The sequence below is a fragment of the Geotrypetes seraphini genome, chromosome 3 (assembly GCF_902459505.1).
Source record: "Geotrypetes seraphini chromosome 3, aGeoSer1.1, whole genome shotgun sequence".
Taxonomy (NCBI): Eukaryota; Metazoa; Chordata; class Amphibia; order Gymnophiona; family Dermophiidae; genus Geotrypetes; species Geotrypetes seraphini.
The window spans coordinates 318,172,777-318,416,569 of NC_047086.1; the positions used below are offsets into that span (position 1 = coordinate 318,172,777).

Sequence of the window (243,793 nt, forward strand, 5' to 3'; positions counted from 1 at the left end):
TTGGAGACGTGACAGCGTCACTGTATTCTGACATCGGCCACAGTGCAGGCAGGGTAAACGGAGGAGAGAGAGATGTTTCCATCCCAGAAACTCTGGAGGCTCCTTCTCCCGAAGTAAAAGCATGCAACTCGACTCCTGGAACAGATGGTGAGCTTGCCATGAAGCGGTCCATCCTTGTCTGTCCTGGCAGTGAGGGATCCAGCTGAACAAAGCCCTTCCTTTTAGTATGTGGCATTGTAGAATTTGTTGGTATAGAACGCTGAAAAATTCCAGCAGTTATTTAAGGGGAAATAGTCAGGCAGGGACGGAATGCTTTTTTTTTTTTTAATAAATCTTTATTCATTTTCTTATGTTACAACAAGTGTTTCAAATAAACTCGTTAGAAACTTGAATATACACACTTGATTAACTTACATATTAACTTCAAATTTAACATTTCTTTAAAAAATTAATATTATATAAAGTTATAATATTATGCAAGAAATCTAAATTTATATAATTCTTATTGAATATAATAATCTCCCATCCCTCCCTCCCTTCCTATCAATAATACATAAAATCAACTTTATTGTAAATACATTCAAATGTTGATATAGTATGTAATAATCAGAAATAAAATCCCACCCCATTCCCCTCTAATCAAATATCTTATCATGGGAAAAGTTAATCATTCATTACAGAAATCTGTTAACGGTCTCCAGACTTTTTGAAATTTACTCATATAGCCTTTTTGTGTTGCAATGGTGAGTTCCATTTTGTATATATGGCATACAGAATTCCACCAGAAATTGTAGTTTAACATATCATGTTTTTTCCAATTATATGTTATTTGCTGTATTGCTATTCCAGTTAAAATAAACAAAAGTTTGTTGTTGCTTGCCGAAATTTGACTTCTTGCTCTCATAGTTGTTCCAAATAAAATAGTATCATATGTCAAGGCTACCGGATTTTCTAACATCCTATTTATTTGAGGCCAAATTGATTTCCAGAATGATAAGATGAATAGACAATAGAATAAAAGGTGGTCTAATGTCCCGACTTCAACATGACAGTGCCAGCATCTATTAGACTTAGAACTATCTATCTTTTGTAAACGAACAGGGGTCCAAAAAGCTCTATGTAATAGAAAAAACCAAGTTTGTCTCATAGATGCTGACACCGTACATTTTAACCTCCAAGACCAAAGTCGTGCCCATTGAGATGCAGTAATTTGGTGCTTTATCTCAATGCTCCAAATGTCTCTAAGACCATTTTTTTGGTTTTTTATTTACAAATCCAGATATTAATTTATACCACTGTGCAGCTTTATGATCTGTTGAATCCATCTGGAAACATAAGAATTCCAAACTATGATAATTAGTAAGATTTTTCCATTCAGGGAACCCTACCTGAATGGATTGCTTCAATTGCAACCATCTAAAATATTGTGACTTATTAAAATCAAATTTATGCTGCAATTGTGAAAACTCCAGCAACTTACCATTTTGTATTACATCATCCAAAATACGAATACCTGCTATCATCCAATGTTTCCAGATAATTTTAAAACCGCCAATTTTGATCTTGGGGTTTAACCAAATCGTTTGTGTTGTTGATTTACTTATTGGAATAGGAGTTAGATTACTTATATATCTTAGAGTTTTCCAAGTATCCATAAATATTTTATGCTCTTTATATAACCTTGGTTAGAAAGGCATACAGGGACTCAATGTAAATTGTCGTCTGGAATTTTTGAAGTTTTACAAACGATCATCTCTTGGACAGACTCTTGGACAGATACGTTTAACAGTGTGTAGCATTGTAGCATTGGGTCTCCTGAAGCAGAATTTTCGAAACGGGGCCGCGTTGAGACCCCCAAAGTGCCCTTACAACTACAAACCTTTAAAGTTGATACAGATAAGTGCATGGTATCATCGTTCCAATGAGCAAGAGTTGTGCATAATTATTTTGAACATTTTTTGTCAATTTAACAGAGTTTATTCAAACAATATTAGTTTTTACCAGTGGTCAGAAAGTGATGTTCTACAAAGCAAATGCAATGATTGGACGGTAAACTCTTGCCTCAAGGGGAGGTATCCACCTCCCTTTCAGAGTTTCACTTTTCTGAGCGTTTTTAGGAGTCATTTGCTCTCTCCCCACTGGTATTTAATACTACCACAGTCAGTCTCTCATTCATTAATCTTTATATAACCTTGGCATTCTGATACTAACTACATGACTAAGACGCAAGGGAAACATAAGTCTCCATTCTAACCAGAACCAGTCTGGAATATTATCAGTGGGCTCTGGGAGGATCCAATACATACCTTGACGTAAAATATAGGCTTGATGGTACCTATAAAAATTGGGAAAATTTACCCCGCCCTCCACAATTGGCCTTTGCAACGACACTATAATAATAATAATAACTTTATTTTTCTATACCGCCATAGTCAGGTGACTTCTAGGCGGTTTACATTGTAAGAAGGCTGGACATTCAGCGAATAACAAAAGGTCTTAATACAATACAATAAGTCTACATACAATACAGTGAGTCTAAATACAATACAGTACAGTACAATATAGTGAGTCTGAATACAATACAATACGATACGATAAGACTAAATACAATACCATACAATGATTCTAAATACGATATAATAGTCAAATGGGAAACCTACGTGCTAATTGGAGTTCTATGGGTAATGAATACCTGAATGCTTAGTACATTACATATGAATTGGAGTTCTATGGGTAGGGGATATCTGAATAGAAGAGGAGCTTCTTGAGAGAAAGGAAAGGCATTTACGGTGAGGGGAGTCCTAGTGAGGGAGGGTCCTAGTGAGGGAGGGGACAGTTTTAGTCAATAAATTTTGCGAATAGGGCGGTTTTGATCGATTTACGGAATGCACTGTAAGACAGATTGGGTTCATTTATGTAGTTTTTCAGCCAAACTTGCTGTCTGTTCGCTTGGAACTTAAAGGTTCTATCCAGGAATGATTTGTATCTGCAGCCTGTAATCTTTGGGTATGCAAAGATGTTTTTGCTTCTGGTTGCTCGTGTGGGGTTGTGCAGGATGAAGTGAGTTTGCAGGTATGAGGTGCTAGTCCCCAGGCTTGCCTGAAACAGGTGCAAGCAAATTTGAATAGTATTCGCGCTTCTATTGGAAGCCAATGCAGCTTTTTGTAGTAGGGGCTGATGTGATCGTTTTTTCTTAGACCGAAAATTAGGCGAACGGCGGTGTTTTGTATTAATCTCAGTTTTTTTATTGTTTTTTGTGGGATGCCCAGGTAGATGATGTTGCAGTAGTCAAGAATGGATAGGATCAGCGCCTGTACCAGCAACCTGAATGAAGTTGGGTCAAAATATTTTTTTATGGTCCTTAGTTTCCATAACGTGTAAAAACATTTTTTCATTAGTGAGTTTGTGTGGTCAATCATAGTTAAATGAGTGTCTAGAGTGATACCGAGTATTTTTATGTTTTTGGATATTGGGTATTCGTGATTGTTTATTTTTATCGTTGTTCTTGTAATTTTGTCATTAGGACTAGCCAGAAAGACTTTTGTTTTCTCTGCGTTTAGTTTTAGTTTGAAATTAGTGGTCCATTTATCAATTTCGGTCATTATGTTTGAGAGGTTGTCTACAATTTCTTTTGTGATGTCGTTTAAGGGGATTAGAATGGATATGTCGTCTGCGTAAATGTAGTGTATTAAGTTTAGTTTTTGTAGGAGGTGACCTAAGGAGGTGATGTAGATATTGAAAAGGGTGGGCGATAGGGGGGAACCTTGAGGTACGCCTGATGGGTTTTTCCATGGTTTGGAGTAGTTTCCATTGCTGATTACTTGGTAGGATCTGTTTATTAGGAATTCTTGGAACCATTTCTTTGCCTTTCCAGAAATTCCCATTACTTCAAGGCACAGCAGCATGATTTCATGGTCTACTAGGTCGAACGCGCTGCTGAGGTCTAGTTGTAGGATCAGTGCGCTTTTGCCTTTGCTAAAGAGATCATAAAGGTGGTTCAGTAAGGAGGCTAAGACAGTTTCTGTGTTGTATCCTTTCCTGAATCCTGATTGGTGTTCACTAAGGATGTTAAATTTATCCAGGTAGTTTACTAGTTGAAGGTTGACCAATCCTTCCTGTATCTTTGTGAGAAGGGGAATGCTTGCTATGGGTCTGAAATTGGATGTCAGAGCTGAAGAGGTTTTCTGATCTTTGGGGATTGGAGTGATTAGTATGTGACCCATTTTTTTGTTTAATGTTCCGCTTGTGAGGGTGGATGTTAGCCATGCGAATAGTTCCTTTTTAAATTCTGAAGGGGCAACTGTCATGATTTTTGGGGGACATACGTCAAGTAGACAATTAGATTTGGTGTACTTGTTGAATAAATTTAGGAACTGATGCCAGTCTGGGTATTCGAGGTGGTCCCATATCATGTCTACTCTGGTGTCTTGGTCATGGGGTTCGAGGTATTGAAGAGCATTTGTTGTGGTTGTGGGTAAGGTTGCTCTTAACTCCGCGATTTTATTTTGAAAGTAGTTGGCTAGGGTTTGTGCCGGTGGAGTGGGCTCATTGTCCTTTTTCAGAATTTGTGTTATATCGGTTATTGTTTTTACTAGTTTGAACAATTCTTTGCTGTTTATTTTTGAGGTACCAATTTTTTTTGTATAATGCTTAGTGCGTTTTTCTTTGATCAGATTTTTGTATATTTTCATTTTTTGTTTCCAGTTTGTCTTGTATGACTCGTTGTTTGTTTTTTGCCAGATTCTCTCCAATTTTCTTAGTTCCTGTTTGGTGGTTAGTAGTTCGCAGTCAAACCATTCATTTGGTGGTCTATTTTTCTTTTTGTATGTTTTATATGGTGCTATTTGGTCTAGGAGTTCTTTGCTGAAAGTTTCCCATCTTGTAGGGAAATCCTGAAATTCTTTGGTTATGGGATGTAACTCATAGTGGGTCCAGAATTCGGTTGGGTTAATAATGCCCCGGCTGGTTATTGTGTTCGTGTTGACGTTTTTGTGTTTTTTCTGTGTATTCTGTTTTAGCCAGTGTAGATTGAATTTGCCAATGTAGTGGTCTGACCAGATGCATTTTTCCCAGGGTCCTGGGTAATATTGTATTTTGGGATCTATTGTTTCTTTGTGGGAGAAGGTGATTAAGTCTAGTTTGTGTCCTTTTTCATGGGTTATTTCAGCGTCTGGGTTTGGAAAGTCCAGTGACATTAGGAAGTTAGCGATTTCAGTTATTTCTGGTTTTGGCTTTTGTTCTAGGTGAGTGTTTATGTCTCCCAGAAGCAGGTTATATGATCCTTTTAGGGTGGATAAGGTAAGGAATTCAGCAAATTCCTCTTTAGCGTTTGACCATTTTTTGGGTGGGATATAGAATAAAGTTGTAATTAATGATTCTTCTAACTGTGCGTTAGTGATTTTGCATGTTAGTATTTCAAGGTTTTCTGACGATTTGGAGTCGGTCTTGATGTAGTAGAAGTGTTCTTTTAGGATGATCGCTAGTCCTCCTCCTTTTTTCCAGTTTCTTGATAATGGGATAATTTTGTATCCCTGAGGTAGGATTTCTTTCATGATAGTGTCAGTGTCGGAGATCATCCATGTTTCTGTCAGAAACAGGAGATCCGGTTTTGTTTGTAGTATCCAATCATATAATATGTGGGCTTTGTTTCTCACGGAACGGGTACTTAGGTAGTATCCCTTAATGTTTTCGTAACTGTTTGCTGTAGGGATTTCAGAGTATGTTAGTTTTTTTATGTTTCTGTTGGTTCTGTTCCTGTGTGGTTTGCGGGGTTTGCGGGTGGTGTTTAGTACAGTGATTTGATGAAGGCCTTGTTTTGGCTGGTTGTGTAGGAGTTGGTGAGGGTTGGAGGGCTTAGTTAGTTCGACTGGTCTGAGCCAGGAGATAGGATAGGTGTGCATAGGTTGGGGGGGTTGTCTTCATTGCCCCAGCATTTAGAGCATAATAGGTATAGTATCCCTAATAGTAGTTGTTGTTTATTGCAGATTGCCATGTTGAGAGAACAGGTGTGCGGTTTGGGTTGTGGGGAGAAGGGACTGTTGCCTGACTGGGTATGGCAGTCAGCGAACAATAGAAATGGGTAAAGGTAGAGTGAAACTGGTTGTGTAGACAGTGTATGAGTGTAAGGAACTGAGTTGAAATGCGGGAGCAGGTTAGGTATGGGGAGAACTTACGGTGGGAAGTGCAGGTAGCTTATATCTGGGGTAGAAGGGTAATCCTACGGTATATAGTGGTAACAGGTTAAGTGTATGAGGTAAGACAGCTGTGGCTGGGTGTGTAAGTAGTACCAGGTCATGCAGTGACAGACAGTAATTGGTCATGCAATAATTGGTCATGCATTAACTGGACAAGTCATGTAATACCAGGTTGTGTCTGCGGTCGCAGGCTATTCATGCAATAGTCGGTTACAACATGCGGTTACATATTATACCTAATAAACATGCGGTATCAGACTGTACATGCTGGCTAAACGTACTGGACCGACAATATGCGACTAAAGCAATTCTGGGGTTTTTACCAAGCCAAATAAATTTTGTCAAAATCCTATTTAATTTTTTATAAAAAGATTCTTGAAAGAAAACTGGTATCATCCCCATTTGGTAACAAACTACAGGCAAAATCATCATTTTAACAGTTTGTACTCTTCCCCACCAAGATAGATGCAAAGGATTCCATTGCTCACACATTTCTGTCACCTTTTGTAATATGCATTTTTCATTACTTTTCATTGTTTCATCCACTGTTTTTGTAATCCAAATTCCCAGATATTTAATAGCCTCCTCCTTCCAAACAAAAGAGAATGTATCAAATAATCCTTTTGTACAATGTACATTTAATGGAAGAACTTCTGATTTATTCCAATTTATCTTATATCCTGAGAACTTTCCAAATTTCTCAATCAACTCAAGTAAATATGGAATGGAAGATTCTGGATTCCTCAAATACAATAGTAAATCATCTGCATATGCAGATACTTTATATTCTCTATCTGAATGTGGTATACCTTGTATTTCCTTCACCTGTTGGATAGCTAATATTAAGGGTTCTAAAACAATATCAAACAGTAAAGGAGACAAGGGACAACCTTGTCTAACTCCCCTCTGTAAATTAAATTTTTCTGAAAAAGTATTGTTAATATATAATCTAGCAGAAGGGGAGCTATACAATGTTTGTATTATTTGTATGAATCCAGGACCTATACCAAACCATTCCAATGCCTGATACATAAAGGTCCATTCTACTCTATCAAAAGCCTTTTCTGCATCCAGAGAAACAGTAAAGTAGGCTCATTCATTTTCTTTGTTAGATATAACATATGAAATGCTAATCTGGTATTATGAGATGAATGTCTTTGAGCAACAAATCCTGTTTGATGCATACCTATAATATGAGGAAGGGCTTTAGCCAATCTTAATGCTAATATTTTTGCTAATAATTTACCATCTACATTTATTAAAGATATTGGCCTATAATTTGAGACCAAAGTGGGATCTTTATTTGGCTTTGGCAAAACAATAGTTAAAGATTCTGCTATAGTGCCATTAATAGAACCTTTTTTAAGTTGGTATTGATAAAGATTTAATAAATAAGGCAATAGAAAATTTTGAAATGTTTTATAAAACTCCACTGTATATCCATCACCACCTGGAGCGGATCCAGCTCTAAGGGACTTCAAAGCTGTTTCTAATTCTTTTAGTGATATTGGCTCTTCCAAACTTCGTTTTACATGTTCAGGAACTTTTGGACCCTCTAACATTTTCAAAAATTCTAAACCATCTTTTTCTTTATCTAAATAAGTCTCGGAAGAATAAAGAGAACTATAAAACTTTAGGAACTGTTTTAAAATAGGCTCAATTTGTGTAAATGTTTCACCATTTTCATCTTTGATGGCAATTAATTTTGATTTCCTTTTTTTCGCTTTAAGATAATTTGCTAATATTCTTCCCGCCTTATTTGAGTTACCATAATATAAAGCTTGCTGAGAAAATAAATCTTTCCTAATCAATTTAGATGAAATCTCGTTATATTTGCCTTTTAGTTTTAACAATTCTTGTTGAATAGAATATTCCCATTTTTCTATAAGTTTTGATTCTAAAATTTTAATCTCTTGTTCTAAATTTAAAAATTGTTTTTTAACCTGTTTTTTAAGGTAAGCCGAATAAGAAATTATTTGTCCTCTTGTTGATGCCTTAAAAGCATCCCATAATATTTCCCTAGAGATTTCATTTTTATCATTCATTTGAAAATAATCTTTCATTTTTGTTAGAAGGTTCTCATTAAATAATGGATCAGCAAGCAATGTATTATCAAACTTCCATATTGGTCTATTAGTGTTTTGATCTGTGATCTTAATTTCAATCCACACCCCACCATGATCAGATAAAATGATTGGATCAATGGCAGCTTGTGTCACCTGATGTGCCAAATGATTTGATATAAAAATATAATCTATTCTTGAAAAAGAATTATGCACATGAGAACAAAAAGAAAATTCCCGTCCATCAAAATGAAGTATTCGCCAAATATCTGTCAAATCGCAAGATTGTATCAAATTATCTAGTCCCATAGATTTCATAAATCTACTTGGGTTTTTATCCAGTAGAGGATCCATAACAGCATTAAAGTCCCCTGCTACTATTAAATTTGAAGTAGCCAGTGGCAATATCAGTTTTTGAAGAGTTTTAAAAAATTCATTTTGGTTCGAATTAGGGGCGTATATATTAAACAACATCATGGTAGTATTTCCCATGCTCACTTCCACATTTACCCATCTGCCTTGAGTATCTGATGCTATTAATTTAAATGAAGAGCATTTTTTATTTACTAGAATAGCAACACCCGCTTTTTTCCCTATAGCTGATGAGAAAAAACAATGCTTGACCCAACCTCCTTCCAACTTATTTGATTCAATATTTGAAAGTTGGGTCTCTTGTATAAAGCATATATCCGCATCTTGCCTCTTTAAAAATAAAATGCTTTTTTCCTTTTTATTATATGATTTAGACCATTAACATTCAAAGATAGAATTTTAAGATCCATTTAAATTTTTAAAGTACAAATTTCCCAAAATTAAACAGTATATAATTGTTTTTAATAACTTATCCCAATATACTAAATGTTTTATAATGTCCCAGCCCCTACCCTCATCCATCCCTTTATTAAATATCTCCCCCTTCCCCTCCCTCCCACCCCCAATTATATACGAAAACTTGGATACGCAGATCAGTGGCGTACCTAGGGTATGTGGCACCCGGGGCCCGTCATTTTTTGACACCCCCCCCATGTAAAAAAATATTTTTTTGTAATGACCATGAAACGGAATAAATGGTCAGAATAGAAACAGGCAGTGAAAATTTTCTTATATTCCAAACATAACATAACATAAATTATGTCTGAATTGTCATGACATCAGAAGTACATATGGAGTAGTTGCAGGTGATGCTTGGGACAGTTCTGATTGTGTTAGTTCGGTTTTATGTGTTTTTTGAATAGAAGGGTTTTTATTTCTTTTTGAAGGTTTTGCAGTATGAGGTCGATGTCAATTGGTTGTAGAGTTGGGGGTCGAGTGTTGCAGCTCGAATGGCTAGGAGGTTGTCAAACAGTTTTTTTCTTTTGACATTTTTGGTTGGAGGGTGTGTGAATGGTGCGTGAGTTCTCCTATGTCTGGTTGAGGTGGATTGAATTATTTAGCTGAAGAAATTAGTTACCCCCTCATCCCACACACATTAATTCTCTTCCATTTTTGTTCCCATTATAAAAAACACTGATAAGTTCCCAGAAAAAAAATACATTAAAATAAGAAGTGAAAACAAAGGCCCCTACAGATGAGAACATAACATAAGAATAGCCTAACTGGGTCAGACCAATGGTCCATCATGCCCAGTAGCCCATTCTCATGGTAGCCAATCCAGGACACTAATACCTGGTCAAAACCCAAAGAGTAGCAACATTCCATGCTACCGATCCAGGGCAAGCAGACACTTCCCCCATGTCTTAATAACAGATTATGGACTTTTCCTCCAGGAATTTGTCCAAATCTTTCTTAAAACCAGCTACACTATCTGCTTTTACCATAACTTCTGGCCACTTCATTTTTAAGTTTAGATCTTTCCTTTCAAACAGAGAACTTGCCAGATGTCAAATACAGCACAAGGTAACTTCACATGGACTTAGCTGTGCAGGAAATGTGAATCTCCTAATACACCCACCATATAGTGCAAAAATGTGCAAAGGTCTGTTTTTTTCTTTCGATCACTACATAGCCTAATGCCACACAAGCAGCGCTGTTACAAACATATTCTGTAGGTCAATGCTAAGGATAACAAAGTTTCCTTCCTTGGACCAGAAGGAGATAACATAGAAACATAGAAACATAGAAATAGACGGCAGATAAGGGCCCACGGCCCATCCAGTCTGACCACCTTAATGTCCCTCCCCTACCTTTGCCCTGTGAATAAATCCCATGTGCCGATCCCATTTTGCCTTAAAATCAGGCACGCTGCTGGCCTCAATCACCCGTAGTGGAAGACTATTCCAGCGATCAACCACTCTTTCAGTGAAAAAGAATTTCCTGGTGTCACCTCGTAGTTTCCCGCCCCTGATTTTCAACGGATGCCCTCTTGTTGTCGTGGGACCCTTGAAAAAGAAGATATCTTCCTCCGCCTCGATGTGGCCCGTAAGATACTTGAACGTCTCGATCATGTCCCCCCTCTCTCTGCGCTCCTCGAGCGAGTATAGCTGTAATTTGTCAAGCCGTTTTTCGTATGGTAGATCCTTGAGTCCCGAGACCATCCGGGTGGCCATTCTTTGCACCGACTCCAGTCTCAGCACATCCTTGCGATAATGCGGCCTCCAGAATTGCACACAGTATTCCAGGTGGGGCCTCACCATGGATCTATAAAATGGCATAATGACGTCCGCCTTACGACTGACGAAACCCCTTCGTATGCAGCCCATGATTTGTCTTGCCTTGGACGAAGCCTGCTCTACTTGATTGGCAGACTTCATGTCCTCACTGACGATTACCCCCAAGTCTCGTTCTGCTACCGTTTTTGCTAGGATCTCGCCATTAAGGGTATAAGACTTGCATGGATTCTGGCTGCCCAGGTGCATACTGCTAAACCACTGGAAGAGATCCCAAAACAACACCCAAAGACCCACTCAGTGTGTGAACCAGTTGAGTGGAGTGGACTAACTGGGGGGTGGAAATGGGCCCGGAGTTTGCTCAGCAGAATTTCCCAGACCACCTCTTCCTTTCAACACATTGACACGCTGCCACCACCATCACTAGGAACACCTCACTGGGTAGGCCAGCTATGCTATAAACTTTATAAAACACATTATTATATTTTCTTATAAAGCACATATTTTAACTGAACTCTCTGACATCCTCAGCCTTTCCATTCACAAAAATAGAAGGAAGAAAAGTTCCCATTTCCTGCTGTCTCATGTCCCCGGCCTATACAATATTTTTTTTCTGCAGACCCTTCAAAAGTCTGACCAAATCCTCGTTTCACTTGCATTATAAAGTACTGAGGATGCCATCTCTCCCCAATCCCAGGTCCTAAAGTCTAAGACAGTAGCGCAAACTAATGCTGCCAGATTCAGGAAAAAAAATTTTGATTCGATTCAGCCTATTGAATTGGTTTTTTCAATTCGATTTTCCTGCCCAGTTGGGTGATTTTTTTCAAAACTCCTGGTGGATTTTTCACCCCCTTTGGCTTCTCCTAATCACACTGGCGCTGTGGTGTAAATAAAATAAAGAAACAAAAAGGACTTTTCCTCTCTCTGTTAAATCCTAGCTCACGTTTGCAGTCCAACACCAGCTCTGGCAGGATACACATTTCAAATCTGACATATTATAATCACAAAACAGAAAATAAAATTAATTTTTCTACCTTTTGTTGTCTGGTTATATTTCAAATCTTGTTGGTCCAAGGCTCTGGTTTTCTTCTGATAACTTGGGGTCTCCTTCTTTCTTCTTTCTGCATGCTAACCATCCATCTGCCAACTCTGTCCTCCCTTTCCATTTCCCTTCCCTCCCCAGGAAGTCTGGTATCTTTCCTTTTTTTCATCTCCCTCCACAGATCCACCTTTTCTTAACTACCCTTTCATCCGGCATCTCTCCCTCCTTCCCCACCACCCGAGTCCACCATCTCTCCCTTTCTTTTCCCAATTACCCTCCTATCCAGTATCTCTATCCCTCCTCCACACCATCCCTTGGGTCCAATTTCTCTCCCTTTCTGTTCCTTCCCTCCCTAAATCCCATGGTCCATCATCTCTCTCCCTCTCCTCTATTTTCAGACCCATTATTTCTTCCTCCCCCCCCCCAAAGTTTGGCATATGCACGTCTCTTTGAACACCCCCTTCCCTCCGTGTACTTCTAAACCAGGGTCCCCCCCAAAGGCCTGTCCCCCCTTAAAGGTCTGCCTGTCCCCCCTTGAAGGCCTGCACCCCCCTTGAAGGCCTGTCCCCCCCTTGAAGGCCTGCCTGCCTGTCCCCCCCCTTGAAGGTCTGCACCCCCCCAAAAGCCTGCACCCCCCCCCGAAGGCCTGTCCTCCCCCCTTGTAGGCCTGTCCCCCCCTTGTAGGCCTGCCTTCCTGTCCCCCCCTTGAAGGCCTGTCCACCCCCCCCTTGAAGGTCTGCACCCCCCCCGAAAGCCTGAACCCCCCTGAAGGCCTGCACCCCCCCGAAGGCCTGAACCCCCCGAAGGCCTGCACCCCCCCGAAGGCCTGCACCCCCCTTGAAGGCCTGTCCCACCCCCTTGTAGGCCTGTCCCCCCCTTGTAGGCCTGTCCCCCCCTTGAAGGCCTGCACCCCCCCTGGCCTGTTCCCCCCTTGAAGGCCTGTCCCACCCCCTTGTAGGCCTGTCCCACCCCCTTGTAGATCTGTCCCACCCCCTTGTAGGCCTGTCCCACCCCCTTGTAGACCTGTCCCCCCCTTGAAGGCCTGCCTGCCCCCCCTTGAAGGCCTGTCCCTCCCCCTTGAAGGTCTGCACACACCCCCAAAGGCCTGTCCCCCCCTTTGAAGGCCTGCCTGTCCCCCCCCCTTGAAGGCCTTCCTGCCTGTCTGTCACCCCCCTCCTCCTTGAAAGCCTGCCTGCCTGCCCGCCCGCCCCACCCCGAAGGACCGCTCGCCCCCCTGGCCTCCCCGCACCACTATGAAGCAGCACTACCTATGCTCCCGGCCTTGCCGTTCAGTCCCCCCACCACCACCCCCGAAGGACCGCTCGCCCCACTGACCTTCCTGCACCACCTATGAAGCAGCCGCAGCAGGATCCCGACGTCAGCGATCTCTGCGCTACTTCCTGCGCCGCGTTCCCGCCCCTCCTCTGACGTCAGAGGAGGGGCGGGACCGCGGCGCAGGAAGCAGCGCCCAAGCAGCTCAGGTATCGCTGAAGTCGCGATCCTGCTGCGGGCTGCTTCACAGGTGGTGCAGGAAGGTCAGTGGGGTGAGCGGTCCTTCGGGGGTGGTGGTGGGGGGAATGAACGGCAAGGCCGGGAACACCCCCTCATGGCTGGCACCCGGGGTGGACCGCCCCTCCCGCACCCCCCTTAGTACGCCACTGACGCAGATTGAGGTTAGGTATAAATAACTCCCACAAGCTATTACCAAATTCAGCTATAATTACTACAATTAAATTTCTCCTTTTTTTTTTTCCTTCTTTATATCCTAAATATAAAATCTCAGGATCTATATCAGAATTAATAGGAATTATAAGGGAATCCTTATCTATACTTATTTATTTATAAGCTTGTTCTCAATCCTCAATGATATAGTATAAGATCCTTGCATCTAGATGATTTTTTTAAAAAAAATCAGGAAATAGCTTTAACCTCATGAACAATAATATTACAGTATTTAAACATCAAAATGACATATTCTTAATTTATAATATATATGTATATGAATATATATGATTCATAAGCATAGGAGAATTCCTAAGATGAAAACTAGGAGAGCCAGCAAATCAAAATAGCAACAGTGCTATCATTTCGAAGTATTAGAATAAGACGTTATTAAACCATAAAATATAAATATATATTATTTTTTTTTTTAAATGAAGAATATACAGGAAAATTCCTAAGATGAAATTTGGATCTTACCAGGGAGGGCCAGTGGATAAAATAAGAACGCCCTGTGTAAATTTTTTTTTTTTTCCTCCGACCCTTTTGAAACGCAAACTTAACCGGAAGTACCTCCTCTAGCAGGAAATCACCTAATTTAACCAATCATATTATAGTTTTATCTTTGACATTATATTTGTTAATATGATTGAAGGAGATTTTCTCTTCCCTTGCAAGTAACGCCCCTTACATTTCTATAGCCAATCAGCAACTATTTTAATTTAAGGTCAGTGAATAAAAAACAGTATTCTGCGCATAGATTTCAATCGGATCCCTTTCAGCTCCACGATGTTACATGTAAGTCTATTTTATTTTAAAAATCCAGAATCGAATTATGAAGATCAGATAAGATTTATGCCCTTAAGTTGGCCTGAGGGTAATGTTCTCTTCTTGCTTCTTATTAAGAATGTTCCATGTAGTTCAAATTATAGTTCCATCCACGTGCGATTCTATCCGTTGTATTAGAAGTTTGAGTTTTGAGTTTTAACTGAAATTTTCCCGTATGTTCATATTATCAAAAGTCAAAAGTTATAATATGTATAGATAATTAATTTTGAAAAGATCCTTTCAGATGTTCTTAAGAGGACATTGGTTGCTCATGTTGCTCAAGAAATTCCTGTAGTTTTTTGGGATCCGAGAAATTTTGAGTTGTATTATTTATTGTAATTTTCATTACTGCCGGATAAAGGAGCCCATACCTAGCCCCCAGGGATCTTAATTGGGGTCTCAAGTCTAGAAATTGTTTTCTTCTCAATGCCGTTTCTCTTGCAAAGTCAGGGACAATGTGTATTTTTGCGTCCTGACATTTGAGATTTTTATTCTCTGTGGCTAGTTGACAAATTTCTACTGCTTGTTGATGTCTGAGGAGTTTAAAAATTAAAGTTCTTGGACCCATTTGTGAGTTTTTCCTCTGAGTTGGTATCCTGTGTGCCCTTTCGATTTCTAATGCAGTTTTGAATTTTAATGGCAACACTTTAGGCAAAAATTGTTCCAAGAAAGTTATAGGGTCGTTTTTTTCCACCCCTTCCGGCATTCCGATAATTCTTAAATTATTTCTTCGTTCACGATTCCGGCTATCTTCAAGATCTCTTTTAATTTCTGTGACCTCTTTCCATATTGTTTTACTGTGTCTCATATCCATATTTAGTTGCTCCAAGTTTTCCTCCAAAATGGTTATTCTATTTTCTGTCACCTCCACTCTTTTAGTGAGGATTGCAGCATCATCCATTGCTTTTTGTAATTTTTTATTGCTGTCTAAAACGATCTCCTTAATTTGCCATAATTCCTCCATAACGTCGGGGCTTTCGTCTGATGGTAACGACACCTTTGAAGGAGGAGTGCTAGGCTCCGGCTTTGATCTTTTGTTGCTTCCTGTACCGGATCCTCCAGCCACCGATTCTCCTTTATTTTGTTTGCTAGATGCCATATTTTTATGTTATTAGCCGTTTTTCTTTTAAAATTTAATTATTTTTGTAGTATTTTCTATAAATAGGCTTGTATGCACGGAGCTACTCACTCACCCAACCATCAGAGTTCGCGTCCAAGCCACGCCCCAGGGACGGAATGCTAACATTGGCTGCTAGCCCACCGCCATCTTGGTTCCCCCTTCTCTTTCTCTATTTTCTCTGTCCTTCTAGTGCTACATGTCAAGAAAACAAATAACATGCACGTGGGACAAAGAGAACAATTCTAGCTTTTAAACTAAGCTAAAGTTCTTCGCTCTCATCTTCAGTTTTTGTTTTATTAAAAATCTGTGGCTCTCTTTCTCATGAAATCACAGCTGTCTCCAATGTTTAGAAAATGACAGATACACATGCATGTGTAACTATAAATATCTATTAATAGATAATAATTCTGCTGTTCTCTATTAGGAAAATAAAAAATGAATATGTAACTTTACAAATAGGACGAAAGAACTTAACGAAAGTAGAAAAGGCATTTCCTCAAGAGTGCTTTTTAATCAAAGATTAAAGAGGGTTAACATCAGTCCTGCTCAAAATAAATTGGCAACATATATAGCAGAGAAAGAACAGCCCATTTCAATTAGCGTTGATAGTTTATAAATTTCGAAGACTTTAACATCACCAGAGGTTTCCTGACAGCCCATGTTTTCCCTTAGTTCCAGTCTTTAACAAAATAAACGACTTCTGTTTTATTTTAATCAAAGTTGCAGTTTTTTCAATGCATATTTACAAAACACACAGATCAAAACTGAACATTTCAATGAGACGCCCAACTGACACGCCACGCACCTATATTTTAAGTTTATTAGTGTTTTTGATTAATTGCTTAATCATACTTCAAAGCAATGAACCTAAATAATAAACATTAAAAATTGCAATATTAAAAAGTAATACAATATTTAACATAGACTTAAAATCAAACCAGACTATTCACAAACTTCACAAACAAGAAAAAAGGGAAAAAGGGATTTGAACTGCAAAGTATTATAGAAAGAATAGTCAGGGAAAAAACACAAGGTAGGGGATATAAAATTCATTAATCAAAATCAACATAATTAATAAATCCAAGGGTGAGAATTATCACTCAAAAGCATCTTTGAAAAGAAATGTTTTTAAGTTAGTCTTAAATTTATCCAGATTTTGCTCTTAACCCACATAAACCCAACTGACAAGTGGAGAGCAATTACATTCTGCTTTGGAGGGTAGGTACAGTGACATAGTGGGGGTAGGTGGCACCCGGAGCAGTGGCGCTCCTGCCCCGCCCTCTGCTCTACCACCCCTGCTCCTTCCCAAACCCCTGCCTCGCACGCACCCCCCCTTCCCTTCCCCCATCCCTTTTTAATTTTCCAGGCGAGAGCAACAGCACAAACTTGTTGCCTGCGTCGTGTAGGCGATCCCTCCGATGTCACTTCGTAGGCGCAGGGCCTGGATGTGACGTCAGAGAGAGTCGACACTGATGCGGGCAGCAAATTTGTAATGCTGCTCACACAGGGAAAATTAAAGAGGTACAAGGGAAGGGAAGGAGCACACGTGCACGGCGGGGGGAGGAGGGAGTGGAGAGGAGGACGGATGCCTGCGCCCTTTACAAAGACTGCGCCTGGACCGGCAGACAGCAATTTTTATCCAGTTTTATAAATGGATGTGGGTACCTATGGGGATCATTTTGAAAAAAAACATTGAAGTCCAAAAGACGCATAAACCGGCATATGGACGTCTTACTAGTCAAAACGTCCAAGTGGGCATTTTTGGAAACTGATGTTTTAGACTTTCTGGTCGTTATGTCTCCAGTGCATCTAGCTCAGGGATCTCAAAGTCCCTCCTTGAGGACCGCAATCCAGTCGGGTTTTCAGGATTTCCCCAATGAATATGCTTTGAAAGCAGTGCATGGAAATAGATCTCATGCATATTCATTGGGGAAATCCTGAAAACCCGACTGGATTGCGGCCCTCAAGGAGGGACTTTGAGACCCCTGATCTAAATCTTAAAGGGGCGTGTTAGAGGCGTGTTTTGGGCAGGATTAGGGTGGGCTTAGCACTTGGATGTTTTACAGCGATAATCAAACATTTTACAAAATGTCCAGGGCACAGTTTAGCCATTTTAGGCTAGATCTGTTTTGAAACAATTAGGGGCCAAAAAGGTACCCAAACTGACCAGATGACCACTGGAGGGATGAAAATATGACTCCTTCCCACTCCCCAGATATCTGCATGAAACAGTAAATATCTGTCTCCCAGCAAGCCGATGTGGTTAATGGCAGAATATGGGTATGTTTTGCGTGGAGGTGCCTAAATTGGACTTAGGCACCAGTATTTAAGCCAAGAAAACTCTGACATAAATAGAGACAGAGGCGTAGTAAGGGGGACAGGGGCGGCTATCTGCCCCGGGCACTGTCTTGGTGGGGGTGCCAGCACCCAGCCTCCTTTTTGCCCCCTCCTGCTCCATCCCCCTCCCCCACTACCACTCTTACGCACCCCTTCTCTTTAACATTTCAGGCGTGAGCAGCAACCCCAACCTTCTACTCGCACCAACGTCAACTCTTTCTCTGACATCACTTCCTGGGCCACACCTAGGGATTAACATCAGAGAAAGAGGCGACATTGGTGTGAGCAGCAGGTTGGGGGTTGCTGCTTGCACCCGGAATATTAAAGAGGTACAGGGAAAGGGAAGGGGCGTGGGTGTGCGTGCAACAGGAGGGGGCGGGAAAGAAATGGATGGGGTGGGGGTGGAGAAGAACTGGTTGAGTGAAAGACAACAGAGGGTAATGATCAATGGAGATTGCTCTGAGGAAAGGGAGGTTACCAGTGGTGTGGCTCAAGGTTCTGTTCTTGGGCCTGTTCTTTTTAACATTTTTATAAACGATATTGCTGAAGGGTTGTCGGGTAAGATTTGCCTCTTTGCAGCTGATACCAAAATCTGTAATAGCGTAGACATGCCAGATGGTGTGAATAACATGAAAAAAAAAACTGGTGAAGCTTGAAGAATGGTCTGAAATTTGGCAGCTAAAATTTAATGCTAAGAAATGTAAGGTCATGCATTTGGGCTGCAAAAACCCAAGGGAGCAGTACAGATTAGGGAGTGAAGAGCTTATGTGCACGACAGAAGAGCGGGACTTGGGTGTGATTGTATGTGATGATCTTTAGGTGGCCAAACAGGTTGAAAAGGTGACGGCGAAAGCTAGAAGGATGCTACACTGCATAGGAAGAGGTATGGCCAGTAGGAAAAAGGAGGCATTAATGCCTCTGTATAAGACTTTGGTGAGACCTCATTTAGAATATTGTGTACAATTCTGGAGGCCACACCTTCAAAAAGATATAAAAAGGATGGAGTCGGTCCAGAGGAAGGCTTCTAAAATGGTGTGTGGTCTTCGTGATAAGGCATAAGGGGACAGACTTAAAAATCTCAATCTGTATACTTTGGAGGAAAGGCAGGAGAGGGGAAATATGATAGAGACGTTTAAATACCTACGTAATATAAATGTACATGAGTCAAGTGTCTTTCATTTGAAAGGAAACTCTGCAATGAGAGGGCATAGCATGAAGTTAAGAGATGATAGGCTCCGGAGTAATCCAAAGAAATACTTTTTTACGGAACAGTCTCCCAGAAGAGGTGGTGGAGACAGAGACTGTGTCTGAATTCAAAAGGGCCTGGGATAAGTAAGTGGGATCTCTCGGAGGGAGAAAGAGAGAAAGGTTACTGCAGATAGGCAGACTAGATGAGCCATTTGGCCTCTATCTTCCATCATGTTTTTATGTTTCACTACACCACTGAATAGGGGGCGCCTAAGATTTTAACGTCTTTTGGTACCTAAGTCCAATTTAGATGCCGCTGGCCATGAATCTATAAACAGTGTCTCATGATTGACATGTGCTATGCGCTATGTTCCTCAGCATCTATGTTTTTAGTGCCAATTATAGAATCAGGGTCTTAACCTTTAAGATACCAACTACTATAATGTTTTCTGCTTTATGAGCAATGAGTTTACTTATATCCAGTGGAGTAGCAAGGGGTGGTTGGGGGTGGTCCACCCCGGGTGCCGGCACCCCTCCTCCTCTCTGCCCCCTCCCATTCCTCCCTCTGCCACGCACACGTGCCCATGCTCCTTCCCCGTACCTTTCTATCTTCGACATGACTTCAACAGACTTGCTGGCCACGTCGGCTTCAGCACTTTCTCTAACATCACTTTCTCTGACGTCACTTCGTACCGAAGTTAAAAAGGTATTGAGAAGGAGGGCACGCATGGCGGAGGGGGGAGCGCCCTTGCCCCGAGTGCCAGTCACCCTCGCTACATCACTGCTTATATCATCTAAAACAGAGGTCTCAAACTCAAACCCTTTGCAGGGCCACATTTTGGATTTGTAGGTATATGGAGGGCCTCAGAAAAAATAGTTAATGTCTTATTAAAGAAATGACAATTTTGCATGAAGTAAAACTCTTTATAGTATACTAGCTGATGCCCCGGCGTTGCACGGGTATTTAATTATAGCAATAACACTGTAAATGGATTCAAATAAAGATACTTTATAGTGGTGAATGAAAATATTTTTTTACAGCTTTATAAAAAGTACTATTATAAAAAGTAATATTCAAATTATAATGTGAAATATTTGACAAAATGAATACAATACAACTAACACAAAACTTGATTATAAACAACATTTTTAGTTTCACCTCCAGGAGCAAGAACATATACATTCTTGGGTGAACCCACCCTTCCCACGTGTGCAGGTGGGCCGCGAGACCCCCAGAACATATCACCCCCGGTAGTGAGGGATCTGCATACCAATTTTCGTTCAAATCGGTCCCACAGCTTTTTACATTTTTTCCATTGACATGAATGGGTGAAATCCGATTTTCTGTTTGTAGCTCCGCCCACGTGTGCAGGTGGGCCGCGAGACCCCCAGAACATATCACCCCAGGTAGTGAGGAATCTGCATACCAAGTTTCGTTCAAATCGGTCAAGCCGTTTTTGAATTAATGTGAGAATGGCATCTTTTTACATTTTTTCCATTGACATGAATGGGTGAAATGTGATTTTCTGTTTGTAGCTCCGCCCACGTGTGCAGGTGGGCCGCGAGACCCCCAGAACATATCACCCCAAGTAGTGAGGGATCTGCATACCAAGTTTCGTTCAAATCGGTCAAGCCATTTTTGAATTACTGTGAGAATGGCAGCTTTTTACATTTTTTCCATTGACATGAATGGGTGAAATCTGATTTTCTGTTTGTAGCTCCGCCCACGTGTGCAGGTGGGCCGCGAGACCCCCAGAACATATCATCCCAGGTAGTGAGGGATCTGCATACCAAGTTTCATTCAAATCGGTCAAGCCGTTTTTGCGTGATCGCGGCACTTACACACATACACACATACCTCCGATTTTATATATATACATTTTTTCTTTTGGCTGTCTTAATAATAATATTGTAATTTATAGCTAAAGAGATATATGATCAAGAAACCGTTTTATTTTACTTTTGTGATTATGATAAACATATCGAGGGTCTCAAAATAGTACCTGGCAGGCTGCATGTGGCCCCTGGGCCGTGAGTTTGACCTCTAAAATGATGATACAAAGCGTACACATATTCTCTGCATATATACTTTTATGATTTATTAGATTTAATATACTTCCTTTCCTTAAAGAATAACAAGGTGGTGTATATTAAGAGACGGAAAGGATCATCAGTAAAAATAGGAAAGCAATGTTTGGAAAAAGAGTCAGAAGTAAATATAAGTAAACAAGCAAACAGACAGCCAATAAATGGCCATATGCACACAAACCATTCATAAAAAGAAAAGAAAAGTAGAAAGGCTTTCAGCTGGCTGCACACCATAGGCCTGCGAGAATAGATAAGTCTTCAATAAAGTGGCAAGAGTACTGCAGATGTCATACTGCGCTTTGAGATTGTTGGCTCAGTTGAAAACTGGCTGGGATTTTAGGGAAGTTCTATAGAGTACGGTGTTATCAAAATTGGATTATTGCAATAGTTTGGGCCCAATCCTATTCAACATCTTTATAAGGGACTTGGCAGAAGGGCTTCGGGGTAAAATAACATTATTCGCCGATGACGCCAAACTAAGTAATGTAGTGGGCAAATGCACAATAGATGATGTTTCAATGCCCGACAACATGATGCACGACCTACTCCTACTGGAGCGCTGGTCTAGGTCCTGGCAACTCAGCTTCAATGCCAAAAAATGCAAAGTTATGCACCTGGGCAACCAAAATCCATGCAAGACTTACACCCTAAATGGAGATATCCTAACAAGAACTGAAGCAGAACGTGACCTAGGGGTGATCGTCAGTGAGGACATGAAGACTGCCAATCAAGTGGAGCAAGCTTCATCCAAAGCAAGACAAGTCATAGGTTGCATACGCAGGGGTTTCGTCAGCTGAAAGCCAGAAGTCATTATGCCGCTGTATAGATCCATGGTGAGGCCCCATCTGGAATACTGTGTGCAATTCTGGAGGCCACATTATCGCAAGGATGTGCTGAGACTGGAGTCGGTTCAGAGAATGGCCACCCGGATGGTCTCGGGACTCAAGGATCTCCCATACGAGGAACGGCTAAACAAATTGCAGCTATACTCACTCGAGGAGCGCAGAGAGAGGGGGGACATGATCGAGACATTCAAGTATCTCTCGGGCCGCATAGAGACAGAGGAAGATATCTTCCTTTTCAAGGGTCCCACGACAACAAGAGGGCATCCGTGGAAAATTAGGGGAGGGAAACTACGAGCTGACACCAGGAAATTCTTTTTCACAGAAAGGGTGGTTGATCGCTGGAATAGTCTTCCAATGCATGTGATCGAGGCCAGCAGCGTGCCTGATTTTAAGGCCAAATGGGATCGTCACATGGGATCTATTCACAGGGCGAAGGTAGGAGAGGGATCTATTCATAGGGCGAAGGTAGGGGAGGGACATTAAGGTGGGCAGACTAGATGGGCCTTGGCCCTTATCTGCCGTCTATTTCTATGTTTCTATGTACCTGGGTGTGGCAGTTACTCAGGTACAGGCTTTGCAGGTTGTCCAAAATTCTGCTGCTCGTATGCTGATCGGGGAGGGGGGTAATCACCCCTATATTGAAGAAATTGCATTTGGGGTTATGCAATTTTGTATACACTATAAGATTCTTAAATTGGTTCAGCATGGCATCTAGATATTTCAATGATATTTTACAAATATATAAGCCTGGATGTACATTGAGATCTAAGATGTGGGAATAAGAGATGATGTGCATTACGTAAGTACAGCAAAAGCTGCTTTTTCTGCAGCTGGCCCAGTTCTATGGAATAATATCCCTGGAAATTTGTGTTTTTGTGAGAGTGTGCTTGATTTAAGAAGTTACAAAGAAGTTGTTTGGTTAACAAGTTACTCTTTTTGTCCAGACATTTCACTAAAATGAGGACTTTTTGAACTCAGAAAGGTTTGTATGTTAGGTTGATCTCAACGATGCTTTGTTAATTTTATTGATCTAAATAATGGGTTTTTTTTAACTTTGTCAATGTCTGTTGGATGTTTTATTGTAAGTCACCTAGGTTTTAGGTGGATAATAAAATATTCAAATAAATTTAAATACCCCCACCCCTTTTATGAAGCCACGTTAGGGTTTTATATTGCTGGCCACAGCAGTAAAAGCTCTGACGCTCATAACTATCCCCCCCTTTTTACAAAACATGGGAGCAGTTTTTAGTGCAGGCCAGCACACTGATGCTCAATGCTGCTCACGGTTTTGTAAAAGGGAGGTATGAGTGTTGGAGCTTTTACCGCTGCGGCTGGCGATCAACAACCCTAACACATTTTCATAAAAGGGGGGAGGTAAATAAATAAAGCCCTAAATTTGAGGTAAGAGAATTCCAAATTTATATTAGCTAGAATAACAAACAAGACAGTTTGTACCAACTGTCACATTAAACAACTAACCTATAAAATTGGGAGCAACTTTCTTGTTAGCATACCCTTGTAAATGCTTAGTTAGGTATTTGGGAGTTAAATATACATTTTTTTCTCCTAACCAACTGAAGAAATTCTTGGATGTAAAGAAAATCATCAAGGACTGAGGGAAAATAGAAATTAATAGCTGGTGTTTAGAACATAAAGCCTAATCGTTTAATTAAGTTCCTCGTTAAATTTCTCTCAAAAAGTTCCGATTGACCATCCCACTATTATGGTGGTCTAAGAAAGGAAAAATTATTTTTATAAGTATGTAAAATAAAAATACTTTTTATAAGTATGTAAAAAACTTCTGTATTGTTTTTTCTTTCCTGTATTTAATGTAACAAGATGTATTCTTGTAAAATTTTGTTGAATAATAGAAATAAAAATTAAAAAAAAAAAAACAACTAACATGAAACATAACTTTTTGAGGAATGAAATGGCCTGGTCTGAACCTAATAGTTGATATAGAGGTTGATACTATTCATTACTTGTTAATATAGCAGGTAACGCAGAGCAGGAACAGAAGAACTGAAAATAGTAGAATATCTTGAGAAACCAACGCGGCAGGCTTTAATACAGATCTGGGTCTCTTATCACATTATAAACCATAAAATTATATTTGTTTTATCACCTTCTGATTACCCATCCACCTCTCCCTATTTCTTACCCCCGACTCCTTGTTTCATACCCATCTCTCCCTGTTTCTTACCCCCTGCTTTTACCCCTAAGACTGTCATTGGAATGCTTTTATATTTCATTTATATATTCTGATACCGTCAACTTTTGTTCATACTATCCTGACCTAAGGAAGAGTGTTCTGGCCTTTGAAAGCTAGTCAAAAATGTATTAAATTAGTCCAATAAAAAATATATCATCTTCTTTTCTTTTATTTCTATTCACTAGCTCTAAAGATCTCAGGATTGTGCCTAGTAATTTTGCAATTTGATTTATCATCTGTTTTGCTTAATCTGAGTTGCTAATTAGGTGGGGGGGTTGGGGGGAACAACTGTTTGTAAACTCGTTCAGTTGTAGTTATATTTAAGTACAGTTGGTATTTCTTTCTTTGAATGTTTTAATGTAAGTGCTGCATATGTCTAGCAGAGGCTCACAATCTACCCGAGGCAATAGAGGGTTAAGTGACTTCCCCAAGGTCACATTTGAACTGGGCTTCCTGATTCAGCCTGTTGCTCTAACCATTAGGTTAATCCTCCAATTGTATAAATTCTAAGTTTAGGCTTTCTGCTTTGATATGGCATACATTTCTAGCATTTTTGCACGTCTGTTTTCTGCCTTTTAGTGATTTTATTCAGGTAACATTTAATAAATGGATATTTTTTAAAAAAAATAAGAACGTAAGTATAATATCTGATGTATTGCAACACTAGTCACATATTGAGACATCATCGATTTCAACTTAGTCATATAAGTAACTTGCAGCATGAATGTTTCCTGTTATAAGGTTAGACTGCCCTCTCCTGGGGTAAATTATATCACATTCTACTGCAGTAGCATTAGACATATTTGAGGGTCACTTTACTAAACTGCTATAGAAAGTGGCCTTAGCTCACTCTTACATAAGTCTTTCCTGCATACTAAGGCCAGTTTTACCATGGCAGTAAAATAACAAATTTTCCGTTTTTACATTATTTTAATGTTGTGATCCACCTTGTATAAATGCGGAATATAAATAATATATAATAAATTATTAACTATCCTCCTTTTACAAAACCGTAGGTTAATTTTTAGCTTTGGTAACAGCTCTGACACTCATAGAATTCCTATGAGCACTGGAGCTGTTACCGCCACAGCCGCCCTACACCATCACCATTAGCACATGACCACTATAAAAATTAACCACATTAGTACTTACTGACATCTATCTTGTACATGGTGATCCTGCACTAATCAGTTAGCACAGGGGTACGGAACTCCGGTCCTCGAGAGCCGTATTCCAGTCGGGTTTTCAGGATTTCCCCAATGAATATGCATGAGATCTATTTGCATGCACTGCTTTCAATGCATATTCATTGGGGAAATCCTGAAAACCCGACTGGAATATGGCTCTCGAGGACCGGAGTTCCCTACCCCTGCGTTAGCATATAGTAATGTAGCTGCACTAACTGATTAGCACAGAAATACCCCCTCGTCATCCTCAGACACGCCCACTCTGCACAAAATAAAACATATTTTCTAGTGCGTGGGTAGTGCATGCAGATTAGGAACTTATTAAAGAACTCTTGAGCATGTCCTGTAGTCCTTATAAGGTGCTGTAAATACACACTAGCACTTACCACAGCTTAGTAAAAGGAGTCCTTGGCGTTTTTATTTTGATATACTTTCACTGGATGAAAGATATGGATATATAATATAGGATCTTCTAGAGCAGTGGTTCCCAAACCTGTCTTGGGGGACCCCCAGCCAGTCACGTTTTCAAAATATCCCTAATGAATATGCATGAGAGAGATTTGCATATAATGGAAGTGACAGGTATGCAAATCTCTCTCATGCATATCATTAGGGATATCTTGAAAACCTGACTGGCTGGGGGTCCCCCAGGACAGGTTTGGGAACCACTGTTCTAGAGGAAAAACCATGTTGCTCACCCCCAGGACAGGTTTGGGAACCACTGTTCTAGAGGAAAAACCATGTTGCTCACCTGTACCATGTTTTCCATAGTGAGTAGCAGAATTGATAAGCAGTGTTGTTTAAAGTTCTAGGTCAATGTGCATAAGTAAAAGTAAAGGTAAATGCATATTTTGATATTTAAGTAAAAAGTATAATGAAAAACAAATTAGAAATTTACTCAAGTAGGGGAAAGACAAGATGGTACCATAGTAAAGATGCTGTGTGTTTCTACCTTCTGCCATTTGTGTCTATTGCCTGGATTTTGCCCAAGTTCCTTGTGTTGGAGAGGCGAGGGAGGATGGCTGTTTTTGCCTACAGCCAGATAGCGCCTTGTTGCGGCAGTCGGTGATCACAGCGTTTGTTCAGTCTTCCGGTTCGGTCGGACATGGAGGAGATGCTGGCCTTCAGGAGCAAGATCTCATTCAGACCTGTGGGACCTGCACCTCCCCATGAGATCTTTGGAGACTTTATGGGATACGATAATGTTGCCAGTGGAGTCTGAGGGCATTCTGAGGTCTAATGAAGGGATTACGGTCATGACATCTACTGGAGAAGTGGAAGGGAAGTTGTTGGAAGTAAGAGGAATATCTGTTATTCCACCTCTAACTAAACTTGTAGAGGTGACCCTTGATTCAATATGGACTGCACTGGACTCTCTTTATAAAGGTATGTGCAGGAATTTCACTCCTTGTACAAACTCACTCTCATAGGATATAGAAATGTGAAGATGATATTAACAGTCAATTGAGAAGATAAATGAATTGGAACAGTTTTCACAAGTTCCAAACTGTTCAATCTACTATGTCCCAGAATAAGATGGAGGTAGAACGGAAAATCGAAAATTTTGAGAATTGTACTCGGCAATTGAATTTAAGACTTTCAAATTTTCCTAAGTTCTTACTACTTCTCCTCAGGACTTGTTTTATAGGTTCTTGAAAGAAGTGTTTATATATTCTGAAGAAGGTCTCCCACCTTTTCACAAGGTATACTTTTTGCCTAATCCTGTAAAACAGGGCTGCCCAAGTCCGGTCCTTGAGATCTACTGGCAGGCCAGGTTTTCAGGATATCCACAATGAATATGCAAGAGAGAGATTTGCCTGCACTGCCTTCTTGGTATGCAAATCTCTCTCATGCATGTTCATTGTGAATATCCTGAAAACCTGGCCTGCCCGTAGATCTCAAAGACCGGACTTGGGCAGCCCTGCTGTAAAATGTTCTAGTCCCAAGGTTGAAGATTCTATTGTTAATGTATCACGTGGCAGTTTGAACCTTACAAAAATGTTGGACTCCTCAGCAGATGATGTATCGAGATCTACATTGCTGGTATCATTTGCATTTTAACATGGTAAGGAAGCACTTATGAGATTCTTTTTTAAAATGAAAGAAACAAATGTTTTGGATAGTAAGATCTCTATTTTTCCTGATATTTCTAAATGGACTCAGTCAAGAGGAAAAGATTTCTGTTACTAAAACCACAGGTTATTACTTTAGGGGCAAGATTTCAGTTATGTTATCCATGTAAATGTATGGTATTTTTTTGAACAGCATTCTTATTTCAGATCTTTAAGAGTGAGAAGATTGTCATGGTTTATTCCTTTATGTTTGATTCCTGAATTTCCTCCTAGAATTTGAATTGTCTCTCCCATAATGTGGAATATTCAGTTCATTGGGTTTTTTTGTATAACATTTTCTGAATTAATGTGGTTTGACTCTGATTTTCCTTTTTATTGAAAATTCTTTGATGTAATTATAAAAGCATATACATTTTTAAAAATAGCTCAAGTAAAATAAAAATAAAAAAATAGGTGCCTGAAATAATACTTTTTGAGCAAAAAGTAAAAGTACCACAACTACAGTCTGTTCATCAAGAATTGCTACCAGCTTCTGCTTCATCTCCTCTTTAAATTGACCCAATTCATTTAGCCAGTTGAAACAAAGGCAGAGATAACTAGAATTAACAAAAGTATGTAAAGCTAGGAAGAACATGATACACAATACCAGTAATATGCTAGTATGTATGTGTATGTGTGTGGGGGGTGTATATATATACAGTGGTGCCTCGCATAACGGACGCCTCGTACAGCGAACGCTGCGCATAACGAACTTTTTGTCTTGCTCCCTATAACGAACTTCGTTTCACACAACGAAGTCGCCCAAGGGGCCCGGGGGGGGGGCGGAACTACTCTCGCCGCTTTCTAATGTGAGCCGGGAACAGCAGCACCCTCCTGTCTGAATGCAGTGTTCCATCATCTCCCTCCACCTTACCTTAAAAACCGAGTTTTCCGGCTTTCTTTTTCGGCCAGCCACACACTTTCAAAGAGCAGCACATGCGCGCATGCTCTGTTGTTCAATCTTCTCCTCTGACGCAACCGGAAACCGGAAGTTGCAGGAGAGAGAACATTGATCAACTCCAGCAGCTGCGCGTGCACAGCTTTTTGAGATCGTGCGGCTGGGTGAGGGAGAAGGCTGGCAGGCTCTGCATGTGAGGTGAGGTGGAGGGAGGGAAATGTAGGGCTGCAGAACGAATTATTTTGTTTTACAGGTATTCTTATGGGACAACAGGGCTGCAGAACGAATTATTTTGTTTTACAGGTATTCTTATGGGAAAACGCGTTTCACACAACGAACGTTTCACATAACAAACTTGCTCCTGGAACGGATTAAGTTCGTTGTGTGAGGCACCACTGTATATATATATATATATACACACACACATACACACATATGTATATATATATACACACACACACATACACACACATATATATATATATATACCCCCACACACATACACATACATACTAGCGTATTACTGGTATTGTGTATCATGTTCTTCCTAGCTTTACATGTATATATATATATATATATATATATATATATATATATATACCCACACACACATACACACACACATATATATAGGATAAGTGTATTGTTGTATAAATATGTAGAAAAAATATATAGAGAGAGGAAACATAAGGCCTCTTCTATTAAACTGCGCTAGCAGTTTTTAGCGCAGAGAGCCACGCTGCTCCCGACACTCATAAGAACTCTATGAGCATCGAGAGCAGCGAGGGCCATTCAGTGCGGCTCATCGCACTACAAACTGCTAGCGCAATTTGATAGAGGAGGCCCATAGTATTCACTGGTGCACATGTAGGGTGAAGATAGTATGTAAATATTGTATATCCAGTCAAAAGACTAAGGAGCTCATAATCGAAAGAAAATTATGTTTAAAAATCCGCCCAAGTCGGAACTTAGACAATCTAAAAGACATGTCATCCAATAATCGAAATGGGTTTTTAGACGTATCCAGAAACACTGTACGCCCAGAACAGAAAGGGGCATTTTTGGAGGAGTGGTTAGAGCAGAATGTAGACGGGATGTGGACCGACCTAGACTTAGTCGTCCTGCAGGAATAATCGAAGGTTTGATGAGACTGCTTACATGGAATTTATACGTTGTAACTTAGATGATCTAAAAACAGGTATAACTGCCCATAAGGTATCCAAAGTGACCAGATAACCACTGCAGGGACAAAGTAATGACCGCATACACACTCCCCTGGTGTTACACTGCCACAAAAATCAGAATAAAAATGTACATACCTGCCTCCGGAACATTAGCACCTGGCATAGGAAAGCCTAGTAGAGCTGCACAGAGATGGCTTAAGTAGTCTGCGGGTGGGCTAGTGAACCATTGAGAGGAGGATTCAGGTCCATAAGCCACTCTAACCACTACATGTGGATGGAACATGTGTGCCTACCAAAACCCAACTGTACTGTCATATAGGTGCCACCCATAGCCATAAGCGCTATTGGGATTGTAGGCAGATAGGTATAGTGGGTGTTGGGGGTGTGACCTATAAGGGAGTTGTGGTGAGATGTTTATGTGACACCCTTTCTGGCACCCTGACGTTCACAGCAGTGCCCTGTAAGTTGCCATGTTTGGGTGGCCAGTCAATCACAATGCTGGCCCCTCCCATGTCCAAAATATCTTGTTCTGGACACTTCAGACTTGGATGAATATTTGATGAGAATGTGGTATAAAGATAGACGTACTGGTGGTCTGGACGTACAGAGATGATTTTTTTTTTTTTTTAATCTTTTGGACGTACTTTTCGAGAATGGACCTTTTGAGGCTGCCGACTTTGGGCGACTAGCACCCTATGTCCAAATCAGACTTGGATGTTTCTTTCGATTATGCCCCTCTAAATGTATAAGAAGGTATACGCACTATACCATGATGCCTAAGTGCTCCAAAACCATCGGTAAGTCCCTTCAGAGAAGTATTGAAAACCATCTTAAAACTCTCTAAATCTGTACTGTAACATCATTACAGATGTTCTTTTATGGAAAAACCCATCACAGAAACTCTCAAACTCTGCTTTGTACCACCAGTACAGAAGCTCATGTATTATACCATCATTCAGAAGCTTATGTAAACCGCTCTGAATTGATTCCCCAGTATTAGAAGCAGTATAGAAGCTTTCAATAAACAATAAACAACTCCACTATTCTTATAGGCTATATTCACTGAACAGCAAAATTTAAGATGAAATGATCCACTGTTTGCATGATGAGGTTTGCAATCAGGGCAGGGGTTAAGGGAGGGCAACTACCCTAGGCCCCACAGTTCTAGGGGGCTCTGCAGTCCGGGCATCTGTTCACCTTGTTGGCCCATCTCATTCCGTTCCCCCACCTTCGCAGTTGCCTTTCCAAATCAAAATTTTCTTTTTTTAGCAGGGCCCCGGCGCAGCAGGCGGCTGCCCAGTCTGAAGCTTCCCCTCTAACACACCTTCCTGTTTCTACCTGGGCAGATCGCATCAGAGGGAAAGCTTTGGGCCGAGCAACTGCCTGCAACTTATGAAAACAGCTGCTGCACCGGGGTCCAAATGAAAAAGAAATATTTGATTTGGAAAGGTGACTGTGACGATGAGGCGAAGGGAAGGAGATGGGCCAACAAGGGTAAGAGGTTGATTGGCACTTGAGCTTTATTGTGTGCCATCAGGAGCATGTGGGAAAGCAGCAGAAGCGGTGAGGAGGTGAGGTGATGGGGCAGGATGCTCAATGGAATTGGGGTGGAGGAAGGGGAGAGAGCAATGGAGCAGGATACTCGATGAAATTGGGGTGGAAGGAGAGAGCGAAGGGACAGGATATTTGTTGGAATTGGGGTGGAGGTAGGGAGAGAGAGAAGGAGGCAAGATACTCAATAGAATTGGGAAGAAGGGAGGGAGAGCGGAGTCAGGATACTCAATGGAATTGGGGTAGAAAGAGAGAGGGGGTAGATGGTGGGAGTAGAGGGAGAGAGGGCAGACATTGGATGTCAGTGGGGAGAGGAGAGGGGGGAGAGCAGATGCTGAATGGAAGTGGAGAAAGAGGGCACATACTGAATGGAAAGAGAGGATAAAGAAAAAAGGGCACATGCTGGATGGAGGGAAGAGGATAGAGTTAGTGAGATACTGGAGGGGTGAAGAAAAGGGGTGGCTGTAGACAGACATAGTAAAAAGAGGGAAATTGAGGACTGGATGGTAAGAAAGAATTTAATCCAGACCAATGAGGGGGGAGGGAAGGAGACATGGGAGGGAAGGAGACAGAGATGCCAGACCATGGGTGGAGCGGAAGGAAGAAAATAGATGCCAAACCAATGGGGGGAGGAGAGTTGGAAGGGGGATGCAGACAGTTTCTGGAAGGGGCTTAGAAAGAGAGCAGATGCCATATGGAAGAGTCAGAGAGAGGGCAGACAGTGGATGGAAGGAAGAGAATGATAAGAAGATGAGGAAACAAAAACCATGACAAAGAGAGAAAAAAAAATCTCTTTTTTTTTGCTTTGGGATAAAGTACTATTTTAGCTGTGTTGATAAATGTTTATAAACAGAAAATGGAAATAAGGTGATCCTTTTATTGAGAAGCATACAGTGATATGGGGACTAAAACTATGCCAGGGTACACCTGGTGGGGCCTCCGCGTGTGCGGATCACCGGACTTGATGGACCAAGGGTCTGATCCGGAGATGGCAATTCTTATGTTCTTATGACTCATTTTAATGCATTTTTTACTAACTTTCAGAGACCAAATCCAAGACAGGATACTGTAACAGCAGTATACTGACCTAAGGAAAGAAGTTTTGATCTCTGAAAGCTAATTGAAAAATGTATTAGTCCAATAAAATGGTGTTATCTTATTTTCCATTTTTTGTTTTATTTTTATTTGTTTTTTTGTAAAGTGATTTATTTCTCTTTTTTCAAATTTACATCTGCTGTCTTTATATTTTGTACAATATTAGGGGACATGCATCACTGTTTCTGTGGTGTTGCATTGTATGCAGAATCCAGTTTCTTGGTGGTATAGTTTAACTTTTGTCTACATATTTTTATTTTTAGTTTATGATTACTTATTCCATACTGGGCGAGGGTGTTTCTGTGTTCTTTGTGTATGAAAGACATGGTTTTCTGTTAGAATTGACTGCAGAATCGATCTGTACTAATCTAGCTTGTTTGTTTTACATTGGGTGTATTGATGTTCCAGTACTCGCTGCAGTGTGTAAGATGCTGCCTTTTCATAGGTACACTCTTGTTGTGCGACTTGTGGATTATTACTAAAAGTCATGCTTTTCTTTTTCTTTTTTAAATATCTTTATTCATTTTAAAGCTAACAGTAAGTACAACATATTATACAGACATTTTACACTTTAAACAGCACTTAAATTCAATCAAATTATATTTCATAACAAATACATGTCTCATCCCCCCCCCCCCCCCCCACCTTTTACACACACAAAAATTGCAATAAATTAAATTAAAGGTATTTACCCACCCTGGACGTGTATAACCAAAGGGCAAAATCAATAATCATTCCTTACAGAATTTTGTCAATGGTTCCCAAACATCCTTAAATTTCCTATAATGTCCCAGTTGTGCGGCGATCGTAAGTTCCAGTTTAAAAGTGTGGTATAAAGATTCCCACCAGAAATTATAATTTAACTGGTCCCAGTTTTTCCAGTTCTTCCAGTTTTTCCAGTTCTTCAAAATAAGTTGTATGGCAACTCCTGTTTGTTGTTATGGGAAGTTATTGGGCTTTCAGCCATCAATACCGTGTCAAATAGCACCGCATCATATGTCAATTTCAATGGGACATCCAGTATTCTATTTATTTGACCCCAAATGGATCGCCAAAATTTAAGTATCAAGGGACAAAAGAAGGATTGACACGTAGACTTCTCTACTGGAATATCAGTTAAGTTAAGTTGTTAATAAATTTCAAAGTTTTCCAGGTGTCAAATAAAATACTATTGTCCTTAGTATATCTGGGTAACTTGATACTTAAAACATGACACAATCGCATTGGAGACATGAGTTGCCATTCTAAGTAAAGCCAATCAGGAAGATGTTCCATGAGCTCAGAAAGGATCCAATACATACCCTGACGCAGTATATAGGCCTGATGGTGCCTATAAAAATTGGGAAAATTTACCCCACCCACCGCAATTGGTTTTTGTAAAGATACTAAAGCAATATGAGCAGTTTTACCCAGCCAAATATATTTGGTGAGAATACTATTTAATTTCTTGTAAAAGGACCCCTGAAAAAACACTGGTAACATGCCCATTTGGTAGCAAAGCACAGGCAAAATATTCATCTTAACAGTTTGGACTCTCCCCCACCAAGACAGATGCAATGGGGTCCATTGCTCAAACATTTCTGAGACCTTTAGCAATAAAAATTTTTCATTTACTTTCATCATGTCTTCCAATGTTCTTTGAATCCAAATACCTAAATATTTTATACCCTCTTCTTCCAAAGAAAAGGGAATGAGTCAAATAATCCTTTTGGACAGTGTACATTTAGTGGAAGAACCTCCAATATACTCCAATTTATTTTATACCCAGAAAATTTACCAAATCTATCAATTAATTCCAGTACATGTAGAATGGTAGATTCAGGATTTCTCAAATTAAGCAAAATATCATCTGCATAAGCAGAGACCTTATATTCCCGACCTGCATAAGGAATATCCTGAATCTCCTTTGCCTGTTGAATAGCCAATAGCAAGGGTTCCAGAACAATATCAAACAGTAAAAGAGAAAATGGACACCCTTGCTAACTCCCTCTCCAGACAGAAGCGTTCTGAAAAAGTATTATTAATATATAATCTGGCAAAAGGGGAACTATACAAGGTTTGAATCATTTGTATAAATCTGGAACTAGCTGGCAGGCAGGAAACAGAGGGTTGGAGTAAAGGGCCATTACTCAGACTGGCAATGGGTCACGAGCGGAGTTCCACAAGGGTCGGTACTGGGACCACTCCTGTTCAATATATTTATTAACGACCTGGAGACGGGGACGAAATGTGGGGTTATTAAATTTGCTGATGACACCAAACTCTGCAGCAGGGTTAGAACCACGGAAGACTGTGAAAATGGACCTAAAGAGACTGGAAGAGTGGGCAAAAAAGTGGCAAATGAGTTTCAACATAGAGAAATGCAAGGTCATGCATGTAAGGAAAAAGAACCCGATGTTCAGCTACAAAATGGGGGGATCATTGCTAGGGGTGAGCAACTTGAAAGAGACCTGGGGGTGATGATGGACACCACATTGAAGGCATCGGCACAGTGTGCGACAGCCTCAAAGAAAGCGAACAGAATGTTGGGTATCATTAAAAAGGGTATCACAACCAGGACGAAGGAAGTCATCTTGCCGCTGTATCGTGCAATGGTGCGCCCACATCTGGAATATTGTGTCCAGTACTGGTCGCCGTACCTCAAGAAGGACATGGCAGTACTTGAGGGAGTCCAGAGAAGAGCGACTAAACTGATAAAAGGTATGGAAAACTTTTCATATGCTGACAGGTTGAAAATGCTGGGGCTGTTCTCCCTGGAAAAGCGGAGACTTAGAGGAGACATGATAGAAACCTTCAAAATCCTGAAGGGCATAGAGAAGGTAGACAGGGACAGATTCTTCAGGCTGTGGGGAACCACAAGTACAAGGGGTCACTCGGAGAAGCTGAAAGGGGACAGGTTTAGAACAAATGCTAGGAAGTTCTTTTTTACCCAGAGGGTGGTGGACACATGGAATGCGCTTCCGGAGGTTATGATAAGCCAGATCACATTACAGGGGTTCAAGGAAGGTTTGGATAGGTTCCTAAAGGATAAGGGGATTGAGGGGTACAGATAGAAGTAAAGGTAGGTTATAGAAATGCTCAGAAACCACTTCACAGGTCATAGACCTGATGGGCCGCCGCGGGAGCGGACCGCTGGGTGCGATGGACCTCTGGTCTGACCCAGTGGAAGCAACTTCTTATGTTCTTATGTTCTTAATATCAAACCAATCCATTGCTTGATACATGAAGGTCCATTCAACATGATCAAAGGCCTTCTCTACATCCAAGGATACAGAGAAGGCCAGATCTTCCATGGCTTTTGTTAAATTTAACATATGAAAGCCAGTCTGGTGTTGTTTGAAGAATGTCTTTGAGCAATGAACCCCGTTTGGTATATACCAATAAGCCTTGGCTAAACATAAAGCCAATAACTTAGCCAGTAGTTTTCCATCAACATTAATCAAAGTGTATTGGACAAGTACAGTCAAGCTTTTCATATAGAGAAGAGGATGTTAAAAAATGATCGCATATGCTAGGTATGCCACTGGCAGGAGTCCAAAGGCTGGATGTACCTTAGAATCTGAAGCCCAGTGCTTCAGAAGAGCTGAAAGAGGGGGGATTGCACTCCAACTGCCAACCTATTACATTCAAGTATTTTCTCACGCGTTACATTAATCTTTTAAAAGGGTTGTAGATCTTGTAGCAAGTATAGGCCTACTTTTATCATACCGCATTAGGGGGTCCTTAAATAAAGGTGCACTAACCGATTTAGCGCGCACTAAAGATTAGCGCACACTATATGCTAAGGCACCCATTATATTGTATGGGCGCCTTAGCATTTAGCGTGTGCTAAATTAGTTAACACGCCTTAATAAAAGGGCCCCTAGGTTTTTTATCGCCGCAAATTAAAAAAACCCTAACCTAGTAATAGGAGGAAAAAAATTCTAGGAAAACTTTCTCATTTTGACAAAATAAGCAAAGGCTATGGCAGTAGGACAGTTTTCTTATTTGGAAAGCTAGGATGATTGTCGGTTACTATTTCAGTGTTTGTTTTAGGAAATAATGAAAATAGAAGGCATGCAAACATAGTACTGCTTAATTTGACAGTTATTTTTCTGCAGCTGTGCTAGATGTACACAGCCCTGTCAGATTAGAAAAATCAGCCCCTTGATTTGTTTGTGTTAATTCTGCCTGGCTGGAAACCCCTTGGTATATCAACTCCTTCCATCGGATCCATAGCATTTCATTTTAATTTGATATAGAGTGGCGTACTAAAAACCACATTAGGCTTGAAGAAAAACTTCTTTGTAGGTTGACATTGGGCTATTAAGGAACAAGAATGGAGGGAGGGGATATACTGGAAATTGTGGAATCATGTGGGAGAGACTGAGAGGGTGGCAAGGAGATGAATGAGAGGAGGATAGTAAGTACAGAGGTGTACTGTAGATGTTTATCTCATAAGGGAATAGGAGGCTGGGGAAGGCCTGAGATGGGGAATGGCAGAGCCAGAGCATGAGAAAGGGAGAAGGAAAGTTGATAAGTGGCTGATAAGTAAAAAGGACACCAAGGGTGAAATTTGAGTGGATGGAAAGGCAGAAAAGTTAAAAAATGGGTAAGAAGAGCGAGAAAGGAAAAATTAGTATATCAAAGACAGGAGTACTGATGGAAGCCAGGAGAGAGCAGAAAAGACATATGGACAGCAACCACTGGAAAGTGAATGATCAGGAGACACAGGAAAGCACAAGAGACAAAATGGAACCAACATGATGGAAAAATAAAATGTGCAGGCAACAAAAGTAGACAAAAGAGTTTTATTTTACTTGTATTACTCTGCCTTTGTCATTATTGTCTTTGGATTATTGAAACTGAACAAATGTGTGAAGTAAATTGATCATGTGGTTCAGAGCACATCTAACTGCGTGTCTGCATTTATTGGAAGACTGAGTGACTGAGTGAATGAACTACTGTATATTCTTTCCAGCCTCCTGGAGAAATCTTCAGTCTGGGCCTACACCCATAAGCATGGCCGGTTCTCGTGCTCTGGAGTGCACATTAGGCAACCACCTATGTGAAATCTAAAACCCTGTCTGGGTTTCAGAAAAAAAAAAAGACCAGGCAACAAGATAATAATTCTATTTTCTATTATGTGTTTAGAATATGTCAGTTTTTGGCATGTACATTTGCCAAAGCTGATTAGAGAGTTCAGGGGTACTCAAATGAAATTTGTTCAACTTAGAGGGTACTTGGCTTGAAGTTAAGAAACACTGTACTGTATTATTGGATCCAAAACTAACTAGTCACGTGGAGGGCAATTCGCAATAGGATGTCTAAGAACATAAAAACATAAGAATAGCCTTACTGGGTCATACTAATGGTCCATCAAGCCCAGTAGCCCGTTCTCATGGTGGCCAATCCAGGTCACTAGTACCTGGCCAAAACCCAAGGAGTAGCAATATTCCATGCTACCGATACAGGACAAGCAGTGGCTTCCCCCATGTCTTTCTCAATAACAGACTTTGGACTTTTCCTCCAGGAACTTGTCCAAACCTTAAAACCCAGTGTCACAACCCTAGCCCTAAAGCTCGGGTTGTGCCAGGGAAGGCTCTGCCTAACCCTAACCTGGCCTTAAAGAGGGCTAACCATTGTGACAGATTAAACACCAATAAGAAGGAAGGCTCTGAATGTACATTTAAACCTCAGCTTACAAAACCCTGGGGAGGTGAGGAGCATGGGGAGAACAGCCTGGAACAGCCTCACAGCAAATCCCCCAGTTCAGCTAATTCCCAGCTGCAGGGTTTAATTAGAAGCCCAAGGAAATCTCAGCACAAGCTACAGGCTGCCCTGCCCCCGCACAGAACTGGGCGTGGTCGCCTCAGTGCTCTAGAGGCAGCACTGAGGAGGAACCAGTCAGTTTACCCTGGGACAGCCCAGGAAGGAGGTTCGCAGGATAGCTCTCCTGAACCTCAGAGCTTCCAGGACATTGAGATGGTAGAAGCAGCCCCTGTCTCTGAAGCCAACCAGCTAGCTGATCCAGAGCCTATGGAATTGATGGACACTATCATGGATACAGAAGCCTGTGTAATGGATGAAAGTTAAGTGCAAGACCTTTTACTTTCTGGTGTGCTTATTTTTGTGAATTTGGTTTTTTGTTGAAACCTGCTTGCACCTGTTTAGAGCCAGTGAGTAGTGCTGGGCTCTCACTGCAAGGTGCCTGAAACCTGGAAGTTTTAAACCAGGTTTATTTTGCTTGGAAGTTTTTGTTTGTGTTTGCCTTTTGAGACTTGAGTGAAACTGCAATATGGACTTTGTATAGGGGTATTAGAATGGGGAGAATCCACACAAGATCCTCAGGGAGGGATTGTAGGGCCATTTGTGGCATACTGTTTAAAAGCAGGTTTGAATAAGTGGATTCGGCTACTCCCCTCCCCCACCAACTACTTCCGAGTTGATTGGGGCCAGGCCTGCTTCAATCCAGGCCTGAGTGCAGCACTTTCTGTCTCCAAGGAAAGGGCTATAGTTTTTTTTGCTTGTCTGCTTGCTAAAGGCAGACGTATTAGGACTGAGCTATTACAGACTAAGTGACTACTCACCTGTTATACCTGTAAGGAAGGTGTGGGTTGTTTATTTTTGCAGCCCGTTATTCTTTCATGTTTTCTTTTGTTCATGAAAAGAATGAACTAAACCCTATTCAGGGTCTGTGAACTCAATAAATTGGGACTTTACTTTATTTTGAACCTCATTGTTCCTGACCTTTTTGTATTGCTCTATTGACTGAGAGACTAGCAGGACTTCCAGCATCTACTGGAAGCACGTGAGACGCAGGCTATTCTGGGCGCTGACCGGGGCCATCGTACAAGCTGGCACAGGCGGTGTCACACCAGCTACGCTATCCGCTCTTACCACATCCTCTGGCAACGCATTCCAGAGATTAACTATTCTCTGAGTGAAAAAAAAATTTCCTCCTATTGGTTTTAAAAGTATTTACATGTTATTTCATCGAGTATCCCCTAGTCTTTGTAATTTTTGACAAGAGCGAAAAATCAATCCACTTGTACCCATTCTACTCCATTCAGGATTTTGTAGACTTCAGTCATTTCTCCCCTCAGCCATCTCTTTTCCAAGATGAAGAGCCCTAACCGTTTTAGTCTTTTCTCATGTGAGAGGAGTTCCATCCCCTTTACCATATTGGTTGCTCTTCTTTGAATCTTTTCTAGTGCCACTATATCTTTCTTGAGATAAGGAGACCAGAATTGAATGCAATACTCCAAATGAGGTCGCACTTTGGATGTTTCCCGCAAGACGTTCAAAGTCGGAGGCAGAGAAATGCCATTTTCAAAAATAGCAACGTTGCAAGATGTCCACTTTTTTTTTTTAATCATCTACTTAGACTTCTTGGGTGCCAGGACATTCAACTCATAGGACATCCAACTTTGACATTTTCAACCAAAAAACAATCCAAGCTCAAATCATCCTAATGCAGACCATTTGGACTTAGGAGGAACCAGCATTGTAATGGACTGGCCACACAGACATACCAATAGAGCAGTAGGGCACCTTAGGGGCACTGCTGTGAACTTCTCATAAAGGGTGCCAGAAGCAAATCTCACCATAACTCCCTTCTAATGTAAAGTGAGCCCTCTAAAACTCCCCCAAAACCCTGTCTGAGGGCCCAATAGCCCTTATGGATGCAGGTGGCACCTATATGGCAATATAGTAGGATTTTGGTGGGCTCACTCTTTCCACCATAAATGTACTGGTTAGAGGGACTTATTGGACTGGGTCCTCGTCTCATTAGTCCACCCACCAGGCTACTTAAGACACCTGTGTAATGCTCTACCTGTACCAGATGCTGCTGTTCTAAAGACAGGTATATACTGTTTTATTTAGATTTTTGGAGGGTAGGAGGGGGCCAGTGACTACTGCAGTAGTGTGGCGAGGTCATTTCTTAATCCCGCCAGTGGTCATCTGGTCAGTTTGGGTACCTTTTTGGCACTTAGATGCTCTTAAAACAGGTCTAGCTCGGAACATCTAAGTTCCATCCAGGACATCCTGGAAAAAGTTTGATTATCGCTACAAGACATCCAAGTCTATGCCCACCCAGAGCACACCTCTGACCCCCCCCCCCCCCACCTCCCCACCCCCATTTACTCTTGGATGCACAGCAGGTAGAACAGCTCACAAGACAATGGTTTTGAAAATTGCCACTTTGACGTCCCAGCGATTAGGACGTCCAAGTGCTGGTTTATTCCATTTTTTTGGGACATCTGCATTTTTCAAAAATGAGCCCCAAGGTATGTACATGCTTTATCCTAGCTAATTTTCTTAGTGAAATTATCCAGTTAGTTTCACTTTAAAAATTTATCACATAAAAAACCCACAAGTGCAAAAAGCACAGTTACTTACCGTAACAGGTGTTATCCAGGGACAGCAGGCAGATATTCTTGACTGATGGGTGACGGCACCGATGGAGCCCCGGTACGGACAATTTTAGAGTGATTGCACTCTAAGAACTTGGAAAGTTCTGGCATGCCGCACCGCGCACGCGCGAGTGCCTTCCCGCCCGACAGAGGCGCGCGGTCCCCAGTTAAGATAAGCCAGCTAAGAAGCCAACCCGGGGAGGTGGGAGGGACGCAAGAATATCTGCCTGCTGTCCCTGGATAACACCTGTTACGGTAAGTAACTGTGCTTTATCCCAGGACAAGCAGGCAGCTATTCTTGACTGATGGGTGACCTCCAAGCTAACAAAAAGAGGGATGGAGGGAAGGTTGGCCATTATGAAAACAAATTTTGCAAAACAGATTGGCCGAAGTGTCCATCCCGTCTGGAGAAAGCATCCAGACAATAATGAGATGTAAAAGTATGAACTGAGGACCAAGTAGCAGCCTTGCAGATTTCCTCAATAGGAGTGGAACGGAGGAAAGCTACAGATGCTGCCATAGCTCGGACTTTATGGGCCGTGACAGAACCTTCCAGTGTCAGTCCAGTCTGAGCATAACAAAATGAAATGCACGCTGCCAGCCAATTAGACAACGTACGTTTAGAAACAGGATGTCCCAATTTATTCGGATCAAAGGACAGAAAGAGTTGGGGAACTGATCTGTGGGGTTTCGTACGCTCTAGATAGTAAGCTAGAGCCCTCTTACAATCCAAAGTATGCAGAGCTTGTTCCCCAGAATGAGAATGAGGTTTTGGAAAGAAAACAGGCAAAACAATGGATTGGTTGAGATGGAATTCAGAGACAACCTTAGGGAGAAACTTTGGATGCGTACGCAGAACCACCTTGTCATGGTGAAAGACCATAAAAGGTGGATCTGCAACCAGTGCATGAAGCTCACTGACCCTCCTGGCAGAGGTAAGAGCAATAAGAAAAAGTACCTTCCAAGTGAGAAACTTGAAAGAAGCGGTAGCCAAAGGTTCAAATGGAGGCTTCATCAAGGCGGAAAGAACCACATTGAGATCCCAGATAACAGGAGGGGCTTTAAGAGGTGGTTTCACATTAAAAAGACCCCGCATGAACCTGGACACCAGGGGATGAGCTGATAGAAGTTTTCCATGGATCGGCTCATGAAAAGCAGCAATGGCACTGAGGTGGACTCTGATGGAAGAAGACTTAAGGCCAGAGTCAGACAAAGAAAGCAAATAATCCAACAACGTCTCCACTGCCAGGGAAGTCGGATCAAGATGATGAAGAAGGCACCAGGAAGAAAATCTCGTCCACTTCTGATGGTAACATTGCAGAGTGGCTGGCTTCCTGGAGGCATCTAGAATGGAACGAACGGGCTGAGATAAAAGCGTATCATGAGAAGTCAGCCCGAGAGATACCAAACCGTCAGGTGCAGAGACTGGAGGTTGGGATGTAGAAGGGTCTCCTGATGCTGTGTAAGCAGAGAAGGATACAGTGGAAGAAGAAAAGGTTCCCTGGAACTGAGTTGAAGTAGAAGGGAGAACCAATGTTGCCTGGGCCACCTCGGAGCAATCAGAATCATGGTGGCTCGTTCCCTCTTGAGCTTGAATAAGGTTCTCAACATGAGAGGCAGAGGAGGGAAAGCGTACAGGAACAGATTTGACCAATCGAGGAGAAATGCATCCGCTGCCAGACGGTGAGGAGAGTAGAGTCTGGAGCAGAATAGGGGCAGCTGGTGATTGTGAGGAGCTGCAAAGAGGTCTATCTGAGGAGTGCCCCATTGAGCGAAGATAGACTGTAGAGTTACAGGATCGAGTGTCCACTCGTGAGGTTGGAGAATTCTGCTGAGCTTGTCCGCTAAGGAATTCTGTTCTCCCTGAATGTAGATAGCTTTCAGGAAGAGATGGTGATCTATGGCCCAAGTCCAGATCTTCTGTGCTTCCTGGCACAAGAGGCGAGAGCCTGTCCCCCCTTGCTTGTTGATGTAGTACATGGCCACTTGATTGTCCGTGCACAGCAGAAGGACCTGAGGAAAGAGAAGATGTTGGAAGGCCTTGAGGGCATAAAACATCGCTCTGAGTTCCAGGAAATTGATGTGATGCTTCTTTTCCTGGGCTGTCCAAAGACCTTGAGTCTGGAACTCGTTCAAGTGAGCTCCCCATGCATAAGGAGAGGCGTCGGTGGTGATGACTAGTTGATGAGGAGGCTGATGGAACAGAAGACCTCTGGATAGATTTGAGGATATCAACCACCATTGTAGAGATTGACGAAGAGATGATGTCACAGAGATGTGTCGTGAGCTTGGGACCACTGAGTAGCAAGGGTCCATTGAGGAGTTCGCAGGTGAAGACGTACGAGGGGTGCGACATGAACTGTGGATGCCATGTGACCCAAGAGTATCATCATTTGTTTGGCAGAGATGGAATGTTGTGGAAGTACCTGCTGACATAGAGACTGAAGAGTCTGAAGACGGTTGGATGGTAGAAATGCTCTCATGAGGAGTGTGTCCAATATCGCTCCAATGAATTGGAGTCTTTGAGTGGGAATGAGATGAGACTTGGGTAGATTGATCTCGAATCCCAATATTTGTAGAAACTGGATGGTTTGGTTGGTGGCCAGGAGAACTGCTGGAGCGGATGTGGCCTTGATTAACCAGTCGTCCAGATAAGGAAATACCTGAAGGTGGTGAGAGCGCAGAAAAGCAGCTACCACGATGAGACATTTGGTGAACACCCTTGGAGAGGAAGCAAGACCGAAGGGCAGCACCTTGTACTGGTAATGACACTGATTGATCATGAAACGGAGATACTGTCTGGAGGTTACATTGTCGAGGGAGCATAGCCAGTCATCTTGGTTGAGAAGAGGATAAAGAATGGCTAAGGAAAGCATCTTGAATTTTTCCTTTACCAGATGTTTGTTGAGATCACGAAGATCTAGAATCGGTCTGAGATCTCCTGTTTTTTTGGGAACTAGAAAATAACGGGAGTAGAATCCCTGACCCTTTTGATCTAGAGGCACTTCTTCTATAGCGTTTAGAAGAAGGAGGGATTGAACTTCCTGAATGAGGAGGGCAGATTGAGGGCTGTTCAAAGCAGACTCTTTTGGCAGGTTTTGGGATGGAAGAGTCTGAAAGTTGAGAGAGTAGCCGTGGCGGATGATGTTGAGGACCCATTGGTCCGAAGTGATAACTTCCCACCGGCTGAGGAATAGAGAGAGACGACCTCCTATAGGTTGAGGCAGGAGAGCAGATATAGGAGTACTGGCTATACTTTGGAGAAGTAAGTCAAAAGGGTTGCGTCTTTTGCTGTGGAGTTGGCTTAACAGGCTGCTGTTGCTGTTGTTGCCTGGGAGGCTGACGCTGTTGCTGCCGTTGACGCCTGGGTTGCTGAGCAGTTGTTGGCAATGGCCGAGCTGTGAAACGGCGTTGATAGGCTGACTGTTGTCTGAAAGGCCTTGTTGGGGGAGGCTTTTTCTTATTTTTAAGAAGGGTATCCCAACGTGTTTCATGAGCCGACAGCTTTTGAGTAGTCGAATCCATGGATTCTCCGAAAAGCTCATCCCCTAGGCATGGGGTGTTGGCTAACCGATCTTGATGATTAACATCAAGTTCAGATACCCGAAGCCAGGCCAGGCGACGCATTGCCACAGACATTGCTGTCGCTCTGGATGTAAGTTCGAAGGTGTCATAAATGGATCTAACCATGAACTTACGCAACTGAAACAGAGAAGACAAGCAATGGTGGAAAGATTGTTGTTTCCGTTGAGGAAGGTATTTCTCAAAGGAAGCCATGGTGGTAAGGAGATGTTTCAAATAGAAAGAAAAATGAAAGCCATAATTTCCAGCTCTATTTGCCAACATTGCATTTTGGTAGAGCCTCTTACCAAATTTATCCATGGCTTTGCCCTCTCTGCCAGGAGGAACAGAAGCATATACACTGGCTCCTGCAGATTTTTTAAGGGTGGATTCGACAAGTAAAGATTCATGAGGAAGTTGTGGTTTGTCGAACCCAGGAATGGGAATTACTTTGTACAGAGAGTCTAACTTACGTGGGGCCCCTGGAACCGTTAAGGGAGTCTCTAAATTCTTGTAAAAAGTCTCCCTCAAGATGTCGTGAAGAGGGAGCTTCAAATATTCCTTTGGAGGTTGGTCAAAGTCTAGGGCGTCCAGAAAAGCTTTAGACTTTTTGGATTCAGCCTCCAAAGGAATAGACAGAGAATCACACATATCTTTCAGGAAACTGGAGAAAGATGAAGTGTCATGCTTAGAGGACGGGTCATGTACAGCAGACTCCTCCTCATCTGAGGAACATTCTCCTTCAGAGAGAAAAGGCTCTTCTGAATCTCCCCACAGATCAGGATCCCTGACATGGGGAGAACGATCCCGAGACTCAGGGGTAGTTGGGTCTACATGCCGGGTCTTGCGCACCGACTTACCCGATCTCATCGACATCGACCCAGGCGATGTAATCGGTTGTACCGGAGCCGAAGTCTGCACCGATTGATGCTGAGCTCTCGGCTCCGGCGCAAGGACTGGCATCGATGTCGACGAGGTGGAGTGAATCGGCACCGAGGGAGTGGATACCGACAATATAGGTTGCTCCACTATCGGTACCGGCTCAGTGCGGACCGGCACCGGAAGGTTCGGTGCCAGGATCGTTGGAAGGAGCTGTTGCAATTGCTGCTTGAGCTGTTCCTGGAGAATGGCCGTAATACGGTCATCAAGGGATGGCACCGGTACCGCTTTTTTCTTCTGCGGTACCTGCGGTGCCGCTCGACGCCCCGGAGATGAGGAGCCCAATGTCGAGGGACTCACCTCAATAGGGGCGGAGCGCTTCCGCTGGCGCCTCACAGTCGGCAGGATTGGACTCACTGCACTCGAGACCAGAGGACGTTCCAGCGGGGAAGGCTTCTTAGCCGGCTTACCTGCATGTTGGGATGCCGGTGCGGAATCTCGCGGCGTCGAAGAAGAGGGTGTCGACTGAACCGGTGCCGAAGTCGGAGTCGATGGAACGGGATCGGACATCTCGGCACCGAAAAGTAATCGCTGTTGTATTTGGCGATTTTTTAATGTTCTCTTTTTCAGTGTGGCACAGCGGGTGCAGGAGGAGGCCTGATGCCCAGGACCCAAACACTGTAAACACCAGTTGTGTGGGTCCGTGAGAGATATGGGCCGAGCACACCGCTGGCACTTTTTAAAACCTGGCTGAGGGGGCATGAACGTGAACACCGCTTCAGCCAAATCGAAGGCCGAGGCTTCGATGGTGGCAGAAGGCCCCGCAGGGGAAAAGCCCAATTGAATGAAAAAACAAAAGTTTTTTTTTTTTTTTGAAAATAATGAAAGAAAAAGAAAGAGGCAAAAGCCAAAAAGGTTTACGCGAGCGGGAAGGCAAGTTCAAAAAATTTTCAACAGCCGTTGAAAAAACGCGTCTTCTTAGCTCCGCGGAAACTAAGAAACTGGGGACCGCGCGCCTCTGTCGGGCGGGAAGGCACTCGCGCGTGCGCGGTGCGGCATGCCAGAACTTTCCAAGTTCTTAGAGTGCAATCACTCTAAAATTGTCCGTACCGGGGCTCCGTCGGTGCCGTCACCCATCAGTCAAGAATAGCTGCCTGCTTGTCCTGGGATAATGCAGACATACTTTGTAAAAGCATTTGCATTATTTACTCTCCTGACCTAAACACAAGCCCGGACAGAAAACAATTTTCAGACTGCAGGATTACCATGGTAATTAGCTTTGAAAACTGCTCTCCGCACACTGTAGTAAATAAATTAATATTGTCTTTACTGGCCAGCAGGTGGGGCTGGTGCAGCTGTGCTAATGTTGTTAAAAGACAAAAATTATATTTACAGCAAATTTTAGCCATATTTCTCACCCGTTTCATTTTCAAATAGTTCATGAATACATTGCAATATTCCTTTTCTCTTGTCTTATTAGAAGAGCAGGTGAAATGTGAGCCTTACCTCTGTTTCTTCTTGCCATGGGGCACCTCACTGACAAATTCTTCTTGCTGACAGTTGTTCTTGATGCTGGCCTTGTGGCCCTCTTAGTGGCACTGCAAGAAAATAGTAGTGAGCGCTATAGAAAAGAAAATCAAGAAGGTTTGATTCTCTTTAAGGGTGCTTTTGAGATTTAGATAAATGGATCACCTAAGACTTCCCCATCTCCATATCGTTCTTCCCATTACCTTCTCTCCTTTTTCTTCCTGTGCCATGTCTTGAAAATTTCAAATTTTCATGTTTGTCCTTTCCCTTGTTTTTAATTATCCTTGTTTGTTTTTTATACAATTGTTTTATAATGTACAGTAAACCTCCGTGAATTCGCGGTTCACAAATCCCAGACTCAGTAATTCGTGGTATTTTCCGACTACCTCTTCCTGGTACTAAAGTCATGGTTACACCAATCAGGAGCTGCTTTGACACGCTACCTGGCGTATCAAAGCAGCTGCTGATTGGTGTAACCATGACTTTAGTACCAGGAAGAGGCGGTCGGAAAATACAGTTTAAATGTACTTAATATCACTATAATGAATATATTCTGCATAAACTTATACCTCAGTGCTAAAATACAATAAAGCCAAACCAAAAACATTCAAATGCATGCACTTAAAAAAATGCATCTTCAAATATCACAATAACTATACAGCAAAAACAATTTTGTCTGGATTCTGCAAAAAAAAAAGGCATTCCTCCTCTGAAATACAGTACCTCCTCTGTTACCTCTTTCTCCTACAAACCACACCCAGACCCACTACCACCAGTACACCCAGGCCTACCACCAATACCAAAACCACACACATGCCTCCAATGCTAGATAAAGTACACAGAGAAATCCAGCCACACCCACATCCCAGACACACATAGCAAGAGCAGGCAGGCAGCTAGGCAGACACAAGCAATAAATAGTTACAGAGACCTAAAAAACAAGAGACAAATAGAGAATACAGAGCATGAAACTGAGTAAAGAAGAGAAACAAACACTAGGTAAAATGAGCAGGATGAAAGGACATAGAGAAGTACAAAGATCAACTAACACTGACACACAGATTCAAAGCAAACTTCTGGGCAGTCCAAAAAACAAACTTACAGTTTTAATTTTACAAGGAGAATAAGGGGCTCATAATTTAAAAACTATAAACGTCCAAAAAGCATCCTAAATCGGCACTTGGATGTCCTAATCGCCAGGTATTATGTATGAGCCCACTCACCTCCTTCGCACACTCACACACTTCACTCATGCATACACAGAGGCACTGACACACCTTACTGATGCTCACAAATGTACTTCTAACCACTCACACCCTACCCAAAGCCCATCCATCACTTACATACCTTTCTCATGCACACACATGAAGGAAGATTTCATATAGAACATGGAGAGGGGAATTCTGATGTCAAAGTCTGGATGTGAGGAATTCCCATTCTATTTTGCGAGAAACTGCCACATTACAGTCTTGTAAAAAAAATAATAAAAAAAGGTGCAAAGGGAGCAGTGACTTTCAAAAGCTGCATATGAGGAAAGCCACTTCAAGAACTTGTAATAACAAAGTTTGCAATGTCAAAAGTGTCTGATATCAAAACAAATGGATAGTACTTCCTGAAAAAAGGGTCCCAAAGTTCACTCAACAATATATATTTTTTTTCTGGAGCCTCCTTCAAAGAGTCGTGGTGCTTCATTTACGTCATGCTATTTGTAATTAGACAACCATCAGCTAGTGTTTCAGTGGATGCCTGCTTCAGAAGCCATAAAAATAAGCCAGGTATAAAACATTATGAGAATTTTCAACAGCAGTTTATGCTGTTTTGAATTCTCTATGCTGTGCATAGTCAATCAGTTCAGTAAAGATTATTGTTTCTATTGCTGGTTTATGCAACCTTTTTAACTACTGCCTTCCTCCACCTCCCACCCCCAAAGGACACAAGTATCTTTCTATAATCAATGTTCCCTGTGTTAAAGGCCCTAATCCTAGCATCAGTGGCACACCCATTGGAGGCCACCCAGGATGCCAGATACACACACAACACACATACTGTACCATTAGATGCCATCAATCAGAGCAGCCCAATCTGCTATTAGGTGGGAATACATTAGGAATTAGACAGTAAATTCTATATATGGTGCTGAAAAATCAGCACAAAAAAATACATGTTAAGCACTATGGGCTAGATTCACTAAGCAAACCGATCGTGTGCCGATTGGTTTGCGACCCGATTTTTCTCCGCATGCAAATGAGGGGAAACGGCATGCAAAGTAGGCAGGCAGCGATTCACTAAACCAAAACTGGAACACCGACTGGGCTGGCCAATCAAGAAACAAGCGACTGCTGGACACCAGTCGCTCACGTCCTTTCCGACTGCATCTCCTGCTCTCTGCCCCGATTCTCCTGTTCTCTGCCCCAGTTCTCCTGCTGCCCTGCTCTGCCTCGAATCTCCTACACTCTGCCCCGATTCTCTGCCCTGATTCTCCTGTTATCTTGCCGCCCTGCTCTGCCCCGATTCTCCTTGACTCTCCTGCCCTTCCCCGCAGTGCAAGCCCATGGTTTTAACCCGCAAGTTTACAGCAGGTTAAAACATGGGCTCGTGAAAAAGTAGGGCTTGCAAAAAAAGTTTCCTAAAGTTAAAAAAAAGTTTTGTTTCCTGATGCCGGGCACGGAGTGCAAGCTCATGTGCATCTACAGATGGTATGCACATGCATCGGGATCAATGGAGAGCGATCTGTGCAGTCGGTTGGGGGCTTGATTCCGACCATCCTCATTTGCATGAGGGTGCTTCGTGAATCAGCCCCCCAGCCATGGATTGGATTGGATCGCTCATGGATCGGATCCGATCCATGGCCTTAGTGAATCTAGCCCTTAGTTACAAACAGCATTCCAAGAATATGCATAGCGTCGGGATGCATAGCAAACAGTAAGGGCTGTTTCATAAGTTGCGGGCAGTCGGCACGAAGCTTTCCCTCTGATGGAATCCACCTAGGCAGAAACAGGAAGTTGCGTCAGAGGGGAAGCTTCAGGCCGGGCAGCCACCCACAACTTATGAAAACGGCAGCTGCGCTGAGGCCCCCACTGAAAAAGGAAACTTATTTGGAAAGGAGACCTCGAAAGTGAGGGGAAGGGGGGGATATGTGCCATCAAGAGGAAGAGGTTGAGTGGCACTTGAGCTTTATTATTTTCCATCAGGTGTGTGTGGGAAAGCAGCAGCAGTGGTGAGGGGGCAGGCTACTTGATAAATTGGGGTGGAGGGAGAAAGAGGGGCAAGATACTCGATGGAATTAGGGTGGAGGGAGAAGGAGGGGCAAGATACTCCATGAAATTGGGGTAGAGGGAGAAGGAGGGACAGGATACTCACTGGAATTGGGGTGGAAGGAGAAGGAGAGGCAGGATACTCGATAGAATTGGGGTGGAGGGAGAAAGAGGGGCAGGATATTCAATGGAATTAGGGTGGAGGGAGAAGGAGGGTAAGAGACTCGATGGAATTGGGGTGAAGGGAGAGAGAGGGGGCAGGATACTCGATGGAATTGAGGTGGATGGATATGGGGCAGATGGTGGAAGTGGAGTAAAGGGATAGAGAGAGAAGAGGGCAGACATTTTTGTCAGTGGGGAGGGGAGAGCAGATGCTGATTGGAAGTGAAGAAAGAGGGCATTTACTGGATGGCAGGAGTGGCTAAAGAAAAAAGGCAACATGGGGGTAGGGGGAAGGGGACAGAGTTAGTGAAATACTGGAGGAGGTGAAGGAAAGGGGTAGCAAGTTGTAGGTAGACACAGTGAAAAGAGGGAAATTGAGAACTGGATAGTAAGAAAGAATTTAATCTAGATGAGGCAGAAAATAAATTGCGAAGGAAGACCAGGGAAGAAATTGAAAGGAAAGAGAGACAGGGGGAAGGAGACATAGATACCAGATCTGAGGGGAGGAAATGAGAAGAGAGAGATACTAAAAACCACAGGTGGGGAAGGAGATAGAAATGCCAGACCATGGGAGAAATGGAGCGAAGAAAATGGATGCCAGACCAGTTTGGAAGGGGGGAGGGAGGGAAGGAGAGATGGGAGGGAAGGAGACAGAGATTCCAGGGGGGAACGGAGGAAAGAAGATGAATGCCAGGCCAATGTTGGGGGGGGGGAGATGGGAGGGGGAGGCAGGGCATGGGAGGGGGAGGCAGGGCATGGGAGATGGGAGGGGCATAGAAAGAGAGCAGATGCCATACAGAAGAGGCAGAAAGAGGGCAGTGGATGTAAGGAAGAGAATGACGAGATGAGGAAAGCAGAAACTAAGAGCTCCTTTTACTAAGCTGCAATAGCGGTTTTAGCGCACGCTGAATTGCCGCATGCGCTAGACCTTAACGCCAGCATTGATCTGGCATTAGTTCTAGCCGCGTAGTGTGGGTTTAGCATGTGTTAAAATCCTGCATACACTATCGCAGCTTAGTAAAAGTAGGGCTTGCAAAAAAAGTTTCCTAAAGTTAAAAAAAGTTTTGTTTCCTGCTGCCTGGCACGGAGTGCAAGCGCATGTGCATCTACAGATGGTCTGCGCATGCATCGGGATCAATGGAGAGCGATCCGTGCAGTCGGTTGGGGGTGTGATTCAGACCATCCTCATTTGCATGAGGGTGCTTCGTGAATCAGCCCCCCAGCCATGGATCGGATTGGATTGCTCACGGATCGGATCCAATCCATGGCCTTAGTGAATCTAGCTCTTAGTTGCAAACAGCATTCCAAGAATATGACAAATGATAGAAAAAAAATGTCTATTTATTTGTTTGTATTTTTTTGGCTTTAGGATAAAGTACTATTGTAGCCATGTTTATAAATGTTTATAAACGTTTATTAGACTAATTTTAATGCCCTTTCAGAGACCAAATCCCCCTTGTTCAAGTTAGGACAAGATATTGAAACAGCAGTATACTTTACTGACCTGAGGAAAGAGATTTTGACCTCTGAAAGCTAATTGAGAAATGTATTAGTCCAATAAAATGGTATTATCTTATTTTCCATTTTTTTTTTTAGTTCAAGAAAATTTTATTGGTTTTAGAAAGCATGAAAACATATTTGTAATGTGATTTGTTATTTCTCTTTTCTTAAATATACATCTGCTGTCTTTATATTTTGTACAATATTAGGGGACAGGCATCACTGTTTCTTTGGTGTTGAATTGTATGCAGAGTCCGGCTTCTTGGTGGTTCAGTTTAACTTTTGTCTACAGATTTTTATTTTTAGTTTGTGATTATTTATTCCATATTGGGCTAGGGTGTTTCTGGGTTCTGTGTGTACGAAAGACATGTTTTTTTGTTAGCATTGATTGTGAAGGGTTGATCTGTTCTAATCTGTCTTGGGTTTGGTTTACATTGGATGTATTGATGTTCTAGTGCTCAATGCAGTATGTAAGATGCTGCCTTTTCCTAGGTACACTCATGTGCAACTTATGGATTATTACAAAAAATCATGTTCTTTATAGAGAGGAGGATGTTAAAAAATGATCGTCCCTGGGTGTCATATATGCTAAGTATGCCATATGTTAGCTTTGGGATATGTGCATCATAGATTTTTGTATTGTGTCCAATGACCTACCAGACTACTGATGGGGGAGTGAGGATAGGCAGTGGTCCTGAACCCAAAGTGGGTGGGCACTAAATTTTCTTCCTACCATGCCTCCTTCTCAAATGCAAAATATAAATACACGCAGTCCCCAGGTTAAGAATGAGTTACGTTTTTAAAGTTGTTCTTATTAATCATGACTTATTGGTAAAAGATAACTTGATAATGAGGAGAAAATTGGAAGCACTTGAAAACAATTCCCGGATTAATAATTTGCGTTTAATTAATTTTCCAAAGGTCTCTTCAATTTCCCCAAGAGACATGATAAAGCGTTACTTTCTGGAAATATTAAAAATTCCTGAGAATTCATTACCTCCATTGATAAGAGTATATTATTTACCTATAAAGACTCAGGATGCTCAGAAGAAAGACGTAATTGGAAAATCCCAGGAAAGTTCTATGGATGTATCTGCTTTATTAGAGCAGTCGGACAGAGAAGTGGCTATTCCAGCCACTCTCCTACTCACTATAGTTCTGGCTCCAGATAAAGACTGGATCCTTAAACTTTTCTTTAAAAATAGAACCACAGACTTCCTGGGTTTTCATATTCAAATTTTTCCGGATGTCTCTAAGGAGACTCAAAAGAGAAGAAGGGAATTTCTAATGTTGAAACCTGGTGTGACCCAGATTGGGGGTTTATTTTTCCTTAGCTATCCTTGTAAATGTGTAGTAAGGTATCATACTTTGAAATATGTGTTCTTTGAACCAGCTCATTTGACAGCCTTCCTCTCCACGAAGCGCCTTGGGAATGAAGGAAAATCAGCGTCCAAGGAATAATTAGCTCCTTTTCAGTATCAGATAATGTGATTTCCTTTAGTTGTTATTTTGTATCCTTAAATCACTCCGTTTCTTAAGTCTTGGATCCTAATTTTGAGGACTAGTGTGCGATTAAGTTGAGAGTTATTTCTTCTTTTTTGGATAGAAAGTATTTTTAATGTTGTGTTTAATATTATGTTTTCTTAATTGCACTTTCTGTACAAGATGATATGCTTGTTAAATAATGCAAAAATTTCTAAAATAAATAATTTAAAAAAAAAAAAAGTTGTACTTATGTCGGATTTGTATGTAACTCAGAACTTGTAGATTTTAAATTTGTTGCTGCTTTCCTCTGCTCCCAGCCGACAAAAGGGCTAACTGTCCCTACTAGTGTTCCCTCTAAGGTACATCATGTACAACCACACACTGTTCTTAATGTGGCCATGCAACAATTATCTCATCGTTACTGACTCTCAGCCAATCAATCAGATTTTCTTCCTACACCTATGCAGATGATATTCAACTCTTGCACCCATTGAATATGGAAGACCCCAATGACATAAATGATATAAACATCAAATTGAAGCAAATAAGTCAGTGGCTTAAAGACAACATGTTGGCTCTAAATATATCAAAATCTACAGCAATGTTCTTCCCATGGAAAGATAATCTTACATTATCATCACAAATACTCTTAGATAAATCTCCACTACAAATAGTAACTACAAAAATACTAGGAGTAATCCTAGATCAGAAACTTACATACCATAACCAGATCAGCTCAGTGGTAAAAAAAACTGCTTCTACAGACTGCGACTAATCAGATCCTTAACAAAAATGTTAGAACCAGATGCACAAAACATTCTAATTCACTCTTTAATTATCTATAGGTTGGATTATTGTAATACACTGTAGATTGCAAATAATACAAAATATGGCAATAAAAATGATCACCAATTCAAAAAAATATGATCATGTGACACCACTTCTGAAAAAAGCACATTAGTTACCAATCTCCTATAGAATCATATACAAAATTGCATTAATAACCTTCAAAATCCGACTATCAAATGCACCAATATTTCTTGACCATCTTCTTATACCATATACTGTACTTCATTTAGGACATTAAGATCAACAGAGCAGCATCTTTTGACTATTCTCTCCTTAAAAGTTATTGGTACAAGGAGGACTACTATTTTTTCGGTCATAGCTCCTCAGCTTTGGAATACTTCATCATGCTATTTGCGTGGAGAAACATCATTAGAAAAATTCAAAGGCTCTTTAAAAAGTTTTATAAGGATGCCTTTGAGATATAGATAAGACGATTAGTTTATGTTTAAAAACATTTTTTAGTTTATATTCTAACATCCAACATATAATCAGGCATTATCTGCAGGAAAAGGGCAAACAGAAGCTAGGAATGATTAAGAAGGGGATCACGAACAGATCAGAGAAGGTTATCATGCCGCTGTACCGGGCCATGGTACGCCCTCACCTGGAAAACTGCATCCAATACTGGTCACCGTACATGAAGAAGGACACAGTACTACTCGAAAAGGTCCAGAGAAGAGCAACTAAAATGATTAAGGGGCTGGAGGAGTTGCCGTACAGTGAGAGATTAGAGAAACTGGGCCTGTTCTCCCTTGAAAAGAGGAGACTGAGAGGGGACATGATTGAAGCGTTCAAGATAATGAAGGGAACAGACTTAGTAGATAAAGACAGGTTGTTCACCCTCTCCAAGGTAGAGAGAACAAGAGGGCACTCTCTAAAGTTAAAAGGTGATAGATTCCGTACAAACGTAAGGAAGTTCTTCTTCACCCAGAGAGTGGTAGAAAACTGGAACATTCTTCCGGAGTCTGTCATAGGGGATAACACCCTCCAGAGATTCAGGACAAAGTTAGACAAGTTCCTGCTGAACCAGAACGTACGCAGGTAAGGCTAGTCTCAGCTAGCGTATTGGTCTATGACTTAAGGGCTGCCGCGGGAGCGGACTGCTGGGCACGATGGACCACTGGTCTGACCCAGCATCAGCAATTCTTATGTTCTTCATTTTTTCTTCCCCCCCCCCGATGTGTTACCCATATATGTTCTCTTTTTTCTTTAATTATTGTAGTTTCTCCCCCCTTTCTTTTGTACCTGTATTGAATTTTTGTATGTATATATTAGTTTGTACTAATCTACTGTAATGTTTTTCCCCCATTTTTTAATTTGTAATACGCTTTGAAATATTTGACCATGCGTGCACATCAAATGTTAATAAAAACTTGAAACTTGAATCATTCCTGAATCTGCTAAAGTGTAGGAGTCTATGCCACTGGAAATACAGCTCAGTGAAATCAAATGAAGCCGCAACCACGTTCTTAAGTACGAGTCATACAAGTTGGGCATCTGTAACTCAGGGACTGCCTGCACCTAAGTTGGTGGGTTTCCCCAAAGCCCTGCCAGCTGAAAATCTTTTCCTCCAGTCCGGCAGCCAGAACTCTTCAAGCTCTGCAGCTGGTGGCAGTTCAGACACACTGCTGCTAGCTGCAGAGCTTGAGAGATTTCTGACTGCCAGATTGGAGGAGATGGCCTTCAATTGGCAGAGTTTGGGGATCTCCACCATCCAGAGAAAGGGAGGTGGCTAAATTTTGATGGACCTGGATCTTGTGTGTTTAGTACAGAAAAAAAGTGCATATCTGATTTTGTTTCTCCAGTATTGTAATACTTGCTGAGTTCAATTTCTATTTGTGGTCTCTTGTTCTGTATTTGGCAAAGGTCGGGCTGTGTTTGTGTGTGAAGAAGTCATTTAAAGTTGTTTTACGTATGGTATTAATGGGAGGTAGGGATATTAGGGGGAGGGATCAAGGCCCCCCCCCCTCCTTAATCTCTGCCCTAGGCCCCAGCATGTCTAAAACTAGCCCTGCAGGGTAGTAGTGTTAAACCTAGAGCAGGACAGGGAACACTTACTGTACTCCCTAATCTGCTCCTCTTCTCCTGCACTGACTGCTGCCTCCTCTCCCAGCTCCACAGTTCCACTTCCTTTTTGTCTGCAAATTAAGCCCCTCACACGCTAACTGATTAGCACCGGATTAGTGTATGAGCCCTTACCACCTACAAAATAAGGACCCCTTTTATCACGATGCGTAACGGTTTTTTATCGCAAGTCATGGTGATAAAAGCTCCAACGTTTATAGGAATTCTATGAGCATTGGAGCTTTTACCGCCGTGACCTGCGATTTAAAAAAAAACCTAATGTGGCTTGATAAAAGGGGGGTGGGGGGTAAGTGACGATACAAGTTCATGTGGTAGTGGAAACATTAGCACTTGGTCATTATTTCAGAAATATGAAAATCAGCCATTTGCTGACCTGCACTGGGGATAGATCAGGCCATGTTTTTTAGCCCAGTTTAGTATACAGGCCCTTTAAAATAGTCTTTTCTACTCCTTACCTTATGATTTAAGATTACATAAAAGAAAACATAAGAAAACCAAATTTACCCAATGTGGAATTTGACAGTAAATGCACTGCAAAGTTTTTTATTTTGCTTAATGGGGGGGGGGGGGGGGGGAAATAAAGCAAAGACGGGAGTGTGTGGCTCATTGGTTAAAGCTACAGGCTTAGCACCCTGGGGTTGTGGATTCAAACCCACGCTGCTCCTTGTGACCCTGGGCAAGTCACTTAATCCCCCCATTGCCCCAGGTACATTAGATAGATTGAGAACCTGCCGGGACAGATGGGGAAAAATGCTTGAGTACCTGAATAAATTAATGGCTTGAGTACCTGAATAAATTAATGTAAACCGTTCTGAGCTCCCTTGGGAGAATGGTATACAAAAATTAAATAAAGATAATGAACTAACACCCCACTGAAAAGAAGAAGCGGGAGCCAGAGCAGCTCAGCCTTTTGCCAGTCCCAAGATGGCAGTGTACGTGACGTGCCGAGAAGGATCTCAGATTCCAGCCATTCCCGCCCTACCTTCTGCTGTGAGAGTGTGGGGAGCACGGCAGGCCAGGTGTGCAAAACAAAGCCCAGAGCAAAAGCAGGAGGGGTGGGAGAGCGCTGCCTTCCCGCCAACAGGTAAGCACAAAACGATTCAAGAATCGACCTTGAGCGTCAAATGATTTCTAGGAATGAAGGGGGGGGGGGGGGGCGATGCTTATTTATAAAGAAAACAGGTTGCCTTTTAGCATTTTTAATGTAATGGTGATATTAGTGGTTAGGGTGAGGGCATTGGAGGCAAAGGATGAATGTCTTAAAATGAGGGAGACGCCTTTAAGATTATGTTAGGAAAACAGTTTCTTATGTTTCAGGTGCGTTATTGAATGCTATATATTCGCTCTCTCGGGAGACTGCCCCAAATCGGCACTTTTCCCTTTAATCGGGAAAAAAAAAAACCCCCAACTCTTTCCCATATAGGTAGCCGAGCTTTAGGATCCTGAATTCCAGAGCTCTGCCATGAATTGGAAGATCCTCGGGAAAATAATATTCAAAGTACTTTCTGACGTTTTATTTGCAAGGTACTTTGATTTTCTTCTCTATATTGCTATGCGATTCTGTAATTCTTCACGCTGCAGACAACAGTTTGCTTTTTTTATTTTGGTGCACGGGGGGGGGGGGGTTTGGGTGGCTGCCCTTCTGTCTGTGTCGGTACTTCCTGCATTTGGTTCTACACTGGGAGTGATATGCAGCCCCATCGTGTGCACGCCTGACGTGAAACACAGTAGTACACGCAGAGTTCCTTCACTGTGTTCTTATCCCCTCAGCAGCTCCGGACAGTGTCAGGGCCGCCGTCTTTTCCAACAAGTATGGGCTCGCTTCACAAGCTCTAAAATGTTCTAAGTTCACTGTTGGCCTGAAAGGTGCAAAAGAAGCACTGGGAGCAGGAATGGGGGGAGGGAACTTGATGCCTGGGGCTATGTACTTTTTTCCTGAAAGCCTTATCAATCAACTTAGCCCTTGAGATATGTAATCACAGTAAGGTTTAGTTAAAAAAAAAACCAAAAAAACCCAATAATGAAATAGAGGGAAGGGGTAAAACGCGGACCTCGCGGATCTAAAACCACACGTCCTTAAAAATCTGAGGTCCATGTCCGTGCCACTCGTAGTTTCTGTCTCTTACATGAATAAGGCATGAATAAGTGTATAACGCTGAAAGGCATAAGCAGCGCTGTATATTTAACATGCAATAGATGGTCCCTGCTCAGAAGAGCTTACAATCTAATTTGGGCAGACAGGACATAAAGGGGTTGGGGAGTTTCTTGCAGAGAGAACAATAGGATGGAGGTAGGTATCTTACAGTGAGTGAGAGTTAGGAGTTGAAAGCAGCCTGGAAAAAGTGGACTTTTAGCTTGGATTTGAATAATGCTAGAGTAGGAGCTTGACTATTGACTCCATAATTTTTAATGCTTCCTATAATACAAGGTGAAAGCAAAGAAAGAATCTATTTCAGGGAAAGGGTACAACGCGGACCTGACGGACCTCACGGATCTAAAACCGCACGTCCTTAAAAATCTGAGGTCCGTGTCCGTGCCACTCGTAGTTTCTGTCTCTTACAGACCTCGATGAGATTTTAGCGCTGACGGATCCGTCTCAGCATAGGGAAGGGAAAGTATTAGGATCCGTCAGCGCTAAAATCTCATCGAGGTCTGTCAGAGCCAGAGACTAGTGCTGAAGCGGCAGAGAAGAAGCCTTCTTATGTATAGGTTTAAGTCTGCTGGAACACTATAGTGAATCAGGCTTCCTGGATCGCAAATTGGAGGTCTCTTTCAGGAGATCCAGAAAACCCTGCGCTTAACAGGGCTGTTTAACCGTTTTGCGCTCTGCTTATCCTTTAAGCCCGCCATAGAATTTGGCTCTGACAGACCTTGATGAGATTCTTGCGCTGACGGATCCTAATACTTTTCCCTCCCTATGCTGAGACGGATCCGTCAGCGCTAAAATCTCATCGAGGTCTGTAAGAGACAGAAACTACGAGTGGCACGGACACGGACCTCAGATTTTTAAGGACGTGCGGTTTTAGATCCGTGAGGTCCGTCAGGTCCGCGTTGTACCCTTTCCCTGAAAGGGTATTCCCTGAAAGGGATTCTTTCTTTGCCTTCACCTTGTATTATAGGAAGCATTAAAAATTATGGAGTCAATAGTCAAGCTCCTACTCTAGCATTATTCAAATCCAAGCTAAAAGTCCACTTTTTCCAGGCTGCTTTCAACTCCTAACTCTCACTCACTGTAAGATACCTACCTCCATCCTATTATTCTCTCTGCAAGAAACTCCCCAACCCCTTTATGTCCTGTCTGCCCAAATTAGATTGTAAGCTCTTCTGAGCAGGGACCATCTATTGCATGTTAAATATACAGCGCTGCTTATGCCTTTCAGCGTTATACACTTATTCATGCCTTTATTACTTCTAAATCAGACTATTGTAGCTGTCTACCCCGGACTAACTAGTTTTCAGTTGAAACGTTTACAGACTCTTCAAAATATGGCTTTACATCTTCTTTAACGTGCACGATTAACTTACTCCATTTCTAAGTTCTTACTGGTTATCTGTCCAATTCTATCTTTAAAATTCTGTGTTTAGTTCACAAAAACTATGGGCTAGATTCACTCACTTCTTTTTTTTGGGAGTGATACGTGGCCGAGTCTTCCTGAGCAACCGATCCACGACGCGTCCTCATGTAAATTGCGACAATCGCACGCCCCACATGGATCGCTGCAGAGAAATCCTGACGCATGCGCAGATCATCTTCTTTGCCTGCAGATGGTCTCTGCATGCTCTCCGCGCAAGGAAGGAAGGGAGCTTTAAGCAGAAAAAAAATGTGTAAAACACTGCTTAATAGCTCAGTGCTCAGCTTTAAAATCTTGCTTATTTGTGAACAGAACACGCAGTAGTGCCGCCCCGCATTTAACCCACGGGTTAAAAACACGGGCTCGCTGGGCGGCAGAGAGCTTTTTGCACAAGGGAGATGTTTGATGGTTTCAGGTCTGCAGGGTTGGGATTTCACAGCGGCAGAGAGCAGGACAGTCGGCAAGGACGTGAGCAACTGGTCTTCAGCAGTTGCTTCAGTTTGGATCGGCCAGCCCAATCGGTGTTCCTTCCTACTTTGTTTGGTGAATCGCTGCCTTCCTACTTTGCATGCCATTCCCCCTCATTTGCATGCGTGGATCAGGTGCGGATCGGATCGGGAGGAAGGTTAGAGAATAGGGTCGGGGGTCGCAAACTGGTCAGGACATGATCGGTAGGTAGGCTTAGTGAATTTAGCCCTATGAGGGGCTGCTGAAAAGCTTTCACCTCAGCCAAGAAGAGAATGATGTGGAACCACGAAACTTACAAGTTATTCCACACTTTTCTTGACACTTTCCGTTTCATGTCATATCATTGAAATGAAAAGTGTCAAGAAAAATGATATAACATGAAACGAAAAGTGTGGAATAACTTGTAAGTTTCATGGCTTCACATCATTCTCTTCTTGGTTAGACTGAGATCTTTTCAGCGGCCCCTCGTACACTCTGGTCATCCCCTTTATCTTTCTCGGCGTCAATGCCAATCATCTAGTTCATCTAGGTCCATCTTTCTACAACATTTTGAATCAACTAGAAAAGCTGCAATCTTGCTTTTTTAGCACCGAAATCTTGGCATGACGTTTCCCCCTACATCTGTTTGGAACCTAGTTTTACAAAATTCAAGAATGTGTTAAAATCTTTCTTTTTAGAAAAGGCATTTGGCCTTGTGCATCCCTGACTCCCAGTGGTGCCTCTCCTCCATCTTCTTCTTTACCTTCCTGCCCCGCCACACGCACACACTCCTCCCCTACCTCTTTAATCTTCCCAATGCGAGCAGCATCACGAACTTGCTGCCCGCATCGTGTCTGCTCTCTCCCTGACGTAACGTCCTAGGCGCAGGACCCAGAAGTGACGTCAGAGAGAGCTGACACCAGTGTGGGCAGCAAGTTTGTGATAGTGATCGCTCTGGGAAAATTAAAGAGGTGCGAGGGAAGGGGCGCATGCACGCGGCAGGGGGGTCAGGAAAGGATTGGTGTGGTGGAGAGGAGGATGGGTGCTGGTCCTCCCCCCTCCCTTTAGTACATCACTGCTGACCACTGACCACATGTGCCTTCTTTCTTTGAGTAGTCCTCTGATCTCTTATTCCTGCTTAGTCAGAGTCTGGGGAACATCGGGGGGGGGGGGACAGTGACTCTTATAAGAGTTTTGCAGTTGTAAATGAGATTAAGGGCTCCTTTTACTAAGGTGCGCTAGCGTTTTTAGCACACGCAGGATTTTAGCGCGCGCTAAACCCACGCTACGCTTCTAGAGCTAACGCCAACTCAATGCTGGTGTTAAGGTCTAGCGCGTGCTATTCCGCGTGTTAAAGTCCTAACGCACCTTTGTAAAAGGAGCTCTTAAGTTGTTCTAACGAGTTTTTTTTATTAGTTTTAATCTTATTTTGTTGCGAATGTGATTCCTTCCTATCTTATTTTGGAGTTCCTTTCCTAATTTTAAGTTTTTAATTTTGTCAACCACTTTGACCCATGTGATGGACTTACTGATATCTCAAGTGACAATAAGCATAAATAGAAGTAGTTATTTTATTTTGGGGTGGATTCTACAAACGGCGCTTCAGGTGAGGCGGCGGTAAGCGACACACCGCTTCCTAACTTAAGTGACCAAATCTACCTTAACAGCCTCGAAAACCTCCCAAAATTTAGCTGCCTGCCAGCACCTCCCGAACCAGCACCCAAATTACAGAGGCACCTAAGGTCAAAGAAGGCGTGGCTAATGTTGGAAATGACCTTAGGCGCCTCCGTAGCCATGATTCACAGCAAACATAGGTGTCAGAAGTGTAGGCCTTCAAAACCCTGGCCTACATTTCTTGCGCCTGCGATTCTGCAACTGGTGCCGGTGCGTGATTGACAGGTGACTAGCGCTGGTTTTGGAGGCACTGGCGCCGGTTGCAGAATCTGGCCATTTTTAATCTGCTGATAGTTAAACATTTCTTGTTTGAACCATTTATTTCAAGATACTAAAGTCCTGATACCTAGCTTCGCAGGGTTTAAAAGGTTGTCGCCCCACCTACCCACTGCGCATGTGAACCCTTCCCTCGTACCTCTTTAATTTTCCTGGCGCAAGCAGTATCACAAACGTGCTGCCCGTGTCAGTGTCGGCTTTCTGACATCACTTCTGGGTCCCGCCCCTAGGAAGTGACATAAGAGGGAGAGCTGACACAGTGTGGGCAGCAAGTTCATGACACTGCTCACCCTGGGAAAATTAAAGATGGAAAGGGGGGGGGGGTGCGTGCATGGCAGGGGAAGGTCGGCAAAGAGCAGGAGGGTGGAGAAGGGAGTGGGCGCCACTCACCCTCACTACACCACTGCCTGGGAGTGAACAACAAGGAATGGATTTGCTGCTTAGAATTTACCACATAGTTCAGCCGTTCCCAGCCTAGTCTTTGGGACTAGACCCATTGGGTTTTCAGGATCTCCACAATGAATATGTATGAGATACATTTGAATGTTTGTACTGCCTCCATTGCATGCAAATCTAACTCATGAATATTAATTGTGGATATCCTGAAAATAAAAAAAAAAAAGGGAAAAATATCTTGCCTGAGTAAGCAAACAAACCAAAGAAAGGGCAAGTCTGATGTCCAATTAAATCAAAACAAGCTTTATTTTCTAAATGTGATAACCTTATGGTCCCAACAAGGATTTCAGCAGTATAAACTGCCTTCTTCAGGGGACACAACAGCTGATGATGGAATGCAAAAGGTCACACTATAAAAAACAAAAGGTCCGATTGAATCCAACAAAGGGACAGTGATAAAATATAACGCTTCATTGTCGCTCTAGAGCAAACGCATGTAGAACAAGAAACACACACACACTGATAGTAGATATGCCATAAGGACTGGGTTGGGAATGGTTGACATATATTACAGAAAAACATGGATGGCAGCCATTTCTGTGGCAGGTCCAAGGCCGTGGAATGCAATTAATGGTTCATTAAGATTATGTGTAGAACTTAAATCCTTAAAAAAATCTTTAAAGGCCCATCTATTTGTAAGAGCACTTTATAAATGAGGAGATGTCAATATCCTTCATATCTATCAGGAGAGAATTTGATATGGGAGTTTGATGTATTTTAATGTTTAGTTTTTCTGCTGGATTTATAGAATTGTAAATTTTAAGTATTTGTTATTTTTATTCATTTATCTTTGACATTTCTGGGACATAGACCGTAAAAGTCTGCCCAGTAGTATCCTGACATTCCAGCTACTGAATTTGCTGTTGAAGCCCTCTCCAGCCCGTCCTAAACAGGATTGCCATGTACGGGACACAATCCGTAGAAGCCTGCCTGGTACCAGCCTTAGTTCTTCGCAGTCGGAGTTGCTATCAGTGCGTCATTTGACACATCCACACACATGCAGTCATTTAAGTTTTATGGGGGTTTTTATACCATCCATTTTCTAATTAGGGTTCCCCTGTATTCATCCCAAGCTTTTTCGAATTCCATCACTGTTTTTGTCTCTACCACCTCCCTTAGGAGGGCATTCTAGGATTCTAGGTATCGACCACCCTCTCCATGAAAAACATTACCTAACATTACTTCTTGCTCAACCACCCCACAACCTGAATTCGTGTCCTCTAACTTCTCCATTTTCCCCTTACTGCAAAATGTTTGTTTCTATATTATTAGTAACGTAGCAGATGATAACAGGTAAGACCTGCACGGTCCATTCAGTCTGCCCAATGAGTTAAACTCATAGCATGTGATATGTGCAATATAGCATATATATATAACTAGTCTTATAGCCCGTTACATTAACGGGTGCTAGAATATATGTGTGTGTGTGTCTGTCTTTATTTATTTTTCTCTCTCCTTAGTCGCTTTCTGTGTTTTTTTTGGGGGGGGAGGTTTCCTTGGCTGTCCACAACCACCCCTTGCCTGCTCCCCATCCATTATCCCTTCCTTTTACCTCCCCTGTGTCCTCCACCACTCCATCACTGTTCACCTTATCCAGCAGCAGCCCCTTTGTTTTACATCCCCCCTGTCCATCATCACCTTACATTAACGGGTGCTAGAATAGATTAGTCTTATCCAGTATGGCTATTCTTCTTATGTCTTACCCCCTCTATTCAGGCTCCCATTTCCCCTTTTACCCTCCCTATTTCCACCTTTTTTCACCAACTTAAAAATCTGTCCCCTTTCTCTGTCCTTCACCTCCATAGAACTCCCTCTTCATTCCCCCTTCACTTATTCTTCCAGCTCCTGTCTTCAGCCCCTTTCTCTCACATGCCCCCTTTTGTAGCCCCCCTTCTCCCATCTCATCCTTTTTTCATCCCCAGCTCCCTTCTCTCACATATTCCTTTATAGCCCCCAAACCCAACCCCCTTCTCATACCTACTCTTCCAGCCCTCAGTTCTCCTCGAACGGTTGGGAGTGATCTATCCCTCCCCCCTTTTCCGGGCATCCGATCTTGCTCCAGGGGAGTTTACTTGGGGTGGGGGGGTCACAGCCGCAGGCATCGGGAGTAGTTTTTGTTGTTGCTTGGGGGGAGGTGGGGGTTCGGGAAATCGGGGGTAGTGCTGATCTGTTACATGTGGGTGTCGTCCGGCTCCCCTGGAGCAGGTTACTGTTCCATCCGAAGGTGAACGCCAGTCCCAAGTCTGAGCGATCCTCCCAAACTTGACCTCCCTTACCCGGGTTGCGTTAGCCAGTGCTAATGTGTGCAAGCGGCTGTAGCACCGGCTTCTCCACCCGGACCCTGAGCACGCGCCGCGCTCCGCCCCTTAGCTACCCGGAAGTACCGGGCTTCACTCGCCTGCTCCCAGTGGGCCAAGAGAGAGGGGGGAGTGGCTGCCGTGGTGATCTGGCCGACTCCCTGGTGACAGGAGCCGCCGCGGCACCTTTAAAGTGAAAAAATAACTGTGGCAAGGGAGCCAGCCAACTGGCAGTTCAAGTTGGAGCTTTGGTCTGGCCTGCTCCCTGCCCGCCTTGCCATATTGTATTTTTTTATTTGAAAGACGCGGCGGTGGCTCCTCTCATGATCCCCACCTGCGTCGGAAGTCTGACCCAGGCGGGGATCGTGAGAGGAGCCACCGCCGCTTCTTTCAACTAAAAAATACAATACGGCAGGGAGCAGGCCAGACTGAAGCTCCAACTTGAACTGCCAGTTGGCCGGCTCCCTTGCCACAGTTATTTTTTCACTTTAAAGGTGCCGCTGCGGCTCCTGTCACCAGGGAGTCGGCCAGATCACCACGGCAGCCACTCCCCCCTCTCTCTTGGCCCACTGGGAGCAGGCGAGTTCAGGTGAAAGGAAGAACTACATACCTGTTTAGCTCGTGGTTTTAAAGTTAGGCGGCCAGGCCAGGTCTTCAAAGCAGCTGCAGCCGCGGGTTTAAAGTTAGGCGGTCAGGTATTCAGAGCGGCAGGGGGAGGCAACCTTTTATTAAATGTCTGCCGGGTAAAGCGCCGTGCCGAGTAGAGGAAGCAAACGCCGTGGCAGGAGAGCAGGGAGTGAGTTTTTCCTATGCGGTTGTTTGGGGGGGGGGGTTGTGAACAGGAAGTCGAGCAGAGGCAGGAGTGAGCTGTTCAGCTTCCCCTATCTGGGCAAACCGCTCTGGCGAAAATGGAGTGAAGTGCCGCGTGGGGCCGTAGTAAGCGCGGGGCATGCTGCAGTCTTGGCGGCCACGGACATACGGATCATGGAAGCACGCTGATAAGACTGCGCATGCGCCGCCTACGGTTTTATTATATAGATTGATCATGATCTGTCTTGGCCATTTTCAAAGCACAGATTGTAGAAATTTGCCCAGCCCTGGCCTCATTTCCCAATTTCCGGAGTTGGAAATTGGGAAATGAGGCCAGAATCTAAGCACTCCTGTTTGTTTTGCTTCTATTCTGCTTCCATATAAGGATTTCTTGTGTTTATCTGATGCATTATGAATTATGTTACCATTTTTATCTCCACTGCATCCTGGGGGAAGGCATTCCAGGCATCCACCACCAGTGGCATAGCTAGGGAGGATGGCGCCTGGGGCAGTGGCAAACGGCATCACCACGCTAGGCACCCCCTGCTCTTCTCCGCCACGCCATGTGCCCCCGCCCCTCACCACTTGAGCATATCCCCCTGCCTCCCCTCGCCGGGCGAACCTCTTGAAATGTTCTCCAGCAACAGCCTAACCTCCCTTCTGACATCACGTCCTGGTCAGGAAGTGATATCAGAAGGGAGCCAAGGCCGGCGCAAGCAACAGGTGGAAGATGCTGTTCATGCTGGCGAACGTTTCAAGAGATACGTGGAAGAGAGCAGAGAGGAGGAGAGGTGCTGACGTAGGCACCTCCATGAAGACAGCGTCCGGGGCGGTCCATCCCCCCTCCTTACTATGCCACTGTCTATCAACTTCTTTGTGAAAAAAGTACTTCCTGATGGTACTCCTTAGTTGACCATCCTGCAACCTCAAGTCATGTACCTTTTGCTATCTTCTTAGGCCTATTGGTCGCCATGTAGGTCAGACTCTGGAATGCCCCCAAATACTGCCCTTTTTTTGGATGGATGATTTTGGCCATGTATCAAATTCTACATCTAAAACTATCTGTACAGTTTAGGCACCGGTTTTAGAATTTCCCCCTAGGTTTTATTCTGAAAAGCTGACCCATTGGCAGTCCTCGAGGACTTGGAGTGAATACCACTGATTTATGTCAAGTATCACAGGGTTGGTTTGATTGTTTTTTTAATTTAACAAAGACTGGCCTTTTTTGGAACAAGTGCAACTAGGGTTACCAGATATCCGGGAAAACCCGGACATGTCCTCTTTTTAGAGGACTGTCCGAGTGATGTCATCACGTTGATGTCCACGCTTGTGCACACACCCTCCAGACACAGCCCTGAGCTTATGGAAGAAGATGCAAGGTTTGTTTGGGGGCGGGGCTGGTGTCAGAATGGGACAGGGCAAGATTGGGGGTGAAATGGGGGCAGGGCTGTGGTCAGAATGGGCCTGGGCCAGGTGTCCTCTGTTTTTTTAAAGAGGAAATCTGGTAACCCTAAGTGCCACATGACTATTACTATACTAGGAATGATTTGCAGTCTGCTTACCTGATCAGGACACTGGAAAGCATATCTTGCATTTTTCACCTTACAACCTTGGTCCTAATGGATATGATTCAACTATGAATGTTTAAGGTTCATCCTGATCTATCTTATGTTGAAACTACCTCCCTTTTTTAAATCGCCGAAGAATGAATGTCTGTGCAATTGTCTATGATATATTACTAATCCTTTATATGACAAACATGTCTGGTTGTATTCATGAGCCCTTAAGGTCTGTTGTTCACACTCATTGCATAATATGACCAGTCATGTAGTCATTTATTCTTGACTCTGAGACTTCCCTCCTTGCACACACCTTATATGGCTCAAACGACTGATGTTGTTATAATCTCAAATGTTAGTTAATAAGTAATATATACGCCTACTACAGCATTTTCTGAAGTTGTGTGGCTAACAAGGTAGACATGAAACAGTCCTTGAATATCTAAAATATCTTTAAGAAAACACTATTTCACAAGAGAGATACAAGCTGTGTCAGTATATTCTGTAAAATAGTTGATAAAATCTAAAGGTCACAGCTTTGAACAGGGGTGTATGCTCAGATCAAACAACAGAACTATTTTCCCTCCCCTTTGCTCGTGGCTTTTTGATTTATTGACATTATTAAGCATGCAGTGGGTATGCTGGGTTGTTCTTGGCAAGGAGGAGGGGATGGAGGTGGAGTTGTTTCTTAATGTTGAGAGCTCCTTAGCCGACGTGTTGTTACATGTAGTCAGGCTTGCGTAAGACCAGCTTAGACAGAAGCTATTATATTTAGTCGAGAGACACTACAGTAAGACTGGCACACTCCAAAGTTCCTGTCTGTGTCCAAGGAGTTGGAAGGTGCTGGAGCAGTAAGTTACACAGTAAGAGATAGGATCACTTGGCATCAACCAAAACAAACCAAAGGATGGAAGTACAGAATGACACGGGGACAAATTTTTCCCCGTCCCCGCGGGAACTCATTTTCCCATCCCGTCCCCCTGAGTTCTTTTCCTGTCCCTGCCCCATTTCTGCAAGCTCTGTTCTCATCTGCACAAGCCTCAAATACTTTAAAATCATGTGTTCGAGGCTTGTGCGGTTAAGGAAGAGCTTCCAGGAATGGGACAGGGACAGTGACAAAACTTGCGGGGACGGGACAGGGAAATTGAGTTACTGTGGGGATGGGGACAAATTTGTCCCGGTGTCATTCTCTAGATGCAAGGCTAAAAAAGTTAACGGAAATCTGGAGAAATGAAAATAGATGAGAGGATAAATGCTGTTTTAGAAAAGTTGAGGAAAGCACACTACATAAGAGTATGGAAAAAGGAAAAAGGGCATGACTACATAAGACATCTAGAAAAAAATAAGACTGGGGGGGGTAATCATTAGTGGAGACATGAAATCAGCCAATCAAGTGGAGAAGGCTTCATCCAAGGCTAGACAAATGCTGGGATGTATCCGTAGAAGCTTTGTTAGCCGGAAGCCAGAGGTCATTATGCCATTATACAGAAGCATGGTGAGACCTCATCTGGAGTACTGTGTGCAGTTCTAGAGGCCGCACTACCGTAAGGATGTGCTGAGAGTTGAGTTGGTTCAGCGAATGGCCACCAGGATGATCCTGGGGCTCAAGGATTTCTCGTATAAAGACAGGCTGCACAAGTTGCGGCTATACTCTCTCGAAGAGCGTAGGGAGAGGGGAGATATGATAGAGACATTTAAATACATCACTGGTCGCATAGAGGTGGAAGACGACGTTTTCCTTCTAAAAGGACCCTCGTCCACAAGGGGACATCCGCTGAAAATCAGGGGAAGTTTCATGGGGATACCAGGAAGTACTTCTTCACTGAAAGAGTGGTGGACCATTGGAACGAGCTCCCGGAGCAGGTGATCGTAGCCAGCAGCATACAAGATTTTAAGAATAAATGGGATGCCCATGTCGGATCCCTACGAGAGTAGCATAGAGGAGGGCAGCTTGGGGACGATTGATAGAGTGTAGATTGGGGGAGGGTTGTTGGAGTGGGCAGACTTGATGGGCTATGGCCCTTTTCTGCCGTCATTTTCTATGTTTTCTATGTTTCTATGTTTATACAGTTATATATTAGAAAGGCAATACTCCAAGTTTGTTTTAGGATTTTTATCCCATGCATCAATTTAATATCTGGGCGGGTGAAGAATATATTAGACATGCCATGAGGAAAGAGGGGAGAACTACATTATTTGATAGACTAGTGGAGAGGCATAGTATAGAAGGGAAGGGTTGTACCAATCAGACTGGTCATTGGTGACCTCAGAAGTACAGTAGAAAAAAAGACTTAGTTGTATGAATTAGAGAATGACACGGGGAGCGATCCCCACAGGGAACCGCGGCGTGGCTGCGGTTTGGCTGCGGGCTATGGAGACTCCATAGCCAAATCACTGCAGACACGGGGACAAAAGTTTTCACCGCCCGCAAAAACGGTGAAAAGATTTGTCCCCGCAGGCAAATGTATCCCCTTCTACATACCGCGATTTACCGGGTCTTCACTGTGTGTTCGGTTCACTTCAGGACAGGTGTCTGATTTTTTTCCGGTGGCCATGCTTGTCGGCCATATGGTCTCCTCCAACTTGTCTCTCTCCACTCGACTTGCACGTTGCCTGACTCCGCCCCCTTCAATATTCTGGCTCCTCATTAGTCAGTTCTTTCCTGCTCAAGAAGGGGACCAATCGCTACTGCCACACATGATATTTAATGGGTTGCAGTAGCGATTGGAAATCGGGGGATTTCGGAGCTGAGAGGCAAGCCCAGGATTTTTTTGGGAGTCGCTGCCTGGATTGGAGAGGAGTCACTGCTGCAGACTTGGAGGAGCTGAAATTTCATTGAAAACTTCGGCGCTATAAGTAGAGGTAAGGTGCGGGTTGGCGGCAGGGGTGGGGGGGGGATTCTTTGACCGGTTGGAGACGGGAGTCTGGCTGAGCTGGGAGCTGGTCCTTTTTTTTTAAATCTGAGTACTAGTGTAGTAGTGTGCTGTGTTCATTCCCATGGGTTACTGAATCCTATTCCTGAACATGTGCTGCAAGAATGGAGGAATCCAGCACATGTTCAGTATGTAACCCATGGGAATACGTTAATAAAGATAAGTATATAAAATCATACCTGTTTGAGGCTTTTATGCATGCTGCGGTGACGGTGACGGGGCGGTGAATGGGATGGCAGTGGCGGTGACGGGGCGGTGAAAGGGATGGCGGTGGCGGTGACGGTGATGGGGCGATGAAGGGAACGGCGGTGACGGGGCGGTGCAGAGGATGGTGGGACGGGGACAGGGACGGGGCGGTGACGGGGACAGATTTTTTCCCCGTGTCATTCTCTAGTATGAATCTGCGTAGAAAAAAAGTTTTTAAAGATTGGTTTTGAATTGTAAACAGGAGGGGAGTCTGAGCTGAAAATTTACTCCCTAGACCAAAAGAATAGAATGTGGTCTCCTAGGACCTAGGTGATTTGACAGTAGTTTTTGTTGAATTGATCAAAGCAAGTGTGAGGGACAGTAAGGAGTAAGAAAGCGTGATAAATATGAAGGTCTGCCAGAGATGTGGAAATTTTAGCCTGTCTGAAAAGTATCTGTGGGTTTCCAAAACAAAAATACTGTTAACCAGCTAAAATGAGTTAGCTTTAACCAAAAAATGTGAAGTGAAATATTCAAGGTTATGGCCAGATCAGGAAATGACTTTAAAAAAAAAACAAAAACAGATTTCTTCTGCAGTTAGTGCTTCGTTTATAGGTTTGAGATTACTTCACTGTGTACAGTCAGTCTCAGATCAGAAAATAATAATAATAACTTTATTCTTGTATACCGTATTACCATGGAAGTTCTGTGCGGTTAACAGATGAAGAGACTGTACATTTACAGCGAAGTTACATTTTCGGCGATGATACATTTACAGTGAAGTTATTTTTACAGCTAGGTTATATTTGCTGTAAGTTATATACGGCGGTGATACATACTGCAGTGTTATATACGGCGGTGATACATACTGCGGAGTACGATAAGGCAGAGCAGAGGCATTTAGTATGGGGAGTAATGAAGACGGGATAATTAGTTGGATTGAGTGATCCTTTTTGTTAAGCCATTTAGTGGCTAACAAGATTGGAGGAGTCGGAGAGTCTGGAGGTAAGTCAAGGTCAGAGGAGGAGGCAAGGAAGAGGGGGGGAGAAGTTAGAGGAATTTGTCAAAAAGGTAGGTTTTGATTGACTTCCTGAACATTTGATAGGGGGGGAATTGGAGATGAGGGCTGTGAGGCATTTGTTCCGTTTGCCCGCTTGGAATGCTAGGGTTCTGTCGAGGAATTTCTTGTAGAGGCAGCCCTTCAGGGAAGGAAAGGAAAACAGGTAGTTGTTTCGTGTACGAGAGGGGCCTGCAATTTCAAGGTGCTCAGATAGGTAGATTGGTGAAGAGCCTGCTAAGGTTTTGAAGCAGAGGCAGGCGAATTTAAAGATGAATTACACTAAATATCTAATGGAAAAAGTCCTCTCCTAGGTAAGTACAATTCAGTTTAGGACTGGATAATATATCATCAAGATAGAGTTTAATCTCTTCAGCTCTCAGATGCCTGCGTTGGCTAAATCATTGTCTGTAAGCCAACAAAAGCAGACGGAATGGTATCTTTCATTGAGCTATGAAGAGTTTTTGATATAAATGTTTATAGGTTTTTCTAAATATGCAAATAAAATTTCAAGCATTTCATTTAAAAGTGCATTGAAAAAAACCGGCACTTAGCTTTAAGTAATGTTGCCGGTGTAATCCGTTAGTCGTCACCCAACGGGCCCCGTTTCACCCAGAATAGGGCTTCATCAGGGGTCGGATTATTAATCTACAAAACATAAAAGTTTATAGTTAAAATATAACATTCTACCTTAACGATAACTCAAATTTTGAGCTAGAAAGCTGTCGGGTACTCACTGAGCAATTTAGGCTCGTTCTTTTAGTTTGTAAAAATGGCGAATGCGATGGTACAACGCCACGCATGCGCTTTATATATCATATCCTACTGCGCATGTTTAGAACTTTAGATAAAAGTTTTTTTAAATTTTCAAAGAAGTTTCATAGTTAGAATGTAAACACAATAAAGCATGACTCAGTTCAAAAGAAAGAATGCCATTCTATGGCAGAATTTAATCCTTGGGGTTTCAGCGTGTTAAGACGGAAAATCCATCGAGATTCCCTTTGTAGAAGTTTTCTTTTTCTATCACCACCTCTTAGATTCGACTCTTCTTTATCAATGCAGAAAAAGCGGAGATCAGAGAAATTTAAAAAAACTTTTATCTAAAGTTCTAAACATGCGCAGTAGGATATGATATATAAAGCGCATGCGTGGCGTTGTACCATCGCATTCGCCATTTTTACAAACTAAAAGAACGAGCCTAAATTGCTCAGTGAGTACCCGACAGCTTTCTAGCTCAAAATTTGAGTTATCGTTAAGGTAGAATGTTATATTTTAACTATAAACTTTTATGTTTTGTAGATTAATAATCCGACCCCTGATGAAGCCCTATTCTGGGTGAAACGGGGCCCGTTGGGTGACGACTAACGGATTACACCGGCAACATTACTTAAAGCTAAGTGCCGGTTTTTTTTCAATGCACTTTTAAATGAAATGCTTGAAATTTTATTTGCATATTTAGAAAAACCTATAAACATTTATATCAAAAACTCTTCATAGCTCAATGAAAGATACCATTCCGTCTGCTTTTGTTGGCTTACAGACAATGATTTAGCCAACGCAGGCATCTGAGAGCTGAAGAGATTAAACTCTATCTTGATGATATATTATCCAGTCCTAAACTGAATTGTACTTACCTAGGAGAGGACTTTTTCCATTAGATATTTAGTGTATTTCACTGTGTTGGTATGGCAGCTGAAGGGTGGAAGAGTGTATTTAGCTTTACCACAGAACGAGTGGGAAGACTTTTAGATGTATCCACTCAGTTTGACTCAATTCATTCAACTGAAAATGACACCTCAATGTGGGCTAACATAACTAAAAATTTCAAATCTATGATAGGGATGGAGATTAACAGCCACATCCTCATAGAATACTGTAAAAAAGAACGAATACCTAGGGGATTACGTGTAAACAAGGCACCTCAAATTTTTAAAGAGGACAGTCAGTTCCTTGATACTTGGAACAAAATTCTAAATAAATGTTCTTTAGACCTTATGCTATTGATTATTGAGAATAGCAATAAGGCCATCAATTTACAAAAAGAACAATTAGACAAAGATATCAGCGATTTAAAAGCTAAATTAACAGAGAATGATTTCAGTAAGAACTTACAAGATCTCAATGAAAACATGGACAAGTTCAAGGAAGGATTAAAGAAAAACAAACTGAAAAAATTCAAAAGAGACGAACAGGACTATGTATATAACAAAGTGTACCCCTGGATGTCTTCAACCGATCAGGCAGTTAACAACATTGATAACAGCTCAAATTCTGATATTTCCTCCTTTTCATCTTCTAGTAGTGGCAAAAGTGGAGGAAATAATCCCTATTTTTTACGGGGAGGCCAAAACAGCCGCAGAGGCAGAATGAGAGGAAACAGAACGATACAACGATCGAGACCCACAACTCGTTCTCAAACACGCAAAAATCAGTGGTAGTGAATCTATCAAACAGAACATTTAGTGAAGTGGAAGTGAAAGTTTTATCGTTGGGACTTTCTTTTGTGCCTTCAATCAGGTTTGATGAATTTCAATTTTTGATTGATTTTGAAAAATTCATAAGAAAACTCCATTTAAAAACATTTTTTGGAGAGAAAGAATTCAGGAATGACCGGACTGTTATATTTCCTAAATCTAGTTGGTCTCCACCTACTCCATTAGATGTGACAATACATGCCTTCAAGAAATGTGTCTTAAAAGACATTAAACAATGGCAACAAACAAATATAAGATCATTTGACAATTTAAGCAAAGAAGAAAGATCAGCTATTGAAGACTTAAAGAATGACACCAATATAGTTATAAAAAAAGCTGATAAAGGTGGTGCAATTATAGTTATGGAGAAAGAAAATTATCATAATGAAAATTTGAGACAGTTAAATATTAGAGATACGTATGAGAAACTCACTTTAGATCCCTCCAAACGTCTACAAAGACAAATTTTAAAAATAACTAATCAAGGGAGACAAGAAGGTTTTTTGACTGTTAAAGATCACAAATTCTTAAACAAACATGCTCCTATAGTTCCAGTATTCTATACTCTTCCAAAAATTCACAAAGATCTAAGTAATCCTCCAGGAAGGCCAATCATGTCATCTCAAGGATCCTTATTAGAACCATTGTCTAAATTCATTGACGAATTCTTAAAATACGAGGTAATTAAAACAGATGCGTATGTTCAAGATTCAAGAGACATCATCACAAAACTTATGGACAACGAAATAAAAGATTTTCCTTTTCTATTAGTCACCTTTGATGTAACGGCTTTGTACACGTCAATCCCACAGGATGAAGCCCTGCTTATTATTAAGAAAACATTGGAAGCTAGAGAAAGACCACATTTAATTCCTACCTCTTTTTTATTACAATTAGCCAGAATTGCGATGAAAGAGAATTTTTTTGTTTATGATAATAAGTATTATAAACAACTGAAAGGAGTGGCAATGGGAGCTGTGTTTGCTCCTTCGGTCGCAAACTTATACATGGCTGATTTCGAAGAAAACTGGATAAAACATTCTCCCTTTGAACCTCTATTGATAGCGTTTTCAAGAGGTAGCAACTTTAAAGATCTTTTATCACCAGCAGTGTTTGCTAGTTCTGCAAAACCTTCGAGAATTTTACCTGAAGGGTTCCATAAATGTGGTCACTGCAGCATTTGCCATTTGACAATTACTCAAAAAACCTTTAAAAATCCTCAAACGGGCAAGGAATATGAGATCAAACATTTCCTGACTTGCGATTCCAATTACATAATTTACATAATTATATGCCCATGTAATTTGTTATATGTAGGAATGTCAACTCGATCTTTTAAGATTAGAATTTCAGAACACAAATCCAGCCTTAAATGTCAGAAACTTAATGCCCCCTTGGTAGAACATTGTAATTCAAAATCTCACAATTTCTCTGATCTCCGCTTTTTCTGCATTGATAAAGAAGAGTCGAATCTAAGAGGTGGTGATAGAAAAAGAAAACTTCTACAAAGGGAATCTCGATGGATTTTCCGTCTTAACACGCTGAAACCCCAAGGATTAAATTCTGCCATAGAATGGCATTCTTTCTTTTGAACTGAGTCATGCTTTATTGTGTTTACATTCTAACTATGAAACTTCTTTGAAAATTTAAAAAAACTTTTATCTAAAGTTCTAAACATGCGCAGTAGGATATGATATATAAAGCGCATGCGTGGCGTTGTACCATCGCATTCGCCATTTTTACAAACTAAAAGAACGAGCCTAAATTGCTCAGTGAGTACCCGACAGCTTTCTAGCTCAAAATTTGAGTTATCGTTAAGGTAGAATGTTATATTTTAACTATAAACTTTTATGTTTTGTAGATTAATAATCCGACCCCTGATGAAGCCCTATTCTGGGTGAAACGGGGCCCGTTGGGTGACGACTAACGGATTACACCGGCAACATTACTTAAAGCTAAGTGCCGGTTTTTTTCAATGCACTTTTAAATGAAATGCTTGAAATTTTATTTGCATATTTAGAAAAACCTATAAACATTTATATCAAAAACTCTTCATAGCTCAATGAAAGATACCATTCCGTCTGCTTTTGTTGGCTTACAGACAATGATTTAGCCAACGCAGGCATCTGAGAGCTGAAGAGATTAAACTCTATCTTGATGATATATTATCCAGTCCTAAACTGAATTGTACTTACCTAGGAGAGGACTTTTTCCATTAGATATTTAGTGTATTTCACTGTGTTGGTATGGCAGCTGAAGGGTGGAAGAGTGTATTTAGCTTTACCACAGAACGAGTGGGAAGACTTTTAGATGTATCCACTCAGTTTGACTCAATTCATTCAACTGAAAATGACACCTCAATGTGGGCTAACATAACTAAAAATTTCAAATCTATGATAGGGATGGAGATTAACAGCCACATCCTCATAGAATACTGTAAAAAAGAACGAATACCTAGGGGATTACGTGTAAACAAGGCACCTCAAATTTTTAAAGAGGACAGTCAGTTCCTTGATACTTGGAACAAAATTCTAAATAAATGTTCTTTAGACCTTATGCTATTGATTATTGAGAATAGCAATAAGGCCATCAATTTACAAAAAGAACAATTAGACAAAGATATCAGCGATTTAAAAGCTAAATTAACAGAGAATGATTTCAGTAAGAACTTACAAGATCTCAATGAAAACATGGACAAGTTCAAGGAAGGATTAAAGAAAAACAAACTGAAAAAATTCAAAAGAGACGAACAGGACTATGTATATAACAAAGTGTACCCCTGGATGTCTTCAACCGATCAGGCAGTTAACAACATTGATAACAGCTCAAATTCTGATATTTCCTCCTTTTCATCTTCTAGTAGTGGCAAAAGTGGAGGAAATAATCCCTATTTTTTACGGGGAGGCCAAAACAGCCGCAGAGGCAGAATGAGAGGAAACAGAACGATACAACGATCGAGACCCACAACTCGTTCTCAAACACGCAAAAATCAGTGGTAGTGAATCTATCAAACAGAACATTTAGTGAAGTGGAAGTGAAAGTTTTATCGTTGGGACTTTCTTTTGTGCCTTCAATCAGGTTTGATGAATTTCAATTTTTGATTGATTTTGAAAAATTCATAAGAAAACTCCATTTAAAAACATTTTTTGGAGAGAAAGAATTCAGGAATGACCGGACTGTTATATTTCCTAAATCTAGTTGGTCTCCACCTACTCCATTAGATGTGACAATACATGCCTTCAAGAAATGTGTCTTAAAAGACATTAAACAATGGCAACAAACAAATATAAGATCATTTGACAATTTAAGCAAAGAAGAAAGATCAGCTATTGAAGACTTAAAGAATGACACCAATATAGTTATAAAAAAAGCTGATAAAGGTGGTGCAATTATAGTTATGGAGAAAGAAAATTATCATAATGAAAATTTGAGACAGTTAAATATTAGAGATACGTATGAGAAACTCACTTTAGATCCCTCCAAACGTCTACAAAGACAAATTTTAAAAATAACTAATCAAGGGAGACAAGAAGGTTTTTTGACTGTTAAAGATCACAAATTCTTAAACAAACATGCTCCTATAGTTCCAGTATTCTATACTCTTCCAAAAATTCACAAAGATCTAAGTAATCCTCCAGGAAGGCCAATCATGTCATCTCAAGGATCCTTATTAGAACCATTGTCTAAATTCATTGACGAATTCTTAAAATACGAGGTAATTAAAACAGATGCGTATGTTCAAGATTCAAGAGACATCATCACAAAACTTATGGACAACGAAATAAAAGATTTTCCTTTTCTATTAGTCACCTTTGATGTAACGGCTTTGTACACGTCAATCCCACAGGATGAAGCCCTGCTTATTATTAAGAAAACATTGGAAGCTAGAGAAAGACCACATTTAATTCCTACCTCTTTTTTATTACAATTAGCCAGAATTGCGATGAAAGAGAATTTTTTTGTTTATGATAATAAGTATTATAAACAACTGAAAGGAGTGGCAATGGGAGCTGTGTTTGCTCCTTCGGTCGCAAACTTATACATGGCTGATTTCGAAGAAAACTGGATAAAACATTCTCCCTTTGAACCTCTATTGATAGCGTTTTCAAGAGGTAGCAACTTTAAAGATCTTTTATCACCAGCAGTGTTTGCTAGTTCTGCAAAACCTTCGAGAATTTTACCTGAAGGGTTCCATAAATGTGGTCACTGCAGCATTTGCCATTTGACAATTACTCAAAAAACCTTTAAAAATCCTCAAACGGGCAAGGAATATGAGATCAAACATTTCCTGACTTGCGATTCCAATTACATAATTTACATAATTATATGCCCATGTAATTTGTTATATGTAGGAATGTCAACTCGATCTTTTAAGATTAGAATTTCAGAACACAAATCCAGCCTTAAATGTCAGAAACTTAATGCCCCCTTGGTAGAACATTGTAATTCAAAATCTCACAATTTCTCTGATCTCCGCTTTTTCTGCATTGATAAAGAAGAGTCGAATCTAAGAGGTGGTGATAGAAAAAGAAAACTTCTACAAAGGGAATCTCGATGGATTTTCCGTCTTAACACGCTGAAACCCCAAGGATTAAATTCTGCCATAGAATGGCATTCTTTCTTTTGAACTGAGTCATGCTTTATTGTGTTTACATTCTAACTATGAAACTTCTTTGAAAATTTAAAAAAACTTTTATCTAAAGTTCTAAACATGCGCAGTAGGATATGATATATAAAGCGCATGCGTGGCGTTGTACCATCGCATTCGCCATTTTTACAAACTAAAAGAACGAGCCTAAATTGCTCAGTGAGTACCCGACAGCTTTCTAGCTCAAAATTTGAGTTATCGTTAAGGTAGAATGTTATATTTTAACTATAAACTTTTATGTTTTGTAGATTAATAATCCGACCCCTGATGAAGCCCTATTCTGGGTGAAACGGGGCCCGTTGGGTGACGACTAACGGATTACACCGGCAACATTACTTAAAGCTAAGTGCCGGTTTTTTTCAATGCACTTTTAAATGAAATGCTTGAAATTTTATTTGCATATTTAGAAAAACCTATAAACATTTATATCAAAAACTCTTCATAGCTCAATGAAAGATACCATTCCGTCTGCTTTTGTTGGCTTACAGACAATGATTTAGCCAACGCAGGCATCTGAGAGCTGAAGAGATTAAACTCTATCTTGATGATATATTATCCAGTCCTAAACTGAATTGTACTTACCTAGGAGAGGACTTTTTCCATTAGATATTTAGTGTATTTCACTGTGTTGGTATGGCAGCTGAAGGGTGGAAGAGTGTATTTAGCTTTACCACAGAACGAGTGGGAAGACTTTTAGATGTATCCACTCAGTTTGACTCAATTCATTCAACTGAAAATGACACCTCAATGTGGGCTAACATAACTAAAAATTTCAAATCTATGATAGGGATGGAGATTAACAGCCACATCCTCATAGAATACTGTAAAAAAGAACGAATACCTAGGGGATTACGTGTAAACAAGGCACCTCAAATTTTTAAAGAGGACAGTCAGTTCCTTGATACTTGGAACAAAATTCTAAATAAATGTTCTTTAGACCTTATGCTATTGATTATTGAGAATAGCAATAAGGCCATCAATTTACAAAAAGAACAATTAGACAAAGATATCAGCGATTTAAAAGCTAAATTAACAGAGAATGATTTCAGTAAGAACTTACAAGATCTCAATGAAAACATGGACAAGTTCAAGGAAGGATTAAAGAAAAACAAACTGAAAAAATTCAAAAGAGACGAACAGGACTATGTATATAACAAAGTGTACCCCTGGATGTCTTCAACCGATCAGGCAGTTAACAACATTGATAACAGCTCAAATTCTGATATTTCCTCCTTTTCATCTTCTAGTAGTGGCAAAAGTGGAGGAAATAATCCCTATTTTTTACGGGGAGGCCAAAACAGCCGCAGAGGCAGAATGAGAGGAAACAGAACGATACAACGATCGAGACCCACAACTCGTTCTCAAACACGCAAAAATCAGTGGTAGTGAATCTATCAAACAGAACATTTAGTGAAGTGGAAGTGAAAGTTTTATCGTTGGGACTTTCTTTTGTGCCTTCAATCAGGTTTGATGAATTTCAATTTTTGATTGATTTTGAAAAATTCATAAGAAAACTCCATTTAAAAACATTTTTTGGAGAGAAAGAATTCAGGAATGACCGGACTGTTATATTTCCTAAATCTAGTTGGTCTCCACCTACTCCATTAGATGTGACAATACATGCCTTCAAGAAATGTGTCTTAAAAGACATTAAACAATGGCAACAAACAAATATAAGATCATTTGACAATTTAAGCAAAGAAGAAAGATCAGCTATTGAAGACTTAAAGAATGACACCAATATAGTTATAAAAAAAGCTGATAAAGGTGGTGCAATTATAGTTATGGAGAAAGAAAATTATCATAATGAAAATTTGAGACAGTTAAATATTAGAGATACGTATGAGAAACTCACTTTAGATCCCTCCAAACGTCTACAAAGACAAATTTTAAAAATAACTAATCAAGGGAGACAAGAAGGTTTTTTGACTGTTAAAGATCACAAATTCTTAAACAAACATGCTCCTATAGTTCCAGTATTCTATACTCTTCCAAAAATTCACAAAGATCTAAGTAATCCTCCAGGAAGGCCAATCATGTCATCTCAAGGATCCTTATTAGAACCATTGTCTAAATTCATTGACGAATTCTTAAAATACGAGGTAATTAAAACAGATGCGTATGTTCAAGATTCAAGAGACATCATCACAAAACTTATGGACAACGAAATAAAAGATTTTCCTTTTCTATTAGTCACCTTTGATGTAACGGCTTTGTACACGTCAATCCCACAGGATGAAGCCCTGCTTATTATTAAGAAAACATTGGAAGCTAGAGAAAGACCACATTTAATTCCTACCTCTTTTTTATTACAATTAGCCAGAATTGCGATGAAAGAGAATTTTTTTGTTTATGATAATAAGTATTATAAACAACTGAAAGGAGTGGCAATGGGAGCTGTGTTTGCTCCTTCGGTCGCAAACTTATACATGGCTGATTTCGAAGAAAACTGGATAAAACATTCTCCCTTTGAACCTCTATTGATAGCGTTTTCAAGAGGTAGCAACTTTAAAGATCTTTTATCACCAGCAGTGTTTGCTAGTTCTGCAAAACCTTCGAGAATTTTACCTGAAGGGTTCCATAAATGTGGTCACTGCAGCATTTGCCATTTGACAATTACTCAAAAAACCTTTAAAAATCCTCAAACGGGCAAGGAATATGAGATCAAACATTTCCTGACTTGCGATTCCAATTACATAATTTACATAATTATATGCCCATGTAATTTGTTATATGTAGGAATGTCAACTCGATCTTTTAAGATTAGAATTTCAGAACACAAATCCAGCCTTAAATGTCAGAAACTTAATGCCCCCTTGGTAGAACATTGTAATTCAAAATCTCACAATTTCTCTGATCTCCGCTTTTTCTGCATTGATAAAGAAGAGTCGAATCTAAGAGGTGGTGATAGAAAAAGAAAACTTCTACAAAGGGAATCTCGATGGATTTTCCGTCTTAACACGCTGAAACCCCAAGGATTAAATTCTGCCATAGAATGGCATTCTTTCTTTTGAACTGAGTCATGCTTTATTGTGTTTACATTCTAACTATGAAACTTCTTTGAAAATTTAAAAAAACTTTTATCTAAAGTTCTAAACATGCGCAGTAGGATATGATATATAAAGCGCATGCGTGGCGTTGTACCATCGCATTCGCCATTTTTACAAACTAAAAGAACGAGCCTAAATTGCTCAGTGAGTACCCGACAGCTTTCTAGCTCAAAATTTGAGTTATCGTTAAGGTAGAATGTTATATTTTAACTATAAACTTTTATGTTTTGTAGATTAATAATCCGACCCCTGATGAAGCCCTATTCTGGGTGAAACGGGGCCCGTTGGGTGACGACTAACGGATTACACCGGCAACATTACTTAAAGCTAAGTGCCGGTTTTTTTCAATGCACTTTTAAATGAAATGCTTGAAATTTTATTTGCATATTTAGAAAAACCTATAAACATTTATATCAAAAACTCTTCATAGCTCAATGAAAGATACCATTCCGTCTGCTTTTGTTGGCTTACAGACAATGATTTAGCCAACGCAGGCATCTGAGAGCTGAAGAGATTAAACTCTATCTTGATGATATATTATCCAGTCCTAAACTGAATTGAATTTAAAGATGATCCTTGCCTCCACCGGTAGCCAGTGGAGTTTAGTGTAATAGGGGCTTACGTGGTCATATTTTTTGAGGCCGAAAATGAGGCGGACGACAGCATTTTGAACTATTCTTAAACGTTTGATGGTGTTTTTATCTACTACTTCTGATGCAAACATCTGTACTTTCTAGACTGGAATATTGTAAAGCATTATACAGTATTCCAATCTTTTGAAATATCCAAATTAGAAGACTTCAGTTGATACAGTACAAAGTGTCATGACTTGTACTGAATAAGAAAGTCTTTGACCATGTCAACCTTTTGCTGAAGGAGCTGTATCGGATACAAGTAGAATATCAATTTCACTTTAAGCTAAAGATTCCTGGGAAAGGCAATTGCAGACACCCTGAAGAAAGCCATAGCATGATAACTGATTGATTTCACGGCATTCTCTGGCAACAAATTCTAGTACTTTTGCAAGGTCACGCATTTGGGCTGCAAAAACCAGAGGGAACGATACAGTTTAGGAGGTGAAGAACTTATGTGCATGACAGAAGAGCGAGACTTGGGTGATTTGTAGGTGATGATGGTGGCCAAACAGGTTGAAAAGGTGACAGCGAAAGCTAGAAGGATGCTAGGTTGCATAGGGAGAGGTATGGCCAGTAGGAAAAAGGAGGTATTGATGCCTCTGTATAAGATTCTGGTGAGACCTCATTTAGAATATTGTGTACAATTCTGGAGGCTGCAACTTCAAAAGATATAAAAAGGATGGAGTCGGTCCAGAGGAAGGCTACTAAAATGGTGTGTGGTCTTCGTGATAAGGCATATGGGGACAGACTTAAAGATCTCAGTCTGTATACTTTGGAGGAAAGGCAGGAGAGGGGAGATATGATAGTCGTTTAAATACCTACATAATATAAAAGTGCATGAATCGAGTCTCTTTAATTTGAAAGGAAACTCTGCAATGAGAGGGCATAGGATGAAGTTAAGAGGTGATAGGCTCCGGAGTAATCCAAGGAAATACTTTTTTACGGAAAGGGTGTTAGATGCATGGAACAGTCTCCCAGAAGAGGTGGTGGAGACAGAGACTGTGTCTGAATTCAAGAGGGCCTGGGATAGGCATGTGGGATCTCTTGGAGAGAGAAAGAGATAAAGGTTACTGCAGATGGGCAGACTAGATGGGCCATTTGGCCTTTATCTGCTGTCATGTTTCTATATTACTATGGAACATCCTCATAGGCAGGATAAACCTTACCACAATGAGCCAATTCACACACACTAAGAGCTGATATAGTACAATAATAATAATAATAATAGTTCTAACAGTTCTCACCTGAAGAAACTCTTTGATCCCCTGATGGTGGCCATTTCATAGCAATCTCAGCCATTGCTTCATGGCTCATGGGATCCTCTATAAAATCCAAACCATCACCGTAACAGTCTCAGCTTCAAAAAACAATGCATATCAAGCATAACTTCCTCACACTGCACCTCTCACCCGTGCGTATCTGTGATTTATTACATTGCATAAACATTTAAGCCCAGATTCTCTGTCACCGAGTTTTTAAGCACCATAGGTGTCCAAACTCAGTATAACATGCCATTGAAACAACGTTTTTAACTGAGTTTCAAGGAGCCTACCAACACCTAAAAAATTGGCACTGGAATTGTGCTTCCGAAGGCACTATAGACTGCCTAACACCAGAAGTGGCATTAGGTAGCCCAAAGCACATACGCAGGCGTGATTCACATCATAGGTAGGTGCCAGCCTACATTTCCGCTTTCTACCTTTGCTCAAGATGAGATTCTGTACGCGGCGCCATCGCTTGATTGACACGCGATCAGCGGCCACTTTTAAGGCGGCCACCGACAACGGCGGTTAAAGAATCCGGGCCTTACTGTATGAATCCCAATAGGAATTCAATGCAATTTCCAAATTAGTAAGAGGCATTCCCATCTCCAGGAATTACAATTCTTATATTAAAATCAAAATTATAATCTTGTTTTTTCCCCCCATATGTTTATACATTTTAAAAGCCAACATCAAGTGCAATATATTATCAAACAGTGTACAAATAAACAGCATTTAATTTCATCAACTGATATAATGATATATTAAAAATATATCCCTCCCCACCCACCCTTTCATTTAGCAAAAAGACAATCAAGAATAATACAAATGATCAAATAAAATTGCGATAAATAATAAATTAAAGGCATATCCCCTCTCCCCTTTCCCCCATCCTGGACGTGTATAATCAAAGGACTAAAACTAATAATCAGTCTTTACAAAATTTTGTCAATGGGTCCCAAACCTCCTTGAATTTCTTATAATGTCCCAATTGTATTGTACTCATACGTTCAAATTTATTTTTGGCACAAGAATTCCCACTAAAAACTATAATTTAAACTATCCAAGTTTTCCAAGTTTTCAAAATAAGCTATATGGCAACTCCCGTCATAATGAGAAGTAGTCTATTATTAGATGGAGTTATTGGACTCTTGGCCCTCAATAACGTACCAAACAGCATTATGTCGTACGTCAATGCCAATGGAACTTCCAGTATTCTATTTATTTGAGCCCAAATGGATCGCCAAAATTTAAGAATCAAGGGACAAAAGAAGAGCAGATGATCCAGTGTCCCTATATCGAGATGACAGTGCCAGCATCTATTTGACATAGAACTATCTAATTTTTGTAATCTTAACAGGGGTCCAAAAACTCCTATGGAACAAAAAAAAAACATGTTTGTCTCATAGACACTGACACCCTACATCTCATCCTCCAAGTCCAAATCCATGGCCATTGAGTAGCAGAAATTTGCTGCTTTGTCTCAATGCTCCAAATGTCTTTTAGACTAGTTTTTGGTTTGTTATTCAAAAATTCAGATTTTAATTTATACCAGCATTAAAATATGACATTAAAATAAAAACATAGTAGATCTCCTCCTTTGTTGGCATGAAAGATAAAGGGATATCTTGCAGACAAATAGATTTTAAAACTTTTACAGTCATCTATTAATGTGAATGAGATATATTGCAAACTAATAGGTTAGCAAATTATAAAATCTAATGCAGTTTAAGTCCTTTTAAACTCTCAGGCCAGGATTCTCCAAAAGCGACATTCTGTTAACGCAGCCGTTTTGATACCAAATCTTAAAAACCTGAGAAACTTTTATTTTTTTTAATTTATTTATTCATTTTAAAAACAAACACAAAGTGCATTACGATATACAAACATTTGGTACAATGAAACAGGACTTATATCTAACAAGTAATCATATAAATACATTTCACCCCCCTTTCCTCCCTCCCACCCTCCCCAGATGTGTGCGAAATTCCTTTAAAAATTAGTGATCAGTGTTTACAAAATTCCCTAATGGGCCCCAAGTCTCCTTAAATTTTTTTATAATGCCCCAATTGTTCCAAATTCATTCGCCCATATCAATAAAATAGGCACAGGGATTCCCACCAAAAAATATAATTCAATCTATCCCAGTTTTTCCAATTTTTCATAATCAACTGTAAAGCAATCTGGTGACGGGTCAAAAGCGCACAAGGACAAAGGCGCGCTGACAACCGAGCGCGGACAACTGAGCGCAGGGCTTAATCGCACCGAAGAAAACCCATATTTTAAAGGGCTCTGACGGGGGGTGGGGGGGGAACCCCCCCACTCTACTTAATAGGGATCGCGCTGCCTCACACTGCCATGTTGGGGGGGGGAGTGTAACCCCCCACATTATACTGAAAACAACTTTTTCCCTAAAAAAACAGGGAAAAAGTTAAGTTTCCAGTATAATGAAGGGGGTTACAACCCACCAAACCCCCCACAACGCCAGCGCAATCTCTATTAAGTAAAGTGGGAGGGTTCCCCACCAACGCCCCTCATCGAAGCCCTTTAAAATACGGTTTTTCTTCGGCGCGATGAAGTCCTACGCTCGGTTGTCGGCGCGCCTTTGTCCTTGCAAGCTATAGACCAGTGTTTTTCAACCGCTGTTCCGCGGCACACTAGTGTGCCGCGAGATGTTGCCTGGTGTGCCGCTGGGCCGCCATCAGGGCAGTACTACCAGTCCTGCATTCAGGGGCCCGGAGCTGACAGGGGGCCCGAGGCAGGGGCGCCAGTAGCTCGCCAAGGCAAAGTGAGTCGATCACCCAGGACTCACTTTGTCTTGGCGATCTAATCTATCGAGCTGATAAGTCTTCTTCTCCCCGACGTCAATTCTGCAGTCGGAGAGGAAGTTCGGGCCAGCCTGGCTGGGCGGAACTTCCTCTTCGATTGCAGAATTGACGTCAGGGAGAGCATGCATCGGCGTCGGCTTTGGGGCCTGTTATCCATTGGTGGGTCCTGTTCCCTGATTTTATAAAATTTTATAATTTTTCACTATTCTGTTTACTTAATATTTCATAATAAAGTAATTATAAAATACTTTCTTTGTGTTTATTTGATTCCTATTCAAGAGAATTACTTTATATATAGTCAATATAGGCACAGAGTTAAATATTTTAACATTTTCTAATGGTGGTGTGCCTCGTGATTTTTTTCATGAAACAAGTGTGCCTTTGCCCAAAAAAGGTTGAAAAACACTGCTGTAGACTATGAACCTAGAAATCTCCGTCATAACAAGAAATAATCTGTTCTTGCTTGCGCTAACTGGACCTTTGTGTTGTAATATACAGTGGAACCTCAGTTTGCAAGTAACCCGGTTTGCGAGTGTTTTGCAAGACGAGCAAAACACTCAGCAAACTTTTGACTCGCAAACCGAGCACTTACAGCCCAGGAAGCGCCGCTTTGGGGGATTACTCTTCTGTCTTCCAGCCAGTCTTCCACGTCGGGTGTCTTCCGCAGGTTGGAGGACCTCTGTCTGGGCCTGCGCGGCCAGGTGCTGTCCCGTCAATCATCGGCGTTGTGCGTGTCATGTGCGGCGTGCGGGTGGGGCAGCACTTGGCTGCGTGGGCTGGGGTGGGGGATCTCCAGTATGCGGGGGGCCTCCGATGTGGAGGGCTGGCCGGCGGATGGAGGAGGCATCCCTCTGAAGACACTGCGGGGTTCTCCGGCAGCTGGCGGACATTAGAGGCATCCCCCCCCCAAAGCGGCACTGTGGGGTTCTTCTTCGGATGACAGATGGAGGAGGCGGACGGAGGAGATGGCGCTGCAGCACCCGGCACCCGACAGGTACAGACCGTGGGTTCTGGAACGAATCGTCGGTGTTGCCACTATTTTCTATGGGGAACTTTGCTTTGATAAACGAGCATTTTGGATTACGAGCATGCTGTTGGAACAGATTATGCTCATAACCCAAGGTACCACTGTAATTACAAACAAAATAATGTCACTGGGGAGGGGAATTCACATTTTAGATAACGCAGCAGAAGCTGGGAGGAGGGTTTCCACATCCCTCTGGCTCATCTGTTGAGGGATGGGGGAGGGGGCCACTACTAAGTGGGGGCGCGGTCAGGTCGCGGTGAGTAGTTTAATGCAGCAGGAGAGAGTGAGTATCTCTCCTGCTGCAGGGGGGAAGTTTGGTTGGGTCGCGGCAGGGTTTAGTGCAGCAGGAGAGAGTGGGCATCTCTCCTGCGGCAGGGATTTTAGGGAAGGGGTGTTGTGATGCAGCGGAGAGAATGGGCTTCTCTCCCACTGCATCACAACACATGGGCTTTCTAGCAGTCTCTGACACTGACTGGCACCCCTGGGCCAGTCGCTTTTTTTTTTGTCGCCAAAAGCCAATGCCACTTTTTGAAAATGGCTTGGTATTTTTTTTAAGAATCCACCAGAGGGCTCATTTCAATGTCGAAGAGCCTATTTGCATGTTAGTGTCGGAGACTACTAGAAACCTCGCTAAAGATGGAGATAATCCGCCACTAAACTGCATGCAGGCTAAACTGCTAGAAAACAGTTTAGCGACGGCGTTAAACTTTTGAGAATCTTGCTCTTAGTCGCCTTCATTTAAATTGGTTCATCTGGAGGAAACTAGAAACGTGCATTTCCAACTGCTTGCCCAAAAGAATTGAACCAGTTGTCATTTATCATTATATATTTATTTACCCCCCTCCTTTACAAAACCGCACTAGCGTTTTTAGCACTGGTCGCCACGGTAGGAGATCCAACGCTCATACAGTTCCTATGAGCATTCGAGCTGTCACCCCCCATGGCCAGCGCTAAAAATGCTAGCGCAGCTTTGTAAAGGAGGGGGCTATTTATTTATTCCATTGTGTAGTCTGTCCTCCCAACAGTGCTCAGAAATTTATAATAATAAAACAATTCAGTAAATAATAAAAAATTAACAGTTACGGCCTTTCAAGGCTCCAAAATGGCTGCTGTACTCCCATCTACAGAAGCGCTTTACGACGCCTAATAAGCTAATGCCGGAAGTGGTGTTAGGCATCGTAAAGCGCCTCTGTAGCCGCGATTCACGTGAAAGGTAGGCGCCGAGAATGTAGGCCTTTAAAACCCTAGCCTACGTTTGTGATAGGTGCCATAGGTGCAATTCTGCAAACGATGCCTAAGCGTGATTGATCTGCGGCCGGTGCCTTTTTTCAAGGTGCCTGCCAATTTAGGCATCGATAATAGAATTTGGTTCTAGCTTTCAATGGAGACTACGTTGTTTAACTTATTTTTATATCAAACGTTTCAAACCACCCTCGTAAATTATTAGTTCTCATTCTTGTCCTAATAAAGAATATACTGGAGGTGACAGGCGTACAAATCTGTCTCAGGCTTACTCATTAATAATAATAATAATAATAATAATGATGATTTTATGGTTCTAGGCAGTTTACAAGAAATAATAACTAGTCATACAGTGAAGAATACAATTTAAAAGGAAAATACAATTCTAAGCAATGTACAATAAATAGGAACTGATCCTACAGTGGAGAAAAGTACTGAACGGTTTAGAGTAAATAAGAACCGATCGTACAGTAAAAATGCAATTTAAAAGGTGATACATTACTTAAAAGAAGCATGGAATTTTTCAAAGAGAAAACCAGTTAGGATACAAATTTTTCAAATAGTTGGGTCTTCAATAATTTTCTAAAATCAAGATAAGAAGAAGATCCTAACATAATTTTACTGAACCAACCATTCAATTTAGCAGCTTGAAAAGAGAGAGTTCTCTCCAGAAATCTTTTGTAACGAGATAATTTAACAGAAGGAAATATAAATAAACAAACTCTGCGTGTGACCTTATTTGGGTGGTTCAGAGAGAAATGGGAAACGGGGATATCCTGAAAACCCAACTGGCTGGTGTTCTCCCAGGACAGTGTTCGTTGTGATGTATTTATTTGTCTGTTACAGCTTCGTCACAATCCTTACGCTCTGTTACCTTTCATGCATGCACTCTGTCCTGTGAGAAGCATGTTGATTTGCACTGGGATAACATATTGCTTTGTTTATTGTACTTACGGGTGAAGTAGCAGCGTTTTTACATATTATTAGCTAATAATGGACAATGAAAAAACAACGTTGAGGGTTTCTGAAGAAGGGGGTTCGTCCTTGAAACCAAGCTAGGTTGAACCCAAACGTTTACGTTGCTCTGTTCGAAGGAGCCTTTTACATACGACGTTCCTCCGCATCAGCCTGAACACGCTGTACTGCTTAAGATAAGTCTGGACTTCACTTCCATTTTATTTATTTGTGGCTACTGTTTAGAGGAGCTGTCTCCTGAAAAAGCCAATGCTGTATTTTGTGTGTTTAGTATTTTCACGTTGCATATTTGCACTTTATATTTCTTATGATTCCCGAGAGTGAGTCCCGAACATCCGATACAGAACACCGTAGGAAATACACTTGGCCAGATTCATTTTGTGTGTTGTATCTTTTACTGATTCCTTTTCTCTGTGGTATCTTACGCTCAAGCTGATTCTTGAAATTTCTTCCAGCAAGTAATAACTTGCTGCTCAGACATGGGATCATTATAGTTCACTTTGCAAGAAGAGATATAGAAAAGATTCAGAGCAGGAATTCAAGGAAACCTAATTCATTGATGTGTAGATATCTATCCCTGGAATTCTTTCTTTTTAGCACCTTGAAATTTAATTTTAAAAAACACCTAATAGAAACATAAAAACATGATGGCAGATAAAGTCCAAATGGCCCATCTAGTCTTCCCACCCGCAGTAACCATTATCTCTTTCTCTCTCCGAGAGATCACACATGTCTATCCCAGGCCCTTTTGAATTCAGACACAGTCTCTGTCTCCACCAGCTCTTCTGGGAGACTGTTCCGTGCATCTACCACTCTTTCTGTAAAAAATTATTTCCTTAGTTACTCTGGAGCCTATCACCTCTTAACTTCATCCTATGCCCTCTCATTGCAGAGTTTCCTTTCAAATTAAAGATATTCAACTTAAGCGCATTTACATTATGTAGGTATTTAAATGTCTCTATCGTATCTCCCCTCTCCCGCACAGCAACTTCCTGTAAGAGAACGCATCCATGTTGTGTCTGTACTGGAAAGATAAATAGAGAGATTGCAAACTATGGGGCTCATAATTAAAAGAGAAAAACATCCAAAAACCGGCCTAAGTCGGCACTTGGACGGACATTTCTCAAAAATGTCCAAGCGCCGAAAATAAAAACGGGTTTTGACGTATTTCTAAACAACCTAGGCCTTCATAGTGCCGCTCAACGTCCAAAGCTAAATGGGGCGTTTTGGGAGGCGTGTCGAGGGCGGGAGTTTGGCGGGACGTGGGCTGGCTTAGACTTAGTTGTACAGCATGTATAAGTTATACAGCCCAGGATCGACGGAACTTGGACGTTGTGACTTAGACCATGTAAAACATGGTCTAAGTCACAAAAACCCACCTAAACTTACCAGATAAGCACTGCAAACACATAACACAGACCCCCAAACACTACACCAATGATCACCACCCCCCCGTAAAAATTTTATTCACAACTTTAAATTTCAGCCTCCAGACCATCCTCACCTGGCCGCCTGGCATAGGAAAGCCTAGTCGTCCAGCCCAGAGGCAGCTTAAGTCGTCTTGGGGGTGGGTTAGGGACCCATAGAGAAGAGGACCCATGCCCATAAGCCCCTGTAATCACTGCATTGATACTTAAACATGTGCACTTCCCTATACACCCCCAAAACCCTTTTTTACTGGCTCCTGCAGCCATAAGGGCTATTGGGTGGTAGATAAGTGGGTCTAGGGGATTCTGGAGGTGGTTTGAGAGGCTCACCGTCACCTATAAGGGAGCTGTAGTGAGGAGAAGCCATGGCACCCTTTTTGTGAAGTTCACAGCAGTGCCCTGTAAGGTACCCCACTATTTAGGTGGCATGTCTGGGTGTGCAGTCCATCACTGTGCAGACCCCTCCCACGTCCAACAGGGCTTGTTCTAGGCATTTTGGACTTGGACGAAATGTGGTATAAAGATGGACGATATAGTGGCTTGGACAATCAGATCGGCAGGACGTATAATTAGACGATTTTCGAAAGTAAAAAAAAGTTGGACGTATCTTTCGAAACTGTGTCTTAGGCTCTTTTTAACCTTGGACGACTTGCGAGATGGACGTAAACGGACTTAGACGTCCCTTTCGATTATGCCCCTCCACATGTTTTATAAAGACCAAAAATGTTCAGTATAATTGAGCATAACGATGTACATTCCTTTTAGAAATTGGTGTGGAGTGTGCCCAACTTTTGCTAGATATTGTAGGTTTCCAGTAGAAAACAAGCTTCTAGAGTTGAAGAACCATATTTATAGAATAAGGTTGCCTTTGAAACAAGACCCAAACCCAGGGGTGCCCACACTTTTTGGGCTTGCGAGCTACTTTTAAAATGACCAAGTCAAAATGATCTACCAACAATAAAATTAAAAAAAAACCACAAAGCACACTGTACGCAGAGAAAATGTTAATCATCAATCCTATTCCAGGGTTTTTCAAAGAGGTTAAAGCAGATGACTCTATGCACTGTCACCTCACTAACAACCATACAAAAACAGACAAATACCCCCCTCCCTTTTTACTAAACCACGATAGCAGTTTTTAGCGCAGGGAGCTGCGCTGAATGTCCAGCGCTGCTCTCGACGCTCATAGGCTCCCTGCGCTAAAAACCTCTATTGCGGTTTAGTAAAAGGGGACCACAGTGTAAAACATAGACAGCAGATATAAATTCAGATACATTTTGATCACTAAATTTAAAATAAAATCATTTTTCCTACCTTGTCTGGTGATTTCATGAGTCTCTGGTTGCACTTTCTTCTTCTGACTGTGCATCCAATCTTTCTTCCCTTCTTTTAGCCTGTATGCTTCCTCTCCTCCTGACCTCATTCCCCCCCCCAACGTTTTCTTCCTCTCTCCCTGCCCTCTCTTTCTTTCTCTCTTCATGCCCCCTTTCTTTTTTTCTGTTTCTCTTCTTTCCTTGTCTCCTTGCCTGCCCTCTTTCTCCCTCCCTGCCCTCCCCCAAGCCACTGCCACTGCCATCAGATAACAAGCCGCCGGCCAAGCTCTCCCTGCTTCGGGCCCACTAGCATTCCTCTCCCCGACATCAATTCTGCTGTTGGAGAGGAAGTTCCGCTGGCCAGAACTTCCTCTCCGATGGCAGAATTGCCGTCGGGGAGAGGAAGGCTGATTGGCTCAAGATCGACCTATTGGGAGAAATGCTGCCGGGTCCTGCCTTTGAGGAAACAGAAAGTAGGCAGGACCTGGCAGCAAGAAGAGCAAATCGCAAGCTTCACAGACCTGTCTCCCGCTTTAGCCCGCGAACTGGGCTCTAACATGTGCGTGCCGGCTTCCCTTCTCCCCCCCCCCCCCCCGACATAACTTACGGTTTCAGAGGGAAGAGAAGGGAAGCCGGTACAAGCACACGTTAGCCCCCGGAGCATAAGTTCTTCAAGCCATTTTTTTTTTTTAATGTTGCGCAGCAGTGGCAGCAGCAGAATTCAGGAGTGGGCTAGTCAGGAGGGGAAAAAAAGAGAAGGGAAGGGAACGTGCTCTGCGATCGACTGGGGTCGCCTGAGCGAGCGACCTGTCGATCACGATCGACGTATTGGGCACCCCTGCCCAAACCCCATTGTCAAGATTAGGAAGCATTTAAAGGCCTTGTTGCTCAATACTGCAAATAGTATTCTGCTTAATATATTTTAGTGTATATTTTTAATTCCCTGAAGTGTACTCAGTGTACATGATACCATCTATAATAGAGGTAGTGGGGGGGGGCAGCTAGAGCAGCTGCACCACAGACACAGTGAAGGGGTCTTTCCCTGCTGTGATCAAAATGGTCTACTGTTCCTTTACTGCTAACTTAGGCACTGCCGCTTACCCTAAAGGATTTTAACTTGCCCCCCCTACCCTATCCCATACTGTCCAAACCCCACCCCACCTTAGCCTCTCAAACTGACTGCCTGTGAAATGATTAGATACTGTATGTAATCTGCCTCCTCCTTGTTTCCACTCCTATTATTAGGGACTATATACACTCTTCTGTAGCTCCTCATGACCTCTCGTGTCTCCAAAGACAAATTAAACATATGGGGCTAGATTCACTAAGCCCACTGATTAACTTCTGACCACTTAGTGACCCCTTTGTGTCCTGATTTCCCTCCGACCCGATTCACTAACCTCTGTCCCGATCATCTTCCGATTCGCGCATGCAAATGAGGGGGAATGGCATTCAAATGCAGGCAGGCAGTGATTCACTAAAAAAAAATTTAAAAAAATTTAGGAACACTGACTGGGCTGACCGATCAAAAATAAGTGACTGCTGAGGACCAGTCACTCAGGTCCTTTCCGACTGCCCTGCCTTCTGCCACCCTGCTCTCTGCTGTGCTTTTCTGCCCCGATCTGCTCTCACCTTGAATCTGTCCTGCTCTCACCTTGAATCTGTCCTGCTCTCGCCCCAAATCTCTCCTTCTCTCACCCCGCATCTCTCTTGCTTTCACCCTGAATCTCTCCTGCTCTCGCCCTGAATCTCTCCTGCCCTTCCCTGCAGTGTAAACCCATGTTTTTAACCCGCAGGTTTAAAGTGGGTTAAAACCATGGGCTTGCAAAGAAAAAAAAAGTAGGTTTCCTGCTCTGCCGGGTTTGGAAGGCTAGCACATGTGCAGACCATCTACAGATGGTCTGTGCATGCATCGGGATTTCTGTAGAGCGATCCGGGTGGTTGGTTGGGGGCGTGATTCCAATCGCCCTCATTTGCATGAGGGCAATTAGTGAATCAGTCCTCTGGACATGGATCGGATCGCTCACGGATCGGATCCAATCCATGCCTTTGGTGAATCTAGCCCATGGTGAGCATTTTATAACGTTCTTTCAGTATTATAGGGTGTAGTCCAAGTCTGATTGCCTTATCTGCTGTCCTTTGTGTATATTCTTCAGGTTACTTCCTTCCTTGTAAACAGGTTTGCAATCATTTCGTAATCATTTATATCTCTGTATCCTGCCTTAGCCAAATCACTTTCCTTTCCTTTTGTGTATTCTCAGCTAAGTAACTTCTTTAAAATATTTGCCCTCTCATCCCCATCCTCTCTAAGCCCATTCTCTCTCCATTCATCTGAACTAGCCATTCTTTGATTTTATGCCTCTTCCTTAAATGTTTAAAGAAAGATTTATCTTGTCCTTTTATTGATTGGACAATATTCTCCTCTGTTTGTGCATTTCCTTGAATTACTTCCACTTCTGCCTCACTTTTGCTTCTCCTGGCAATGCTGCCTGTTCTCATACTACTGGGTTTATTATTTGATGGTATTCTAGCCTTTTTGCTCATCCAATTTATGCAACTTTTTTTTTTTTTAGTACCTCATTGGCTTCCTTTTACTCTAAGAGCTCCGTTACAAAGCCATGGTTTGAAGCCCATCAGTGAAACATAGGTAAAGCTGAAAATAAGACCTAGCATCATTTTCGGGGTAGGTTTTAATATAAGCCTACCCCAAAAATAAGCCCTAGTCCCGGAATTCGCCGGCAACTCTTCAACCCGCCCCCCCCTGCCGCCGCTGCTGCCCCCCACCATGCAGCCGAACTCCTGCTGACCCTCCATCCTTCCCTCCCCGCCGACCATGAGCGAGCCCTACCTTCAACCGAAGCAGCATCGGGCCGGCAGCACTCTAAACAGGCTACTTGGCCTTGTCCGTCGGGGATTTCGCTCTGCCACGTCATCAGTAACGCGGCAGAGTGAAATCCCCGACGGACAAGGCCAAGTAACCTGTTTAGAGTGCTGCCGGCCCGATGCTGCTTCGGTTGAAGGTAGGGCTCGCTCACGGTCGGCGGGGAGGGAAGGATGGAGGGTCAGCAGGAGTTCGGCTGCACGGTGGGGGGAGACAGCGGTGGCAGGGGGGGGCCGGGTTGAAGAGTTGCCGATGAATCCCAGGACTAGGGCTTATTTTTGGCTTATATTAAGACCTACCCCGAAAATGATGTTAGGTCTTATTTTCAGGGTAGGTCTTATTTTCGGAGAAACGCAGTAGGAGACAATTCTATAACTGGGTACCTCCATTTAGGCAATCCTAGGATATATGGTGAGATTGTATTCTATAACGGCACCTGGGCGCTCAGATTCTATTATAGAATATTAACCTAATCCAGTGCACTTAGCCCAATATTTACACAGCCATTGTTACAGCAACTATAGACCTGGTATAAGGGGCAGGTGCCTTCATGCAGTATTCTGCAAATTACGCATGTAAGTGGGAAGTCTGCCCATATCCCATCCATGCTCTACCCATGTCCCACCTTCGCTCCACCCATGTGTACATCCCCCTGAATTTATGCTCTATGACACTTACATGCCCCTTTACCCACTTGCATGCATAAGTGTACATTTATCTGTGAAATTGCCAGTGGCGTACCTAGGGTATGTGGCACCCGGGGCCCATCATTTTTTGACACCCCCCCCCCCCCCCCCCATGTAAAATTTTTTTTTTTTTTTTTTTTTTTTTTTGCAATAACCATGAAATGGAATAAATGGTCAGAATAGAAACAGGCAGTGAAAATTTTCTTTTATTGAACCTCATATATGTAACCATTATTCCAAACATAACAAAACATAAATTATGTCTAAATTGTCATGACATTAGAAGTACATATGGAGTAGTTGCAGGCAGTGGCGTACTTAGGGTATGTGGCACCCAGGGCCCATCATTTTTTGACACCCCCCCATCTATATGAAAAATATGATTTTTAGTACCAATCTACATATCGCACCACAAGAGTGTACCTAGGAAAAGGCTGCATCTTAAACACTGCAGTGAGCACTAGAACACCAACACATACATTGTAAAACTAAACAAGCCAGATCCCGCACAGTCAATTGGTCCTGTAGTCAATGCCAACTGAAAACTATGTCTTTTTCATACACACAGAACAGAGATACACCCTCGCCCAAAATGGAATAATCACAAACTAAAAATAGAAATATGTAGACAAAAGTTAAACTGATCCGCCAAGAAACCAGACCCTGGATACAATGCAACACCACAAAAAACAGTAACACATGTCCTCTAATACAGTGCAAAATATAAAGACAGTAGATGTAAATTTGAAAAAACTGATACATAACAATCACCACTTTATAAATTAACAAATAAAAATAAAACAAATAATGAGATATAAAAAAATACAATTTTATTGGACTAATCCCCGTAAGCTCGGTCCCCATCCCCGCAAACCACCTGATTCCATCCACACAAGCCTTGAATTGTTTATATTAAAGTATAAAAAGAAACAATATTCTGTACAATTGTCAATTTATAAATCAGCGTCTTCTCCCCACTCTCTTCCCCATTTCCCTTCAGCATCCTCAGCCCACTCTCTCTCCACTTTCCTTCAGCGCACGCACATAAAAACAAGCAAGTAATTTTATATCATTTTCATTCTATTCATTCATAGAAATTAAAGTCTAGATAATGCCAGTCACATAACAAAACATGATTTTACAAAAATAATTCCCTGCAGTCAAGCCTGCAAGGATTATTAGATGTCTTTCAGCAGTTCCCCTCCCTCCCTCCCCCTTACCTTTGTGGCCAAGTCAAAATGATCTACCAACAATAAAATTTTAAAAACACAAAGCACGCTGTACGCAGAGAAAATGTTAATTATCATTTATATTCCGCGGGTTTTCAAAGAGGTCAAGGCAGATGACTTTATGCAATGTCACCTCAGTAACAACTATACAAAAATAGACAAATATTCCCCCTCCCTTTTTACTAAACTGCGATAGCGGTTTTTAGCGTAGGGAGCTGCGCTGAATGCCCCACGCTGCTCTCGACGCTCATAGGCTCCCTGCGCTAAAAAACTCTATTGCGGTTTAGTAAAAGGGGGCCATAGTGCAAAATATAGACAGCAGATATAAAATTTCAAAACGGACACATTTTGATCACTAAGTTGAAAATAAAATCATTTTTCCTACTTTTTTGTCTGGTGATTTCATGAGTCTCTGGTCCTTCTTCTGATCCTTCTTCTTTCTCTCCCCTTGGTCCCCCTCTTTCTTTCTGCCTTTCTTTCTCTCTCCTCCTGGCCCCCCTCTTTCTTTCTGCCTTTCTTTCTCTCCCCCTTGACCCCCTCTTTATTTCTGCCTTTCTTTCTCTCCCCTTGGTCCCCCTCTTTATTTCTGCCTTTCTTTCTCTCCCCTTGGTCCCCCCTCTTTCTTTCTGCCTTTCTTTCTCTCTCCCCCTGGCCCCCCCTCTTTATTTTTTCCTTTCTTTCTCTCTCCCCCTAGCCTGCACAAAGCCATCGTGCCGATTTCTCCACTTCCACGATTCTTTCCCTACCCTCACCCCCAAGCCAGCAGCCGATTTCTCCCTGCTCCTTCCCCGATGTCCTGATGTCCTGAACTTCATCGGGCAGCAGCAGCATTCACAATTCACTGATGTTGCCCGCTTCAGGCCTTCCTCTCTGTCGGGTCCTGTCTTCATGAAAACTGGAAGTAGGCAGGACCCGGCAGAGAACAAGGCCTGAAGCCGGCAACAGCAGCGAATTGTAAACGCTGCTGCTGCCCGAAGAAGGTAATGGAGCACCGAGGCAGTCCGCTTCTCCCCCCTCCCAGCCGAACCCCCGCTGACCCTCCTATCTCTCCCCCCCGTGAACCTTTCCGACCTTCCCAGCGAGAGCAGCAAACCTCCTTCGCGGCTTTCTCCTCCCTCTGCCGCGTTACTGATGACGTCATCAGTGATGCGGCAGAGGGAGGATAAAGCCGACGCTACTGGAGGGAGGTTTGCTGCTTTCGCTGGGAGGGTCAGAAAGGTTCACTTGGGGGGGGGGAGAGAGATAGGATGGTCAGCGGGGTTTCGGCTGGGAGGGGGGAGAAGCGGTCTGCCTTGGTGCTCCAAGGCCTGGCGCCATTACCTTTTTCGATAATGGCGCCGATGCTGCTTTCGCTGGGAGGGTAGGAGCGCGATAGGGACCGGGCCAGCTGTGCACCCCCCCCTAAGGCGGCACCCGGGATGGACCTCCCCCTCGCCCCCCTTGGTACGCTACTGCCCTGGGGAAACAGCCTGCAACAAGATCGCGCGAGGCCAGAGATCTTTGCCTGCTTCGGCTGTTTCCTCCGCCGCGGTCCCGCCCCTCCTCTGACATCAGAGGAGGGGCAGGACCGTGGCGGAGGAAACAGTCGAAGCAGGCAAAGATCTCTGGCATCGCGATCTTGCTGCAGGCTGTTTCCAGACGCGACACCCGGCGCAGGGGGGGGTAACTGGACCGGACCGGGAGCACCCCCTCAGGGCTTGGTACCCGGGGCGGACCGCCCCCCCCCCCCCGCCCCCCCCTTGGTACGCCACTGGAAATTGCCGATACACGTGCAAGAGGGAAATAAATGCAGGCACTCATTTACAGAACTGCCCTTTTAATATCTGCCAGAAAAGTCCCCTTACAATTCATTTTATATGTGTCAATATAATGAGAGATACTTGGCATTCAGGTTGGAAAAGAAACATCCGAGTCAAAGTGTTCATAATTTGCAAAATGTTTTAGAAAACCTGACTAAACATGAAGTCTTTTGGAAAATACATTTAAGGCTGCAGAATAATATGAATATTTGGCAGTGCGTACAGCAGAAATCGTTTGTTATGCTGAGGAATGCTCAGTAAACAGTTTGTTAAGAATGCTAGCTGCTTGAACGTCCGAAAAACTTGTTTTTGTTTTTCAGGGAAGGGGTAAAACGTGGACCTCACGGACCTGACGGACCTCGCGGATCTAAACCCGCAAGGCCTTAAAAATCTGAGGTCCGTGTCCGTGCCACTTGTAGTTTCTGTCTGTGACAGACCTCGATGAGATTTTAGCGCTGACGGATCCGTCTCAGCATAGGGAGGGAAAAGTATTAGGATCCTTCAGCGCTAAAATCTCATCGAGGTCTGTCAGAGCCAGAGACTAGTGCTGGAGCGGCAGAGCAGGACATAGGTTTGGGACGTGCGTTATGGAAAAGAAGTCTCCAAACGTTGCTGGGTGCTGCCAGGTCTCAGTCTGAGGATCGTAGGCATGAGGCAGAGCCTAGGCTGCTTTCCTTCCTCTGAATTGCTCGATGTACCCCTCTGCTCTGCCTTTCTTGGAGAAGGGGGTAAAACGCGGGCCTCAAGACCTCAGTGAGATTTTAGCGCTGACGGATCCTAATACTTTTCCCTCCCTATGCTGAGACAGATCCGTCAGCGCTAAAATCTCATCGAGGTCTGTCAGAGACAGAAACTACAAGTGGCACGCACACGGACCTCAGATTTTTAAGGCCGTGTGGGTTTAGATCCACGAGGTCCGTCAGGTCCATGAGGTCCGCGTTTTACCCCTTCCCCGTTTTTCATGTGGATGTCTTTATTTTCAGAATGGCCAAAAAAGATAGACGTACTAAGGACCAAAATGTCTACATAAGTCAATCTAAAAAAAAAAAAAAAAAAATAGATGTTTCGCTGTATTAAGAATAGACATTTTCTCTGCTGGATTTCTGTACGTCTTTCCCAAAACATCCAAACTCAGACATCCTATCGAAAATTCCCATCCATATGTATGATATCCCAGTGATTTCTTATGCAATTTTATCTTGCAGGATTTCATTAAATAGTGCCAAGATGAGTTTGCAGAGTGAATATGGATCCACTTCTTGGGAACTCAGTGTTATTGTTGATCACCAGTACGAAGAAGAACAAAAGGAATTTGGCATTCGTGTATCAGGAGATCTCCACATAGGGGGAGTGATGCTCAGATTGGTAGAACAAATTAGTAAGTACAAAGTCCATCTGTTTCATAACAGAAATCTTGGTAGAAATCATAGCAAATGTATAATAAATAAATATGAAGCACTGAACAAGTAATACTCATTTAGGGCTCCTTTTACAAAGGTGCGCTAGCGTTTTTAACACACGCACTGGATTAGCATACGTTAGCCAAAAATCTACCGCCTACTCAAAAGGAGGCGGTAGTAGCTAGCACGCGCGGCAATTTAGCACACGCTATTCCGCGCATTAAGGCCCTAGCGTGGCTTTGTAAAAGGAGCCCTTCGTCTATGAAGCAAAGACCATACTGAGAATTCTGGGCATGAGATATGACATCGCTCTAATCCTATGAAACCAGCATTCCTACATATTAAACACATTTTGTACTTATCTGCAGTTTTTTAGAAGTCATAAGAACATAAGAAATGCCTCCGCTGGGTCAGACCCGAGGTCCATCGCGCCCAGCAGTACGCTCACGCGGCGGCCCAACAGGTCCAGGACCTGTGCAGTAAATTTCTATCTATACCCCTCTATCCCCTTTTCCAGCAGGAATTTGTCCAAACCTTTCTTAAACCCCAGTACTGTACTCTGCCCTATAACTTCCTCTGGAATTGTATTCCAGGTGTCCACCACACGTTGTGTAAAGAAGAACTTCCTAGCATTAGTTTTGAATTTGCCTCCTTTCAACTTTTCCGAATGCCCTCTTGTTTTTTATTTTCTGAAAGTTTGAAGAATCTGTCCCTCTCTACTCTCTCTATGCCTTTCATGATCTTGTAAGTCTCTATCATATCCCTTCTTAATCTTCTCTTTTCTAGGGAAAAGAGTCCCAGTTTTTCCAATCTCTCAGCGTATGAAAGGCTTTCCATCCCCTTAATCAGTCGTGTCGCTCTCCTCTGAACTCTCTCGAGCAATGCTATATCCTTCTTAAGGTACGGTGACCAATACTGGACGCAGTACTCAAGATGTGGACGCACCATTGCCCGATACAGCGGCAGGATAACTTCTTTCGTTCTGGTTGTAATACCTTTCTTGATTATACCTAGCATTCTATTCGCTCTCTTAGCGGCAGCTGCGCTCTGTGCTGTCGGCTTCATTGTCATGTCCACCATCACCCCCAAGTCCCTTTCTTGGGTACTCTCATTCAAAAACATCCCTCCCATCGCATAATTATACCTCGAGTTTTTGCTTCCCACATGCAATACTTTACACTTCCCAACATTGAATTTCATCTGCCATCTCTCTGCCCATTCCCCTAGTTTGTCCAAGTCTCTTTGCAATTCTTCGCAGTCCTCCTTTGTCCGAGCTCTACTAAATAGTTTGGTGTCCGCAAATTTTATTATCTCACACTTCGTCCCTGTTTCTAGATCATTTATGAATATGTTAAAAAGCAGTGGCCCGAGCACCGAGCCCTGCGGAACACCACTCGTGACCTTTCTCCAGTCTGAGTAGTGGCCCTTCACCCCTACCCTCTGTTTCCTACCTTCTAACCAGTTTCTGATCCATCTATGCACGTCTCCGTCCACCCCATGGTTCTTCAGTTTCCGGAGTAGACGTTCATGAGGCACCTTGTCAAAGGCTTTCTGGAAATCTAGGTATATGATGTCTATGGGGTCTCCTCTGTCCATTTGTTTGTTAATTCCTTCGAAGAAGTGCAGTAAGTTAGTCAGGCACGATCTTCCCCTGCAGAAACCATGTTGGCTGGTTTTCAGAAGTTCGTTTCTTTCAAAATGTTCATCGATGTTTTCTTTTATCAGTGCTTCCGCCATTTTCCCCGGAACCGAGGTCAGACTCACCGGTCTGTAGTTTCCCGGGTCCCCTCTTGATCCCTTTTTAAAGATGGGCGTAACGTTGGCTATCTTCCAATCCTCCGGAATCACACCTGTTTTCAGAGATAGGTTGCAAATTTGCTGCAGTAGTTCCGCTATTTCCTCCTTTAGTTCCTTCAGAACCCTTGGATGGATTCCATCCGGACCCGGCGATTTGTCAGTTTTTAGTTTTTCTATCTGCCTGCGCACCTCATCAAGGCTCACTTCCATGGATGTTAACTTTTGTGCTTGATTTCCCTTGAAGATTTGTTCAGGTTCCGGTATGTTGGTTGTGTCTTCGCTTGTAAATACCGATGAAAAGAACATGTTGGGCATGATAAAGAAAGGAATCTCGAGTAGATCGGAGAAAGTTATAATGCCGCTTTATAGGGCAATGGTCAGACCCCACTTGGAATACTGCGTCCAACATTGGTCTCCCTACCTAAAGAAGGATATAAAACTGCTGGAGAGGGTGCAGAGACGAGCAACTAAACTAGTGAAGGGTATGGAGAAACTGGAATATGAGGATCGACTTAAAACACTGGGATTGTTCTCCCTTGAGAAAAGGAGACTGCGTGGGGATATGATCGAGACCTTCAAAATACTGAAAGGAATTGACAAAATAGAGCAGAGAAGATTATTTACAATGTCCAATTTGACACGGACAAGAGGACATGAAATGAAGCTAAGGGGGGGCAAGTTCAGGACTAATGTCAGGAAGTTCTGCTTCACACAGAGAGTGGTTGACATCTGGAATACTCTCCCAGGGGAGATTATTGCGGAATCGACAGTCCTAGGTTTCAAAAGCAAACTAGATGCATATCTCCTTGAGATAGGCATATAAAGATATGGTTGGCTATAAAATAAGCCAGGTGAATACCTAGCAGGGCCTCCGCGTGTGCGGATCGCCGGACTTGATGGACCGAAGGTCTGATCCGGAGATGGCGCTTCTTATGTTCTTATGTTCTTATGACCTCTTTCTCTTCCTTCACCGCTCCCTTCCGGTCTCCGTCGTCCAGTGGTCCCATCTCCTCCCTAGCCGGCTGTTTCCCTTTAATATATCTAAAGAACGGCTTGAAATTTCGTGCTTCCCTGGCTAGCCTCTCTTCATACTCTTTTTTGGCTTTTCGAACCACACGGTGACATTCTTTTTGATAATATACCCATCAGCACGGAACCTACAGTTAAAATTCTTGGAGTGCTTTTCGATAATAACTTATCCTATCATGAACACATTTCTTCTATCGTTAAACATTGTTTCTATAAACTTCGACAGATAAGATCAATCTCCAAATTTCTCTATCCTTCCTCTTTAAAGATTTTAATCCATTCATTCATCATAACTAAAATCGACTACTGTAATGCCCTTTTTTTAAATATCAGCCAAAAAGAAAAAAGAAGACTGCAAATCATCCAGAACACGGCCATAAAGTTAATCTACAATGCAAAAAAATTCGATCACGTTTCCCCATTATTAATTGACGCGCATTGGTTACCAGTTAACCATAGGATCCTCTACAAACTGATGTTCCTAATTTTTAAGTCCCTCACATACAGCGAACCACAATTTATTTTAAAATCACTTATCCCATACAAACCCCAAAGATCTTTGCGCTCATCTAATCAAAATTTATTAACTGTGCCATCGTTAAAAATCATTGGAACAAGAAGAGCTGAGATGTTTACTGTTGCAGGTCCACAATGGTGGAATTCCCTTCCCCATTACATCAGAATAGAAAGTGATATCCTAATATTTAAAAAGCTTTTAAAATCTTATTTATTTAGGGACGCCTTCGATTTATAACTTAACTTAAGGACGCCTTTAATCAATTTTTATGCAAGAAAAGCTTTAAAATTTTACCCTACCTTTCGTTCTTTCCTGGTTTTTTGTTTTTTTTTTCTTCTTCCCCATTGTAACTTTACCCTCCTTCCCTATCTTTCATGTGAGTCATAATTGATTTTATTGTAATTAGGTTAAAGTTTCTATATTATATTATTATGTACATCGCCTAGAATTTCGAAATAGGCGATTCATCAAATGTGAAATAAAACTTGAGAAACTTGATACTTTCTGTGATCTTTCCAGTTTCCCTCAGATTTGTCCTTCTTCCATTTTCTGAATGAGTTTTTCTTATTGCCTATCGCTTCCTTCACTATTTTAGTTATCCACGCCGGGTCTTTTGTTCGACTCTTGTTGCACCCTTTTCTGAATTTGGGGATATACAGATTTTGCGCCTCGCTCACTGTATTCTTGAAAAAGGACCAGGCATGTTCTACCGTATGCCATTTTTTGGAAGTGTTCCTAAGTTTCTTCTTTACCATTCCTCTCATTGCTTCGTAGTTTCCCTTCCTGAAGTTAAAAGTTGTCGCTATGGTTCTCTTTCCTTTCAGTATTCCTATTTCCACCTTGAACTTGATCATATTATGATCGCTGTTTCCCAACGGTCCCACTACTTCCACTTCCTTTGCAGGTCCCCTTAGCCCATTTAGGATTAGATCCAGAGTGGCATTTCCTCTCGTCGGTTCTCTAACAAGCTGCTCCATGAAGCAATCTTGTACAGCCTCCAGAAAGTCTGCCTCCCTAGCGCATCTTGAGCTTCCAAGACTCCAGTCTATCCCAGGGTAGTTGAAGTCTCCCATAATAACTGTGTTACCGCTTTTGCATTCTCGCTTCATCTCGGCTTCCATTTCTTCATCGATTTCTCCGGTTTGTCCGGGTGGACGATAGTATAGACCTATCTTTATTTCAGGCCCTTTCCTTCCTGGTATTTTAACCCATAGCGATTCTAGCTTGTTGGCCGTCTCTGCTGTGTCCATTCTTGTCGATTGTATGCTTTCTTTTATGTATAGTGCTATTCCACCGCCTTTCTGTCCTAATCTGTCTTGGCGATAGAGTTTGTACCCCGGCAGTGCTGTATCCCATCTGCTTTCCTCATTCCACCATGTTTCAGAGATTCCAATGATGTCTATGTTCTCTGCAATGGCCATGGCTTCTAATTCTCCCATTTTGTTTCTTAGGCTCCTTGCATTAGTATATATGCAATTTAGCTCCTGGAATTTTGTTGCCTTCATTTCCTTTCCCTGTGCTTCGGTCATTAGATTCTTCTCTTTGGTTATGATCTTTCTAATCTCCTCTCCTTTGTTAGTCGACTCCTGTAATTTGTCACTTGTTTCATCCCAGCCTTTTTTCTCCTTAGTATCTTCACAAGATACCTTTTTCCGAATCATCGACGCTTGGTCGACTGTCGGCTTTCCCCTTCTTGTTAGTTTAAAGCATGTTCTATTCCTCTCTTGATGTTGTTTGCTAGAAGTCTAGTTCCCGCTGCGCTCAGGTGCAGTCCATCTCTCCTGTAGAGCTTGCTCTTGCCCCAGAACGTCGTCCAGTTCCTCACGAAGTGGAATCCTTCTTCCTCACACCATCTCCTCATCCATGCATTTATTGATTGTAGTTCCTCTTGCCTTTTCACATCTGCCCTCGGCACCGGTAGGATCTCTGAGAACGCTATCTTCTGGGTCCTCATCTTCAGCTTCCTTCCCAGAATCTTGAACTGTTCTATCAGTGTGTTTCTTCTGTAGTCCCTCCTGCTGACATCGTTCGTCCCGATGTGGATCATTACTGTAGTCTCTTCCGTCTCCGCTCCTTCCAGGATCTTTCCAATTTTGTCCACGATGTCCTTGGCTCTCGCTCCCGGGAGGCAGGTCACCAGTCGGTCCTCTCTCCCTCCTGCTATGTGGCTGTCCACATGCCTCAGGATCGAGTCCCCCACTAGGATCGCTGACTTTCCCTTCTTCAATGTTCACTTCGGTCTCAGGTCGATGTCCTCGGTATGCTTCTCTCTTTCTTCTTCTGGGCATCGACTGGTCAATTTCTCGCCGGCGGTGTCTTCTTTGTGGTCTTCTGTTTCTTGCTCTCCCTTCGATGTTGGTGTAACTTCTTCTTTCATCTGAAGTTCGTTCTCTTCCACCCTCTTTCTGTATGCCTCCTCAATGAATTTCTCGAGTTCCCTGACTTCCTCCTCGATGTGCCTTTCGCTCATGAAGTCTTCAGTTGTCCTGATTGGGTCCCCCGTGGTGTAAAGTCCTTCTAGCTCCTGTATCTTGTCCTCTAGTCGCTTGACTTCCTTCTTCAAGCTTTCCAGCTCCTGACACCGACCGCATACATACGACTGTCTCCCCGAGGGGAGGTAGTCATACATATGACAGTCGGTGCAGAACACTGGAAAGCTCATCTTCTGGTTTCCCTCTACTTTCATAGTCGTTCCTACTTTAATATAACACTTAAGACTACGTGTTCCTTGTGTGCCTGCTTCCTTCTGAGCCTTCTTCTTGTGTGTGTTGCCTTCGCTCTACCTTACTATACTTTGTTTGTGCGTTTGTTCCTTGTGAGCCTGCTTCTTTCTGCACCTGCTTCTTGCCTTACTGCCTACTTCTTGTGTGTGCTGTGTTTGTTCTACCTTACCTTACTGTTGCTTGTGTGTGTTCGTTCCTTCTGCGCCTGCTTCTTCTGTACCCTTCAGTCTTTCCCTGGTGCTCCTGGGTGTAGTAACTTGGCCCTTCTTGAGGCCCTTCGCAAAGGCGCTCTCGCTAAGGCGAGCGCCTTTGCCGGGCGCCGAACGGCTGGGCGCCGCTGGCTCCTCCCCTTTAAGGGGGAGTCCGGCGCTGCCTGTGACGCATGGGGGGGGCGGAGCGAACTCTCGCCGCTACCCCGAGCCTGCTGTCCTCCTAACTACTTCCTTCGGTGCTCGGCACCGACGCTGCCTGCCTCCTCTCAGAGCAGTGAACAACCGCTTCCTGCTCCCCTTCTCAACTCTCTCTTCGGCACCGCGTGTACCGCGCTGGCTCCTCCCCTTTAAGGGGGAGTCCGACGCTGCCTGTGACGCGTGGGGGGGGGGCGGAGCGAACTCTCGCCGCTACCCCGAGCCTGCTGTCCTCCTAACTACTTCCGACGCTGCCTGCCTCCTCTCAGAGCAGTGAACAACCGCTTCCTGCTCCCCTTCTCAACTCTCTCTTCGGTCCTTTGCTTCAGAGATAAATGTCCCTGTTGTGTAGCCATCAGACATTCCATTTTAAAAATATGATAAAGAGATTCCCACCAGAAAGTGTACGTTAACTGATCCCAGTTTTTCCAATTCCTCAAGATAAGTTGTATGGCAACCCCTGTCATTATAAAAAGAAGTTTGTTGTTACAAGAAGATATTTGGCTTTTAGCCCTCGTTAACGTACCAAATAGGATGGTATCGTATGTCAATGCCACTGGATTTTCCAATATTTTTTTCACTTGATCCCAGATGGATCTCCAAAATTTAAGTATCAAGGGACAATAGTACAACAAATGATCCAATGTCCCTACTTTGAGATGACCTCTTATTGTAAACCGCCTTCAACTATTATGGCTTTGGCGGTATATAAGAATAAAGTTATTATTATTATAAAAGGGATGGAACTCCTCTCGTATGAGGAAAGACTAAATCTAATCTAATCTTCTATTTGTCACACATACCTATTCAGGCTCTAGGCGACATTCAGAGAGGGGTTGAAATGCCAAAATGCCAAAAATAAAAGTCCATCTGCTAAAAACATTCATATCCTGATTTTGGAAAGTCAGAAATTGGACATTTCACACTGCAGTTCATCCAGATCGTAAAAGGGTGTGTTGGGTAGGACGAAGGAGGTCCCAAAAGTAGGACGGCCAACAGGGATTTTCAAATGGGAAGAAACACCTATGTCTGAAAAGAAAGATGTTTTTATCTAGACCTGTTTCAGTCACGTCCAAGCTACAAAAGTTTGCTCTAATTGAGCAGCTGACCACTGGCTGGATTAAGACATGACCCCTCCTTAATCCCCCAGTGGTTGTTGTCCCCTTCCCTCTCTCCTGAAAGTAAAACTGGAAATGAAAACCAAGCTGTATGTCAGCTGCAGGAATAGATATTATACAAAGCAGTAACTAGATCATAAGAGTAACATTGGTTATCCCAGGACAAGCAGGCAGCATATTCTTGACTGATGGGTGACGGCACCGACGGAGCCCCGGTACGGACAATTTTAGAGTGATTGCACTCTAAGAACTTGGAAAGTTATAGCAGGCCGCACCACGCAAGCGCGAGTGCCTTCCTGCCCGACGGAGGCGCGCGGTCCCCAGTTTTTTAGTTTCCGCGGAGCTAAGAAGTCGCACTTTTCAACGGCTGTTGAAAATATTTTTTTCTGTCGCCTTCCCGCTCGTGTAATCTTTTTGGAAATTATATTTCCTTTTTTTCTTTTATTATTTTCTTTCAAAAAAAAAAACAAAAAACAGTTTTTTTCTTTTTTCTTCATTTCGTCTGTTTTGCCCCGACGGGGCCTGCTGCCACCATCGAGGCCTCGGCCTTCAATTTGGCAGAAGCCGTTTTTCCTTTCATGCCCCCCCAGCCAGGTTTTAAAAAGTGCCAGCGGTGTGCACGGCCTATCTCTCTTACGGACCCGCACAATTGGTGCTTACAGTGCCTGGGTCCAGAGCATCAGGCTTCTACCTGCACCCGCTGTGCCACTTTGAAAAAACGTACATTAAAAAACCGACAAATCCAACAACGTTTGCTTTTCGGTGCCGATATGTCTGACCCTGCGGCATCGACACCGGCATCGGCACCACTTCAGTCAGCACCCACTTCATCGACGCCGCACGACACCGCGCCGGCGTCGCAACACTCAGGTAAGCCGGCTAAGAAGCCATCTCCGCTGGAGCGTCCTCCGGTCTCGATGGCAGCGAGCCCAGTCCTGCCGACCACGAGGCGCCCGCGGAAGCGCTCCGCCCCTATTGAGGTGAGTCCCTCGACCTCGGGCTCCTCATCCTCGGGGCGTCGAGCGGCACCGCAGGTACCGCAGAAGAAAAAGGCGGTACCGGTGCCCTCTCTGGACGAGCGCATTGCAGCCGTCCTGCAGGTGCAGCTCAAGGAGCAGTTGCAACAGCTCCTTCCTGCTCTCCTGGCACTGAGCCTTCCAGTCCCGGTCTGGTCTGAGCCCCCGGTACCGACAGTGAAGCAACCTCTTTTGTCCATGTCCACTTTGTCAGTACCGGTCCACTCCGCTTCTTCGGCCTCGATGCCAATCCTCGCACCGGAACCGAGAGCTCATCACCAGGCTGTTCAGACTGCGGCACCGATACAGCCTGTAACATCTCCCGGTACCGTGTCTATGAGGTCGGGTAAGTCGGCACGCAAAACCCGACACCTGGAACCCTCCACTCCGGAGTCTCGAGACCGTAGCTCCCATATTAGGGACCCTGATCTGTGGGGGGACTCCGAAGAGCCTTTTCTTTCTGAGGGTGAGTGTTCCTCGGATGAGGATGATCCTGCTGCTCCTGATCCATCCTCCAAACAGGATTCTACATCTTTCACTTCCTTCCTGAAAGATATGTGTGAATCTCTGTCTATTCCTTTGGAGGCTGAGTCTAAAAAATCCAAAGCCTTCCTTGATGCACTGGATTTTGACCAGCCTCCAAAGGAATTTCTCAAACTTCCCCTCCATGACATCTTGAGGGAAACTTTTTATAAGAATCTGGAGACTCCTTTAACCATCCCTGGAGCCCCTCGTAAATTAGATTCTTTATACAAAGTGATTCCTATCCCTGGATTTGATAATCCGTAGCTTCCGCATGAATCTCTTCTTGTGGAATCTACGCTTAAGAAGTCTACAGGAGCTAGTGTATACGCTTCTGTCCCTCCTGGCAGGGAAGGTAAAGCCATGGACAAGTTTGGTAAAAGATTATACCAGAATGCCATGCTAGATAACAGATCTGGTAATTATGCTTTCCATTTTTCTTTTTATCTCAAGCATCTTCTTACCACCATGGCTTCTTTTGAAAAGTACCTTCCTGAACGAAAACGACCAGCTTTTCACCACTGCTCGTCTTCTCTCTTCCAGCTCCGTAAGTTTCTGGATCGATCAATTTATGACACATTTGAACTTACCACCAGAGCGACGGCCATGTCTGTGGCTATGCGTCGCCTTGCTTGGCTCAGGGTGTCGGAGCTTGATGTCAACCATCAAGATCGGTTGGCTAATGCTCCATGCCTGGTGGATGAACTTTTGGGGGAATCCATGGACTCTACCACCCAAAAGCTGTCCGCCCATGAAACGAGATGGGATACTCTGCTGAAAACCAAAAAGAAGGCTCCACCGGCGCGGCCTTTCAGACAACAGTCGGCCTATCAACGCCGTTATGTGGCTCGTCCCTTGCCATCAGCTGCCCAACAACCTAGGCGTCAACGTCAGCAACAACGGCAGGCTCCTAGGCCACCGCAGCAGCAACCTGTGAAACCTCCTCCACAGCAAAAATCCACACAGCCCTTTTGACTTAGTTCTCCAGGGCATAGCCAGCTTCCTACCATCTGCCCACCTACCTCAACCTATAGGTGGCCGACTTTCTTTTTTCCTCAGCCGTTGGGAAATCATCACCTCAGATCAATGGGTCCTCAACATCATCCGCCACGGCTACTCTCTCAATTTTCAGACACTTCCTGCCCAAAGTCTGCCAAGAGAGTCTGCTTTGAACACTCCTCAGTCTTCCCTCCTTCTTCAGGAGGTTCAATCCCTCCTCCTTCTGAACGCCATAGAGGAAGTTCCTCTAGATCAGAAGGGACAGGGATTCTACTCCCGTTACTTTCTAGTCCCCAAAAACACAGGAGATCTCAGACCCATTCTAGATCTTCGCGATCTCAACAAATGCTTGGTCAAAGAAAAATTCAGGATGCTTTCTCTGGCCACTCTTTACCCTCTTCTCAATCAGGGCAACTGGCTATGCTCCCTCGATCTCAAAGAGGCATACACTCACATACCGGTCAATCTGGCCTCCAGACAGTACCTCCGCTTCATGATCAATCATTGTCATTACCAATACAAGGTGCTGCCCTTCGGTCTTGCCTCCTCTCCAAGAGTGTTCACCAAATGTCTGATTGTGGTGGCTGCCTTTCTACGCTCTCACCACCTTCAAGTCTTTCCTTATCTGGACGATTGGTTAATCAAGGCCAATTCATCTCAGACAGTACTCCTGGCCACCAACCAAACCATCCTGTTTCTACAACTTCTGGGGTTCGAGATCAACCTACCCAAATCTCATCTCATCCCCACTCAGAGACTTCAATTCATTGGAGCGGTGCTGGACACAGTCCTCATGAGAGCATTCCTGCCGTCCAACCGTCTTCAAACTCTTCAATCTCTATGTCAGCAGGTACTTCCACAATGTTCCATCTCTGCCAAGCAAATGATGATACTCTTGGGTCACATGGCATCCACAGTTCATGTCACACCCTTCGCACGTCTTCACCTGCGTACTCCTCAATGGACCCTAGCTACCCAGTGGTCCCAAGCGACGGATCCTTGCTCACGACACATATCTGTGACATCATCTCTTCGTCAGTCTCTACAATGGTGGTTGATATCCTCCAATCTCTCCAGAGGTCTTCTGTTCCATCTACCTCCTCATCAACTTGTCATCACCACCGACGCCTCCCCTTATGCCTGGGGAGCTCATCTGAACGAATTCCAAACTCAAGGACTTTGGACGGCCCAGGAAATGAAACATCACATCAATTTCCTGGAACTCAGAGCGATGTTTTATGCCCTCAAGGCCTTTCAACATCTTCTCTTTCCTCAGGTCCTCCTGCTGTGCACAGACAATCAGGTTGCGATGTACTACATCAACAAGCAGGGTGGGACAGGTTCTCGCATCTTGTGCCAGGAAGCCCAGAAGATTTGGGCTTGGGCCACAGATCACCAACTATTCCTGAAAGCTATCTACATTCAGGGAGAACATAATTCTTTAGCGGACAAGCTCAGCAGAATTCTCCAGCCTCACGAGTGGACACTCGATCCTTTAACTCTACAGTCCATCTTCGCTCAGTGGGGCACTCCTCAGATAGACCTCTTTGCAGCTCCTCACAATCACCAGCTGCCCCTATTCTGCTCCAGACTCTACTCTCCTCACCGTCTGGCAGCGGATGCATTTCTCCTCGATTGGTCCAATCTGTTCCTGTACGCTTTCCCTCCTCTGCCTCTCATGTTAAGAACCTTGTTCAAGCTCAAGAGGGACTGAGCCACCATGATTCTGATTGCTCCACGGTGGCCCAGGCAACATTGGTTCTCCCTTCTACTTCAACTCAGTTCCAGGGAGTCTTTTCTTCTTCCACTGTTTCCTTCTCTGCTTACGCAACATCAGGAGACCCTTCTGCATCCCAACCTTCAGTCTCTGCACCTGACAGCTTGGTTTCTCTCGGGCTGACTTCTCATGATACTCTTTTGTCTCAGCCCGTTCGTTCCATTCTGGATGCCTCCAGGAAACCGGCCACTCTGCAATGTTACCATCAGAAGTGGACACGGTTTTCTTCCTGGTGTCTTCTTCATCATCATGATCCCACTTCCCTTGCAGTGGAGACTTTGTTGGATTATCTTCTTTCTTTGTCTGACTCTGGCCTCAAATCTACTTCCATCAGAGTCCACCTCAGTGCTATTGCTGCTTTTCATGAGCCAGTTCATGGAAAACTTCTCTTGGCTCATCCCTTGGTGTCCAGATTCATGCAGGGTCTTTTTAATGTGAAACCACCTCTCAAAGCCCCTCCTGTAATCTGGGATCTCAATGTGGTTCTTTCCGCCTTAATGAAGCCTCCATTTGAACCTTTGGCTACCGCTCCTTTCAAGTTTCTCACTTGGAAGGTACTTTTCCTTATTGCTCTTACCTCTGCCAGGAGGGTCAGTGAGCTACATGCACTAGTTGCAGATCCACCTTTTACGGTCTTTCATCATGACAAGGTGGTTCTGCGTACACATCCAAAGTTTCTCCCTAAGGTTGTCTCTGAATTCCATCTCAACCAATCCATTGTTCTGCCTGTCTTCTTTCTGAAACCTCACTCTCATTCTGGAGAACAGGCTCTACATACTTTGGACTGTAAGAGGGCTCTAGCTTACTATTTAGAGCGTACTAAGCCCCACAGATCAGCTCCCCAACTCTTTCTGTCCTTTGATCCGAATAAATTGGGACGTCCTGTTTCTAAACGTACGTTGTCTAATTGGCTGGCAGCGTGTATTTCTTTCTGTTATGCTCAGACCGGACTGACACTGGAAGGTTCTGTCACGACCCATAGAGTTCGAGCTATGGCAGCATCTGTAGCTTTCCTCCTCTCCACGCCTATTGAGGAAATCTGCAAGGCTGCTACTTGGTCCTCAGTTCATACTTTTACATCTCATTATTGTCTGGATGCTTTCTCCAGACGGGATGGACACTTCGGCCAATCTGTTTTACAAAATTTGTTTTCCTAATGGCCAACCTTCCCACCATCCCTCTTTTTGTTAGCTTGGAGGTCACCCATCAGTCAAGAATATGCTGCCTGCTTGTCCTGGGATAAAGCACAGTTACTTACCGTAACAGGTGTTATCCAGGGACAGCAGGCAGATATTCTTGCGTACCACCCACCTCCCCGGGTTGGCTTCTTAGCTGGCTTATCCTAACTGGGGACCGCGCGCCTCCGTCGGGCGGGAAGGCACTCGCGCGTGCGCGGTGCGGCTTGCTAGAACTTTCCAAGTTCTTAGAGTGCAATCACTCTAAAATTGTCCGTACCGGGGCTCCGTCGGTGCCATCACCCATCAGTCAAGAATATCTGCCTCCTGTCCCTGGATAACACCTGTTATGGTAAGTAACTGTGCTTTATTGCAGTGGATTGTGCACCTAGCGACCTGGGTTCAAGTCCTGCTTAAACTTTTTTTTTTTTTTATTGTTATAATTTTGAGGCTTTCAGAAACAGAAAAATGCCTATTGCACCTAAATATATGTCACCTGCAAGCTTAAAGGCTATTGAAGTAGTGTACATTAGGTACAGTAGCTATATTTCAGGTTCTGGAGGGATTACATTAAAAAAAAAAGAACATAAGAATTGCCGCTGCTGGGTCAGACCATTGGTCCATCGTGCCCAGCAGTCTGCTCATGCAGTGGCCCTTAGGTCAAACACTAGTGCCCTATTTGAGTCTAGCCTGACTTGCGTATGTTCTGTTCCAGTAGGAACTTATCCAACCTTGTCTTGAATCCCTGAAGGGTTCTTTCCCCTATAACAGCCTCCGGAAGAGCGTTCCAGATTTCTTCCTTTCTAGGTGAAGAAAAACTTCAGCGAGTGCCCTCTCGTTCTCTTTACCTCGTTCTCTCTTTCTCTACTAAGTCTATTCCCTTCAATATCTTGAATGTCTCAATCATGTCTCCTCTCAGTCTCCTCTTTTCAAGGGAGAAGAGGCCCATTTTCTCTAGCCTCTCATTGTACAGCAACTCCCCTAGTCCCTTCACCATTTTTGTCGCTCTTCTCTGGACCCTTTCAAGTAGTACTATGTCCTTTTTCATGTACGGCGACCAGTGTTGGACGCAGTATTTCAGGTGGGAGTGTACCATGGCCCGGTATAATGGCATGATAACCTTTTCAGATCTATTTGTGATCCTCTTCTTAATCATTCCTAGCATTCTGTTTGCCCTTTTCGCCACCGCCACGCATTGCGTGGACGGTTTCATTGACTTGTCTACAAGTACTCCCAAGTCTTTCCTGGGGGCTCTCTTCAAGTATAGCACCGGCCATCCTGTATTCGTGCGTATGATTTTTGTTACCGACATGCATCACCTTGCACTTATCCACGTTGAACCTCATTTGACATTTTGCTGCCCATTCCTCGACCGTATTTATGTCTCTTTGTAGGTCTTCACAATCCTTCTGTGTCCTCACTACTCTGAATAACTTTGTATCGTCCGCAAATTTAATCACCTCACTCGTCGTGCCAATTTCTAGGTCGTCTATAAATATATTAAAGTGCACAGGCCCGAGCACCAAACCCTGCGGCACTCCACTCGTGACCCTTTTCCAGTCTGAGTATTGTCCATTCACCCCCACACTCTGTTTCCTATCCACCAACCAGTTTTTAATCCATGTGAGTATATCACCCTCGATTCCATGGTTCACAATTTTTCAAAATAGGCATTCATGCAGAACCTTGTCGAACGCCTTCTGAAAATCTAGATATACGATGTCGACCGTGTCACCCTTGTCTATCTGCCCATTTACTCCTTTGAAGAAGTGCAGTAAGTTTGTCAAGCAAGATCTTCCTTTACTGAAGCCGTGCTGGCTGGTCTTCATCAGTTTGTGTCTGTCAAGGTGATCAATGATGCGGTCCTTTATCAGTGCCTCTACCATCTTTCCCGGTACCGAAGTCAGACTCTGGCCTGTTTTCAGGATCTCCCTTTGAAGATCGGTGTAACATTCGCCACTTTCTAGTCTTCCGGAATCTTTCTCGATTTGATCGACAGATTGGCTATCAGTTGGAGCAGTTCAGCTATAACCCCTTTTAATTCCTTGATTAATCTTGGGTGGATGCCGTACGGTCCCGGAGATTTATCATTTTTAAGCCTAGCAATCTATCTGCATACCTCTTCTAGAAACACTAAACTAATCCTCTGTTCTGTAGGACTGTTCATGTCCCTGGTTTTTATATCATTCAGAAGCTGGATGTTTTCCATGCAAAAGCAACTATTTCAAAGCCATTATTGAATAGGAAATGTAGATGTTTTTCCTGTTTGATTATGGCCAAGTGATAGGAGGTTTTTTTGTACATTATGAGCAGGACTTTTTTTTATACTTAAACTTGTTTTTGAAAATGCCCCTCCACAATAGATTGATTTGTTTCTTGAAAGAGTATTAAGTGATGTCTTAAATATAAAATGTATTTAATTTGTATTGCACTTATTGAAAATATTGAAAATGAATAAAGAATTTAAAAAAAAGAAAATGCCCCTCCATATATGCTATTTAGTATGGATTTTGATGTGCTTTTTCTAAGATAGTTAAGATTTACCTTTTACGTATATATGTGCAGTGCCATTTTAGACAAGTTGTGGAACTGGGAATATGCCACAGGATCCAATATTCAGTGCTATATAACCGACCGGGAACGCAGCTTGGAGGCACCTAAATGGAGGTTCTCACTTACAGAATTACCCCTATGGTTTTATGCTCCTGCCTTTACCTACACACTGCAGGCGGAATTCTGTAAGGAGCCACTTTATTTTAAGGTGGCAAGGGTGCTTGTAAATGACAGTATTCTAGACCAGTGCTTGTCAACCCAGTCTTTGAGGCACACTAGTCCCGTCAGTGAAAATGCATGAGATAGATTTGTATGCACTGCTTCTTTGGTATGTAAATCCATCTCATGCATATTCAAAGTGGATATCCTGAAAACCTGATCTTTGATTGGGTTGACAAGCACTAGTGTAGACATTTATACACATAACTAGGCACTTACCAGTTTAAAGAATCTCTTATAGAATACCAATTAGCAGAAAACCATACGTCATGTTTTGATGGCACGCACTTTGCTGGTGGGTATGTGCATGGGCAGCATGTCTGGAGCATACAAATAAATTATAGTACAGTAAAACCTTGGATTGCAAGTAACTTGGTATGCAAGTGTTTTGCAAGACAAGCAAAACATTGTATTAAATTTTAACTTGATATACAAGCAAGGTCTTGCAATACAAGTACATACAGTATACACATGTCACATCATCACAACTGAGCCGATGGTTCTTTTATCTCTGACACTGCAGGAGTGTAGTGACTTCTAAAAGAATGAGGTCTTGCAATACGAGTACATACAGTATTTTGTATCAAAGTTTTTAGGTTGTGGAACGAATCGTTGAGTTTCCATTATTTCTTATGGAGAAATTTGCTTTGATATACGAGTGTTTGGGATTACAAGCATGGTTTTGGAACAAATTATGCTCATAAGCCAAGGTTTTACTGTACTTTATAATATTCTGCATGCTCTAGCTAATATCTTGGAGTGGGTATTTACACTAGCTATAGAACTGTTGTAAGCATTCACATCTTTAATGTAAACATGTTTTCTGCCACTTGCACTAGCTTTCTATAAAAAAAAGGAATAGGTATCTGCTTTTCTTCATAGAATCAACTTGAATCAGGTGTCTGTTTATCCACTTATCCTAGGTGCATCTAGGTTAATAGTGCAAGAAGGCACCTATCTTTCACTATTTTATAAAGATCATAGGCCCCGCCCACAGGAGGAGCCTAAGGCTCCCGGGCCTATTCTGATTGGCCCAGGCACCTCAGGCTCCACCTGTGGGCGGGGTTTCGGCCACCTGGGCCAATCCGGCCCCATTCTGGAGCCGGCTGGCCTGCCGGATGGGCGGGCTTGGCACCCATCTGTCTGGCAAACGATTTGAGGTACAGGGAAGGGGGTGGTGGTGAGGGGGTCGCGGGTCAGCAGGGGGGCCAATTGGGGGCTCAGGGGGGCAGATGTTGGGAAGGGGGTTGTGTCGAGGGCAGGAGGGCCTGGGATCCCTCCTGCCCCTATTGTAGTGGGGGGTGGGGGATAGGGGGGTCTGCCTGGGCAGGAGGGGTTGGATTCCCTCCTGTCCGATCGTGTAGGGGGGTGGGGGGCGAGAGGCCAGGAGGGCTTGGGCTCCCTCCTGCCCCAAACGTAATCGGCGGGGGGGTTGCGGATCGCTGGGGCCAGGAGGGCTTGGGTTCTCTCCTGGCCCGATGTTGTCGCAGGGTGCCGCGGCTGGCGGGGCAGGAGGGCTTAGGCTCCCTCCTGCCCCGATGTTGTCGCAGGATGCCGCGGGTGCCAGGGGCAGGAGGGCTTGGGCTCCCTCCTGCCCTGATGTTGTCACGGGGTGCTGCAGGTGTCTGGGGCAGGAGGGCTTGGGTTCCCTCCTGCCTGACCGTAATCTAGGGGGGAGGGGTTAGGGATCGCGGGGCAGGAGGGCTTGGGTTCCCTCCTTCCCCAATGTCGGGGGGGAGGGTTTGGGGTGGATTCTGTAACCGGTGTTGTTTTTGACAGACACTGGTTACAGACTCCAGCTTTTAGGCGAAGGACTGGCTCCTTCGCCTAAAAGCCCTTGTGTTGGACGTTTTGGGCTTGGGCATTTTTTTGGTTCATTATGGGGTATAAGTGTAGACGTCGTTTCAGTACAAGTGTAGATATAGTGGTGGTCTGGGCGTTTAAACAGCTGAATGTAGAGGCAGGCTATTATCAAAACAAGGACATTTGTTTTGGTTATGGACACTTTCCCTGCTTCTGCTTTCAACATTTAAGGCCTTAGGCCAAAAAGGGACTTAGACGTTTTTTTTGATTATGCCCCTCTATACATTTACATGGATGTCTCAAATAAAAGGTAGCCCCCAAAGATGTAACCCCAGGTTTCAAAAGAAGAAATTCACGGCGACGCTTCTGTGTCTCCCTTGTAAAATCAGGAAACATCTGTACTTTACAACCAAGAAAAACTTTTTGTCTGTTTTTAAAGTAAAGTCTTAGCAACCATGTTTTATCCAACGGAAGCGCAACAGTTATAATCAAAGTTGCTGGTAATGCTAGGTCCTTATCAGAAGTCTCTAGTAATTCTGAAACATTTAAAGTTTGTTGAACCAAATTTTTTTGCTACTCTACAGAAGCTTTCATAGGTAAATAATAAACACGTGAGAATACTTCTCTGATACTTCTAAAATTTCCACTAAATATCTAGGGCTCCTTTTACAATGGTGTGCTAGCGTTTTTAGTGCACGCACCAGATTAGCGCGCGCTACCCATTTTGAACATCGACCAGGCAGGCCATTTCTTATTAATCACTGATTCCTGAAGATCTCATTCATTGCAATTCATAACTTTATTAAAAGCTTCCACAACAGCCTTGCATGACTGGAAGTTTTAAGTCCTAAATGGGCTTTTACTCTCAACAAAATGCTTAGAATATTTGCAAACCAAGATCTGTATGATTGCCATGTCATTTCTGCTATTTTATGGTTTTTATAGATGTATCTCAAGATTGGTCAGACTATGCTCTTTGGTGGGGCCAAAAGAACTGTTGGCTACTGAAAACGCATTGGACATTGGACAAATACGGAGTTCAAGCTGATGCCAAATTGCTCTTTACAACTCAGCACAAGTTATTGCGACTTCGTTTGCCAAACATGAAAACAGTGAGGCTGAAGGCTAGCTTTTCATCGGTTGTCTTCAAGGCTGTTACAGAGATCTGTAAATACTTAAGTAAGTAAAACCTAACTGAACATTACAGTTCAATATGCAAACATTTTCATTCAGGTTTGCTGCCAACAGTAGCAAAAAGGGGCAAAGAGAATGGGCTTCCAATCAGAAATATGCAAAATCAAAGCATGCTTCTGTCTTTGAACGGGACCGTCCCATTTTTAATTACTTTGTCCTGTTGTCCTGAAGCACACCTGAAATGTTCCATTTTCAGAGCACAGGATTTCTTCCTGCTTCCCCGACGCAGCAACACCAAGGCGCGTGCGGCGACTGAACTGTACAAGCGCCGGACCTACAAGCTTTCCCCCCCCCCCAATGCCTATTTTGACATCGGAGAAGAAGTTCCGGGCCAGCGATTGGCTTGCCCAGAACTTCCTCTCCGACGTCAGAATTGACATTGGGGGAGGAGGTGGGAAGGTTTGTAGGCCCGGCGCTTGTGAAGTGCAGTCACTGTACACACCTTCGTGTTGCTGTGTCAGGGAAGCAGGGTGCATCGGAGAAGCAGGGTGGCTTGGCTTGGCGTGAGGGGGGAGGGTGCGTCGGGATGCAGGGGAAGCAGGGTGGCATTGCTTGGCTTGGTTTGGCTTGGCTTGGGAGGGCGGGGGAAGCAGGCTGTGTCGGGGAAGCAGGGTGGCTTGGGGGAAGGGAGAGAGAAAAAGAAAGAAAGGGGGGCAGGGAGAGAGAAAGAAAGAAATGAAAGAAAGGATGCACAGTCTGAAGGATGTGCAACCAGACAACAAAGGTAGGAAAAATTATTTTATTTTAAATTTAGTGATTAAAATGTGTCAGTTTTGAGAATTTTTATCTGCTGTCTATATTTTGCGCTATATTTAATGGGGTCCAGAATCCGGAGGTCCTGTCCAATTTTGAGGAAAAAAATAAATGGTTATGTTAGTCTTGACCATGTATGAGGTAGAACAAGAGTAAATTATAGATGAGAAAGAAGATAGCACCTTTGGAAGAAAGGAACTGTGATTATAATTAAAACAGTTTATATATTATAATGCAAGTAAGTATTTTGTATTACCATGTGGTGCCAGGAAAAAGAGGGTGGATTGTGATATCCGGGTTTTACTTCCATTGAAAGCAATGGAAGTAAAACATGGATGTCTCAATCTGTCCTCCTTTTTCTTGAGCCATATGATAACCCTATATGTGGAGTAATGGTGGGTTCAGTAACTTTCCCAGAGTCACATGGAGTTGCAGTGGGGATTTCCTTGGTTCTTATGCTGCTGTACTGACCATTTCACTACTTCCTCACTTCAGAAAGAGTAGAGAAAGGTAAAGAATGGGGGGGAAAGATACTGGTAGGGAGAATACAAAGGGAAAGAATGAGAATCTTAGAAAAGGAACGAGAGAACTGAGGGAGGAAACATTGGGAACCAAAATAATGACAGACTGAGGGCCAGGATTAGAGAAAGAAAACAGCTTGGGGAGAAAAAGAAAGAGAGAGAGACTGAGTGCAGCACCAACACAGGGGAAAAAATACATACTTACAGACTAAGGGGCTCATTTTCAAAAAAGTTAGACGTCCAAAAGACAGCATAAACTGGCACTTGGATGTCTTACGAGTCAAAACATCCAAGTGGGCATTGTCGAAACTGATTTTCCAGACTTTTTTCTGGTTGTTTTGTCTCCAGTGTGTCTAAATCTTAAGAGGCCGTTTAGAGGTATGTTTTGGGCGGGCTTAGGACTTGGACGTCCTGCGGGGATAATCAAACTTTTAACTAAACAATCGGAACGTCATTTAGGTGTTTGGAGCTAGACCTGTTTTAAAAAAATGAATAAGGGTCAAAAAGGTGTCTACCAGATGACCACTGGAGAGATTTAAAGCATGGCCCCCCCTTACTCCCCCCAGTAGTCACTGACTCCCTCCACCCAAAGATGTGAAAAAACAGTATATTCCAGCCTGTATTACAGCTTCAAATAGTCACACAGACAGCTGAGAAGAGCAGAGGTGCACTCTTGGGAGCCATGCAATGAATGTCACATTTAAAGTCTCGAGTACACATGTCACTATAACCTGCTTATATTGCATAGTGAGCCCTCCAAAACCCACCCCAAACCTACTGTACCTACATGACACCTGCGGGCTTAAGGGCTATTGTTGTGGTGTACAGGTGTGGGTGGGTTTTCGACTGCTCACTATGCAATATAATAAGCAGGTTATAGTGACATGTTCCTGGGACATTTAAATATGACATTCACTGCAATACCTCCTAGAATGCTGCTCTGCTCAGATGTCTGTGTGGCTAGATTGCTAAGAATTCTGGATATTTCAATGTCCCAATAGCTTATTTTTGCACGTTTTTCATTTGAACAACTTTGTATTTGAAAATGGCCAAAACGTCTAGATAGGTCATTCTCATATATTAGAGTTGTCTTGCTGTTTTGAAAATGGATATTTTTTTCTACTGGATTTCTGAACGTCTTTCCCAAAACATCCAAACTCTGACGTCCTATTGAAAATGCCCCTCCATGGGTGGAGCAGAAGAGGCAGAATAAAAATATTAGCAAAGAATGTAGAACTATTAAAAACCAACCCCCACCTTACATCCATATTCAGTGAGACTTAGCTGTCTGGGTACGACTCCCAGCTAGCTAAGTCCCATTTGCCTGTATATCTGCCGATATTCAGCGGGAGAAACACTTCTCCTTCTAAATTTGCGGGTTTAATACCCGCAAATTCGATTATTTGCGATTTTTCCCTGCTACATTTTAAAGGCTGCCCGGCCCTCCCAAGACCTTACAAAACATTCAAAAACTATAGTAAAATATTTTACTAAAACATTCAAAAACTAAAGTGCTGATCCCTTCCAAGCTCAGTTACGAATAGATAGCAAGAGCCAACAGTGAATGACTGTTATATTATGTCCATGTAGCCTATTACTTAATCAGTTTTCCTGTTCTAAATGGTACAGATATTAGGCGATCAGAAGAGCTGTCGTTATTTAAACCATCAGAAGATTCTGTGAAAAAGAAAAAGAAGAAAGAGAGCAAAGACCCAGTAATCGAGGACATCATGAATTTGGACAGTTCTCCAGTGATATCAGGATCACTAGGTAAGAGCATTGAAATGGTTTTAAGAAATCCGGTTTTTCTGAATAAAAAACAACTAACTCAGTCCTTGTTCGCCAGCAGATCTCCTAATAAAGGCATATTCTCAAAGAAAACTGACATCTTAACAAATGTTCTCCTCTGTACATCTAATATAATAAAACGCTAGGCCGCACATGCGCAGTCCTATCGCGTGGGTCCATTTTCCGTGAGATGTACAGCATCTCAGATAGGAGTAGCATGCGCCCGAAACACTCTCTCTCCTCCCCCGAGACGGATGTCGGACACGGCGGCTGTCGGCCCGTGCTGTTTTTTGATCTGGCCTGCTCCTTGCCTGAAGTCCTCTCTCCTCCCCCGAGGCTGATGTCGGACACGGCGGCTGTCTCCCCCGAGGCGGATGATCTTATGGGAATCAATGTTCTTCACTCTGCCCTGCTCCTTGCCTTACTATATTTTTAAGTTGAAAGAATAGGCAGCGACTCCTCTCAGGATCCCCGCTTGCGTCGGAAGTCCAATGCAGTCGGGAATCTTGAGAGGAGCCGCCGCCACCGTGTCTTTCAACTTAAAAATATACTAAGGCAAGGAGCAGGGCAGAACGATCTTCAAAATGGCGGCAACTCGATCTCCGTTCCTCCGGAGGGGGGGGGTCTGGGAGGAGAGGGATCGCGGCCACTCTGCGCCCCCATCGAGGAGCCCAGCAACTTTCCACTGTCATTTGCCCCCCCCCCCCCTCTTCCCTTACCGCGGGCCCGACTGCCGATTTAAGCAGCGTGTCCAGCAGTCTTCACACGCTGCTTCGGCCCTTTCTACTGCCCTGATTTGCTCCGGACGTGCCAGAGTAAATCAGGCCAGTAGAAGGACCCGAAGCAGCGTGTGAAGACTGCAGCACACGCTGCTTGAATCGCCATGTGTAGTCGGGCCCACAGGAAGGGAAGGGGGCGGCGGCAAAGGACTCGGGCCCGCGTTTGTAGTCGCGACTGTGGGAAGGGAAAGAGGGTAGAGGAAACGCTAATGCAGGCACAGGGAACTGGTGTGGGGGGAGGGAATGCTGCTTTGGACAGACAGACAGAGGGAGGAAGGGACACAGAAAGACAAGAAGAAAGACACAGGGGCAGGGGCACAGGGAACTGGTGTGGAGGGAGGAAATGCTGCTTTGGACAGACAGACAGAGGGTGGAAGGGACACAGAAAGACAAGAAGAAAGACACAGGGGCAGGTGCGGGACAGCGGGAGTCGCGTCAGGAGAGGTGCGGGATGCCGCAGAGGGAACTTTTCCAATGGGTGCAACTGGGCGGCTGTCGGGAGCCTCTGATCAGGGGCAGAGCAAGGTAAGTGTATCATAGGGATAAGAAGGAGGAGGGGGAGAAAAAGGAAGGGACGTCTACTGCTGGACAGGGGGAGAAGGAAAGAGGTGCTGATGGACAGGGGGGGTGAAGAAAAAGGAACGGAGGCCTAATGTTGGACAGGGGGAGAAGGAACGTGCTGCTGGACAGGGGGGAGGTAAAACAAAGGGAGAAGGGGTGCTGCTGCATAAGGAGACCTGTGAAGGGGTGGTGGTGGACACAGGGGAGGTAAAAGGAAGGGAGAATGGAAGGGGGAGCAGGCAAGGGGTGGTGATGGACAGCCAAGGAAAAAGAAAGACAGAAAGAAAGAAAGCAGCTAAGGAGAGAGAGAGAGAGAAAGAAATAAAGAGAGACACACACACATATATTCTAGCACCCGTTAATGTAACGGGCTATAAGACTAGTGATTATATATTAAGCTGAATGTACCAATCAGAGACAAACCTTATGAAACCCAAAATGACACCAAAAACACAAACACAGTATGTAAAAACAATAGTGGCATCTTCTATACAGAGGAAAAAGACCTAAAAGAAACCCATGTTGAACCATTGAGAGATAGCAATTTTTAGGATTTAAGGATATTATCATACTGTAGGTCAAAAAAACCCTCTGTTTCAAATGTCTCATGTTTTTGACTATACACTGTATTTTATGTTTTTCAGTTTTTCTTGTGATTTAGCTTATAACCATGGTGATACAAAACATGCATCAAAACTCTTTGCCTTAGAAACAATATTAAACATGCAAAAAACTCCAAACTTTCTCAAAATTGAAGCAGCCAAGCACTTAACTTTACTCCCAAAGGAGGCCGATCCATTTCACTCTTACTGGCTTCTTCAGGGAAACTGCTTCACACTTTGCTGCTCTTAAACTGTGTTCAGACCACAAAAAGAGCATGGGCAGGAACGAGTGGGAATTACTCCTGCCCTAATGCGCCGCTAAACCACCGGGTAACCACAATAAGTCTGGGGGTCCTCTTGCTGGGTCCAGGAGGGGGGTTAGTCATCCTGTCCAGGGAGGAGGGGCGGGAAGGAAGGGAGAGTAGGAAAGGAATACTCACTGCCAGTTCAGGGGATGGGCAGGGCAACAGCACACGAAATCTGCTGGTTCGGGGGGGGGGGGGGGGATGGTGGCAGAAGAGGAGGAGTGGGAACACTACTGGGAGGGATGGTGTTAGGAATGCCTCACACCATAGGATAGGTAAGGGGAGGAATGGTGGAATATAAATCCTTGGTTTATATTCGAGATACCATTTATCCCCTTAAAAGGGGGCAAAAGGTATCTTGGTTTATATTCGGATGGGTTTATATTCAAGTACAGGCAGTTCCCAGGTTAAGAACGAGTTCCATTTTTAAAACCGTTCTTAAGTTGAATTTGTATATAGCTCAGATCATGTGAGAATCTGTGTGTATTTAAGTTCTCCTGTACGGTACGCAGACAGCATGTTTCCTACACGCTGCCTGTGGCTCACCCGGGCATAGAGTAATGGAAAATTTTATTTTTCCCTCCCAAAGACTGATCTTAGTATTCTTCCCACTTTCTCTACCTCCTTGAGACCCCTCTTGCATCTCTTTCCATCCATCCCACTGTCCCCTTTCCACTCTCGCAACCAACATTTTTTCCTTTCATCTCTCTCTTCCCCATGCATCTCTACCTCACTCCTCTCCCACCACTGTGTCCAGCAATTCTCTCCCTCCTTATGCCCAACAATTCTCCTTTTTTATTTCCTTACATGCAGCATCTCTCTTTCCCTCTCACTCAGGCACTCATGCCCAACAATTCTCTTTCTATTCCCTCCCCCCACCTCAGCACCTCTTTCCCTCACTCCCTCCATTCTTCCATCCTATGTCCCATGTTCATGCCTCATCCCTCTTTCCTTCCTTCCTTCCTTTGTCTGAAGTTTGTGCTCCCTCCCTTCCTTATGTGTCTCAATGTACCTCTTCTCTCTCATGTTCCAAAGTGCCCCCAACCTCCCTCGCTCCCTCCCTACATTTTGTGTCCCAGGTTCATGCCCCCCCCCCCTTCTTACTTTCTTCCTTCCATCCTTTGTCCGACATTTGTGCTCCCTACTTCTGTGTAACCAACGCGCCCCTCTCCCTCCCTTCTGTGTCCCAAAGTGCCCCTCTCTCTCCATCCCTCCATTCATCCTATGTCCCAAGTTTATGCTCCCTTCCCATGAGTGTATAGCTGAGTTCTGGCTGGCTCCGTCCTCCTGCTGCCTTCCAGCCACACTTGTTTCTCTTTGCAAAACTGCAGGCAGCGGCTCCTACACACAGCCTACCCTCCGATATCAGCTGGGTCAGCTGTAGGCAAAGATAGGATTGTGGTTTTGCATCCAATTTATCTGATTAACTTGTCCAGTAAAGTGCTGAATATCGGCACTTTACCAGATAAGTGCCAGCTGAGCCCCAAATCTGCCCCCACAACATAGCCAGTTTCGGCTTAGGCATTTAAAGGACATATTAAGGGCACTATCTGGTTAAGAGCTGCTGGCTATCCTCTGATTGCCTCGCACAGGAAATTTGGTTGGGCAGGAGCCTCTCCTGCCTGCTTAAATCGCTTTGAATATCTACCTCGTACATGCTGTATTTCACCAAGTGGTCATAGAACCATCATTTCTAAGTATCGCTTTGGAAGGGGACAAAAAACACTATATGGGCAATATTCAGCCACTAGAAGAAGTCCAGATAACTCCCTTGGTTGGCACTAACCACGGATATTCAATTCCAAGCCATTTCCAGTGCCAGCATTGAATATCCAAGGGGGTTTTGACTGCTAAAAAGTTAATTGACTAACTCTCCCCCTTTTACAAACTGTAGCACGGTTTTTAGCGCTGGCAACGGCGGTAACAGCTCCGACACTCATAGAATTCCTATGAGCGTTGGAGCTGTTACTACCGCAGCCAACACTAAAAACCACACTACAATTTAGTAAAAAGGGGGTGGAGTAAGTCAGATTAACTTTTTTAGCGGCCAAAACCCCCTGATAACATTGAATTCATATCAGACAAAAAGTCTCCTGGAATATTTTTGGCTCATCAAATAAAAAATATATAACATAAGTACTTGAAAATATTTGATATTTTTGGAAGAAGACATTTTAAAATCTGTTTAAATAATTGTATTTGGCAATGAGGAAGTTCATTATATAAAGCTGAGCATTGACCTGATGATGATATAGGTGAAGAACTGTAAGGAGGAACTGAATGAGTTTTCTGAACTCCTAATACCCGAAAGTACACTATAATCTAATTTATATTATAGAATAAAAATTGCAATATGTGTTAAACACATCAAAGGGGAATATTTTACAATATGTATGGACCAAAAATTCATGTTTCTCTGTAGCTGGACCATTTATGTGAAATGCATTGTCTGGTACCTTACGGTTTTGTAGAAATCTATTGCAATATAGAAAATTGCTTAAGATCCATTTGTTTGTTCAAGCTTTTTTAAGCTAATATTCTGCTCCTTAAGTTAATATTTTACTTTCTGAATATCATCTTTTCTGCAGGTTATTAGATTTGTGCTGCTTGATTGAAGTAATGTAGTAAATGAGTGGTTGAGATGTAATTTATAGGTTGAGATGGTATAATCTTGTGATTTTTGCTGATGTATGGGATTTTTATGTTGTGCAAATCCTGAAATATGTATGTAATACTGTAAGCAGCCTTGGATAAAGGGAGATTTAAAATGTTTTAAATAAATAAAATAAATAAATATTTATTATAGCAGGTATATGATTATAGCTGGATACATTTAAATAGAGGCAGTGACTTCATTTCTAAGCACTGGTATTTGGTGGTAAATACTGGTGTTTACATACATCAGACTATTTCTGTATCCCAATTTTGTATGTAAATTATATACCAAATAGCTGAATTCTGCAGGTCTCTGCCTAGCCACATCTTCAGTCTGTCTTCCTCAAATATGCATAGTTGTTATGTGTATATCAACTTATACAGATAAAAGTTATACAGATTAGGATCCCAGTTTTATTTAAATGTTGCTTATGTGGTCAGTGCTACCACTGGCCACATAAGCAGCTTTGCATATCACCCCCACCACCACCATCACCTTTGTAGTATCTCGTGTTATTAATAACAACTCTTTGGTTCCTTCCGTTCATTTTTGTAATTTGCCTTCTAGCAAGCCCTGGATTGTACAGTAAAACTATGACGCCAATATATGATCCTGTGAATGGAATGCCTGCCTCCGCCACAATTACATGGTTCAGTGATAGCCCACTGACTGAACAGAACTGCAAAATCCTGGCCTTCAGCCAGCCCAATTGCTCACCGGAACTCCTTGCTCAAATGTATCAGCCTCGAAGCTTGATTGAGAAAGCAAAACTCAATTCTGGGTAAGACTGATCCTTAATTGCAGAACCATTATTACTATAGCATTGTTTAATGCCTGTTGTACAGTCTGGAATATGGCCTTATGATTTTGTGGTCGTACCACCATATCATATTAGGCTAGATTCTGTATATGGCACCATAAAAATCAGCATGGAAAAAATGAGTGCTATTCTATAAACCAGTGTCTCGCAAACTCTCTGAAATCGCGGCACATTAAACTCAGGGCCACGGCTGGAGGGCATCTGGAAATGCACAGATGTCACCATGATGATGCCATGCACATGCGTGATGTCATCACGTCGATGTCCACTGTGACAGGGCCAGGGGTAAGCCTAGCACAGGCAATCCAGCTCCCACCCCAGGCGCAAGTATTAGTGCTCTTTGGAGGACCACTCTGGAATAAGCACAGCAGAGAAAAAAAAAAAAACCTTCCACCAATAATTGCCAGTTCCAAGTTTTATTATCCAGTTCCATTGCACTGGTTCTAATATAGCCACACCGGCTGATGATGCTTGGAAAAGATTTATCACAAACAAAAGTTCTCTTTTACAAGTCCTTGTTTCAATCAGGAAAGAAAAAACCTACCAAAACATTTCCTTTTAAACATTTCCTTCTTTCTCATAGTTCTGCTGCCATGCTTTGCACAGTTCTGGGCAGCATTCTGGTTTCAAGAACTTATATACAAGAGTTCAGCTCCACTCTTTTTTAGGTTTAGCACAATTATTGTATTGAGCCCACTGTTTCTTCAGGAAGTTCTCCCCACCTGACTGCCTGAAGTATGAATATCCCACTGACCCTTCTTATTTCTGGGCAGTGGGCTGGGAACCCTCCACCCTTGTTTTAATGGTCTAAGACAGTGAGTGTTCTTCAACCTTTTTACACCTATGGACCGGCAAACTAATAAGACTGAAATTTTTAATAACCCCATCGCCACCCAGTCCCCGTGAGCTCGGTCTCGTTAACCATCTGATGCCATCCGCACAAGCCTCAAATAGTTATGATTTTATATTGAACATATTTTATTAAAGTATAAAAAGAAACAATATTCTGTACAATTGTCATTTTATAAATATAAATAATACAGGGCAAGGATCAACAAAACCCCTGTCTCCCCTCCCCTTCACATATATCCCCTCTACTATCAAGAAAACTGAATAAGCCAAATTATTACAGAATGCTACACAAATATCATGCTAACAAAATATCGCAGTCACACATGGCAGGAATGGTATTAGAGGGAGTTCAACTAGGGCAATTGCCTCCTGGTCAGAGAGAGCCCTAAGCCAGCTGGAAGCTAAAGAAGCACTGCCTGGGCTTTGCACTCCCCAGTTATGTCTAACATCAGCTCTAGCAGGATACATATTTTAAATCTGATATATTCTAATCACAAGATAGAAATAAAATTATTTTTTTCTACCTTTTGTCGTCTCTGGTTTCTGCTTTCATCGTCTTTTCACTCTCTTCAATCCAGCATCTGCCCCTTCCATCCACTGTCTGCCCTCTCCCCCTCCCATATGGTATCTGTGTTCTTTCTATGCCCCTCTCTCCTACACCAGATCTAGCATCTTTGTCCCTTTTTCCTTACTTCTCATCTGACCCCCTTCCGAGCATCAATCTCTCTCTATTTTGTCATTCCTCTGTTTCTCCCCTTTCCCTCATCTGATCTCTCCATTCCATCCTGACTCCTTCCCCTCCTCTAATCTCCCTGCCAGCTGTTTCCTTCCAATTTTCCTCCTCCCCTGTCCAGCAGTACCTTCTCCCTTTCTTCCTCCCCTTATCCAACAGTAACTCTCTTCCCTTCCCTTTCCCTTCTCCCCTGTCAGCAATACCCCCTTCCCCTCCCTTGTCCAGGAGTACCCCTTCTCCCTTCCCTCCTTCCCTCTCCAGCAAATGTTTCCTCTATGTAGGCTAGCGGCAGCTCTATGTGCTTTTAACTTCGGCACACAGTTGCTCCTAAGCAGTATTTTAGCCGCGGTTCCATGAGGCATCCTCAGGGCCTTTGGTAGGCCAGCCCACATCACATCATTGAAGCGGACCGGCCTAGCAAAGGCCTCGAGGCTGTCTCATGAAACTGAGGTTAAAATACTGCTTAGGGGCAGCTGTGTGCCGAAGTTAAAAGCACACAGAGCTGCTGCTGCTGGTCTGGGGGTGCGGAGACAAAGGCAGTAGCTGGAAACATACGCGGCAGGCAACAGGTGGAAGGCAGGAGTTCCGGCATAGCGACGGCAACAGGAAGTTGCATGTCAGCTGATGCCGGCACCTTTTGTTGCGGCGGGGACCCAAATCCTTCACGGACCGGTACGATTTTTTTGCGGACCGGCACCAGTCCGTGGACCGACGGTTGAAGAACTGTGGTCTAAGATTCCCCTCTCAAAAGTTCCCACTATCAGAGATGTGAAATGTCAGGTCACTGAATCCACTCCGGGCTTTATTTTTCCTTTTAAGGTTAGTTAGCATTACTCATCCCCCACTCATTATGCTTTGCTTGCATACAGGGATTCTGGTTTAATTTCTGCTAGTAACCAATCCTCACATTCACACATCAAACTCTCATTCATTATACAGTCCCTCATAAGGACAGAAATGTTTAACTACTTTAGACCACAGTTCTTCAACCGCCGGTCCGCAGAAAATTCCTGCCGGTCCGCGCAGGACTGGCGAGATGGACGCCGTTAAATTTCCTGTCCCGGTGGTGTTCGGAAATCTTCTGTTCCTCCCAGCCTCGGGCGATCAAGACAGGCTGCCGACGTCGGGCATTCCCTCTGTGAGTCTCGCCTATGCGGAAACAGGAAGTTGAAACAAAATAGGCGGGACTCAGAGAGGAAAGATCCCGATATCGGCAGCTTGTCTTGATCGCTGCCCCTGCCGAGTCGCCGAAGAGGGCCGCGGGGAAAGTGCAGGCAGAGAGGAAATGGTCAGCGTGCGCGGGGAGGTCAGCGTGTCGATTGGGGCCATCAGCAGCGTTTGTGCTGAGAGTCTGCCCACGTGCAGGATGCGGCAGGTAGGGGCCTCCGGCTCGTCTTGGGCGGCAGGGTCTGCGGTGCAAAGCTGTTTTTGCCAGCTTGGGGGGGGGTCGCGAATGTGCAGGGCACAGCAGGAGTAAGATCATGGGGAGCCTTCAACAGTGGCTGTCTCCTCTCCTAGCAGCTCTGTACTTACCAGGGCAGTGATTCACTTTGGCAACTTCCCCTTTTCTCAGAGGCGGCAACGGACCCAAGGCTGCCTAAGGAAATCACTGCTGCAGGCAAGTACTGAGAGCTGCTGGAAGGAGAGGAAGTCACTGTTGGCGGCTGGGAAGCTGATGGATAAAGGGAGAGCTGCTACTGCACCTGGAGGGAGGTAGAAAGAGAGATGCTGCTGGGAGGGGAAGAGGGAAAGGGATGGGAAGAGAGCTACTGTTGGATAGGGGGGAGGAGGGAAGGGAGAAGGAAGAAAGGAAGGAAACAGCTGGCAGGGAGATTAGAGGAGGGAAAGGGAAGAGACAGGAATGAGAAAGTAGAGAGAGATTGATGCTGGAAAGGGGGTCAGCAGAGAAATGAGAGAGGGATAAAGATACTAGATCTGGTGTAGGAGAGATAAAAATGAAGAAAGCAGTGAAGCTGGAATGAATGATGTAAAAAGGAGAGAGGAGGCACAGGCTGGATGGAAAGGGGAGAGGGGCATAGAAAGAAGTCAGATACATATGGAAGGGGGAGAGGCCAGACAGTGGATGGAACGGGCAGACGCTGGAAGGAAGAGTGGAAAGAAGATGAAAGCAGAGACCACAAAAGGTAGAAAAAAATCATTTGATTTCTATTTTGTCATTACAATATATCAGATTTGAAATGTATATCCTGCTAGAGACATAACTGGGGACTGCAAAGCCTAACACTATTCCTATCATGTGTGACTGCAGTATTCTGTTAGCATGATATTTCTGTGTAGCATTCTGTAATAATTTGGCTTGTTCAGTTTTCTTGATAGTAGAGGGGATATATGTGAAGGGGAGGGGAGACAGGGGTTTTGTTGGTCCTTGCTCTGAATATTTATATTTATAAAATGACAATTGTACAGAATATTGTTTCTTTTTATACTTTAATAAAATACGTTCAATATAAAATCATAACTGAGGCTTGTGCAGATGGGATCAGATGGTTTGTGGGGACCGAGCTTGCGGAGACGGGGCAAAAATGTGTTTTTTATTTCGGTCTTAGTAGTTTGCTGGTCCACAAAATAATTATTTTATTTCTGCCGGTCCACGGGTGTAAAAAGGTTGAAGAACACTGCTTTAGACCATTGTTACAGAACAAACTTTCATTCCCTTCCCCCACACAGTACCTTACTGACTCATGCTGCATTCAGAAATATAGTCTAAGGCTTCTGGGCTGTAGTCCATTTCATCCCCCTCAGAGGCATATCCTTCTACTTCCATAAGGTACTCCTCACTCTCTGAAGCTGGATACAAGCTATCCTCTGGAGCAACATTTGGCCAGCCCTGCTCATGGAGCTTTTCCCTTCCAATTAGCCTCTGCTTGGAAAGCAAAGTTTTGTCAGCATGGCAGTGCTGTGGGACAGGGGGTTTCTTAGCAGAAGGCAGTAAGCCAGAGCTTCTAGCCTTCAGTTCCCTGTTCTGTGAGGAACCTCCTTCCCTCCAGGTTCCTGATCGCCTCCCTCTGTTCTTAGCTGGCCTTCATTTATTCTGCTGTGTAACTTTCACTGGTGCTCTAGAGTTCTGCCTGTCAGCTCCACCCCTTTCCTTAACCCTTGCTGTGTCAGATTGCCTGACCAGAGGTTTTACTGGAGAATTAACAAATGGTTTATAAAAGGGATTATAGTGGCTTAGAACAGGTATTCTGTTCTTCTCTGCCATCCCTTCTCTGTTCTGCCCTGCCTGTCTGATCTTAGCACTGGTAACAGAGTTAATGGGCAGCTTCCTTGGCTTAGGAATAGGCACATTTTCTTTAGTGGCAGGTTTTAAAGCAGGGTTTAAGCCAGTGACAAGAGCTTCCCTGTCACACCAAGCATGTGCGAAGGCCCTCCAGATGAGGTCCTGAGCCGCTAGTGGGGGTGTGGGGAAGGTTCAGGAAGAAGAGAGGAGGAGAGGTACTGGTGAGAAGGAGGGATGCCAGCTGACTGCCTGCAGGACGTGCCTTTTGCCACAAGAGGCACATTCTGCAGGCAGTCAGCTGGTGCGTTTCCTCCTCACCGGCATCTCATAGCACACCGGAAATCTCACTGTGCCGTGGCGCACAGTTTGCGATACACTTCTATAAACGGTACTCCGAGTGAGCACTGTTATAGTACAGCATTTGGTGCGAGGATCCATGCCCCATCTTGGGCTCAAGATTTATACCAAAACCTAGACTATTCCATAAAAATTTTGGGAGTGACATTGGACTGGTATCTCACCTTAGAAGAACATACAGATTTGTTAGTCAGAAAATGTTTCTCGGTCTTATGGAAACTCCGAACCATTAAAAAGTATTTTGATATAGCATCATTTCGTCTGCTAGTTAGTTCAGTCCTCCATCTTATGTATGTTTGACTGTTGCAATATTATTTATTTGGGTATATATAAGAAAACCCTGAAAAGACTTTGAGTTATTAAAAATTCAGCAGTTCGGCTGATTTTTGGTTTGAAAAAATGGGAACATATTACTCCCTATTATCAAAAACTACATTGGTTACCGATGGAGGCAAGAGTTTTGTTTAAGTTTTCCTGTATCTGTTTTAAATCAATATTTGGTATGGCTCCTTTGTACTTGATTTCTCACTTTTTTCTAGACCATTTTAATAGGCCTACACGCAGAATCCATATGTTGCTTACCCAACAGTAAATGCTTGTCGCTTTAAAAGATTTCTGGATAGAAGTCTTGCATTTCGGGCAGGTAAAATGAATGACTGGCTGGGTAATATTATTATGCGTGCTCCATCTTATTTTATTTTTAGAAAATTAGTAAAAACACAGTTGTTTGATCGATTTGTAACCTAATGATTTATTGTTTTAATTTTTTATCCTTTTATCTTGTATGTATTTCTGATGATTTGTATTGTATTTTTTTCACTGATTGTCCAGTACTTCTCATTGTAAACCGCCTCGAACTATTATGGCTTTGGCAGTATACAAGAATAAATTATTATTATTATTATTACATCCTCTTGCCTAAATGAGGCAAAGAACTGCCTTATTCTATAACACTGCACACAAATGCTAGGAATGTCCCTGACCTGAATATGCCCCTCCCTTGACCACGCCTCCTTGTGGATCCAGGTGTAAAAATTTGCATGTGCATCTTTATAGAACAGCAACTATACAAATGCATGCGTAAATTTGAATTATTGCCAATTATCACCAGAACAAGTGATTGCACCCAATTAGTGTTAAATGACTTGTTATACGATTAAATTGCATGCACAAATTGGACATGCCCCAAATTTGAACATGCAATTTTGAGTACCATTTATAGAATTTGTGAGATTATGACTAATATGCAATTTCCTTGCTCTGATTTTGTTTCATTTTAAACATCCTCACACCACGTAAGCGCTTCATCGTTGATTCTGATTCTGGAAGTATTTCAATCTATCTTCTGCTGTCAAGCATGCTAGGAGTCACAGAAAATAAACCCTATCCTCTTTGTAGATGAACCTGGCTACTCTTTGCATAGGAAGTGTCATTCTAGTAGAGATAATAAACAGAAATTAAAAAAAAAAAAAAAAGATGGTACCACTTTTATTAGACTAACTTAATTCAATTGGTCAAATAAAAAAAGATATATTTCTTGTTTGCTTTATTTCTATTTATTACATTTAAAATGGACTAAAACGGCTACCACACCATTTTATCCCAGATGGAAGATGCCATCAGGCATTTGTTCCGAAACACGGCCTGTGTAAGGTCTACTAATAAAGACGACCTCAGTGTCCCAATCCAAGAGGCCTGTGATGCTTTTTTCCCCCCTTTGTTGCTTGATGTGTACTGTGATTCCCTCCCTTTGCTCCTGTTTAAAACAGGTTTGGACAAGTTTCTGGAGAAAAATCCATACATTTCTATTGAAAAAGACATTGGGGGAAAGCTACTACCCTACTACCTGTTCTTAAGATCTGTAGCATGGAATCTATTTGGATTCCAGAATGTTTCTACTGTTTGTGATTCTGCAAGTACTTGTGAACTGGATTGTCCACTATTGGATGCAGAATACTGGGCTAGATTGACCATCAGTCTGATCAAATATGGCCATCCTTATGTTCTTATGTACACATTATACAATTGCTCCCATAACTCAAAATTGTAAGAGGGGCATTCACAGGGGTGGAACATGAGCAGATCATAGGCAGGGGCAGCATTCATGCACTTGACTTACAGAATACTGTAAGTTACCAAAGTAAATGTCACATTTAGGCACTAATATCTATGTTAACAATAAAGTTGCTATAAAAGTGCATAGCTACTGTATATGCAGGTACATGCTATTGTTTTATTAGGACACATGAGAACAGCCTTACTGGGTCAGACCAATGGTCCATCAAGCCCAGTAGCCCATTCTCACGGTGGCCAGACCAGGTCACTAGTACCTGGCCAAAACCCAAAGAGTAGCAACATTCCATACTACCGATCCAGGGCAAGCAGAGGCTTCCCCCGTATCTTAATAACAGACTATGGACTTTTCCTCCAGGAATTTGTCCAAACCTTTAATAAAACCAGCTACGCTGAGTTAATTGCATTACAGAATAAGCTCATTATCCACATTATTTTAGCACCTAAATGATCACACCCTGTTATGAATTATCTCCTTAATGAGTACTCTGCCCTAACACCATAGATTGCTTAGACATACTGGGCGTAATATTCAGTGCTATTTAGACAGCCGGGAACTGCTCCCAGCCATCTAAATAGCAAATAGCTGCTATCTGCCGATATTCAGCAGGGGATGGCCAGCTATCTCACACTGAATATCTCAGTCTCCAGATTGGCCAATGATGGGCTATGTCACACGACATAACCAATCACTGCCAATATCCAGCAGCTTGCCGGCTTAGTTCAGCAGTGGAAAACAACCACTTAAAAGGATGGTACATCTTTGCTCATTGAGACTTAGCCAGCTAGCCACTGATCTGGCTATGTCTAAGCCAGCCAAAATTAGACTGGAAATTCAATGCTGGCAGTCATAAACAGTATTGGCATTGAATTTCTGGTGTTGCTGTGGATCATGGGAGATCACCACTGATCTCCCATGGTCGGAATATGAGCCTGACTGACTTTTATTGCCCAGTGAATCAGCATAGAATATACAGTAGCGGAGCTGCAGGTAATACTCCTTTATGCTTGTAGAAATTGAATGCTATACGGATGTAGATTGTAAAACAGTAGAGCTGTGATTACAGAATTTCATTTAGGACTATTAGGTCATAACCTACCTTTCTGTGATCTAACCTTTTATGTATCTTGCTCTTCTTCTCGTCATTTAACAGTTGGCTGGACTCATCCCGATCGCTCATGGAACAAAACATCCAGGAGAACGATCTGTTGTTACTGCGCTTTAAATACTATAGCTTCTTTGATTTGAATCCAAAAGTAAGATGATCATTCATTCTATGTAAATTATGTGTGGGAAGGGCTAATTGACTATTACATACACAGACATGTTACTCCATTCTATGCACTTCAAAAAAAATGCATACATACACGGTTATTTTGTGGGTAATTCCAAGGCAGAGTTAAATCAAGAAAAGCAACTACATGAATACTTCTGAATACTCAAAGTTATGAGAGCAATTCTATAACTGAACCCCTCCATGTAGATGTCCCATGGGTGGGCAATAGAAGTCTATTCTATAATGGCACTTAGGCACCTACTATAGTTTCCGTTATAGTAGTATATTAGCATAACCCCCAAAATTAGCATAACCCCTAAGGGGGGAATTCATCAATCAGTATTATGGCGTGAGTTAAGATAATTAGTGTGCACTAAGGCCCCGATTCTATAAACAGCGCCTAGAAAAGTAGGCGCCAAGGAACATGGTGCATAGCAACTGTCAATCTTCAGTTAGGCGCTATTTATAGAAACGCCCTTAGCAGTGCCTAAATTGGACTTAGGCACCAGAAGGCATCAAAATTTTAAGCACCCCTTATTGGAGGAGTGTGTGGCGCAGTGGTTGGATCTACAGCCTCAGCACCCTGGGGTTGTGGGTTCAAACCCCGCGCTGCTCCTTGTGACCCTGGGCAAGTCACTTAATCCTCCATAGCCCCAGGTATGTTAGATAGATTGTGAGCCCACCGGGACAGAGAGGGAAAATGCTTGAGTACCTGATTGTAAAAACCACTTAGATAGCTTTGATAGGCGGTATATAAAATCCTAATAAACTTGAGACTTGAAATTTAAGCCAGGGTTTTCTTGACCTAAATACCAGTGCCTAAGTCCAATTTAGGCGCCTACATGAAAAAGACACCCAAGATCCACCCTTAATCATGCCCACTTTCTGGTAGGTGCCTAAACAAAATCAGTAGATGCCTAATGGTTCAGGCGCCTAGCAATTAATTTCAATTTAAGCTAATTATTGAGCCAATTAAGTTTATCAGCACTGATTAAGTTAATTAAGTAAATTAGGCGACTAAGGGCTCCTTTTACTAAGCCGCGTTAGGGCTTTAACGCGCAGAATAACATGCATTAAATTGCTGCCCGTGCTAGACCTTAACGCCAGCATTGAGCTGGCGTTAGTTCTAGCCGCATAGTGCGGGTTTAGTGCATGTTATAATGCTGCGTACGCTAAAAACACTAATGCAGCTTAGTAAAAGGAGCCCTAAGTCAGGTAGGCACGCTGATTTAGGTGACTAACTGTAGGCATATTTTATAGAATCTGCTTTTAGCATTTTGCATGGGCTAATTCCTTTAATGTGTGTTAAGGCTATAATTAATTCTCCCCTAAATGAAGTAGAGATGTAGGTTAGAGAATGACACGGGGACAAATTTTTCCCCATCCCCGCGGAGTTCTATTCATGTCCCTGCCCTGTTCCTGCAAGCTCTGTCTTCATCTTCACAAGCCTCAAACTCTTTAAAATCGTGTGTTTAAGGCTTGTGCGGTTAAGGCAGAGGTTACAGGAATGGGGCAGAGACAAGGACAATGGCAAAACTCGCGGGGACGGGAAAATTGAGTTCCTACAGGGACGGGGAAAAATTTGTCCACATGTCATTCTCTAATATATGTATCTTACAGTATTCTATAAGTTACCCACGTACATGGGAGAGGCGCTGATGTCCTATCTATGCTTCACCCCTGTGTACTCCCTGCTTATAAATACCATCTAAGTTAAGCGGGTATTTGCAGAATAACAACTAGGTACCTTGCTGGCACTTACAAAGAGACGTGGCTACACCCTAGTGAAGTGCAGGAGTAGCCTTAAGGGTTAGCTCAGTCTGAGAACAAGGGCAACTGTTTTTTTTTTTTTTTTTTTATAGTTCAATAGTTTTTATTGAATATTATAAGAAATTTACAGAAAGCAGTTCAAACACACAAAATCTGAACAAGACACAATGGTATAGAAAAAGTCCATATGTATAATCATTTACTTACAACCAGATTAATAAAAAGAATCTAGGGTATGTGTAACTGCTATTAGAAGATATATGAAAGGCAGAAAAGCAGGGAGAGTGAAATAAGAGAGAGGGAAAGAAAGAGGGAGAAAAAGAAAAAGAGAGGGATAGATAGATAGAGAGGCAGAAGTGTCTATTGGTTAGAATGAACATATGAATCTACACTGCAACTCCTTGGGACTCTGGGCAAGTCACTTAACCTTCCAGTGCCCCAAGTACAAAATACATATATAATAACAGTTTATATACCGCAATACCGTTAAGTTCTATGCGGTTTACAATAGATTAAGCGAGGTACACGACTGGATGGACCCTTGGTTTGGCCCAGTACAGAAACTCTTATGTTCTTAGGTACCAACATTGTATGCACATGTGATCTTATAATAGCCATTTACCACATGTAAAGCATGGTGTACACACAGAAAATGCTTTACAAAATTGCAGTCATGTCGTATATTATATTCTCCAGTCAAGTATTCGTTTTCTTTTTTGATTCAGTACGATGCGGTTCGAATAAACCAGCTGTATGAACAAGCACGGTGGGCCATTCTTTTGGAAGAAATAGACTGCACCGAGGAAGAAATGTTGATGTTTGCAGCACTACAGGCATGTACTTGATCTGGGTTACAAAACCGTTTTCTTCCAAGTTTTATTAGAATTTGATATTTCACCTATCAAAAAGATGTGTAAGGAGCTTACATAATAAAATATTAAAATAGCTATAAAACAAAAGAAAATCAAAATTGTGTTAGGACGTAACATGAAAGTGTGGGAAAAGGGGTGAATTACAATATAGAGAGAGAAAAATAGGGAAGGAAAACACAAAAGGAACGAACTGAAGAGCTGAAATCTGCTATGGTGATACAAAATTAAAATAGGAAAATATTTAATAATAAGCATCAAGAAGCAAAAATGTTTTAAGGTTTTTTTTTTTAAAAGATTAAGGGCTCCTTTAACTAAGCTGCGATAGCGGTTTTAGCGCGCGCTGAATTGCCCCACGCGCTAGACACTAATGCCAGCATTGAGCTGGCATTAGTTTTAGCTGCATAGCGCAGGTTTAGCATGCGTGACAATTCAGCGCACGCTAAAAACGCTATCGCAGCTTAGTAAAAGGAGCCCTAAGTGAGGTCTGAAATCTCAGATGGGTAGGGAGAAGATTCCATAATTCGGGACCTTGTATGGAAAAAAATAGCACTACGAATGGTATCTGGAAAAAATTATCTGAATGTGGGTATAATCAAATGGTCTCGATTAATAGATCTTAAAGTTCTTGAAGGAACAAAGGGCATCAAATGTCTGCTGAAAGGTGAACATATTGAATGCCAGAAAATAAGGGCAGTCCTTTGGGCTCATTATTTCTTTGACCTATTCTCTTTGTCCTAAGTTATCAGGTTATGTTATTCAGATAGCAGTCTGAATATTAAGAACATAAGCAGTGCCTCTGCTGGGTCAGACTAGAGGTCCATTATACCCAGCAGTCCGCTCACGGCGGCAGCCCATCAGGTCCAGGACCTATATGGTAATCCTCTATCTATACCCTTCTATCCCCTTTTCCTTCAGGAAATCATCCAATCCCTTCTTGAACCCCAATACCGTACTCTGTCCTATCACATCCTCTGGAAGCGCATTCCAGGTGTCCACCACCCTTTGGGTGAAGAAGAACTTCTAGCATTGGTTCTGAATCTGTCCCCTTTTAATTTTTCCAAATTCCCTCTCGTTCTTGTAGTTTTCGGAAGTTGGAAGAATCTATCCCTCTCCACTTTCTCTTTGCCCTTCATGATCTTGTAAGTCTCAATCATGTCCCCTCAAAGCCTCCGCTTTTCCAGGGAAAAGAACCCCAGTTTCTCTAATCTTTCAGCATATGTAAGGTTTTCCATACCTTTTATCAATCGCGTAGCTCTTTTCTGAACCCTCTCGAGTATCGCCATATCCTTCTTAAGGTACGGTGACCAATATTGGACGCAGTACTCCAGATGCGGGCGCACCACCGCCGATACAACGGCAGGATAACTTCTTTCGTTCTGGCTGTAATACCTTTCTTGATAATACCTAGCATTCTATTTGCCTTCTTTGAGGCCACTGCACCGACGGCTTCATTGTCTTGTCCACTATTACCCCCAAGTCCTTTTCTAGGGTACTTTCACCCATTACCAGCCCTCCTATCGTATAGCTGTACTTCGGGTTTCTGTTTCCCACATGCAAGACTTTACATTTCTCTATATTAAACTTCATATTGCCACTATGAGGAAAAGATCTGAGCTACAGAATGACGGAGGGAAAACATTTATCCCCACCCCCATCCCCGCAATCCATCTGATCCCATCTGCACAAGCCTCGAATAGTTATGATTTGATATTGAACTTATTTTATTAAAGTATAAAAAGAAACAATATTCTGTACAATTGTCATTTTATAAACACAAATAATACACAGCAAGGATCAACAAAACCCCTGTCTCCCCTCCCCTTCCCAAATATCCCCTCCACTATCAAGAAAACTAAATAAGCCAAAAAGTATTACGGAATGCTACACAGAAAAATCATACTAACTGAATACCACATTCACACATGACAGGAATAGTATTAGAGGAGTGCAACTAGGGCAACTGCCCATGGTCAGAGAGAACCCTAAGCCAGCTGAAAGCTAAAGAAGCATGGCCTTGGCTTTACAGTCCCCAGTTATGTCTAACACCAGCTCTATTGGGATACATATTTCAAATCCGATATATTCTAATTACAAAATAGAAAATAAAATTATTTTTTCTATCTTTCGTTGTCTCGTCATTTTATTCTTCAAATCATGTTGGTCTCAGGCGCTGGTGTCTGTTTTCTTTTGTCTTCTCTTAGCTCACTTGCCAGGGTCTCCTGACCATTTGACATTTCTTCTTTTCTTCTTCTCCATGCTCACCATCCATCTTCTATCTCTGTGTATGTATTGTTTCCCATGTTCAACATCTCCCTTCTCTATGTCTCCTATACGTCCCTTTCTAGTATTTCCCCTGTGCCCATCTCCCTGCCTTCATCATCTCACCATTCTATGATCCCCTCCCCCTGTGTACAGGAAGTAGGGAAAGAGAGAGAGAGATCCAGGGTGCATCTCTCCCACTCCCTCTACTGCCACATCCAACTCAGTGTCTTTCAAACTTTCTTGAGCCGGGGCACACTAAAGGTAGAGGCCATGGCTTGAAGCACCTAGAAGTGTGCAGTTGTCACCGTGATGACATCATGCATAAGCATGATATCATCACGTCGATGTCTGCGCACGTGGAGAGGCCGTCCAGATGGGCCCTGAGATGCCAGTAGGGGGTGCCAGCAGGGAAGAGGGCCGGAGAGAAGGAGAGGCACTAGTGCCAGCTGATTGCCTACAGCAGTGTTTCTCAACTACTTCAAGCTAAGTACCCCCTAAGTCTAACAAATATCAACTGAGTACCCCAACCACAGACCTCCCTAGGCCTACCGAAGCTCTGCCCCAGATCCCAGCCTCTTTACTAATTGTAATGCAATTTTTTCCATTCATTTTTCATATACACAGCAAATATAAATTCTCAAAACTGATACATGTCAGTCACTATATTGAAAATAAAATCATTTTACCTACCAGCGATCCTCTGCAGGCTGCTGTAATTAGCTTTAAATGTGAGACTGGGAGGCCAGGGGGGAAGCCGGAAAACGCTAGAGAGAAGGGGGAAACATACAGGCCTTTGGCGAATCAGGCAGCGCTGGCACTGTACCGTGTAGGGAAGTCAGCTGGCAGACACCTCTCTTCCTCCTCAGTGTGCCGTGGCACTTGGAATCTCAGGAGGCACACAGTTTGAGATACACTGGCCTAACTGAATTCCATGCACAACCTAAATTTTCTTAATTGGCACGGTAATTGCCACACCATTAAAAACCAATTAAAACAAGTTTAATTAAGATTGCACATGAAATTCCATGCGATGCCTAGTGACACCTATGTCGAGGCACCTACCCCTGCCTAACAACACCTATCTGAAAAGTAGGTGTGGTTAGGGGCAGAAAGTAAGCATGGTATGATTTAGGTGTTGTTAGGCACCAGTAAATTAGGCCTGGAAAACCCTAGGACGCCTAGGAATGCCTAATCCCACTTATGCATGGTTAGGCATGATTCTGTAAACGGTGCCTAGCAGATGATTAACAACCATACCTAGTGGTACTTAGAAATTAGGGCCTGATTTTATAAATGGTATCTATCTCCATAGGGCAAATATGGTCTGCAAGAATATTCAGAAACACCAGGAGCACACTGAAACAGGTGAAGAACCAGTAGGGCAAAATAGTATTTATTGATCAACAATAGACCTAAATCAGGGGTGTCAAAGTCCCTCCTTGAGAGCCGCAATCCAGTTGGGTTTACAGGATTTCCCCAATGAATATGCATGAGATCTATTAGCATACAATGAAAGCAGTACCATGCATATAGATATCATGTATATTCATTGAGGAAATCCTGAAAACCTGACTGGATTGCGGCCCTCGAGGAGGGACTTTGACACCCCTGACCTAAATGAAGCCACATTTTGGCAATTGCCTACATCAGGGGTAGAATTTCAGCTTTTCAATGAAGATAATTAAACAAGACCAGTCTTAGCTGTGACCTTGTTTAATTATTTAGCACATTAAGTCCTTTCTGCATCCAAACCTGAAATTCTACCCCTGATGCAGACAACTTTTGAAACATGGCTGCGTCGGGTTTATTGTTGACTAATAAATGCTATTTTGCCATACTGGTTCTTCACTTTTTCCAGAGTGCTCCTACATCTCTATTGCTCTGGTATCATTTGCATCCCTTTTTCATTAGAGAAATTATCCAGATAGTACCTCAGAATATCCCAGTCAGCATCGCTTATCTGGATAGCAGGCACTGTTATCTGGATAAGTGCTTTTCAATATTGATCTGTCTATTTTTATATTTATTTTGGCAAAAGGAAATAAACCCCAGTAACAACTCACGCTGGTTTTTACAAAGCTGCGGTAGAGATTTCTACCGCAGGCTAGCAAGGTAAATGCTCCAGTGCTCATAGGACACCGGTTATCAGCGGATGCCTAAGAAGCGGATGAAAATTGCATGTCAATTACTCTACAGCGTCCCATACAGAATCGCATCTACTGTAAGGCACAGATGCCTTAAACCTTCCCCCTCCCGATTTTCTAACCAGTGCCCATGTCAACCAGTGCCAGTTAGAGAATCGTGCCTGCCTGATCGCAAAGATAGGTGGGGGGGGGGGAGTGTCGAGGATCCTCTGCTGCAGCCGGCTCAGCTGATTGCGGCACAAGAATCCCCAATCAGCTGAGTCAGCAGGACTCCCCAAAACCGGGACTCAGCAGATTGAAGGGAATTCCCCTGCCACAATCAGCTGAGCCGGCTGCAGCAGAGGATCCTCGACACTACCCCCCACCCCACCCCCATTGAGATAGGCACTATCTTAGCTTTCTTCATTCACCAGAGGAGTGCTTAAAGGGACTTAATAGCATTGGTGCACCAAGGGCAGGGCGGGGTGAAGGTGTGGTCTGCCCTGGGTGCATGGAGCTCAGGAGTGCTGGAGCGGTTACGGGTCTGTGGTCCATGTGTGCAATGTCGTTGGCTCCACCGGCCTCCATCCCCTCTGATGTCAATTTCCTGATCTGGGGCGGGGAACTAGCAGAGCCGATGGCCACGAGCGGGCAATCTAAAACCCCATGACTAGTGGCGTAGTAAGAATGGTGCGGGAGATACGAACCGCCCTAGGCACCAAGTTGGCGGGGGTACTGGCACCTCTCTGCCCCACCCTGACATACCATGCCATCCCTCCCCCACCCGCCCCGTACCTCCGTATTATCTTTGCTAGCATGAGCAACTTCTGCCTGTTGCTCACACCAACCTGGTTCCCCTCTGAATCACTTCCGGGTCAGGGGGCCAGGAAGTGACATTAGAGGGAATCCAATGCTGGTGCGAAGAGCATGCTTGCAGAAGCCACTCGCACTGGCACAGATTAAGAGGTACAGGGGGAGGGAGAGTGCGTGGAATGGGGGGTGGAAAGGAATGGGAAGTGTGAAAGGAATTGGGGTGCAGGGGGCATAGGGAGGGCGCCATCGCCCCAGGTGCCTCCTACCCTTACTACACCACTGCCCACGACCAATCCATAAACCTTCCCACTGCCTGGAAGAGGGGGGTGCTCTGGAAAGAGAAGTGGGTGCTCCATCCCAGATTTCTGCCTTGCCAGGTATGCCACTGCTTAACAGCCAGTGCCTCTGCAGGTTTTACTGAGTAAAGTTCAATGTTCATTATGACAACTGGTTTCAGAAACACTTGACTACATGAAATTGTAGGAGATACAGCATATCTCTACCCATGTAGATCAATTAATATATTTACAGAATATACCTGCATATGTCCTACTACTTTGGAAGACATTTTTGCCAAATACAACTGTTTCATTCATTCATTCATAACTACTTTTTTCAGGAAAATAATTAAAGCATGGGTGATTAAACAGCAATTTTCAGATAAATCTACAAAAAAAAATCTTAAAACACGAAAGCATTATTGTACAACCTCAACCCCTCCCACCCCAGGGCCAGCTGTTATAAATGATCACAGTGATATCACAATATAATAGAGTGGTAATAGCACTTTGAGCTGCTTATAATTAAAATATAAAATGTAAATCTTTGCATACTTGTCTTATGCTTTATATTTGATATCAGTATCATGTAGGCAAGTTGTCCTCCTCGTCAGAAATTCTCGATTTCACAGCCGAGGGTGAAGCCGATGAAGTAGCAGTTGCTCTTTCTAATTTGGAAGTTGCTCTGGAAGGTGGGAAAATGGATAAAATTTTGGTATGTACAACATGCATGTATTCTTAGTTTTACGGCATCTTTTGTGGATCTCATATTTACATTTCTAAGCATTTATAATCATTTGAATTGCACTGCAGTGAATACTGGACCCAATATTTGGCTGAGATGGCTTAACTTTATTCACATATTTAGTGCTGCTATTCTTTAAAATGAGTTTACCTCTGACCAGCAGCTAAACTTTTAAAGATAGGCCTACTATATTGTAGGCTCTTTTCACATATGTCAGGGTCCAATGTTTGAAATGATTTAAGAGGGCAGGAGAGGCTTCTAGAAACATGTTGGCAGATAAAGGCCAAATGGCCCATCCAGTCTGCCCATCCACAGTAACCATTATTTCTTCCTCTCTCTAAGAGATCCCTTGTGCCTATTCCAGGCTTTCTGGAAATCAGACACAAGCTCTGTCTCCATCACCTCTTCCGGGAGACGGTTCATGCATCTGCCACCCTTTCTGCAAAAAAGTATTTCCTTAGATTATTCCGGAGCCTATCACCTCTTAACTTCATCCAATGCCCTCTCATTGCAGAGTTTCCTTTCAAATGAAAGAGACTCGACTCATGCGCATTTACATGACATAGGTATTTAAACTTCTCTATCATATCTCCCCTCACCCACCTTTCCTCCAAAGTATACAGATTGAGATATTTAAGTTTGTCCACATAGGAGGGGCCTTAGACACATGGGCCAACCCAATCTTAGGTTGGCCCATGTGCCTAAGGCCCTGCCCATAGGAAGGCCTTAGGCAACTGGCCCATTTCCGGTTGGCCCAGGTGCCTAAGGCCCCTCCTATGGGAAGAGGCAGGCCCGCCATCTTTTAAGGTTAGTAGGGGGGCCGTGGGGGTTGGGGATGTGTGGTAGGAGGGTCTAGGGGGAAGGGGGTTTGGGTTGTGTTGATCATGGGGGGAGGTTAGCCGGCAGGAGGGCTTGGGCTCCCTCCTGCTGGTTATTGGTGCGGTTTGGGGGGCTGTTTTTTTCAGCAGGAGGGCTTGGGCATCTCCTGCCGTTTATTGTGGCAGTTCGGGGGGGGTGTCAGCAGGAGAGATTGGGCATCTCTCCTACTGGGGTGGTTAGGAGGGATCGTGGCAGGTTATGGCTGCCAAACGACTAAGTCTAGGTCGGCCCACCTCCCGCCCTATTCACTCCTCCAAAAATGCCCCTTTTCACTCAAGGCGTACAGAGGCAGGGTAAAGACCTAAGCTGGTTTTAGATACCAGCTTTGATTATCGGTACTTGGACAATCTGTCTTTTTGATCGTCCAAGTACTGACTTAGGCCACTTTTTGAACTTTTTAATTTTTTTATTATGAGCCCCATAGTATTATAGTTTCTGTGTGTCATATATTCATATTTCCTTTTATTATTTGAGTTCACCCTTTCATGTTCCAACTGCTGTTTCCTCCATGTTGCTATTCCCCCTGTCTGTCCTGGCAGGCTCACAATCTTTCTAATGTACCTGGAGCAATGGGGGAGATTAGGTGACTTGCCCAGGGTCAAAAGGAGCAGCATGGGTTTGAAACCACAACCTAAGGGTGCTGAGGCTGTAGCTTTAACCGCTGCACCACACTGTTTGTAACATGACATCAGATCTGCTCTGGTAACTCCTGCTGAGTTGTTTTATTACTTCAGTAAAGAAATCGCCTCACAAAGTAAGGAAAACAGTTCAACCATAGCTACAAAGATTGAAGGTAATTGTTCAATCTATGAGTAAATATCTGTGGAGCACAGTGATATGAGTAATGGTACAATAAAGTAAAGCAAATTCATTCTTGGTGAAACCAATTTCTGAAGTGTCTGCATTAGTCTACACCCATTTACCTAACCGGTAGATATATTATCCATGTTTTATTGCCTGTATCTGATTACTTGCAAAGTATTTTCTTTGCAATTTTATAAGGGCACTCTCTAAAGTTGAAAGGGGATAGATTCTGTACAAATGTAAGGAAGTTCTTCTTCACCCAGAGAGTGGTGGAAAACTGGAACGCTCTTCCGGAGTCTGTTATAGGGGAAAACACCCTCCAGGGATTCAAGACAAAGTTGGACAAGTTCCTGGTAAACTGGAACGTACGCAGGTGAGGCTGGACTCATTCAGAGCACTGGTCTTTGACCTGGGGGCTGCTGCGTAAGCGGACTGTTGGGCACGATGGACCACTGGTCTGACCCAGCAGCAGCAATTCTTATGTTCTTATGTACAGTGTGACTAATAAATGCCTAATTTCTTCCAATTAAAATGTCACTTGGCCACATGCAGCTTAAGCCTTCCTAAAACCCAGGCTGGATCATGCACCCCTGTCGATCTAGGCTGAGAATAGAGACAGAGGCAAATGAGGAAAAAGTTCTGCTTCTTGTAACTTTTTTAATTCCCCACTTCCTGCCGCTGATTGGTCCTAGTTAGCTGATTGAGCCAATCAGCATCCATAGGTGGAGAAACATTTTCTCTAACTCAGTGTCTCGAACTTATTTAATTCTAGCACACTAAAAGGAGCAAATGTTTTTAGCAGTAATTATAATTGATATTATAAAATTGCAAAACCAAAAAAAATTGAGTTATTTATTTAAAGTTCTTTAAGTTATATATGGGTAATTGTAACAACAGTGAAACTAAAGTAGATTGAATAGAATGTGCTTGTTTTTGAGTGCAAAGTAACTCAAAGCATGGCTCGATAGTCAACAAGCAAACACACATTTCATCATCCACCATCTGCAGTCATTCTCTTTATTTCGATTTAATTTCTGTCAGAACTGAAAATCCAAGTTCGCAAAGATAAGAAGATCCAAATAGTAACAAAGCCTTGATTGCTTTGTTGCTCAAGTTAGGATAACTACTGCATAAAAAATAAAAATAATGCTAAAATTACTTGCCATTAGTTTTCAAGGACCAGTCACGTCAAAGAATGATTCTTATCTGGGCGGTTGTATCCTTACACACGCAGACACTCATAGCATTGACAGACTCTTGTGTACGCGACGTACATGTCATCTATTCTAGTGAAGGAAATTTTAAAAAATAAAGTACAATTCTGTAATCTCTTGTGGCACACCCAAAATCTGTTTGGGGCACATCACTGTGCTGTGGCACACAATTTGAGAGAGACCGCGCTAACTCCTATAATGACAAGAGAGAGAAGAGAGTAGAGTGGCAAAAAGTGAGTGAAAGTGGGCACATAAAGTGGAAAAAGTAGAAGATTGTATAAGTTTGATGTTTCCCTAGTACAGGGGTAGGCAATTCCGGTCCTCGAGAGCCGGAGCCAGGTCAGGTTTTCAGTATATCCACAATGAATATGTATGAGATGGATTTGCATGCACTGCCTCCTTGAGATGCAAATCTATCTCATGCATATTTATTCTGGATATCCTGAAAACCCGACCTGGCTCCGGCTCTCGAGGACTGGAATTGCCTACCCCTGCCCTAGGGAGAAGGTTTTAAAAAAAAAAAAAACACCAAGAAAATCTGTTCACCATAGCTCTGCTTCCCCTGCAATTCTTTTCTTACAGCTTTCCAAGTAAGTCATTTAGAGGAAATAATTTCAGTCTTTCAGCAAACATGTGAAAATATACCAGAAATTATCATATCTGTATGCAAAGAGTTATGTTTGTGTTTGCCTCAGCATGCGGGTTAACCATTAACTTGTTATCACTAAGCAAAAAGCTTGCATTTGGAGTCTGCTTTCAAAGAAACACTTGAACCTCCATTCAGTCAATTAGAACCAGCAGGCTACTACTGCCATGAAACCAAACTTGTTTGCACTGGCAGGTTGATGGAGATCAATCAGTGCCCAGCAAGATGAAGGAAACAAGAGACAGATAAAGAAAGTGACATGAAAAGGAATAGAAAGCAGAAAAAAAAAAAAAAAAAAGCAGCAATTCAAATGGGATGGAGACCACAATTACAACTTAGGAATTAAACTAGCACCAGAGACGAGTTGCCCTTATAATCTGTCTTTTCAGTTTTCTGGATTTTCACTTCGAGTGGTGACTTTTTAAGGTAATCCCCTATCATAGCAAAGATTGTTTTTCTGAAATCTAGAGCCCTCACGTTTGAATTAACCATTTCCCAATTCTAATATTGAACCATATTATGCAGTGATGTCATGGTAAGTGATACGAGATGTTCACCTACAATGATATCAATAACACCATCCTGTTCTCTCAGGGTTTCTGCAGCTTGTTGCAGGTTTCCAGGTCTTGCTGCGTCTTGTCAGGTAGAAACCGACGTTTCAGCCACCATGCTGTTGTTTCTTCAGGGTATGCTCTGAGGTCTGCAGTTTGTCTTTGTAAACAGTGAGTTCACTGACCTGATTGGGAACAGGGCAGTCCATCAATTTGAATTTTGACAGGAAAGTTAGTTGGTCAGAAATGTCAATTTTGTTGTGAAAGTCAGTTGGTATCTTTTTCCATAGAATGGAAAAGTCTCTGGTGGTTTAAATATGTTCTCCCCGTGGAGCTGGGTTACATGTTCTCTCAGGGTTTCCGCAGCTATAATTCGAAAGGTTTTGCTGCAGCTATGATTTTAGGTGTCTTAAAAATGGTCAAAGAATTCTATTGTGAGAGTATACTGCACTGGGTCAACTCTTAAGATATTTTTAAGATATTGGGAGAGATGGATGCTGGTGATACTGGTGCCAATGAGACAGGACGAGCAGAGGCAGAGCTGTTAGCTCAAGGGGTGCTTAATGTCAGTCTTCGAGGGCCACAATCCAGTCAGGGTTTCAGGATTTCTCCAATGAATATATATTTACCAAAAAAAAGAAGAAGCTGACTTTTTACAATTTATAAATTTATCAAATCTATTTATTAAACCTTTCCCACTGTTACCATAGATATATTTTTATATTTTATAAATATGTTTATTCCCCACTCTTACAAAGCATAAAACATACAACATTTCATTATACAACATCAAATTACTGCTTAGAAAGCCCTCAGTCCCTCAATGTCCAATCATTCCAAGTCCAGTTTTTAAAGTTTCTCTATTAATTTCGAGCTACATGGACTTCTCCTGTGATGATCATAAAATCATGTCACTGTGAATTCATCTTTGATGACAAAATAACGGCTAGATAAATTAAAGCTCTACTCACTCGAGGAATGCAGAGAGAGGGGAGACATGATCGAGACGTTCAAGTATCTCACGGGCCGCATCGAGGTGGAAGAAGATATCTTCTTTTTCAAGGGTCCCACGGCAACAAGGGGGCATCCGTGGAAAATCAGGGGCAGGAAACTGCACGGTGACACCAGGAAATTCTTTTTTACTGAAAGGGTGGTTGATCGCTGGAATAGTCTTCCACTTCAGGTCATTGAGGCCAGCAGCGTGCCTGATTTTAAGGCCAAATGGGATAGACACGTGCGATCTATTCACAGTGATAGGTAGGGGAGGGTCATTGGGGTGGGCAGACTAGATGGGCCGCGGCCCTTATCTGCCATCTATTTCTATGTTTCTAAATAATATTCAGCCGGCCCAACATAATCTTGCGTTTCACCATATAGGTGTCCTCAGGAGCTGAAGCCGCTTGAGGTTTTCATACACCATGTATCTGTCATCCTGTATTTTTATCATAAAGCAACTGCAACACAGGCTAAGAAATCTCACCTCCCGATCAAAATAAATAGATTTGACAAATTTATAAATTGTAAAAAAGTCAGCTTCTTCTGTTTTATGGTAAGAGTTACAACTTTGGTTTTGTGGAAGCTTTTTATATATAATGTCTTAAGTGTATATTGATTGGTTTACCAAGCAATGAATTTACATGAGATCTATTTGCATGTACTGTCTCCATTGAATGCAAATAGATCTCATGCGTATTCATTGAGGAAATCCTGAAATAGCAGGTTTCCGGGTCTTGCTGCATCTCTGTATAAAGAACCAATGTTTCAGCCATCATGCTGTGGCTTTCTTCAGGGTATGCTGTGAGGTCTGCAGTGTGTCCTGGTGGGCTCACAATCTGTCTAATGCAGGGGTCTCAAAGTCCCTCCTTGAGGGCTGCAATCCAGTCAAGTTTTCAGGATTTCCCCAATGAATATGCATGAGATCTATGTGCATGCACTACTTTCAATGCATATTCATTGGGGAAATCCTGAAACCCCGACTGGATTGCGGCCCTCAAGGAGGGACTTTGAGATCCCTGGTCTAATGTATCTGGGGCACTGGAAGATTAAGTGACTTGCCCAAAGTCACAAGGAGCAGCACAGAGTTTGAACCCACAACCTCAGGGTGCTGAGGCTGTAGCTCTAAGCATATGCCACACTCTCCTCAATAAGGAAAGCAACCGTAACAATGCATCAGAAATAAACAAAACTAAGAACTGAATGTGATGATCTCAGAAGAGGAATGGAGTTTGATAAAAGAGTGTCCCTTCTCACAGAGTATCCCCACTAGTGGATTAAAGGTTTTGAAGAAAGAATATCACTGTTGCTTGGGAAGATTTTACAATATAGGGGGAGATATTCAAAGTGATTTAAGCAGCCAGGAGGGGCTCATGGCCGTTTTAACTCATTTGTCCAGAGCTAACCATCCATATTTAGCGAGACTTATCCGTGCTTAGTGGCGTAGTAAAGTGGGGGCGGTCTTCCTAAGGGCATGGCACCCCATCTCCTCTCTGCCCCCCCAGCTCCTCTCCTTATCATGTGTAAACACCCCTTGCCTTCCCCCTTACCTTTTTTACTTCCCCAGCATGAGGTTGCTGCTCTCGTCAGCATCAGTGCTCTCTCTGACATCACTTCTGGGACCCGCATGTAGGAAGTGACGTCAAAGAGCGAGCGGACATTGACGTGAGCATGCTGCTCACGCCGGAGAAATTAAAAAGGTGCGGGGAAAGGGAAGGGGGGCACGCACAGCAGGAAGGGGGAACAGGGAAGAGGGTGGGGGAGGGGCCCACTGGAGGAATGAATACATGACCCCCCTCCCAACCACTTTCCCATTGGTCAGTAATCCCCCTCCTACCCCTAAAGATATGAATGAAACAGTTCATAGCTGCCTTTATGATCGCTTCAGATGTTATGGCCAGTCCTGGTAGACCAGCATACAGGTTCCTAGAGTAATCTAGTGGACAGTGTAGTCAACCATAGAGGTGGGGACTCAGGCCCATATCCCACTCTAACTACTACACTTATGGTGGATTATGTGAGACTTCCAAAACCCATCAAAATCTCATTGTACCTACATATAGGTTACACAAGCATAAGGGTTATTAGGGTGGTATATAGGTGGGTCCAGTAAGTTTTAGGTGGGTTTTGGAGAGCTTACAGTACACAATCATGGAGTTATGGTGAGATGTGTACCTGGTCCTTTTTATATGAAGTTTAGTACATTGCACCCTAAGGTGCCCTACTGCTCTGCTGGGATGTCTGTGTGGCCAGTCTACTAGAATTGCTGGTCCCTCCTACATCCCAAAGGCTTGTTTTGTGCATTTTTCTTTTGAACATGTGTTGTTGTTTTTTTAATGATGCACAAAGAGTTGCATTGGAACTGGATTCAGGGTATATATGGATAGTTTCTTGTGGGTTTCATTTTATTTGAGTATTGGGTGGGAGGGTGGGGACAAATTTAATTGTATTTTAATGTCTAAAAGTTTATTGTGCTTTTCTTGTGATATTTTATGTATATGAATTACTTGTTGCACAATTGTAGTTTGAAAGTCTAATAAAGATTAAAAAAAAAAATAAAAAAGAACATTCAAATAACATATGAAAACAAAAAGAAAGAAAATGGTGCACATCTGAAAAAATGGCCAGTTTAAAAAAAAAACAAAAAACCCCAAGATAGTTGTTTAGCAATTTTGAAAATGGGTATGTTTGGTACTGCATTTTTTGTGTGTCTTCCATAAAACGACAGAACTCAGATCTTCACTGGTTGCTGATCGGTGAATGAATTGAATTTAAGGTTTTGTGCATAATTTTCACATTGCTATAGGTCAATTGTCCGGTGGCTTTATGTTCTATTTTGCAGCTGTACCATCCTATATGTACATTACTCTCTTCAGATAAGATGTGTTTGGAAGTGCCTTCATTGATTGCTGTTAAGCTCTCAGTGAGTCGCGAGACTATGCTATCGGTATAGGGTCTGGTGTGTTGGAACGCTTTACCATTGGAATTAAGATAGGTTCCTACATTTCTGTAGTTCAGAAAAGGGTTGAAAACGGCCTTGTTTGGGCGCTGCTTTGTTCAGTGACAGGTGAGAGTGTGGAGGGGGTGTATGCTTTTAATTTTTCCACTGCGCTTGGTGGACATGTTTTTAAGATTTTATCTTGTTGATTTTAAATTTGTACATATGTTTTATTTAATGTTATTATGCACGTTATTCTGTTACCCGCCTAGAATTGTTGGATAAGCGGGCTATAAATATTTTAAATAAATATCGAAAATGCCTCTCAACATGTTTTGGGAATGTATTTTTTTACAGCTTATTACCTTTATTGAACTAACTTCATTTGAGTTCAACAGTGAACTCATTCAAGTATGGCATTACTGTGCAGTACTGTTTACCGTCTTTTCTTATGTTAGACCTTTTTTTTATTTGATATCTTGGGTCAATCAGATAATACATCTGGACCTAAGTAGTTAAAATATATGTGAACACTAAATTTCCAAAACTACATTTTAATACTGCAGTTACAAAGCCCATAACTGTTTTTAATTTCTCAACCATTTTTGCTTTATCCTAGGAGGATATCACAGATATACCAAAACTTGCAGACAATCTCAAGTTATTCAGGTGAGTATCAGGAAAGAATACAGGAATAAAAAGATTATGCAGATCTGGGAAGGGCATTGGGCTGCACATTTTCAAAACAATAATGACTTGTCCAGTTTCTTCCAAATTCAAGAATAGACAGCTTTTCCCCAGAAAATGGGTTCTCTTTCTAACAGAGCCATTCATTAAAATACATAAGGAACATAGTAAGGGGGGTGTGGTCCACCCCAAGCGCAGTCTTCCTAAGGGCGTGGCAGCACCCCTCCTCCCCTCCATTCCCCCCCCCTGCTCGCCCACCTGCTTGCTCACTCCCCCCTGCTCGCTCGCTCGCTCTCTGCTCCTCTCCTTGCTGTGCACACCTCTTTCCTTCCCCTGTACCTTTTTGGCACTCTCTCCGATGTCACTTCCGGGACCCACGCCTATGAAGTGATGTCAGAGAGAGTACCAAAAATGTTCAGGGGAAGGCAAGAGGGCGCACGCACGCATCTGGGGAAGGGGTGCCACCGCCTAGGGTGCCCCTCACCCTTACTACACTACTGGGAACATGGTTTGGGCATGGCTTGGGTGGGTTTACAGTCTACCTTTGTATTCCCATTTTACCCAGGAAATTGCTGGGGAAAAATTTCCACACTGGATCATTCTGCTTAATATCATAAGAATAGCCATTCTGGATCAGTACCTGGAAGAAACCCAAATAGTAGCAACATTCCATGGTACTGATCCCAGGGCAAGCAATCTCAGTAGCAGACTGGATTTTTCCTCCAGGAACTTGTTCAAACCATTTTTTTTTTAAATTAGCTATGCTAGTTCATGTCTATCTCCAAAATGAAACTTCTTTTAAACTGTGTCCTTCTTACTTAATTGGCAGTATTTACAACTGTATATTTGTAAATAAAACAGGACAGCTACACATGACCTGATATCACTTACATGAGGAAGTTGTGAAACTGCCACGACCACAGGCATGTGCTGACATCTCCACTAAAAGTTGCTGGGCCCATGCCACTCACTTTATTTCAGTGTGTGTCTTTTCAAAATGGCTGCGCTGCAAGTGTCAGCTAATGCATGAACTCTTGCTCTCTGTTATGCGATATAGAGTTCGGCACATCCCCGCGGTTAACCACGGGAAATCATCCCCATGTCATTCTTTAAGGAGAGAGGGCACAGTCATTGACCCTCAAGCCTTGCATTGAAGAATGCTGGTGTAGAAGGACTGAGGTTGAGATAGACATTAAAGCAGGAGCCCCAAAGTCCCTCCTTGAGGGCCGAATCCAGTTGGGTTTTCAGGATTTCCCCAATGAATATGCATGAGATCTATGTGTATGTACTGCTTTCAATGGTCGTGCATATTCATTGGGGAAATCCTGAAAACCTGACTGGATTCGGCCCTCAAAGATGGACTTTGGGGACCCCTGCACTAAAGAATGACAGTCTCTGGTATCCAGAGCAGATATGATGATGTCATAATGTCTCATTGCAAAAAAAACTGTGGAGTGACAATGTTCCTAAATGGACTTTATTTGAAAGTGTCAAAGTTGCAAAGGTACACTGAAATCATCCACATAAAATAATTCCATCCACATAAAAGTAAATCATCCACATAAGAGACTTAAAGGACCTATCCGCTAGGGATACAGGACCCAACACGGTCCGCGTTTCGACAAAAAGTCTTCTTCAGGGCCTGGGGGTCCTATAAAGGTGAGTACGTGGGAAACAATTGTGTGGTGAGCCGGAAGTGAAACACTGCTTGCATTTGCAATGGAAAGGGCCTCATTCCACCAATGTCTAAGAGCCAATCACATCAGTGTTGTCACAATGACTTCATTATCCTATACTTTGCTCACATAAAAATCAGAGTACGAATAGGCACAGCCACTGACCCTCAAGCCTTGTATTAAAGAATGCTGGTGTAGAAGGACTGAGATTGAGATAGACACGGGATGGTTTCCTGCGGTTATCTGCAGGGACAGTGACAAATTTCTGATCTTTTTCTTTAATACCACCAAAACTGAGTATATATTAACCTGGACATAGGCGTCGGAACAAGGGAGGCCACAGACATCATGGCCTCCCCAAAAATTGGCAGTCGGAACAGCCAGTTATGGCTCTACTCCCCTACACACCTCCCGGCCGCTGTAATTTTAAATCTTCAAGCAGCCACCGTGCAGTGTCACTGCAGAATGAAGACTTATGGGGCAGGCCCACTCGCTGAAGCTGTGCGACAGCTGCCCGAAGATTTAAAATTACAGAGACCGGGGAAAGGTATGTGGGGGAGTCAGGAGTTGGAGAGAGAGGTCATGGTGCAGGACTCTGCTGGGGCTAGAGCGGAGCTTTTGGCCTTCCCCCCCAACAAAAAGTGTTCCGCTGCCCATGATCCTAGACATCTCAGATCTAATCTCTACATTCTGTGTAAAATGGAGCTCAAAACACGTCAATTGCAGAAAGAGAACTCAGACCCTAGCTTGTTTAATTTGTAACCCATTGCTCTAACCAGCAGACCACATCTTCTCCCTTGAAACATATGTCATCCAGTAAAGAGACGGTCCATTTTTGTTTATTGACTTTTATTTCTGTTAATTTTCAAGAAAATTAAATCCGTAGCAAAACATGTGCTTTGTCAAACCTGCCAAGCAAAGGTACTTGGAAGCTTTTACATTTCCTTAATGCTTTCATTAAACCCAGTCTAGTGTGGTGCAGTGGTTAAAGCTACAGCCTCAGCACCCTGACATTGGGGGTTCAAACCCATGCTGCTCTTTGTGCCCCTGGGGAAGTCACTTAATTGACCTAGGTACATTAGACAGCTTGTGAGTCCACCAAAACAGACAGGAAAAATTCTTGAATACCTGAACAAATTCATGTAAACTATTCTGAGCTCCCCTGGGAGAATGATATAGAAAATTGAATAAACAAATAGTCTTATACCTTTCTGTCTACATTGAAATAAAATTGCCTCCAGTTTCAATTTATTTGTCGTAATTTTCAATGAGCAATAAAAGCGTTAGACAAATGAATCATGGTAATTCCGGTCCCCGCAGACAATACAAAGCTCAGTCTTCTGAAGCTTCTACCCAACCCCTGCAATCACCATGTTTACAGAATGTGTTTCACTGTACCAGAAAGCCTCTGATAGTGAAGGGGTGGAGGAGAGGTTCAGAGAAATGAATGCAGCATTCATGGCAGGGTCAAGGTGTGCTGAGATGAAAGACAATGCATCCCTTTGAAGTTGCATGAGTTATTTCAGCGAGGCTTTGTTATTATGATTATTTGATCCTTTTGCATTTATTGTTGTTTGTGTTTAAGAAACTATTGTTTAGGCCAGTGGTTCCCAAACTTGGTCCTGAAGGCACCCTAACCAATCAAATTTTATGTGGCACTTTTAGAGGTCTTTCCTTTCCCCCCCTCCCCCCTAGGTCATGCACTAGGGCGCTGCCATTACTGTGTAGTATTTGCAGAGAGTTAACCCAGCTAAGTGTTCCCATGTTAACTCTGCTTTAGCCAATTAACACATGATAAGTATAATGCACTAGTCAGCTATTGCTTCCATGCCCACTCTTCACCCATGCCATGACCCCTGACAGAAAAATTCTTTAAAAATTCAGCAGTGCACAATTTAACACATGGAAACAAAGAAACTACCACAAAAATACCTCAACACATTTGTGTGGTAGCCTGTACCACATGTAAATGCATGATAAGGACCAGATTAAGCCAATTACAGACAGAGAAAGAACCTGCATATAATTTATTTATTTACAAATGTTTAAGCCCGTTACATTAATGGGTGTTAAGAGTAGATGTGTCTTTCTTTCTTTCTCTCTCTCTCCTTTTCTGCTGTCTGACTGTCTTTCTCTCTCTCTCGGTCGCTTTCTACACTCAGGCCCAACAATTGTCCCTTTCTATTCCCTTCCTCCTTCCTTCCTATGTCCTTAGTGCCCCCAGTGCCTCCTTCCCATGTCCTTAGTGCCCCCAGTGCCTCCTTCCTATATCCTTAGTGCCCCCAGTGCCTCCTTCCTATGTCCTTTGTGCCCCTTCCTATGACCTTAGTGCCCACAGTGCCTCCTTCCCATGGCCTTAGTGCCCCAGTGCCTCCTTCCTATGTCCTTAGTGTCCCTTCCCATATCCTTAGTACCCCCAGTGCTCCTTCCTATGTCCCCCCTCATTGCCTTCCAGCCTATGTCCCACCCCCTCCCCCAAAGCTAGCCAGCCTACCTCCCTCCCTATCTGCCGCGCTAAAGCCAGCCTGCCTGCCTCCATCCCTCCCCAATCCTGTTTCTTCTCCCCCCACATGTGCAGCATCTTTCCTCCCCTCTCACCCATCCCCTTGTGCCTTTCCTCTGCAGCATCTTTTATCCCTTCCCCCCTCCTATCCCCCCCATGAAGCAGAAACCTTGAGCAGCATCTTTCTATCCCTCCCTCCCATCATGCAGCAGAACCCTTGCACGGCATCTTTCTATCCCTCCCTTCCCCCCAGTGAAGCAGAACCCTTAAGCAGCATCTTTCTATCCCTCCCTCCCATCCCCCCGTGTAGCAGAACCCTTGAGCAGCATCTTTCTATCCTTCCCTCCCATCCCCCTGTGTAGCAGAACCCTTGAGCAGCGTCTTTCTATCCCTCCCTCCCATCCCCCCCATGCAGCAGAACCACACTGACCCTCCCATTATGAAATCAACATACCTCCTTCCAAACAGCAGTGTCAGCAGCACTTTAAACAGGCTGCTTCGCATTCTTCTCCCACCGGGTCCTACCTTCTGGCGCATCGCCGCAAGAACGACATACTTCCCTCCAAACAGCAGCGTCGGCAGCACTAAACAGGCTGCTTTACAGCCGTCTCCCGCCAGGGCCTTCCCTGTGCTGCATCGCTGATAACATCATCAGTGATGCTGCAGAGGGTAGACCCGGTGGGAGAAGACCGCAAAGCAACCTGTTTAAAATGCTGCTGTTTGGAGGGAGGCATATTGGTCTCGCAGTGAAAGAATCGGCGGGGTTCAGATGGGAGGGAGCGATAGAAAGATACTGCGGGAGGAGCATGGGGACATTCGGGAGGGGCTTCGGGGGCGATCTTACTAGGGCTTATATTAAGACCTATCCCAAAAATCATGCTAGGGCTTATTTTGGGGGAAACACGGTACATCGCAGCTATGAAGGGAAGAGCCATTTAGCTTTTACTGGTTTCCCTCCATCACTCTACCATAGGCCATAAAAAGTCTCCTGTATACAAGCAAATTGAAAACTTGAATTAGAAATGCAGATTGCATACATAGTATCTGAGCGTAGATTTCAAATATTTCTACCTCAAACAGGTGAGCAAAACAGCAGGTAAGCAAATAAAAATAATAAGTGTTTATCTCAAAGGTTCCTGCCAGAATGTGTCCTCACTCGCTAGCCCCGCAAAGTGAGCCAGTATAGGACAATCAAGCCATTGTGACATCACTTCTATGTTCTTAAGTATTTGAATAACCAGTTAAAACTAACCAAATAAGTTATCCACTTAAACCCAATATATCACAGTCTCAATAATAATAATGCTTAATTTAATTTAGTCTGGATTGATGAAATTAGTTAGGAAAAAAAGAATTGTTAGATCAGTCTATTTTTAATACAAATGTACCTGTGAATATAATCTGGCAAGGGACATGCTGATAAGCTGCAGGTTTTTGCGAACAGGCTTCACTTCAGCCTAAATTAAATCAAGTAGCCCGTTTTAAAGATATGCACTTATGGAACTGCATTGTGAAAGTGTTTTCTTTCTTTTCGCTCTCTAAAACTCAAAAATAGTTCAAACTTTTATTGCAAATTCTTGTAGACTTAATGAGATTTGCAGTTTCCAGATTTTGATTTGAATGAGAGTAAGATGGGCAGACCAGCGGCCAGATACCAATGCATGATTGTTGCAGTCGTCTGGGTCTCGCCGCGTCTGAGTAAGCAAGACCCGGACAACTGCAACCATCATGAAGTCTATGAAAACAAATACCAATGTGTGTTCAACTACAGTAGTTTTAAATTTCTTTTTTATTTATATTTATTCCCGTTTAAGAATTCAATACAAGAAAAAGCATTGGCTTCAGCTTGCTGTACAAGTTGAAGTCAGTGCTCCTGCCATATGATTTTCGCACTGTGGTACAGATGCTCATTTTGAGCAGATTAGATTATTGCAATGCACTCTTATCTTGGAATACCAAAGATAAAGTGCAAGGCGCTACAAGTGTTCATGAATTCTGCAACACAATTGATTGTGGGTATGTCTCGAGGGGCCCGCATTATACCAATCTTGAAGCTGCTGCATTGGCTTCCAGTGCAGCAAAGGCTGCAATTCAAGGTTCTGTCTATTGTGCATCAGATCTTATATCATAGTGCCCCAGAGTAGTTTGGGGACATGTTGAAACAGTACTATCCAGAGTGTTAAGGTCAGAAAATGCAATGAGGCTGACCTTGACAGAGTAAACACTCGCATCACATGTGCATATAGGGTTGTCAAGCTCCATGGGTGCATATAGGGTTGTTCTCCTCCATGGGTGTCAAGCTTTGGAATGGTTTGAGCAGGCAAATGCGTTTGTGTAAGCCCAGGGATGCTTTTTAAAAAAATGTTGAAGATATAATTGTACGTGACAGCTTTTCTGTGAAGCTGGAGAGTTCAATGCATTAGGTTCTGGAAGTCGCTTGCTTGATGTACGTTTTATATTTTGTATGTTGATTGTCCATTGCTTTGGTTTGAAGTGGTATATAAGTTTAAATAAATAAATAGATTATTAATAACAGTTGAAAAGATGAAATGCTATAGATGTCACCTTTTAAAATGGATCTTTCTGTTTATCTTGCAGGCCTAAAAAGCTAACATTAAAAGCATGTAAACCCTATTGGTTCTTATTTAAAGACACATCTATAGCATACTTTAAAAACAAGGAAGCTGGACATGGAGAACCCATCGAGAAGCTGAACCTTAGAGGTAAGAAGCTATGCACTACGTAAGCAAAGGAGTAAGAGCACATAGCAAGCTACAGATTGCATAAAAATGGTGAGGCTGATATTTAAAATTGTTTATGCTGCCGACACTGGAATGCATTCACTAGAATGCGTTTTTGGCCATGTAAACTAATATAAGGCCAAATTTTATCAGTATTAGGAAGAACCAGGGGTAATCTGTTAACTGTATATTATGTATGTTAACCTGTAACCCGTCCTGAACTCTTGGTGGAGGATGGGATAGAAAACTTGCGGCCTCTTTTACAAAGCCGCCCTAGCGGCTACTGCGTGGCAACAGCCCCGAAGTCCTTTAAATCTCTATGGGCTTCGGGGCCGTTAGCGCCGCGCAGCCGCTGCGTGGCTTTGTAAAAGAGGCCGTTAATTTATTAATTAATTCAATTTCCAGTACAGGGCCTACAGTATATGTGACAATGTTCAGTCACTCTCGATATATATCTCTATAAATGGGCCACATCAATAGCCATCCTAACCTTATACATGAAACTTATGAGGGTAATATGTAGCCCATGATGATCAGTGTATTTTAAATGCTAACAGCTGCAGGCAGAATTAGCCCCAGATATTCAGTGCTAGGCATTAGTTTCTCTGGTACTCAGCGATCCCAGGATATAGACTGTGAGAATATTTAGAGCTGTGGGAAGCTATGAACAGCCATGCTTCAAGTCTGTTCCAGTTTATTTGTTTGCCGGTGGCAATGAAATGGTGAAAAATTATGCTTTGTTTTCTTATACATTGCCAGGAACCGCCTATACTTCATTCACATTAAAATCTTAGCAGAAGGAGTTGTACAGTTTCAAAAATTTAAACAATTAAATACTGCTAAATGTCTACTCTGCAGGAGGTGTTTTTTTTATTGATTTTTGTTTGTTTAAATTACATGCCTCAATGGATTTTAGAAATGTATCTTTCGTTGCACTACAAGTAAGGCATCTTTCTTCTCTAGTCAATTATTACGATCTTGGATTATTTTCTTGTTTCTTAGCGGCTTGCTATGGCATGTCTCCCTTGCTCTGTGGCAAACCTCTATCAAATATTCTTGCCCCTAGCCATGTCTCTGCAGTGCCAGCAGTTTAATGTAATTAAATTTGCTTTGTGAGCAGTTGCAGCTGTAACATTTCCTCTGGGTATGTTCAGAAGATGAAAGACAGACCTGGAAAAATACAGGCTTCCTTTATGTCATTGATGTGAAAAATAAAGAATTCATAGCACAAATGTGGTTAAAGGGGCTAAAGTAAACCATGAATAAATCTAGGAACCCTAATATACAAAATATTTGTGAAAGGCTCTTTTGCCTAGGTATAATTTGAAAAACTTCTTAAGAGAGATATACACAAAGAGGGAAATTTTATGAATGGCTCTCAAAATTCAGTGCCAAAAAAATGATGCTGAATATTTTTCAATAATGGGCATTATAGAACTGTGTAAAGCACCAGGATTAATGATCAGTTTTGAGGGTGAGGAGTTTGGAATGGGACGATTCATCGTGGCCATTTCATGACGGGCTGTTTCAACACGGGCGCAATGAAGCAACCCCAATGAATCATCCTCTCCATGATAAACTGCAATGAATCGTGCCCCGGTGCCTCTCTTCTCTGCCTCCCCCCATCGGTGCCTCTCCTCCTCCCAAGTCTCTCCTCCTCTCCGCCCCCTCCACCTCACCCCCTACCAATGCCTCTCCTTCTCTCTGCCCCCCCCCCCACATAACTCTTCAAAACTTCACTGGCACATCTTCCACCCCCTGCTTGACCAACCTTGGCTCCCTTCTGATGCCACTTCCTAGTCACAGGACCAGAATATGACATCAGAGGTATGCGGGCTGGAGGGCATTCCTGCCTTGGGGAGGATGTGGGGGGTGCTCCTAACTTAGGGCGCTTCTTCCTTTGGGGTGTGTGGGGGCATAGCTCCCCCACAAGAGGTCTGGTACGTGGGAGAATGCAGGGGGTGCTGAGGGGGGGTGCTCACACTTTTAGAGGGGGAAGCATAGCCCCCCACAAGAGGTCAGATAATTCATCTCAAACTACAGCACTCGGGGAATACAGAACGTCAGATAGGTTTAGCCTTGTGTTCCTTTTATTCTCTCCTTCACGTTCTTTCTAGCTATCTAGGGTCTAGGACAATTCACTGTGGTCGATTCAGCAATGAAATGGCTGTGCTGAATTGACCGCAATGATTCAGTCACGATGAATTGTCCTAGACCCTGATGGGTTACACCAACTGAAATAGGAAAAAAAAAGTTAAGGCGATCTCTGGGTTCCACAGTATTTTATTCGTTCACATAAAGACTCGACATGCACATGTTTTGGCCCAACCGGCCTGCATCAGGGGTCTTCTTGAACTCTCCGATCATCACAACAAAACCTTATGGTAATTGCAAGCCATCTTAAGATTCACTCTTATAGAGTCAAAACTTCTTGCTTTGAAGTGGTTGTGCCTTCTCTTTGAGAAATGGTATGGCAGCCATGTTATTCCACTCTGGCTTTCTGCTCAAGAGCAGCAATCCAGAGCTCAGAAGCAGAGAAACCTCCCAGGCACACTGACAAACTCTAAGAGAGTTTGTGCTCCAATCCCTCTACTCCGCAAGAAGGCTCAGCCAGAGGTAAACAAAGAGAAGGCACAACCACTTCAAAGCAAGAAGTTCTGGCTCGATAAGAGTGAATCTTAAGGTGGCTTGGAATTACCTTAAGGTTTTGTTGTGATGATCGGAGAGTTCAAGAAGACTCCTGATGCAGACCAGTTAGGCTGAAACACATGCCTGTTGAGTCTTTATGTGAATGAATAAAATACTGTGGAGCCCAGAGGTCACCTTCACTGTTTTTTTTCCTATTTCTCCAGTGTGAGAAAGAACTTTCTCCTTTGTTCGACATTACACCAACTGAAACCAAGTGTACATCCTGGCGCACAAGCTGGGCACACATTTTAAGGGATCACCCATGGCCTGCCCATGACCCTCCCTTGGCCTTGTTTCCTTTGCAGATCTGCACAGAAACACTTGCGGCTCCTTTTACAAAGCTACCGTTTTTAGCGCACGCACTGGATTAGCGCATGCTATAGTTTGCACTAGCCGAAAAATTACCACCTGCTTAAAAGGAGGCGGTAGCGGCTAGCACACGTGACAATTTAGCGCACACTATTCCACACGCTAAGGCCCTAACGTACCTTTGTAAAAGGAGCCCATAGGTGCTATTCTACAAATGGGTGTGTAAATGTGTTTTCATACAGATCTACTGTTTCCTCCCCATTTTGGCACCTTGCATCTGTTAGAACACTGTTTTGCATCAAAAAATTCAACACAAAAAGTAACACTTTAACATTTGGCTCTACATATGGAATTTCTCCCCAAAAGCTTTAAGTAAGGCTCTTGAAGCGTAATTAAGTGAGCATTCAGTTTTGCACAATTTAACATGTTATTTAGCTACTTGTAGTTTACACTTTTTAGCTATTTAGCATTCATAGTTAGACAAGTTTGGAAGAACCTACAAGAGCATGGTGATAAGAATGCACTGTATCTTCTGGAGTGAATACTGATGGAAATAAGAATGAAGATGATATTAATAATCTGTGGGTTCCCAAAAAATACCAAATGAGCAGAACAGATAGTGATCGTTTGGCTTGGCACTTGAATGTATTGCTAATGATTCATTTGTTGGCATCCCAAAAATGTATATCTGAACTAAAGGGATGTAGTCTTTGATAGGATTGGCCTAGTCATGATAGTTAACAGAAAGTCATCATAGAAATATAGAACAGAACAGATGACAACCATATGACCTATCCTCACTTCCATGCCTATTTGTGGGGGGGTTTCCCTATGGTTCTACTCCCAACACTTCATCTCTGAACACTGAACAAAAATATTTGTTAAGCTCTTTCGCTTTATCCTTATCAGCATCTACATATTCTTCCCCTTCACACTTAAGTCTATGTCAACATAGGCACTTCCTTCTGTCACTAATGTATCTAATAAAAAGTTTTGCTATTCCCTTACTCCCTATTTAACTGTTTGGCTATTTTTCTCTTCCATTTGTATCTTTACTTTCCTGACTACTTTCCTAACTTCTTTTAGCCTCTCCAGATATTGTTGCATGTCTTCCTTTTTTTCATCCTCTTTTACTTTTTTGAATGTTAACCTCTTATTCCTTTCAAAAACTGTAATAGCTTTTTTTTCCTCTTATTTTATTTACTTTCCTAGCAAAAAAGTTTGTTGCTCTTAAAAGTCTCCTTTTCATTTTGTGCACTTCTTTCCTTAGATGTTTGTATCCAGCTTATGACTCCTTGAGATATTCCCCCATCTTGACAAAGTTAATTTTTCTGATGTCTAGGACCTTCACTTTTGATTGAATCATATGCACTAATGCTATATCACACCATCTGGTGATCACTGAATCCCAAAGATCACCCACTGTGAAATCATTCATGAGCACCAAATCAAGTGTCAGCTCTTCCCGTGTGGATTCTGTTATCAATTGCTGGAACAGTTCTCTCTGCAGAGAATGCAGGAGCTCCCTACTTTGAATGACGCCATAGCTAAATGCCCCAATCAACACCTGACAAATTGAAATTATCCTGCACTAGCACATCTCTTTCATAGCAATATTGTGAATGCTTTCAATCAGTGGTGTAGCAAGGGTGGAAGGCACCCAGGTAGTGACATCCTCCCCACCTCCGCTCTCTTCTCTGCACACTGCCCTCTTCTTTGCCATCCCACTCCCCCACCTCACACACACCTTCCCCCTACCTCTTTAACTCTTCACTGGTGTGAGCAGTGTCTCCAACCTGCTGCCCACCCCGGCCTCGGCTTTCCTTCTGACGTCATTTCCTGGCCCCATGACCAGGAAGTGGTTTCAGGGGGAAGAGCCAAAGCTGGCGCGAGCAGCAGGTTGGACATGCCACTCGCGCCAGCAAAGAATTAAAGAGGTATAGAGGAAGGGAGGGCATGCATGCAGTGGGGGGCAGGGAAGGTGCAGGGGGTGCCCCACCAAGACAGTACCTGGGGTGGTGTGTCCCCCACACCTTTACTAAGCCACTGCCTTCAAATAAATTTCTATCTTTCTTTTGCCTATGATGAAGGTCTGCATATCACACCTGCGTAAAAATGAGATATTGCATTCTCTTTTTCCAAATTAACTAAAGTGCCTCCTGTTCAGTTGCTTTAATGTTATTTTTTTTGCTTATGGGGCCACTTCTCCCTTTTGTCCATCATCCTGTCTTTTCTGAATAGATTATGGTCCATTACAACTATTCTGGTCATGGATCACTGTGTACCATATCCCTGTGACTGGCTCGATGTTTTTTTATGGGGCAGATATTGTTGTTTATGTTACACACACACAACATCTATGCCCATAGAAAAAAAAATGAAAAAACCAAACAAGCCTGTCAGTTTTTTTAGGGTTTAGCGACCATCGATACATGATTGGAGCGTTTAGTGCATCTAGCCCTGAGTGGCTTGCCCAGGGTCACAAGGAGCAAGTTTCATGGTTTATAACAAGCAGCAAGATATTTATAACAGTACAGAAGTAATAATGTTACAATAATTCCAAATCTAAGAGAAAAGATGCCACAGGATGTTGGGAAAAAAATTTAGTTATAGCATTGATCTGAATAGATTATTTCTTGTATTGGTAACTGGCTTCTTTTTCATCCAGGGTGTGAAGTTGTGCCAGATGTAAATGTGGCAGGGAAAAAATTTGGAATTAAATTACTAATTCCTGTTCCAGATGGCATGAATGAAGTATGCCTTAGATGTGAGAATGTGAGTAGAGCACTAATCCATTGATATTAGATATCTTTCATTGACATGTACGGTATGTCTCTAGATTTGTCTTACTTCCTATTAATTGAGCCTGAAATATTTGAAAATTGTCTTAGGATAAATTTCTGGTTTTGCCATAAATACACTAAAGGAAAGGCAGTTCAGATCTATTGTAAATATAACAGCATCCTTGGATATCTGCAGGGAGGAAGGGCTTGTCCTCCAGAAATGAGCCCAACCCTTTTTTTAAACTCAGTCTCTGATAAGAAATTTCATACCTTCATTTTTCACTGAAAAAAATAATAATTTTTGAAATGTCATTGAAGTCTGCTAATTATTTTTATGGAACGTCCTTTATTGTAGAAACATAAAAACATGACGGCAGATAAAGGCCACATCCAGTCCACCCATCTGCAGTATCCACTATCTCCTCTTCTCCTTAAGAGATCCCACATGCCTGTCCCACGCTGTTTAGAATTCAGACATATTTTTTTGTTTCCACCACTTCCACCAGGAGACTGTTCCATGTATCTACCACCCTTTCTGTAAACAAATATTTTCTTTGATTACTCCTAAGCCTACAACCTCTTAACTTTAGTTTTCCTTCATTTGAAAAAGGCTCACCTCTTGTACATTAATGCCACAGAGATATTAAAATGTATCAATCACATCCCTTCTTTTCCACCTTTCTTCCAGAGTATACATACAGTATTAAGGTCTATAAGTCTGACCCCCATACACTTCCCCCTTTTACAAAACTATAGCACAGTTTTTAGCTCAAAGGAATTCTATGAGCATCGGAGCTGTTACCTCTGCAACCAGTGCTAAAAATGCTAGTGTAGTTTTGTGAAAAGGGGGGGGTTATAACAGAGACCACTGACCAATTTTGTAGCTGCCCTCTGGACCAAATCCATCTTATTTATATCTTTCTGGAGGTGCAGTCTCCAGAACTGCACACAGTATTCCAAATGGGTCCTCACCAGAGGCCTATACAATAGCATTATCACTTTTTTCTCCTCTCATTATGCACCTGAGCATCTTTCTGACTTGGACCATTGCCTTTTCTACCATTTTTTCTACTCTAAGATCACCAGATATGATCATCCCTAAGTCCAGCTCTTCTTTTGCACACAGAAGTATTTCACCTCCTATACTATACCATTCCCTTGGATTTTTGAAGCTTAGGTGCATGAACTTCCATTTTTTTTTAGCATTAAACCTTAGTTGCCAATAACTTGACCATTCTTCAAGCTTTGCTAGATCCCGCCTCATGCTATCCACACCCTCCAGGGTGTCTACACTATTATAGATTTTGGTATCCTCTGCAAAAAGACAAACCTTACTAGACAGTCCTTCTACAACACTTGCTCTGCACCAGTTATTTTGTAAACTATTATCATATTTTCATCTCTTCTGTAAGCTGAAAAGCCCTAAGCTGTTAAATCTTTCCTGGTGAGAGTGGTATTCCATCACCTTTACCCCTTTTCATGCCTATGTCCAGCCTATTCTATTATGAAAAGTAGGCATCTACTTTTCTGTATAGTATAGTAGAGCAAGTGGCAGAAAACACACTTACATATAAGGTATGATCACTTATACAAGCCCTATAACTGGAAGAAATGCCCGGGTCTAAATAATAGAACACATGTAAATTACTTTATTCTATCATTTACTCACATATTTACTTGCTCTGCCTATGTTCTGTCCAGATTCCACCCATGCACATGTCCTCTGTCAAAGTACATGCTATCAAATCATGAGGTATGCTTTTCCACTGGTTGGTAAGCCATTTACGATAAGTGGCCACTTACATTTGAGTTCTCATCTCCACCCAGCCATCTCAGAAACTAATTAAATTTTTTCAGGGGATATCCAGAATTTTGAGGCATGATTTCAACCAAGTCCAGAGTTAGAGACCCCTTTATTTGGGCCACTATTTTGTATCCATGGAAGATGTCGATTGGGGACCCTCCTTGAAACTGGACCAGTTGATATGGACTTACCCTTAAGTGATTAGAATACCACCATTTAGATGCATCCCTGTCCCTAAAAATCATGGCTTCTTAATTAGCTCCTATGTGTTTTACAACTTGGGATCTAGCTAGGTACTTGGGACCTGGGTTGGCCACTATTGGAAACAGGATACTGAGCTTGACCTTTGGTCTGTCCCAGTATGGTAATTCTTATGTACAAAGATTCCAAGATCCTTTTGCTGAAATAAAATAAAGGAGTTTCAGACTATGAGTGGCCTATATTGTATCATCATGATCCTTGAGGAATGAAAACCCATATTATTTTTATCTCTTTATACTAATTATAGTATTTTGTATTTTTTTTAAAATAGGAAAACCAGTATGCTAAATGGATGGCAGCTTGCATTTTGGCCTCTAAAGGGAAAACAATGGCTGATAGTTCGTATCGTCCTGAGGTTCATAATATCCTTTCATTTCTAAAAATGAAGAATTGTGTTGCTGCTCCTCAGGCATCTTCTGATCCTGACAGCATGGATATCAAACCCGAATGCTTTGTGTCACCACGCTACACCAAGAAATATAAAAATAAACAGGTAAAGTTCAAGTTGTAGGCAAAAGTTGTTGTTCTAAGTGAAATGCATGCTCATCTGGGCCTGATATCCAAACACATCAGTGCCAAGTTAAAAAGAGATGTGTAGCAGGTCAAGTGAAAGCCTTGGACTGGTCATAATCCCCACATCCATTAGATCGCTAGACAATCTATGGAATTTCAGGAAGGCCGTGAAAACCTTTAGTGCTATAGAAGTGATAAATAGTAGTAGTAGTAGTAGTAGTAGTCATCTGTTTAATATCTTTATGAAACCTCTTTGAGAACTTATGAACAGGCTGGGCCTCTAGTACTGTATTTATGCTGATATTCAATTCTTTTTGTAGGATACAGTTTTCATTTAACAAGTCTTGATTTACTTTGTATTTACGGGCTATTAACTGTTGAATGCACACTAATCACTTGAAACTGAATGTTAGCAAAACTCAGGTGATGTTCCGTAGTCCACATCCAATGATAGATAGTTCTTCATTTTAATTGTATGGGGAAACAATTTATTTGACCAAAAATGTACGATCACTTGGTATAATTGTTGACCCATCATTCACAATGAAAAATTAAGTCAAGAAAATAATTCATACTACTTTTCAAAATTAAAAGCTTTGAAGCACTTGAAAGATTATTTGATTGAATAGAATTTTATATTGTTGATTCAAAGTATTATCATTCCCAATTTTGATTATTCTAATAATTTATTAATTGGATTGCCTAAAAAGTTTTTGCAAAGTTTACAGGCTACGCAGTTGCAAATACAAAGGTTCTAGGTGGCCTACTTATCCCTTACAACGACTTTACGATCTACAGCTCAAAACCTTCTTACTATCCCATCATTGAAACATATAAATACATTAAGGTCTGCAATTTTTTCTGTTAGCGCCCCCTCTCTTTGGAACAGTATTCCAAACTACCTACGCGAAAAACTTACACTAACAGACTTTAAGTCGAAATTAAAGACATTTCTCTTCCTTGACGCTTTTGAAACCTAACTCTCCTTTTAAGGACGACCTAGTACCTAGAAGGATTCTTAATACCTGCTCCCTTCCCTATTTTTTTTCCCCTTACATGTTTTCTTTTCTTTACAAATTGTAGTTCTAGCCCTTCTTTCCCTCTTGCCTGTTTGTAAATTTTTTTATTTTTTGCCCTAGTGTTGTGTGTTTTTAAACTGTATTGTAGTTAACAGACGGTTTTAACATTTTTGTATGCCGCATAGGTGGTATAAGAAATTTTAAATAAACTCGAAACTTGAAACTTTCTAGGTTTGACTATATTTCAACAGTTTTGTGGAAACTCCACTGGTTACTCATTGAATTCAAAATTCAGTTTAAAATTCTTGTATTAGTATTTAAGATAGTAAGAGACCAAATTTCAGTTGCCATCGCATCTACATTGCATCTGCATCATCCATCAAGATCTTTAAATTCTGAATCTAAGACTTTATTGGATGATCCTTCTTTTAAATTGTATAATTTGATGAATATAGATCCTCCATCTTTTTATATTATTGGCCGGCAGTTATGGAATGCACTTCCTCCACAGCTGAGAGAACGAGGCTACTTGCAAGCAACATCAAGAGAGAAGTGGACAAGTTTCTAAACTAGGAAGAAGGGAAAAGCCGACAGTCGACAGAGAGAGAGAGTCGATGGTTCGGGAACCGGTATACCCAGAGGATACCGTGCAAGAAGATAGAGGGAAAGACTCACCGGATTACTGGCAAGAGAGATCGAAAAGGACACAAGAGGGAAGGAAATGCAAGAAAGGAAAAAGCTGCAAACTCAAGTGTATGCAAGGAGCCTTACAAATAAGATGGGTGAATTAGAAGCCATAGCATAAAAAGATAACATTGACATCATAGGCATCACGGAAACATGGTGGACTGAGGAAAACGTCTTGGACACTGTGCTACCAGGATACAAACTATACCACAGAGACAGAGTGGCTCAAAAAAGGTGGGGGCGTTGCCATATACGTCAAAGAGGAAATTGAATCTGCTGGAGAGAACACGCCACAACTGACGGATAAGTTAGAGTCTCTATGGGTCAAAATTCCAGGAACAAATGGCCTGGAAACGAAGATCAGCATCTACTACCGACCCCCAGGGCAGTCCAAAAAAATTGATGGAGAAATGACAGACGAGATTAAATGCAACTGCAAGGGAGGCAACACAGTTATCATGGGTGACTTCAACTATCCGGGAATAGACTGGAACCTAGGCACCTCCGGCTACATTAGAGAGACCAAGTTCTTGGATGCTATAGGCGATTGCTTCCTGGAACAACTTGTCAAGGAAAATACTAGAGGAAATGCAATTCTGGACTTAATTCTAAATGGCCTGCGAGGACCAGCACAAGATGTAGAAGTAGAAGGGACGCTGGGAAGCAGCAATCACAATATGATCCGCTTTGATCTGGACGCAGGGGAGAAACATCGGTCCAAAACAACATCCACGGCACTGAACTTCCGAAAAGGGAATTACGAAGGGATGAGACTCATGGTAGGGAAGAAGATTAAGAAGAGGATAAGCACAGCATACCAGAACCCATTAGGCTATATGCTGAAAACGAAGACGGAAAGTTGACAGGATTGATGGTCAGTCTAGAGGAGGTATGTAGGCAGATTGATAGGCTTAAGAGCGATAAATCCCCGGGACCGGATGGCATCCATCCGAGGGTCATCAAAGACCATAGCTGAACTGCTTCAAATAATAGCCAATCTGTCGATCAAATCGGGAAAGATTCCGGAAGAATGGAAGGTGGCGAATGTTACACCGATCTTCAAGAAAGGTTCGAGGTGAGATCCGGGGAACGACAGACCGGTGAGTCTGACCTCGGTACCGGGAAAGATGGTAGAGTCACTGATAAAGGACAGCATCATTGATCACCTTGACGGACACAGGCTGATGAGGACCAGTCAGCACGGTTTTAGCAAAGGCAGATCGTGTTTGACGAACTTGCTGCACTTCTTTGAGGGAGTAAACAGACAGATAGACAAGGGCGATCTGGTTGACATTGTATATCTGGATTTTCAGAAGGCGTTCGACAAGGTTCCGCATGAACGACTACTTCGGAAAATTGCAAGCCATGGAATTGAGGGTGAAATACTCATGTGGATTAAAAACTGGCTGGAACATAGGAAACAGAGAGGGGGGATAAATGGACAATACTCGGACTGGAAGAGCGTCACCAGTGGGATACCGCAGGGCTCGGTGCTTGGACCCGTGCTCTTTAACATCTTTATAAATGATCTGGACATAGGTACGATGAGCGAGGTGATTAAATTTAAGTTCTTGTAAACCGTGCCGAGCTCTACTTCCGTGGAGATGGTGCGGTATATAAACTTAAGGTTTAGTTTAGTAGTAAAGACGCAGGGGGATTGCGAAGATCTGCAACGTGACATAATCAAGCTCAAGGAATGGGCATCGACATGGCAGATGAGGTTCAACATGGATAAGTGTAAAGTGATGCATGTCGGTAACAAAAATCTCATGCACGAATACAGGATGTCCGGGGTGGTACTTGGAGAGACCTCCCAGGAAAGAGACTTGGGAGTTCTGATCAACAAGTCGATGAAGCCGTCCACACAATGTGCGGCGGCAGCAAAAAGGGCAAACAGAATGCTAGGAATGATAAAGAAGGGGATCACGAACAGATCAGAGAAGGTTATCATGCCGCTGTACCGGGCCATGGTACGCCCTCACCTGGAGTACTGCGTCCAGCACTGGTCGCCGTACATGAGGAAGGACATGGTACTACTCGAAAGAGTCCAGAGAAGAGCGACTAAGATGGTTAAGGAGCTGGAGGAGCTGCCGTACAGCGAAAGATTAGAGAAACTGGGCCTCTTCTCCCTCGAACAGAGGAGATTGAGAGGGGACATGATCGAAACATTCAAGGTACTGAAGGGGATAAATTTAGTAGATAAGGACAGTTTGTTCACCCTCTCCAAGTAGGGAGAATAAGAGGGCACTCTCTAAAGTTAAAAAGGGATAGATTCCTTACAAACGTAAGGAAGTTCTTCTTCACCCAGAGAGTGGTAGAAAACTGGAACGCTCTTCCAGAGGCTGTTATAGGGGAAAACACCCTCCAGGGATTCAAGACAAAGTTAGACAAGTTTCTGCTTAACAAGAACGTGCGCGGGTAGGGCTAGTCTCAGTTAGGGTGCTGGTCTTAGACTAGAGGGCCGCCGCGTGAGCGGACTGCTGGGCATGATGGACCACTGGTCTGACTCAGCAGTGGCAATTCTTAAGTTCTTATGAAGAAAATTAGTGATTTTAAAAAAGAACTTGAAAACTATTTTATTTGAGAGAGCATTTGAAATGGGACATTGAATGCTTTCAGCTATTGTTTGAATGACTTAAAGTGAATTTAGCAGTAACAAGTGTTTTTATCTTTTAGAATGTTATGTTTTACATGCTGTTTGTTTCAATTTTTATATATGTTGATTGTAATACACCTAGAATGTTAGATAGGGTGGAATATAAATTTTAGAATAAATAAATTATGTGGCCATGCAATAAAAAAGAAAGTTTTTGACACATATGTGTGAAAAATGTTTCATCAGATCCAGGTCAGTGTAGAAGAGTTAATTGAGAGGAGTGGTATCCATTCTCTCCCTCCAGCCTGACTATTCCACCTCAGACTAATTTCTATAACAGCCTCTGGCGGTTTAGTGGTTCAAATCCAACCTGACTCTCTACTCCCCTCCTCTTCCTCTGATATTTAAGAAAAGAACAACATGGTAGTTTAGTGCGCCCCCAAGTTGACTCAACCTGAACACCCCCCAAAATCCCCCAATATTAAAAAAAAATTGCCCTGGTAGCCTAGTGGCTCCCTCCTTCCCCTCACTTCCAAAACTTCCCTAGAATCTAATGGAACCCACCCTCCTCATGATCCCTTGTCTAGCTCTCCTCAAACTCAGTAGCTTAAATAAGGCAGGAGTGATGCTCATACGTTCTTTCCTTTAGGATCATCATCTTCAAAATGGTGGTGCCCTGACCATGTGGTGCATCCTGGGATGCATCACTTAGGTTCAGTCTGTCATATAAGATAATTTTTCGCTTATAAGGCAGATTGACCCTTCCTGGTGCATACCAGGATTCACTGCGCAAGGTAGGATGCCTCCATTTTGAAGCTGATGGTGCTGGAGGCAGGAAAAAGTGGGCATCACTCCTGCACCATTTTAAGATATAGAGTAAGAGGGAAGACAGGGCAAGGTGACCCTGGTGGGAATTTCCATTTGATACCAGGGACTTTTTTTTAGTGCAGTCAAGTCAGGGAGAGAGGGGTGCTATAGACACCAGGGATATTTTTCAGTGGGAGTGGGAAGAAGTGTCAGGGTGTGAGAATGTTTGTCAGGGCATCAGGTTGGGAGTGAGGGAAGGATGATGCAAAATACCACAGAAGGAGAACTGTCCCAGCAGTTGGTAATGGAACCCATGTAGGATGGTGCCATACTGGACTTAGTGCTTACAAACGGCAAAAGTGTTTCTGATGTTACAGTGGTTTAATATTAATACAGGCTTAGAGAGGGCTTATTCAGTAGTAAAGGTTCTAGATTTTAAAAAAAACTAACTTTGTTCAGTTGGGGGATTACATCAAGGAATTGTCTGGTTGGTAACATCTGGAAGAAGTAGGAAAGAAGTGGACAAAACTGAATGGAGCTATTGCAAGGGCAACAAACTATTTTGTAAGGAAAGTAAGTAAGAGGAAAAGAAGGCTGTTTTGGTTCTCAAAAGTAGTAGCTGAGAAGGTAAGGAAAAAGAGGTTAGTTTTTATACACTACAAAAGATCTCAGAAAGAAGAAGACAGGCAAAAATATCTGGAAAAGTTAAGAGAGGCTTGTCGAGTAGTCAGGAAAGCAAAGATGCAAATGGAAGAAAAAATAGCCATCGCGGTAAAATGAGGGGATAGGAAGAAATGCAAAAGTGGCATTGTGAGACTCAAAGGTGAAAGAGAGAAATATGTAGAAGCTGATAAAGATAAGGTCGAATTGCTTAACAAATATTTCTGTTTTGTGTTCACAGCTGAAGCTGGGACTGCATAAGACAAATAGGGATGGAGTTGTGGTAGACCCAATTTTCAAAAGATTGTGTTCATAAGGACCTAGATAAACTGAAGGTGGACAAAGCGATGGGGCCAGGGTACTGAAAGAACTTAGGGAAGTTCTGGCAGCTCTGCTGGCTGATATTTTCAATGCTTCTCTAGAGTCAGGAGAGGTACCGAAGGACTGGAGAAAGGCGAATGTGATCCCTCTCCACAAAAGTGGAAGTAAGGAAGAAGCAGAGAACTACAGGCCAGTAAGTGTAGCTTCTGTGGTAAGTAAATTAATGGAAACACTTTTAAAAGAGAATAGTGATGTTTCTGGAATCCAGTGAATTACAGGACCCAAGGCAACATGGATTCACTAGAGGCAGGCCTTGTAAGACAAATCATTTTGACTGGGTAAAATGAGAATTGGATAGGGAGTGTGCTAGATGTGGTATATTTAGATTTTAGCAAAGCCTTTTACAGTGTTCCACACAAGCGTCTAATAAATAAACTGAGTACCCTCTGTATAGGCCCCAAAGTGATGGACTAGGTCAGGAACTGGTTGAGTGGAAGGCTACAGAGGGTAGTGGTCAATGGAGATCACTCTGAGGAAAGGTATTTTACCAGTGGTGTGCCTCAAGATTCAGTTTTTGGCCCTGTTCTTTTTAACATTTTTGTAAGCGATATTGCTGAAGAGCTGTCAGGTAAGATTTGCCTCTTTGTGGATGATACCAAAATCTGCAATAGAGTAGATACCCCTTATAACATGAGGAAGGACCTAGCGAAGCTTGAAGAATGGTTTAAAAATTGGCAGCTAAGATTTAATGCTAAGAAATGAGAGATCACGCATTTGGGCTGCAAAAACCCATGGGAATGGTACAGTTTAGGGGATGAAGAACTTTTTTGCATGAAAGAAGAGTGGGACTTAGGTGTGATAGTATGTGATGGTCTTAAGATTTCCAAACAGGTTGAAAAGGTGATGGCAAAAGATAGAAAGATGCTAGCATGCATAGGAAGAGGTATATGGCCAGTAGAAAAAAGGAGGTATTGATACCCCTGTATAAGACTCTGGTGAGACCTCATTTAGAATATTGTGTACAATTATGGAGACCACACCTTCATAAAGATATAAACAGGACGGAATCAGTTCAGAGGAAGTCTACTAAAATGGTGCGTGGTCTTCATCATAAGGATCTCAATCCATATACTTTGGAGGAAAGGTGGGAGAGGGGAGATATGATAGAGACATTTAAATACTTATGTGGCATAAATAGGCATGAAGCCAGCCTCTTTCTGTTGAGAGGAAACTCCAGAGTGAGAGCATGAGATGAAGTTAAGAGGTGATAGGCTCAAGAGTAATCTAAGGAAATACTTTTTTTTTACAGAAAGGGTAATAGATGTGTGGAATATTCTCCTGGTAGAGATGGTGAAGGCAAAGACTGTGTCTGAATTTAAGAAAGCGTGAGACAGGCACGTGGGATCTCATAGGGAGCGGAGGAGATAGTGGATGTTGTGGATGGGCAGACTGGATGGGCCATTTGGCCTTTATCTGCCATCGTGTTTCTGTGTTTCTTTCTATGTAGCACTGTGTTTGTCCAATATAGTAAAGACCACATGGGTAAATTACACAATACACTACAGCCTTAGTGTTGCAGTCAGTCTGATGTCGACCACAAGCCACATGTCCTGGATTAATATCCATGTCATGGTTTATTGTTTTTAATACTTCTCCTAGATTTCGATTGCGTGTATAGGCAAATTTTGTCCAATCATGTAAATTAGGATTTAACACCAGCACTTCCCAATGTTTCTTAATGATCTTCTGGATTAGATGTACTTTAGATGAATATGGCAGCACACAAACCATAGCTTCTGTGTTCTTATTAAGATAACTTATCAGTCTTAGTCCATTGTGGGTGCATAAACCTAGCCCTCTTTTGTGCTTTCTTTATTACCAGTATTGGATATCCTCTTGACACAAATCTGTTGGCCAGTTCCTGTGTGCACTATTGTGGTATGTTTCTTTATTGGTACATAATCGTTTCACCCTAAGGAACTGGCCATAGGGTATCCTATCCTTCAACATCTTAAGATGATAACTTTTGTAGTGTAATACAGTATTACAGTCTGTGTCTTTTCTGTACAACTTGATTGTGAACTTCTGATTGTCTTTGATGATTTCTATATCAAGAAACTATTGTTTTAGAATCACATTTATTTTTCAAATTTAATACAGTACTCCCCTGAAATTCACGAGGGTTCCATTCCAGGAACACCCGCGAATTTAAAAAAAACTGCAGATGTGGTTTAGGAGCTGATCAAAGGCAGGAGAGGTCAGCTGGGGTGCCAGCAGGTGCTGAAAATCATTCTCAGTATTTTCCGACCGCCTCTTCCTGATATTAAAGTTAGGCTACACCAATCAGGAGCTTCTTTGACACGCCAGATAGCGTGTCAAAGCAGCTCCTGATTGGTGTAGCCTGACTTTAGTACCAGGAAGAGGCGGTCAGAAAATACCGTAAATTACTGAGTCCACGATTTGCAAACCATGAATTTGCAGGGGTTTACTGTTTTGTGATCTACCAGATTAATATAAGCCAGAAGCTGTTGGAGTTGGGTTACAGTACCTTGCCACACCTTCACAATATCTTCTCCACGATCTAATGTGGGTAAAGTGAGTACTGGTGTATATATATATATATATATATATATATATATATATATATATATATATATATATATATTATCTGTTTGAATTATGTCATGTAAAGGCAGGCGACCGTGGGGCTACTATGGCCCCCATGGCCCATAATATGTTCTTATGTTCTAACTGGATGTTCACTTAGCTCTCGATTTACAGCCTGTAATTTTTGTTCTCATGATTGCACCTTGTAGCTTGCAGCTCGCATTCTGGAAGCACACCAGAACATGGCACAGATGCCTTTGGTTGAAGCCAAGTTGCGTTTTATCCAGGCCTGGCAGTCCCTACCTGAATTTGGCTTAACATACTACATTGTAAGGTAATTATAATATCTGCACCTTGATTAAATTCCCTCCTATTGCTAGCGCAAGGGAAACTACAGGACCCTTTTATGCATTAGATTTTGTACTACAGGACTCAAATGCATTAGATTATGTACTTAACATGCTGCAATATAGCAAATCTTTTAAGAAAAAGCTCAAGAATATTCTTTTCCTTTGTGCCTTTGGGGCCTTCATGAGTGTACTCACTGTCTAACCATCTTGGTTAATTATCACTAACTGTTCATTGTCTATTGTTTCAGTTAATGCTGTGTATGTCTGTTGTAATCCACCTAGAACTTTGGATAGTGCAGAACAAAAATGTAGAAAATAAAATAAAAATTTAACACATACCAAGAGCAAACCTAACACGGTAGCTAGTTGGGGGTGGGGCATGCTCAGCATTGAATATTCAGATACCATGTTTAAAATGTCCATTAGCACAGCGTACTTAGCTCGCAGTTATCCATGGAAGCACTCAGCTGTTTAGAAGGCAGTAAGTTGTCCTATGCCAAATGCACATTAGTTGATTATCACAAAGTTAATGCAGTATGCTCAAGGGAGAATTCTATAAATTTTGTCTAAAGTTAGGTACTAATTTGAGTGCAGGAATGCATTCTAATAGATGAAAAGCACCAAAACGGAGCTGAAACGGCAGATTGACACAGAAATACACTTGCGCATCCCGTTATAGGATAGCGCCTCAGTGAATCCATGAGCAATTTCAAAGGGAATGTGGCCATGGGAGAGGCATGAGTGGATCAAGGGCATTCCGGAAAATTGTGCACAGTATTACAGCATACTGCAGATGTGCGCCCAGCTTGTGTGCCAAGATTTACGTTTGGCTTCAGTTGGTTTAAGTCCTCAAACGTTCATACCCAGAGTGCCCTTTATAGAATAATGCTGATGTCATTAGTGAATTGTGCCCCTTGTGCCAAATTCTGTCTATGCCCATTCTCCATCCATGCCCCACCCAGTTCTGCTCACTTCCAAAAAATTGCCTTAACGTGAGACTAACTGTAAATACATCTCATAAGCGGTTAACGTGTTTGTGCATGTGAGGGAGTCTATAGGACAGTGCCCCTTTCCCTTAAGATTACTCCCTCACAGAGTCAAAACCACCTTAAGCTGCACAGCCATGTCCAAAAAGGAAGTGACACTAGAGGGGTGGAGCCCGGAAGATAACTGCCAGGAAGTACAAAAGGTAGGGTCAGAGTTGGATTAAGAAAGCCCAGAGAAAGAAGAAGCAGATCCACAGCGTATGCATTCACCAGCTACTGTATATGTAGCTTAAGGTAAGCCACATCTTAATTTAATATTTATTTTTATTTTTATTTTTTTTTTAAATTTTATACCGCCAGAAACTCAGTGGTTTACAAAATTAACATACATAAAATATAAAACACAAATACTACAATAAACAAAACTTAATATCAACCTAACTATAACATCAAATGTCACCCATGGCGATACCATCAGTAAAACTATGCCAATAGCCAATAAAGTAGTTTCAGATTAATAACTATTATACTATGTCAAAAATAAGCGTCAACAAATAATTTTGTCTTAAGTAATTTCTTAAAAGCCAGATGCTCAACACATAACCTTATTTGGCCAGATAACTTATTCCACAGGGACATCCCTGCAATCGTAAACATGCTCTTCTTTGTTTATACATAATTTGCACTTATAGGTGACTGACATGCTAATTTCATGCTACCAGGTTTATATATCTCCCATAGACCTTGAAACCAACAAGGTACCTTCCCATTTAAAGTTTAATGCACCAGAGATAGTACTTGAAAAAATGAATCCTTTGTTCAATCAGCAGCCAGTGTAGTCTTTTAATACAGGAGTAATATGAGATGTTCTTGATATCCCACTAATTAATCTGGCCGCAGAATTCATCAGTATCTGTAAGGCTTTCAATTTTACCTTAGATAATCCCAGAAACAGCGCATTACAGTAATCTAATCTACTCAAAAGCAACGATTGTACTACTGTCCTAAAATCATAAGTTGTAAGACTTGTTGCCCCATATTTAATGACATATCTAAACAGATTCACAAGATATTAATTTCCTTCTTTATTGGTATCAGTTCACCCAAAACGAGTCCCATTACTTCAGTCATGCCAATTTCTCTACTTACAATCATCAATTCCATTTTCTTAACATTCAATTTGAGACCATAATAGGTCATCCACTCACATATCTTATCCATACATATCCATACAATGGTTCAATCGTGTTTCACTTTCACTCAACGAGCTTTCAATTGGAAAAAATAAGAGAATGTCATCAGCATAGATTCTATATTGTACCCCCAACATTTGAAAAACTTGCCCGATAGATGACATATAAATATTAAATAGCACCGCAGACAATACTTGCTAGAATCCTGGTCTTGAGGACTGACTGGAGCCAGACCAGCACAGGAGCACCTGAGAGAAATACTATAAACTATATTTTGGGGCCTATCAGTTGCAGGCCTAGGTTTAAATTTTTTTTTAATCTAAAGAGACTTTACCCTTTATTTCTGTATCTGTGAAATAACAGGCCTCAGCCTTTTAAGATAATAAAATTTTGTTTTACCTTTGCAATCTTGTCCACCCTCAACCCTTAGTCATGTTATCATAGCGCATTAGCTGTTAACATGCGCCAAATCGCACAATAACTGCCCAACACATTTTAGTAAAAGGACCCCTAAATTAGGGTTACCAAATGGCTCCAGAAAAAAGAGGGCAGATTGAGACATCCAGGTTTTACTTCCATTGCTTTCAAAGGAAGTAAAACCCAGATGTCTCTCTCCGTCCTCCTTACTTCTGTTGCTTTCAATGGAAGTAAAACATAGATGTCTCAATCCGTCCTCCTTTTTATGGAGCCATATGGTAACCCCACTTAAATATTCCCTCAGCTCACAAACAAGAGAAATTGCTCCATACACATCAACCTTACAAGTTTATTGTCGAGTTCAGATAAAACCATTTTCTAGATACAAGGAAACCTTTGGTTCTTATTTTGGCTTCTAAACTTCTTCTAACTCAGCTTAGAAGTTATTCTATGTAATGATAACTGGCATTTTGTTATAAGAAATTTCATGTTTTCCATATGTACAGGTTTAAGTCTCCTGCTAACTAGTACTTTCTGTTTCTCTTCCCTCTCTTACCTTTTGGTTTTCTTCTTTTATTGAGTACTGTGAGTCACTGTTCCTTATTAGTTTAATTATTTTCCTTTAAAGGTTTTTAGTGTTATGTAAATTCTTATAATGAAGAACATTTTTCTGATTGTCAAATATTATCCTCATTGTATTGTAAAATTTATAAATATAAAATTTTTTTTTAAGTTCAAAACTATTAAAAATACTTGAGGTTATCATTAGGGATGTGCTTTTATTATTGACATTCAACTCTCTTTCCCCCCCTTACTAAGCCACGATAGAGGTTTCTACCACGGCCCAGAGCGCTAAATGCTCCCAACGCTCATGGCCAAACACTATTCAGTGAACACAATGAAAGAGCACCCACAAAGCCATGACTACAAAATATGTGGCAAGACCTCCCCCCACTCCCGGTAATACCATATCTAAATGAATATCAGGGAAGGTATAGAAAAGGGCAATGAAAATGATAACAGAGATGGGACAACTTCCCTATGAGGAAAGGCTAAAGTGGCTAGAACTCTTCAGCTTGGAGAAGAGGCAGCTCAAGGATGATATGACAGAAATCTATAAAATACTGAGTGAGTGTAAAGTGTAGATAGGAATCGCTAGGGAGCATGCAATGAATCTACTAAGTAGTAGATTTAAAACAAACCAGAGAAAATAGTTCTTCGCACAACATGTAATTAAACTCTGGAATTTGATGTCAGAGAATGTGGTGAAATCAGTTAGCTTAGCGGGTTTTAAAAAAGGTTTGGATACTTTCCTAAAAGAGAAGTCCATTGGCCATTATTGAGATGGCTTGGGGGAAATCCACTGCTTATTCCTAGAATAAGCAGCATAAAATCTGTTTTATAACTTGGGATCTTGCGAGGTACTTGGGACCTGGGTTAGCCACCATTGGAAACAAGATACTGGGCTTGATGGACCTTCAGTCTGTCCCAATATAGCAAGTTTTATGTTCTTATGAAACATGCATCAGAACCTACAATGGCCAAGTGGGATTCTAATGTGACCTAGTAACAAACAGAGTATCTGAAGGTCGGACTTCAATTCCATTTCTTCGCACTAATCCAAAAGAAACATTTTTATTAGATATGCTCTAAACAGAAAATGAAATTGCCTTTAATAAGCAAAGTAATCTACTGTTTTACAGATTTAAAGGCAGCAAGAAAGATGACCTGCTGGGAATTTCATATAATAGGTTAATAAGGATAGACATCACTACTGGCGACCCAATTACAACATGGAGGTTTTCCAATATGAAACAGTGGAATGTCAACTGGGAAATACGCCAGGTAAAAAAAAAAAAAAAGAAGAAGAATTGTTCTGAAGTTCATTGCCTCATAACAGTCTATGTGATACTGTTTCCCTTTCATTAAAATACTTTTAGCTTTTGTGAAGTGATTTTATAAAAATGAGGGGATGGGAAGGTAGGCCAGGAAGATACTAAACAGTTCTATATAGAAAATATCTTTTCACCAAAATAAAATGTATTCATTACAATTTCAGCATATTCTTTCTGGGCTTCACGGTGCCAAAATGCTGGTTGTTACTTCTAGGGCAGGGATCGCAAAGTCCCTCCTTGAGGGCCGCAATCCAATCGGGTTTTCAGGATTTCCCCAATGAATATGCATTGAAAGCAGTGCATGCACATAGATCGCATGCATATTCATTGGGAAAATCCTGAAAACCCGACTGGATTGCGGCCTTCATGGAGGGACTTTGAGACCCCTGTTCTAGGGCTATTAAACCCCAACACTGTTCTTAACTATTTACAAATATTGTATTTGGAAATTAATCTGCTGTTCACTAAACAATACAGTGGCTTTAGATCAGGAGTATCCAACCTCGGTCCTTGAGGGCCACAACCCAGTCAGATGAATACTCTTCCCTCTAAACCAGGGGTCTCAAGGTCCCTCCTTGAGGGCCGCAATCCAGTCGGGTTTTCAGGATTTCCCCAATGAATATGCATGAGATCTATGTGCATGCACTGCTTTCAATGCATATTCATTGGGGAAATCCTGAAAACCCGACTGGATTGCGGCCCTCAAGGAGGGACTTTGAGATCCCTGGATCTCCAACTGCATTGCTGCCAGTAGGGAGGGGGTGATGTTTCAATATCATGCTTTCAGTCACTAGGGACAGGCAGGTTTCCTAGAATCCTGCAGAGCATGCCTGTCCTCTGCTATTGAAAATGTGATAGTAGTACAGCAGCACCCATTGGCAGGACTGTAGCTGGAAGACTATCGCTCGGCTTAGAGCAGGGGTGTCAAAGTCCTTCCTCGAAGGCCGCAATCCAGTCAGGTCTTCAGGATATCCTCAATGAATATGCATGAGATCTATTTGCATGCACTGCTTTCATTGTATGCTATTAGATCTCATGCATATTCAAGTTTCAAGTTTATTAAAAAAAATTTTATACCGCTTATTCAAATTTCTAGGCGATGTACAGTAATAATTTAAAAAATATCATTGGGGAAATCCTGAAAACCCGACTGGATTGCGGCCCTCGAGGAGAGACTTTGACACCCCTGGCATAGAGGGAACAGTGATCCGGACTAGAGAATGACACAGGAACTAATTTCTCCCCGTCTCCACGAGTTTTGTCACTGTACCTACCTCTGCCCCATTCCTGTAAGCTCTGCCTTAACTGTACAAACCTCAAACACTTATGATTTTAAAGTGCCTGAGGCTTGTGCAGATGAGGACAGAGCTTGCAGGAATGAGGCAGGGACAGGGACAGTGACAAAACTCGTGAGGACGGGACGGGGAAAAATTTGTTCCCGTGTCATTCTCTAATCCGGAGTACTTCACTGGTTTCATATCTCTCTGTAATCCATTAAGATGTTCAAGATTGCTCTCAGATTTAAGACTTGCAGAACCAAGTGTTAAATATTGCCATTTAACAGAAACAAGAAATGGACCAGTATAGGTAAAGGTCCTATAATAAGATGGAATATCTTATCTGTACAAATAAGAATTATGTGAGGTTATTCTCCTTTTTAGATGTGCGATGAAGGCTTTGCTCATTCATAAATAGGTGTTTTAAATTGTACTGAAATGAAAATTTTATTTTATCTATTCTAGTTGTGAAAATTGTAAACTGGATTCATTCTCTTTTTGTAAGTCATCTTGAGCTTGGTTGGTGAAGCAGACTATAAATGATTACATTTAATTTAATTAAATTATACATTCACAGATTATAGAGCTTGGTCACAATTTAGTTACCCACAGGTTCATCCAACAATCACATCCAGTCTCAGAGGCCAGTCTTTGGAGCTTTCAAATACATCTACCCTCCTACTAATTAATCTGAGCAGCACAACCCAGTGTACAATGTCTGCATAGAGAAACTGGGGCTCTTTTCCCTGGAAAAGCGGAGGCTTAGAGGGGACATGATAGAGACTTACAAGATCATGAAGGGCATGGAGAAAGTGGAGAGGGACAGATTCTTCAAACGTTCAAAAACTACAAGAACGAGAGGGCATTCGGAAAAAATTAAGAGGTTATAGATTCAGAACCAGTGCTAGGAAGTTCTTCTTCACCCAAAGGGTGGTGGACACCTGGAATGCGCTTCCAGAGGGTGTGATAGGACAGAGTACGGTATTGGGGTTCAAGAAGGGATTGGATATTTCCTGAAGGAAAAGGGGATAGAAGGGTATAGATGGAGGATTACTATATAGGTCCTGGACCTGATGGGCCGTCGCATGAGCGGACTGCTGGGCATGATGGTCTGCAGAGGCACTGCTTATGTTCTTATGAATTCCTCCCAGTTGTTTTCACCATTAGATTAGTGTCTTAATAAGAGAAAAATTCCAAACAGGGCACTGAACAATAAGATATAACCAGAGCAAAACACCTGCCTTACCAATATATTTTATTTTTCACAAACACAATTTATATTTTTGCAAAGTAGCATGTTGAGACTGTTTAAGCAACTGCGATTAAACAAAAATAATCTGTAATACATCTCTTTCAGCCTCTAACTAGTTGAATTGCATCAGCTAGCGATAAAAGGCAGCAAACTAAAAAATTTAAAATTTTTAAAAAAAAAAAGAAATTGAAATATTTTCAAAGCCACTTACCCATTTAGATTTGACTGGATGCAGTGCATGCTCAGGAGACTGTGGCACCTAAGCAAACCTGTGCTTTGGGGTACCCTCCCCCTATCCACCCACATCAGCCCTTTAAACACCAATAACAGCAATATGCTCTTATCACACACCTCTCTGAACGATGACCAGCACCACCAAAATACGGCTATTGGGGTTTAAAAGAAAATTTCATCACATCACTCCGCTTTACGTACAGTATCACTGTTTACCAATGTTTTATAGAATTCAAATCAATTTTATTTTTTTTTTAATTTTATTTATTTTTATTCAATTTCCTATACCGTTCTCCCAGGGGAGCTCAGAACGGTTTACATGAACTTATTCAGGTACTCAAGCATTTTTCCCTTTATCCCAGGACAAGCAGGCAGCATATTCTTTATGCATGGGTGACGTCACCGACGGAGCCCCGGTACAGACCTTTTTAACTAGAAAGTTCTAGTTGGCCGCACCGCGCATGCGCGAGTGCCTTCCCGCCCGACGGAAGAGTGCGTGGTCCCCAGTTTCTTCGTTTCCGCGGAGCGAAGAAGACGCGTGTATTTTCAACGATCGTTGAATCCAACTTTTTGCCTTCCCGCTCGCGATTTTTCTCTTATTTTTCTCCCTTGCCCTTCGGGTTTTTTCTTATTTCATTTTCTCAAAAAAAAAAAAAAAAAATTTTGCTTTTTTTACTTTGTTTTCGATCCAGCCCCGGCGGGGCCTGTTGTCACCATACAGGCCTCCGGGTTTGATTTTGCGGAGGCCGTGTTTCCATTCATGCCCCCGCAGCCGGGTTTTAAGAATATCCCGGTGGGCTCACAATTTATCTAATGTACCTGGGGCAAAGGGGGGATTAAGTGACTTGCCCAGAGTCACAAGGAGCAGCGTGGGTAGGAAACTAAGCTATAAAAGAGCATGGATGCCCATTGTCCTGTATCAAATATTAGCTTAACCAAGTATGTGCACATCTAACAGGCGTGAGCACCTGTGCCAGTACTAGGACAAGTATAATTGAGATACCTAAATGATGTAGATACACTCATACTCTATTCTATAATATTCTATAAGGTATGTATGTGTGTTTCCTACTCATGCTCCACCAATGCTTTTCTCTCCCTTCCCCCGCTGCTCTTCCTTCTACTACACCGGCCCTATCTGCACTGCACAGCTTGGCTCGTGACCTTTAAGCTGCAGAGTGCAGGAAGGAATTCCGTCGTAGTCACACAAGACTGCGAGACTTATGTCAGAATTCTTCCTCCACTGTGTGGCAGTAGATGTAAGTGGCAGCTCTGGGGTGGAGGGGTAGCTATGGTGCTTTTAATGGCTCAGAGGGGGGGCACTGATTTCAGTTTGCAGGGGGTTGCCAGATATCCTGACTCTGCCCAAAGTCCATCTGTATCCCATATTGAAAACCATCAAAATCGCTAACTCTGTATTGTAACACCATTACAGAAGCTCATGTAAACTGCTCTGAATTGACTTCCCAGGCATTAGCAGCAGTATCGAAGCTTTCACTAAACAATATTAACTCAAAATCATCTTCCAGACTACGGCAAAGGTTTGACTGATATTACTGCTCATATTCTTCACAAGGCGGAAAGGTTCTGAATAATGGTAACATATAGGTAGAGTCATTTTTAAAAGCATTCCAACATGCAAAAAAATGCAGAACCCAAAGTAATAGTCTGTTTGAAAACTTCATGTCCATTGTGCACATATGGGCTGAACCTGCTCCATATCGTCCAACCTTATGTCTGTGTTCTGTATTTTAGGTTGCTATAGAATTTGATCAGAATGTGTCCATTGCTTTCACATGCCTCAGTGCAGACTGTAAAGTGGTCCATGAATACATTGGTGGCTACATCTTCCTATCAACTCGCTCCAAAGACCAGAATGAAACGTTAGATGAAAATCTGTTTCACAAATTAACTGGAGGCCAAGACTGAGCTAAGAAGCCCGCTTCATCTTATTCATGCAGAGGAGACAGTGGAAACAGCAAACTTTTATTCTGTCTTTTCTGGATCTTATTGCTACCAAAGAACATGTGACATTGTATAAATATGTTTTAATATATTGCATTCTGTGAATTAAGGCTAGAACATGGTAAACTCCTACTGTTTAGTACAGTTTAATATTCATATTTGAATTCTAGAACTTTGCAGCGCACGAAGATGGCTGGGTAGAGGATTAGCTCTGTTGTGACAGGCAAATTTTATTAAGATTTTGGCAGTTAAAATTAAAGAAAAGTGAAGGAAAAGAGAGAACTGAAGTAAGAAATGGCTTCGGGTAAAACTAGTAAAAGTAATCCGGTGAATTCAGGAGCAGGAAGTAAAAAAAGAACAAAAATTGATTCGGTATCCCCGACAGCGGTCCCGCTGCCTCAGGAAGAAATTGATAACAGTGATTTGATGAATGAACTTCAGAAAATTAAAGAAATAGTAAGTGATAACGCTAAAAATATAAAAGATGTGAAGAAGGAAATAGAGAGTCTGACAAATAGAATGCAGGCAGTTGACTTCAAAATTGAGCAGTTAGAAAAGCATGCTGAGAAATCTGAGAGAGATACTGGTGTGTAAAAAAGATCACAGAGAAATAGAGGCGTTGAAAAAGGATTTTGAAGACTTATCAAATCGTGAAAGAAGGAATAATTTGCGTCTGATTGGGATACCTGAGGGGATTGAGCAGAATGATCCTATTCAATTTGTGACTAATTTTATCCCAAAGATCTTGCCATTTAAAAGTTCTTTTCCTTTGGAGATAGAAAGAGCACATCGGATACCGATGAAAAGATCAAATAGTCAGAAGGGTCCCCGTCCAATAATCTTTAAGCTGCTAAGACATCAGCAGGTGGTAGAGATTATAAAGCTGGCTAAAACAAACAAGGATCTTAAATGCCAGGATTCTAAGATCTTTATAGTACCTGACTTTGCAAAAGCTACAGCCTACAAAAGAAAACAGCTTTTGGATTTAAGACCTAAACTGAGAGCAATGGGAGCAAGATATGGATTGATATACCCTGCTATTATGAGGGTAACTTATGAGAATAAAACTTATAATTTTGAAGAAGCAGGCAAATTACAGGAATTTCTAGATCAATATAATTTGCCTATGGTTTCATGAAAGTATTTAGAAAATGTAATAAATAATATACTTAGATTATTTTTGGTTTATATTTTTGAGTGAAAATTGAAAGATATTTTATAAAGAAGGAAAAAGTGGAAAAAAAAAATAGAAAAGGAGAAAAATATTTTCTAGAAAATTGTTGAAGTTAGATTAAAAGGGGATCAACATTTCAAACAAGATTTAAAGAATAGAAATTAAAATTTTAAAGAGACAATAAGAAAAGAAGATTTTGACAAGGTAAGAAGAGGGATGGAGCATATAGGAAGAGAAAAAATATGAGGAACAATTATAAGATTTGGATGGTTTCTCAATGTGAGTTTATAATTTGCATTTGAGCGTGACTGAGATAATAATATGAGGACACATAAATGCTGCATTGGAGAAATGTGGGAACTTAGAATATAATAAGATGAAAAATACAAAAGACTATTGATGTAAAGAGAAGAAGATGTGAAGATGGACTGATGGAAATGACTTGAGCATTATTTAGATTTACAATTTGCATCTGAAATTGACTGAGATATAAGGATGATGTTGCAAAAATACTTTATTGGAGAAAGATGAAATAGCAATCTGCAAGAAGATGGAATAAGAGACTGAAACAGCAGGATGAAGATGTACAAGTGTTACAGTTGTGCAGAATGGAGAATAGACTGTAATAGATTGAAGATGCAATGAAAATTAATGAGAGTTTTAAAAAATATGAGGTCTGCTTGGTTGAAATGTTTGATCCTTCTTTTGATGTAAGAAAAAAAAAAAAATGAATATTATAGGATGGAGTGATATATGTTCCATTGAAGTTGTGAGAAACTTAGGTTATACAAAAAAATAAAATAAAATAATAATATTAATCTTGGGGGGGTATATATTGTAAGAAATGGTTTCCGAAATATTGGGTATATACTTTTATAAATATATTAGAGGTATAGGATGGAAGAATGTTTGGAAATTTGAATGAGGGGGGAAGTATATAATAAAGAATTATAGTAAATATGGGTATTTAGGGTATTGAAGAATGGATTGACTGCAGGAGAATTTAGTGTTGGTTATTTGAAAGATTAGAGAAAGAAAAATGAGTATGTTATTGCCTGTGGGGAGTTTATTTTTGCTCAGTAATATGTGCGTTTCGAAGTTTGCATTTGTGTTAGGGGAGGGGAGGGTGGGGGATGGGAATAGGGGGGATGGGGAAAGAGGGGAGGGGGGAGACTCATATATTGGTTTAAGGAAAAAGAAAAAATGTATATTTTATGTTTGAGTGGATTATATATATTTTTTATATTTTATTTGTAAAATGGGTTTTAAAATTTTTTCTTTGAATGTAAATGGCCTTAATCACCCTATAAAAAGGAAAAAGGTATTGGAATATATTAAACAACAAAATATAGATATATGTTTCTTGCAAGAGACACATTTGTCTGGAACAGAGTCTATGAAGCTGACAGATAAGTGGATAAAACAATGTTTATTTGCACCAGCGGTAAAAAAGAAGGCAGGAGTTGCAATATTGATTAATAAAAAATGTCCAGCAACATTTAATATGGTTAAGGCAGATCCTCAAGGAAGGTGGTTACTTGTTGACATGAGCATGGGCAGTAATACAATGGCGTTACTAAATATATTTGCACCTAATTCGAATCAAAGTGAATTCTTTAAATCTCTACAACAATTAGTTTTACCACTGGCTACTACTAATTTAGTGGTGGCTGGGGATTTCAATGCTGTTATAGATCCAATAATGGATAAAAAGCCAAGTAGAATAATGAAATCAATGGGATTAGATAATTTGGTACAAGTATGTAATTTAAAAGATATATGGCATATTCTTCATTTTAATGATCGGGAATTTACATTTTGTTCACATGTTCATCAATCGTTCTCAAGAATTGATTATATTTTTGTTTCAGATCAGATGGTACAGCAAGTTATAAAAGCTGACATAGAACCAATGGTAATATCTGATCATGGTGGTATATGGATAGAAGTTAATTTAGTAGATCCAGATAATTCCAAACCTGTATGGAGGTTTGATAATACATTGCTTGCTGATTCTAAATTTTGCACAGAATTTCAAAATAAAATAAATGAATATTTTAGACTTAATGATTTAGAGGAAATTTCGATTGGAATTTTATGGGATGCTTTCAAAGCAACTATGAGAGGACAAATTATATCATATTCTGCATATAAAAAGAAACTGTTAAGAAAACAATATGTGAATTTGGAAAAAGAAATTAAGAATTTGGAATTAAAATTGGTTAATAAATGGGAACAGGAGACATTTCAAATATTGTTAAAAAAAAAATGTGAATATAATGAAATTTCCTCTGGGTTAGTAAGGAAAGATATTTTTGCTCAGCAGGTGGTGTATTATGGTAGTGCAAATAAGGCTGGAAGATTATTGGCAAATTATTTAAAAGCAAAGAAAAGGAAGGAGAAAATAAGCATAATTAAAGATGAGTTAGGAAATTCTCATTCTCAAATTGGAAATATATTAAAACAATTTTTAAAATATTATAAGTCATTGTATTCTTCGGAGTCTTATTTAAATAAAGAGAAAGATGGGATGGATTTTTTGAGTTTAGTTGAAGGTCCTAAGGTTCCTGATCATATAAAAAGAAGTTTAGATAAACCTATATCATTAAAAGAGTTACAAATGGCATTGAAATCCCTTAGAGTTGGGACCGCTCCAGGTGGAGATGGATTTACAGTAGAGTTTTATAAAGAATTTCAAATTTCCCTATTACCGTATTTATTAAAATTATATCAGGATCAACTGAATAAAGGTTGTATATCAGGCACTATGGTAGAATCTTTAACTATTGTTTTGCCAAAGCCAAATAAAGATCCAACATTGGTTTCAAACTACAGGCCTATATCTTTAATAAATGTAGATGGTAAATTATTAGCTAAGATTTTAGCATTAAGATTGGCTAAAGCTCTTCCGCATATAATAGGAATGAATCAAACTGGATTTATTGCTCAAAGACACTCTTCTAATAATACTAGACTGGCATTTCAGATGTATTATTTAACAAAACAAATTAATGATCCGGCTTTTTCAGTTTCACTAGATGCTGAGAAGGCTTTTGATCGTGTAGAATGGAGTTTCATGTATCAAGCTATGGAATGGTTTGGTATTGGATCCAGATTTATACAAATGATACAAGCATTGTACAGCTCCCCAACTGCTCGCTTATATATAAATAATAATTTTTCGGATGCTTTTAAGTTGCAGAGGGGAGTTAGACAAGGTTGTCCATTATCTCCTTTGCTCTTTGATATAGTTCTTGAACCCTTATTATTAGCTATTCGACAGGCAAAGGACATACAGGGTATTCCATGTGCTGGAGTGGAATATAAAGTATCTGCTTATGCAGATGACATCTTGCTTCATTTGAGGAATCCGGAAACAACAATCCCATGTCTACTGAAGGTCATAGATACATTTGGAAAATTCTCAGGATATAAAATAAATTGGACTAAATCAGAGATTTTACCTTTAAATGTGCATTGTACAAAAGGTATACTTGATACTTTCCCTTTTATATGGAAAGAGGATGGAATAAAATACTTAGGTATTTGGCTGAATAAAACACTTGAAGAGACAATAAGAATAAAAGAAAAATTTTTATTACAAAAAGTTACAGAATTGTGTGAGCAATGGAATCCTTTACATTTGTCCTGGTGGGGAAGAGTACAAACTGTTAAAATGATGATTTTGCCTGTGGTTTGCTATCAATTGGGAATGATACCAGTGTTTTTTCAGGGGTCTTTCTATAAAAAATTAAATAGTATTCTGGTTAAATTTATTTGGCTGGGTAAAATTGCAAGAGTGGCTTTAGTGTCTTTGCAAAGACCAATTAAGGAGGGTGGGGTAAATTTTCCCAATTTTTATAGGTATCATCAGGCCTATATCATGCGCCAAGGTATGTATTGGGTCCTCCCAGAGCTTTTGGAACAATTACCAGAGTGGTTAAGGGTGGAGAGATCACTTATCTTTCCACTTAGGCTTGATCTTTTGCTTGGTATAAAGGTGCCTAGAATACGTAAGGACAATAGAGTATTAATGGATACTTGGAAAACATTAAGGTTTGTAGACAAATTAACTACTGATTCTATTTTAAAATCGAAACAACAGACTATTTGGGTAAACTCCAAGATACAAATAGGCGGGTTTAAGGTTGTCTGGAAAGATTGGATTAAAGCAGGTATAAGATCATTAACGGAAGTAATTGATAATGATAAGATGCTTGAATTTTCACAATTGCAACATAAATATGGTCTGAATAAAAAACAAAGTTATAAGTGGTTGCAATTGAAGCAGGCTATTCAGGTGGGGTTCCCTGAATGGAAATCTTTAAATGATCATTACAGCTTAGAATTCTTATGTTTCCAGGCAGATTTTCTGAGTCACCAGGCCGCAAAGTAGTATAAAATTATATCTAATTATTTGAATAAGAAGCCTAAAAATGGATTAAGAGATATTTGGAGCATTGAGATTAAGCATCAGATTAATGCATCTCAATGGCCACGTATTTGGTCTTGGAGAATTAAAGGTACGATGTCAGCATCTATTAGGCAAACATGGTTCTTTTTGTTGCATAGAGCATTCTGGACCCCTACTAGATTACAAAAATTAGATTGCTCTAAGTCTAATAGATGCTGGCATTGTAAAATTGAAGTTGGAACTCTAGACCATCTTTTATTTTATTGTCCATGTATTCAGGCATTTTGGATATCAATATGGGATCAAGTTAATATGTTGATGGAGAGTCATGTGGCTTTATCCTATGACACAGTGATTTTTGGAATGTGTATGAGGGCCAAATGCCAAATATCTGCAGCAAACAATAAATTATTGTTGATTCTTACGGGAGTGGGAATTCAACAGATAACAACTAATTGGAAAGACTGTTCTAGATTGAATTGTAATTTTTGGTGGAACTCAGTTTGTCATATGTATAAGATGGAAAGATTTTTTGCGATACAGAGGGGGTATTTTAAAAGATTTCAAGAGGTGTGGAGGCCATTAATTGAATATTATAATGAGTAAAGTTTATTCTTTTTCCTTGGGGATAATATATAGAAATGGGATGGGATGGGAGGGATAGGGAGGGAAAAATATTGGAAAGATGTTGTTATGAAAAATAAGGAGATATATGTAATAGGATGGGATATTTATTGTTGTGCATTACTGGGTATAATAAAATGTTTAAAGTGTTTGAGGAAGAAGGATGGGGGAGGGACAGATTTCATGTCAGATTAATTGTATTATCAAATTATATAAATTTGGAAGGAATATTTTATTGATATGGAAAAGGGTGGGAGGTGGGGGGGGAATAAAAACATGTATAATAATATTGTTTAAGAATGCCAAGTGTGTTATGTAAATTAATTGTAATAATACTGTACACTTGTTGAAAGGAATAAAGATTTAAAAAAAAAAAATATTCATATTTGGCGATTAGTATCCATGGGCTGCTCGTTTCAGAGTTTGCTTATTCTCAAAGCTATTTAAAGACATTAATAGTAAAATGGAGTGGTCGCCGTGTTAGTCCACTTTTAAAGGTAATATGTAGAAATAAAAGAAAACATAAAGGAAATAAGATGATCCCCTTCTTATTGGACTAACGTAATGCATTTTTTGATTTGCTTTCAAAGGTAATGATTTTATGGTGAGAATACTAAAAAGACATTTTAAGACAATCCAGGATTGTAAGACCTTTGAAATCAAAATGACAAAATATTATGACACCCATCAGACAGGACTTAACAAAGATTATGGTTTTCTATGCATCACAACCATAAAATGATCCTGCTTTGTCACCTTCTTATCATCCATAGCTCTCTGTATCTCACCCACCCAGCCCTCTGTTTCTTACCCTACCCATCCCTTCCCTCTTCCTATGAGCCTGCCATTGGAATGCTTTTATGTTTCAATTATATATAGAGATATTTGTCAACATTTGCTTATTTCTGAAGAAAGTTTACCTTCTAATGCTAATCAAAAAGGGCCTGATTCTCCTTTGGACGCCGATATCAGCGGCTGCCTAAGAAGTGGCCGCCATTCGCAAGTCAATCATGTGTTGGCATCCAAAAGAGAATCACGTCTACAGTCTGGGTCGGATGCCCGAAATATAGGCCAGCATTTTGCAGACCTACATTTAAGGCATCTGTCTTGTGTCTACGTAGACGCATAGCGGTGCTTTAGCCCACCCAAGGCTACTTACGGGCAAAGCCACACCCATGCCCTTCCTTGGGCATGCTTAAACAGCACTTCGTGTCTATGTAGATGCATTGTTTGTGTCCATAGATGCGCTTCGGAGGCCTACAATGTGGGCATCCTGGCTCGGAAATTATTTTTTTTAAACATGCGTCCTGATTGACTGCCTACCAACACCTGCCGTAAAGAATCGGGCACAAAATGTTTAAAATTAGTCCAATAAAAAGGTATCACTTTATTTCCTTTATGTATTTCTATATAAGACATTAATATTAACATGGCTGTTTTTATTAATCTATCTTGTAGACACTGGGGTTATTTTTCGAACAGAGTTTCATTACGTGGTTACTGGCAGCCAGGAAATGCATAACTCTGTTATGCATGTATTTTCAATCACTTTCCTTTGAATTCTATATAGATTGTCTTAATTTGGGCACAAATCCCAGATCTGCATTTAAATTAATTAATTATTGGCATTAATTGTCACTAATTAGGGCTTACGCGAGGACCTGCCTATGCCTTATTCTGGAACACTGAGCATCTAAATTTCATAACATGCAATTCAAGCGACGGCGTGACCATGTGACGGCGGGTCAGGAGTATTCCCAGAAATTAGGCGCAATGTTATAGAATACTTGGATTTCTGCACCCAACTGCAATCAATTGGGTGCCAGGATGTACCCCAGGTTTCAGCATGGCCTCATGCCCAAAGCTGGGTGTGTGAATCAGCCTAACTTTGGATAGCAGACAAACTGGAGAAGATCCCCTTCCTCCCACCCCCACCCCATACACACATAAAAAGGTATAGAATCAATCTAAATTCTAGACAGTGGTGATTTCATATTACAAGGAAAGCCAACATATGTCGAAATGAGAAAAAAGCCTCAGAAGTCCCTGTGCATCCAGTCATAAGACTACATAATAAGAGCATAAGAATATCCTTACTGGGTCAGACCAATGGTCCATCAAGCCCAGTAGCCCAATCTCACGGTGGCCAATCCAGGTCACTAGTACCTGCCAAAACCCAAAGAGTAGCAACATTCCATGCTACCGATCCAGGGCAAGCAGTGGCTTCCCCCATGTCCTTCTTAATAACAGACTATGAACATTTCCTGTTATGAAACTAATATCATTGATTGGCAAAAAAAACCTTTTATATTGCTTTTCCTTTACTCAATAAATTTGCTTAAGGCTGAATACTTCAATGTGTGCCAGTAAACAAACACAACACGCAGACACTTATCTGTACGGGGACTTTTGAGGCTTTTTCCTCCACTCGTATGTTGGCTTTCCATGTAATATGAAATTTCCACCACTGTCTGGAATTTAGATTGATTCTACATCTAACTTTGGATGCCATTTACTAAATCTAGCCCTATATAGATGGCATCAGCTTATAAAAATGTCTGCCCAATCAGAAAATATCTATTTCCCTTACCCCTTTTTTTTTTTTTTTTTTTTTACAAAGCCATTAAATCCCTATGAGCGTTGAAGCGATTACACAGCAGCAGCTGCTACCACAGCTTTGTAGAAGGAGCCCAATATTTTAGAGAGGCTCGGGGAAGGCAGATAAGGGTGAAGTGGCAAAATTATCCATATTACCCAATATTCAACTGCTATACAGATATGCTATATGGCAAATTAAGGCTTGCTGAACTTACACATTAATTTAAACACCATGGCCTGTCTTCAAATTGAAATGCTGACCACCGCCATTAAATATTACCTCCATTGTTAACTAAATTTCATAGAAAAAGCATGTGGCCCAATTTGACATTAATGCAGATTATAAAATAAACATTTTCACCACTGAATTTATTCAACTGTAATATTACAGGTGTGATACCAGCTCACTTCAAAAGAAGTATGACAAGTCATAAGTACACACAATTTCAAATATTAACTTTACTGCAGAATTGCATGATTAGTACATTTGTAAAACCACATTGATTTATCTTAGTTAAATTTTCAAGCACCCACGGGGAGCACTGCAGATGGCAGCAAAGAGAAAGCAAAATGTTGACAATTTCCAAACCCCCAGCAAAAGATAAGAATATGTTTTGATGATCCTAATGTGTGTACCGCATGAGATCTTGTCACTATTTTGGATCCTGTCAGTTTAGAAGCAGCAGGGGCTAGGCTTCCATTTGCCTAGAAATTTCTTGAACATGCCATAGAAAGGGTAAGTCGTGTGGACATGAGAAGTCCTCTGGGTGAAATTTTCCCGGTGGTAAGAATCTTGTTTGTGAATTTTCCACAGTAGAAGTCTTGTTGATGAGATCTCATTGAAGATGGTCTTCTGTGGGAATAGGGTTCTTGGAGGTCATTCAGATGGGAGCAGAGTAGTGCATGGTTTTAGAATGGCCTTCGATTAATCTTCAGGGAGTTGGGGGCAGTCCAGACTGGAATGGGGTTAATTAGCCCAGAGAATTTTGAAATGCAGCATATACATACTATACTTATTGGGATAGTTTGTGCATGCTAAATATATTTTAGCATGAATTTTAAGCAGCTCATCTAAATAACATCAGTCAACAAATATTGCCTTTAAACAACATTAACCAAAAAATTCTGATTTCGATCTAGAACTGGTTTAGAACTACAGGTCCCTCCTTTTCGTGGGTTCATATTTCACGTCTTTGTTTATTCTCGAGTGTTCCATCAATAATTAAATGTGAATATTTTGTGGCCATAAGTTGTATTGTAAAAAGCTGAGCGTGGTCAGGCCCGGGACAGAGCTGACTTTGCCCCTGAGTGACATCATTTGGGGGTGTCAAGAAAAAAGGCCCTGACCAGCACCAGAGAACTGTGTTATTTGCAAATTTATGGTATTTGTGAGGGGTGTGCCTAAACACCCATGAATATGGATGGAAAGTTATTCACAAATTTATGGTATTAACAAAGTGGGCTATGCCCTTAATCCCCAAAAATGTGGAGGAAGACCTGTATGTTGGAAAACCAAATAAAAATCCATGCTAGTTCAAACTAATCCAAGTTAACACTGAAGTTCTTTCATAGTCAGTTACTCATCACTACTAAAAATGATCCTATGTTTGTTGACGGATCATTGGCTCTACTCTTGTTCATCATTAGAAATTAGAATTATACTATTAGAAAATTTGACTGTGGGGAAAAGGTACAGAGAAGGGTGATGAAAATGATAAAAGGTTTGGGATGACTTCCCTATGAGAACAGGCTAAAGTATCTAGGGCTATTCAGCTTGGAGAAGAAACGGCTCAGGGGTGATATGATAGAGGTCTATAAAATACTGAGTGGAGTGGAAAGGGTAGATGTGAAACGCTTATTCACTCTTTCCAAAAATACTAGGACTAGGGGGCATGAAATGAAGCTACTAAGTACTAGAGAGTTACAACAACCGGAGAAAATATTTTTTCACACAATGTATAATTAAAGTCTGGAATTCTTTGCCAGAGAATGTGGTGAAATCAGTTAGCTTAGCGGGATTTAAAAAAGGCTTGATAATTTCCTAAAGAGAAGTCCATAGGCCATTATTGAGATGGCTTGGGGAAATCCACTGCTTATTCCTAGGATAAGCAACATAAAATCAGTTTTACTCCTTGGGATCTTCACAGGTACCTGTGACCTGGATTGGCTACTGTTGGAAACAGGATACTGGGCTCGATGGACCTTCAGTCTGTCTCAGTATGGAATTCTTATGTTCTATGTATAAATACATATTCTTCGAACTGTTCTACTGAAATGGGGCCCGTTTCACCACTCTGTCAGATTCCTCGGGAGATAATTTACAAATTAACCGTGTCCATATATTGCTCAATCAACTCAGTAGAACATTTATTTGTTAGAGCTGCATCTTACTGCTGATGCATTAAGTAGTTCTTTACTAAGGGTTCCTTTTACTAAGGTGCGCTAGTGGTTTTAGCACATGCATAGTGCGCACTGCATTGTTGCGTACGCTAGATGCTAATGTCACCATTGAGGTGGCGTTAGTTTTTATGCGTAGCGCAGGTGCAGCCGCAGTCATCTGCAGCGTGCGCTAAAAATGCTAGCACACCTTAGTAAAAGGAGCCCTAAGGTGTGGGAAAAATGTGGCCCTAGCATGCCTTTGTCCCTACATATTAGTGCCACATTCTACCGCAGCAGTTAATGACCACATTGTCTTGAAAAACCACATGATTTTGCAGACTTTAAATGCACTGTGTTGTAAACTATTGACACAATGCCCACCGGAATGATTACAAGAAAAGATTGTGACAAATGGAACAGAAACTCATATTTAACTTGCGGAATGTTTAGCCAGAAGGGCTTAACGCAAGGATTGAGTGGCTTGCATATTTTTTTTTTTTAGAGTAGGTCCCCTTAAATTTCTTCTGCATTCTGATTGGAGCAACTTCAGTAGGAAGTGCTGAGCCATTCCCGCTGCTTTTTTTTTTTTTTTTTTTAATAATCAGGCACCATTATAGGAGGATTAGTGCGTGGGGGTTAGTGTGTTTCCCCTTAAGCAGCCGGCCTGACTGGTGAAACAAGATTTCTTGTTGGGTTTCATCTGAATGGGACTGATCTGTGGGCGGTATCTGGAAGTTTTGCATTATTATGAGAAGAGCCCAGATTTACAGGACCCCATCAGATAAGTTACCTTTTGTGCACCTTTAACCCAGTTGCGAGTGTTTCTTCTAAGCTGCAAGGTGTATGGTATATGGGTTGGAGTTTTTTTATGCCAATGACTGACTTTATGGCAGCACTTCATTATCTGTGAATATGACTGCTACTTTACTCTGAGGCTTTTTTCTCCTCCCATTGCAGTTGCTACATTATTTGTTATATGTTCACCCTGTGGTTCTACTCCCTTTTAAGAGTTATAATTGTTATTCTGTTGAAATCTGAATTTTTTAAGGTTCACACACTAGTGTTACCATTATCACATGCCTATTTAAAAAAAACACTAGTGCGCCAGCACTTGCCGATGCCTAGTTTGTAGGTAGTAAGGGCCCATGCACTAATCAGCATGCAGTGCGCTAACTGATCAGTGCTAGCATGCTCACTTTCCACTCTCCTCCCCCACAATATGCCCCCTCTGCCATAAAAATTAAAATATATTTTATAGCGCGTGGTTTGCACATGCTAATCTCAGACTTACTGGAGGATTTCCAACGGTAAGCCCTTAAGCTGTGCTAAGCATGCACTAGCGTGCACCATATCTTAATAAAAGGATTCCATAAATTTGCAAGTTGTGTTATTCATGCAAAGATAATGCTACCTTTTACAGCAGCGTTATCTTTCCTCCGCAGGAGCATTAGCCTGCCAATATACAGCCTGATAGTCCCAGAGACCCTCTTAAAGGAGTAGGTGTGGGTAAAATTCCCCAACCCTGATTTCTTGATCAAAGACCCCCACCTCCTAAAATTCCCTTACAAATAAACCAATCCCCTGCACCTACCAAAGGTCTTTCTAGTGGCTAGAGGAGGACTGGAATCCTAGAAAATGACAAGAGGACAAAGATTGTTTTTGCAAAACAGGAAGTTACATTAGAAAGAGGGACTCTGGCAGAGGGAAGGTCCAGCCCAGAGTAAAGCCTGTGAGGATCAGTTGCGTGGGCTGTGCCTTCATGAGGTATGAATAGGGCTGTGGGAGGGGAAGGAGATATAGGACTTCTGGTAATCATGGGGTGGGGGGTATTTTTACTGCTGGAGCAAGGCTTTTTACTGCTCCCATGGGGTGGTAAAAAGCTTTTCTCCCACATCCATGATTTTTTTTTTTTTTTTAAAAAAATGGGGAATTTACCATGGTTTATCATGGATATCCACAGTAAATTGTCCCCATGTTATTCTCTAAATAATCCCCAATCGCTCCTACTCTGAAAGCACCTGGTTTCAAAATGGTGGCCAATGCCCCTAGTGGTGGTTTCATGATACTGCTGCAATGAAGACAATCTACCAAATAAGGGAGTAATCCCTTATTTGGGAACCTAATCCCTAGTATTAGTACGTATTAACAGTCTACTGCTAGGGGGGGGGGGAGTGGACCTTTGGCTGCTATTTTGAACCCAGGAACTGCCAGAGTCGAATTGATGAGGGATATTTATCTACCAGGGTACACCCTGGTAGATGCTTAGAGGGATGAGGTGGTATTTGAGAAAGTGGTTCTGTTGGAGGAAGAGAGGGATTTGGATCAAAAGATGGAAGGGTTTCCTGTACAGGCTCTTTAAAAGATAGCAGGATCTGATTCGGGGCCTTCTCTATTTGTGTTGCTGCAGCCAGGAATGAGTGATGATCCCAGATGCAGCAATGCAAAATTAAATGTACTGTTTAAGTCACCTACATGGGTAATGAGATACTATGAGTAGGTGAGTGACTCGTGTTAAATTTTGCTTTGATAAAATATTGCATTTTACCACAGCTTAGTTCCTACGCCTCTCATTCTTACTTATAACAAATACAGCTCACAAGTAACTATTTTAGCTATGCAATCTATAGTTATATATCAGGTTATTTTTTATAATTAAAATGTGAAAACTGGCTTGAAATACATTAATATTTTTTTCTATTTATATTTGGCATGCAGGTAAAAAACTTTAAACATTATATAGCTGTGCATGTTTTCAAATGTTTTCTTATTCTAAATTTTAAATAAAAAATATTTTTATTGAAGTGTGACTTGAACCTACTTTCCAAAGAGAATTGTATGTTTTCTGTAAGTATATACAGACCAAAACAAAAAAACCCAACAAAACCTGCAGTGAAGATGCAAAGAAAAAACCAAGACAAAACTGCAGAGAAATGTACAGGGTGCAGGAATTTATTAAACTAACAAAAATCTTAAAAATATATATAACACATATAAATCAAATATATGAGCTACAGTAATTATATCCAAAGAACTGGTATTAATATTCGTGTGGACCGGACCCGACACAGTCCGTGTTTTGAAGAAACACTTCTTCCTCGGGGGTCCCAAGCAATGTTCCCTCTAACTTTTCATAGGCTGTGTGCGCAAAAACTTTCATCTGTGCATTTTAAAGACAAACTAAATGTGTGTGCTCTATAAAAATGATTGCCAGAGGGCCCGGAGTTTAGTTATGGGCATTTATGGGCAGGTCTTTGAGTTTAGTCTGAATTAATGAAAACACAATGTAATTTTAGTTACACTTTATGTAACATAAAGTCTCATTTCAATAAACATAAATTATGTTTCATTGAAATGTTTCATTGAGCGCTACCTATAAATAAGGTATCATTGTACTTTATTCTTAAAATTTAGAAAATAACAGCAATTTAATTTTCATAGTTTTTCCCTGCAATCTTTCATATTTATCCAGTCCGAATACATTCTGTCAAGATCTGTTGAGCCTCCATCTTGAAGGTGACTCTTAACACGCATCAGCATTTCCAAATGCTCTAAATGTAAATGATTCCTTTGTTTAGTCTTAAAATTGTTCATTAGACTAAAACCACGCTCAAAATCTGAACTAGATGCTAAGAATGTGGCACCAATGTCCATCAATTTTGCTAAATCTGCAAATTGATCATTCAGAAATGCAAATTTCATCATATCTGGAAAGCTGTTTATCAGATTGCTTTTGATTTTTTTCTGCAACAAGGAATTTAAAGTCATTGTATTGCTGAATAATAACACTTTAAACAAAGAGATCTGATATGTCCATTTCCGAAGTCAAAGTCACATTGTGATATTGCTGTATAGTCAAAAGCAGACCATTCCTCAACTTCATTTTCAGGAAATCTTTCACCCAGATGCAAATATAGGATGTTGATGAAGGTTAATATGGAATTAGTATCCCCTGAAACTTTTTCTCCAGACCTCATCCTGTTGTCAAGAAGACTGTTGACTTTATCACTCCACTTAACCTTGTCACCTAAGTATTGTTATTGAAGTTTGTTCAATTTACCCTGTGCAAGATGATAAGCTTCCAATTGTGTCAAACCACGTTTTTGAAATGCCATGGTTAAGGAAGCCAGTTCTGATAAGACATCATTCAAAACTTCAAGTATAATATGAAATTGTTCACTGTTCAGCTTCTTATAGCAGTACTTTGCAATAGGATCATTATCTTTGTCTTTTTCAAAATATTTTAACAGGGGTTCATAATTTTGAATAATTGCTTTAAGTGCAAAGTGTCTAGATAACCAGCGCACTTCATTCAGATGCATCTGCTATTTCTTGAAATTTGCATCGTTTAGTAGAAGACCGACAGAACACCGTGTACACAGTTCTTATTACAGTTTCTACTTCTTTCATCAGTTTTACTTCTTTCCATGAATCAGAAAGTCCCAAATCTTACCGATGTGCAACACAATGTTGCTGCACTAAATGTGGAATGTCTTTTCTCAGCTGTGCTGCAACACCATCTATTTTGCCCAACATAATAGAGGCACCATCAGAGGTGAACATAACCATTTTATTCAGGTCAAGTTCATGTTTCCTATAGAATTCCCTAATTGCTGTTACTATTGATGTAGCATCACATGCTTCCAACTGTAGCATCCCACCAAATGATGTCCTATACTCATTTGAATTGACTGGTCAATACTTAAAGTAGAGTATTAAGTACTTGTTGACAGAAATGTCTGTGCTTTCGTCAACAGTTAACATATGATACATTGCTAATTTAATGTCTGCCATACGATCATCTTGCACGATGCCAGGTATACTAACATACTTCGCCATGTGCTCATTGATATCTTTAACAGAGAGCATTGAGATATTCATCTTAATGGCCAGCATAACACTGTCGACAAGAACCTTAATTTCATCAGGACTGGAACGCTTCCGTTCATTGCTAGTTTGCCTGTTTTCTTTTTTGGTTGGGCTTTCAAGCAACATGTTAACCAGTCCCCCTCTTAAATTCAGATTTTTACTTCTGAGATTCCTAATACTGCTGGTATGAGATTTACTTGATAGATGGCGTTTCAGAAAGTCCAGTTTCCAAACATCATCCCATATTTTTCCAGTAGAGAATTTTCCAGTTGCTTTGGCATCTTGACAATAACAACACACAATTCCATCGTCTTCGTCATAGGTAAACATTTCACACAGTCGAACACACATTGTATTTCGAGATTCCGGTGTCTCCGTTTCAACAATTTCTTCAAGTGTCCCAAGTGTTGGTACGTGGAATATCAGAAAACCAGATTGGATAAAATAAAATCAAAAATGAACAGGTGTGAAAATCTCCTGTCTAAGGTGCTGTGAAACACAAAGTACAGAGTGTTTCACAGTGCAGCGCCTTAGGAGATTTTCACACTGGTTCATTTTTGATTTTGTGTATTTTATCCAATCTGGTTTTCTGATACTCCACATACCAACACTTGGAATCCCTGAGGAAGAAGTGTTTCTTCAAAACAAGGACCGTGTCGGGTCTGGTCCACACGAATATTAAGACCAGTTCTTTGGATATAATTACTGTAGCTCATGTATTTGTTTTATATGTGTTACACATGTTTTTAAGATTTTTGTTAGTTTAACAAATTCCTGCACCCTGTACATTTCCCTGCAGTTTATACAGAACAAACACATTTCAAATCATTTTCTGCAAGTTTCAGGTATTTTGTCTGAACAGGCTAAATCAGTATTACTTTCATCCCAGTACATTGGAATGGATTGGATTTATTTACTTGATATACCTCTTGTACCAACATATTAAGTGGTTTACAAAACTACAAATTTCTGAGATACAACACAACACAATATATGTCTTATAAAGATATCACATACATTAAGACTCAAAATCTAAAACAAGAAATTTACAATAACTTTTTTCAGAAAAATCTGTGATGTTGCTAAAATAGAGAACTTCAATCATTACAATGAAAGATTTTCAACATGATCCATAGTGTTACCGAAATAAAACTGACTTCAATCGTTTTTGAAATGATTCGCAAAACAGCAACGCAGACACAAAAGAAATGTGGAATTGATGGGCCTGATGAAATCTTTATTTGAAAAAGGTGCAGACAAAATAAAAATAAAACACAGTAAAATGTATGTTTCAGTCATAAAAGACCTTCTGGGGTCTGGTACTTCTATAAACTACAAATTGAGATTGCAAAAAAAGGCAAACCAAGATACTCTGTACAATAAGCATAGCTGATCAGAGCAGTGCCAGGCATACAAAGCCTGTGGTAGCTGGCATTTAAAATAAAACTGACTAGCATAAACAGTCAGCCCCCTGAGGAAGGGGGAAGAGAGGCCAAAAAATTCTTTGAGAAGCCAGGCCTTTTAGAAGTCCAGACACAAAAGAACAAAAGATTGTGGAATGCAATGATCTTGGCAAGGCGTTTATTAAGACAAATCAAATTAAAAAAAAAAAAAATGATCTCCACTTCATGAATGACTGACATATGTTAGAAACATGACAGTAGATAAAGGCCAAATGGCCTATCTGCTCTGCCAATACCCGTAACCATCATCTCTTTCTCGCTCTGAGAGATCCCACGTACCTATCCCAGGCCCTCTTGAATTCAGACACAGTCTCTGTTTCCACCACCTCTTCCAGGAGACTGTTCCACGCATCTAAAAAAGTATTTTCTCAGATTACTCCGGAGCCTATCACCTCTTAACTTCATCCTATGCCCTCTCATTGTAGAGTTTCCTTTCAAATGAAAGAGATTTGACTCATGTGCATTTACATTATGTAGGTATTTAAACGTCTCTATCATATCTCCCCTCTCTCGCCTTTCCTCCAAAATATACAGATTGAGATCTTTAAGTCTGTCCCCATATGCCTTATCACGAAGACCACACATCATTTTAGTAGCCTTCCTCTGGACTGACTCCATTCTTTTTATATCTTTTTGAAGTACGGCCTCCAGAACTGTACACAATATTCTAAATGAGGTCTCACCAGACTCTTATACAGAGGCATCAATACCTCCTTTTTCCTACTGGCCATACCTAACATGACCATTTATTTTTTCATCAAAACAGGACATCTATTAATTGTCAGTACAAGCTGCCACAAAAGGTCATAGCAGCCATTTTAAAAGGCACCCATGAGAAAGCAGAAGTGAGTTAGCAGTGTTCCTGCTCCCCAAGACCCCCGCTGGACCACTAGGAATACAGGTAAGCCTGGGGGGCCTACCTGGACATCAGAAGAGAAGGGAGGAGGGCAGGGATTCATTCCGGGGGGGGGGGGGGGGAGAGTAGGAAGGGAGGGACATGATTTAGGACATACGGGAGGATAGGAGGGGGATTAGAGAGGTCTGAAGGGGATCAGGAGGGGTGGGTTTTTTAAAATAGTTATGCGGACTCCAGCCCTATATTCAGGGTTGGCATCAGCATAGCTAAGAGGCTTAATTTAGGACAGCACCCCCTGACCTGCCCACTTTTTAGTTGGGCAATCTGGGAATATTCAGCTCAATTCTCTAAAGAGCCACTGAATATCCCCACTTAGACAGTGGGAAGCGATTTAAGAGGATGTTGGTCCCTCTAGGTTTACAACAACCCCCATGGAAGAAAAACAACTTTTTGCATTCTCAGGAGAGATAAGCAAATGGCAGCACTGGTAATCTTGGGAAAGGGAAAGCTCAGAGTATTCACCCTATAGATTAGAGAAGAAGGCAACAAGCAAGACATTTGCAGGGGGGGAGGAGAGGACAGAAACAGAGGCTAAAAGCATTTGATATAGATCATGGGAGGTGGAGCCCAAGGGCGGAGGACTGAAGGCTGTAACATCACCTCTCCTTTTAGTGCAAGCTAGAGGTCCTTCATCTCCCAAGCAACGAGGTATAGGGGCATGATGATTGGCATTCCTCCCTGAGAAACATCCCAGTAAAGGTTGCAGCCTGGGAGAAAGAAAGGAGGTTCCTCTAGGAAAGAGCAGGGCATACTTCCCTGCTATAAGAAACAAGGGAGGATCCCCTGAGAAGGAACAAGGCATGCTTCCCGGCTGCAGGAAAGAAGGAGGGCTCCCATGGGAAGGATCAAGGCCTGCTTCCTGGTTTCAGCAAAGAAGGGAGGTGTTCCTTCTAGCAGGCAGCCCAAGGCCCAGAGAGAGAAAGGAACAGGGTATGCTTCCTTGAGGCAGGAAGGGAGGGAAGGGTTTTTCTGGGAGGAAGCTATAGATCCTTGCTTTCCAGCATAGAAGAGATTCCCCCACAGATGAGAGGCAGAGCAGGCCTTGCCTAAGGGTGGATCCTGACAAGCTGCAGAGACACCAGAAGGAAGCAGCGCTGCAGGGGAAGAGAACCTTGTGTTACAGCTAGTTTGGAACAACATGAGCCCCACAGGCACAAGAAACCAGATACCAAAGGTCAGAAGCAAAAAGTTTAACCCCTTGGCTTTGAGTTGTGCAGAAGTTGGAAGAACTTTTCATTTTGAGCCAAGGCATTAAGAAGTTTTTGGGTTTAGCCTGACAGAAACTTCAGTGCACTCAGCTGCAAGCCTAATTAGTGGAAATTTCACAGCTGAGGGGGGATAGGAATCAGTAATATCCTACTTGTGGGAGGTGATGAAACCATGTAAAGACATTATGATTCTAAGGCCTCAGTTTGCCAATATCCTGCCAGCCTGAGAAGTATGTAAAGCTGTAAATACAAATTTTTAGATTGAATCAGGTTGGGCAGACTAGATGGACCATTCGGGTCTTTATCTGCCATCATCTACTATGTTATTATGTTACAGAGTGAGGCAAGGGACCCAGCTTACAAATACCCTCCTATTTGAGTTGAAGGGATAGCTGCAAAACCCATGTATAAAAAAAAGCAAAGACCACCCACCCTATTTGTATAATTCCTGAATCCTGGAAGAATAAAGACTTTTTGAAGCATTTTGCAGAGGAATTGTGACCCAGGAGTTTAGAGTCCAGTGGAAAAGGGGGATGGCCTGTCATGGCTATGGCTGACCAACAGAAGACACAATTTATTATTTTTATTTATTTATTTCATGTTCTATCCTGTTCTCCCCTAGAGCTCAGAATGGGTTACAGGTTAACATACATAATATACAATTAACAGGTTACAGTCTAGCTTTCAATCCTTAACCCTACTCCTCTGCCCTCCAACCCAGCCAGCTGATTTACCGTTCCCCTTAACTGTATCCATGACATCCTGTTTGTCTTTGGGAAGCAGAGCTGAGCTTCTGATGTCATAATGGCTCTTCCACCAATAAGAGCCAATCTCATCAGTGATGTCACAATGGCTAGATTGTCCTGTACCTCCTCTGCCTTCCAACCCAGCCCGCTGATTCACCGTTCCCCTTAACTGTATCCATGGCATCCTGTTTGTCTGTCTTGCCTGTTTAGATTGTAAGCTCTTTCGAGCAGGGACTGTTTTCTTACTCTTTGTGACTGTATAGTGCTGTGTGCGTCTGGTAGCGCTATAGAAATAATTAATAGTAGTAGTAGTAATAGTAATTTGCCATAGTTAAAGTGCAAGATTTTTTGATACAAGTTTATCCTAATTTGACACCTACTACGGATCTAATACAAATACAATACTAGCAATGAATAGAGAACTTGAGGTTCTTTCTGAGTAATAATGAAGGTCTATGCCTAAAAGAAAAGTTAGAAGTTCCAGTGGCGTGTGGGTGGGGGCGAATCCCCTGAAGGCCCTGAGGGCACTGCTCTGAATTTTATTGGTTAAGCAGGCAACAGGCAGTTGCTGCTCAGCTAATCAAATTCAGATGAAGCTAATAGAATACCCCTTCAAGGGGGGTTCGCAGAATCCCCAGCCTAAGAGCCTTGCTTTTATTTTTTGGTTTACTTTTTGTTTAGTGCAGTTTGACTGCTTGAGCAGGTTGCCTACTCAACAAATCAAACTGAATCAAGCAAATTGTAAACAAATTAAAAAGCAGGGTTGTAGAGATGGGGATTCAATGAATCCCCTGAAAGCCCTCACCACATGCCAACTTAGAATATAGTTGTGCCATGCTGAGGGAGAGCAAAGATTCATCAAGCCCACCATCTTATTTCCAAAAGTAGGGAAGTTTCTGGAAGATCCCAATGAATAGATCCATCCTTGCTCACTCCCAGGGATAAGCAAATAATGGATTATGAATGTTTCCTCCAAGAACTTGTCCAAACACTTTTTAGATAGCTTTACCACATCTTCTGTCAATGAATTTCACAGCATAAATGTATATTGAGTGAAAAAATGGACACTTCTTCCTCCATATTTGCAAGTTCGGCACTCGTGACTTTGATTATTCATGGTTTTTATTGTGCTGGCTCCGCCCCTGAATGACATCATCCTGGAGTGCCAAGAAAAAGTTCAACGCTTCTTTTTTCAGCATGGTTGGGCAAACGGCAGCGTTGGAGAAAAGTGTGCAGAGAGAAGATTTCAGCTTTCACTTCAACGTAGTCAGGCAAATTAATTAATTAATCCTGCTGTTGATGCTGATGCCATCAAGTTATTGAAAGAACTCTGAAAGCTGTCAAGCCAGAGACAGTGAACTTGTGCTGGAAGAATCTTTCACCTGAATGTGTAAAGGAGTTCACTGTCATTGCTACATACTAGAGAATGACACGGGGAAAAAAATTTATCACCATTCCTGCCCCATCCCCGTGAGCTCATCCCCATCCCTGACCTGTCCCTGCGAGCTCAGTCCCTGTCCCCGCCCTGCAAACTGTCAGATCCCACCCGCACAAGCCTCGAATAATTATGATTTCATACTGAACTTATTTTATTAAAGTATAAAAAGAGACTATTCTGTACAATTGTCATTTTATAAACACAAATAATACAGTGCAAGGATCAACAAAACCCCTCTCTCCCCTCCCTTTCACAAATGTTCCCTCCACTATTGTGAAAACTGAACAAACCGAATTACTACAGAATGCTACATAGAAAAATCAAGCTAATAGAATACTTCAGTCACACATGGCAGCAATAGTGTTAGGGGAGTGCAACTAGGGCAACTGCCCTCTGGTCAGAGAGAGCCCTAAGCCAGCTGGAAGCTAAAGAAGCACAGCCTGGGCTTTGCGGTCCCCAGTTATGTCTAATACCAGCTCTAGCAGATTACATATTTCAAATCTGAAATATTCTAATCGCAAAATATAAAATAAATTATTTTTTTCTACCTTTTGTTGTCTGGTAATTTTATTCTTCAAATCACATTGGTCTCAAGCTTTGGTTTTGGGTTCCTTCTGTCTTCATTGTGGCATGGCTGGCTCCTGAAGGTAAAATAGGCTCAAGAGGAGCTAGGGGAGGAGATGTCGAGTCTGACACGGGTGCAATTTTTTTACCACAGGAGCAAGACTTTTCACCGTTTCCATGGTGCGGTGAAAGGTCTTATCCCCCATTCCTGCGGTAAACCAGTTGCAAATGTCCCCATTACTGCAGATGTACTGCGGGGACCATGGTTTACTGCGGTAAATAGTCCCCGTGTCATTTTCTACTACAGAGCCAGTCAAAGAAATTATGAAAGTCATCGTGGACTTGGCAAAGAAGTTGGGTGGAAAAGGCTTTCAAGATATGAATCTGGGGGATATTCAAGACTTAACAGACACCAGAGCCATCGAATTAACAATCGTGAATACCAACAATAAGTTTTATTCATGATTTCATGGTATTCGCGAGGGCTATACCACAAACCCTGTGAATATGATAGCAAAAATTTATTCATGAATTTTTGGTATTCGCAGGCTGTCTTTGACCCTAACCCTCGTGAATATGGACCTTCTAGGACTATGATGTGTTCCTACAGTTTGAATTCAGAGGCAGCAGAGGGAGGGGCAAATAAGCCAAACTCTGCCCCTGTCCCCTCTCAATGGTTGCTGATGCTGTGTAAAGCACAAACTTGTTAGGGCCATGACTCCTCTGGTTCAAATGCCTATGAAATAACCTGTCTATTCCCCATTCTTGTGGTTCAAATTCATATGAAACAACCTGTCTATTCCCTATTTATGTTTTTGCACAGTCTAAAAACATAAGCCTTGCCATACTGAGACAGACCAAAGGTCCTTCAAGCCCTGTGTACTGTTTCCAGCAATGTTCACTCCAGGTCCAAGTACTGGCAAGATCCCGAAAGAGTACAACAGATTTTATACAGTTTATCTTATAAATAAGAAGTGGAATTTCCCAAATCCATCTTAATAATGAATTCCGGACTTTTCTTTTAGGAAACTGGTCAGCCCTGTGTAGTGAGTTCAATTATATTCTGAACCATTACACCATCTGATTAACTACAAGTAATAAAAACCTAGAATCCAGTTTTTGATTTTGGCCCATTGCCAGGCAACATACAAAGGGCCTCATCTCCTAAATTTAGAAAATATTCTTGGATAAACCTTTCAGCGAAATGTAATTATGAGATTTGGTGCCATGCAGATTTTTACTTACATTTTATTGCATCAGGGCCAAATGTGAGCTGCCCTGCTTAAAACACCATATAAAAAACTTCAAACTAATATATACATATATCACATTGAAGTCAGATTCCTTTGTTACTCCCAAGGAATTAAATTTGATTATCATAACCACTGACCTCTTGTTTACTACTGTTTAGAGTTCAATCAATATCCTCTCATTTGCCATAGGGCTTTTTATCCTGGTGTGTCATCTTATCTATCTGCTCTTCTTATCTCCTCTACTCCCAGTAAGCCCAATCCAAAAACCTGCTGGCGATTCTCCCACTGCCATGTGTGGCCTTCTTTTTCCTTACCCCTTCCCTCTGGAATGTCCTCCTGTTTACTTCTAGGAAGGAGTCTGCCTATGAAAGATTCAAAATTGATATTAAAACTCTTTTTTTTTCTACTCTGGCTTTCATTCTGGCAGTTCCAGGATGGCCTAGCCAAAGGGACAAGGTGGGCAGGGGTCATCTTCTGGGACCTCTGTCTTCCTTTTGATCCAGCTGTTTTTAATGGAGTTTCTTTGTTTTTCTGATTTCTTAGTATTGTGTTTTGAACCAAAGTGGTACACCCTTGTGAAAGACAGTACAGTGAGTCCATAAACATTAATATCATTACATATTCCGCTTTTTTTCCTGGTATACACATTTATAGTGATTAAAATTAAATTGTAACACTAATTCCATTTTGTAATAATTATTGTAAATTTCTCTGAATAAAAATACAGCAATATTGCTTCTCACTGACTGCACTTGCATGCCACCCCACCCCCCTTTCCAGCCACAATACAAATTCATTTGCGGGCCTTCCAGCACACCACTCTATATTGGAATTCCTGTTATGGAGACTTTACAACCTGGTACCATCTCTTATACATGTTTCTCCCAGGCCTTTGCTTATCTCTCAGTGTCATGAAGGAATGCAGGATTCAACCTTTAACATTCCAGTTTTTGCAGTCAGAAAAATGAAGATGTGAGCACAGCACTGAGTCACATGCAAAAGCAGGAAAGGTGACTCAAACACAGGTTCCCCGTCAGAAAACCTGCACCTTTCTGAATGAGGCCTTTATTTTTTATGGAATCAAATGTCTAAAAGGTGCATTATCTCTGTGCAGAACTTGTGCTGGCAGCAAATTAGAGGTTATGCACTAATGAATAGTGGAAAATGATTTTTACACTAATGAAATGTACAGGTGCTAATATTTGCAAAAATTTAGAAAAAGGAGCAAAAGAAACGGTTGCAAATAAATACGATCCATTCCAAGCACAATGCCCTATCTTACTTGTAAGTAATAAAGGTTATCAGCAACACTCAAAGAATGCCCTGGGTAAAGATAAGCCTGGGTAGTCTCAGTTTCAGTGTACAGCTAAGACCTCCAGGCACTAGCTGAGAGAAATCCAGGACGCTCACACAGAATATAAATGTGACTTTCTAAGGCAAGGCATATTGAAATACAGTATGTAAATATATATATATTGTAAATTTACATAAATATATATATAAATTTACATATATATATATATTGTAAATTTACAGTATGTAAATATATATATATACATATGTATATATATATAGGCATTAAACTTGCCAGCTATTGATAAGTACCCTTTCTGTCTTGGCTGAAGTTTTCATGTGTAGACATGCGGAATATGTAGTTTGATAATAACACCATCCAATGCTAATCTGAAGATCACTTTATGTAAAGCATTTTGCCAGTTGGAATTGAAATACCGTATGCAGTTATTTGACTTAAAAATCAACACAGCTGTGATTCAAAACTGTCTTCCCTGATACCATTTGCAGTTTTTGGTACCACCTAACTGTGGTTTGACAGAAAAACGTGGACTGATTGTAAATAACTTTTTGCTAAGGTATATAAGCACAGTTCCTACCAACCCCTTAGACTTCACCTTATCTTAAGATATCTTGAATCAAGACAGGGAACTCCCAGATCTGTGATGAAGGGGCGTAGAAGAGAGCAGGGAAGGGAGGAGAGAGGAGGGGAGAGACAGCTTGACGCTTCACTTGTTAGCAGTTGAAACCACTCAAAAAAGAAAAAAGCGAGAAAACAGAACACACACAAAAAAAGCTGGGGACCATCAAACTGGTGAGTGTTTTGCCTTGTTTCAACAACTTTGAATTAGAATAACCTTTATTATTGTTATACTAAGTATTTCCCTATAACCACAAAATAGGAAAAATTGATCTAGCACTTTGTGTATTAATATATTGTCTATGGGTTTGTTTTTTTTAGATTGTGAACTGCATTGTTGTACCTGTTATGAAATGCAATGTAGCTAAACTATGGCAATTGATTCTACAGTACTGTATTTCTGAAATGGATCTTTTTTTTCATGCATATGCAGTGTACTGAGAAGGGATTACTTTGGAACTAGATCATTTGACGGAAGAGAGGAAAATTTCAGATTTTCTGCATATAAGATATATATATATATATATATCGCAGGGGTGTCAAAGTCCCTCCTTGAGGGCCGCGATCCAGTCGGGTTTTCAGGATTTCCCCAATGAATATGCATGAGATCTATTTGCATGCATTGCTTTCATTGTATGCTAATAGGGCATACTCATTGGGGAAATCCTGAAACCCCGACTGGATTGCGGCCCTCGAGGAGGGACTTTGACTCCCCTGATATATATATTCTTGGGGTTAAGCCATCATCAATGCTATATGCAACCATATGCAGACCCCGGTTCAGTTCCAGATCTGCTCGCTGGGAGGGTCTCTTGGCTGTCACTTAAGGGTGACACCAATCAGCTGTTGAAAACGCTCTTGTATTGGGGGTTAAAATCCCAAGCCTCTGAGAATAGAGGTTCAAGGCTATAGAAGGCGACTTTGGAGGAATCAGAAACAGTGCAATAGTGAGCTTCTACAGAGATTTTAAAAAGAATTTTAAAGGAGATAGGCTGGAAAACCCGGGTATTGTTGAGAAAGGATCTGCAGTTGCAAAATTCAGTCTTTTCAATAAAGGTGGTAGCCTGAAAGATAATTAACACAATATATCATCTCGGCTGTTATTGTGAAGGTTCTTTGCACAGCTTTGCTGTTCCTTCAGTACAAATTCACACTGAAAACAATTCTCAGATTTGGGAGTCAGTCCTTGTTTGTAGCTCTCATCACATTTTAGCTTTCGAGTCATCATTTTTCAAATGTAGCAACTCCCAGATCAGCTCAGTGACCCGTAACAGAAAAGCAAAGACGAATCTCGCTGATTTTAAGGTTTACGCTGCAGAAGGGATGGCAACTGGACTTGCTTGTGTACCTGCACATATATTCCCAGGTTACATTCTGCTACACTGACAAAAAGAAACCCATGCAAGAACTCTTTAGTTCCCATACCTAGTGCCGATAATTTTATAAATTACTTTGAGCATGTGGAGCAGTGTTTTACATCATCAACAAGGCACCTGTTTAATTGCCTTGACTTGTACGCATAAAGGGCTCCTTTTACAAAGCCGCATTAGCGGTTTTAGCGCATGCAGCTTTTTAGCAGGCGCTAAACCCACGCTACGCAGCCAGAACTAACGCCAGCTCAATGCTAGCGTTAGTGTCTAGCGTGGCCGGCAGTTTAGCGTGCGCTATTCCGTGCGTTAAACCGCTAATGCGGCTTTGGAAAAGGAGCCCAAAAAGTAGGAACTAGAAAAATATACTCTATGCAATACTCATATATCTATTGGCATTCTCAGGGCTGGACAATTGGTGCAGCAGGGCAGGGTCAGCAGTTATGTGTGCATGTTAAAAATAAATATATATTAACGCTGCTTCCTATCAGCGCATACACACGTCTTTATAAAATAGGACTTCAAATAACCCCAAACAAAGCTAGCCTGAGTAGAAGCTGACTGAAACTGCTTTTTTTCTGTTTCGGCCAAAACCGAATCTGCCACCAAAACTGTTTGAAAACGTTCTGCTGAAACTGCAGCCAAAACTCATCACCTAGTTTCGGCCAAAGTTGAAACTGAAACCAAAAATTCCATTGTGTGAATTTGAACCAGTGAAGACAGTTGGGGATTGTCAGAGCTTGCAGCCTGCATCCCTCAGCTAAACCCATCGGGGCAAATTCTGTAAAAGACGTCTAACTTGTGGACGTCCATTGACTTAAGTGTCCAAATAAAGTGGATAATAAGCCTAATTAATGACTTTAACAAGCATAAATTGGAACTTAGATGTCCATACGCTGGATGCAATTCTCAAAATAGATGTCCACAATTTCGTGGATGCCCATCAGAAAAAGTCACGCCTAATGGGATAGGCGTGGGCATGGCATGGAAGTGACTTCGAAATAGACATCCAATTACAGAATTGCAAGCCTAAAATGTAGGCGTTACAAAAACAGGTCTACTTTTGAGCATGAGCTGGGTGCTAGGTAGAGGCAAGTTATGTGGACATCACTTAGGCGTCCACATATAGGTGAATGGGGCTTTATTTGGGGGGGGGCTAAAGAGGACTCCAGTTTGATATAAAGGTCCTAAGACGTTTAATAATGCATTACTTAAGCAAAGCACATAAAAATATATATATATATATATATAGCATACTAAACTTCTATTTTGGGGGTAAAGAGGACTCCTATTTGACAATAATAGAAAAAGATGTTACTCAAGCAAAGGACATGAAAAAAAAAAAATATATATATATATATATAAATATAAAAAATACTAAACCCCATTTCTAAAAGGTTAAAAAAATAAAAGGAGATACCCTACTCACAATGGCTGTGGTTCAAAGCAAGTGGGCATGCCTAATGCACAATCTTGACATCAATGTGACATCATCAATATGCACCTAGATGGCAGAATGTCACTAAAAAATAATAAACTAAAAGAAACCTGGTGGTTGTCTATTAATTAAATACAAAATAAAAAAATCACCAATATAAACCAAAATGACACTGCAGATAATTTTTTTCTCTCTTCGTATAATCTAAATGGGAACAAGCCTCAGATTATGGAGTTTCACCCATTCCGGGTTTTCTCAAAGAGAAAGACAGTTTTTTTCCTCTCTTACTCCTACTTACATCACCGGCTTGAATCCAATCCTCCCTACCATAATTTAACAATTAATTAATTCTATATTTCTTAAATAGCTTTATCTCTTTAATTCATTGCTCTTCAATCTTCAAATTAATCTATATTAAAATTTATACTAATCAATTTAACAATTCATTGATATTTTATACTTAAGATAATTCTTTAATACTTTATATTATGCATTCATGAAACCTCACATCTCATTTCAGAACTCAAAACCAACAGAAAGAATTGTACTTATTTTAAAAAAAGTGCACTGGTGCTTCAAAGTGCTATGTCAAAAAAAGTGCATTAGTGCTGTAAATTACTTCAGTTCATCTCAGACTTTTTGAATTTAAGGTACTTAGTTTATGCTCTTTAGAAACCAAGGCCGTTGCTTATTGCTTTCAATCTTCTGACGCGGCCTACATTTTGCGGGATAGACTTACATCCCCGTAGCGTCAGGGAAAAGTCTCACTAGCAACACTTCTCCAGGCTATCAACAAACTCTATTATGTCTTTCGAATCTTAATTAATTGTGAACCGAGTCAAGCTCCTTTGGGAGATGACCCGGTATATAAACTGAAGATTAGATTAGATTAGTGACTTGCACAAGGTCACAAGAACATCCACGTTATGCCCAGTTCTGCCTCCACTTTGCCCCCTCAACCTGTTCTCGTCCTCGGGACCGCGTCGGGAGGGCATCTGCACATGTGCGGATGCAAGGTGATGATGTCACACACATGGGCATGATGTCACCATGTTGAATCTGCTCATGCGCAGATGCCCTCCTGATGCGGTCCCGAGATGGAAGCTTTTCAAAATCCAAACAAAGTGCCAGGAAAATCCGGACGACTGGTAACCCTAGTATTAACAAAAGGAGAATGGACAGTCAGGATGAGCCACACTGACAATATCTCTCATCTTGTTCCATTTCTGTTGATCCTTCCCTTGTGATTTATTTCCAAATTAAACTGAACTCATACATTTGACAGAGTTTCAAATGAGTGACTTGACCTACAGTAAACTGTATAAGCCATCGCTGGATGATAAATTGCAGTATTAATTACCATTTGTCAGGAGTAAAAATTGTAGCAAAGTGAAATATTCTAAGAATTTTATCTGAAAGCGAGTACAATATACAAATTAATTTTTGTTTTATATTGCCTGTCTCCTTGAACGTTGTCCTAAAGCATAGATGGCAATAGCTGGAAAGGCTATGTCGTTCCTTAAGATCCACCCAAAGACATTCAAAAATTGTAAGCAAGTTGGTGTGATTAAGATCACTAGTATAAGATGTAGAGCTAGGGCCAAACAGGCCACTGCTTCCTGTCTTTCTTAGGATGCAAAAGAGAAAGTAGTCAAAAATACTTGAAAAATAAGCAGTCAAATGTGTGACGTTACTGAAAAGTTACAATCAAACTCTTTTTTTCCCCTTTCTGAAAACAGATATTTACTGCTTATTGATGAAAAAGATGCTTTCCTTCATTCTTCCTACGGCCTTTTTGGTATGGCAGGCACTGGCAGACATAAATAGCACGTTATCATTTACCACTCCAGAGTATATCACTGCTGTTTTCATGCTAACCAAGCAGGAAGACCTTGCTGAAGGCCATCAGCATATTGCTGGTGTTCCCTGCAAAGAACTGAGCAATCAGACCTTAGCCAACCTAACTTTGATGGACAAAGGCCTTTTGGTCTTTCCTTCCTGCCTTCCAAGGACTTTGGAGATCTTAAATCTCGATAACAACAAGTTGTCTCTGATAAACATAAGTGAGATTGTTCAGCTCTCCCAGCTGCAGGACCTCACACTGAGACACAATGACATTGAAGCAGTTCACTGTCCAGTTGAGTATTCATGTTCTCTGGAAGACCTGGACATCAGCTATAACCGACTGCAGTCTGTGCCGGCATGCTCTGCTCTGCTAAATCTCAAAAGGTTATCGCTTGCAGGAAATCCAATTACAAGAATTGAATCTTTTGCTTTTGTCCACTTTCCAAATCTTGCATTCTTGAACTTGTCTGCCACTCTGCTTGGAAGGACTTTAGATGGAAGCATTAGTGAGTCCTCATTTGCCTTAAAGATCAAAGGAGACAGACAGAAAACACCTATGACAGCTATGAATGTCCTGGATCTCAGCGAAACATTTCTTCTGAACAGTAAGTCTTAATAATGTTTTAGTTCAGAGATAACCAAGACTGTACCACGACTTGATTATGTTCTCATAAGACTTTGGACAACATTCCCTATTTCAGCTCTGAAACAGGTGACATTTTCACTTTGAAAGGAAAAAAGGGTTAGATTTAGATTTTTTTTAACTACAAAAGAAATGCATCCTAATTCTATAACATTTCATATCGAAGGGCTCATTTACTAAACTGCATTAATGCTAACACAAGCTGTAAGATAAGTTGTAATGTGGTTATTTATCCCAACGTGCATTGAAGTCATAATAATGAGATTGTGTTAATATTATTTCTGTGGTGGAAGCAGTTGCATTAATACAGATTTTTGCATGAAAATGAGCTAGAAGCCAATCAAATTTCGGTTTTGGCTTCAGTACTGGAACTGGCCCAAAATTCATATTTGGCCTTGTTTCAGCTTCAGCTGAAAATGCCAGCAATGCTGGATCTCCTTACTTTTCCTCCCTCCACCTCATGCACAGAATGAGCCCCTCTCCCTCCCTCCCCCCTCCAGGGCCTATTGTCTAGGGTTGCCAGATTTTCCAATTGGAAAATCCAGACCCAGACCCCATAGACCCCTGCCTGCTCTTGATGGGCAGAGAGGAAGTCCGCGCATGCGTGGCTGCCACTCAATGATACAATGATGCAATTTGAGCAGGCTTTTCAAAACCCAGACAGTACTGGGTTTTGAAAAGCCATCCGGGCCCTCGGACATGTCCTCAAAAGGAGGACTGGTAACCCTGCTATTGTCTACCCCTTGGTGGTCTAGTGCAGGAGAGATCCCCACTCGCTCCTGCCATGTCCTCTCCACTGCCAAAATGTAGCCAATGTTTCCAGAGGATCTTAGACTTGCCAATTTGAATCTTGGAGTTCAACCATAAGGATTGACACATGGATTGTTGTACTGGTATAGATGTTAAATTGTTCATGAATTTTAATGTTTTCCATGTGGCAGAAAGAATACTATTGTCCTTTTAAATCCTTGGCAGCTTGATACTCAAAATATGGCACAATCGTAATGGGGACATGAGTTGATATTCTAATATCAGCCAGTCCGGACGATGCTCCAAGACTTCAGGAAGGATCCAATACGTACCCTGTTGCATAATGAAAGCTTGATGATAGTAGCTGGTTTTAAGAAAGGTTTGGACAATTTCCTGGAGGAAAAGTCCATAGTCTGTTATTGAGAAAGACACGGGGGAAACCACTGCTTACCCTGGATCGGTAGCATGGAATATTGCTACTCCTTGGGTTTTGACTAGGTACTAGTGACCTGGATTGGCCTCCAGGAGAACGGGCTACTAGGCTTGATAGACCATTGGTCTGATCCAGTAATGCTATTCTTATGTTCTTATGTAACAATATATATTAATTGTGCTAAATAATTTCAGCTCTCTTTTACTAAGCTGTGGTACAGTGACCCAGGGTGCTAAATGCTCTGATGATCATAGAATTCCTATGAGTGTTGGAGCAGCGTCAGAGCATTTAGCATATTGATTCTGTCACATGTAGTTCACATTTACTCAGAATGTAATTTGAAAAAACAACAAGCCACTAGAATTGTAGATGGATGATATAAAATCTTATTAACCATTTGAATGGCAGATGGTGAAACGATGTTAAACGAGAGCAACAGTGCCAAGGTAACAGGCATTTGGAGATGCAGATCTCCCATAAGAGCCATAGAAGACACATGTTGCTTCTGAGCAACAATGTCAAATAAAGGGTTAAATAAAGAAATGATGCATGTATTAATGCTAGGTTGTTGAACATAAGAACATAAGAACATAAGAAATGCCTCTACTGGGTCAGACCTGAGGTCCATCGTGCCCAGCAGTCCGCTCACGCGGTGGCCCAACAGGTATAGGACCTGTGCAGTAATCCTCTATCTATACCCCTCTATTCCCTTTTCCAGGAGAAAGTTGTCCAATTCCCTCTTGAACCCCAGTACCGTACTCTGCCCTATCACGCCCTCTGGAAGCGCATTCCAGGTGTCCACCACACGCTGGGTAAAGAAGAACTTCCTAGCATTCATTCTGAATCTGTCTCCTTTCAACTTTTCTGAATGCCCTCTTGTTCTTTTATTTTTTGAAAGTGTGAAGAATCTGTCCCTCTCTACTCTCTCTATGCCCTTCATGATCTTGTAAGTCTCTATCATATCCCCTCTAAGTCTTCTCTTCTCCAGGGTAAAAAGTCCCAGTTTTTCCAATCTCTCAGCGTATGAAAGGTTTTCCATCCCTTTTATCAGACGTGTCGCTCTCCTCTGAACCCTTTCGAGTATCGCCATATCCTTCCTAAGGTACGGCGACCAATATTGGACGCAGTACTCCAGATGCGGACGCACCATCGCTCGATACAATGGCAAGATAACTTCTTTCGTTCTGGTTGTAATACCCTTTTTGATGATGCCTAGCATTCTATTTGCCTTCTTAGCAGCCGCTGCGCACTGTGCCGACGGCTTCATTGTCAAGTCCACTATCACCCCCAGGTCCCTTTCTTGAGTACTCTCATTTAAAAACATCCCTCCCATCGTATAGTTGTACCTCGGGTTTCTGTTTCCCACATGTAATACTTTACATTTCTCGACATTGAACTTCATCTGCCATCTCGTTGCCCATTCCTCTAGTTTGTTCAAGTCCCTTTGCAGTTTTTCACAGTCTTCTTTAGTCCGAGCTCTACTAAATAGTTTAGTGTCATCTGCAAATTTTATTATCTCACACTTCGTCCCTGTTTCTAGATCATTTATGAATACATTAAATAGCAGCGGCCCTAGTACTGAGCCCTGTGGGACCCCACTCGTGACCTTTTTCCAGTCCGAGTAGTGGCCCTTCACTCCCACCCTCTGTCTCCTACCCGCCAACCAGCTTCTGATCCATTTATGTACATCTCCTTCCACCCCATGGTTCTTCAGTTTCCGGAGTAGGCGTTCATGGGGCACCTTGTCAAAGGCTTTTTGGAAATCAAGATATATGATGTCTATGGGGTCTCCGTTGTCCATCCGTTTGTTAATTCCTTCGAAGAAGTGCAATAAGTTAGTTAGGCATGATCTTCCCTTGCAGAACCCGTGTTGGCTGGTCATCAGCAATTCGTTTTTTTCAAAATGTTCATCAATTTTTTTCTTTTATCAGTGTTTCTGCCATTTTCCCCCGGTACCGAGGTCAGACTCACCGGTCTGTAATTTCCTGGGTCACCTTTTGATCCCTTTTTAAAGATGGGCGTAACATTGGCTATCTTCCAGTCCTCCGGGATCACGCCTGTTTTCAGGGATAGATTGCAAATTTGCTGCAGTAGTTCTGCTATCTCCTCTTTTAATTCCTTCAGAACCCTTGGATGGATTCCGTCCGGACCCGGGGATTTGTCTGTTTTTAATTTATCTATCTGCCTGTGTACATCTTCAAGGCTCACTTCCATGGTTGTTAATTTTTCTGCCTGATTTCCATTGAAGAATTGTTCAGGTTCCGGAATGTTGGATGTGTCTTCGTTTGTAAATACAGATGAAAAGAACGCGTTAAGTCTTTCTGCCACTTCTTTCTCCTCCTTCACCACTCCCTTCTTGTCACCATCGTCCAGCGGTCCCACATCCTCCCTAGCCGGTTGCTTCCCTTTAACATATCTAAAGAACGGTTTGAAATTTTTTGCTTCCCTGGCTAGCCTCTCTTCATACTCTCTTTTGGCTTTTCGAACCACTCGGTGACATTCTTTTTGATACTTCCTGTTCTCATTCCAGTTCCCCTCAGTTTTGTCCTTTTTCCATTTCCTGAATGAATTTTTCTTATTGCCTATCGCTTCCTTCACTGTTTTGGTTATCCACGCCGCGTCCTTTATTCGACTCTTTTTGCACCCCTTTCTGAATCTGGGGATATATAGATTTTGCGCCTCGCTCACCGTGTTCTTGAGAAAAGACCATGCAAGTTCTACATTTTGCCATTTTTTTGAAGTGTTCCTAAGTTTCTTCCTTACCATTTCCCTCATTGCTTCGTAGTTTCCTTTCCTGAAGTTTAAAGTTGTCGCTATGGTTCTCTTTCCTTTCGGTATTCCTACCTCAACCTTGAACTTGATCACATTATGATCGCTGTTTCCCAACGGTCCCACTACCTCTACTTCTTTAGCAGGTCCCCTTAGCCCATTTAGGATTAGATCCAGAGTGGCATTTCCTCTCGTCGGTTCTCTGACAAGCTGCTCCATGAAACAATCTTGTATAACCTCTAAGAATTTTGTCTCCCTAGTGCAATTTGAGCTTCCAAGACTCCAGTCTATTCCGGGGTAGTTGAAGTCTCCCATAATAACCGCGTTACCGCTTTTGGATTCTCGCTTCATCTCGGCTTCCAATTCTTCATCAATATCTCCTGATTGCCCGGGCGGACGATAGTATAAGCCCATCTTTATTTCAAGCCCTTTCCTTCCAGGTATTTTAACCCATAGCGATTCTAGCTTGTTGGTCGTTTCTGCTGTGTCCATTTTTGTCGATTGTATGCTTTCTTTTATGTAAAGGGCTATTCCACCTCCTTTTTGTCCTGACCTGTCCTGGCGATAGAGCTTGTACCCCGGCAGTGCTGTATCCCATTTGTTTTCTTCCTTCCACCATGTTTCAGAGACTCCAATGACATCTATGTCCTCTGCATTGGTCATGGCTTCTAATTCCCCCATTTTGTTTCTTAGGCTCCTTGCATTTGTATATATGCACTTTAGATCCTTGTATATCCTTGTCTTTATTTCCTTTCCCTGTGTTTCGTTTTTTAGTTTCTTCCCTGTTGTTACAATCCTTATAACCTCCTCTTCTGGGTTTGTCAACTCCTGTGATTTGTCCATTGTTTCTTCCCAGCCTTTTTTCCCCTCGGTATCTTCACGGGATACCGTCTTCCGAATCATCGACGCTTGGTCAACTGTCGGCTTTCCCCTTCTTCTTAGTTTAAAGCCTGTTCTATTCCTCTCTTGACGTTGTTCGCTAGAAGTCTTGATCCCGCCGCGCTCAGATGTAGTCCATCTCTCCTGTAGAGCTTGAGTCATGGCTAATGCTAACACAGGGGAACTTATTGATGTCTTGGTGTCTACTGAATGTTAAATGTATAGTGTTGCGTACGCCTTTCAGCACTATAGAAATGATAAATAAAGTAGTAGTAGAAGTTGAATGAAGAGCAAAAGATTAAAGTACAATGAGCACAAATTTGGAGGGCTCCTGGAGCTCCGTGAAGGCTTAGTTCCTCGACTTTGAGCATGTAGGAGAATTCTGCAATATGCAAGACTCTGCTCCAGAGAGTTACCATATTTTTCACTCCATAAGAAGCACTTTTCCCCACCCCCCCCCAAAAAAAGTGGGTGTAAATAAGGGTGCGTCTTATGGAGCAAGAATTGACGGTAGCCATTCAGGCAGTGGCGTGGGACCAGAGAAGTGCGCAAAAAAACTCGCACCTGCCTTCGCTGCTCTGCCGCTCGCTGCCGCAACAGATTAGGACTCAGGCTGCTGTCCAGCGAGGGAAGGGCAGGAGCGCCTGCTGATACAGCGCTGTACCGCTGGGATTAAAAAAAGTACAGGGGAACCATCTTCATGTCATTCTTTAAGGAGAGAGGGAAGAATCAGAGTATGAATGGCCACAACCACTGACCCGCAAGCTTTGCTTTGAAGAATGCTGATGTAGAAGGACTGAGGTTGAAACAGACACTACAGAATGACAGTCTCTGGTATCCAGAGCAGATATTGTGATGTCATAATGCCTCATTCCACCAGTGCCTAAGAACCAATCACATCAGTGATGTCACAATGGCTTCATTATCCTTGGCTCACATAAGCACAGCCACTGACCCGCAAGCTTTGCTTTGAAGAATGCTGGTGTAGAAGGACTGAGGTTGAAATAGACACTAGAAAATGACATGGGATTATTTCCCGCAGTTATCCGCGGGGACGAGATGAATTTTTTCACCATGTCATTCTCTAGTAGGGAGTACTATGCTTCTGGTCTCTTTAGTGATTATTACCAGCGTAGGTGTCTTTCAGACACGTACTCCATGCTGCAGTCATTGGCCAAATACCTGCTTGATGCAGTTTTTTTTATTTAAATTAAGACGTGTTATGCTTTTACTAATTTAGGCTTTTACTTGTTATCCTACACCATCTATTTTTAACTTTTTTAAAAAAAATCCTATTCATATATAACTACTGTGTATTATAGTGCTTAAGTGCGGACCACTTCAATATTTGAAAAGACTAACAGAATGTTACTTAGCTTTAGTCTTCGGATTAATCTATTTTTTTTCTGCGCTTCATTAATTCTGTGCCATCTCGTACTGCCGGGATCAGAACCGGGGCATACAGCACCTATGGGACTAGAGCCAGAGCCTAATGTTAATGCTGCCATTATTCTGCAGGCGTTACCAAAAATTAGTGCGTCAGCCCTTACCGCCACCTTTTTTTTTTAGATGGTAAGGCTCCCACGCTAATCAGCATGCAATAATGCATCTGTGCTGATTCACGCTGACATGCCCACTCTCTGCCCCCAGACAAGCTGCCTGAGAGAAAAATTAATTAAAAAATTTGTAGTACATAGTTTGCATGCACATATTCGTAACTTAGGGGCACCTATAGTAAACCCTTTTAAGCTATAGAAGTATGTACTAGTATTAAATTGTCTTACGCTAAAATATAGGTCTCCTTATATGAAACTGCGATAGCGGTTTCTAGCGTGGGGAGCTGTGCTGAATGGCCCGTGCTTCTCCCAACTCATTGAGCTCCTATGAGCGCTGGAAGCAGCACGGGCCATTAAGCGCGGCTCCCCACGCTTGAAACCGCTGTGGCAGTTTCGTAAAAGAGGGGGATAGTGTTCAGTCAAGCTTTAAACTAACTTTTATCAAGTAACATCCATTGGTTTAATAATTTCTTTTGTAAAGCAATCCTAGAAAACACTGCGGAAGAACTTCTTATTGCGGGCTGGCGAGATAAATGCTCTGATGCTCATTCAGTTTCTATAAGCTTCAGAGCACTTACTTCACTGGCCTGCGGTAAGAAGCTCTTCTGCAGTTTAGTAAAACCCAGCGCTAGCAAATTTGGAGGCTCCTTGATTCTTGCTTCCTTTTGTTCTTGCTCATGGATTATGATTATAGATTATGATTTTTTAAACAAGAAGTCTGTACCTTGTATAATGACCGTGTCTAAAATAGTAATATGACACTAACATGTACCTACTGTGGATTCATAATGCTGAAGGTGACAGTGCGTGAATTAAAAAAAAAAAATTAAACACTACCTATCAATGACAAATTAAAATTGAAACCTAGTAGGTGATTTTTTTTTTTTAATCTTTATTCATTTTTAAACTTACAATAAGTGTGATAATAAATAAACACATTTAAACATTGACTATATCACTTAGTATTCGGCAATAATACAATCAAATAAATGATTTTTAATAACCTTAACTGCTGATTTAATTCTGTAAATAAAGCATTTCCTTTTCCTCATACAGTTGCATTAATAATGACATTATGGTTGTGGTCTTGTAAGCATTTGATACAACAAATATATTTCTCCTCTAGTTCAACAAGAATGGACCAAAGATTTGCCAAACCTTAAAGAACTTCACATAGCAAAGATGACCCGCTTGGAAAGTCTTGACACTGATGTACTGAAGTATCTACCAAATTTATCTCTTCTGAATTGCAAAAGCTCTCGTGGTCTGAGCTTGGTTAAAACAGAAATATTTGAGGGTGCACCTCATTTAAACAATCTTGACTTCCAGAAGTAAGTTTTCTCTGCTGGTTTATAGTTAGCAATTTAAAGAATTTTTGTTTTCTGTGAAAATTGAAATTGTTATAAATGCATGAACACATGGAGGGGCATAATCAAAAGTGTGCCTAAGTCTGAGGCTGGACATTTTGGCCCTGATTCTGCAAAGTGTGTCCCAAATTTAGGCAGCTGTAGGCGTCCTACAGCTGTCTAATCAGCCAATCGGGACGCACGTTTTTTTAAAAAAGTGCTCCCCAGGCAGGCCGCCTATCGCCTCCGGGAGCCTAGGGAGGCCCACAAGACTGCCTAAGATTGCCTAAGGGCCTTAGGCAAACCTAGGCAGCCCTATGCATCTCCCTAGTAGAGGGAGAGACGCTTACAATGTAGGCCAGCATTGTAAGTAGACGCGGCCGCTATACTTATTGGGGCAAGGGATCTCCCTGCCGTGATAAGTATAGCGGCCGCCTGTTCCCCCCGATCACCAGCAGAAGTGTGCCCAATCCCTTCTGACGGTGCGCCGCCTACCTGACACCCCCGATCGCCAGCAGGAGGGTGCCCAATCCCTCTTGCCAGAACGCCACCCACCCAACACCCCTGATCGCCAGCAGGAGGGTGCCCAACCTCTCCTACCGGAACACCGCCCACCCGACACCCCTGATCGCCGGCAGGGTGCACAACCCCTCCTCTGGAAGATGCCCCCCTCTGCCCCCCCCAGCACTAATACCCCCGATGAACCCCCTATCCTCCCCCTAAGCCTAGTGGAATGGGCGGACCCAATAAGCCTAAGGCCTGATTGGTCCAGGCTTCTAGAGCCTGGGCCAATCAGGTCTTAGGCTTAGTGGGGATGGGCCAGGAAGGGACGGGCCCACCTCATTTCGATGAGGTGGGTCTGCCGGACAGACGGCAGCAAGACCTGTCTGGCCAGCCAACAATTAGAGGTTAGTTGGGAGGTCATTGGGGCTGTTAGTGCGGGGGGTGTTAGCGTGGGGGGGTCTGGAGGGTCTTTGATGCAGATTTCCTGTGGGTGACCCCCCTGGCCCAAGAGAGGTAGTTTTCATCCTTTCTATGCCATGACCCATACGGTAACCCTAGTAAACTGTTTATGTTTGAAGCAAAATGGCATCTGTCCATATCATGATGATAATCACTAGGTGGTGGTGATGATGTTTTGATGACGTGGCTGGCACAAAAGTAGGTTTATTGTAAATTTACTCAGGATGATATATCCTAAATGTTATTAAAATTGATCAAGTTTTGATAACATTATGCAGAAAACAAGTTTAGTATACTTTTTGTTAAACATGGTATGCTTTTGAATGCTAAATACTGTCCACTGATACTCTCCAGAAGAACAAATACAGTGACGTAGTGAGGGTAGGAGGCACCCGGGGCAGTAGCACCCCTCCCCCGCCCTCTTCTCCACTTCCCGCTCCCTTCCCACCCTCCCACCGCAAGCACACTCCCCCACCACCACCCGGTACCTCTTTAAGTTTGCCAGTGCAAGCAGTATCTCCAACCTGATGCCCACGCCAGCTGGGCTCTTCCTCTGATGTCACTCCTTGGTCCCGTGACCAGGAAGTGACTTCAGAGGGAGAGCCCAGGCGGGAAAGGTGCCAGTACCCCCACTAAGAGGGTGCCTGGGGCGGTCTTACCCCCTCCCATTACTACTCCACTAGGCAAATAAAAACTTGGGAATACAAAATCAGAAAGGCTTCTTAAAATTACAGGATTAAGAGCTTCTTTGAAAACCAGTATCTATATTATAAAAAGTATCATTTTTATAAAAATGGCAATAATAAAAGTGGGAACACTAATAGAATACTACATTAAAAAGGGTCACGCTAAAAATATCAAAGTTTAAATGATGGGGAATGAAAATTTTTAAACTACCCTTGGTCTCACTTTCTTGAAAATGTAGCATCCAAAAGTTAACATCAAAGCAAGTTTCAAACAAACACGACTAGACGTCTGCTCAAGTAAACCTACAGTGCGCCAATATCGATGAAGTCATGGCCAAATGCTGTTCAAAGGCAATGGGCAGCACGAATGAACAAGAAAAAAAAATGGTAACAGAAAGGATCAAAGGCCATTAGACCACCATGCTTAATAATATTGTTCATTTGCTATTTATATTCAATTTCTAACAAACAGACAGAAAAAAAGAAAGGAAAACTGCTTGTTTATTAATGGCAGTGTCCCCTTAAATTGATAGTGCATTGGTTCGCAGAAACCAGATCCTGTGGCAAGTAGCTCAAATATTTGTGGGAAAAAATTACAGGGTGCACGATGCACTTACTAAGTTAAGCACATTCCATGTCAATGATATATACTTTCCTTAATACAGTCGTCATGCAGTAGAGAAATACAATGAAGCGCCATGTTCACTTCTTTTAGTTTCGACTGAAACCATGTGCCAAGAAAAAGGACCTATTCAGAATCTGTTCAGATTGTAAAAAGCAATGCTACTAGCTAAACAAAGACAGGTGGTACCAATTTATTGAGACAAGAGCATTCAAGGACTGGAGTCCGCTTCATCGAATGCATCTAACAGCTACAGATATGAAAGGGATGAGGTTAGAAGAGGCTTTGCGGCCTTCAAAATTATTATGGTCTCCTTCGTGACCTCATCATAATATGCATTACACAAAAGTATGTCTAGCCACAAAAATCTAGACATGAACAATAACATATAAACTATTCAACTTGCAGGTGGTAATCTGTAGCCTGCATAATCACATACTTTATTTTGTAGCTGATTTTTAAAAATTAAATATGGGCTATCCATTTAAGTTATCTAAGTGCTGACACTTTATAGGTAAAAAGGCGATTTGCAGATGAATAAGCATGCATGTGTTAAATGGTGATTTTAGAAATCCTGCTACTTACATGCCTACACCCAATGCATGCACACATTGGAAGGAGGTATAGCCTGGACATGGCTTGGATAGACCATAGAAGCACATATGTATGCAGGGCCCTGGGCAAAATGCTTAGGACTGCCCAATGGTAGGGGCTGCCTGAAGTTGTACTATCCCTCCCTCTTCATCCCCCACATCCAGGTCTGGCATGCGTCTAACTCCCCTTCTCTTGCTGGTCCTTCAAATGCTGCAGATAATGTACAAGATGCAGGCGTTGTTTATTAGTAAATGCAGTAACATATACAACCTTATAGCCAACCAAGGGACCCGACACGGTCCGTGTTTCGGATAACACGCCTTCCTCAGGGGTCCTTGGTGGTTAAGGTATAAAGCAAACTGCATAAAAGATAACAAACACACGCCAATCACGATCAAATGGGGTCAAGCAAGTCTTACATAATGGCATGTGTAATATAAACCGGGAGTGTGTATGTGTGTTAATATTCAAGAAAACAACGAACAGACTACAGATAATGTACAAGATGCAGGCGTTGTTTATTAGTAATGGCATTGTGTAAGACTTGCTTGACCCCATTTGATCGTGATTGGCGTGTGTTTGTTATCTTTTATGCAGTTTGCTTTATACCTTAACCACCATGGACCCCTGAGGAAGGCGTGTTATCCGAAACACGGACCGTGTCGGGTCCCTTGGTTGGCTATAAGGTTATATATGTTACTGCATTTACTAATAAACAACGCCTGCATCTTGTACATTATCTGCAATCTGTTCGTTGTTTTCTGGTTGCTGTTGTTTACTGCAGACTACATTGGATTTTCTTTCTCCCTTTTGTGCCTTCAAATGCTGCAGCACTCACCAGCAGAGAATATATTGAAAGCAGTCACCCTCTGGCTGTTAGAACTTTTCCTCAATGTGTTTTGTTCACAGAAGTTGCATCAGTGAGATAGGATACAAAAGAGGAAAGGCTGTGCTGACCAGAGAGAGACTGTTTCACCATAGTTTCTGCCAGCAGCACACTGCAACATTTGGAAGACAAGCAAGGGGAAGGAAGCTAGACTAAATAAAGAAGCCAGTGAAGAAGTGGGGGAGATGCTAGACTTGGAAAGAAAGAGCAACAGACCTAGAGCAAAGTGAAGGGAGAAGAGAGGGGGAGAGATCCTAGATACTGTGGGAGGAGGAAGAAGCAAAGGGAAGAAAGACAGAAAGCTGGACCAAAGGGGAGAGGGAAAAGAAGAGCAGATGCTGGACTGAGGGGAAGCAGAGGGAAAAGAAAGATCAAGACACTGGATTAACAGAAGGAGGGTGAGAGAGATGCCAGACTAGGAAGAGTGGAGAGATCAGGGGTGGGGGTCCAGGAGAAAGGGAAGAGAGAAGAGAATCTGGACATGTTCAGTAGAAGGAAAGGAACAGAAAAGAGGTAATGGATGGAGCATAGGGACAGAGATGCAGAGGGGCAAAACTGGATACAAGGGGAGGAATAGGGACAAAGAGGAGTAAGTTGGACTGAGTAAGATAAGGACACATAAGAGTGATGCTGGACATGGGGAGAGGATAGGGACAGGGACACAGAGGGGAGACACTGGATAGGATGGATGGTGGACACAGAGAAGAAATATCAAAAGGACAGGAAATCCTAGAGAGTTGAAAGAAACAAAAGAGAGACATTAGAACAAAACCAATGTTCAAAGGTAGGAAAAATATATATTTTTTCTAATTGTAATATGTCAACTTTAGGAAATGTGTCCCCTCCCCTTCTCCTACCGGTCCACACTACCCTTGGAACAATAGTGTTAAAGGGGTACCCATCTCAATTTTTCTGTCCGAGGCCCATTCAGTCCTAGCTACACCACTGCATGTATGTTCTAGTTTGTAACTGCAATGCACGTATATTTCAAGACTTTAGTCGTTATTTACATCATCTTTGAGTTATAATTAAGTGTCAGCTGCTTGTTGGGACCTGGGTTTTGGAGAAATGATTGAGGGAAGAGCTATATATAGTTTTGCAAAATCTATCACTTATAGAAGTAGATCGCAAAATCCAAAGCTGTCATATTTATAAAATGGAAAGAACATTAGCTCTTCAGAAAGGAAATTTTAACAAATTTCAAGATGCGTGGGGGCCATTAACAAATTATTACAATGAATAAATATCATTTCCCTGGTTAGTACAAATGAAATAATGGGGAGGGGGTAATTTTTTGAATTTTCACTAGGTGTTTTGAATGAAAGGAAAGTCTTTATTATATGATATATGTGTTATGATATATTGAAGAGTTGGGAGGGAATGGGATAAAATATATTGAGTATGATTAATTATAGAATTTCAAATGATATATTTAAGTTAAAACAATGTTACTTTTTGTTACACTTGACATAAAAATGAATAAAGAATTTATTAAAAAAAAGGAATAGCCTAGTGGTTAGAACACTCAGCTGACAATCGGGGAAGACTGGTTCAAATCCCACTGTTGTGATCTTGGACAAGTCACTTAGCCCTCCACAGCCTCAGTAAAAACCTAGGGGGGGGGGGGCGATGTTTACTAAATGGTGTTAAGCCTTTAATGTGTGCTATTAGGATTAATGCATAACTGTGTCAAGGTGTCCTGGAGTAATATACCTGTTAGTGCGCATTAGGGAATTTTTCTGAAAGAAGGCATCGCATGGGTGTGGTGACATTGTCCTGTTAGCGCATCCTAGGTAACACGCACAGCTGAGTTAATGCTCCTACCAAGGAGTCACCAAGGCCCCGATTCTATAAACAGCGTCTAACTCCAGGCGCCATTCAACATGGTTGTCAATCAAGCGCTAGGTCCATTTATAGAATCCTTAGGCACTTCCATTTAGGCCTGAGTTTTCTTGGTCTCCATGAGTGCACTTAAGGTAGGCACCTACCGGCGCCCAACTTAATCCGTGCCCAAACTCCACCCTGAATCTACCCCTAGTCACGCCTACTTGCCATGTAGATGCTGGTATGTGCCTCAGTGTAGACACCTACCTTGAAGTGGTAGGCACCTATGTATTAAGGCGCCTATCAGCAAATTAATTGATTTTTAATGGTACTTTCAATTATTAGCACCGATTAAGCCAAATTAAAAATTAAGTTACAGTAGGTGCCTAGATCAGCTAGGTCATAGGTCTCAAAGTCCCTCTTTGAGGGCCGCAATCCAGTTGGGTTTTCAAGATTTCCCCAATGAATATGCATGAGATCTATGTGCATGCACTGCTTTCAATGCATATTCATTGGGGAAATCCTGAAAACCCGACTGGATTGCGGCCCTCAAGGAGGGACTTTGAGATCCCTGAGCTAGGTGTCTGTGGGTGTCTTATAGAATCAGGACCTTGCTTTAAATCCTAGCAGTTAACATGCGCTAATGACTACATTGGTGCACAACCTAGAGCAGGGGTAGGCAATTCCGGTCCTCGAGAGCCGGAGCCAAGTCTAGTTTTCAGGATATCCACAATAAATATGCATAAGATGGATTTGCATTTCAAGGAGGCAGTGCGTACAAATCCATCTCATACATATTCATGGTGGAGATCCTGAAAACCTGACCTGGCTCTGGCTCTTGAGGACTGGAATTGCCTACCCCTGACCTAGAGAGCTGCATGGGAACAGGGGCAACAAGAATCCCAAGGAGTCCACAGGGATTCCCCCTCCAGGTCCTCAGGAATCCCCTCCAGGCTTGCAGGGATCCTCTAGGGACAGACGCATCCTCAGTGTGTGTAGGCCTTAACGATTGCTTTGCTTTCCATACTGCAGCTGTAACTTGAGCACGTTGAACTCTTGGAGCATCAAGTCAAAAACATTGAAGATCAACCTTTATGGGAATCCTTTAAAATGCAGCTGTGAGCTCTCCTGGCTCCTTTCAGATCCTACAACAGTTGTACTGCTAAGGTAATTATATTTTTTTTACTGTCTTTATTTCATCTTATATATCTGAGCTTCCTGAAAGAACAAAAACACCTTTGGATGTAAATAAAAAGAATCTTACGAAACTGAGAAAGACGCCTTTGAGTAATCACCTGTTCCTTTTTCTACACTCTCTCCTCTTCCAGCCTTTTTCAAAGAGGACCTTCTCCCGCCCCCTTCTCATGTTTCTTCCCTCTTTATGTCTGCTTTTCTTGTTAATATTGTATTTCACCAAAACTTACCTATTGTTTTTAAGTCCCCCCTTGTTTTTAATATTGTAAAACACTTAGAATTCATGATAGGGGTTTCAACAAATTTTAATAAAACTTGGAAACTCGGGGGGTGGGGGGGAGTCTGAGTGCTAGAAAAACCTTCATTTCCTTTAAGAATGCACCTGTGGGCATCAAGCAATTATATTAGCAGCCATATACTCATAGAGACAAAATATAATGAATTTTGTGGTTCTTTTATTAAGGTGTGCTAACTGGTTTAGTGTGCACTAAATGCTAAGACATCCATTATATTCCTATGGGCACTTTAGCACGTGCTAATTTTTAGTGAACAGTAAATTGGTTAGCGCACCTTAATAAAAGGACCCTTTCATGAAGCTGAGTGCCCGTTGTGATATTTACATTACATTTCTATTCCGCCATTACCTTTCGGTTCAAAGCGCATTACAATAAGAGTTGTGGAGGGAAGGATTACAAAGTTGGATCGGAGATTGTTTCTGAGAGAGGGAAAGGTAGGATCAGGGGTAGGGGAGGTGTTCGTGGTATTAGGCTTTACTCAGGGATTTCTTGAAGAGTATAGTTTTTATATCCTTTCTGAACCTCTTGTAGTCAGGGGTTGATGTCAATAGGGTGGAAATTTGGTTATCCAGTCTTGCTGCTTGAGTGGCTAGTAGGCCGTCATAAAGTTTTTTCTGTTTTACTTCCTTGATTGTGGGGTGAGTGAAAGGGGTGTATGTTTTTCTATGCCTGGTAGAGGTAGTTTGGATAAAGCGGTTGTTTAAGTAGGTTGTGCTGTTCCCGTTAATAGTTTTAAATAGTGTACAGTAAAATTTGAATTGTATTCTTTCTTGGATTGGAAGCCAGTGTGAGTCGATGTATGCCTCATTGATGTGATCATATTTCTTCAATGAATATACGAATCTCAAAGCTGTGTTTTGGATTGTTTGTAGTTGTTTAATCATTGTTGCTGGGCAGGGGAGGTAGAGGATGTTGCAGTAGTCAAGTATACTGAGGATTAGTGATTGTACTAGAAGCAGAAATTGTGGTCTTTCGAAGAATTTTCGGACTTGTCTTAGGTTCCTCATGACTGCGAAAGATTTCTGTATCGTTTTGTTTATTTGTGGTTGCATGGTGCAGCCCCTGTCAATAGTCATTCCAAGTAGTTTTAGGGAGGTTTGTAGAGGGTAGTTGATAGAGTTGATTACTATGTTGGTAGTGGTAGGGACTTTGTTATTTTCTAGGAGGATGAATTTAGTTTTGTCTGGTTTGAGTTTCAGTTTGTGTTTGGTGTAGTGTGTCTGTCATTGCTAGCTTTGGTTGGTCAAAGGGTATGAGGATGGTGATGTCATCAGCATAGCTGTAAAAGGTTAGACCTTGTTTGTTCAGGTACACGCCGAGAGAGGCTGTATATAGGTTGAAGAGTGTAGGGGATAGAGGAGATCCTTGTGGGACTCCGCAGGGGTTGGACCACGGTTTGGATTTTTCCTTGTCTGATTTTACTTTGTATGATCTGGATTTTAAGAAGCCTTCAAACCATGAGTATACTTTGTCTGAGATGCCTATTGTATCCAAAATTTGGAGAAGTATGTTATGGTCAACTAGGTCGAAAGCTGCCATCAGGTCCAGCTGTATTAGCAACATTTTTTTTCCAGTGCTGAGGTGTTGTCTTGCTGTGTCTATAAGGGAGCCTAATAGTGACTCAGTACTGAAGTTAGTTCTGAAGCCAGATTGCGTGGGGTGGAGTAGGTTATGGTCTTCGAGATAGTTGTTGAGGAATTTGGCTACTAGTCCTTCTGTTAGTTTGATATATAGAGGTATTGAGGCGATTGGTCTGTAATTGGATGGGTTGTCTGTTGGACCTTTTGGGTCTTTTAGGAGTGGGGTGATGATGATTTTGCTGAGATTAGTTGGGAAGGTGCCATCTGCATGGTTTGTATCCAGTGTAGGAGTAGGGTACGGCACTTAGTGCTCACTGATGATAGGAGATAGGGTGGGCAGTGGTTGAGTTCACAGAATGCATGGCTGTATTTATTGTAGAGTTTGTTGAATTCGGTCCAGTGTATCTTTGGGAATTGGGACCAAGTTCTGTCTGTAGCGCATGATTCTTTTTCTGTAGGAGGTATTATGACATCAATTAGGTGGGCTGGTTTATTTTTGAGGGAAGCTCTGGTGTTTGTGATTTTATTCTTGAAGTGTTCTGCTAGGAGAGAGGCTGAAGAGGAGAATTTGGTGTTTGTTTGATCTTTTAATATTGGGAATAATTTTTTGGTGTCTTGGGTTTCCATGCCTATTAGGTTTGAGTAATGTTTTTTTCTCTTTTCTTTTAATAGAAGTTTGTATTGCTTGGTAGTTTTATTCCAGGCGGTTTTTGTGTGATTTAGATTGATTTTTCTCCATTTTCTTTCCATATGTCTACATTGTCTCTTGAGTCTGATCTTCTGCAGGTTCTGGTTTTGGTTCGTAGTAGGGTTTGTTTGTCAAGGATGTTATTGCTCAGTTTGCCCCAGTGTGCTATGAAGTCTTTGGGATTGTCTTCTTGGATTGTTTCATCTACTTTTGACCAGAATATGGTAGGCTCAATATGTTTGCATGCTGTGTAGGTTGTTGTTTTGGATGTAGGTTTGGTTTTGTTTTTGGTCCAGTTAATTTTGAAGGTGTATGGGTAGTGATCTGTCCAGAGGGATGGGAACCAGGTTCCATTAGGTGTTTGAATTTCTGGAGTGGATGTTTGGTGGGACATGAAGGCTGCAATATCAAGTTGGTGCCCTTTTTCATGAGTCGTTTGAGGGTTTAAAATTTGGAAGGATAAGGCTTTGAGGAAGGACAGGAGGTTCTGTACTGGTTTGGATGAATGGTCTTCAAGATGAAGGTTTAGGTCTCCTAGGATAAGGTTGTGTGCTGCTGTAAGTGAGTTTTGGTATATGATGTTTTCAAATTCGGGCCTAACCATGGCCTAGTTTCCTGGTGTTATATAGCAGAGCATGCAGTTTAGTGAGTTTTTTTAGTGTGGTGGCTGATATTTGACATGCTAGAAGGTCCAAGTGTGGGGTGGATGTCTTTTCCAGAATGTTTAGGGTTAGGGAGTCTTTAATTAGGATTGCTAAACCTCCTCCTCTTTTTTTCTCTCTGCAAGTCACTGTAATTTTGTATCCTTGAGGGCAGACTTCCGTGATTCTAGGGTCTGTGTCTAATGTAAGCCAGGTCTCTGTGAGGAAGAGGCAGTCTAGGTTTTTGTTTTTTAACCAGTTTTTTATGAGGTCTGTTTTGGGGCCTAGGGCTCTGATGTTTAGGTAGGCACATTTAAGAGTTGTGGTTTCGGTATGGTGTTTCTGATTTGTTTTAGGGTAGGTGAAAGATTTTGGATTCTGGTGAGGTTTGGTTTTAGGTTGTGTTGCTCTTCTTCCCCATGTAGGTGTTATGGGGTGTTGAAAGTTTGTTTGGTGGTTAGGGTTTCTGTCTGATGGAGCTCTCCTGTTATGGTGAAGTGTTTTGTTTGTAATTGAGTTGGTGGGAATGTTGGGTAGATTGTTTGCTTCTACCTTACAGCTGGAGATAAGAAGGATTATCAATAGGAGGATCTGGGTGTTTGTTTGTGGTGTTAGCTTCATTATGAAGGTTGAAGCAGGTGGTAATAGGCAGCGTTGTTCTCAGTGATTAGGTTGTTGTTCATGTACTTTGTTTGGGTAGGAGTATGAGTTGTGGAGGAGATTTTAGGAATGGAGGTTGTGGTAGAGAGGTCTGGTGTGGATGTCTGGTTTCTTCTTGGTCGCTTCGCAAAGGCGCTCTCGCTAAGGCGAGCGCCTTTGATGCGCGCCTTTGACGGTGCGCCGAACAGCTGCGCGCCGTTGAGCGCTGAGTCTTTTAACTGGCTCAGCAGTGCACCGTCAGGAGGGGAGGGCCAAAGTTCGCTCCCACGCCCAGATCGAGTCTTGCTCTTCTCCCGCTCTGCCCTGCGTGCTCCCGGTCTGTGGAGGGGTTTAAGTTGCTAACCACTGGTACTGAGTTACCACAGACTACTGACTCTTGTGGTAAATTTAACTATAGTAAAATTCAGTATTTTAACCACAGCATTGTAAATATTCTTCTATATTTTTAAAGATGTGCTAATGAACCAAATGCTAACAAATGTATATTCCTATGGCTTAAAGATAGAGTAAAACATCTTTTTACTCACATCTAGTTATATGAAAAAAATTAGGGCACCCCTTGAAATATTCAGTTCTTTTTTAAGAAATGTTCACATATTGATGCCAAATCTTTTTTTGATTTATCTCTGGAAAAGAAAGTGATGTAATTGCAGCTAAACAACAAAAACTTTCCTTGATTTACTCGTGAAGCAAAAGATATCCACAAAAAGTGTATTCTGAGGGTGTGGTGACATCACAGCTCAAGATGGCTGCCTAGTTCTTGAGCTCTGTGGGCCCTGGTCTTTTTTGTGACCAAAAAATGTATATTCTAACTGAGGAATAAAGTAGGACACCCTAATAGCTAGTGTTACCCCTTTTTCCTGAAATAACTGCAGTGAGACGCTTCTTGTAACCATCTACCTCTCTAACATTGGTCTGAGGAAAGTCTGCCCACTCCTCAATGCAGAATTTTTTCAGCTGTGAAATGTTTGAGGGGGTTTCTTGCATGTATAGCCTATTTCAAATTACCCCACAGCATCTCAATAGGATTAAGATCAGGGTTTTGTTCCATATCACGGCCTTCCATTTTTTACATTTTTTGATTTTAAGTACTATTTATTTATGTTATGATTTTATGTCAGTCTGTACTGGCCCTCAAAATGTAGAAAAAATCTTTATGAGTGAAGCTAATCAATAATTACAATCAATCAGTCGATCAGTGCTGCACTCTTACACTCAATCAAAAAAATTTTTTTGTATAGTTCATTGATAAATAGTTTATCAATGAACTATACAAAAAAAAATTTTTTGAATGATTTTATGTCATGCAGCATTTTATACCTTTGTATGTTACAGGACTATACCTACTTTCTGGTAGGCATGTTGGACTAGACACTAAGGCCCAGATTCACTAAAGAGAGCGACTAAAGCGGTGTTGGCCGATTTCCAAACAGCAATTGATTCAATTCACTGCTGTCAGGGCTTCTGCTTTTTGTAATGGCACAGATGTTCTACGTGACTTAAATGCGCACTATCTGTCCCATTAAAAAAAAGCCGACCATTGCCCCCCCCCCAGCAACCATTCCCCTGCCCGCTTCCCCCCCAAAAACAGCAGGAGGGATGGCCACTCCCTCTCACCATCGGCCCACTCCCCCCCCACCCCCACCCCAGGTTGCTTAGTGGATCCAGCCCCGAGTTAGGCACCTAACACCCAATTAATTTTAATTTAAGCCAATTAACAACCCTTTTTATTTATTTAAAAAAAATTTCTTACCCGCCTCTACCTAGGCAGCTTACAAAAATACAATCATAATATTAAACATATAATCACATACAATAATTTCTTCCATAAAACAAATACATTTTCTTAAACATCTACATATAGTAATAATGCCAGTAAGTAGCTGCACGAGAGGTTTTTAGTGTAGGCCGGAGCAGTAAATGCTCCATTGCTCATAGATTCCTACGAGCATCAGAGCACTTAGCTCGTCAGCCCACACTAAAAGCCTCTAGCATAGCTTGATTAAAAGGGGGAGGGGGGTTAGTTAAGGGCCTAGATTGGCTACCTTTAGGCACCTTTTATAGAATCAGGACCTCTCTGCCCATAGCCCACTGAGTTCCCACACTTAACACAATGAAATTCACATACGAATTAGTTTGCACCCTTTATACAATGCCATGTCAGCGCAATAACAATATTGCACATTCAGGAAGGCATTGTGTAAATGGTGCCAATATTTCAGACCTGGAAAAAATTGGCAGAACTCTGGGTGCTTGTATTTATTTATTTTTTAACATTTCTAGTCTGTTTATAGCCTAAGCGGATTACAATTTAAGTAAATTACATTGTCTTAAGGCACTTTTAAAAACAATAGGAGGAAATATTTTTTCACTCACAGAATAGTTAAGCTCTGGAACACATTGCTAAATGCAACTCCATAATGGGCACACACCATTTATACAATTGTGCTTAGTACTGGGAGGTTTTCTGGTGATAAATTTTGAGTTCCATTTATAGAATCTCCTCCCCCAAAGCACTTAAGGGCACTAGGTGCCATTTTATAAGGTTGCATACCTGCCGTTCTTAGCACCTTTTATACATATACAGTATAATTTCATTATAATGGACTTCAAGGGACCTGGAAAAACAGTCCGTTATATCCAGAGTTACATTTTTTAAAAACTTTATTTAGGTCAACTAGAAACAACGTACAATCAATGAACAAGTCTCTGCACAAGCATATCAGCAACATCAATAACAAAACTCAGCAAAACATTGGTATGGCAGGAAATGATTGCAAAACCAGAACATTAAAAGATGTTCTAAAGCAGTGGTCCCCAACCCTGTCCTGGAAGACCACCAGGCCAATCGGGTTTTCAGGCTAGCCCTAATGAATATGCATGGAGCATATTTGCATGCCTGTCACTTCCATTATATGCAAATCTCTCTCATGCATATTCACTGAAAACCCAATTGGCCTGGTGGTCCTCCAGGACAGGGTTGGGGACCATTGCTCTAATTATGTCGTACTGTATTGGAAAGAAAAATACTCTGCCATTTTCTTCTGGGCTGCATTTTGATACTATATCACCAGCACACCACGTGCTTTGTAGGCGGAACCTGCATGTCCATTATAGTTGAACAAAACTACAGCTAAAAGCAGCTCTGGGGACCACATTGGTTGTCCGTTATATCCAAAAGTCCGCTATATGCGATGATTTTCTGTATGTTTATAAAGGCGCACAGCCGGACCAGTGGACCTCATCTGCTATAGGCGAGGTTCCGTTATAAGAGGGGCCGTTATAACGAGATTATACTGTAGTGGAATTGCCCTGTTGGATTGTAAGCCTTGCAGAGACAGGGAAATAGCTAGTGTTCCTGAACTTAACACATGTTGAACTATTACTGAAAAGGGTATGAGCTAAAACCAAATAAATAAATGTGCTTTTTAAACATGTGTATTTCATCTTCCAGGCCAGAAGAAACGCTCTGCAGTAGTAAAGATGGAGGATCATCTCTATCGCTGCTAGAATTACATAATGAATGCCAGTCTAATTGGAGTTCAAAGGCTTTGCAACCAGGAAACACAACCAATGTAAACAGCCACTCCTACAGAGCCATCACAAGTCTTACAAATGTGCCTTCTACTGCTGAAGCAGGGCCTACATTGCCTGTATTACCCTTTGTGGATTCTACTGTGCAATCAAAAAACATAACCAGTATAAACACTCACTCCTACAGAGACATCGCAGTTCCAAGTCTTACAAATGCTCCCTCTAGTGCTATAGGTTCTTCTTCATTACCAATATTGCCCTTTATAGATTCCAATCTCCATCACTCTCAAAGTACAATTGAAATAGACCAGAGTACACCTCTCTACGATATTAATTATATTCCATCTACAAAAGGGGCAGAAGATTCAGTGCCATTTCCTGATGCACCTTCCATGGGTTCCCTTATTCACAACAATGCACTGACGACTACTCAAACATATGAATCACAGAAAAATGTACCAATAGCAAAGCCCAGCCAGAGAAGTCCTCATGAAGATGTGCCCATTAGTTATGTGTCTGATGACTACGATGATGGCATTGACCATCAAGAGAAAAGCACAGCCCGAAGTAAGGCTATTCTTTGCGATTATGATCCTTGTAGACACCTCCAAAAGCCTTGCTTGGAACTTCAGAGTTTATCACGGTGTTACTGTCCGGGACTGTCTGGGGAAAACATAATTCCAGATTCACCCAGACTTAGAGATGTGGCTGAAATAACTGATACTTCAGCACAGGTCCACTGGTGTGCACCAAATTCAGTAGTACGTAAGTATCAACTTATATATCAGCATGAAGGTAGCCAGAACAGAGTGGTAGTTGATGAGATCTACATCACAGCAAGGCAGTACACTCTGTATGGGCTGGCGCCAGGTATGACCTATGAGGTTTGTGTGGTTGCTTCAAATAAAGCAGGGTCAAGTGAACTAGTAAATGACAGCTTTTTAAGATCACCATGCATGAAACTGAAAACTAAACCAAGCTACACCATTATTTTGGCTGCCTTGTGCTCAACAAGTGGAATTCTTTTAATTACAATAATTATATTATCAGTGTGTCTCTGTAAGAAAAGTAGAACTCCTCAAGCCGACCAATATGATACCCACCTTGTTTCATACAAGAACCCGGCATTTGAATACCAGTTAAAACCACAAACAATAAATTCACTTACAGAGTAATGGGATGGTCATTATTAGTTTGGGCTCAAAACCCCATTGCCAATGCTTGTTCCAGTTTTTAAATATCTATGTATTATCTTTACATTATGTATGAGTCTTTTCAGAAGTTAGCTTATTTAATTCCTTCTGGTAATTAGGCTTCTTAGAAACGTGGAGGGGAATTTTTGACAGCTAAATCTGGGTTTGGATGTTTTTGGAAATGTCCAAAAATTCAGTAGAGAACATGTCCATTTTTGAAACTGCAAGCTCCTCCCTTCCCCCCCACACAAAAAAACCTAAACACAAAAAAACTCTATCTAGACATTTTGAAAACATTCAAAACACAGCATTCTTAGCAAACTGACCACACAGACATCTGAGCAGAACGGGGGGCACTCTAGGGCATTCAGTGAATGTCACATTAAAAAGGTCCTAAGTTCATGTCACCATAACCTACTTATACTGTATGGCGAGTGTAAGGTTATTACACCTTGCAACTATCATGCACATACCTATGCATAGACAGTAACCACAATCTTTTATCTCTGAAAAACTTTATTTTTCACACATACACAGAGAACAATGTATCATATAAAAAATACACAAGCAAAAATGAAATTTTATAACCTAACATGTGAGTTACAGGTGGTAGAATCACCACAGATCATAGACAGAAGCAGCATACTTGCACAAGAAAAATACAAGCCAGACACAAAGGAATATATATGTATGGTATATGTGACAGCAAATTTCTATGGCAGGGCTCTTATTATACTGTGCCTACAGAGGAACAAAGAGAAAATAGGACAGGAGAAAATGTTTTTCCAGTGACAACTGAATGTTTTTCTATCAGTTGCTAGCAGAAGGACCTTACTACCCCGCTGCGGAACTTGGGCTCCCTCCAATTATTCCGCAAGCAACTGAAAACCTGGCTTTTCACTAAAATGTAATTCTATCCCCCCTTACTCTTTTCTTCTATATATAAGTTCATGTAAACCTTTTTTTTCCTTCTTTTCCTATATTTTAAGTTCTTGTAAACCGTGCCGAGCTCCACAACATCCGTGGAGATGATGCGGTATATAAACTTAAGGTTTAGTTTAGTTTAGAAGTAGGTAAAGATGCTCAGCTAACAGATACACTCTGTCCCAAAAGAAATGGTAAGAAGGTAGAAGCAAGCTTAGGGATTCCTAACTCTAAAACACACACACAAATTCTCAGAAAAGGGAAAGGAAAACTCAGTCTTCAGTCATAAACACCCAGAGCAATACAGCCATGCAGTTTCATTCGCTGGAAAGTTGTCAGGCCATCAGAGGGAAAGATTCCTGGTAGGCACTGACAGGAATTCCCAACCAGCCGTTGAGATGACCAGGATTTTTTTTATACTGTTTATTTCTATTGGTCAAAGTGGAGGATAGCACTTTTCCCTTTCCAAACTTTTAGTGTGGCCATAAAACCTATTCCAGTTTCCTTCGAAATAGCATTTTCCCAAGCTAAAATCTGACATGGTTTCCTGACAATAATGTTTTCTGATTTAGTGAGGTTACACACACACACACAATTTGATTTCCAGGACAATAGGCACTTCTGATCACAGGAGCCATGCACAAGATATACTGGGCTTTTTCCTGTCAGGTACAAGACTCCAGGATGTACCTCAGTTATCCTGAGACCTAAACTCCAATAAATTACTATGCTTTTTACTTCTGGGAAAGGATGCCCACTGGAATTGGATCAGTGGGCCTGAAGTATCTCGTTGTATGCTTAGTTTTACAGTTGGGAAATAACACAGATATGCAAGTAGAAGTACAAGACAGGGCCTAATTAAAAGAAATATCCTTATGCTAAGAAAGAAAAGAAGAGACAACTAAAAGGTTGACCCATAGAGTCCACAGAGAGAATGAGAAATCCAAAATAAAAAGCTGTGGAAACCAATATTACCGATGTTGGCTTTTATTGATATTCAAGCAAACAAATATTCACAACTTGTAATGGTGAAGAGGACTCAACAGTCCGTGTTTTGACCGGGAGGTCTTCCTCAGGGGTCCTAATGTTGTCTCTTCTAAAGTATGTGGCTATAAAACAGATGTCCGAGCATGGGTGTGTAATGCACTTTCTCCTGGTGATCAAAGCAGAGACATTTGAGGTCTTGTAACTCTGGCACTTCTTTTGAGCTGTGAACTAAGCCAATATTTGATTGTGCAGGCTTTTTGAGAATTTTCTCCCTTATCTCTTTGTACTCTGCTACGTCATTGGATCTTCAGCTTAATGCTAGAGCAGAAATAAAAGTAAAATTAAAGGTGTAAGCTGTTGATATTGCTTATGCTCCGACATGAGCCCTCCCAAAACTAACTGTACCCACCTGTCACCACAATAGCCCTTATGCCTGCAGTTGCCATTTTTATATAAGTACAGTATATTAAGGAGGGCTCAACATACAATATAAGCAGTTTATGGTGACGTGTACCTGGGACTTT

At 42.0% G+C, this 243,793-nt stretch overlaps 2 protein-coding genes across 2 annotated transcripts; both read left to right on the top strand.

Moving 5' to 3' along the window:
* Nucleotides 1–56,927: 56,927 nt before the first annotated feature.
* Nucleotides 56,928–187,737, top strand: FERMT1 (fermitin family member 1). The gene is made up of 15 exons (XM_033939982.1): nucleotides 56,928–57,050; nucleotides 99,915–100,087; nucleotides 118,710–118,943; nucleotides 121,862–122,002; nucleotides 127,491–127,704; nucleotides 136,154–136,256; nucleotides 138,772–138,879; nucleotides 144,978–145,109; nucleotides 153,784–153,833; nucleotides 160,629–160,753; nucleotides 166,437–166,543; nucleotides 168,888–169,109; nucleotides 178,036–178,160; nucleotides 182,476–182,617; nucleotides 187,186–187,737. Exons 2-15 carry the CDS (start codon nucleotides 99,937–99,939, stop codon nucleotides 187,357–187,359), a joined length of 2,028 nt encoding a protein of 675 aa, XP_033795873.1. The 5' UTR covers nucleotides 56,928–57,050; nucleotides 99,915–99,936; the 3' UTR covers nucleotides 187,360–187,737.
* Nucleotides 187,738–213,025: 25,288 nt separating this feature from the next.
* On the top strand, nucleotides 213,026–242,311 carry LRRN4 (leucine rich repeat neuronal 4). Its single transcript, XM_033939313.1, has 5 exons — nucleotides 213,026–213,145; nucleotides 217,516–218,226; nucleotides 225,778–225,982; nucleotides 232,605–232,739; nucleotides 240,086–242,311. The coding sequence occupies exons 2-5, from the start codon at nucleotides 217,533–217,535 to the stop codon at nucleotides 241,338–241,340; spliced, it is 2,289 nt and encodes a 762-aa protein (XP_033795204.1). The 5' UTR covers nucleotides 213,026–213,145; nucleotides 217,516–217,532; the 3' UTR covers nucleotides 241,341–242,311.
* The last annotated feature ends 1,482 nt before the right edge of the window (nucleotides 242,312–243,793 follow it).

Excerpts from the sequence above, each read along its gene's own strand:
- FERMT1 (XM_033939982.1), top strand. The coding sequence starts at position 99,937 with ATGAGTTTGCAGAGTGAATATGGATCCACTTCTTGGGAACTCAGTGTT. Across the intron at positions 100,088-118,709 it reads CAGATTGGTAGAACAAATTA|ATGTATCTCAAGATTGGTCA; the intron begins GTAAGTACAAAG and ends TGGTTTTTATAG. Across the intron at positions 160,754-166,436 it reads CGAGAAGCTGAACCTTAGAG|GGTGTGAAGTTGTGCCAGAT; the intron begins GTAAGAAGCTAT and ends TTTTTCATCCAG.
- LRRN4 (XM_033939313.1), top strand. The coding sequence starts at position 217,533 with ATGAAAAAGATGCTTTCCTTCATTCTTCCTACGGCCTTTTTGGTATGG. Across the intron at positions 225,983-232,604 it reads AACAATCTTGACTTCCAGAA|CTGTAACTTGAGCACGTTGA; the intron begins GTAAGTTTTCTC and ends TCCATACTGCAG. Across the intron at positions 232,740-240,085 it reads ACAACAGTTGTACTGCTAAG|GCCAGAAGAAACGCTCTGCA; the intron begins GTAATTATATTT and ends TTCATCTTCCAG.